The sequence below is a fragment of the Barbus barbus genome (assembly GCF_936440315.1).
Source record: "Barbus barbus genome assembly, chromosome: 30".
Classification (NCBI taxonomy): domain Eukaryota; kingdom Metazoa; phylum Chordata; class Actinopteri; order Cypriniformes; family Cyprinidae; genus Barbus; species Barbus barbus.
In genome coordinates, this window is record NC_136758.1 from 17,857,993 (window position 1) to 18,129,239 (window position 271,247).

At 37.8% G+C, this 271,247-nt stretch overlaps 6 protein-coding genes across 15 annotated transcripts; 1 reads left to right on the top strand and 5 right to left on the bottom strand.

The window, feature by feature from the left end:
- Positions 1–2,145: 2,145 nt before the first annotated feature.
- LOC306850678 (UTP--glucose-1-phosphate uridylyltransferase) lies at positions 2,146–22,511 on the bottom strand. 4 transcript variants are annotated; one of them, XM_079386466.1, is made up of 11 exons: positions 22,424–22,511; positions 18,618–18,715; positions 18,345–18,478; positions 15,335–15,442; positions 9,174–9,359; positions 7,371–7,504; positions 5,961–6,258; positions 5,334–5,531; positions 3,239–3,481; positions 2,867–2,971; positions 2,146–2,772 (listed from the first exon to the last, which is right to left on the bottom strand). In XM_079386466.1, exons 3-11 carry the CDS (start codon positions 18,441–18,443, stop codon positions 2,665–2,667), a joined length of 1,479 nt encoding a protein of 492 aa, XP_079242592.1. In that variant the 5' UTR covers positions 18,444–18,478; positions 18,618–18,715; positions 22,424–22,511; the 3' UTR covers positions 2,146–2,664. The 4 variants fall into 4 exon arrangements, with proteins under 4 accessions (XP_079242592.1, XP_079242593.1, XP_079242590.1 ...); XM_079386467.1 differs by lacking the exon at positions 22,424–22,511 and adding an exon at positions 21,637–22,013; XM_079386464.1 differs by lacking the exon at positions 18,618–18,715 and having other exon boundaries at positions 22,424–22,510.
- A 996-nt stretch (positions 22,512–23,507) lies between these two features.
- On the bottom strand, positions 23,508–28,159 carry LOC306850861 (malate dehydrogenase, cytoplasmic-like). 3 transcript variants are annotated; one of them, XM_079386799.1, is made up of 10 exons: positions 28,084–28,159; positions 27,378–27,476; positions 27,080–27,176; positions 26,065–26,240; positions 25,854–25,976; positions 25,573–25,749; positions 25,215–25,328; positions 24,346–24,435; positions 24,078–24,192; positions 23,508–23,766 (listed from the first exon to the last, which is right to left on the bottom strand). In XM_079386799.1, exons 1-10 carry the CDS (start codon positions 28,084–28,086, stop codon positions 23,738–23,740), a joined length of 1,023 nt encoding a protein of 340 aa, XP_079242925.1. In that variant the 5' UTR covers positions 28,087–28,159; the 3' UTR covers positions 23,508–23,737. The 3 variants fall into 3 exon arrangements, 1 of the variants encoding a protein (XP_079242925.1); XR_013782447.1 differs by having other exon boundaries at positions 23,514–23,766; positions 24,015–24,192; positions 28,084–28,151; XR_013782448.1 differs by having other exon boundaries at positions 23,514–23,825; positions 24,015–24,192; positions 28,084–28,151.
- A 725-nt stretch (positions 28,160–28,884) lies between these two features.
- Positions 28,885–84,288, top strand: LOC306850381 (WD repeat-containing and planar cell polarity effector protein fritz homolog). Its single transcript, XM_079385983.1, is given in 17 exon segments — positions 28,885–29,169; positions 43,595–43,688; positions 50,697–50,779; positions 51,832–51,876; positions 55,083–55,133; positions 57,230–57,300; positions 57,664–57,723; positions 58,915–59,029; positions 61,254–61,390; positions 65,011–65,029; positions 65,032–65,201; positions 70,273–70,918; positions 75,390–75,578; positions 75,992–76,115; positions 76,268–76,331; positions 81,480–81,582; positions 84,017–84,288. Coding segments are annotated over 15 exon segments (2,028 nt in total). The 5' UTR covers positions 28,885–29,169; positions 43,595–43,688; positions 50,697–50,718; the 3' UTR covers positions 84,190–84,288.
- Positions 84,289–94,555: 10,267 nt separating this feature from the next.
- On the bottom strand, positions 94,556–97,076 carry LOC306850219 (homeobox protein OTX1 B-like; the record flags this gene model as incomplete). The annotated part of the gene is made up of 3 exons (XM_079385728.1): positions 94,556–95,275; positions 96,339–96,490; positions 96,980–97,076. 3 exons carry the CDS (start codon positions 97,074–97,076, stop codon positions 94,556–94,558), a joined length of 969 nt encoding a protein of 322 aa, XP_079241854.1.
- Positions 97,077–102,292: 5,216 nt separating this feature from the next.
- On the bottom strand, positions 102,293–236,892 carry ehbp1 (EH domain binding protein 1). 4 transcript variants are annotated; one of them, XM_079386531.1, is made up of 25 exons: positions 236,519–236,892; positions 234,659–235,123; positions 216,527–216,584; positions 215,650–215,745; positions 214,397–214,450; positions 194,877–195,058; positions 192,831–192,970; positions 188,786–188,911; positions 188,060–188,330; positions 185,895–186,141; positions 167,350–167,528; positions 164,523–164,571; positions 157,733–158,608; positions 156,305–156,346; positions 156,073–156,213; positions 144,089–144,257; positions 140,073–140,246; positions 136,529–136,680; positions 131,184–131,322; positions 130,715–130,815; positions 128,206–128,329; positions 110,940–111,039; positions 109,912–109,985; positions 104,057–104,171; positions 102,293–103,761 (listed from the first exon to the last, which is right to left on the bottom strand). In XM_079386531.1, the coding sequence occupies exons 2-25, from the start codon at positions 234,760–234,762 to the stop codon at positions 103,671–103,673; spliced, it is 3,804 nt and encodes a 1,267-aa protein (XP_079242657.1). In that variant the 5' UTR covers positions 234,763–235,123; positions 236,519–236,892; the 3' UTR covers positions 102,293–103,670. The 4 variants fall into 4 exon arrangements, with proteins under 4 accessions (XP_079242657.1, XP_079242659.1, XP_079242658.1 ...); XM_079386530.1 differs by having other exon boundaries at positions 102,642–103,761; positions 128,206–128,332; XM_079386533.1 differs by lacking the exon at positions 140,073–140,246.
- Positions 236,893–247,593: 10,701 nt separating this feature from the next.
- On the bottom strand, positions 247,594–262,629 carry b3gnt2b (UDP-GlcNAc:betaGal beta-1,3-N-acetylglucosaminyltransferase 2b). 2 transcript variants are annotated; one of them, XM_079386621.1, is made up of 3 exons: positions 262,490–262,629; positions 253,336–253,466; positions 247,594–251,384 (listed from the first exon to the last, which is right to left on the bottom strand). In XM_079386621.1, exon 3 carries the CDS (start codon positions 251,364–251,366, stop codon positions 250,173–250,175), a length of 1,194 nt encoding a protein of 397 aa, XP_079242747.1. In that variant the 5' UTR covers positions 251,367–251,384; positions 253,336–253,466; positions 262,490–262,629; the 3' UTR covers positions 247,594–250,172. The 2 variants fall into 2 exon arrangements, with proteins under 2 accessions (XP_079242747.1, XP_079242748.1); XM_079386622.1 differs by lacking the exon at positions 253,336–253,466.
- Between the last annotated feature and the right edge of the window lie 8,618 nt (positions 262,630–271,247).

The window sequence follows — 271,247 nt, forward strand, 5'->3', positions numbered from 1 at the left end:
AAAAGGGAAAAATAAAAAATAAAAAGCGATATTTATATCCTTTGCCGGTGTCCTAGCCCGGTAGAGTCGATGGTCGATAACGCTTTTATTTTGTTATTTCTCATCAGACAGTTATTTTCATATTATTTGGAAATTCTACATTTAATATTACTCAACATTTGAAGTCATCTTCATTTTATCAGACCGTTTTTTTAAACATTTGTATTATTTAAAATGTATTTATTTATTCGTTCATTCATTCATTATTGACATTCATTCATTATTGAATGAATGGCAGAGATCGCTTTTCCTTTGATCTGAGTTTTACTCGCTATTACCGCAACGCCTAGTATATGCGCGCACCACAAAATAACGTGTCGGCTAGAATGACCGTGTTTTTCGAAATGGAGGCTGACTTGACCGCAGTAGAGTGACTGATGGTCGGATCAGCGCATATGTGAGTACAACAGCCCAAATTCCCACCAAACCTTTGATTATGCTACTTATCAGACAACCTGTAAAATAAGATTAAAAACAGCACCAATTATATAATATCTTCCGTTTAAGGAGCCAACACAGATAAAACCAAACATGTAGATCAGGGATGGGCAACTTCGGTCCTGGAGGGCCACTGTCCTGCAGAGTTTAGCTCCAACCCTAATCAAACACACCTGAACCAGCTAATCAAGTTCTTCAAGATCACTAGAAAGCTACAAGCAGGTGTGTTTGATTAGAGTTGGAGCTAAACTCTGCAGGACAGTGGCCCTCCAGGACCGAAGTTGCCCATCCCTGATGTAGATGCTCTTCCAAAGCATTTCCACATCTCCCTCAAACAGGCCTCTGCTTTTCTAAGCACCTCAGGTTAATGAGAAAACTTTATAGTGCTTAGAAAAGAAGACGACAGTAACTCGTTACTCACTCTTAATTAAAAAATCTATTTTCTCATTTATTTTCAGGTAATTCAAACTTTGTAAATAGATTAGTAGCAATCTGACAGCAGACGTTTCACTCCCACTTTCTTAAGTCTATTTAATCATCTTCACTTCCATTTGTTTGTCTTGCTTCGTATATGAGCCCCTAAAACAAAATGTGTGTATCAATGTCACGGCTTTCTGATTTTCTCTTACAAAATAAAAGCCCTCCAAAAACTCATATATGACCTGTTTTGTCTTTGATTTTAGATGGCTCTAAAAAGGAAACTCCCTGTTTCCAGAGACCAGTTTCAATTCAGATTAATAGTCCACTACCCCAGGGTGTCACTCAACCAGTTTCAAGAGGATCTGATGTTGCATTACAAATTCCTATGCAAATAATATCTAATAAACCACCAGACTCTGGAAAGCAGCTATTGTCATCACATCAGAGGAGGATGTGCCAGACCTATTTCCTGTTTTTGCTTCGAATGAGTTCATCGTGACACTATTATACAGTGTTTGCCAAAAAAACACATTTCATCCCCATGTGGTTCCGTTATGGTGGAAAATAAGAAAAGGATGTGTGACAGGAACTGTTTTCATGCCAGCACACTGTAATCTAGAGTAGAGGATCCATCGAGAATGCTGATAACACAGATGAATATTACAGATTATTAATTAACTGATATTGTCCAATGTTGGATATTTAATTGTGCACGCTCATTTCCTTATTTTTTACTGTTAAATTACTGTCGTCATCTAACACTCACTCAAAGTTAATCTTTAAAAACACCAGTAAATGAATAACACTGTTACATGGAACCTTTAGCAAATATCAAAATAAATACCAATTTTTCATATACTACACATTATAATGTTGCCTAAATTCACATTTTGTCAAGAGCAGGAGCTGATTGTCAGGCTGTGACAACAATCTCTGGACCTCTTTGATCTGAAATCACCAATGTGTGTGTGTGTGTGTGTGTGTGTGTGTCCTGCTCCGTGTGCAGGTTATTAACAGCGAGTTTAATGCTTGGCTGCTTTCACATTAACAGACCAGTGGAACACAATAACCTCCTGCCTCCAGGGAGTCTGGAAGACCTTGTATACAGCCTTCATAAACTGCTGAAATGGTAGACACTCTTTTTACTTTCGTTCCCTTCCTTGTGCACATACTCGTTCCCTCGCTTTCTTTTTCCTACTGGAGATAACAAGCATGTGTGTTTAATTTAAAGCAAACTTCTGCATTATTCTGTTCCATATTGCACTTTATTTAGTTCCACAGAACTTTCAGGATCTAGACCAGGTTCCAGAACACAAAGACAGAACCGTCAACCTTCACTGTTGCAGAACACTTATTGCTTTGCACTCTTTATTTCACATTTTTGAGCGAGTAGAGGACAGTGGCCCCAAAGGGTGAGTTTGTGATGCCAAAGATACAACGAGAGAAATACTGCATTCCCAGAGTAAAAAACTGAAACAAAACGATGAGATTTAATATACATGAAATTTGAGGACTACTAAAGGACAGGAAACGAAAACACACAAACTACTACAAAAATAAATGTCTCTGGAATGGATTGGAAATCCAGGTCACATGACACAGAAGTGTCGTGCTCTAGGATCCACAAGTTCCCACACACTTTAACTTTCCTTCGTGGATCTGGCTGGAATGTCGCTTGTGTCTCCGTGATTGGTTATGATGATGAGGACAGTGATAGGTGTTGGTCGGTCATGTGATTCTGCATCCAGGTCACACAACACAAAGGCATCAGTGGTCGAGGATCCGAAGGTTTCCAGACACTATTTTATTTTCCAACATAGAGCCGGCCGGAATGTCGATTCGGTCTCCATGGTTGGCTATAATGATGACCGTTCCCTGCCAAAACAGAGGAATAATCAGACTGTAAAACACCCTGCAAAAATGTCTGTTTGCCGAATCATTTTTTTTTTCATATGTTCCTTGCTCTTACCTTTAGAGAGACGTGCTTTCCGAAGGTCACGTCACCAGACACCGTCAAGTGATCCAGCTCTAGCATGTCTGGAATGCTCTCGAATCGTGTGAGATATTCCTGAACCTGAAGGACAAAATGAACCTGGATCAAGGCTTCATAAGTATTAGACTATATATTATCCGTCTGTTGTGAGAGAGTTTTCTTTAGGGAATCCAAAAGCTGTGATCATGAGGATGTCCTCATTTTCAAATCTTAGTGGGTTTCTGGCTGGCAAATTTTGATTGTCTTGAAATGCTAGAGAGATCATGCCTACACAGGCATGCAGCGTGAGAGAAACACCATGTGATTCGAATGGATCATTTGTGGTGAATGCTTCATTAGGTGCGCTACCTTGGTGAAGGAGCTGCCCAGTTTTACGTGAGGAGTTGTGGGAAACTCACGCCTCTCGCTCATGTTCAGAGACCCTGCCTCCAGGCTGTACAGGTTGGACATAACCAGTAGGAGGTCAGATGTAGTTTTGACAGGCAGGAAGCGGCTACGAGGCACGTTGATGCCCAAGGCGTTATCAAAGCGCTTGATGGCAGCCCCCACCGCAGTCTCCAGCTGAATGACATTCAGACCCCCATCTAGAGTCTGAGAGAGGGAGAAAATCATTTTAAACAACAGTTTTCTAGCAACTATATGGACAAATGATATGGAATATTTGTACTTCACACAGTGTCACAAATTTGCTAATTTGATAAGTGACAGAAATATTACATTTCTCAAAATCTTAAAACATATCAAAGTTTAAAAACCTTCACATTTTTAGTGCCGTATCAGGTTCTTATATACCCTACTGTATATAATATTATGCCTAAAATGAAACTGAAATGAGATGGAACAGATCCTTTCTTCTGTATTGTTATGTACATCAAATTGAAACAGATTATTGAAAAAGTAAACGTAGGATGGAATTTGGTTCTATTCATGGGCTGTTGATTTGGATGCAGGCAGATCTGGATGCGAATTTGCAGTTAGTTGTAAGAAGGGGACCGGTTTATACAGACTAAAAAAAAGTGGCGAAGTCTGGCGTGTGTCACCAGAGAGAAGTCTGTCGTTTCACTTGAAGACTGAGTTATGACATTTTGATGAAAAAAAAAAATGAGGTGAAATTTAAAAAATAAAAAAATTAAACGTGTGGATCCATGGCATTTAGAAAATAGGAAGGGTGAATTTTCATTTCATGCTGACTTTAAATCCGTATTTATGTTATCTGTCTAGAAGCCGTGAATAATTGTTCTATGAAACACAATAATTGATGTTCAGGGTAAGTGAGGAAGTGTGAGGTATCACTGAAAGCACTGTATAGTTGGTCTTGGTATCCCAGGCAGAAAAAGTATAAGGTTGACAAGAGCGGGAGGGATTGGATGTGAAGAAATCTAGAACAAACTCAAATTTCAGCTTAATGTCTTACTGGGTGAGAACCTGGGCCTTAGGGGGAGAAATGGTGCTACAATATGGAGCTCTGCTTAACTGTGTACTACTCCACACACATACACATACATACACATACATATACACACACACACACACACACACACGGTTATTTAAATGAGGATATATCAGAGTACTCTGTTGGTTTTATAGAATGCATTTATAATTATTCCACACTACTCCCTTTGCATTTTTATACTGTGTAGACAGTGTACTCATGTAGACAGACAAATTATTTGTCATTTGGAAACTGAAAAAGCTGTATTTGTGTTTGGTTTGGGTACATTGCTAAAATAAGACAAATAATCTTATTTTATATATGTAATTTGAGGAGTCCCTGAATGTCCTCACAGGGAGCTTTTTTTTTGTCCCACTTCTGAGAGTTTTATTGTCTCACACATACACACACACACCTTCATCTTATGGTTACCTTTCACTTCTTTAGTCTCCTGTGATGGACTGAGAACAGAAAACCCAACCAAAAATAGTTTTTAAATGTACTTTTTTTGTCAGTTGTTAAGCTCTCCATCAAACTCTCTGATCACACAAGCCTGATCTCTACTCAAATGATCTATTGGGTCTGGTATAAAAAGGACACAAACACACAGTCTCAAAATCAGCTTGTTATAGTGCTTGTGTAGAGAGTTTTCTAAGTGCGTTTGATTCAGAAGTGAACACTCCACATAGGAGACTGCTGAAGCGCATTGTTACAAGGTCCCACACGGCCTGATGAATGAATCGGGGTCTCAACTAAGGTTTTAGAAGTGATAGTGTAAAGAATAACTCGGCCAACAGAATAAAACAGAGATTTCTAGTGCATAGCTATAAATAGTGCTTTACAATACAATAAAGAGTGACTGTTGGGGAAACAAAGACTTAAGAAAGGAAATTAAAACATGAAATGTCTGGTTCCCTGAATGACTAGTTGGCTAATCTTTTTCAAGGAAACTGTATAATGTCAGGTTCATTTGTTGAACCTGTGGTTTTTGCAAGCTTTTAGCTTCCCTACCTTAGAGTTGACTATGATTTCCATGTCCATGGCATTCTGTTCCTGTAGTCTATTTATGGCAGACAGGGAGATCCATAAGTTGTTGGTATTGAAGATCTTAAACTTGGTCACTGATTTGAATTCATCTACATGAGCTTTGGGAACCTGGGCGATTTCCAGTAACCGAAGCTTACCATCATACTGAATGAGCGTACCTCCCTGGAAAACACAAACACACAACGTTCAATGACAATGCATGCAAACATAGGCCTCGTTCTCTACAAATACACTTAATTTATTTATGTGCATGAACAGATCTATTTACCCAAGTCACTGAATGATCTTTATGGACATAAATACAAATTACTGAATTTAGGCTAAAAGAAAAGACTTGATCTTTTCTGAGAATTTCTTGTCACAGTGCTTTGGTCCAGAGTCACTGATTTAAACTTAAGTAGCAGAAATAGAGCATGCCTTTATTATTTTATGTAAAATGTATTATATTTTATTTAACATGATTTTTACTGTTCTTAAACATTTAAAATACACTTGGCTACAATGATGTTTGGTTGAAATTATAATTCCTTGTATTCCTCTTATATGTTTTGGACTACTGTATGATATGCTACACAAATAATATTCTCTCACCTTCACATCTGCTCTGGTCTTGTCTGTAACCTCCATGATGAACTCACAGCGTTTGCCGTTCGGCTGGCTCACCAGGTGGTTCAGTATATACAGGTCTACTGTTGCGCCCAGGTTATCGATATTGGAGACAAAAATGTACTCCTTCCCTTCAGCGATGAGCAGCTCCAACAGACCGGAGTTATAAAAGCTGGCGTAAATGTCACCATGACCAGGAGGATACCATACATCTGCATTCTCTCCATTCATAGCCATGTCATTAGCGACTGGCAACAATGACTCCTTATTTATCCGTGGATACCTGGAAAATTCAGAAGAGAGAAAGTCTTCAGCAATTTAAATTAAATATAAATATCAGATGATAAAGTAAAATGAAGTAGTAAATAAGTGTAAAATGAAAACTGAGAATATAAAAATAAAAGCTAATTGAAGTTAATAATAAATACAAGAGTAGCATATAAATAATACTAAAATAACAATAGTCTGTAAAATAAAAAAAATTAGCATCACTGTCATATTTGCCAATGTTGCATTCCTAAAAATCAGAATGATCAGAAAAAAGCTCAAATGGATAGATAAAGATGCAAACAAACGCATAAAGTGTCGTAGTGTGTTCCTCTTTACAGAAAGAAAAAACATTTCAAGCTTTGATTATATGGGCATGAAAAATACACTTCTTATGCAAATGTGCTTTCAGAGGGGCTCTAAAATCTTCTCTCGCTCTTGCATTTCAAGCTTATTCAGGTCAAATGAAACCAGGGAAAACATTTGACATTCTATGTAGTCTTCATCCTCCTCCTCAACCTTTCATCACATTGTTTCTTGCACAAGCTTCAGGTTCAACCGGGACTAAATATGTGCTGTCATTTAGCGCTGTATTCTGTATGTAACCATATCCCACGAGCGTCTGTTGTAAGTCCATCAAATATTAACGTATCCCCATTATTGCTTAGAATCCTCATCAATCTTTAACTTGTTTTTACAAAACTTTTTAAGTGTTTGCAGGCTAAAGGTCAGCAGCACACATTATGAAGGTGAAGAAATCCAAATTACAATGTCTCTTTGTTTAGATATATGTGCTCATGCGATGCGTCACCAACTGAGTGATCTATTATACTCAAATTACATAAATGTTACATTATTCCTATGTATATATCTGTGGTTGGTGTGTTTATTTAGCTATATTCAGAATACTTACATCGAGAAGTCAAAAAAAAAAAAAAACTAAGTGAAATAAGTGAAGTGACATACGGCCAAGTATGGTGACCCATACTCGGAATTCGTGCTCTGCATTTAACCCATCCAAAGTGCACACACACAGCAGTGAATATGTCTATAATAAGCTTCATTTGAAAATAAATGTACGTTTATTTCATGTCAGGTAAATGTGTGTATGTACGTGTGGGTTAATACCTGCTCTGGTTGAAAGTGTGTATCTTGACTCTGTGGTGAGTGTATTTTTGTAGGATCTTCTTAGTGTCTTCATCCGTATTGAAAGAGTTCATGAGCACCAGTGGAACATCAGCATTATATGTTTTATTCAAGTGCTACAAAGACCAAAGAGAAAAAATTACTTAAGAACATAATCAAGCAATGTTTGATAATTCAAACAAGCCAACAATGTTTCTCATTAATACTGATACTTTGGCAGGTTTATTACATTCTGCTGCACATTCTGTTTTATCTGGGAGAATGAACTCTAGATAATCCTAAATAACAAAAGTTATTGTTTAGACAACAACGCTGTAAAAGTGAGATCTTTAACACAAGAGCCAAGGTGATAAAACATGGTCTCAAATCGATATAGACATCTCTCCTATCTAATCTCTGCAGTTACTCTGGTGTGATGAACATGGCCAATAATAAAAATAAATAAAAAAATGGTGTGTATTTTTGGATCAAAGTTTAACACCAGTGGATCATAGTTTAACACACTGGACATCATTTTCTGCAGTAATTCTCTGAATGGTCAGACAAATTACAGAAACCCCTTTGGTCAAAATGCATAAGTGTCCAAAACTAATGCAAATGGTTAGAATATATATATATATATATATTTTTTTTTAATAATTTTTCAATCATCCTGGGGTACAAAAAAGTCTGTAATTGAAGAATTACCCATATATAAATTTTATTTTTATTTCCCTGTGTTTAGGTTTAACGATACTTTAACTACAGAGTTCTCACAAAAATGATTAAAATGAGCATCCATCATCCTCTTTCAGAAACTGCTGGATTACACATTTTAGGTCAGTTTCTTATAATGAATGTATGCCCATAAATCTCAACCTAAAGAGAAGCCAAATGGTATAAACTGGCCTAAGGGCTTGCTAAAGGCCTGCCAACTACAGAAACGTCAGCCTGTATTTCTGAGAAAGAAGGACAGATTACCCATTTACATGTACTAATGGGCCTTATTCAGTGAGTGGGATACCTGACGACATGAGGCAGGTAAACGGTCTGTCGAAAAGACACTGAGCTGAGTGTTTTTCAGCGAAGGCATCCCACAGGGCTCAGTATTCGGCCCCTATCTTTTTTTCCCTCTTGCTCAGAACACAGCCTTCTCTGTTTCAGTTTCAACCCAAGTTCTCTTTCATGCTCACTACCTATCTTTCAGTTCATGGCACTGAGAAATATAACCAGCACAGAGCCTGTTGCTGCTGGTTTAAGATGATCGCTCTGTATAAATGAAGGAATGTGCCCGTGTTGTACAGCTGTAGATGAAGAGAGGGGAAAGACAGAGGAACATATGTTTGTGATTTAAGACCTATGGGTGGAGGTCTATTTGCTTGCTTTCAAATCTCTCAGACAGCTGCTGTATTTTTCCCAACTGGAGTGACTCATATTTCTGTGGGTTCAAATCTGAGAAGCTCTCTTATTTGAGATGCATTTAAGAGAGACAATAATTGAACGTGCATTCCCTACAGATAAAAACACCTGAAGAATATTAGAAAGATATTATCTTGCAAAATGTGCAATGAAGAAAAAAACTATTTTAGTGATGTTTATTTAAAAAAAAATGTGGATTACATAATGCAAATTATGTAGGAAGGAAATTTTCTAATTTGTGGAAACAAACAAACGTGTTCAAACCAAAGTGGCCGTGTTTGGCTAATTAGCATGACCACTTTAGCCCCAGCTAAACAACTGTCATTGAGATTAACAGGAAAATATTATAGACCTCCAGGTGTGAAACTATACTGTCATATGACAAACCTCAATCTGTTGAACGGTTAGATCCAGGAAAGTGTTCTCATTACGGACGCTAATAAGGCTCTTGGGCCCTTTGCAGCCCATGCTAGTTCCCAGACCTCCATTCAGCTTCACCACCACCAGCTTATTCAGACTGTCTGCTATGTTGTCCGGTAGACCCTTTGCCTTAATCTTATCATATGGTTGGATCTGAAACAAAGACAAGAAAGACAAACAACTGTCAGTCAGGACATGCTTACATTTTATCACCATCTGGAAATTTCTATTATATTATAAGGAGTTCTGGATTATATTATGCTGGAGTTCATAAATGATCCATCCAGTGACAACATTGAAGTCTCTAAATTTCATCCAGATGCTGTTGCTATTGGTGTGTGTGTGTCTTGTTGGATTCCTCTTCTACAAAAAATCTGACTAAGGGGTCAGAAGTCAAACGTTGAGGTTAGTGCGCTGTTATGATTGTGTCTGCGATCAATCTTCCAGAATCACTAGGATAATTTTCAAATACACCAAACAATCACAACACACATTGTACAAACACAACATTTCTCACTGAGGCAGAAAAAAAGGACCACATTTAACCGAATAAACAGCCCAAATGCTGGATCAATAGTACCAGTGGGAGGGAGACAGAAAGACGAGAAGAGAGCGATGATAGATGTGTTTCTGAAAGAAAAGATCCTTTCCCTTTACTTCATTCCTCTTGTTGCCCAGAGGGCCATGGGGCACCACCATGAGACATAACTGATGAGTCAGTTACCACTAAAACATCACCACACATTTGCACTAAAATTCAGAGCACAATGCCCCGCTTTATGATATTGCGACAGATAAGCACAAGCATGAAAAAAGAAAAGGCCAAAAAACCTAATATCTCAATCACACACAGCATTTCCATGACATAAGCACACAGATAGATGGAGAACATGATGTAACCAAGGTCATAATGTTTGTCAGGGAGAAAAAGAGAAATTAGTGTGTGAGACAGGGTAGTCAAGACAAATGTGTCTATGTAAGAGGGGGGTAAAGATGAAAAGAAAGCATGATTTTCCCCCCAACACCTTGAAGCACAAACCAAAGTGCAGTCAGTTCTAAAGATTTCACTGGTCATGTCTATCACAGTGCTGACCTCCTACAAAACGCTGAAACAAATACTAATCCCTATCCCTAAAACAAACCCTAATCTTGGTATAGCAATCCTGATGATAGCATTACTGTTTGACATGATCGTCTCCATCCATGATATTTCTGAACTCTGACCTGGATCCATGAAATCTGAACGTTTCTTTACAGGTAAGTGATTGAGCTGACCAGTGAAATAAGCTGTGGGGTAAGATTTGTGCTTAACTGGTTCAGCGAAAAAATTGTATCAAAACAATATATTCTTCAGTTCAGAATCTGTAACCAGTACTGAATTACATTCCATAGAATTCTTCCGTTAAAAAAGTGAAAATCATCTGTAGATTCCTGGTCATCCTGTGCTCAGATACAGCCATATGCAGTCTCAGTGATCAGATGAAAGAAAAACAGGAGTATCTTCATGTTGATTTGTCTTATATTCAGAGTTCGGCAGTAACTAGTTACTAGTAACTTAGTTACTGTAATAATATTACTTTTTGCTGTAACTAGTAGTGTAACTAATTACTAATAAGATTTCAGTAATATTGCAGTTACCATCCATAAAACAGCTTAGTTTATTAATTAATTTTGATGCCTCAACCCCGCTGATTTAAAATCCAACAATCAAATAATTAATCCTAGATTTATTGTCATAATTTTCACAACTCGCACATGCATGTGATGTCCCCAGTGCAGCAGACAAGCTTGGAACATAGAAAAGCTTACATTCAGCAGATAGAAATATTGCATTATATTGATTTTGTCAAGAAAAAAGATGATCTGAACACTGTTGTGCATGTTGTGGCTTTACTTTACTCTGGCATTACATCCCATCCACATCCCTCTGTTCAGCATGTGGTACATTATATTACTATAATTAAAAATATTTTTGGAAAATTAAACAGTTTCTTACAAACTTATGTGATTTCATTAAATACATAATGCATTATAATCGTATATGGGAAATGGAGAAATTACAATTAGCTTCAAGCTACACGACAATTAATGAGAATAATAATTAATGAGAGTCAACACTTCTACTTGAATGTCACTATCAATCACTATTGAGTGTTTGTAATAACTTCTGATTGCGATCCAATGTGGATTTTGGTCAAATGACGAGGCAGAAATATGCTGTTAGTAACATTCAAGAAGAATTTTGTGTGGAAGATACACAGTTACAACTTCTGTGGGGTGTGAAGAAAAAGTACACTGTAAAAAGAGATAAGTTGACTTAACTTGAATTATCAAGTAAATAATAATTTAAAAAAATAAGTTAAGTGAACCTGACAATTCACTTAACTTAATTTTTTTAATTATTATTTACTTGATAATTTTAAGGCAAGGGGTTTCCTCAATTTTTTTAAGTTAAGTCAACTTATCACTTTTTACAGTGTAACTAGTAATGTAACTAATTACTGTTGCCAGAAAGTAATAAGTAACAATATTACTTTTGAAAGGAGTAACTAGTAATGAGTAATATATTACATTCTTTGAGTAACTAGCCCAACACTGCTTATATTGTATACATACTTGAGGTTTACAGTGCTCAAACATTGAGGCTGCCAGCAGAGGTTGGTAGCTACAATCCCAGGGCTGCTCATCATTTGGAACAAACAACAGCTGGAGAGGCAGCAGTTCTCTCAGCCGTTTCAAAGAGAAAATCCTTTTAAATGGCCCGCTGTGTGCTTATTCACACAAAGGCATTTATGTATTTTCAATCCCTAAATGATTCCTCCATAAACTGTTGGGACAGTCTGTTCATGTTAATTCAGCCACATTATTGTAGAATAACAGGTAGAGTTGATTCCTGGACTTTATCAAAGAATGTTATATGATATTCACCGCACAGACCATGGTGTCAGATGGCAATAACATGGTATGTAGTTATTACCATATTCATATACCATAATATTTACATGGTAATCTAATACATTTCAGAGAAAACCTATTACTGTTTTGTAATTTAGTTTGTTGTTTTGATTGGCTCAGTTCCAGTCTGCTGTGCAGTGAATCTAGGTCATCAGTCAACCTTGGAATTAAAAACAGCTCTGAAAAATATCTTCTCTATATTGACTGCAATTTTATGGCCTACAAATAAACCTAGACACGCACATTCATAATGCCATCCATTAATAGGCCTACTCATGACTGAAAAATCAATCAGTAATAGCAATGATATATGTGACTGTGTTAAATGTGATTCAGTAGCATTACACAGAGAGTGTAACAATAGTGTGTAGTGGTGTAACATCTCTTTCAGTCTCTTATGTTGATATAATCTGAAAAATCTGATAACAGCTCTTACAGTTTTGCACTAGGGCTGTAATACTATGTATGTGCTTGCTGTGTGACTCTTTCAGTTTATTTTTTTCTTACATTTTGGACAAAAGTGTTTTCTAAAAAAGTCCTATCAATTTATCAATCCTGCATTTACTATGATTGCGTGTTGTTCATAATCTTTGCCTATGAGCCTTATTCATAAAATACACGAATAATAAATTTCGGTGTAATCATGCATACAGTTATTCTTGTGTAAACTGTAGTATTTAATCAGTGTGAAACTGAATAAATTTAGAGTGATTTAGATTGAAACTTGTTCACGCCCTGTGTCTTTAATCTCTGATCAGGTGTTGTTGTTGTTGTGGTGGTGTGGGTGCAGTCTTTTCAAATGTCTATAGTTCCTTCATTCTCTTGAATACGCACAGCCTGTTTTTAGTGCCTTTGATTGAACAGTTGAATTCAGTTTAGGTGACGTTATTGTGGCAATGAAAGGCATGACACCACTTCCCCTGAGGCACTAAATGAAACATAGCTGACTGAATTAACTAACCAGTCAACCAGGGATTTCCTAACTGCTGGTAAAGACAAATAAGAAAGTATGTCTGAGCGTCAAACCTTTATTTAAACCTGTTTAACAGGTCGAGTCAGATTGTTGAAACATTATTTCTCGGTCAGCCACATTCCAGTTGCTCAAACCTCTTCACACATTCATAATCACACACACCACATGAATAAAACCGCTCAAAGATCCCACAGCGTCACAAGACCAGAATCTCATTAGCTCAGTCAGAAAGCCACAATTCCAAGTCTGTTTGCATTATAAGCACATTAGAAGAGCTTCTCCATCTTTCAGAAAGAGAGGCTGATGGCAGTATTTAGGTTCATAGAGGTAATATCAGGCATTAAAAGCTGAAAATTACCTTGAGAACATCAATCGGTGTGCAGTGCTTTTTAAAATCTGGTGGTGAATTGAGGCGAGAAGTCTTGAACTAGATTCACTCAAACAGGAAGGACAACATTATCCTGTGGAACGCTTCCTACAGATCCATGCAAATTTTGAAACACTCTTTATATAGGAATCCTTTTCCAACACATAGTGCTCAACAATAATGATGGCCTGGGGCCAGTCCAGCATTCTCAAGACATACCTTCGATGTGTTTTTATGTCTTACAAATAGAAATGTTTTTTTTTCTTGTGATTGAACACAGTTGTTACTAATTCTGCTGAACTATAAACAAATTAATGTTTTTAAATATACTGTACATCATATTGAATTTATAGCTATTACTGATATTACAGAAAATTGCAATCATAATAAATTAGTTGTACATTTTAAAAAAGTAAATAATATATAAATCTAAATGTATTTTGCTGATGGTATACTGTAAAAAACATTTTATATTAAAACAGTTTACATTCTATATACAATTTATAAAAACAAATAAATGCACACTTAACATAATTAGGTTTTTCAGAAGAAAAAAAAAGTTTTTGAAGTGGGATTGGGTGGGAAAGAAAGAATGTGAAATCTCATGATGAACTTGACAAAATCTGGGTAAAAAGTTCTGGGCAAAAGTTCCAATAATGACCTTTTTTACCACAAACAAGTCAATCAGCCACTTATCTTGGGTATAATATATCTACTGGGACAACACTGGTCATATTACAGCAAACAGGATCCAGACGTTATGTGGCAACAGATGAGGACTGGTTAGCCTTTATACACCCAGCTGATGTTAACGTGAATGAGCTTTTTTTTTTGTCAAAGACAGTTTCATAAGGACAAACACACAATGACACACACTTAAATTACTATGAGGGAAAGCACGGATGGCTTATCCCTAAGGTCTCAACATCCCAAACCAAACATATTATAGCATTTACTGTACATAATGCAGAACTGGAGGAATTTATATGTAACAACCTCACCTTCTCCAAATATCCTTAAATTTGCATGCATACATAAAGGTCTGTAAACATCACTCTTTAAGTCTGGAAGGAGTTGGAAGGAGATCCGTTTCTGTGCTTGTCTTGTAAGTGAGCTTAAAACAGGAATTTCTGCAGTGAAGTATTTAATATCCTGCTCAGATATCCTGGCTATATATGCTGCAGACTGTAGTATCAAACATTTAACACGCAGTTTCATAGTACAGCCTGCATGTGGTTCCTCATGGAGCTGAAAGCCTTGTGTGTGGGTTTCTGGCTCTAGAGAACATTGCGTAATCATTACAGACCCAGAGGAAAGCAGAACGACACTGGATTCTTTATGTGAAAAACACACACTCACACACAGCCAAATCAAATTAGGAGACACTTTTGTTCATGGCTTGTCTTCCTTACACCCTCCCTTACCCACAGATGAATCAAGTTCAAAGCTTTATTTGTCATTTTCTTTGGACACGCAATCATTTACACAAGGTCTTTCTATAGGCTAATACTGTAACTGGACCCAAAGACTTTGGATAAGTAAAAGTGTATGAATGTCATGAAAATTTATTCATGCTGGAATGTGGGCAGCTTTTAAATCACAGCTGGCTAATTCCCAGAACCTGAGGCAACACTAATGCCCACACACTAGACTCGGAGTACTGCCTGCCTGTCTGTTTTAATGCTTGAAGTGTGTATAGATACATTAAGTTTTACTTTCTCTGCATAGATTCAGTTTATAATGTAGGTCTACAAACAAATTAATAATATGAGTGTAATATGAGTGAGTGCAAGAATAAGGCCTGTGTTGCCATCAATCACTTGCTTATCTTACCGAGTCCTCAGGGGGCCTGTTGATTTTTGACCACTCTACTGAAGGTCCCTTCACCTGCAGAAATCGGTGGAATAACTTCCTAAAGCCTTCAAAGTCCTTCTTAGACACCTGAGGAAGAGAGCAGGCAAAAATGAATGAATTATTGCGGAAGATCCTTCATGATTTCTCCTTCTAAGAAACAAATCATTTTCAGTGATTTAAACTCAACCTCTAGATATTTTGTCAGAATATGCATCACTAGGCCTATAAAAGATATTTTCATAACAGCGGTCAATCAATGCGCATTTTTAATTATCAGTAGGCCTACTTAAACTTTTACATTTGCCTTTACATTTTTTTTCCTTAGATTTTTTTACATTTAAAACTTTTAAGGGCATTGGCTGTCCCCTTCCTCTGCTGAATCACAGATTTGTTATGATTCTAGTCTGCTTATTTATTTAAAAAAAAAAAAAAAAAAAAAACCTGCCAGCATAACTTTCTAATCTTGTTTTGTACAATCTGGCAATTAAAACTCCTAAAGGCTTCTGAAATAATTAACACCCTGCTGTGAAAGATCACTGGGTCCTCAGGCCTCTCACTGAGCACATCATTAAAAATAAAACCTGTTTGATGAAAATCCATAAAACTCCTTGTGCCTGCTGAGAATTTAAAGTTCAATAACTTTGTACTCTAATCAAAGTGTAACTTTGATAAATAATCCTGGAAAGAAGCTTGTGAGGCAACCGAATTGACTGAAGAGAACTACAGTTAACACTTTAGTATTAAGTAGCACTTAACGGAATGCACTTGTCAAATAATTTAGGGTTGCCAGTGAAATTGATTAATTCTCGATACCAAAGCAAAAAAACTAGTATGCTAATGTACATATGCCTTTAATTAAACTATTTTGAAAAATATTATAACAATATAATATAATCAATATAAATATACAAATCAGATCAGATCTGAAGGATCATAACAGTGAAGTCTTGAGTAATGGCTGCTGGAAATTCAGCCAAAGGAATATATTTTAAAATATACATTAAAAAAGTAAGAATTGTAATTACATTTCATAATACTGTTTTTACTGTATTTTTCTTCAAATAAATGCAGCCTTTGTGCATAAGAGACTTCTTTCATAAACAATTAAAGACCCCAAACTTTTGAACAGTAATACAAATATATTTACATTTACATTGTAACATTTTATTTAATAAATATTAATGTTAATATGAATATTTATTAAATAAAATGTTACAATGTAAATATTATTTGATAAACATTAATGTTAATATTAATCAATCAATATTATTTGATTGATTAATATTAATATTTTAATAATAAAACAGCAACAGGTCTATTAGAATATATTTCACTGCCTAATCTAATTTCACAGATCTGGTATTTTGACACATACATTTTTTTTTTTACATTAACTTAACTGACTAGGTTTTTATTCCATTCATCAAGCATTTTGACCAGGAAGTTCAATTGATTTGATTCAAATATTAGTGTGAGAGTCAAAATCAGCTGCTTCTGAATCTGGAACGGCACAGATACTGTTGATTTGACACACTGGTCATGTTACTTTAGAATCAATGTGTGACTGAAGTATCTGTGCGTTTGATTTCCTGACTTAAAAGGCAGCTACAATGAATGGCAGAGAGACAGTTTGTATGCATACAGGTGGATGTCCTCATAAAAGTGGCGCAACTATGTAAATTACTGATGATATGTCCACATCTCCTTATCATGCTTTATTTGAGCTAGCAGGATGTTGATTTTAATATGTCATTTGGCAGTACATGTTTGGGTGGGATCACGGGAGTCTGTGTGAAATGGAGAGGGAGGGACACAAGCGGCCAGTGTGTGTCACTGTGATGACGGCTAAGCCTGATTATTACCATATGGTCCTGAGGAAACACTGGGGTGGATCGCCAGACAGCTCAGAGTTTTGCTATCTGTCCTACTCAAACCGACTCAAAACTGAGACGTTCAGTGAAGGAAGGGGAAAAGATGAACAGACGGAAGTGGGTTGGGGCTGAAGAGAGAAGATGCGTCATGATGAAGCTAGTCTCAGGGTGAGACTAATTAAACATCAGCTCAGCAGTGCAATGAAATCTCTCCTGTCACACTGACATGTCATTCATCAGCTGCTGCACTCAGATGGCACCTAAAGAGGGTCCCTCTCGTTTTTCATCTTCGCTCCCTTCATTCTAATGTGCACTGAAACTGTGAGACTATAAATTATGATTTCTATTTCTAATTAAAAGTGCATGCCGTAATTGTTCATCTCATTAACAAGTTCTACACATAAAGAAATTAATATACTTTTGAAAAATGTGTTTAAAATGATGCACGCTCACTCGAGAAAATTCCAATCATGACAGCAGTCTAATAAGAGCAGTTTTGTTTTACATGGAACAGGATTGCCTCCTGATCTGACATGTTGAGATCACATAACCAGCCAAATACTACTCTCTTTATCTCAGTAATCCCACAAGTACATCCCCCTTACGCTTGTGGAATAAGTTGTGGAATCTTGGCCGACGATGAATAGAGTATCAGTAATTAAAAACTTTTGGATGATGCTGAAACCATCATATGTTCCTGATCACACCTACACTACCATTCAACAGTTTAAGGACAGTAAGATTTTTTTAAAGGGACAAATTCCGTTATATTGAACTGTCAATTTATCAAAGAATCCTGAAAATATATGGTTTCCTCAATAAGAAATGTTTCTTTAGGTCTAAATCAGCATATTAGCTTTAAGGATCAAGTCACACTGAAAACTTGTGTAATGGCTGCTACAAATTCAGCTTTGCCATCACCGGAATAAGTTACATTTTAAAATAGAAAATTTTTAAATTGTAATATTTTACAATATTACTGTTTTTACTGTATTTTTTTTAAAAACATCTTAAAGACCCCAAACTTTTGAATGATAGTGTACATAAATCATTAATGTAATAAAAAGGTTCATCAGTTTTAAACAAAATATGTTTCATTAAAAATGCTTGTATCTCACCTCAGCTTCTGCACCTTTGGCTGTGCCTAAGAGTTTTTCCAGCTCGGCGTGCATAGAGCTCTCCAGCTGCTGTCGCATCACTTCCTGAAACTGAGCCATCCCGTTGCTGTTGCTCGGTAACTCTTTACTCAGACCTACAATTAAAACCAAACACCTTACTGTTGAAGTTCTCACATTAACTTTACAATGAAAAAAAAAATCCTGACCTTCCTAAAAGACAGTTTACATTTACATTTAGTCATTTGGCAGACACTTTTATCCAAAGCGACTTACAATTGGGGAATGCAAAAAGCGATTCATCTTGAAGAGGCAATCAGACAGAGGAAGTGCTCGTAACACCAAGTCTCAGTCATTGTTCAAATAAGTACAAGCTAGTAAGGGGAGAGAAAGATAGAGGGAAAGAGTGAGTGAGTTTTTTTTTGTTTTTTGAGTTTAGGATGAAGTCAAGTACTGCCGAAAGAGATGAGTTTTCAGTTGTTGCTTGAAGACTGACAGGGATCCGGCATTCCGGATAGGGGTGGGAAGATTATTCCACCAGCCAGGAATGTGAACGAGAATGTTCTGGAGAGTGATTTTGAGCCTCTCTGTGATGGTACCACAAGGCGTCGCTCACTAGCAGATCTCAGACTTCTGGAGGGGATGTATGTTCGTAATAGTGAGTGGAAGTAGGAGGGTGCTGAGCCTGTGGTAGTTCTGTATGCAAGCATCAGTGTCTTGAACTTGATGCGAGCTGCCACTGGTAGCCAGTGCAAGGAGATGAAGAGAGGTGTAACATGCGCTCTTTTGGGCTCGTTGAAGATCAGTCGTGCCGCTGCATTCTGAGTTTAGTGATTTTCCTGCAAGCAATCTGCAGCAGGCCGTTGACCAACCTATCACTTCAGGTCAAAATCGATTGAATTTCTGTTTCTCATAAGCATTAAAAGCCTTTTGATCTAATGTCTTATGTCTAAATACTTGAATACCTGTTTTTTGATAGTTTCAATGGTATCATTGAAGAATGGAGTCGATGTGTTCAAATACAGTTCCTTAAAAAAATGCTTTGAATCAAATTGATTTGTATAAATCTTACTTGCAGTGATAAGGAAACTGTCAAGCAATATTAATAATTGTGCCACTGCCTTGTGGTGCACAATGAAAAGACTCCCATCCAAGAAGCCACGAAAGCACATATATGTTATCAAGAACATTTGCTGAGTGTAACACACATCTTCCACTGGGCTCAGGGTTAATTAATTTCCTGTAAATCTGCCCATTTACACTGGCTATAAGGTGTGACTTATCTTCCCTGTTCTACCACAAACCCTTGAGTGAGTGGGTACAATAGAGAGGTTAACTACATTCTTTTTATATGGTTTATCAAATATTAGATGCTGAGCTTGAGGAAGAGGAAAAGTCTAACTGTATTCATTTTTTTATTTTTATTATTTGTGGGCCATTTATTTGCTATAGAGGAAGAAAGGAAAGTGGGGGAGATATAAGTGTAACAGGATTCAGACTCATATTTGTTTAAAACAACAGCTCTTATATGTCACGAGCAAGTGCGGTACCTTGTGCGCCACAGCGTTGGGTACCTGAATGAATCCTGCTCGACCACATTTCATTGGTATGCACCCATTTGTTTTATTCTCCTGCCAATGTGCCAAAAATAGTCATGTGCTAACATGCTTCCTGGCATGAGACACTTAAAATCCAGTAAATTACTGTCAGCTGGCACTTTAAAAATGAAATCATTTCTGTTTTTCTCAGAATTGTCTAATACACCAGCATTACCCTCACTTACCTACAAATAAAACTAGGCTTGACTTTGACTTATAGTTTATTGGGCTGTTGGTCATTTATTTAGTTATTGAACAGACACTGTTATTCACAATATGATATGGTCCCTCTGGAGGAACCAGGGTTAAAGAAGGCAGTGATAATGTACAGGCAGCCAACAGGATAAAAGCAAGGGTTACTTTGCTTTAAAGACTGGCTGACCATACATTGTTCCACTTCCACAGCTATTTACCAACTAAATAAATAAAAGGACATGGAATATTAATCTGTGCTCCAATATATGTAACTATTTGAGAAAGAAAATGGAGTGATGAAATGTTTCTAGCAAATAAATAATAAACATTATACTACGAGGATAAGAATTGTACTAAAAATGTACATTTGTATGTCCCTCTTTTGCTTTAATGGCCTTAGCACTCAAGCTCAAACCCCAGAAGTTTAAAAGTGTAAAATGTGATGGCCATGTTCTCCAGCATGATTTGAGAATGATCCAAAGAGCATGTTGAGGAAGCAAGAACATCTCACCGTCTGTACACAATTAGTTCACATGATCAGTTTCACAAACTGGCTTATTTGAAAGTGACCCATAAAAAAGGCAGAATCTTGTTAATGATTTACACTATAACTCAAAAATTTGAGGTCAGTTTTTTTTTTTTTTTTTTTAGAAAAATGTATACTTTTATTCAGCAGGAATGCATGAAATTGATCAAAAGTGACAGTGAAGGCATTTATAAAGCTTTCTATTTCTATCCCAAACAACATATTTCTATTTCAAATAAATGCTGCTCTTTTACACTTTCTATTAGGCAAAGATTCCAGAAAAAAATTATCATGGTTTCCACAAAAACAAAAAAAAAAAAACACGGGTATAATTTACATTTTAAAATAGATTTAAATAGATAATTTCACAGTAGTATGTTTTTAAATGTATTTAAAAACATAAATGCAGCAAAAAAAACTTTAAAGAATCTTACTAAACACAAAACTTTGAACAGTGTATGCCACAATATTTTGTTGTATTATTTTCAAAATACTAAAACCTATTTATTTCAAATCTTGGCTTTTCAATGTGACCTCATACTTTTGGACCCCACCGTACATCGAAACACTGCTGACCGCATACAGTCACAGAACTTAAGTCAGTATCCCCTGTAATCGTGTTCAATGTCAAATCTCTTTAAATTACAGACACTGCCAGGCCAAATGAATAGCTGTCAGAGAACCAAACCAAAGCGAGGAATGGACAGACAGTCGGGAAATGTCTGGAGTTTACAAAATGCTCTCTATAAACCTTTCCATTTCTGCAACTTTCCCAGTGTATCAGTCAGCATTGACTGAGGGGTCCATTCAGCTCTCACTCTCATCAGAATTCAACTGACAGCTTGAACATGGTGCAGCAAGACCCAGTTGATCACTAGGTACCTAATTAATAAAGTTATATCCAGAGAACCAATACAACATTAAAAGTAGTTAATGAGTATAAAACAGTAAAAGCAGGATTTATGAACGTTCTTACCTTCAACGTAAAGCGTCATGGTCTCTGCTCTACTCTATTCGCTTAAATATCACAACAATAATCCTGTTTTTGTTTTTTTCGCCTAATCCCGTTCAAATCATGGGAAAAAACAGCAACGTAGACACAGTCCTGTCGAGATTTGAGGCTTATTGGTAGTATTAGTAATAAGACGGAAGGTCAGCTGATAGAGTCTCTCATTCTCTTTTCCTCTGGCGTTCATGCGATTTTAAATGAACCACCTCTCCCTCTCTTTCTCTCCTCCCACTGACTATCGGGTAACGCAGGGTGAATAAACGACGGTCTCATCGACCTTTACTCGAGTGCTTTTATTGCTCAAAGGAGACGGTGTGTTATATTAAATGGTGAAGTGATTGTGTGTATATGTGGGAAATTACATTTGTGCTCAGCCCCTTTGGTCCGTCATGATTCATCGCGTCACGTTACAATCCAGCCGCACTTCCTCGATCACGTCCACTCGGTTCTGGTTGTGTCCTTGGATTATTTTAAGGGATTTGTTTACTTAAGCCGGAGGAAAATTAAACGTTTTTATTTTATCACATTGTAAGAAATGAAATGTTGGGGGCTACAGTGGTATTATTTAGTATGGACTGTACGCGTTATTGCGAGCACAGCTGCGATGCTCTCCTCTCTGAGTGCTTGTGGCTGCGGAAAAACCTCGCTTTTTTACATGGTTTAGGCGTTAGGAACTCGGCAGAGAAAGCGGTTCCCTGGCGTTATGGTATTATAAATGCAAAGCGAATGTGAAAGTAGATTTGAAATGTCTTACTCTGAAGGCTGGGAGCTGCTGAAGGTTGTTCCGGAACAGCGCCGCGTCTCCCTCTCTGGCCAACCAACATTCTCCTCTCAGAAACAGCAGTGCGGGGTCACTGAAACACTGCGGAAGTGCTTTGTTTAGAAACATCCTGAACATCATACGTTAAATCAGAACTGCTTTAGAAACCAAAATTATATACATTAGGCATATGTCATTTGACACCCTTTCCCCCCTTTTTCAAATTTTTGTGATATCCCTCTGTCTTGATGAATTGTGATTCTGAATGAATGTGTCAGATCACACTTAAATGTAATCATATTACAAGATGTTTTATTATTATATATTTTTTTGTAAACAAATGTAAGGTATTTAATTCCAAGGGGAAAACGTAAACTCGCAGTAACCAATGAGATTGGCTGAGCGCAGCCGGACTGCAGTGTTGCCATGTCCTCGTATTATAAGCATTCTGGATTGCCATTTAATAAAATCACTTATAAAGGGAAGAGTTGCTGGGTTGCGATTTGTTGAATACACTCGCTTAATTTGGGACTTCTTATACAGTTATTCGTAGTACAATTACATATAACACAATAAAACATCGTTTATCAAAAACAGCAACAAACACACCTACCTATTAATCATTATCTAAGACTGAGTTATTATTAAATATTTCCCCTTTGTTAATAGGTGTCGGTATTTATTTACTTAGAGGGCCAGTTGTCTAGTAAAACACGTCAATTATTTGGTATAAATATATAATTTAAGACATCGTAAATTTTGGGATTGTATTTCTATCGAGATTTGGCAACAGCAGGCAAGGCCAGGCCACGTCTGCAGCCTCCCACTAATGACCTTGCAGGACAGAACGACCAGCACTCCTTTCGTACTGAGAATGCAGTGTTACAAGATATGTACAATATTCAGTATGTCTAATATTTCTAAGTGAGGGCCAGAAACGAAAAAATTATCCTGACTCTAAAACACTACATATGTTAATGAATTGACAGAAATACAATATTTTGGCCATTATTCATTGTAAAACACAGTGTGCAAAATAATGTTTTAGTACTGTTAATGTACAAAAACAATGTCTCATAATATTGAGTGCAAGAATGCATTTTAATGTCTGGGTTTTATTGCTGGATTCTACATATAAACATCTGTTACAGTAACCACACTGCCAAATTAAATTAATTAAAACAAGAAACATTCCTTGATCATTTCTGACTCCTGTTAGATATGTAACAGCTGAAATTTCAGTCTGGACAATGACACAGAAAGACCTAATCCATGTACTCTGAGTCCTTTCCAGGCTTTGGTCCTCCTTTATGCAATTCTGGATTGGAAAGGGCAGTCTAGAAATAATTAAAATCTTGTTTTAGACCACTTTTTCTCTTTACATGACAGTTGTGTTCTGGTGGAAGACCAAAAACAAGAAAGGAAACAATCAAAGTCCCTGTTAAACAGCTGGACTAGATTCCAATTCTGAATTATCAGAAAAAAATCCATCTGAACAATTTTAGGAAATTCAAGTACATACAGTTCTAGTATTTGTGTAACAGTTTCAGGGGAAGAAAAAGATTTTCAGGAGTGTTTCACAAACATGCTTCTGGAGTTTTCTGGGCATCTAAGAATGGTGTAGACAGTTGGGTTTCTAGTCACACACCCAGGAAGGAGACAGCGGTGTCTCTTTCCTCCACTAATTCAGCTGCTGTTGCGTCCATCTTTGCTTTTGAGAAGTCATTGATGGCCAGACCTTCAACAATCTTCCAGCTCTTATCCTGAAGAAAAAGAGAAATATCTTGCAATGGTGGCTAAATACAGCTTTCTCTAGTTGAGCTTGATAAATAGATGTAAATATGAATTTCATCTCAGCATTTTGAGTGTAAGGAACAGATATCAAGCATAGATTTGGGGAATTTTTAATGACAAACCTTGATTGAAATAGGGAATGAGTAAATGAGGTCCTCAGGTACTCCATAAGGGTTTCCAGTGGAATAGACACCCATAGATACAAACTCACCCTATAATACAAAAACACACGCAGTTCAGATCAAATTAGCAGTCCTTCATAAATCTGTACAGCATGTGTGCAACATCACAGAATATCATCACAGAACATTTCTATTTCATATTGCTTGGCTTTTTTAGTTCTATAGAGCGCCATCACACTTCTTCGGGACTTTTTAAAAGGCGGACTGTTTTACCAATTTAGGACTTTTTTTGTCCTTGTGTCTCCTGTTTATTATTCGATTTTGAGCCTCCATTTGTTTACTCGTATGTACAAAAAAAAATTACTCATATGTACAAAATTTTAAAATGGAAATCCTCCACACCTGATGCAATAAAATATCTACAGAAGTAGCTCTGTAAATGACTCAGTTAATAAATGACTTAAATATTACATTTAATAAAAAAAAATTGTTGATATATTAAATTTTTTAACTCTAAATTATAATGCTAGGAACTAATTTAAGACATAAACCTAAATCATCTTTTTTTCCCATGAATAACTATTGATTTTACTGAAGAACATACTACTTAAAACTTCTTGAAATGTAATATATCAACACTTTCAAAATTTGACAATTTGAAAATAAGCAACTGTCATAACTACAGCAGAAAAATAAAAATAGCTTATATAATGTTGGACAGTGGCAGGCCTTTGAATCAAAAAGGTTGAGAACCACTGATCTACAGAGAAAACAGTGCATATTTGAACCAATACAGAGATGCAATATTGGTATCAGAACAGTCTAAAACCAATGTCTGTGTGAATTGTGAAAAACCCCTAAAAGTTGACCTCAGAAGTGCCTATCCAGATGTCTCTCATGTGGTCACAGATGGCCTTGGCGGCTGACATGGCACTGGAGAGCTTCCTAGCTTTAATGACTGCAGCACCACGCTGCTGCACTGTCTGAGAAACAGAGAGGAAGAGTGCAATAACTACAGAAAGATTTTGATCATATCACTCCAATCAGTAGTCATATGCAAAGTATATTAATAATGTTGCAACAATAGACCTAACTGTCTTCTTACTCAATATCATGCACATGAATACTGATAAAACATAATGCTCTTGCTTACGCAGTAATGTGGAATAGTAAATAGGCCAACAGTGACCTCTACAGGAAGAGGAAGCCACAGCAGACAGCACTTACAGAAATGAAATCTCCCTTCAGCCAGGCATCGTCCTTCACTGCATCAAAGGCAGTCACGTCCTTCCCCTGCACATTCACCTTGCAGTGGTGGACGTCAGGGTACTGCGTAGATGAATGATTTCCCCATATGATCATATTCTTCACACCGTTTGCTGAAATGCCACAACGTATTGCCACCTAGTGGACACATTGTGTGGTACAAGTTAGTGTGAAACTTAGGCATATATTGAAGTATTTCACCTCTTTGTATTGGTGGGCCATCCAGCAAAGAGCTGTTTTACCTGAGAGCAAGCCCTGTTGTGATCCAGGCGCGTCAGACAGGAGAAATTCTCTTTGGGGATGGATGGGGCGGATTTAGCCGCAATCAGACAGTTAGTGTTGGCTGGGTTACCAACAACTAGAACCTGCATATTAAAACATATTACCTTTAAATTAGCTTCACTTCATTATATTTTCCCTTAATTAGGTCAAGGTTATTGTCCTGTTATTCACCTTGACTGTTTTCTTTGCGTACTTTTCAAGCGCCTCCCCCTGGGACTTAAAGATGGCAACGTTAGCCTTCAGTAGATCTTTTCTCTCCATGCCCTCTCTTCTTGGCATGGAGCCCACCAGGATGGCAGCATCCAAATCCTTGAATGCAACGTCCTCTTTATCAGTGGGGATGACCTCTACAACAAAAGGCACAGACAGTGGTGTTAAAATAGATGGAGGGTAAACAACACCAGCAACATCAGGGAGTCACAAGACAACACACAGAAAAACTCTGAAAATCAAGAACCTGGGTAATGTGAAAGACTGGTTGACTGTTTTTAATATATTATAATATATTACAATACATTGTATTATGATATTATCATAGTATTGCTTAAAAAATCAGTCTTTTAATATATTGGTTATTTTAATAGCACATTAATGCTACACAATCCTGCCAATAAGTCCTCATTTACATTAAATGTGAATTTGTTAAATAATAATTGAAAGATGATGATGATGATTATTATTATTATGTATTGTTTAAGTTAAGTATTTTTATATCAGGTAGGCAATATCTGTTGAAATGCCATGTATTTATTAAATACACACATTATGTGTATTTACTACATATAAAACTTAATTAAATTAAAGTTAATTAAGCAATTAAAATGTGCATTTGTTTAATAATAAAAAGGAGAGAGATGATTTTAATGAATTTAACGCCACAATGCATACATAATCTACGTGGCTTGCTTTTGTTTCTTCATCCAGTTTGGGCCTCCTGAATTTTTGGTTACTGATTCCATGCACTTGACAGGTCACATACTGTCAACCTTACCACATCATCCGCGGATGGGAACTACAATCCTAAATTTAGCTGCCCTTTCAGCTGGGGATCATACAGGCAGCCAATCAGATTGCTCTGAACTCTTGTCATTTGTGCAGTGAAAACACAGGCCTTTAAGACCGCATGGCTGGCACAAACACCACAGGATACAGGGCCATCATTCTGTATTTATGTGTGTATGTGTACCTCTCAGAAGTGGGAGAGCACAGTCCTGCAGCTCCATAACAACACCCTCCAGCACAGGCAACATGGGAGTGATGTCCAACAGAAGCAAAACGACAGGCTGAAAGCGAAAGGGAAAGAGAACATTAGTGCATGTCTTGCATAACTGTCATAATACTGTTTTGGCTTTGCAATAATCTCATCGGCTGTCGAAGACATATATGGTGCCTTTTCCTGGAATTAGTTAAACGGCATGCTAAATGATACAACAGACTTTAATTGGATGTGACGGGACATTGCATAAGCCAAATCCTGCCCCTACCTGATCTTTACCGAAGACATCTCCCTTTGCAATGCTGTATAGCAGAGAGTATGCGATCTGACCAGCAGCACCGGTAACCAGGGCTCTAATAGGCTCAGCCTACAGGAAAGCAAAAGAGATAGCATTATAAACAATATATGTAAGTTAGCATAGAAAATAAAAGTCATATTACAACAACTGGTCAGGACAGACACACTCAGGAGGCTCACCACGTTAGAACATATAAATAGTCCTGGCAAACTCTGCCAGACCTCAGAATGTGTGGGATATTTTTAAACCTGGAGATATTTATACATTTATTCAATGAACTCACTTTCACCAATTGGCACTTCTGCAGACACATTCGTTTGTTGCAAAATAATTTATCTGTATTATATTCAGAATAGTCCAATCTATTATTTTGTATTTTACACAGAATAGAACCTCAAAATGCTCTTAACGGTTTGATATAAGAAATATCCCATGCAAACATAAATGCTTAACTGTTATATTTCAACAAGTCTTTTAATCATCAATATGCTAGTCTTGGTTCCCGATCAGCACATCACACATGTAACAGGTAACTGCAAAAGTGTAATTCCTAAAGTCAAATTAAATTTCGACATTGATTTTCAAAGCCTTGGGTCACTTCGTAATTACATTGTCATATTTTGACAGTAAAACTTACTTTCATTTCAATGTAAGTTGGAATACTAATTTTTCTTACCATTTTCAGCTGGTTGAGAACGACAGCGGCTCTCCCACTACTCGGGTGATTGCAGAGGTCACCCCTGTTTTCCTCTCGACCCAACAAGTTGCGCGTTTCAAGTGCCTTCTGGGAAATGTAGTTTTTAGTGGCGCTACAGTAGTTCACTTTGTTGAAATAAAAACTACAATTCTTACAAGGCACTACAATAAATCACAGACTAAAAGATCCCTCTTCCACGAGTCGTGTATGGGACGTCCGACTTATTTCAGCGAATCGGTTCTTTCGAACAGTTAACGAAAGACTGTTGTTTTATTTGCGGCCATTATTCGGGTCATTAAAACATAGACCTAGGTTTAACTTAAATATATTTTGCATTTAAAATAAACAATACAAAAATGCTTTCAATTAGCTTTTGCACTACATACTACAATAAAAAACTACATATTTTCAGAATGTTTTATTTATAGCCTTTTTATAGCTTGTTTATAGCTTGAGTAATTCACTATAGGGTATTTAATTTGAAAGATTAATTAATTTGAAGATTATTGTGCGTGATAAATATAATTTGCTCACAAAAATAACATAATAAAGCAGTTTATGCGAAATAAATGCAAAAATTGTTTAAGATTTCTTAATTTAAATATTTTGTGTAAGTTCAATTTGGACAATAAAGTATAACTGGAAAATAACCAAAACATTGCTCATAAAGACAATTTAATATGTTAAGAATCGATAGGGTTTCTGAACTCATGTAAATGACATCTCGACGAAAGGAACAACCCGGAAGATATTAGAGTACCGTAATGTTTAGAAAACAACGCGGGAGAAAAGTAAACTGATGGAGTCGCGTCCGTTGCTCGGAGACTCTAGAAATCATGAACATGTCAATGGTTAGCAATAGCTAACAATCCCTAAAAAATATCGTGTGTAATGTTTAAAAGTTACATAAGTTATTCGAAAAAGATCGCGTTTAACTGCGACAATTTTATTTATGCTTGTATTTTTCTGAAGTTATAAGTTATTCATTTGTAGTCGTCTGGCAACAAACATACTAGACATCAATTCAGTCATTTGGAGATCAACAGATTATTTGTCAACTAATCGGTAAGTCCATGAATGATGAGAGAGTCAGAGTATCCTGTGCACTGGAGTATTTCAGAGTGGCGAATCAAACATGTGTATGATAAATTAAATGTATTTTACGCAACGTAGGAGTAAAGACGATTTCACGAGAGTGGGGAAAATATTAGTATTAGTGGACATGTGGTCTGTGCCATTAGATGTACTACAGATCTATTATTATGAGCTGTTTTCTAGGTAACACAATAATTAATAGGCTAGACTGTAACAAGGACAGTGACATAAATATGATAAAACGTATAAAAACGAGGTTATATCTTATATCCACTCTTTATACAAACTCATGATACCATATTTCCCCACTCTGAAAAATATTTTCAGTTAGTAAGAAGAATTGTCAGTTTATTCAAAGTCTAGTATATCATTCATAAAATTGATATGCAAGCTTAGAAAGTACAGCCAAGAGTAGCTATTTGATTAACACACAGTACATCTTGTTATGATAGATGTATTTCTCTGTCTCCTATGTTGAGAGGGTGAGTATCTGTATCAGTTCAGTGCTGTAGGAACCCCTGCTTTGTGTGAGATATGATCTCTCTGCTGCATTTTACATTTTAACCGCCTGACAAAGGAGCTGAGGTTAATGTTGCTTCCTTATTAGATGTCCACACAGAGAACAACACCAAACACTCTTCTCCAAAACGCAGAGGAGATGGCAAGCTTTCAGTTTATGAGTGCTTTTTAATTCTGTTTAACAATTGCAGTCATATAGTTTTTGCCACTCAATTATTTTTGGAACAGAATATCATAATGTCTGAGCCTCCCTACGTCCCTGTCATTCTTATATTTTCTTTCTCTCTCCCTCAGGCTCTTTCATTCACTCTGTGTATCGTGAGACTGGTGTTTAATAACACCTGCGGTTTTCTGTAAAAAGTGAAGTGTGCTATGCCTACACGATACATATTTTTATTCTGAAATAAATTTAGTTAGATACTGAAGTAAGAAAGTTTTAATTTAACTTGATTTAATAATTTTACATTATGCTGATTTGAAATATATTATAGTACTGGTGTTGGATAAAATATAATTAAATAATAGTTATCAATAATTAAATTAAATCAGATTATTTAGGTGTTGACATTAATAAATTATATGCAATTAAATACTGTATTAATTAAATATGTAGGCTTTTAATAACAGTTTTAAGCATTTGTTCTTGTCAAAGTTCTCTGTGAAATCCAAGTGATTTTATGCATGATATTTGGGCTTTTTAAACAAACTATTGTAACCATTTGCTATTTTATCAGATCACTTTGGAAAACATATTTAACCTTTAAATCACACAACCTTTGCTCTTAACCATGACAGCATTGTCAAACCAGTAAATACAGCTGAAATATTTTAATAGCGCAGTATCAGATTGCACACTGTGAAGACTGAAATTCTAGAATAATCCAGACCTGCTTCAACAGGCCCCCATTTCAGACAACTCTTTCCATGTCAGACTGAAAATTAAACCGAAATCAGTCAAATGAAATGATTAATAACAGATGAAGCAATATTTAGTCTGATTGACTGCCTGATTTGTTTTGCACCCTATAAATAGCAGGGGATTTGTATTTGTATGAAGCACTATCAAGCGTTTTTGGTTTTTGTTTGTTCATTTCTCAACCATTAAGACTCGTTGAGTAAAAGGTTATTCAGTACTCTTAGTTCAGATAAATAATAAGCTGACTGATTTCAGACATCTCTTTGTGGATTAAAAAGTCCTATCTCAGCTGTCATGTTTCAGATGCTGTCCCTGATTCAGTGCACCTCTATCAACTCATGCTCTAGTGACTTTAGCTGGTTTCTGCCCTCTCCCCCCCTTTTTTTATAATGTGCTGTTTTTCACAGATTTTGTGAACCTGCATTGTTCATGTCATGTCAGTGGGACTGTTTGTTATTGTGTCCAATGCACATACTGCGACTGGTGACATGAGGATATTCATGGTCTGTGCAGAGAGGGAAAATCAAAACAATACCTGTGAGGGATTTGAGAACATCTGCACTCTGTGACCTCATCAAACTATGCATCAGTGCAGAGATGCACTGTGGGATGTGTTATCATTTACATGCCTGAGTGAGATAAGAAGAGGGTGAAGGAGAAAAATATTGTGGGTTTGGATGAGAGTAATATAACCTTATAGGTAAGACCAACTACATTTGGACAGTGAAGTGTGATATACTGTATTTGACTATTTTTTATTTTTAAGGCATTACGTTTATATATACTGTACATACCTGGGCCAAAATCTGAATATTCTGAAATATTTAAAAAAATTTGCACTACCGTCTAAATGTTTTGGGGTCAGATTTTTTTCTGAAAGCAATTAATACATTTATTCAGAACGGATACATTACATTGAAATTTCAAATAAAGGCTTGTTTGTTTGAACTTTCTATTCAAGATTCAAGATTCAAGAGTTTTATTCGTCACATACACAATTATACAGAGTATAACCAGCAGTGAAATGTAGGTCAGGTCCGCTCCAAGGACAGTGCAATTATAAAGTATACAAATATTAAGAGAAGAAAAGTAGAAAAAAATAAAAAAAATAGAATAAAATAAAAAGATAGATAAAAAATATAAATATAAATGTGCAGGTCAGTATGTTGTTGACTTAAATAGTACTAAGAATTCATCAAAGAATTTCCTCAAAAATATTAACTTTCAGCATTGATACTAAAAAGTGTGACAATAAAGACTGGAGTATTGGCTGATGAAAATTCAGCTTTGCTATTACAGTAATAAATAACATTTTAAAATATATTAAAATACAAAATACTTATTTTAAATTGTATTAATGTTTCACAATTTTGCTGTTTTTACTGTATTTTTAATCAAATAATGCAGCCTTGGTGAGCATAGGAGATATGTTTAAAAAAAATTACTGAAACTTTTGAACGGTAGTGTACATAAAACATGAAAGAGAACAATGGAGTATTTTTGGCCCCATTTTTTAATATCTAGCATTTTTTTTTTCAGTGTCAGTGCAATGGCATTTTTACTCATTGGTTTCTGCAAGGTCATGGCATGTAAATGAATTGTATTATAGCATCAATGCTCCATAGTTGTTGGTGTTTTTTGTTGCAAAAACTGAAACTACTGGTATTCGCCCATAGAAATGAGAGAACTGGCACTATAGCAGTATGAAAGTGCCAAGTATTATGTGTACATGGACGTTTTGTAATCCATGTTGATTGGATTAAGATTCCCATACCCTTATTTTGTGATTCTAAATCTTTTTATGACCTCTGTATCACAATGATCTGCTTTATTCAAAGGTGGTTATATCTGTTGGTGATCTGGTACCGCCTGCAGTGACTCACCAAAATCCTTTACCAAATGACTATTATCTCTTTTTCATTGTCTGTTAGCAAAATCCATCTTGATAATATGCCATGTCTCAATGGGGTTACGTGAGAACTGTGATGTCCACCCTTTAGGTGTTTGCTTGTATTCTCACGAGTTTATTTCTTGGCATGATTTTAGATTATTTGTCTAGTGCCCAAAGTTTGAACTGCAGTACTGTTTTATGAACATTAGGTGCCAGTGTAGCACTTGTTTTGTAGCGTAATTCCTATAACGAACAGAAATGCTAGCAAACAATAAATAAGATGCATCTTAAAGAGTTTGAACCTTTATATTCCACAGATCAATGAATGGTTTCATTTTAATTGCTCTCATTTTTAACCTGCGCTTGTTTGGACTTTTGATAGCACTACATTTAGTTCCAGGCCCTTGAAACCTGACTGGAAGTAATTGAGTGAGCGTTATTTAGTTTCTTCTCCTTCAGGGGTTTTAAAGACAGGCGTATTTCAAGTTGTCACATTGTTTTACAAATGTACAGCTGGGTTCTCCTGGCTTGTGATCATTCTAAGTGCTCTTTGATTTAGCTTCAAACAACAAAGCCCTCAGGAGTATTTACTCAAGAATGCTTTTTCAACCCCAGACTTACCCATGCCCGTCAACTACACACTCTGTCAGCCTCAAACTTTCCCATGCCTAGCAGCCACACACACACACACACACACACACACACACACTCTGATCAAAGTGAAAACACACACTTCACCTGCTTATAAAGCAGCCCCGCCCTCCAGCTGTCAATCATCCTGCCTTTCCTATTCAGTGCCTCGTAAACACGCCATAAAATCCATTTCGAAATCAAAGCGCTGAGATATTGATGTTAATTTAATTTGACAGCCCATATAATGTTCCTTTTCCCTAGCATAAGGCTACATTTGTTGTTTACGCAACAATAATGTAAAAAAAAATGAGATAAAATATAATACAGTTTTTTACATGCTGTATATAATATTTTGTTGTTATTAATTGTTTTGTTTATATGTATGTGTACACATACACAAAGGCTATAAGTATGTATATGCAAAAGCTTTGAAAAGAGCTTAAAAAAATTAACTGATAATAAAAAATCTTTTAAAAAAGAAATTTTATTAAATATTTTTATATAGATAGATGAAGTTTCAAGCTGTTTTTTTTTTTTGTCTTCTGCATTATAATTCACCAAAAACTCTTGTAAACAAATATTAATGAACATATTACAAATTAAGATATTACATGGAATGTTTACACTTGCAAAGATTAATGTCACACACCAAATTGCAAAAAAAAAAAAAAGTGAACTTTAACCTAAAATGTTGATTTTGAAAAGAAAAAAGGCAATTGACATCTTATATTTTAGTTCCTCAATATGACAATGTATAATAATATTATATATTTAGATCTGTATGCTATTAGTGATGTATTATATTAAATTGATTAATAACAGGCCTTAGAACAGTTTTGATCTAGATCACAAAATGATTAACTCATAAGACTGGTGAACTGGTGCTTGCCTAAATAAATCTGGTAAATTGTAGTTCACTCTTCATCGCAGTGGATGGTGCTGATGGGCCATACGTGACCCACATCAACGTTGTATTGTGTTGGGTCTGTTGCACCTGTCTTTTTTTTTTGCTTGCTTCAACAATGCTCTTCTTAGAGTTCTACACATCCACTGCACTCATCTAAAGGAGTGAATCATTGCCTTGGGGATCAGAGTGTTATTCAAGTCGGCCTTTCTGTTTGATTGTAGCTGTCCAGCAATCAAAACATGTTGCATTAATTCAAATCCCTTAAACTGGACAGGCAGTCCTGGCCTTCACACTCTCCTGAACAATGGTGAGAAATGGAGAAACAGAGACAGTGAGCAACCTGGACCAGCTCCTGAGTTTGAGGTTTGTTTTTCTGTTCGTGTCTCTCTCAGTCAGTGTAGGGATTAGGCCTGCAGTTGCCGTGCCGTAAGTTACCATACAGATGTTAGCTGGGATAGCGTTGTCATGCCATCCACGGCCTCCTGTCTTGGTTGATGTGCTAGTTGGGTCCTCCAAAAAAGCTTGCTTGTGTGTATGCAGGTGTGTGTGTGAGCACAGTATCATTTGTCATACAAAAAAAGCTTGATAGTCAAGTACAAACAGTTTAGACTCTTTCAATCATCGGTGTTTGCTTGTGCCATGTTGTGCCTCTTTTATCAAAGTCATCAAAGTATATACTGATTTAGAAGTGTTGAAATGTTCAGCTCAAATGTCTGTTTAAGTTTGTCTTTATGTGTTTATATAGACAGTGCCTGGCTGTATGGGAGTTGATAGGTTTAAGATACAACAAAATGGTCTGTTTGCCTTTGTGGAAACTCTTAATCCAGACCTTGAGATGTAACATATGAAGAGATTTTTTTTTCTTAAGGATTTTTACTTGCCTTTAGATAAATTTCACCAATCACAAAGCCATAAATATGATAAATAACTGTTTTGGCAGCACTTTATGTGTGTGTATAAAATTTTCATGACATGTATATACTTGCACTGTTCAAAAAAGTTTTTAAAGAAATTAATGCTTTAATTCTGCATAGATGCATTGAATTGATTGCATATTAAATACATGCTTTCATCAAAAATCCTGAAATGGTTTTTATTAGATATCTAGGTTTCCATAAAAATATTAAGCAGCAAATAATAATAACAAAATCCGCATATAAGGCTAATTTCTGAAGAATCATGTGACAATGAAGACTGAGTGATGGCTGCTGAAAATCTGTAATAATTAATATTTCACAATATTACTATTTTTTTACTGTATTTTTGATCAAATAAATGCAGCCTTTGTGAGCATAAGAGGCCTCTTACAAAAATATTTTGTAAAAATTTAATGGTGTATTTCTGCAAATTAGGGCTGTGCAATTAAATCGAATTTGATTATGATGTGCATCTCGTCAGTAAAGCCGGTTCAGTGATTGGCAGTAAATCACCATCACCTGCTTTCAAATGGAGAGGGAATTACTACACAGAGCCGTAGTTCACCGACAAGATAGGCAATATCGCATTCATAATCGCAGACGAATCGCCTTCGATTATGAACACGAAATTGCCTAGCTTGTCAGTGAATTACGGTTCTGTAATGTAATTCCCGCACCATTTGAAAGCAGGTGATGGCGATTAACTACTAATCAAGAAACCGTTTTTACTGACTAGATGCGCACGATAATCGAATTCGATAAATTGCACAGCCCTACTGCAAATAAAAAATAAAAAAACAAGTCAGTTTTACTTGTCAGACAAATTTACCTTGTTTGTTTAGATATAATTACTAGTTGTTTCCTGGGAATAAATAGTCTTGTGGCATCAATACCAAACTTACAAACATTAGCAAATATACTGTTTTTTGGAAACACTGGTCTCAATAGAATCACTTTAGGCCATCAGAGTGCTGTAATTTGCAGCAGAGGCTTGACACATTCTCAAGTAAGAACCAGTCCACGTCACAAGCACTGGCTCTTAGTCACACAACTGATTGGAGAGGACCGCCTCATTTAGTTTGTCAGGAGAAGATGATGTCTGAAATACGAGAGCTCTCTGAACCATTTTAATACTTTAACTGCTGCTGAAAACTCTCTGAGCTCTGGTCCTGGCCCTGCGGGCCCTTGCTTGGGAAAGCTGATATAGCATCTAACAAGACAGGGCTTGAGACATGCACTTCCCTGCTTTTGTGACCACTTACCTGCGGCCAGCCGCTTGCATTTGAGGATTTCCCCATATAAAGAGGAAGAGAGGAAACGTGTATGTGTTGACAATCATCAGTCATATACAACATGCAGGAGCCGAGGATAGAATAGCAGGGAGAGTGTGTGCTGGGTTTAACATCGAGTGGGCATCCCATTAGAATCAAAGTCATTGTGTTTGTAGAGGGGCACTTGGGTGGGTGTGTTTTGTGCATGCATGGCTGATCACTCTGGCTGCTTGTCAGATGGAGCTCCTCCAGGTGCTGGAGAATTCAACATTCCCAGTCCAAACCAGCATTCCTGTTCCGCCTGCTCTCTCTGTTCCTCCTCACCCGCGCTCAGACTCACATGATGATGCTCAAATTCAAAGGTCAGAGGTCATGCAGGAAAAGCCGACCTTTATTTTAAATTGAAAATAACTTTGTGTCTCGTCTCTGTCAGCGGTGTCGGCTTTAGGGGTCATAGAGAGGGCAAGACTCTTATCCAGAATGCCAAAAACACCTGGAGAAAAAGATAACATTTCATTACAAGTAATACTTCGATGTCAGTGTACTCTGTGTGAATTGTGTATTGGTACTAATCAAACAATCTGTACTTAGAAGTGTTTTCTCTTCTTTCTTTTTTTACGCATCCCGGCCAACCTGACACAGCAATATTTGTACCACCAATAGCCTGAGTTTGGGGTGGGACTACCTTTTTGTTCGACGAATAGCATATGTGGGAAATGTTTAGAAAATAAAATTGTTTACAACTATTTTTAAGCTCTTTTCTGTGTCAGAAATTATATATGAAATGTTTTATATCATATATCATATCATATTATATTTTGCATGACCAAAATATTTTTGATATATAGGCTAATTCTTTAGATGTGGATATAAGTAATGGAATGGGATTTTTTCCTGTGTGGTTTATGTACTAAGAGTTACAAAAATTATATTATTGTATAATATTATATAGCAATATATATTATTTGTTAATACACTGGAAAAAAAAATTTTTTTTGGTAGGATTAGCTTTTTTTTGGTACAATTTTCACTTAGAAATTTGCTAGTAAACTTAGCAAATTTACAAAGAATAATAATTAATATTTTTATACACTCGTAAAAAATAATCGGGCACAATATCCTGTATAATTTGAAGGAAATTTTCCGTATTCATTTTTTACAGGTGTTTTACCAATATTTTGAATTTCACACTTCATTGCATTGTTTTGTAGAGTTAACAGAAATGTCCGTAAAATTAATGGATAATGTTGTGTGTAATGATCTGCCTGTACTTTTACGGATTAATTTTTTACAGTGTAGTTTTCACAATTTAGCTTCATAAAAATATCTATGGCAATGTGATTTTGTCCTCTGTGTGGTCTGATGTAGAAATAACTCTGAAAGGTTTAAACGAGGTCGATCACTCTGGATGTCACCCTGAAGAAAAGAAGAGAGTGAGGGAAAAAGAGCAAGAGGAAGGGCAGGTGTGTGCTGTGTAGCGGCCACCATGTCAACGTCTGCCTTTCTGGACTGACAGGTTGTCATTTTTTTGTGACAGCATCCTGCAGACTATCCGTAATGAGCTGCTGTGAAGTCCACAACATTCTCCTGACCTTTCGGTGGCTTGCATCATTCCCAGGTCTTCTCCTTCCACGCATCCTTGTCAAAGGGTGAAACCGCAAAACGCTGGGGGATGAACGCTGGCAGGGACATTAAAGAAAGTAAATCCAACAACAAAAACAAAGACATGGACACACTGACACCTGTCTCACTCGCACCTGTCTCACCAACAACCACACTGGACACTGATAGACAGACTCCTTGCGGTTTTGGCCTTTGTTGATGTTGACGTTTACTCACCTTTGGTCACCAGAATTTATTTTACAAACAAACTCTAGCCTGTGTTTGAAAGTCACAGAAAAAAGCCCCCACAGTATTCAGACAAAAAAAGATCCCCAAAGTTTCTTAAATGACAAAACATTCCTCGGCTCTGAGAAGTGTGACCCAGCCTTGCGCCCCCACTGTTTGACTTTCTGCTCCAAGTCTCTGGGTAAACACCTGCTTAAAAGGCATCGCTCCTTTTTCTCTCCTCTGTTCTTTTCGTGGCCCTCTTTCTCCTGATCATTTTGCTCTAATGATGTTTACAGATGTACTTAGACCTCCTTGTGAGTGTTTTAGTCTCAGGTTATTACCACCCATGTTTACGGCTATGCTAACAAGAATCGCATTACGCCTGGCCTGTCGGAATAGAAGAATTCAAATCAAAGCTTTATCTAAGTGTTTAGGAAGAAAGCCTGCCTGGACATTCAATTTTAAACTCTCATAAGTGCAATCGTAGAAGGTTGTGGGTATTGAATTGATGCAAACACACACACACACACACACACAATATATATATATTGGCTGCTGTATGCAGTAACTACACATTTTTTCAATTTGACTGATGGGTTTTGCTCAGATTTAGAGAAAATAATGCAATGGATATTAAATATAACATTTTTCCATCAAAAGTCTGTTTTACAGTTGTATGTCAAAATGATCATTACTAATATAATGGTAATGTCATCGCACTGTATTGTTGTGACTATTTATATAAAACAAAGCACAACTGTGTGTCTAATATAGCTTTTAATTTGAGTAACATACAATTCAGTTTTAATATTACCGTATTTTTTTACTTCTTCATAGAAAATAGTTCCTAACTAAGGCACTGGAAAATGAACCGTTGCACATTGCCAAGTAAAAAATGTTAGCTGTGTTTTGTTCCAGAATGAATGATTGTTTTTGAGTAGATCTGTTGAATAAATGATTCAGTGACTCGTTGTCTCATAAAACAATCCCTGCATCCCAGTTTGCATATCATCCACCATAAATAGTATTAAAGATTACTAATTGCAAACACTATTTAGGGCAGAAATCGGGATGCAGGAAGTTTTATTCCTGAATTAATCAGTTTTTTAAATTAATCAGCTAAATCAACGAGTCACTTGTTGTTTAAAGACAGTTGCTTGTTGACACCTACTGACAGAACAATATGCTTAAAAAGAAAAAAACTGCCTCAAAAGAATCCGTAAAGAATCCCTACCGCTAATGAACTACTAATGCACACACACACAGCAAATTATCTTATGCTCACCAAAACTGCATTTATTTGATTCAATATAGAGTAAAAACAGTAATATTGTAAAATGAATTGGAGCTATTTATAGTATTAAGACCTCTTAGGAATGTGAAAGAGGAAAGGAGAGAGAGAGAGCGAGGGAGGAATGATGGAAGAATGACCATGCAGCACTGAGAAGATAAGATGACTGGTGGCGATGGCATTGTGTGTATGCACGTGTGTGTGTGTGTGTGTGTGTGCGCTGCTCGGTCAGCTGTAGAAAGCATGGCACAGAATCAGAAACCTTCTATGCAAACCTGCTGACGTGCTTTCTTTCTCTCCCTCCCTCTTTACAGTTCTCCTCCTCTTTTTAACCCACCTAGTAAATCCTTGGCTAGTCTCAGTTAATGCTGCTAACTCTCGTTTGAGATTGAGAGAGCTGGCAACTCCTGTACGTGTTTGTGCTGATCTTCTCTGTCTCAAACCTTTTTTTCCCCCTCTGTCTGAACTTTTCAACTCTTGAACTCTCAATGGCCTCGCTCTCCGTCTCTCGGACAACAATTGGAGTAGATTCTTCCTTTTCATCCCGTCAGGATCTCCTCGTTTTTCACACTTGTTCATTCTTTTCTCCTCTCGTTTGACAGACAGACAGACCTGCCCCCCGGCCACGCCACTCACGCTGCCCAACTTCATTTACGGCCCTGATTGACACCTCTTACATACACGCTCGCACACACAGATACTGTAGATGTCTTCTCACATGAATAGTATTAGCTTTACCTCATTTTGAGCTGCTTGTCTGTCAGTCGCTATTATTTGCCTGCTGAATGTGAATAGAGGCCTCTCTGAGACACTCAGGCTGTGTGTGTGTGTGTCATGGCGCCACTCTGTCCTTGGGTCTCTTCAATGGCACCTTCATGTTACGTAGCGTAGCCACATATTGTCTGTCACACTTGACTTGTCTCTCCTGTTATGAGGACCTCAGAATGTGGAGAAAAGAAATAGATGAGTGGACTGATATGAAATACAGTATAAATTGTATGAAGCTATGGTATTTCAACTGCTTAAAGCAGACAGATGGGAATATATAGACTAATTCAGTTCTTTTCTCTGCTTGCATATGGTTTTTCTGGTGTGTTGCCTTTTGAGCTGAGGTCTTTTTAATGGAAATGTCTAAAATATCCCTGTTTAGAAAGCCAGCTTTCCTGTTATGCAGTACTTTTTGAAATGTAAATTTAAGCAAGTATTTCTAGTAGACTTTCAAAATATGCTGTGGTCAAGATTAGGCAATTAAACTTTATTAATTATAGCTTGGCTATATTATAATGGCAAGAAAATGAGCCAGAGGCCAGAATTTTACCATCTTTGGAAATGTTGATTAAATCATGATTTAATGAAATGCTGATTTCTGTCATTTTATTGGATAGAACATTTTAGAGTGAGAAAAAACAACTACCGGTAATACCACAAACTACTTACTAAACTAGCCTACTTTCTTAAATACCTCTTGTCACAAAAATAAATATTTTCACAAATGTCAGACAAAAAAAAAAAAAAATCTGATTTTGCTATGATTACGTTTGTGCATCTTAGAAAAATGACTAGTAAAATAGTTGAAAAATGTCATTACCCTTCAAAAGTTTGGGGTCAGATTTTTTATTTTGAAAGGAATTAATACTTTTATTTACCAAGGGTGCATTAAAGTTGATCAGAGGTGACAGTAAAAAATAAGTTACATAAGTGTTCTATTTCAAATATATGCTGTATTATGGTTTCCGCAAAAATATAAAGCAGCACAGCTGTTTTCAACAAAAATATTTCTTGAGCAGCAAATCAGCATATTAGAATAATTTCTGAAGGATCATGTGACACTGAAGACTAGAGTAATTAGCTTTGCCATTACACAAATGATGGGGACATAAAAATGTACTGCATAACAGAACTGACCCAGCTTATTGTAATTTAACATGCTCGAGCTGTTGTTTTGAACAAGAAGCAGGTTGTTTTTGTGGTTTGAGTTGGTTTACCAGTCCTAAACATCTTGGCCAAAAATATCTGTCCAACAGTACATGGACCCGCCTGCTCAAAGTGAAACTGATTGGCCATCTAGAACAGCTTGTAACCATATATGACCAACAAAACCCATGTGAAACAAAAGCTTGTTTAGCAAGATTCTTCAGTTTATTGTTCCAGTTTGGCTGTCTTTTGAATGTTTTGATAGACTCCCACCCTTTTGCTTTCTCTCTCTCCTCCTCTGTTTATTGGGCTACTTATCACTCTTATCATCACTTCCTCTCTCTCTCTCTCTCTCTCTCTCTCTCCACATCATCTTCTTTCTCCTGTCTTATCACTCTCCCTACAGCACTCCTGGGCATCCTCCAGTATCCCATCATGCCCTTCTGTAATCTGTGACACCATTTTGTCAGCACATCTACTTGTATGTTTGACTTCCACATTCCCCTTTTCGTTTCTCACTCCCAAAGTGTTTTCCATTGTTTTGTGTCTCTTTAATGTTAATGCTGATGGCCGTGGCCAGGCTGTGCCCTAGAGAACTCTGATAAGAGCTGCTGCCTTTTCTGTTTTCTTTTGGTTGTACTGTTTTATATTTTCAATTCAGTAACTTCAGCTTGAGATACAGAGGAGAGGGAGAAAGGAAAAACAGTGGTAATACTGAAACGGAGTCAACACACAAAAAAGTATATAGAGTTATTATGCTTATATACATAGTAAACATTATTTAAATATATTATTGGTATTTTGCTGCTGTCTATGAGTGTGGTGTGTGAAACCTAATGAGTACTAAAATCACAGCAAGTGTCAGGAAAAGGTTGTTATGATTTTCTAAAAGGGGAAATGTGAGGTGAAGGGTTAAGGTGAAATTATGAATGCCTTTTTGAGGGGTGTTTGGGGGGCTGCAGTCCATAACCTGTGGCAGTTTCCATTGTCTGTAATTTCAGCTGTCAGTCCAGGTTAGATGGGACACTTTTACTTGTGTCTGTGACTGAAGAAAGTTCTGAAATGAGAGAGAGAGAGAGAGAGGGAAAGTCAAGAGAGGACATGTCTGCTTTTCCCTCAGTCATCTCCTGAAATCAGCAGGTGCATCTCTCTCCACTCTCCGTCATGACCCTGGATAGGGCCGCGGGATCACCAGGGGTCAATCACTTGCTGATGATTTTCGTTCCGTCTTTCTGCTGCAGTCAGCTAAACTCTGCGGTGGTTATCTGTGCTCTGCACGTGAATTCACCGGCATGACCTTTTTAATTTTTTCTGACATTTTTTATTATTCAATTTGCCCTGTGTTCTCGTTCGTCGCTAAGGTCCTGTTGCTTTGAAAAAAGTCAAATGAAATAGAATAAAAAAAATGTAGAGTTGCTTGATTGCATTAAATAAATCAAAGGCTGGCGGTGTGGATGATAATTGACTATGAAGGGCAGAACTAAAGGTACAGTTAAAGCGAGAGTGCCATAAATGAGGAATGATAAATTTAATCTGGGCCTGATTAAATAAGCGAAAAGAGGAACAACGTCTCTTTGTGGTCGACCACTGGGCAAACAGAAAGATTGCCTGATGGACTCATCCTTTGCTCAGGTTGAATATTAATGTGAATACGTGTGCTTGAGAGAGAGAAAGAGAGGGAGAGAGCACCGATAAGACTTTGATAAAGATTCGTTTTCCCAGGGATTTAATTATGTTGCCTTTTAAATCTGAGCAGGACCGGAGGGCCAGATGCTCCCTGTCCTTGTTGTGAAACATTCTCAGTACTGTTTGACTTTAATGCTCACCTGCTGTGACAAATCTAATGTGTCATTTAGAGACTTACGGGAAACATACAAGTGCTGCATGCTTTTCATAGGCTTCCTTAACACTTGGCATTAACATGTGTTTTCAGTGATTGTATCACACTTGACCATATTAAAACCAAAGTTAATATTTTCCCAAGACACATTGGGACTGATTTCGGGTGAATAAAACCTCATTTGGAGTTGGTCAATGATGGATTTTAACCCAAAGTTTTTAAATGCTATCCAATTCAATCCAGTGCCCCATCGGATCACACCGTGAACGATTCCTTTAATGTCAATGCCTTTACTGTCACTGTCATAGCACAATAAAAAGCAGTAATATGGCAGATCTTTATAGAAATGACCCTTTATACATCATAATAACTCATCATAAATTTTATCGTGATGCACATTTGGTTGGTTTGGCTGATTGTCTGTGGTGAAAGTCTCAACTGCTGTCTTTCTGTTTCCTTTGAACAGATCTCAGGTAGACTGACTGTGTTCCTCTGCTCAGCCCAATGTTTAGACAGGCAGTTGGAGATGTCCACCTGAGGGGCAGATATGGCTAGAGGAGGTAGGGAACATGTTGGCCACAGGATCAGGATTAGAAGTAGTTTGACAGCTGCTCAGTGTGGTTCCTGTATGTTTTCATGTGTAGGAACAACTCCAGACTTGAATGTCTCTTGCAGAAGTTTACTAAATATGTGGGACAAATGTGTGTTCATTTGCATGAGTTACAATATGCTGTAGTATGTTAAAAATTGCTGTTGATTGTTCAGTCAAATGTGAAGAAGTCAGATGCATGGCACAACATCATTAACAAAATTTATTAAAATTTAAATAATGAAACAGAACATCCTTGTTGAAGTTGTCAATTAACCAAGCTGAGACTTGTCAGCAGTTTTATCCAAACTTAATTCAAATTCTTCTGTTAATACTCCACTAATTTATTTTTGTTTGTTTGTTTGTCAATGATATTATGATGTCTGTCTTTACAGGCCTTTTATGGGCACACTTTTGGACAAGCTACAACCTGAATTCCGGAAATGTTGGGACGTTTTTTAAATTAGAATAAAATGAAAACTAAAAGAATTTCAAATCACGAGCCAATATTTTATTCACAATAGAACATAGATAATATAACAAATGTTTAAACTGAGAAAGTTTAAAATTGTATGCACAAAATGAGTTCATTTTAAATTTGATGCCTGCTACAGGTCTCAAAATAGCTGGGACGGGGGCATGTTTACCATGGTGTAGCATCTCCTCTTTTCAAAGTGGTTTGAAGACATCTGGGCATCGAGGTTATGAGTTTCTGGAGTTTTGGTGTTGGAATTTGGTCCCATTCTTGCCTGATATAGGTTTCCAGCTGCTAAAGAGTTCGTGGTCATCTTTGACATATTTTTCGTTTAATGATGCGGCAAATGTTCTCTATAGGTGAAAGATCTAGATTGCAGGCAGCCCAATTCAGCACCCGGACTCTTCTACTACGAAGCCATGCTGTTGTAATAGCTGCAGTAAATGGTTTTGCATTGTCCTGCTGAAATACACATCGTCTGGAGGGGAGCATATGTTGCTCTAAAACCTTTATATACCTTTCAGCATTCATGGTGCCTTCTAAAACATGCAAGCTGCCCATACTGTATGCACCGCTATACCATCAGAGATGCTGGCTTTTGAACTGACCGCTGATGACACGCTGGAAGGTCTCCCTCCTCTTTAGCCCGGAGGACACGTCGTCTGTGATTTCCAACAAGAATGTCAAATTTGGACTCGTCTGACCATAGAACACTTTTCCACTTTTCCATTTTAAATGAGCATTGGCCCACAGGACACGACGGCACTTCTGGACCATGTTCACATATGGCTTCCTTTTTTCATGATAGCGCTTTAGTTGGCATCTGCAGATGGCACGGCGGATTGTCTTTACCGACAGTGGTTTCTGGAAGTATTCCTGGGCCCATTTAGTAATGCCAATGACAGAATCATGCCGATGAGTGATGCAGTGTCGTCTGAGGGCCCGAAGACCACGGGCATCCAACAAAGGTCTTCGGCCTTGTCCCTTACGCACAGAGATTTCTCCAGTTTCTCTGAATCTTTTGATGATGTTATGCACTGTAGATGATGAGATTGGCATAGTCTGTGCAATTTGATGTTGAGGAACGTTGTTTTTAAAGTATTCCACTATCTTTTTACACACTCTTTCACAGATTGGAGAGCCTCTGCCCATCTTTACTTCTGAGAAACTCTGCCTCTCTAAGACATCTGTTTTATGGCTAATCATGTTACAGACCTGATGTCAATTAACTTAATTAGTTGCTAGATGTTCTCCCAGCTGAATCGTTTCATAATGTCTTGCTTTTTCAGCCCTTTGTTGCCCCCATGCCAACTTTTTTGAAACCTGTAGCAGGCATCAAATTTGAAATGAGCTCATTTAGTGGATAAAAGTGTAAAATTTCTCCATTTAAACATTTGTTATGTTCTCAATGTTCTATTGTGAATAAACTATTGGCTCATGTGATTTGAAAGTCTTTGTTTTCATTTTATTCAAATTTAAAAAAACATCCCAACATTTTGGGTTATAATTCGGGTTGTAGATTTTAGGTCTAAGTTCAAACACTGGAGGAGACCTGTACGCTGTTTTTCTGGAGGTCTTGTGATGCTGCCCAAAGAAAAGAAGATAGTTTTTTTTTTTGAAGGGAAAACAAAATCCAAACCCACATGGCCCTGCGTGACAAACCCCGTTAAAACATAACTGTGGTTTATCACACCTGAGTTCAGTTTCTCTAGCCACACCCAGGCCTGATTACTGCCACACCTGTTCGCAATCAAGAAATGCCTGACAAAGTGAAGCAGACCGAAAGATCCTCAAAAGCTACACATCATATTCAGAAAGAAATTCAGGAACAAATGAGAAAGTAATTGAGGTCTATCAGTCTGGAAAAGCTTATAAAGCCATTTCTAAAGCTTTGGGACTCCAGCGAACCACATTATCCACAAATGGCGAAAACATGGAACAGTGGTGAACCTTCCCAGGAGTGGCCGGCTGACCAAAATTACCCCAAGAGCGCAGCGACGACTCATCCAAGAGGTCACAAAAGACCCCACAACAACATCTAAAGAACTGCAGGCCTCACTTGCCACAGTTAAGGCCAGTGTTCATGACTCCACCATAAGAAAGAGACTGGGCAAAAATGGCCTGCATGGCAGAGTTCCAAGCCGAAAACCGCTGCTGAGCAAAAAGAACATAAAAGCTTGTCTCAGTTTTGCCAGAAAACATCTTGATGATCCCCAAGACTTTTGGGAAAATACTCTGTGGACTGACGAGACAAAAGTTGAACTTTTACAAGTAACACAGCATTTCAGAAAAAGAACATCATACCAACAGTAAAATATGGTGGTGGTAGTGTGATGGTCTGGGGCTGTTTTGCTGCTTCAGGACCTGGAAGACTTGCTGTGATAAATGGAACCATGAATTCAGCTGTCTACCAAAAAATCCTGAATGACAATGTCCGGCCATCTGTTCGTGACCTCAAGCTGAAGCGAACTTTGTTTCTGCAGCAGGACAATGATCCAAAACATAACAGCAAATCCACCTCTGAATGGCTGAAGAAAAACAAAATGAAGACTTTGGAGTGGCCTAGTCAAAGTCCTGACCTGAATCCTATTGAGATGCTGTGGCATGACCTTAAAAAGGCTGTTAATGCTCGAAAACCCTCCAATGTGGCTGAATTACAACAATTCTGCCGAGATGAGTGGGCCAAAATTCCTCCACAGCGCTGTAACAGACTCATTGCAAGTTATCGCAAACGCTTGATTGCAGTTGTTGCTGCTAAGGGTGGCCCAACTAGTTATTAGGTTTAGGGGGCAAGCACTTTTTCACACAGGGCCATGTGGGTTTGGATTTTGTTTTCCCTTCATAATAAAAAAACTTAATTCAAAAACTGCATGTTGTTTACTTGTGTTATCTTTGATTAATATTTAAATTTGTTTGATGATCTGAAACATTAAAGTGTGACAAACATGCAAAAAAATAAAAAAATCAGGAAGGGGGCCAACACTTTTTCACACCACTGTAAATGGGCTTCCTCTGCCTCACATACACACCATAGACACAGAAGAGGCCTGTCACAGGCACTTGTCAGTTTTCTCAAAGGAATACCCGTGTTTTTCACACACACAAAAAAAAAAAAAAGAGAACATTTACACATTTCTCTTTCCACTAAGCTGGCTGGTCTCAATGAGATATCCTCTGCTTGAAAAAAAAAAAGAGAACCAGAATTGCAAATGCAGATTTAATCTCATGCACTGCACAAAAACTGTCCCTTTCTTCACAAACTGTTAACATCAGCTATGTTTCCATCACCCTGTTTTTATGCATCAGAAACAAGTGATGGAAACGTCAAATTTCAGGGAAATATTTCCTTGATTCGCCAAGTTTTTACGCTCACTTGAGGCGGTTTTTGACTTAAAAGAGTTAATGCGGATGATGGAAGATGGAAACACATTTCCATGAGCATCAAAAAGTCACATGACTTTGCATAACTTGACTAACCAGTGGACCGATCTTGTTGCACAGCATCTCAAATGTGGTTATGGTGATTCTGAGATGACTGAGCAAAGTCTGTCGTCAAAGTATTTCTGGATAATTGCCTCCCGGAACTGTCTAACACAACAACATTCCCAAACAGCAGGCATCCAGCTCCGTAAGCATTGACCACATTTTTTGTGTTTCGTCTGCTCGTTCTGATGCGCAAGTAATTTATTATTATTATATATACTCAATGGCTTCACTTAATTTTCTTAGTTAGTGCCAGTTTATCAGGAAGTGACGATTTTGTCCTCTTTGACTGGTTGGATGGAAATGGTGTTTATTTGCAAATGTTAATGCGATAGTTTCCAACTTTGGATGGAAACATAGCTATTCTCTGCCTACACACACCTGAAACAAAGCAGAGAAACAATTACTAGGAACTCTCAGACAGCCAATTAAACAATCAATCACAATTTCTGGAAAAGCCATTTCAAAAACACTCAGCATTGAAAAACTCAAAGCTGTGCTTCAGTGTGTGGGGTAGAGGGGTTGTGTTTGTCCCACTGGCTGACCTCTCTTTTGTTCTTCCCCAGATCAGTAAATACTGCTTCTTAATTTGCTCACGCACAGCACAATGAAAGCCCATTAACGCATGCAAATGTGCGGCCACTTCAGCAGCTTGCCACGGCCGGCCGGCGCTGCTGTGTTCACGACACTGTGGCATCTGCAGCACGGCATTCTGGGACGTGCCCGCTGACTCTGTGAACGAGCGCGCAGGGAGCGCTGTGTCTCCAATGAGTGCCAGGAAGGGAGTGTGCGCTGTGTTTTGATAAGCGGTTTTGCTAATTTGCCATTCAGGTCATTCTCATGTCTTAATTTGGGTGGAACAATGAGATGAATTGTCTCTTTTTGTTTCACTCCAAGTGCTTCTCCAGCCTGTGTTGTGGAGTGCAGCCTTGCGTCACCCTGATGCCAAAAATAAAGATGCAATTCTGTCTCATTTTCTAGCTTATCGTGGCCGTTTTGAGACAGGGTCATCAAAAATGAGCCTTCTGCCTGACTGTCCATCTCAAAGTGTGAATTGAAGCTTCTTCCCTCTGTGGAGAAATTGGGTTTCTGTCGGGAGAGAGAGAAAGAGCTGACTCGCTCTAAAAGCTAGCGAGAAGATGAAAGAATCCTCTTATGTCAGTAAACTTGTTAAGAGGCTGTGCTGGGGACAGCGTTTTCCCAACACTTTTTTTTTTTTTTTTGGTTTAGTGTTATTTTATGTTTGTGGTAAATTTATTTATTTATTTATTTATTTAGGAAAGTGGCAGAATTTTTTGCCCCTCTCTCTTTCTCTTTCTCCCTCTCCCCCTCTGTTAACCCAGGCCTCGAGATAAGACTTGGCATGCTCAGCGCTAACCCTGTGACACAGACAGAAAGCAGAGATGCTGCTCTTCCTTCAATATGACATTAGATTTAATTTTTTCTGCAACCTTTAGCCATCCAAACAGGTCACATGGATGGATAGATGTCTAGACCAAGGATATTTGAAAGTTGTTCGGTCTCAGTCAAACTCCATGTTTCTGCTGAAGCTGTGCCATAAGCCATGAACTACGGTGCTCATATGGGTGTTGCAGGTTTGTGTCCGGCCTGCAACATCTCACTGTGATTCTCTATCACTGACTGCTGAAAGTGTTAACTTTTTGATATATTGAGAGTTAATTGAATTAACATTTCTGATATTTCATGCCACATTGCCATATACTGTTTTTACTGTATGTAGCTAAATTATTGCCTTTAATTCAGTACTTACAGTTAACCTTTAGGATTTAAACACTGCTGTAGAAGCCCCATCCTCACATCTCAGCATTTTTAATCAACTGAAAGACTCCTTTTTTTAAAGTTTGAATGTACCAATGTTAACACTTTTGATTATATTAATTTCACTGGTAAATGGCATAGTTCACCTTCAATTGTTCCTCATTGACTTGCATTGTGTTTTTTATTTTTTATTATTATTTCCATACTATGGAAGTCAATGGGGGCCAGCAACTGAAAGTGAACTATCCCTTTAAATTTCTATACATCTTTGTCTAAATGAATTCAAAATATAAATGCTAAATGAATTTAGGCATCACAGCATTTATATTCTACAATATAAAAAAAATGATCATTATGAGATTTGCTAAGGATTACATGTAACAGTGTTATTAAATTATTCGTTTTTAAAAAAGATTAACTTTAAATGAGCAAAGGTAATATAAATGTAAAACAACAGAGGAAATGAAAATGCACAATTAAATAATCAGTATCGACCAATGCAATTCATAAAAAATAAAAAAACTCAACATCAGCTGATAACCAATGTGGTATCAATATATTGTGCATCCTTAGATAAAATTGCCAAATTAATAAAGGCTATTCTAATTTAGTATTTGACTAATTTATTTAATTTTTTAGACATGTCATTTCATATCATCTGTAGCTGGCTGGAATGAATATACAGTTATTTTTAAATGCCATCTGTCTGAGAAAGAAAGAGTGTGTTGTAGCCCACTAGTTCAGAGAGTTGTCGCAGTGTGTGTGTGGAGGAGACAGAGGTGTGTTCACCTTGTTGAGATGTGCAGAGGTGTTCCACACTGTGCTGACACCTGGCACAGAGCTCTGGCTCAAACCCAGACACACAGCAGGAGCGAGTGTGTGTGTTTGAAAAAACAGAGTGTGTGAGTGGTGTGACAGTCTGGTGTGTGTGCCAGCATGTTGTGTCAGTAAGCACCCTTGAGATGCATATTTTTATCTGTGTAGAGGATTCATCCTTTTTCATTTCCTTTAAGTTGATGTGTTTTTTGCATGTGTATGAACTCAAATCGCTCCTCTTTTTTAGTGTGGACCAAAGGTGCCAAAAACTAGTTACACTCTGAAAACAATCCTCCCTATCTCTGCAGCTCTCTTGAGGTCTCTGTGGTGATATGAAAGAGACAGTGCAGGGCTCTTGTTGCATATCTCCGCTATTGTTCTGTCTGCCCTTCCTCTTTCTCACTGGCTCTCTCCCTGTTTGGACAGACTCCTGTTTGAGTTCGATCAGATGTCGTTCTGCCTGGCGGAGCTGCACTTGTGGTCCTTCAGGAACAGCCTGAAAGTCCCAGGTAATTAAAACACACCAAAAGTCTCTCTTTCACACATTTGGTTACCTCTTGTATGTGTATTACTGCTATCTTCCCTTTGTCGCCTTCTTTTCTTCTCATTAAATGCACCTGTACACCTCTGTCTGACTTTGTCTTGTGTAATAACGAATATTAGTTCTTTCAGAGCTGGTTAAACTGCTGTGTCACACACTTATGGTGGTTGTTATTACACCAGAGCGGTTAGTTATTTTACTAGAGACATTCTGTGGCCTGTAATTAAATTGATGTCATCCTTAATTATAGCTTTTAAGAGACAGTTTGTGATAAATACCTCATAACACACAACATTTCAATTTGTCGTGCCATTCTTTTTGTTCTTTACTTGTTCTTTATAGCTAAAATCCTCACATCCTCCGCTCTTTTTGTAACCTTTTTTGCACGTTTGTTCCTTTTTTGCGCTTTGATTTTTCTTCTTGGCTGTTCTGATGTACTGTAAGTGTGTGTAAGAGCAATTTGTATTTTCTTTTTCTCACAGACGAGGCCAGTTATCAGTTATTTGGAAAATCCTGTGATAACATGTTGTCGTGGATTATATGCATGCATGTTTGTGTACATGTGTTTTATTGTGTTCTGCAATCTGTGTGCGAGTATTTGTATGTGATTGCAGCTCTATCGCCTGTAGCCAGACCTCCTGACCCATATACTGAGTGACAGAGAGAGAGAGGGAATGAAATGAATGAAAACTTTAAAAATTATGCATCAACATGGATGGATGGGTGGATGGAAATGGTGTAGTCCATGTTTATTTGTTATACCATGTCAGAGGTACACAGTCCATGAAGAGTCCATCTTTAAATCTAATGCAAAGTCAAACATTCCAGGTGCTCACAGCTCTCTTAGAAATCCAGTTTTCTTTGACATTGCTTAAAGGACATTTTGTCTACTGCAGCCAAAAGTGCAAAACTCCTCACTATATTTTGTATTAGACGGTAGGTGTTTTTTGCTAACAAACTCAATGTTTTATTTTGTATTTAGATGAAACCATTTCCTCCTTTTTATATCCCTTTTCACAGATACAGATATTGGCACATACCAGCTCTATGAAAAAGGAGAACCAGGTATGCATCACCTTGTGTCTTTATTAAATATATAATTAAATCATTCACATTTCTTATTTCTAAAGTTTGATCATAACTTTTTTTTTAATGTGTCAGATAAAATTTTCATTATAGACCTTAATCAGGATAATGGCATATTTAATTTTTGACAGGAATGAAAATGAGGAAGGAAGAAAAAATAACGTATACTTCAGTCTTCCTGTCTGAACCACAGTATTTTTGCATACATTTCTCTTGAATCCTAACTGAAATTCACTAAATGACGCTTCAGTGTAGTGGTGGGCGATCTGACGATTTTATATCATGATCGATCTTAAAGACATCGACAATCTACTTTTCAAGTGAATCGTAGAGATGGTGATCTTTTACGTCTTCGTACAAATGCTAAAACTATAACGATAACTGCCTACTAGATCACTGCGACTAGCCAATTTATGTCACGCGTCTCTATAATGTGTCTTTCATGCGTGATGACGTATTTGAAAACAATTCAATGTGAGCTGATGAGCAATGTATACTTGGGGGTTCATGCGTGCATAAACGCTCTAATATACACAAAAACATGTTAAAAGGTCTGTCTTGGCAAGTATTTATGTAAAGACGGTCAGTTATGCTTTAAGTGAACATAAACAGATGGGAAGGAAATCAGATGTCTGTCAGTATATTAGATCCAGGCATTCAGTCTTAAAGAGACAGCAGCCTAAAAAACCTACTGCTATCTGTGTCATTAATGTTAATCAAACAAAAAATCACTCACTTCTCTTGACTGAATCACTTTATAACTTTAATAAGGATCAATGTATATTGTTAGTTAAACTCAGGCTTTAAAGACCCTTTTGACAACAGATTGTTTCATGCAATACTGTTTTTTTTGTGTGTGTTTTTTTAATTGTACAAGTCATAGGCTTTTTAATTATTACAAGTCATAATTTACTCATGTGATTGTTACTCAACACCAGACACACATTGAATCTTCGCTAACAAAACACACATCATTCACAAAGTTCTACAAACCCCCTTTTAATCCTCTTTTAGTTTTTTTTAATTGATTATTTGATTTAATTATACTTTCAGCAACCAAAATTCATGCAGTACTATCAGCTGTACTTTAATATTTTAATTTTTCAGATTTGGCCCTAAAATAAGCTTAGCAGAAGCCTGCAGTCACGTGTCTGCCTTCTCATCACTGTTACAGATGCTCTCTAAATGCTTCTGGGCAAATGAAGTGCTACCAAGTTTCTTGATGAAGTTTTTTAACATGTCGCAGATTAAATATTTAATAATCCTGACACCTCATGAGAGGACACAGCCGGCTCTGAAACGTGAAAAGCTTATTGATTTAAACAATAACAAATTTATGTTATTAATTTTTAATACTTCAGACTTGAGACTTAAAAGGTTTTGTTTGTTCAGTTGTTTTATCTATGAAAAACACAAATGCTTTGATGTTATAAAAACCTTCAGATGGTTAAAGTCTCATTGATTTGAAGAATCAAGAATTGAGGGGAGCGTAATAGTGGAGTGTTAGTTTATTTCTCATACCAACTGTTTATTAATAACAGAGATCAGTCTTAGATAAGTCTTAATGTTAAAACTGTAAAACAGTATACAAACATCATTAATAAAAATATATTTTTTTAGTGTGTGTTCATGATTGTAATGAAATCATTACATTATAACAATTGATTTGTGATTTATGACTCACCTGATTCATGACTAAGCTGTAGTGCATAGTTTATACATTATAGAGCCACACTATAAAATTGAATATTCCCAGAAATTGAGTTTGTTTGATTGCGGTACCTGCTGTTTCTCACGGCCTCCAGCAGAGGGCGAAGGAGACCCATGCTTCTTTGAGGAAGGGGGCTTTTTCCACCCCTCTATCCCGTAGCAGATGTGTGTGTCTGGGGCAGGCAGGGGCAGAATGGCCCTTATGTGATTAGCAGCAGTAATCCTGGAGCTGTCCAGCAGGTCCAGGCCTCCAGCAGAGAGAGGCAGGACTCCTGTAGAGCAAGGCAGAGAAGGGGGCCGTCTGGCTGGGCCGCTGAGGGCTGGAGATCTGGGATTCTGGGGTGAGATGGGGCTTAAGGTATGGTACTATAGCACGGTGGAGAGAGAGCGTGCTGACAAAGCAGGAGTTTGGTCTTGCCCTCAGTCATTTCCGTCTGTCGGCATACCTGTTCCTCTCACTGTATGAGTCACTGTTTTACTCGTTCTGACAAACACACACATTGGGGCGAGATGACAACTGAGTGACCATATGCTGAGAAAGACACTTTACACACACATGGGTATTGCTCAAACTATGGGCACTTTTACATGCCAGGGATTGATTTCTTTTTTCTTGTTACATTAAAAATTTCTCTGAAATGTCTTACCATTCCTTCATTTGTTTTGCTACTTTTTTGTTTTGTTTTTATTTACAGATTTTATAGTTTTAACCTAACCCAGAGACAGACATTCAATCTTAAAAAAAATATACTATTATATGTTAAACACTGTAATAGTAAAAAAAACACACATAAACCATTTTAATATCATTGCTTTATCCCAAATTTAGTTTTAAACATTTTACAAGCCAAAAAATAAAATATCATTAGATAACTAATGAAAAGGTTTTTTAATGGTTTTAAACTTGTAGCAACATCCAGCAATTAATTATGTATGTAGTAATTTTCATTATAACATACAGTTCTACCACTAAAATTTTATTAAAAATGAGTGTACTTGATTACCAAGTAGACAAACGTGTCAGTTGAGAGCAATAAGGAGCCATCAAGGAAAATGTCATTTATGTTAAATAGCAGTACTTTAATTGCGTGTTTTTCCCAGTAAAAGTGTTATTTTGTTAAATAATGCAAAAGTGTAAAAATATTATTTAATTGTGTAATTTAGTGTCTCAGCTAGCATTAGCAGGACAAAGGATTCTGCATTTTATTACAAAAATATTTCAAATGTAATTTCCATCACAGAAAGCTATAAACGCAATACTTGATTTGAAATGCGATGGAAATGACACTGTGGTGGAAGTGAGTTTGTGAGTTTCTGTGCTTCTGTGATATTGTTAGTGTGTGAAAAGTATGTTTTAACTGAGTTTACTTTCTCCCCAGAGACAAAACATCTACGTATGCACATGCAATTCACTTGTGCATCCTTTCTAAAGATTAAAAAAAATCATTAAATTTTTTTTTTTCTTCTTTGTGCAGCCTCTTCTACAGATCAGCATTACTACAATGAGAAACAGCAGTTTGCAGACAGTAAGTAATCCATCATCAAACAATTAACCTTCGTGTCAATGATCATATTAGCTCATTATTTAAGAACATTGGTTTGCATGTTACTGAAGCAACACTCATCCTATTCCTAATTTAAATTGTGCTTCAGATGCCTGGGAAATGAAGTGCCCCATTAGTGCAAATCTGACAAATATTAAACATCACTCCATTTTCCCTCCACTTCTTTAACCCTCATGAGCCTGACGCAACATTAATGAAAAACACTGCATAACGCTGCAAGTCACGATGATGGAAAATGTGATGGTGATTTATCAAGCTTTTGTACAGGAAATGTATATTTATAGCAATTCTCCAGACCTCATTAAGGTCTTCAACAGCCGGCCCTTACAAAAAGTGTTTTGTTGATGCGATGGTACAGTGTTGTATTGAATGATAGCTGCTGTATATCCATGTACCATGGATCTCCAAAGTATGAAGAATACAGTGATGTTACCATGGTATGTCCAAAAAACATTTAACCATTGAACAATTACAGAGTTTTTCTTTGCTTTTGAGTTTTTGTATTTGTTTTAAGACAAGTACAGCTTCATTCTGCCCCTTTTAATTTAGATTATTATAAGACTGACTCTCTTTTTCAGTTGAGTTATGATGTTGTCAGATGTTCATTGCCAGTATGGCCAGTGTCTTCCCACTGTAATGGCCAGTTACCTCCTACCCACTCACCCTGCTGGTGGGGTAACTCCCGTCGCCCTCGAGAGAAACACAAACACCCTTATCAGGAGACACAGACCCGTCCCCCTCTTGCCCCCGTCCTGCTCGTCTCCCACCCTCTCTCATTCATTTGCATTCATTTATTTCTGCATCCACTTACTCCTAAAAGGCAGGAGATGTTTCTTAATGGTGTAGAAATAATAATAAAAAAACTGATTGGATTTGATTACAGAATCTTTAAGAAAACAAATAACAGACCTCCTCCATTTCCGTGGGTCCCTGTCCCGGATGAACATATTAATGCATAAATGCAAACGCATACTCACAGATTGAACTCAGCCGAGAATTCTATTAACATTTCTTTCTCCTTTTTTTTCCCTTCGCTGGTTTGCTCCAGAGGGAAACAGGGACTGAGATCTAAGCGGAAATTTGGTGGGCTTTGTGAGCGGAACGAGGCATTTTGGAGTGCCGTATTTAATGTGTTTAATATGTTATGGTAACTTTGAGTTCTTCCCTCGGGTGACTGTGCTAACTCAGGGAGCGCTGATTGAATGAGACTGCGGCGTTACACTGAATTTAGCCTCTGTTGCGCTATTAGTTAATATTACGCTTTTAAATCCGTTCTGTCTACAACATGAGAGAAATCATGAAAGTAAATATTTTAGCTAATGAATATAGAGAAATGTTTTAAACATTAAAAGAAAGAGGAAGTTTTATCTACGCTTTGCATTGTAGATTCAGGGAAAATGTTTATTTTGGAGTTTTAGGTGTAAGAAATACAGAGTTTGCTTTAAAAAGGACTAAATTTTGCATAAAACGTGAATCCAAATGGGATTTTTTTTAGCTTATTTCATTAAATATTTTACAGTGGATGTAAATATGTACAAAATGTTCAAAATATAAGTTTTAACAATGTTAATAAAATTAGAATTTTTCATTTGAATTAAGTCTTAAAATATAAAAATCCACCATACATTTTTTTTTGCTTACTATATATTAATATTAAATATACCTTATTTATTATTGTTATTATTTAAAAAACTATAATAGTTTAGACTGGGTCAAATGAAGATAAAGCTTAAAAGACATTAGAAAATTATTAGTTAGGGTTAACTTTTTCAAATGTACTTATTTTCCTATTCATTCCTGTTTGAATGTGTCCCATTTGTTTGTACCCAAATCATCATCAGGATTGAATTGAGTGGATTTAACTCTTGTGCTGTCAGCTCAGATTCATTTGTAGAGTGACCTCAGGTGGAGCTGTATTTCAGGGTCAATCCTCTTCGCCCTTAAAAACCCACAAACACAAAAACACATTCTTTTGGTTGTCTTTTATTGCTTCTTTCTGGCCACAGATGACGTTGCATTTCATACCCATGTCTTCGTCCTCTCTTTCTGTCACTCAGGTCGGGGTTACCCATGGTTCCTTAGTAACCATCGCCCGGAAAAGCTGCGTGATGCCCTAAAGGAACTAGAGGTATTTGTTTACATTTCCTGCAGTCCGATTAACAAATAGGAGCATTCTCTGTCTTTCCCTCCTTTCATAAGGAAGGAGAAAATCCCCCCGACCTCTCTCGCTCGCTCTCTCTCAGCACCTGTGTGGGTGCCTCTCTGTCATCGTGGGGGATATTTGAGGGGGATGATTGGGACTGTGAGCTGACTCTCTCTCTCTGCCTCTGGCTCTCTCACACAAACCTAGCTTTGTTCAGTCCGACTCGGGCTCATTTTTGCTGCCTCTCCATATCTGAAACTGGAAACATCCTTCTAAACCTGACCCTGAAAACGCTCAGACGGCATCCACTCATTCCTACTACACATTCTCTGTCTCTCTTTCTCTCAGGAGCTGCTGCAGTCATGCCCAGTCATGAGTGTCAGATGGAGAAGCAAACAGTGCTGTCAGGTACCTTACCCAGCATGCACCAGTACCCAGCAGGCATCAGGCCTTCTTGGCATGAGTTGGCTCGTGTAGCAGAGGTCAGGCAATGAGCATATGCAGGCTGTTTGTGTCAAATACTCCTGGGGAATTTATCTCTGGGATCAAAAAGATTCCCTTCCCAAGCACATCACTGTAGCCCAGTGGTTTTCTGCTGAATAAGGATGGATTCTTCAGCCACATGCGCACACATTTTCGGCACCGAAAGTGCTTGATTTCGGCCGTTTGAAAAGGTCAGGGAGACCAAACCTTGTTCGTTTTTTTTTTTTTGGTGGTCAGACATGGTTTTTCCCGCATAGCAGCAGAGTCTGATTGGAAGCTGTGACCTTTATCGCTTTATGACATGATATAGAGATGAAATTCCCCCTTATTTCAGTCAAAATGTTATCAACCAGCAATTTTTAAAGGGATATTTCACCTAAAAATTTTACATTTGCCATCATTTACTTTCATGTAATTCCAAACCTGTTTGATTTAATTTCTTCTGTGGAACACAAAAGAAGATATATTTCAGCTGTTTTTGTCCATATTATGGAAAGTTACCGGGACTCAAAACTTCTAGCCCTAAAAAGTGAAGGTCATTGAGGTGATTTATAAGTAGTGCTGCAGATTGTTTATAATTAGTTGCGGATTTCTATAGTTAATCACAGTTTAAAATTGTAATCATAATTATATTTTCAAATTGAATCTCCAAACTGATGTGAAAACAATTTGGGAATATTTGATATTTCAAATATTTTTATTGGCATAATTTTCCCTCAATTTCTTTTTTCTGGAGATAAAATGAGTAATTCCAGCCCATTACAGTATTATTTGAAATATTACATCAAATATGATGTCCAAACTTCTAATGCACCAATTATTGGTTCTTCATTGACGTTTGAAGTTTGTGTCACCATATTTGATATAGTTTTGTGTGCATCCGTTGATCAGTGTTTTGATTTGGAGCTTGAAATTTTTGACTTTCATAATGTTGATCCAAACAACTGAAACTTCCTTTGAAATATTTTCATTTGTGTTCCACAGAAGAAGGTAAGTTTTGGCAGAATATGAACCAATATTCATTTGTCTGTGTGAAATGTTACTTTGAATGTAATTTTCTGGATATTTATAGTCTGAAGCAGTGTGACTGTTGCGTTACTGTGTGTGTGTGTGTAGCTGCTGTTGAGATCAGGTGTGTTGGTGACCCTTACCCTGGGCGGAAATCAGGTCGAACGGGTGGCTATTGACAGAACGCTGGTGGGGCGACTACCTGCTGACACCATCAGCGATGGTGAGTAAAAACACACTTGCACACTACCCTTCCTCTCTCTTTTCTTTCTCTCCTCTTCTTGTCTCTTCCTCACTCTTTGCAGTTTCACTCACTGCTCATTTTCCCAGCATGGGCCTGGGTGGCATGCACACCCACAGGTCACGAACGCCAGTCCCTTCTGTTTCTTCCTCCTCCGTTGCTTCCAAAGGAAGTTCGAAAGGCACGGACACAAGCGCACACACACACACACACACACATGTACATGTCGAGGTTCCTTCTGAATCTGAGGAATTTGGCATACCTCCTTGTCTTATTTCTGGTTTGTGAAATTGGACACTATCCCAAATCTGCTAATTATTTTCTCATATCATGTATTGTTTAGGGCTTATATGGCTAATGCTCTCTGTGCCAGGTCTCTAGATACCTGACAAACCTCTCTCGCTCTCTTTCTCTCTCTCACTCTGTCAGCCCACCCCTTCCCTTTTCCTAGTAGCCCCCCATAGAGTGCCATTCAGGCCCCCAGAGCCCCTAATTACCAGAGTAATTATGTGTGTGTGTGTGTGTGTGTGTGTGTGTGTGTGTGAGAGAGAGAGAGTGTGTAAGGGTGGGGGTGCCAGAAGGGCTTCTGCATCTGTCACTTATTCAGTTAGTTTCACACACGCAGTCAGACCTGTTCTGGCCTTGATGAAGTTACTTTGTGAGTTCTGTAGTACAAAGAGAGAAATCAGAAACTTTGATTGGCCTTTGGTTGTGAAGGACACACATTTCTGACTCACGAATGATCTGTACTGCATCTGTAGCTGTTTCGTTAGTACAGTCACAGGTTAAGATGTTTTAAGGTGTATATGGACAGCCAAACAATGACAAGAGAGGTGTTTGGGAATATTTGTATAGTATAAGAAACTCCTACAGTGGTTTTAGGTAAAAACTATCTGAGATGCCCAAAACATAATGACCTAAATTTAAATATCAAAATATGCGGATTATTTGTGAGTCAGAAATGTGTCATCATCATCAAATATTGTATTATACCTTTCTAGAAATTAATATCACTGCTTGTAAGCGTTTTAGACAGTCCTGTAAACATGTTTTAAAGGAATGGAGTATTAACTAACTAAGCAGATTTAGAGGAATTTATCGATTTATTCTGGTTTAACCCGCTGCTCACATGTTCCAAAACCTGTATACTAGCCCCTGGACACAAATTTGGAAATTATTTTGGAAGGATTATCACGGAATCTTCCCCTTAATTTGGCCATGATTACTGAGCACTAATACATTAGTATGTTTTCTGGAATTTTTGTAATCTTTTAAAAGCATGCTGAGTATTCCATGTTTTTCTTTTTGTTTTATCTTTCAAAAGGAAAATATGTCATTTAAATAATCGGTATTAATTTGGTAGAGTGTATCGTTTACATTTAGCTTTTCCAAATCACTCTTGAGCCTCTTAAAGTGGCTAAACTAAAAACTGTCGTTTAAGCAAAAATTATTTCCAAAAATATGACCTTTTCAAATGCACAGTACATCAAATTCTAATGCACAGTTCATTCTAATGCACAGTACATCATTTTGCAAATGTGCATGTTTTCTTTGTTATTGAAGACTTGCTAAGGTAAAACTTGGTAAAACGATGGTAAACTTACTGCATTTAACACGCTATTCCTTTGAAATGAGCTCCCTTTTTATGCTTGAATGTGAGATGATTCATAATTACTGCAGAAGCGCTGATATTCCGTCTCTAATTGCTGTTAAGGTTGGAAATTCCAGCCCTGAATATCATCCTCAACTAAACCAGCTTCTCTGAATGGCTTGTATTAATTTTTCTGCCGTTTAATTGGTTTCATAAACAGATTAATTTTTTAGGAAGGGAAGGTTAATTGCTAATCACAGTGTGGAGAGCTTGTCAACAGTTTCACTGCAAGTGTCTCTCTTTAACATGAAAGCTGCATACCCTACAGGCTTTACAGTCTCTCTCTTTTGTGACTCCTTATTAGTCTCTTCAACTACTGCCCTGACTCAAACACTTATGGAAATTATTTGTTTTGTTCATTTCTGTATGTGTGGGTCAGACTTTACCTGTATTGTGGGGACCAAATGTCCTCTTCATGAAAGGTAGATAAAGAGTAAACAGAGCAAATTATATATTTTGAGAGAAATTTTGGGGGACGTTATTGTTTGAAAAAATGATCTCTAGCTATAAATGCAAAAAAAAAATGCACCTTTAACCTTTCTCTGTGGTTTTCAGCAGTGATTGGCGATCGCTTCCTGCTGTTCTCGCTGATGGAGAGGAGTCAGGTGTGTCAGGTTTACCTGAACAGGAAGAACCAGAGCTCACTTGAGCTAGCACGACACATGGAGAAACTCACAGCTGCAGAGATTACGGTAACACACACACACAAACACGCACATACATGCGCATATCTTTCAAGCACACATCTATTGAACACTCGCCCAAAGACATACACGCGCGCACACTCAATGCACACACATTAGCACATTTTAGGAGGAAAGGCAGCACAGCCTCTCCTGCTTTCAATTAAAAAGCTTTAATGAGGCTGGTCTGGCTCTTTCCACAGGGCTTTTAGCTCTAATAATTGCCTGGCTTTACTTGCTTTCTTTTACCGCTGGGACAGGTAACACTGTGATTACTGGAGCTCCTCTCTAATGCACACCTGTGGGGAACATCAGGTCCAAACATATAGCACTCCTCTCTTTATAGAGAGATCACATCCTGTATGACAGTACATCTCTATAAGCCTGACAAATGTGTTCTTCCCTCTGTCTCTATTTTTGTTAATTAAATTACAGAAACCTTCAAAAATTCGAAGGTATTTTTTATTTAAAAGGGAAGACAGTTGGATATCATTGTGTAATGGCTGTAATACTGTAATTGTTATGCATCATGTAAATATAAAAAAGGAAAAAAAATGCTTTTTTAAAACACAATATCATTTGAAATTTGAGAAGCATTAACTACACAAAGCAGTATGTGTGCTCATTACACACTGTTTTCCCACATCAAAGATCTTGCTAGAACCAGAGCAGAAGGAACCAAAATCATTTCTCTATTTAGAGATAAATTAAATTTGAAAGTGAAGATTTGCATTTACATTTATGCAGTTATTTCTGCATTGACAGATGCTTTTCTAAAAAAATAAAATAACATTTCATTTTTACGTTACATTTCCCTTAAGGTACACTACCATTCAAAAGTTTGGGGTCAGTAATATATATATATATATATATATATATATATATATATATATATATATATATATATATGTATATGTATATATATATGTATATGTATATGTATATATATGTGTATGTGTGTGTGTGTGTGTGTGTATATATATATATATATATATATATATATATATATATATATATATATATATATATATATATACACACACACACACACACACACACACACATACACATATATATACATATATATATATATACATATATATATATATATATATATATGTATATGTATATATATATGTATATGTATATATATGTGTGTGTGTGTGTGTATATATATATATATATATATATATATATATATATATATATATATATATATATATATATATATATATATATATATATATATATATATATATATATATATATAGTTTTAAGAAATTAATATTTTTATTTAGCAAAGATGCCTTAAATTGATCAAAAGGACATTGTTACAAAATATTTCAATTTTAAAATAAATGTACTTTTGAACAAAAAATCCTAAAATGTATCACAGTTTATACATAAAATATTAAGCAGCACAACTGCTTTCAACATATTAATAAGAATTGTTTTTGGGGCAAACAAAACTAAATTTAGAATAAAAATTGAAATAGAAAACAGTTATTTCATTTGTAGTAATATTTCACAATGTTACTGTTTTTATTGTATTTTTTATCAAATAAAACCAGCCTTGTTAAGCATAAGATACTTCTTTTATATTTATATGTATATTTAATTAGTTCTTGGATTTCCTGGCACTCAGACCCATGACCTTGGCGTTGCTAGCACTACGCTCTACTGTTTGAGCTAGAGGAACAGAAGATGTACTATCTCTATTGTAAGATGTGACCATTATTACCGCTCTGTAAAATTGATCACAGCCATGCAGTTTGTCACTAGCAGAGCAGTGGTGTAGGGGTTGGGGGGTGAGGTCAAGTCCATCTCCTACTCTTCAGAGGAAATGAAGGTGATCGCTCCATTCTTTATTCTCCATCCCATTCATTCTCTAGCTTTCCAAAGCAACTTGTCTAAAAAAAAATTATAACGGAATTTAAGAAAAAAAAATCTTTTCGTTTTCTTTTTGAAAGCATTAACCTAATTTTAATGGGCCGGAGACCAAGTGTGCGGAGATCACAATTTGGATGGGTCTGATTATGGACTAAACACAATACATAAATACATCAGGCTCTTAACACCCTCCGCACCCGAACATTATCGCATTACTGGAGCGCTTTGTTGCGACGGCAGCCTGAGTATGAAAGCAATCTCTCCTGCGGTGTGGCTGGCTCCAGCAGCATGGCTCTGATAAGGGGGGACCGTACGCAACCCCCCCCCAAACCCTGCCCTCTCTCCTGACACCACCCCCCAGCCCAGCCCGGCCGGCCCCATCCACTGCCTGCTCCACTGGACTAAGCTTTGAGCCTAATCCTCCAGAAAGAGGGTCTGATTATTGCTGACCAGCAAGCACAGGCGAGATTGGGAATCAAGTTTTGGGGGAGGGCAGAAAGAGACAGAGAGAGATTAATGTTATTTTCCCACAGTCTGTACTGGTTTACTTTGTTTTTGTTTATTTATTAATCATGCTAGATGATACTTAACATGCATGATTAGTCTGTACGGGTGCAGTCTGTGAAGGTCAAGGTTAAATGATGAACAGTTTTTGTTGTCATGAACAGACTGTGGTACATTTCTCGTCCTCCCTATTGTGCACAGATAGAGTTGTTGACATAAAGAGAGACTCCGTGTTTGCTCTCTTGATAAGGCCTTTCAGAATGAAGTATATGGAAATGACTGCTATTATGTTGCATGAATAGGCACTGACTCCATAAGAGCCATATCGTATTTTCATGCCATTTATTCATACTATGGGCTGCATTAAGGGTCTGGAAAAAACCCTACTTTAAAACCTCAGCCCAGAACTGCTGAAATAGCACATGATGAGCTGCCGCAGATATGAGATAGAATTTAATGCAGCAGTGTAGGAGAAATATCGCTCCTTACTGAACTATTATTGCAGTCCCATAAACAGAAAGTGGATTTAACACCCCTTCAAAGGAACCAGTTTTGAATACCTCAATTATTATTTCTAAGTTAAGGCTAGACAGTCTTGAGTGATTAAAGCTGTTTGTGCATCAGTCAAACGGCAGGTGTGTCTCAATCAGGTGCAGCTCATTTTAATGAAATTTGGTAGTCAGACTTAGTCCGCAGCAAAACACTGGCCTGCGCTTCATTAGAAACCTGTAATTTTGGGTGGTTTTGGGATTGATCTGTGCTGCAAATTCGCTGATGTATCTTAGAATCCGAGATATTGATTATGAGAAATAAATTCACAATTATGAGATATAAAGTCATAATTACAATAAACAAGATATAGAGCAGTTACCTTTTTATTTTCCATAGTATTTTCCTGCAGAATCCAATTCTGGTTCAGTCCTACCACATTGGAAAGCAATATAGCACCTGTCCAAATCTGGGGTTTATGAAAGTGAAAGCATCTAGAGATCTTATTTGCAGTCACACAAATACCTTGTTACCTTCAAACACCTCACCAAGTGCAGAACAAATGCGGCTATTTCAAGTGATTTTAATAAAAACCGCAACAAAATATAACAATGCCCTGCTACCCAGAGCAGCTCAGGCCACATTAATAAAGCAGCAAGCAGCTGTGTTGTGTTATGCAGAAGAGGGGGGCATGTTTTATAGATGTTTTGTGGTCTGAATCCTTTACGGTTGCTGTTCTTCCGCAGGTTTCAGTGGTGGATTTACCTGTGGAGGACGGCGGATAGAGCGCCACGTGGGGCTGAACCAGACGCAGGATGTGGCCGTGTGCTTGTGGCCCCTCTGTAACGAGGAGGTTAGGCCTTGGTCTCCTGTCCCTAGTGCAGTGGACAGGGCCAACCTGGTGCTTCTCGCCTGCTCGGATACACCAGGGCTTACGGTAAGCAGACACTGACGTTGCTTCAGGGTTGGCCTTTTATCCCTGTCTGAACTAACATTTTTTGGGTGATGAAATTGAATGATGTGAGAGAGACTTGAAGGTCATATAATAACCACGGTGTTACCTCCTAAATAATATAAATACTTTTTATAATGCCCTCGCAATGCTCCGCTGCTCAAGGTTTCGGAAAGATTGTCAATACCTTTTTCGCCCCAGTCTTTTTGTCCCATTATACCTTTCTTTTTTTTCTTTTGTCATGCTTTACCAATCACCATTGTGTTTCTCAATGAGCTGCTATAACTTGCAGACTGTTCACTTGAACCTTTTTTTACGTGAACAGCCAACCTTTGACCTTTTAGCCCCCTTCCTGTGTAGCTGACACTCTTTCATTGTAGTATGTATTCTGTTCTCCAGCGAGTCTGCAGTTACGCAACAGCTATGCAGAGGTGCAAAAAACAAAAACAAATGTTTTCTTGATTCTAGAAATGTTTTGTATGTAGAATAGAGCTGCAGTACAAACACCAATCCATCATTATTTTTAAATGTACCACTTTTGTTTTTTTGCTTACATCACAGTGGGCAAAATGTCGTCTTGTCTTGGACTTAGTATTAATAGCTTAGTATTTAGTTTTATTGTTTTAATTTATTCAGTAATAATTTTAAATTATTTATTTATAAAGTAACTAGTATGCAGTGAAACAAAATAAAATAGAAATAAATCATGTAAAATAAAACCGCTTTTATTAGGCTACTGATATGACTGCAGTCTGCATCTCCAGGGTACTCTTACTTTTTTGTGTGTGAAACTTTTTAAATGAAGTAAAAATGAGGTGCTCTTAGGAACTTCTAATAACATTGTCTGTCCACTTCTCCATGTCTACATTCCAGTGCATATCAGCACTGTTTAATGTTGAATGGCGACGATTCAAAAATCAGCAAGCAATGCTTAAGCTCCCAACGTTGCACTCTGGTTTTAAACATATGCAAAATCTTCACTTGCAGAGCAGGGGATGAGAGAGACGAGTAAACGGAGCTGCGTTTCCAATCGCAAATGCACCAAATGAAAACAAACAAGGGGTAGAAAACTGCTAAATAAAAAAATAAAAGAGGGGCAGCATAAAGCAATGCTGGATTGCTCTGGTTGGAAATGAACCCTGGATTTATCCTGGGCCTTCACCTATTTATTTTCCTCTCTCTCTCTTTGTCTCTCTCTTCCCCTCTCTCTCTCTCTCTCTCTCTCTCTCTCTCATTTTTCTATGGTTAAAAAACATTAAAGTGTCTCTCGCCTTCATCGTTTCTAATTAAAGTGTTTGTTGTCATTTTCAGATCCGTGGTGTGAAATCAAGCTAGCAGTTTATGTAAGACGCGAGCGGTGAATCAAACGGTTCGCTCGGCGCACAGACACACACTTCAATCAATTCTGCCTCATATATATGTTTCCTTTGTTAAGTTTGCTATCTGCATGCTAAACCCATTTTCTGCTTAGTCTTCAGCATTTAAAAAGTACGCTTTCTTTCCCTATGTGGTCTTAATTCTTACCCCTCGCAGATAAGCACTGCCAAGAGACACACGGGGAAAACACTCGTGCACACACACTTATTTATGCAAACGTTTAACATTTATAATCAATTCCCCTGTTCCTGGAATTTAATGATTTTAATAAAAATAATTTTTATATGTACCCTTATTTTGCATGTTGAGTTGGTTGTGTTTTCAGTAAGCATTTGATTATTTTTCTTTTTTTTCTTTTTTTTTAGTTGTTTTGCATATTGGGGTGGTTGTTGTTATGTTTTCCGTACGCATTAGATGTTGCTGAATATCCTGTTATCTCTCTCGGAACACTTCTCTTTTCATTCGTTTGATCTGCATATTTACCAAGCATCTGTACTTTATTTAAAATTTCTGTATTTTTTGTGTCTTCAGCCAAACACACGTTATCCTTTTCATCCCGATGTGGAATGAAAGCAGAAATAGTTTTACAGTTTTCAGGCCTGTGTGAAAAGTACTTCAGAATTTACACATAGACCATGGATTCAGTGACATTCAGGGAAATCCACTTTTTTTTAAAGGAATTTCTTGAGGAAATGTTATGACCACAATGGTCTCGAACAACCTAAATTGTCAAACTACATCCCAACAAAAGTGCTCATAATAGGCTAATGTTGCTATATTTACTTTTTTTTTCCAAACATTTCTTATTGAAAACAGTTGTGCTGCTCAAAATTTTTGAGGAAATCATGTTAAATTTTTTTTCAGGATACGTTGATAAATTGAAAGTAAAAAAAATAGCATTTACTTGAAATATAAATATATTTGATACATTATACGTGTCACTTTTGATCAATTTACCGCATCCTTACTGAAGAAAAGTATAAATTTTTACCCCAAACTTTTGAATGGTAGTGTGTATATATATGCACATTTTTTGACACAGACACCTTTTCTAACTGAGGTATTTGTCCTGCTGAATTTATTCCCCTCATTTTTTTGAATGTATTCCTTATTCAGTGACTCTCGGTCAGTGTTGATTTGATTTTAGAAGGCTCATGTGGAATGGTTTAAATCTGTCATTTTTCTGCGCATGGCTGCTGTTATGATTCCAGACCATGTTATATATGAAGAGAAAAGGTCCGAGTGGAATGTGATTTCTGGGGTTAAATTCTTGGGCATGTGCAGGTGCAGTAGAGCGAATGCTTCTGTGTTGATTTCATGCCACAGCGGCCTGACAAGCATCTGAGTAGCGCGCGCACACACACACACATTTACACACACCAGAAGAGCGGAGACTCAGCAGCAAGAACTTTCATAGATTGCCTTCATCATCATCTCCCTTTCTCTCTCCCTCTCTCACTGTCCCCCTCTCTCCCTCTCTCTCACTGTTTGCTCTCTGAGCTGGAAAATTGGCTCAAAGAGCTCTACTGCTGTGAACAAGGCCTGCTGCTCAGCTGGACCTCTTTGGGTTTATCTTTCAAGCTGCAAAAGAAAGTCCAGAGAAGAGAAGAAAAGAATAGTTTTGACCAGTGACTGAAACCAATAACTAACAGAGACTCACTTACCACTGTTCTCTCTCTCTCTCTTTCTCGCTCTCCTTTGCACCCCCCCAAACCTCCCCAACTCACCAAGATGCCGTTTGTCTTTGTGAAATTGAATCTGTCATTGTTTCAGCGGCAGCTGTGGGATTTGCGATGTTTGTGTGTGCGTGTGTGTGAATGCAGGTCTTAAGAAGGATCACTCTGTGAAGATGTTAAAACCTTTGTGGCGGGTGGGAGAAAGACACTCGAAATGTCCCCCAGTGCTGAGGCAAACATACTGCCTCTCAACCGGCTCTCCTTTATTTCTTCACCTTTTTGTTTTTGTTTAGTGTTACCGTGGCAAAGAGCTTAGCGCTTTCTCTGTATGGCTATCCGTTACTACTAAACCGGATAAACAAGTGTGAGGATTGTGCAATTCCTTATGGCACTTCTAGTCCGCGATTTTACACTCACAACAAAGCACATTGTTATTCAAGGCGTTTAAATGTGTGTATTATTAGCCCGAATAGTATCTGTAGCATTGGCTAGCATGGTGTTCGTTGGAGCCTAGTGAGGTCACAAATTCTGGCCTGTGCTGCAAGCTGACCACTTTAAAAAGGCCCAATAAGGTGTTTAACCTAGCCCTAGCTAGTTTTTGACTAGCTTAGTCCTAGTGGGGTCAACATTATCAGAGTATTAGCCAAAGAAGTTGGGGCGTTGGTCTTTTGCTAGCGTGGTCAGTGGGGTGTTGGTTCTGAGCCCGGGCCCAGCTGTGGACAGGCCCAGAATGGGGGCCTCTGTGGCTGGGGCAGGTGTGTCTCAGCGGGGCCTGGCTCTGTGGAGATCTGGCACTGTTCCGGATCTCCCCTCTGTGCTGTCAGCAACTCCTCTCCCGCCCTCTCACTAAACCCCTCTCACCCCCTGGGGTGCAGCGGGAGTCGGCCCAGGGGGGATTACAGCTAAAAAAAAAAAGACAAAAAACTCATCCCCTGCTTTCACAGAAACCATCGGCAACCCGCTTAACTCAGTCTCCTGCGCTGGCGCACACGCCACGGTTCTGTGCCAGCCCATCGCTCTCAGTCTCTCTCTCTCACTGCACCATCTGCACCAGAAACACACATACTACAGGTAAACCCCAACTTCCTGCGTGCTACCGTCAGATAGGACACTTTTTAAGCTGTTTGTGTGCACATTTTGAGGTTAAATCTCCAAACAAATTTGCTTAACATGTGTGTTGGGCCTGTGATTTCTACTGTCTCAGGGATGGAGGTGCCCATGCTGAATATTTACTTTTGCAAAATTGTTTGTAACTTTTAGTTTAGCTTTGGTTCTTCAAGACTGCTTGTATCGTTCTCCGTTTCTGTTTTACCTTGCAGGGTCGTTACTTTTTGTATATATCATTTTGAAATATAATTTAGTCACCCACTTTCTGAGAATCAAGGTGTACCAGAGCACGTGCTTTGACACATTAAGCTGTGGCGCTCAGTTTTTTTAATATTGATTATAATTATTTTAAGATGATTCATTCTCCATTTCACTGAAATTACACACTATGCATAACTTTTCTAATAATGTTTTAAAAAGTTCAGCACACACATTGAGATATGGTTCTCAAATATTGTAGGTGTCAAATTTGAATCTGGTTCGTTACCTGATTTCGTTCCCTCTTTTCTCCTCATCATTTCTTATTCTCTTCCAGCTATAGTACTATACTATAAATAAAACTGCCAAAAATTTAACAAGTTCAATTTATAATAAAATAAATATTTTACAGTTCAGAACAAGTATATGAACTAAAATATGAACTAAAACAAGTACATGAACAAAACTGTATCTGTCTGTTGTGACAGGTGAGGAAAAAGTATGTGAACCCTTGGTTTCAGCAGAAATAACTTTCACCAAATATTTCTTGTAGTTGTGAACTGGGCATGCACAACCAATTTATAATTAAATTTAACTGTTAGATGCAAGGGTTCACTTCACATACTTTTTCTGGAAAAAATAAATGCTTCAGTGATTAAATGAAATTCTTTTTTGCCTCCCTGTTTCTCTCTGTGCAGGTTTTGAGCTCTGTCCGAACTGATGGGAACCCTATAGACTGCAGATTCAGTTTCACTCAACCTTACCATGTCCTGACCGTAGAGCTATACCAAGAGGCCAAACACTCCATGTCTGTGCTGTACGAGAAAGCCCAGCCTCCTGAAGTCCAAACCTGTGTATATGAATGTGCTCGTGGACATCTCCAACGTCTGTCTAGCTCTCCTCTACCCCTGACGTCCAAACCTATAATCTGTTGTCGTGACCCGTTGGAGCGCTGGGTTCTCCTGGGGCTTCAGGATTGCTCTGTAGTTCTTTTTGACCCACAGACAGGCCACTCACAGTGGGCCTCCTGCTCCATGGTGCCGGCGGTACTAGCATGGCATCCTTCAGGAGCTCTGCTGATGGTGGGCAGAGGTCAAGGCGAGCTCCAGTGCTTTGATATGGGACTCTCGCCTCTCCCGCTGTGGTTAGTGAGTGAAGAACCGACTCCTGGGTCTATAGGCCCCAGCCTGCAGCTCTCTTGTCACATAAAAACCTCTGAGGGGCTAGAGGGGATGCATTGGGCCTACTGTCCGATATCCCATGGAAGCGAGGGTCTGGAGACACATGACTTACTGCTGCTTCGGTTTCATGGAGGGCCAATTGCTGCACTGAGGCTAAGACTAGGTCAGTGGGACCTTTGTGTAGTTTACTTGATTGAAATCAATTAGATCATTTGAAATGTAGCGCTAAAGATTCTTGAACATGATTGTATTTATATAGCTAGAGGGCATAGAACAAGCACACAACGCTCTTGAAGAGAGAATTTACACCCGAGATTTAAACTACCATTCAAAAGTTTGGGGTCAGTAAGATTGAAAAAAAAAAAAATTATTTAGCAAGGTTTCAGTAAATTGAACAGAGATGACTAAATAAATGTATAATGTTGAAAAATAAAATTTTTCTATTTAAAATAAATACTGTTTTTAACTATTCATCAAAAACATATTTTTTCAACATTGATAATAATAAATGTTTCTTGAGCACCAAATCAACGTACTAGAATGATTTTAGAATGAGACTTCTTTCAAAAAGATTCAAAAACATTTTTACCGACCCCAAACCTTTGAATGTTAATGTATATGAAATAATTATTTTTATTTAATTATTTATTTTAATCAATATTTTTAAATAACTGGTCTCTGTATAAAACTTTCTTCATTCCTTCACATACATTACTTCACATACATAAGAGAACATATTACACAGCTCTGATATTGAATATGTAGTTTATTTTCTACAAAGAAAATACCAAACTTTTCTTAAGAATTTTTTGGTGAAAATTAGTAGCCGTGGCCTAGCAGTCAGTGCACATTCTTCAAAACATTAAGCTGTGGTGCTCAAATGAGACAAATGACACAAGCATCTGTTCTTTCTTCCCAGTTGCAAGGAAATAGTATATAGAAATCTAGCTTTCTTGCTACTAAATACCCAAAATAAAAGATTTGATGTCACAATCCTTGCACACTTTGGCAAATCCAGTGATTAGTCCTTCCAGAAGTAATCATTGTAGCAACTCACTATCTTGTAAAGGACACGCATAAGGCCAGCCAATCAGATTAGAGCTTGTCCGATTGAGAGAGTGCGTGGTGTTATTGTGTGTTATATACTTCAAAGTGTGAGTGTGCCATCTGAGATTGCGTTCATTGTAGAACTGTTGAAGCAAACAGACATTTGAGGGAATGGCAGATGCATGGGCCAAGTCTTCTGAGGTCACTCGATAGCCACCCTTGGGCTGCCACCTCCAGGTGCATTCTGGGATGCATTTCTCCGATAAATCATTTACAGTGGCTTACGGTCCCTCAGGGCACCAGATAAAGTTTGCCAATCAAAACCTGCCCATGCCTAGAGTTTAATTTTGACTTTGGAAGTGAATGTGACTCCCAGCGACTCTGTCAAAGTTTTAAATGGAGAGCGTCAGCAAGAGAAAGAGTTTTCTACGAGAGAGAGAGAGAGGTAGAAAACAAGGGAGGGTGGAAGGGAGAGAGAGCGACAGCAGTTCCCTCTTCTCTGATCGCGTGCCAAGGTTTTGATGAAGAAAGCAAACGCACATCCTTCCCGACTGATAATTCGGAGCAGCTATTGAGCAGCGCTTATTTGCCCATTTGTCTGTTTATTTGTTTGTGAACGTGTTCATTGGGCTTGTCTTGCTCATGTGCCCATATTTATTGACTTATATCTCTAAAACTGCTACATGATGAAGTGAGTGAATCGGACGCGCAGAGGATGAAAGAGTTGGCAGACCTCCAGTCTTTCCAAGGAAGCAGCTCTTTCTTTTTCTTTCACTCACCCTCCCTTCGTTTTTTCCTCTCCTCCCTGAGTTATCTCATCTGGGCACGCGCTCGGCACAAGAGAGCTGCTGTACGGAGTGGATACGGGGGGCAGCTGGCCGGCACACTCTGAGAAAGTAAAAAAAAAAAAAAATAGAGAGTGAGGGGGAAACAAGATTAATTTAAAGGAGAGGAAATTGCACAGCATTGCAGTTTGGAACCCTTTGGTTGCATCACATAGGGCACCCTGTTTGTTTTGGTTGTGTTAGATTATGCCTGTATATTTATAAAATATTTCAAATAAATAAATTAGTGGAGTCTTGTTTTATACCACTTACCATAGTTAAGAACAAGAAAATGTGTATTTTCTATCACAATCACTATCACAAATTCTCATAAATGAAGGTCACCTAACTGTCAAGGTTTTTCACTACACAGTTTTGAACTTTATTTGTTTAAAAAACAGTAACAATTGAATTTTGTATTTTATTTCATATTTTTAAGTAACAGTTACATTTTGTTCTCCAATTAATTTTGCTCTCCAAAGTCAATGTTTTTTTTTTTTTAACACAATCAACAATTTATGTAATGAAATTTATGACTTCTTATTAATAAAGGTCACCAAACTGTCCTTTAAAGTTTTTTAGTGGACAGAACAGTTAAATGTATTACTTTTTATGTTGCTTACTTATTTATTTTAAAAATGGTAACAATTAAATTTTGTCTGTAATTTTCATATAAATGTGTAAAAAACATATATGTGCAAACTAACTGTTAATCTGTGCACTTTTCATCCTCAGCCTTTTCTTTTTAAATTTGGTTTGTGTCTCTCTGCAGCGCTGCAGGTCTTCTGTGTCTGCTGATGTCTGTCATTTCTCTTCACACTGTTATTAGTCACATTAGTTGCTCTTCAGGGGTTTGTGGGAGGCGGCCTGTTAATTTCCCACATGCAGTTTTAATTGGACCCTACCCGACCTCCTTTCCAAATTCATTTACAAAAAAATGTTGGCTGTCGTTTATTTGCTGCAAAATGCCGCCTCCTTCTGCTCCCAACATCCGCAGGAGATGATTTCTGTCCAAGAGGGGAGTTCAAATTGGTTTAGCAACCGAAAGAGATAACAAACATGGGTCATTTGCTTTACTTTGCTGTGTTATGTGCAGGTTCCTTCATGTGTAAGACTTCAGTAATCACGAATACAGAGGGTCCTGAGGGTTTGTTTTATTGATAGGCAACATATTTCTCTGTTTGTGTGGTGTTTGTCAATAATATTGTGGTGCATGTGTCTGCTAATGGTCTCCCGTTGAGAAGTGAGCAAAGTTAAGCGTAGCTGCGATTTGACTGTGCTGTTCAGAAGCAGATCCAGTATGGCTGGATTAAGCTCTGTTACATTATTAAAGCCGCCTTTACGGGTGTCAACCGCCTCAGGTGATTACTGCTCATTGTGATCACAGACACTAACGTTCACAGAAAGTTAGCAAGAGAACAGACAGATGAGAGTTGGAAATAGAAAGATGTGTCTGAGAGAGAAAGAAAAGAACAGGAATTAATGGAAAAAAGAGAGGGCAGCGGATACAGAAGAATGAGTGTGTGTGTGTGTGTGTGTGTGTGTGTGTGTAATGCAAGGGAAAGTTTTAGTAGTTAAATATATGAAATGCTCTTGATGCACTATGAAATCTGAAACTACTGTAAATTTATCACTGAGCTGAAGGTATTAAAGATAATAGCTGATATAATAACAACAGTAACAAAAACTATAACAATACAGATTTTTTAAAGTATCATAAATACCGGTTTTTAGAAAAATATTTTAAACTTGTCAGAAAAATAAGTGTATGAAATAATTTTTTAATAAATATTAACTTTTTGTAACTAAAAATTATTCCGTAACTCTGAGAGCAATGTTGTCTACTTTTTTGTGATATATTACTGAATTGACTAGAGTATATCATCATGATGTAAAATTAGTGTTTATTGTCCTTCTCATCTCATTTGCCTTCAAAAATTTTATATCATCATATAGTGGCATGATATCAGGCATCTAACACCTTGCTCTCTATAGACAACTGTATTAGTATCAGCTGTTAAAAAATCCATATCAGACGACCACAAACATTTAGACCAGTTTGAAGGAAACTCATCTGTATGACCCTTTTGTGGTTAAAATAGTGTGTGATTGTCTTTTTAGGTAAATGCACATTTGAGAAGCTTTGTAAACAGCTGAGGGTTCATCCATTAGCTCCATTAGCTTAGATGTCCATTCAGCTGCTCATCCCTCTCTGGTTGATTCTCTGCTGTATATATAATTTTTTTAAAGCATCCGCCAGTTCTCTTAAAGGTAATTCACTAAACTAACTGTCAGCAGTATCCACACCAATGAGTATGTTTAACCTGAATCGACTGCATTTGCTGTGTGTGTCACAGTTCAGTGCTCTCTCGCTCTCTCTCTCTCTCACACACACACACACACACACCTCTCAACAGTGCTACAGGGAAAGAGCACAGACAGAAGATCAATCCAAATGTCAATGGCAATCTTACAGAGCGTCGCCTCTAAAGATCTCCCACCTCATATGATCCAGAGCTTCCACAACCTCTTTCTCACTTTCTCCGTTCTGTGGAATTGTGAAAATTTCTAATATTATTTTAGTTTATAATATAACAAAAATGTGACACTAAAGGAAAGGGACTGAGTCAATTACTTTTAGTATTTGATGGAAATACTGTAACTTTTGGACTTTCTAGCAGTATTTGCTTCTTTTCTGTCAACATATATGTCATATGTGTCACTTCATAGCCATTCAATAACATGTATTTATTCTGTGTGCAGGTGTGTTCAGTGGTGCTCAGCTAGGCCCAGGTGATCTGATACAGCACCGTTTGCGCTGTGAGGAGATGGATGCAGCACTGGGAATTCTGAGTAATATGGACTGGGCCATGATGGGAGCAGATTGTTATAGGTCACTCATCTCCATCACAGATCACCTGCTGAGAAAACCACTGGACCAGCAAACTGAAGGTAAAGACTCCAGACATGCAGGCTTTGATTTCTGAACGGAGACTAGTGCAGCTTAGAATCAAAAACGTCTTTACACTTTAAAATAACAGTATGTAAATCTCGTTATGTGCTCTGGTGCTAAGAGCGATAGCTAATAGGACCATGGAGCATAATAAAACATATATGTATGGTTCAGATTTAAAGTAAATAGTTTGACACTTTGTGGTTAAAAGTTTGCGTTACATCATTAACATTCCTAGCTAATATGTTGAACTAAAGGAAGTCACTGTTACCACCTTGAAGTTTGTTTTGAGAAATGCTCTTGTATAATTTGTTTGCAGATTCCACTTTGTTTGATATTTTGTATCTAATGCAATGAGAACAGTTTGGGGCCACTGCTTGTACATATGTGATCCTGTTGTGTATGATTGCAGGTCAGTTGGAAGCTGCGCTGGGGGTGTTTTATGCCCCCTGCAGACCCCTCTCAAACACTGTCATATTGGAGTACAGAGACCCCATTAGCCGATACACCCGCCGATTCTTCCATCACCTGCTCAGGTACACACATAACACACACTCTACATACAGTACACACCACCGCCTACATCTGATTGATTCCTCTTCAGTTGAAAACAATAATTAAATAAAAATCAGCAGTCAGTCAGGTGTTCAGAAATGGCTTTGCAATGCTTCTGACGTCTCTCTTCCAGGCACCAGAGGTTTGAAAAAGCCTTCTTGCTGGCTGTAGATATTGGTGCAAGAGATCTGTTTATGGTGAGCACACACATTCAGACATGCACATACAATGGCAACAAAACAATACAACAAATATCTCAATCTAGTTAATTTTTCAATAACACATTTGCATGTTGACGGTTCTCTGATGACAGTTAATGGTCACATGAAATGCAGGTAAATGCCTTTTTTAGTAAGCGTTTTATTTTAAATTTTATTTTATTTTTTTATTTTTTTACATGATTATTTAATTATTCGATTTTTATCAACTTACAAACTCTCCGCAGTTCCACTTTAGAAACCACCAGGAGTTCACAAGCCCCAGATTGGGGTTTCCTTCAAAGTATGGGATCAGTAATATTTTATTTAAAAAAATTATTTTTAAATTAAGCTACATTAAAGACATTTATAATGTTACAAAAATTATATTTCAAATAAATGTTGAATGTTTTATAACCCTAAAACAAATGTATCAGCAGCACAAATGTTTTCACCATTGATAATAATAAGATTGGTACTTGAGCACCAAATCAACATGTCAGAATGATGTAACACCGAAAACGTGAGTAAAGGCAGCTGAAAATTCAGCTTTGCCATCTCATGAATAAATTGCTTTAAAAATATATTGAAATAGAAAACTGAAAAAACATTAAAGAATTTTTTTTTTTTTTTACTGTTTTTGATCAAATAAATGCATCCTTGGTGAGACCTATTTCAAAAACATTATAAAACTCTTACTGTCCCAAACTTTTGAATAGTAATGTACATTTTGTACATATGAAAATATTCAAAAATGCAGGCAGAAAGCATGTTTTAACTTATTTAATTAAGTCTTTATAAGTTAGAATTTATGGATTTGAGAGAGCTTTAAGATAGCTTTTTATGTATTTGAAAATAAATGAATCAATTTAATATTGTGACAAGGTGTAAAAGAAAAATATTTTTTTAAATGAACTTAAAAATATGTTGCCATTGTCTATGACAATAGTTTGGTTATGGGTGGGTTACACATGCAGAGACCTTTGAGTTGGCTCTGTTTTGAACTGAGAGGGCTCTGGGCAGGTGCAGCTCGGGGTTTGAGGCCCCTGGCCATGTCACGTCCCCTCTCTCCTATACCATAACAAGAATCCCAGAGACTCCAGAGAGCAACAGTTGCTAAGAGAAAGAGGGAGGGGGTGAGGAAGAAAAAGAGCGAGGGAGTCTGTCTTTCACAGCTCTCGTGGCCGGTACACTATCTTTTCTCTCCCTCTCCTTTCTCACTCCTTTAAATGGTCTTGTGTGTGTGACCCCTTTTCTAGGCCTCCTCTCTCCATGCCCGAGTGACACCTTCCCTATTAGCGTTCACACTGGCCGCTGTCTCTCTCTTTCTCTCTGTCCTTTTTTTCATGCAGTTCCTCTCTCTCCCTCCTTCTTTCACGCCGATCGCACTCGTTCCAATTCATTCCCCACTAAGTGCTGCTGCTGAGGGCCCCAATTGAAAAGGTGGAGCTCGAGCCACACAAGCCTGAAAGGGCAGAGAAGAGAGGGAGGGAGGGAGAGAAGGGCAAAGGAAACCTGGATCTGTTATTCTTGGGACATGCACTGGGAAAACGCAAAGGAGAAAGGATGAGAGAGACGAAAGTGGCAAATTATGAATGGCCCATGAATATCAGTCCTTGTGAATCAACAAAGAGCAGAGAGAGAGCGAGCTAAAGGCAGAGAAACAGAGAGAGAAGGAGCTAAAGGCAGTGGCGTTTCACCCCGCGCTTTTGGCTCTTGGCTAATTAGCCACAGAAGTTAAATTAAACCACCCACAGGAGAGAAGGAGAGAAAGAAAACAAAAGGCAGGCAGAGAACGAGCGGGGGTCCTTGCTCCATCTGATCTGGTCCCCTCTGTGTCACAAAGGTCAGCTGAAACAAAACGGACGGAGCCCCACGTAAGAGCCCCCAATATGAGCTGGGCTCGAGTCTCTATTGTCTCCGAACCAACAATGGAGCACCAAAAGAATTTCTCTTTCTTTTCTTTTGTAAGGAGCCTTTTGTGAAGTGAAGCACTTTGGTGTTGGAAGAAATTGGAGGGGTCGGAGTCACCCAAAGGGGTAGAGAGGAAGGGAGAGGGAGGGCAGGGTTGCCCCTCCACTCGTTCACTGGAGTGTTTTGCATAATTGTAACATTCTATACTTGTAATTATCCTCTGATGTGAACCCTGATAACGTCTGCGCTAAATCGTTTAGCCGTATTTCGCTGACTTTTCTCATTCCTGTGCTTTTTTTTTTTTTTTTGATCTGCCGATTAATTAATTAGATCATAATTGTGATCATATGCTTGCTTTGTTGGTTAATGGGGCATGTGTTTGCTGGAAACGGAGGGGGCCAGTGTTAATATCAACGATTAGACGTGATGTGCGGCACTGAGCTGATATTGGCTGGTTTCTGTGTTGAGATGGATAATGAACTCTGTAAGACCCTCTCGTGTATCTGATAAACAGCTTCCTCAAACACTCACGTGGATTACAGGTGTGATCCTCCAGAATTGTTTTTGCACGTGTGGGAGTGTGAGCGTAAATGTGCAATTGCGCATGTAATGGTTCTCTCTTGCTCTGCTCCACTGGTCCATGTTAATTTTAAACTCTTTTTCTGACGTCGAGCGAATATCAAGCATCATTGCTAGACCAGCTGTTTATCCTGTCTCCATATGCCTCTCCAGTCAAAAATAACACTAAAAGGCCGTTTATCTGCATTTGAGCTCTTAAAGCTCTTAAATAAATAAGATTAGACCAGATCCTGTGTCCTGTGTAAGCTGTGGTGAATAAGAGGTATAATATCTGATTTATGTACAGAATTATTGTCATGCCTCTTAGACGTCTGGATTCAGTCACTTTTTCTCCATCTGTCTCTGTTTCTTGGCCTTCCTCTTTTTTCAATCTGTCTGTCTTTCTGGCTCAGAAAGCATTATGTTCTGTTAAGCTAAAATTGAGGTCTTCAGATGCAATGCTAATATCCAGTGTTTGCCACTCTTTAGTTTTCCTTCTCTATCTCTATTGTTGCATCTGATTTTTCCTCTTATACATGTGGCTATAGAAAAGTAGAGGTTCTTAAAATACACAGCGCCTCTTATGAACTGGTTCTTTTTAATGGGTCGCTGAAAATGATTCAACAGTCTCAAATTCCTATGGTAGTTTGAGATTTGAATCAGATTCACTGAATCGTTTAGAGCTGTTACTGAGTTTGCAGTTGACTCAGTAAATCAGGAATAAATTTTCAGTTATGTCCAATTCAAACTGGGCAGAGAATCATTACTTGTAATTAAATATACATATTCACAACAGAGTTTTGTTGGAATAAGTGGTATTCTAAAAAAAAAAATGACAAAAAATATTGGTCATTGTTTAGCATAAAGAGCTGAGTTTGCCATTTTTAATTGATTGGAAGATTAACTTTGTTTGGGAATAAAAGTGTGAGGTTTAATCCTAAACTTTTTTTTCTTTTTTTTTTAAAAAGAGGTAAAATATTATACCATCATAATTGAGTCATTCTGTATTTCCTCAAGTAAAAGGTCATTTGGCTCCTAAATGTTAATTTAGACTTTTTTTTTAATGTCTGGTAGCCTGTGATTGTTTGGTTTAAAAAGAAGAATCATTGTTTGAATCGTGAGGTTATTGGCTCTCGTCCCTGAGCCTGTGAAGAGCTAAATCAAGTCCTGTTTGATGTTAGTAAGTCACTCTTATCCCCCTCCCCTCATTTGATCAGACTTGCAGAGGCTGGTTGACAATACAGGCATTAGTGCTCTGCAGGTCTGACTGTGCTGCATTCACCCTCCCTGCATCTCGCTGCAGCTCTGACTGATGTCCCTGAAGCGGAAGGATGGGTTTAGCGTTTAAACGGACAGAAAGAGAGGATCTTATTAGTTCGAAGTCAGCACTGAGCTCCTCTCCCAACTTTCACTTTAATTTACCCATGAATGGGCCCCTTCAAGATGGTCAAATGTAGCCTGTCAATTACATTATTATAAGTTCTTCCACCATGTCTGAACATCTGAGGATCTTCTCGACTGATACATAGTTTTGTACCACATGGTACAACATACATACTACATTGGATTTGTTTCACAATAGCTCTGACTCTTACATTTGATTGGATGAGTGATATTTGAATAAGTGAAATTAATGGTATACATGAAAATGTGACCAATTAGGAATTATTAAATTAAGTTTTCAAGTGTACCAAAATTATTTTACTTCATTTATTTTCTTTTATTTTTTCAAAGACTTATTATACTTCTGGTAACTGATTTATGAGCTACTAGGCAGTAATAGCTTGGTATTTTGTTATTAATTAATGCAATTATTTGCCAGCATATTTTAACGTATTTGCTGTTGCTTCATTTTGTGAATGCAGAAAGCTTTTCTATAATGAATTTACCACTGTGTTGGTAGGCCTCTCTTTAGTTTATTCTGGAATGAACTACTTGTTAAAACAAAAAAAAAAGACTTTTACTTTAATACTCCAAAGATTTCTGTCAGTAAAGCACGTCTAGTGTCATTGTTCGCACTTAGACATTCTCTGAGCAGTCGAATGTGCTTTATCTCTGTTGTACGTCTCAATCCGCCATCCATTTTGGTGGGAGTAATGGTGTGACATTTAAAAACATGTTTGTGGGTTAATGGAGGTCTCCTGACTGCATGAGGCACTATAATAGATATATTATAGTCTATTCTCTGGGATGAGAGGGCTCATATTTAAGAGAGAGAAAGCGCAAGAGCGAGTGTGTGGATGTGTGTGCGTCACACACCCACCTGCTCGTAATGACAATAGTTTAAACTCTATTCCAACATGAAGACCATCGCTCCTGCTTTTTAAAAGATGACATGCTTTTCCCCACATCTTTGTGCTTTTTGAAACCAGTATGATTGCATCCGGTCAGAGTTCAGGGAGAAAGAGAAAAGGAGGGAGGACAACATAAAGGCGACTGAACAAATGAGCAAGACTGATTTTTGAAAGTTTGATACTTTTATCTGTTTTTTTTTCCCCCCTCTGAAACTTCAAACAGGTTATTTAATCTATTCTCTCTCTTTTTCTTCTGCAGCCTCTTTTCGCTCGTTCTCTCTTCAAGCAGAGCGCAAAAATGAAACAGGGAAAAAACTGAAGTATTGTCATGTGAGCTAAGATTAATTTTAGATTGCTCTGCTGTTCTGCTTTACCTTCAAAGGACCTCCATTACGTGGCAGCAGATAAGGGTGAGGTGGTGTTAGCCGCTGTAGCCAAGAAGAAGGCTAATGAAATAGACGCAGAGGCACAAACATCGGCACCAGGTGAGAGAATTATTCACATAATGTTAGTAACAATAAAAATGCTCCAAAATCTCCTATTGATGTGTGATGATTAGTGTTTTCAAGTGCAAAATGATCACTCATAAACTCTCATTATCTGCATGTTTTCATTTGCTCTATTTGAAAAATTAAAATAAATGCTGCAAGGTAAAATCACCTTGGTCACCAGATGGAATTGCAACAGTACTGACTGTTTTCAAACAGGGTTTCCTGGCCACATCCCCTTCGTCTTCCATTGTATAAAAAAACATATTAAGCTATGATATGTACAATTATTTTGACACAAAAAAATGAAATTCCGCTTTTAAATTGTCCATTTTTTCCATCTACAGTCGATGCATGTGGCATGTCGCAGCAGAATTTATTCTAGCTCTGAAAAAGCACATATACACTGTTCATTTCATTCAGTCTTTCATGACATGACGTAAGGCACATGTGACTCTGGTGATGGCACCACTGGGAAATTAAAAAAAGTCATTAGGTTTCATAATTTTTAATCTCTTTATGTAATTATATTTGACTATTTGAAGGTTTTTTTTGGAGCGCTCTGTGCAGATATAGAGAGAATTTGATTCATTCACGTTGTTAATTGGCTGAATAGGATGGTTTGAAGTCCATTGACCTCAGCTCTGATATTCTGTTTCCTGCTGACCTGATGAGGACATCCCACGTACTGTTCATCAGCGATGTTCAACATACATTTCCTCGGCCAGCAGGATGGGCATACGTTCAAATGAAAGAGAGCAGTAGAAAGAAAGGAAAAGTGAGAGGGGGATGAGGGACGGACAGAAGTGGTTCGGCTAACAGGTGTACAGATGAGACAAGGGAGGTGTTTAGCTTCTAATAAGGGGGTGAAAACTTGAGGGTGTGTGTGTGTTTCCCACCCTGCCTGCCCATAAGCCTCTTAATTATGTCCTTGATGATTTCCCTGCTCTCTCACCCCGAGCAGACCTTAGCCTTGGAAGGAAGTGCTTAAGAGTGCGAATGTGAAAGGAACAGATGGGCAAAATAGTCTGTTTGGGGGCATTTTACCGCTGTTAATAGTTAAAATGTTGCAATTATAAGTCATTGCCTGAGATTTTTTTTTTATAGTGCAAGATATCCCTTTTCTCTCTCTTTCTTTTCTATCAACTGTGTACGTTTTCCCATCAATAGCTTCTTTGAGGCGCTGATATTGTGTGTTTGTGTGCAGGGATTATTGTGGAATAGAGGAATATTTAGAGGAAATTCTGTAGGGCAGTGTGGTGGATCATAAATAGGGAATGAGCGCGGTAGGATTCGGCATTGTGCTGTGCATTAAAAAGACAAGGTGTCTTGTTTACATTTGGCCAGCCTGAAGCAAATGTCTCACACTGTCAGCCAACCATGACTCTAAAGGATACACACACACCTCAGAAATTCAAAAGTGACTTAATATTCACACATTATATGGCCATTCTCATAAATAAAACAAAGCTCAACGTGTAAAACAGATTTAAGGGTATTGATCTGCTGTAGCTGCTTCTGGATGATTATTAACTGACAGTTTAGCAGTGTTGTCCATGGTAAAACCAATATAAGAAATGTCATCAAGTATTATTACATAATACACTGATGAAATAATTAATTGCAAATAATAATTTTATGTTAATGAAAATTGGATTTTCAAGTAAATTTTGCATAAGCCTCTCACAGGCCTACAATCAATGTGCACTATTTTAGTATCTAAAAATATATGTGTGTTTATTTTAATATTATATATTAATATACTTGCATTTTATACAAATCAAAAACTATTATTTTAAAACCGCTCCAAAGGTCTGGGAGCATGATCAAATTAAATTAATATAATTGCTGAATTTTTTATGGTGTAATTGTAAAACTATTTATACTCAATGAATTAATTAAATGAACGGCCCTAATCGTTGAAATTTTTGAAAAGTATTTTTCCCCCATTTTTCTGGATCTCCCTGTATAGACTTTACAGTATGTAGTCTCACTCTCTCTCTGTCTGTCTCTCTTTCCATCCTTCCACCGTTGCTTTGTTGTCACAGAAGAGGATCAGTGTTCACTGTCTCATTGAAGAGTGTGTTGATTTGGTGAGAGAGTCAATTGTAAAGGAGGACTCTGAGAAGAGCGTATGAGAGGGATCATCGTATAGCTCACGAGACACAGACGCACACACCGATGTGCTGTAGGGTGTTCCCTGAGATCAAGTCTCACTTAGGGTCTCTTGTTAGGTGTAACCTTCACTGTCTCTGTCTGGGAGAGTTGTGTATAAGATGCCCATGTATTACACAATATGTCATGTTCTGTCTCTCGCTCTCTCTCTCTCTCGCTCTCTCTCTGCTTCTTACAGAAGAGCTTCTATTTCAAAGATTCTACATGTTAAACTGTTTCCCTCGGGGCATGGTGGGATTTTGTGTGTGATTTTCAGATGAGTGTCAGTCAGCGTACGAAGGGCAGAGTGGAGTCAAACTACCATCAACCATCAGCGAGAGGCATGTTCTCGACCCCAAACACTGGAGCAATGCATCGAGGTGTGTGTGTTTTTTAAATTCATTATTCATATGGTCACACTTTATTTTAAGGTCCAGTTCTTTCCATTGATAAACCATTAACTACGATTTTTGCCTGAATAAACTCCTAATTTGCTGCTTATTCATAGTTAGTAAGGTGGTTGTTAAGTTTAAGTATTGGGTAGGATTAAGGATGCAGAATATGTATAAGTACCAATAAACAGTCAATATGTTAATAATATTTCTAATAAGCAACTAGTTAATACTGAGAAATGGTCCCTATATTGAAGTGTTACCGATAAAAATTTTAGCCGATACATTAGAAATGCCAAAACTGGTCTGTTTTGCAGCATGGATAGTTCACCCAAAAATGAAAATTTAGTCATTATTTACCTTCATATCTTTGCCAACCAATATGTTGTTATTTTTTCTGTGGAACACAGAAGTAAATGTTTTTGGAGAATCTTCATGTATCTTGATAAAAGCGATAGGCTGATTGTTATTGGCTGAGCTGCGTTCAAGGCAATTGTAAAATACTCTATAAACACACACCTGTGATCTCATTTCATCAGTATTACTGCTCCTTTGTGTCTGTGTGTTGCTGTCTGTGTTTGGAAGCTATTCTTCTGGACATTACTGAGGAATGAATTATTGTTATCAATCATTAGTAAGCCATGGCTTCTTGAGGCTTATTGCTTTATTATACAGTTTCGATGTCAAAGTGCTAAGCATAAAGTCTCCGTAAAAGTATTCCATACAACTCGCATGCATTGTGGTAAGAGCTGATAGCTTTGTGAAATTTAAGTCATTATTTGTTAATAATCTTAAGAACGGCCTTGACTGGAGCCTTGACACTGTGAGCTGAACTTGAGAACTGTTTGAGAACGAATTGCTCTGTTTGATTTGTGAATTGGATAAACAAGTTCATGGAAAATAACTTTCTGAAAAGAACGATTTTGTCAGATATTGAGCTGATCCATTTGTCAAGGTCAGTCATTCAGTGATTAACAATATAAATTTGGGCCTGTTCCTCACAAGATTATCATATGGCTTCAGAACACTTGGAATATAGTGTGCACTGATATTATGGTACTTTTTTGGCCCTTTTGGGGATTGACAGATGTAGTAACTTCTGTCATTATATGGAAAATAACTATGTGAATATTCTTAGAAGCATACAGCTTTGAGGGATGTAAATAATGACTGAGTTTTAATTCTTGGGTGAACTATACTTTTAAACTCATGTCAAACATAAAGAACATAAGTGGGATATTTTGAGCAAACACCCATGCTCACTCTTCTAGTATGTGTAGTTCTTATCCTCTCTCTCTGCTTCCATTGCTGCTGATGGAGGGACCACTGACTCTTTGTGCTGACTCTTTCTTTCTGTCCCACTTAAGCTCCCTCGATCTCCTTCAAATCCTGCCTCTCCCATCAGCCAGTTCCGAGCGGACGGCCCAAAGAGGATGGGGTGGGATTAAAGGGTTTTAAAACATAAAATAAGGAGTTTGGGGTAATTTGGCATCTGAAATCCCAGTTTTCAGGCTCGTACTGCTACACGGCCACATACAAGACATCAGAGGGAGATGCTCCCTCCCAGATAAATAGCAGTCGAGAGAGAGCGGAAAGCCTCTTCTCATTTTTCCCTTTTTGTATTTGTTTTTTGGATTTTTAAAAACATTCTATTTAACCAGACTAATCTGGTCTCCGATGAAGTTTTATTGTTTCTTATGCCGAGCCAATAAGGCTTAGAGACACTGATTCGAGCTTCATGCCTGCGTTGTGCTGGCAAAGAAAAAAAAGATCGGGAGAGTGAGCGAGAGGAGGAGTACAATGACTTGGTGGCATCACCGTCGGTTGTACTAAATCCAGCCCTGCGCAGGGAGAGAGGCAAAGATGCGGATATCTGGAAAACATCCCAACACACATCTGTTGACGTATCCTTTCATTCTCTTTCACACACACACCACACACACTCGGCACACTCCGAAAGACGCGCTCCAGCTCTTGGACTCATGACACTTTTTGCATCCGAGTGCATCTGTAAATGTGTAGCAATGTGTATGTGTTTGTTCGCTTGTTTGTATGGTGTGGGCTGCACCCTGTAGGCCTCTTTTTCTCCTCCTCCCTCAATTCCTTGTAAGCGCCCTGCGTCACTAAAGGAAATAGAAAAAGCACAGAAATTGGACCCCGTCTCCATCGCCAGTCGCCGCAGAAAACCCAAATCGCACAGCCTACAATACGACTGATAACATTCACACGATCTTACAAGCTTGCTGGATTTGACGGCACGCCGAACAGTGGCAGCGTGTTTTTTGGAATACCCATGAATCCCTGGGAAAGGCCTGACTCCCACACGTAGCTTCTCCCTGTTGAGGGTCGGACCTGATGTGTGTGTGGGAAAGAGATCCGGATCCGTCTGCTGTGAATGCTAGTACTCATTGATATTAGTGTGAACAGGATAGTAACACTGGATCCTGTGAAGCATTCATCTTTCTGAATGCAGACGACCAGAATATTTCCATACAGCATGGACAGTTAGCAGTGCACATGTAAAACTGCTCTTGAGTCTGACCATATGGGGTTAGAGACATTTTCTTTAGCCAGTCATATATGAAAAACATGATTCCAGTCTCTTTTGTCTGCAATAGGACCGGAGAAACCTCCAAGGCTACGGATGAGTTCTCGAACGCCCTGACAAGTCATCACACCTGGCCTTGGAAACACACAGGTGTGTTCTTTTGAATACAAGTCTGTTTGAATAAAAGTAGCTATAAAAGTAACAGGGTTGAATGACTACATTGTTCTCAGCATTCGGATCAAGGCGTACAGCTTGTTTTTCATGTTGAGCTTTATGGTTATAATTTATATTGACTGTGTGCTTTACACAGAGCTCCACTGCCGTAGATAATTCCCTCATTAATGCCCTGAGAGTGATATCTTTCCTTCTGTTTTGCCCTCTCAAAAATAGGTTCAAGTTGACTGCCTTTTTTTCTGCTTGTATTGTACTTAGCTAATCATCATAAAACATGAATGTTTTATTCTTTTCTGTCCACAGAATAATTAAACTTTTTCCCATACATATTTATTGGACAGTACAGACTGTAGGCTATTACAGACATTTACATCAGAATTTTAATACATGCATAATCCTGAATGCTAATGGAACAGTCATAATTTACCATGGAGAAACCCTCCTCCAGTTGAGCTGCAGAGGATGCTTGAACTCAACACTTCCACCCACTCGTACATACAGTACATTTAGGGCACATTACTGAGTGATTGGCGATCATCTGATCACCTGATTCAGGTGTGGTTGCAGAAAGGTGGCGCTGTGACATACAAGCAGATGGGTTGAAGTAGACCTTAAAACTTTTTCTACTTCAAATGTGACACTTTAAATGTGATTTTCACTTGTTTTGCCAAATATTTTTCTCTCTTCAGAAATCAACCTTGTTGAATGGAACACCCAGGTAATGATTTACATTTCTATAGTAATATGGTGCAATTTGTACTGTGTTGTTAACTTTTTGTATGAGCAACATTTACTGTCCTGTCCTGTCCAGTTATGCCAGGTGTTGTGTTGTATCTATGTATCTATTTCTATTATTATATATGAATATTCTTTAGTCATATTTTCCCTTCTAACATATTTTATTATTGTATTACATTTTTAATGAAATGTATATCTATTACTGCAGTTTTTGCTGACAGTTGTATTTATATTTTGTGACTTATAGGTGCCTGAGGAGGGGAAACTGAAAGTTATTAATTTGGGTTTAGTGTAAATAAGACTTTTTTTTTGTACAATGAATAGTACTTTTTTTAACGATATATATATATATATATATATATATATATATATATATATGTTCTATTTTTTTTTTTTTTTTTAAATACCAGTGTAACAGATTAAATGTGCTTAAACCACAAAAACTACTTTTAAATAAAACATATTTTTGCAATTTTTATGATTCTGTTTTGATTACTTTTTAGCTTGATGCACAGTGTGTGTTAAAGAATTTCTTGTCACATAATTTGTCACACTCTGTCTTGGAAAAGGGGTCGTAAAATCCTGTTTATGGCCAGTACTGCACAGTAAAAAAATGTTCTAACCTACTTCTCCACGGCTCTTTCTGTTACATATGTTCCCTAACCATTCCAGCTCGTGGCAGTCACTATCACACTATCAGAATGGTTGTTTGAGAGTCTGTGCAAGCAGCTTTTTTTTCTTTTCTTTTTTTAGTAACACTTCGCTTTCTTTTAGAATGGTGGCACAGAGACCACACTACTATCCCTGTCCTTGATCACAGGATCAGTGGTGCGGCTTGTGGGCTGGGTTTAATGCTCCACCTGTTTGGTGTATGAGATTACATGCAGAAGAAATGCAGAGGGACACGCAGCGCGTTTTCCCCTCACAGTCTTCATACACAGCGGCCGTGTCAGAACTGTCGCCGGCCTGCTCTCCGAACTTAATCTGACAGCATCCAGCCATCCATAATCCCTCACTGTATCGTAATCTATTTACTCTGCATTCTAAGAGGATTTTCTTTTTAAAAAAAGTATATACACAAGATATATAAATACGAATTGATGTTGGAAATGGAGGAAGAGTCGGGAGAGGAAGCTTTTGTGTTGTCACCTCTGTTTTTATGTCTGTCTATTGCCTATTCATTGCACGTTGTAAGGAAAAATCAGTTAAGATCTGTCATCACTGTATCATGTTAAAGCATATTTTAAACATTGCTTTACATGTAATTGTCCATTGTAATAAATGTATACTCTTTAAAAACAAAGATTCTTTATTGACCTCCTTTAACATCCATCTATGGGTTCTTTATTGGAAACAAATTCTTTAGATTATTAAAATGTTCTTCACTCTAAGAAAAAAATGGTTCTTTTAAGAACTGTTTACTTAAAGGCTCTTTGAGGAACCCAAAATTCTTCTTCTATGGCATCACTGTGAAATCCCCCTTTTGGAACCTGTATTTTTAGGAGTGTATATGTTATAGTTAGTGTCTGTGCATTTGATTTGTGCATCAATTATGATAGTCGATCAGACAACTCACCATTATTAATGTGTTAATCTGATTATCTAGCCGTTTTCAAGAGGCATCTGTTTTATTTGAATTATATTCATATTGTTTTTTAATTAGTCTGGCCTCCAGTCACTGATTGTGTGTCAGGAACCATTTTCAACTGCTCAGACTAAAGCTTAGAAATTTATAATCACACAGGATTATTGAAGAGATCACAGAATGACAATCTTGTAATCCTGTGTTGAGTCAAACTAAGAAAATGTTTTGGATCAAACACATTTGATTGGCACATGATTGGGTTTGATAGATGATGAGCTTATTTCATAACATCCAGAAGCATTGTTAACTTCTTTTCATGAGCTTAGATGATCTGATCATGTTTGTGTATTTTGCAGTTTATGAGGTTATTGAGTTTATGCTGCTTCTATTCTACTTTAATATAAAAAAAATAAAAAATAAACTTTTAACTGAAGGTACCAGTGCATACGTTTTACTTCTGCTGTGGCAAGTAAAAGTTTTGTGTTCACGACTCTAGTGCTCTTCACAGTTGATCAGAGATCTTGACATCTAATTCAAGTAGCTGTCATACTCCACCACATAGCATACTGATCAAATCTGTACATACAAACAGCTATCCACTGTTAGTGTTCATTTTGTGGCTGGTTGTGTGAGTAGAGGATGAACTGGTTTACTCACTGCATGTAGGATCAGAGGCCGCGCCAGGCCTCAGGGTTCATCCGAGCGCCATCCTTCATGATGTTACAGTCTGGTCACTTGATATGAGAAAAATGAACTCGTCAAACTTCTTTGCTCAATTAAGAGTTAATTAACTGCTCCCATTTTAATTGCTGCTATTAAGATCAATTATGTCACCACTCAGATTAGATTGCACTGTTTTGTTAACTAACACTGGAGTGGTAGGCTATACATTAACAGAGAGATCCTGTTCCTGCCTCTATCACAGTAAAACTTTTTGTGTTTGTTTCTTTTATATAAAGAAAGTCATTTAATGTCACAGTTTTCCATTTTATTTTATTTCTTTTTTTAATTGACTAAAAATGTCAAGTGGTGAAACCGTGTATTTACGTTGCATCTTAATTCTTGGGAGTGAATAAGATCTTCAAAAAACGTTTTCAAACCTTCTTCAAGGTAACTTTTGCTCAATTATCATTTTTTTCTGCAATAAACATCAAAACGTTAAGGCTACTTAATAGCCTAGGCTAGTACTGCACTTGAACGAAGCAAAACGCGTCTTTCACATAAAAGACCAAAATACTTAAAAATAACAATAATTACTTGTAAATTTCTTCACTGTTTATTTTATTTAAAAAACATTTTTTGAATCATTTAGTCTTTTAAAGAAATATTTTATGTTTATCTACGCATAGTTGGACATTTATGGCTTTAGGCCCCACAAAAAAATAAAAACAATAATAATAAGATTTTTTAACGAATTAATAATTTCGCTAATACAACAAACCCAAATAAATCGTTAAAAGCCTACGTTAACCCAAATAACTTAAAAGGTTATTGTTTAATAGGGACAGTCTGTAGCTTACCTGCATGTATGGTCAGCTACTGAGTTGAAGATAAAGCTATATATGAGCTCAGCAAGTGTCCATCCTGACAGTCATAATGCCGTCTGTCATCTTTTCCTAAGACCTCAGCGTCAATACTGTAGGAATAAATCCCTCTGGTGGTTTTCCCACCCTCAGCGTTTCTGTAACTCACAGAGGCCTGGAGTCAGCATCTCACCATCTCAGCAAACCCTTCGCTCATCACACTTCCGTTTTCCCGTTAATGGTTTTGGTCCGTAATCTCTTTTACAGTTTTCACATGTAATAATATAGTGCCAATTGTGGACGAGCCGTCCCACTCGGGTGACATTTGGACATATGAGCATATCAGCAAGGCAAGAGTGGATTGCTCGTGAGCAGTAATGGAAGCGTCCTATCCGCCTCATGAACTGAGAAAATTCTGCGCTTGGAGAACAGTCCACCAAAAAAAAAAAAACTTGACTGAGGGAAGTTAGCTTCTCAAGCTTTTTGGTGTAATAATTCGCTTTCTTTTAGTTTAAATAATTGTATTCGTTTAGTTTTAACCATTTAACACCGTTTTAATTTTATTCATAGGGCCAAATAAATAGCCTTAATAAATTAATAGCCCAAGTAAATAGTAATAATAATAGTTAAAAATGACAATCTAAAACTAACGTAAAGCTTTCTCATAGCCTAAATTGCATTTAAATTGAGGCTTGTAACTCAAACTTCTGTCAAAGGCAGATGCCCTCCAGGTGAACACTGATTAAACAATAGGCTATCTTCTGGTTGAGTAGGCTAAATGAGCTGAAAAGATAAAAGCACGGCTTGTTTGTGACAAAATAGGCTATGAGAATTATCCGACCAATCGCCTAATGCAGGTTAAGTGGGAGTGTTTAATCATCTTTATCGCTATGTGTAGCTACAATTTATTTTTTACTATTTTATATTCATTAAAAAGTTTAAGCTAAATTAGTATGAGAAGAACGTTTCTCTTACCTGTATCCCAAGCATTCAACTCGACTTGAATTTAAATGAATGGTTTTACATGCCAGGCCTTAGGCTACATTTCGAAAATAATTCTATTTCAGAATATGAATAAAACTGCATGAACGTTGGCAGTTGAGTGCTTAAATCACTGATGATGTAAGAGGTTGTTATTAAAAAGTGACTTTTTAGAAACCCCGTGAAATATTAAATATTAGCCGGACATCTCGTTTTCCGCCCTGCCAACAACTGTGCTGCATGCGTAAGGACGAAATATCTTCAGACTGGAGCGTGATTCATTCCGGTAGCATTTCAAAAAATGTTGGCTGTTACTATTAGTGTAAAATAAATAACAGACTCTCTGAGTTACTAGACATGGATTCACATCGCCAGAATTATATGCCAGCTTCAGTTGAAAGTGTTAGACCGATCAGGCCCCTAATGCTTTCTCTCTCACACCCCTCGGGCTTAAGCAGGTGCTCCACGCGAGGGCGTGTCCGAGCTCCTCAAATTATTCCCCAGGAAGACAAGACGCAAATGTTTGATGCAAATCCATTCATGTTTATGTAGTGTCGCTGAGCTGCGGTGGCGTCTCAATGCGAGCACAGTAAAACAAATACGCGCAATGTTCTCCTGAGCGAGGTGTTGATTCAGCTGCCAGGCCGACACATCAATAATTAGCACACAACAACTCTGAAGCTGATTAAAGTCGTGCGAATGGGTTGTTATTTATTTATTAGCGATATGCTGTCGATTTTATTGTTCTGAAAACATGCAGAACGTGATATTCATGTAACTTAGAGTAGGCCTAGATGCATTCAGTTAAGACAAGTCAAAGTAGCCTATATCTTCCAATGCGTATGCTTGTCATATAACAAATATTATGATTTTAATAAAATATATATATAACATAAGAGAGGTTTGTCATAAATTAGGACGTAAAAATGCAGGCCTTCCTGTGTGTTGACAAGCGTGTAAACAATTTACCTGTGCACATTCTTTCTATCCGCTGCTTAATCGACCAAAAAGAAACTTCTGTTCGAACACGTTCATCTAAACAGCTTTGCCGAACCCTTGTTTTTCTCCAGCTATTTCTTTAATGGCCCGGTGCCTGACGGCTGCCTCCCTCCCGCTTTTGACCCATTAACCCAGACCCACCCACGTCATTACCGAATCAGAAGAGGCGATATCGCTCCGGGTTATTTTGGCGAAACGCTCTTGTGCTCCAGAGCGCGCGGAGATTCTGCTGGGAAGCAATTATCGCGAGCGCATTCAATTACGACCTGATCAAATGCGTTAATAAATATTTAAGAAATTTTGGGTGCCGTGGCCTTTAACAGTTTGCACAAAAGACCTTCAAACGATTGTAGGTTTTCTAAAGACCAAATGAATATAGCTCAAGTCCACGGTTTGAGTTTTAATCAGTTTTTACACCCCTGCACACACACATTTATAGCATCCATATCCATAGCAAATAACCGGTTTATTAAGGAGGAGCAAAAACTTAATCCTTTCCACATAACGAGAAATTCAATCAGTGGCATGCGATTTCACACACACCCTTTAAAATGGAAATAAACCAATGAATTGCCTCAAGTTTAGTGCAGATAATCGTTCAGGTCTCGATATTGTGCACAGGTAAAAAAAAAAAAAAAAAAAAAAGTTGTATTAGGCATGTAAAATTCGTTCTAAAACCAAACTTTATCCAGCATCTCACCAAATAAACAAAATTGAGTTGCGTTTAATGTATTTTTTACTTATTTATTCGTTCGTTGAGTTGATAACATTTGCAACACGAAAGTAAATTTTGGATGTTAAAATTTGACACCCCAGACAGAAGTCATATGAAATTTTGGTAGTTAACTGATCTTTATTACGGACATGAATGTAATGATCTGCGCCTGCAGTACATTCAACATTTCACTGGCATTTGGGAATTCTTCCTTAAACCACATTTCGTCATCCACATGTTTTTTTTTTTTTTCGGTTAGAGCAATTAAGTCAAGTGCTGTTAAATGCATCCAACAATTTTAATCATGCCCGTGCTCCTTCACCGCAACAAATCTTCAGATGCTAGAGCACCTAATGGAATATCAGCCAAATATCCCTCCGTTCTAAAAATGTCCAACGTATAAAGATTCTTTTTTTTTTTTTTCAAAACTTTAATTTTTTCCACACGGTGTTCTCAATATAAAATCCAAATTTTTTTTCAGGGTAACAAAAATTTGTTTTCAGTAGCCTATATCAAATAAATCCAGCGGCCAATTCTTGATCTTTGGATTATTTGGGGAAAAGATTTACATAAAGTCGTTTCAAAGTCTTATTAAACCATTTGAAATCCAGTAACACCAACTAAATATGGCCAATGTAACTGACCCAAATACATATGTACACAATCCAGCTCCATTAAGCTGACTAGAATCTGTCATTCTAAAAAATAACCATATTTAGAAAACGAAACCGCTGTACAGGGGTTGAGAGGTGGAGGTAAAACGGTCGCTGAGCGTTCAGTGTCCCGTGTAGAAAAACGGTAATCCAGATCAGACAGGAGAGTCTGGCAGAACACTTCAGAACCAGAACTCTGGGTCATTGAGGAAATCTAAAGTCTCTTCAGGGGCAAAAAAAAAGAAAAAAAAAAAAAAAAAAAAAAAAAAAAAAAAGAGGAGAACTAGCTTTCATTTCCATCCACAACTTTGCCACTTTCCCCTTTCTTTTCTCTCTAAAAAAAAAAAAAAAAAAAGGGGGGGGAGGGTGCTCATTTTTTAAAATGTGAGGAACATCTAACTATTTTGTTAAAATCTGCAAGTCCATATATATTTTTTTCCTTAAACTCAGCACACTATTAAAACAGAGAGATGGTGAAAATGGAGGGCACTTTTTAAAAAAAATCAGATCACAAGACTTGGAACCTCCAGGATGCTTGGTCTTTGTAGTCCAAACAGTCTGTAGTGTTGAAGTTGAGCTTCCAGGAGGAGGCCGTTTGCTCCTTGTAATCCAGGCAGTCAGAAGAATTGAAGGCCAGGCCAGTGCCACTGTAGGCCTGGTGATGATGATGGTGGTGATGTCCTGAGGACTGACTGATGTGGTGGTGGGGGTGTGTGGGCATGGACGACGCCGTCATGGGGCTGAGCTGATGAGGGTGGTGAGAGTGCATGGGGGCCAGATAGGAGCCACAGTCCACGCCGCTGAAGTAAGAACCGGAAGGAGTCGGGTAGCCCTGGCTGTAGCCGGTGGTCTGGTTGTAGGGCATGGGGTAGGAGGAGCCGGCCGTGCCTGAGACGGAGCGCTGCATGCAGGAGGCGTTTGAGGGAGCGACGGGCTCTGGCAGGGAGACAGATGGGGGTGCGGAGCCTGGAGAAATGGCCGGGCTCCAAATTGAGGAGACAGTACTGATAGAGGTAGAGGTGCTACTGATGCCTGCGTTATTGGTTGAGGAAGAGGAGGAGGAGGAAGAGCCAGCGCTGGAGACGGCAGGAGGGGTGAACTGGCCGCTGCTCTCTGAGCCCGTGCTCTCCCGGGTGGGTGAGGATTTCTTCTTTGCGGGCCGAGCCTTAGTGTTGCTGCCACTCTGTTGCTGCTGACGACATTTAGCGCGACGGTTCTTAAACCACACCTGCAGGACAGAGAGAGGAAACAAACACTTAAAATACGCTTTGAAATTATGCTCAAACAACAGCTTAAAAAAAAAAAAAAAAAAATTACACCCAGTCCATTACACCCAGTCCACAAACACACATGCACAGAGCTCCATTAAATGATTATGGGGACCTTCCGTGCATGTCTAAAGGACATGTTGGAGAGCCATTGTGCAATATCAGAGTGGAAAATAGCTAGTTATTAGCAGTTCCTGGCTTTAATTTGCATGCAGGGCCTTTCTGCTTTACTGTGTGGATCTAATTTCAGTGCTTGTAGACGGCTGGGTGATAGCAGCCTATTGAGTTTCTCCGCAGAGATGGTAATTCAATAGTGGAAGGAGGGTCTGACCGTGTAAAGCGTTTTGTTTCATGTGCTTATTAAGAGCAAATAAAATTGCTTGGGAAATTGACAGAGGGTTGCTCCTTTAGGCCTGGGATCACTTGAGAAAAAGCATTATTTGCATGAAAAATCCACAGTAGTGGACTGTGGGAATTTTACATTTGCTCATCTCTGATATTTACATCAACTTCAAGGTAGAGTAAGCCTTTTATTAATTTATCTGTGTACAGTTCCTTTATATTTTTTCTTATCCAAATTAGCTACCATTTCTTCAGTGCAGTTAAATCAGTTCAGTATGCACAAACAAATGCACTGAACACTACTTTGGTTTGGAGAGTACAAATTATTCTAGCATAATTATTACATTCTGTAAGGCTGCATAATTAAAAATGTTTAAAAAAAAACAAACAAAAACATATACAGGAGCAGAAATCATCTAGCACTTAACCCTAGTTATGGCTGTATAACTAGGCTGACAATCAAAATGTTAAAACTCACCCACAAGTCTATAAAAATAATTGCAACAACTGTAATAATAATTATTAACTACTACGAACTTTTATGAGAATCAGTAGGGGGAGCAGCTGAGCATAACGGAAATTAAATGTTTTTGGAAAGTTGTCATACTTGGACTAAATGGTTATTTAGAGAAAATGCCCATTTTGAATTTTTATTTTCAAACATTCAGTGGTTACATGTACCTGAACTCTGGATTCGGGAAGGTTGATCTTCAGTGCCACCTCCTCTCTCATGAAGATGTCCGGGTAACGAGTTTTGGCAAAGAGCGCTTCCAGAATGTCAAGCTGTGAGCGCGTGAACGTCGTTCTTTCCCGTCTCTGCTTTCTGGGCGTTGCTGCAAATAATAATAATAATAATAATAATAATAATAATAATAATAAGCAAAAATGTCATAAATGTATTTACAATAGCAATATTACGCTTTATAGAAAGAGTGGAAATGTGTGTGAAAAAAATCTGTTTAGATGTGAAATAGCAAATAGCTTTTGGACATTTTAAAGTATGCCTACTCGGAGATAAAAAATAATTGTTTTACCTCAAAGCGGTTTTAAAATTATAGCGGTCTAATTTACAGATGCTTTGTGGATTATCTTTTAAAAACATGTTGCAACGATGATGCAATGAGCTTGTTAGGCCCAATAAGTTCTATTTAAACATCGAGAGAGAAAAAAACAAAAAAAAAAAACAAACAAAAAAAAACAGTGTCAAGACTAATGTTTCCCTTAACCGAAGTGACTGAAAGAATTTAACAACTTAAAAAATGGCCGCATAAAACGCAGTGTTTAACAGTTTATAATGCACGTAAAACATGTTATGCACGTACCTGGGTATCCGACCGACGGGTGCAGTAGGTCCATGGCTGCACCGCTCAGCCCCAGGCCGTTCATGGCGTAGGGGGGCTGTTTGAGGTATGACATCATGCTAGAGGCAGTCACGGGTCCCCCCAGATCTTGCCAATAGTTCGATTTCCCCCGATGTTGCAGTTTGACGAAGGACGGACCCAATTTAAGTTACTGAAATGCGATTGCAATAATATAAATAATATTATTAGCTGATATGCGTAACCACAGGAAAAGAAAATATGCAAAATGCCAAGTGAATTAAATACAAATCGAGAAAAAAAGTTGCATCCTCTGAAAAATTATTAGAGACCAGGAAGTATAAATAAGTGAAACTAATTGATTGGTTTAAAATACCTTTAAGAATTTCTCTATTATCCTACCTTTTTCGATGATAATAATAATAATAATAATAATAATAATAAGCCTAATAATAATAATAATGATAATGACGACGAATCTTGTTTCTCTTTTGTAATAATAATAATAATAATAATAAGGTCACAATGGTGAAAACTGCATACCGGCATGCCTTACGCGAATTAAAAGTAGGCTATAAATGTATTCCTAATTATTTCTATAAATGTCTATAATTTTATATTTGTAATCGTATTTCAGACAATTCAAAGTTTGAATATTCATCACTTTCTGACATTTCCTATATATAAAGATTTAAAATATTTTGCAAACATTACCTACAATTATTTTTAAAGCACCGATTTAAAATTTTAAAAACCAAAGACCAATTCTGTGCGGTTTCAAAGTAGGCTACTTATCAAAAGAATGACAAAACTTGCAGGCTTAATAAACGGTCTCCAGGGTCACTGAATTTAGCTCGGTGTAAAAATGTAATTGAAATAATCCAATTTATTATTTACAGTAATGTTCAACAAAACTATTTTAAATAATTAACATCTTAGAACAGATAGCAGCCTATAGGGTAATACTGAGAGTCTACTTCTAGAATAATTTATAACTAGGCTATTATTATTATTATTATTATTATTATTATTATTATTATTACACACACGAATAAAAGAAGAAAAAAAAGGTAAAGAAAATATATTAATCTTTATTAACGCTTTGTATTAGTTCTGTTGGTCATTCAATTTAACCAGATTTACCAAGGGGAAATGAATGTGGATGGGCCCCGTGCTGAGAGAACCGAACCGCTGTGTATTCCAGTCTATTCCGTGCTTATTCTTTACTCTGTAAAGACTGGTTAGAAATAACACATCTACGTGCAAATTAACTCAATTACAATGCAGATTAGACCTTTGGGGAAACACCTTCATTTCCTTGCCTTATCACCAAAATAAATGAACAAATACCAAAACACGCCTCTCCAATAACTAGCCTACTCGAGTTCGTCAAACAGGTCGCTATTTTTTAGACTGAATTCATTTTGAAGCATTTACTTCTAAGCGAGTATGACAATTAACAGACTGTTTACTGCGTGACTTAAAAACAATACTGACGTCGGCACACAGAATAGGACGAAACAAAAATAGCCTAATAATAAAAACTTTTTAGAACACTCCTTTCAAGAACCAAATTTAACATAGAAAAACAAATGTTTTGCTAATATTCAAACAAGAAATTAACACCGAAACTTGTATTAGTTCCGTTTTGTGAATGTGTTGAACGTTAACAATAAAATTAGCCTAGAAAAAAAAATTAAAATACGCATTTTATTTATTTTTTACCTTTTTTCAGAACCCTCCGTCCTTCTCCTCTTCTGATTTTTTTGCAGTCTGAACAGACGATAAAAATATCCACCAATGCAAGAGTTCAGGAAGGCAACCCGACCGAGGAACCTCACCAAATAAATGTCGTCTAAAACTCTCCTCAAAGCTGCAGATATGCAGCAATGTTGATATGGCGCACGTGTCTGGCCTTTAGCTGGACTTCTTGTAGTCTATTCAGAGTGTGTTCTCGTGGTTTAAAACCAAATACATTAAACTCACTTGCTTTGGCTTTCTCGTTCGTGTCTGTCACTAGTTTAAGGTGATTGCTAATGTAGACGGATGGAGATTGATCACCTTCTCCTAACCCTGCCTCTCTAAGAGCGTAGGACACCTGCAGATCCGCCCACTCCAGCCAATCGCTGCGCATTCTCTGCTTGATTGACAGCTGTACCAGCCAATCTATGGGCAGAACATCCTTGGAGCCCCACCCCGCGCTGACTAAAGACATCAAGAACATGCACCGTACAAATAAATCTTTAGAATTTCGAGAAGACCTAAAATATAAAGAAAAGTGTAGACAATGCAGATTTAATATTTCCTAATTTTGAAGACAGTTGGAAAATATTGCAATATGGGCTTCACATACAAAAGTCGTTTTAAAAGGCTATGAAGTAGGCTTTAAAAAATATTTAAACAATTTAAATTATAACTATTTTACTGAAAGACTTTAGAATTACGATGTAGGCCGATGCATTTAATTAGGAAGCCCTGTCAAATCCAAACAAAATAGGCCTATTCACTAAATTCTTATTTACAATTATGACCGTTTTGGGTCTTGAAATGTAATTTATTTAGAGGTATAGCCTAGCTCTAGAAAAATACGGACACATTATCGCATATAAATAAATTACCCTAATCTAAAGGCAAAATTGACCAACGTGGATTGAACAGAGTAATATAATTAAAGCCATCCAAAATCTAAGTAAATGACATCAAGGCCTTTTCTGAAATGTCTGACACCACGAAAAAAAAAAAAAACTCCACAAATTCACAAAGTAGCGTTTGATATAGAATATGATTCCCTTAAGTGATCGATTCATGTAGTCCATCGATTTGAAGCGGTGTAAACATGCAGCAAAAAAAGTTTAATTTATCCACTTTATCTATTTTCATTTTTATTGTTACCTCGCCTCATGAATATTAATGAGTGGCTAATCCCCACTTAGAATTACATTTCAGAATAGTGTGCGTAAAGTTTAATAGGCAGACGGAGAGGAAACGTGAAAGGGAGTGAAGAAAAACCCGGCCCTTCCAGAAAAGAAACGAAATCAGCACATAGAGAGAGTCTGAGCCTCAGAGAATCAAAGAAAGCACCTTTCAAGCCTCACTTTCCCAAAGAAATGCCAATAAAATATGGTAACAGAATATCACGGAGGGCGCGGTGTTTCCTTAACTGTTTCTGAAAGGCTCAGAAGATCTTAATAAGGCTTCGCTCGGTCCTTTTGTTGATCTCACAAAATCAACTCATTCTAATTGAGGCCTGAGCTGAAAGCGACCTAATGTTCAAAGCAAGTGACCGCCGGAGGAACGAAATTACATTTTTACTATATGGGGCATCCAATCAAAGACCGGGCGGCTTTACGCGTTCTTCTATAGATCAACAAAGTCATCGACTAAAGTAGCCTACTCTTGGGAGTAACAGAGATGCTGCTGTTAGCCGTCAATAGATGCGGAAAAACTAAAGGGAAAGTTATTGGACACTGCTTAGAAGTACGGTGACAGGGAATGTGCATATTAAATGTTTATACTGCCTGTTTAAAGCACAAGTGTTGGCCCCAGGCCCCCAAAAGGCAGATTCCACCCGCCCTTAAACTATTTCCACGGATAATAACAACAATAAAATGTGATCCTCAATCAAGCACACAATAGAAATATACAGCTCCTGCATTTTGTCCGTTTGCTAGTTTATGCTCTCGGCCCTGATGTTGCTAAGACCCCGTGATAAACCCAGAACAAGTATCAAGTTATCAGGTTGCAAGAAGCTTTTGTAATAAGAGCATTTTGTCTAATCCCAAATTGCAGTCGAATTTTCTAAATGCTGAGCTCGTAAATCTCGGGATTAGAGGAGGCGAGAAGAGGAGGGGGAAAAGTTTGGTTTCTTTAGCCGGCAGGATGGGAGAGGGTCGGCGATGTTGTCGGTCCTTATTAAAACGATGATGCATAAAATACGATATTGAAGCTCGTACAGAAGGCTCGGTACCGATTCCCCCGGTGTATTTTAGGACGAGGAGAGTATTTTCGGCGGTCGAGGGGCTTCGTGAAGTCCAACAGCTCAACACCTGAAGTCAGGCCGTGGACTTCAAAGCAGCTGGATCCACAGAAAGGGCTCTGGGACTCGAGCTGAGATGCTCTGCTTTTCGCTACGCAGTTTTGGAGAGCTCTTTATGCCTCTATAAGAATATCGATTTTTAAAAGCTTTTTTCACTAAACGTATAGCCTACTGTTGGTTTGAGCCTGAAAACAATAGTTGGGAAAATGGACAACAATCAGGTAAGGGAATTAATTGTGCATTTTGACAATGCCACTGCATGTGAATGTGTGAACTAGAACGACCCCAGATGAAGTTTAATTTTGTTTTAATCTTTAAATTTGTTTGTGTCTGTGAAATGCAGAGAAAATGTCAGAGGTATCTAAACTTTCTGATAGTAGCTGAAACAGAACATTAAATGAGTTCTAATATAGCCTAATATAAAAAAGCACAAATGCAAGACATATTTTCATCATGAAATAGAATTTATATATTTATTCATTTATTTTTTACAAAATTAAAAAAACTAAAATAAAGGTTTACGAGCTTTCATAAAAATACGTTTCTTTAAACGTAGCCTATTCCTAAAGTTAAATATTAATATTCCATCCCACGGTTTACTGGGACAAATCAGATGTATAGAAACACATCTTATATTAAATTAGGCATCTGAATAGACTGCAAAACAGTTCAAAGCGGTCATTTAGATATGAACACCACACTACCGTCTCATCGGGATTACACGGACCTCGCCACAGGTCTAATGCATAAAATTATGACATGCGTTTGAAGCGACTGAGGCTCAAACTCTCCGATTAGTAAAGGCAACAAACAAACGTCCTTTCCGCCGCCGTGTAATGGTTTGTGAGCGCATATAAGTGTCTCCTATTCAGGAGATTACAGTCATCTGTGATAACTGCAAAATAGTAAAAACAACAACAACAAAAAACGCCCGGGGGGGAACGGAGGTACAGTCGGATCCAACCATCAGCAAATTAATGTAGAAGTATTAGAAGGACTAAGGGAGGACGTCAGCTGTCAAAACTTATTTTGCTCGTTAAATGGAGGCTGCGAGGCTGCGGTGATGGCTGTTTGGCTGAGAATGAAGTGTCTGAGGGAAAACAGATGCTTTGGACAGAGTGATTCTGCCTTAATCTCCCTCTGAGGAACGACCTCAAACAAAACTAAACGCAAACATTCATTTAGAAATAACCGTAAAACGCAAGGGAATTTTCGCAGACCCTCTTGAGTGCCTGTAAATTGTTTTACTAATTGAAAAAAGAAGAAAGTATGTATTGTTTCGTCATAGTGCGACTTTATAAGGCTTTATTTAAAGAAACGATTGTCTGAAAACGTCAGTCCAGTCAGAACTCCACAAAAACATTAATTCAAGAGATTATTAAATCAGTAGGTCAAAAATAACATAGACAGGAAAATCTATGTAATAATGACAGAAATTCAATTATTCGGACAATTTAAATAAAAACGAACAGAATTGCATGAACGACATAATGAAATAAATGCGTTTAAAAAAAATAAAATTCGAAGTTCATTCAGTATCAGATGAATAAAGATTGCACACAACATTTGCTGCATATAGGAACACAAGGCCAAATCCATTAGTAACACCCAAAACCACACGAACTGTTTGATTCGAGTATGAAATCATTTGGATTTTATTGAACAGTGATATCTATAGTACAGTGGAATAAATAAACCGGTGATGCTCATACAATAAAGACGTGAAACTGAAATATGCAGACAAGAAAAGCCTCCCTTCTAACTATACAATAAATATTAAAGTCCTTGAGCAAATGTACAGGATTGTGAAGATGGTTACTTTAAAAACGTCTCAAACTGTAATAAAAGCAAACAGTAATAAATTACACTGATCGTGACTGCTTCTGAAATTATTTTTTTTCCAAGCTATTTTAAGCCTCCAACAGTGAAATGAAATGTACAACATGACTGTTTATTTTTTTATACGCACTCGCAGTATTTCACTCTTCTCACTAAAGCAAGCTCTAAAATGTTTGGTAACCATATTAAACATAAAAAACCCCACAAAATAATTTTTTATATGCAACAAGTCCCCCTTCTCAAATATTCTACGCTTAGAAAGTTGAGTAATTAAAACATTTCAGCTCTTGTTAGAGAAGAACATGTTGATAGATTTTTACTTCAAACTGAAATGTGATATGATTTTGAAACCCAATCCTATTCACAAACAAAAAATGTCCCAGGTTTGAGTAATAATTTCCTGCAAGAAAGAGAAACACATTCGGAAGGCTGTGAATGCCTTAGCATTCAGATTAATCTGTATTATAATGGATTTAACCATTTAGTCTTTTAGAAATTGTACAGCTTTGCATCTCCTCAAATATTAGTTCCTTAAGTACCTTGTTTATGAAATCCAACAAACCAAACCTAATAATAATAATAATAATAAACTTTTTGTGTTTGTGTATGTGAAATAATAAATCTCAGGTATTAATAAAACACGATGCATCTCAGGGCATTCGGCAGTTCTTAAGCCCTTAGTGATAGCAAAAAGATCTAGATATGAAGATTTAAAAGTACAATAATAAGGTGTATGCTGTGGTCTCTATGACACTAATACATTTCAAGACTTTGTAGTGTACATGTCATCTTGCTCCTTTTTTGCCTGGGAAATGACCGTCACTGAAGAACACACTTCTCCTCTTTCTTTGCCATCTTGCCTTTGTTCTGTTCCAGGGTTCTCTCCAGGTGCTCATCTTCCTCCTCAGCCCTGCCGACACACACACAGGATCAAAGGTCATAGACAGGGACACAGGAGAATGCCACCTGCACCTCCACCACCTATGACCTGTACTTCAGAGTCATTTTGGCTCTTGAAATATCCACAAGGCCTCTCTGCCTGACTCCACCCCCCCACAAAACACCTAAACACACTTGATGGCAAAGAGAACACGGGTGACTGCAAACTTTGGCCTTTAAAACCCTCTCTGATCCACGCTATAGGGCCTGGAGGACTAATCCTGGCTCTGACAAATCCCACAATGCCTTGCAGCCGGAGGACTTACTCTTTCTCCTGGGCGTCCAGGTCTCGGACCAGCGCATCGCGTTTGTTGACCAGTATGACCAGCTCATCCAGCAGCAGCTGCTCTCGGCGTTTTTGCGCCTCTGTCTTCTGCCAGTCTGGAAGGTGGAAAAGAAACATGGAAGAAAGTTAGAGAAAAAGCTCAGGTTGATCATTAATCACCTTAGAGCACCTTCCAACATAATCCAGGAAACAAGACATCCAAAAACAACAGTTCTTTCATCATTTACTCACCCTAATGTCATTCCAAACTATCAATATATGAAATTTGTATTATTTTTATTTTTTCATACAAAGAAACCCATTTGGCTCCAAAGTTGTTTTAGACACCACTGACTTTCAAAATTGTGTGTTCCACAGAAGTAACAAAGTCGTAAGGGTTTGGAAATGATATGAGGGTGTGAAAATGATGACAGAATGTAATTTTTGGTTGAATTATCCCTTTAAAAGACATACATGTCATATACTGGCTTTTAGTGAGAAAGACATCACTGTCCTGTGATAAAATATTCAGAAAATGTAGCCCGTACTGCCGTGGAGTTCTTGTACAGTTGTACCAGGGTACCCACAGGTCCCTGTATGGAGAGCAGCCACACGGTGGAATTCAGACAGAAGGGATCTGATAATGCGAGTGAATGCGAGGACAGTACATTGAGTACACCAGCTGCTGTCAGATGCCTCAAATCGTCTCCAAAGAGATGCACTGATGCCATTTCTAAGACCGAATTGCAAAAAATCTGTCCATAAATATAGTAGAATTCAGATTTTTATAACTTTAAAACAGAGTTCCGTAATCAGGAAAAAAGCACTTAAATGTTTTATTTCATATGTGGTTTTTGAAAACAAATGACATAAATTGAATGTTTAAAAGGTGTGTGACTATAGCAAAGGTCTCTGTGAGGTGACCTGCTCCTGTCCCACTGCCAACAACGGGTCTGAAATATCAGCCAGGCAGACGAGATCAGGCCTTACTGATACCAGTGCAGATTAGGGCCCTGCTCACAGCCAAGGGGAAGTTATCTTACCGGGCCTATTCTTCAGCCCGCTGTAAGAACAGACTGTACTAGTGTCTTTACACTGCTTTATTAGCGCTCCCTCATGCACACAGACTCACAAAAACACGCACACACGAAAAGACAGATTCTGGCCAAAAAAAAAAAAAAAAGAGACAAATGCACATTCAAACTTCTGAAAAGTCTATCCTTAAAATAAGTGTACTTCATTAAAAATAACTTTCTGCTGTAGTTGTGTGAAATTGCAGTGTGGTGCTGAGAGCGCCGTTGGTCCCAAAAGGCCTGCTCCTTGCTCTTGTTTAACCTCTGCGCCTTTGAAGTGAAGCACAGTGGCAAAATGAACACAGTTCCAATATTTGAAAGTTATTTGGCCCCCAGCAGCTAAATGAAAGTCTTTGGTGTTCTGACATTAGGCTTCAGAGAGGCTAATGCTAAATATTTGAGAGGATTTGTCTCAGATTTAACGAACTTGCAGAATTTGAACAAAAGCTGCAGGAAGGAAAATTAAAAAAAGGGGATGTTGTTCTTTAAAAAGCAATTTAGTGAAAAACAAACAAATATGGAGTTTAATTTTCTGTTATGCTAGCAATGCAACACGGGCCGGTCGTTTCCTGTGCGCCCAACAGTGCTGAATGCATTTAACATCCTACAGGCCGGACTGTTTATCCTGCATCACTCTCCATACGTTCTCTGTCTTTCACGACCCTCCTCTTTAATTTGCTCTGTCGTTTCTGCTACCCCTCTGTCAAAAACGACAATGCCTACTTCACAAAGACCTGCCTGGAGGGAAGGCTACGACCAACAAAAACTTCTCCTGCATGTCCCAAAGAGGTAGAGAGAGAGAAAAAGCCCCTCGACTCTTTACCTCCTCCTCCTGTTCCCCTTCAGCATTCTTAGCCAAAAAGCCACAGATCCTCCCCTGCACCTCCGGCAGAGGCCGCATGCAGCTGTCAATCAAGCGGGAGCGGCAACGCCCCCCTCATTAAGAAGGTAAACAATGAATATGGACGCAGAGGGACACGGCAGAGTAAACGAGTGATCGCGACTCGCCAAAAAACACTAAGGGAAGCTGCTGCCTCCTTCTCTCTTTTCCTCGAAGAAGAGATGGATGAAGACTATTTGGAGGTGGTGGTTGTGGTGGGGGGGGGGGGGGGGGGGGGTTCAATCCTTTTTGGATTACTCCCCTCTTTCTCTCTCTCTCTCATCGCCCTGGGCAATCACGTTAAAACTCACATGGTTGGTGCTTATTCAGATAACCCTAACAATGCACACCAATGGTAACCATGTGAGCACTCACAACCCACAGAAGAATGCACTGGTTCAAATCCCCATGACCCTCCTCCACAGCAAAATTTATTCAAGAGTGCAACCTGCTCGGCAGCTTCAGGAGGCACAGGGCTTCTGAGAGTTCTGCTGAAAGATCACTAAACACAAACTTCACACACACGCTCTACTTGCTTTAGCGAACGGACACACGAAGCAAACTTTTGGACCGAATGGAGGTTTTTTTTTTGGTTAGAACTTTTTTTCGGAGGAAATGAGAGGAAATAAGTAGTGTTGGAGGAATCCAGGGAAAAATGCATGATCTTATTACAGCAGATTTGGGCGAGCGCTGGGCAGGCTGGGAGCTCCGGCGTAAGATGGAGCTGGAGAGAAGCCAGCTGGGAATGAGACAAAGACCAACATGGAAAACCATGACAAGGAGGATGACGGGACAACAGTCCCAGGATTCTTACCACGCTATTCCCAAACCACATCTCCCATCTGCTTTATCAGATACAAATAAAGTGACCAACCAAATAAACAATGCCTTTGAATAAACATTTGAATCACTAATCTGCATCTTGTTTTTGTGCATGCATTTGAGTGATGTAACTCATTTGGGTTTTGAGAAATGGAAAAAAATGTTTTACTATGAAAGGTTAAAATGCTGAGGAAAAACAACCTGTAAATCATTTCAGTAAAATTTTCCGGGACATTTTCCGAGATATCAACTACTACCTACTACAGAATATTATCACTTAAATTAAAGCCAAATGGTAAAAAAAAAAAAAAAAGATTCTGGTGTCATTTCTAAATGCACAAAACACAGCCGACTACACAAACACAAACTTCTATTAGATGCAGTTATATAAAAGTGGACATTGAGAGTCAAATGCAGAAAGCAACGGCTAAGTGGAAATGAACACAGATTTCTGTGAATAGTGTAGAATGAGAAAGTGTCGTCTCGCCTTATCTCCAGTTCCAGTCAACTAGCAATCTTGAAAGAGTTTGCAACATCATCAAAGCCGGCCATTTGATAGGATTCTCACCCTGCACCCAATCAATCTGAGGAATACGGCAACCCAGACATGTAACAAAGCTCAAATAGATTTACAAATGGGGTTGTAGGGGGATAAGCCCTTGCACAGGATTACATATTGATTTTAAACATATAAAAAAGCTTATCATATAAAACCGTAACAACAAAACTGGGGGACCTATGCAGAAATCCCTCGGCAAAAAGGAGCGTCCACTTTCAAATATAACACCCCGGAGTGCACCGCATTTGAGGAAAGAAAGAAATGGGGAGAGGGGAGGGGGAAAAAAGACGAATTTGAGAGAAAGCGTGTGTGCATGGCAGGCAGATAAAAAGGGCAAAAAGGATCAATTTAGAGGCAGAGAAATAGGAGTCATGGCATATTGTGGAAGGCCTCGCCACTTTTCTTTGCCTCCCCACAGCGGAGCGCAGACTGAAGGGGTTATCGTTTAGCTGACATTAACACTCACCCTGTTTGCTCTACACCTTTAACCGAATCCTTCCCGTCTTTTCAACCTGCCTTTATAATTTCTGAAATATTTCCTTTCCCTTTCTGGTGTCCACAGGCTTCAGATCTAACAGTGTGTAATGCAACAGGCAACAAGTTTAATTTAAGTCAACGACTAATGATATCTACAGTATTAATATTTATTTAAAAAAAGAGCAAACTCATCCAACCGACAAAGGTTGCTCCATATGGCATGCTAGTCAGGAACGGGCTAATTCAGATTTGAATAACTGGCTCCCTTTCAAAATTGGAAAGTGTGACATCTCACAGGAAACTAAAATGAAATCTGAATTTGAATGAAGGGAAGATCAATTTACTGAATAATAAAAAAAACTGAACACATTCTAATCTATCTATCTGTCAAAATAAATAAATAAATGAAACAAGGCTTTGCTGAACCAACATTCAAAGTTTGTCCTTTCTAGTTAAAAATCAGTTTTATGTATTCCAATTCACTTTAATTGGACTTTATATTCAAATGTAAATGCAAAATTCAATTCTGCATCCTGTTTGCTGTCAACAAAACAAAACATTGAGGACACTTGGAATAGAGACATCAAATAGTTCTTAACATTTTGTTAAAAAAAAAACATGTAAAATGTTCTAAATTCTACTCAAACATGACATCTATACGAGGCTTCAATATTACTCATCTCCAGGTCACATTGACTGTAGATTCTCCTCTGCACAGTCGTGGGGTCGAGGAGGGTGAGTATTTTTCTCTATCAGCGAGAGAGTGTGCGCTGATACGAGAGAAAGTGTGTGTGTGTGCCCGTCTGAACGCCTCAGCCACTACACTTCCAATGTCATCAGCTGACCAAGCAAATCAGCAATTACCTGTCTGCATTGGCTGGGCGCGAAAGCCCGTCGGCGCTCCAAATAAGAAACTGATGCACGAACCTCCTCACCAGCAGCTCAGAACTATCTCTGACTCGCTTCAGAAACACCCTGACTCTGAATGCCAAGTGCTGAGCCTCATGGGAGAAAGAGAGAGAGAGGGAGCAAGGCAGATAAAGTGAGAGAGAGAGAAAATAACTGCGAGTGATAATTCAACAGGTAGCAGTGTGTGGACTGATAGGGTTGTTACAAGCAGCAGGGACTGAATTACCACTGCCGCGGACGAACCCTGTCACCCTTGCACATCCAGACCAATATTTGGAACTCACTACATGTTCGCTGATAAGTGGACACAAGGCTGAGGCACTTCAACATCTGAACATTATTAGCTTAAATTCCAGCTATCGGGCTCAGCATTTAGCGTTCAGTATCACGGCGGCTCTCAGCATGGAGGAATCTTTCAGAAACAAGACAGAAGCATGTCAAAATATTGAGATGAACCGTGTTGATCTGCCTCGGCGAAGCCCTGGAGGTGAGAAAGCAGGTGGCGAATACGGGGAGCTATGCTCTCTGCTTGGCTATTCATGTCCACTGTCAACCTCTCCGAACTAATTAGAATTGATTTATGATGGATCAGCTAGCTTATCAGGTGCAGAAAGAAATTACCATGGCTAGCCAAGGGGTGAGAGGGTCACCATCGAATTGTAAAATCAATTTGCATTGATTGTAAAAGGTTCATTTTGCGAAAGAGGACACAGTCAAAGGGATTAAACTTAACCAGACAACTTTGATACCACACAATAGGCTTTATTTTTTTTACTTTCCTTACCTGTCTGTATAACACGCACTCAAAAAGCTTATAAACGCGAGTGCGTTCTTTGTTGCCCTGAGGCACATCACAGAGATTTAATATTGACGTGGAAGTGACATCTGCACTATGGCTGTAATACCTGTGGTTTTGAGAGTAAATCATATATATTGTGTCCAATCCAAGGGTGAATTTGTAAGATCTACATTAATAAAAGGAGCTAAAAGAATTGGCAGCATTATCAAATCAGGGCTGGGTGGGCGGAGCCACGTCTGAGGTGTCAAAGAGCAGGTTTAATTAAGCAGGAAAGGATCTTTGTCTTTCACAGAGCGTCTCTCAAATTCACCCCCAAATCCCTTTCATTCCCTCTTACCTTCAATCGCCAGCATTGCCCTTAATTCTCGGTTCAGCAGCTCAAAGCGTCTCTCCAGATCGTGTTCCTTCTCCCTGGGCAAGTTGTAAAAGTTCATCAATATGTTAATTACTAAATCATTAAACACTTAAAGAAACCTTTAATAAACATTGATTCGTGAACTCGCCAACACCTTCCCTACCTCACATTAATCTACTGCAAATAAACGATACACAAACAGGAACAGAGGGGGCCGAGTGCAAAAAGCGGGCAGGCGGGCGGGCGTTTGGAGTATCACACGGCAAATTAAATTTCGCCACTTTCAAATGTATTGGAAATGAGCTAACTCTGTCCCTAATAGAATTTGTCCTTCACAGCCTGTTCGGTGACTAAAAAGAAATGAAAGAAAGAGAAATTATCAAGGCCCTTTTAATTGAGCACTTAAAAAGCCCTTTTCCAGTGATATAATGTGATTAGAATACTTCAATCTGTCATTTGTGAGAGCTTTGAAACTCTGTTTCTTTCTTCTCCTCCCTCTCTCTCTCTCGCTCTTTATGTAGAATGAACAGCCGCCTAGATTTCTGTACGTCTCACTCGCACTTTTAAAGAAAAGGATGAAAGGTTTAAAAAAATGAACATTATCATCTTTTGAGGCAAAAAATAACTGCGAAAGTAGTTAAAAACAGGGTAAATATGTGGGTTATTGTTATAATGGTTTCCTCTTTTAGGTGAATGAAGTCATTTTTTTCAATTCTTTTTTTTTTTTTTAGTCGATCCAATTCTCATAATGGGTGGAATAATACAGTCTTTGAAATCACATTATTGCAGACGCGTCCGTTCTGATATGCCGTTTTGTCCGCTTTATGGTGGAGGGCCACCGGGGGAGGGGTGGAAGTGAATGAGGGGCCCGACCTTCTAACTGGGCTCAGGTCTCCTGGGAAAATCATTTCAAGTGTGGATCTCAACATATTATAGGTGTGTGTGCTCCGAGACCACCGCTTTCATTGGTAAGGGTTGGAGAAAGAGGAAAAGGGTAAACATGAACTCACAGCAGAGAGAGTTGGTTCTGTCGGCGGATCAGAGCGTTCTTCTTGTTGACCAACGTAAACCATTCCTGCATCATGGACTCTTCCTCTTCTTTATTATTGCCTGGAGACACACATACACAAAAAACCTGAGTATGTGAAACCTTATTATATCATTATTGCCATATTAAAAAACAGTGCTGTGGCGCAGGGGTTTGAAAACTAGGTCTGGGGACCCCCAGTGGGTGCTAGAAGGCCTGCTTTAAAAATTAAAATTAAAACACAAATATCTTAAAACAAAGTCAGTTATTTTAAAATAAAATATCTGAAAATATTACAGAACTTAACATTTTACCATTTCATTCTGGTTTCTAAACACTGGTTAGAAACCATGAGATTAAATCAAAAACTATTTTTGTTCAGTCATCAAAAATTCCCACTAATTACTGACATGCTAAATATGATCTACAAACACCTAGCCAATAATTAGACAATTAGCCAAGTTCCTGCTAGTTACAACAAATCTCCACTTTAAACTTCAATAAAACAATTGAATCTCTAAAGTCTCACCGTGTTCTTTAAACAGACACTATAACAGAGAGAAACACACACAGACTTTTGACCGACTTTCTCTGGCACGGATAAATTAAGCACTTTTCTCACACCTCCAACGAGTATAAAGTGCATCAAATGAGATTATCAGAAAGGCTTTTCTCAACAGCACAGACTGACACGCACGTTACGAAGCCATCCAGATGTGTGTTCACTACCTACATATTAGACACTTCACAAGGTACTGCCATTGTCAGTAAAACAGAGATGGCTCTGGATTAGAGCAGGATTAATGCAGGCTGGTTACTTTCCTCCGCTGACTGGGATTAAAGCCTCAACTCTGGTTCTTTGTGAAGCCTCAGAGCTTCAGATCCGATGTACATCCAAAAGCGCATGTCCTGTGCCCGAGGCCTACATGTGCGGATGCCAAACTTACATAGTCGGAAACAACAGGTGGGGGCCCGCCCATTGCTCAAATGCCAGATGTGTAAAAGTTAAGAAACTCAGTTACTCTTATAATTCTCACGGTAAAAATTAGCTATTCAAATTCAATGACTCATGCGTGAATGCAACTGAATATCTGGAGTGCAATGTTTTTTTTTTGTTTTTTTTTTTATGAAATTAAAACTCTTATTCAGCAAGGATGCAATAAATTGTTCAAAATTGACAGCAAATACTTAAGTTACAAAAAATCTATTTCAAATAAATGCTGTTGTTTTGAACTTTATATTCCCAGTATGTAAGATGGTTTCCACAAAACCACATTGATAATAATTTAAAAAATGCAGCTTGAGCACCAAACCAATTTAGCATGATTTCTGAAGGATCACGTGACACTGAGGACACAAGTATCGGCTGCTGAAAATTCAGCTTTATTACACCAAATAATAAATACATTTTAAAACATATTCAAATACAAACCAGTTGATTTAAATTTTAATACTATTTTACAATTAGTTTTTGTACTGTAATTTTGATCAAAGAAATACAGCTTTGGCGAGCATAAGAAACTTCTTTCAAAAACATAAATTCTTACCCACCCCAAACATTTGTTTTTGTTTTGGTTTTAGTAGTTACATGGCAGAAAGTTAATAATGTCACGAGAGACAAGATTTCACATTTTGTTGGTTTTGTCTGACCAAATGATGACTTCGATGTCAGTATTCTGAGCATTTTTGTGACACTAATTATGTCTTTGAAGAGGGATGAAAGAGGAGAAAAGACGAAAGATCCTTTAAGCTTATGTAATCACATCACCTACTCTATGCTCCTGTGATACCTGTCTGTTCCTGACAGCATCAATAACAGAATTAGCATCTGTACACAAACACGCTCAAGCTTTTTACAAATGTGAAGACTTTAAGATCAACTTTTATAGATCTTAAGATGAGAATTACAGTGTCACACCATTATATAAAAATGTCCACTTCAGTGATCTTGGATGCCCTTGATATGCATTTAACTTTCTTCAGATAACAGTCAAACACTGTTATCAAAGACAATTCTACTTAATATTTACAGCCATATATTATACTGTTAAATGAGGTTATTAAACCAAAAATGTATGAGAAGCCATAGCATATTGTGAATATAGTGCAGCTGAGTACTTACAATTTCTTCAGTCATGACTATATTTGATTATAGCAAGTGTTTTACTGCTTATTGCTATTTTTAGCAAAACATTATTAAATGGCATCTTTTGACTTGAAGATATAGTTACTATTCAATAAATAAAAATTGGGTACAGTGAAATGAAATGGTGAACAGGAGTTTAATGTCAGGTGCTACTATATTGTGGATTTGAGCACAACTAGAATGCCGTACTGACCAATCAGAAGCCAGGACTGGATCTATTAAAAAAAAACAAAAAAAAAAACAAGCAGTATGACAGTGTGTGCGTCTGTCTGTGTGCACAGAGCCATTACGAGGATGAGGTGGGGGTGACAAAGGGCGGATCTTCAATAAGAGTCTGATGTGGGAACTTGCGCCTCGGATCTTTTTTCCATCATGCTGTTGCTTGGCACCATGTGACTGTGATGCTGGTCATGTGAGAGAGACAAATCCGCTAGCCACAACAAAGCCAGTGGCAGCCCCCGGTTGGGACGACGGCCCTGTCACTCACCCCCACCAAAACTCCCCGGCCCTCCACCAGGGGAGCCGCTCTCATGTCTGCCAGTGCCAGATGTGTGAAATTTTGTATTTGACGACAATGCAGAGTAGAAGGGAGGGGAAAAAAAAAGAGGGGGTCCGGGATTTAGGAATCAAGCCTGGATTATTGTAGTCAACTTTTAAATAGTGCAGCTCGGAAGGGATAAAGTGTGCAGTGACAGGTCATTGTAGCGACGCACAGTCAAATGAAACAAGCAAATAATAAATGTAATATTAAGCTTGTGTGACATTGTAAGGGAATGACGGATTAGCAGCCGCATCCCGGAGGCCAATGCCTGAGCATCAGCACTGACAGAGCCCTGACAGCATGAAAGAAGCCCTTGCTTTACCACTAAAACAAATAACACGCACACAAACACACTCTTCCATACACATTCAACAGCACAAACACTTAAAATATGACCTTTGCTGGGACGACCCAAATAACTGATGGCCTGAAAATGCAAAAAGAACTAATTTCTGATTCATATCATATAAATGCCCAGCGTTATTTTAGTATCAGTGAGATACTATTATGGTGTTTATTAATACTTTGAATTTTTGTTTTCCATTCCTATTTTTAATTAGGTTTTAGTTGCTTTTTTTTTTTTTTTCTTAGTAGTTTTTTAAAAATGTCTATATCAGTTTTATTCATTTTATTTCAGTTTTAGTTTTAGATATTAAACTAAATTAAAATGAGAAATATTGCCTTGGCAAATAGCTGAAATCATGTTTTTATATTACATTTTATTTCAGTTAACAGTTTTTTATTTCAAGTACCAAAAATGGTTTTAAAATGGTTTTAATTTTAGTTTCAGTTTTAGTTTCTTACAATAACTCTGAATATCACAGTTAAAAATGCCACAACCTATACAAATTTACACAGATAATTCAAATTACAATTTATAATAAATCAAAATATTTCCATAGTACTATAGTGTCACAGATATACTGTATAATGTAGTGGATTCTTAACCCAAAAATATGGCATTTTGATGTCTGGCTGCATCTCTTTGGGTGGTTAAACACTTTTATGTAAATATATATCTGTACTAATGTAATAAAATATTATATTAAAATGGTGTTGTGTAGTTCTATTACTCAGAAATGTCACTTGTAAAATACAAACAATAATTAAAATTTGCAAATAAATAACACTTAATTTACTTTATTATTATTATTTTATATATTTTTGATTTTCGTGATAACAAAATATCAATTAAATATCTGAGCTGCTTTAGCAACTGTTATAAAACCCACACCTTGATATTTGGAAAACATTAGTGTACAAGATCTTTCCAAAAGTTGCCAGAATGCCTAAATAAGATTGTTTTCATTTTCAAGGCATGTAATTAGGCCAAACGCTGTGAATAGCAAATTAATTATGTGAATTGAAGGTTCTATTTTTTTTTTTTTTTTTTTAAATTAGAACGTTATTTAGATATTTACAGAATGATAAAACCAAATAACTCTGAGGTAAACCTCCGCAACAGGGGGATTGTTTTGCTTGGCATTTTGTTTAATTACAAAATTCCCCTTCATTTGATTTAGATAAAAATCTTTCTAAAGCATTAAGAAACCAGAACAATTACAAATTAATCCTGAGTCCTGCTAAGAGCTGGGTGTCTTTACTGAAGGAAAAAAAACAGGCTGGGGGTGGAGAGAAGAGGCCATAAAGAAAAGAAAAAGAAAAGAAATATATTAAACCCTGTGATCACAGCAAGCTCTTCTCATTTCTTATCCACCCGTTTTCCGTTTAATCCAATACCCAGTAATCCAATTTGTCTATCGGAGTTTGAAGGGGAAGATCTCCACTCCTCTGCCACTCAGTCACTTTTTGAACATTTACGATTTATTTTAAGTGGGCTGACTCTCCTCACTCGTTCATTCTGTGCGTCTGACTGCCGTTTCCCTCTTTTTTTGTTGTCAGGAGTTAAAATGCATGAAAAAGAGAAGGAGAGACAAATAAAAAAATAAATAAGCAAAAAAAAGAGGGAAAAGAACAAGATGAACAAGGTTTTGTGCAACTAAGAGGAAGCTCATTAAGGCCCAGTCAGGGAGTCTTTCTGAATATGCATGAAGGCAATAATCAGATCTTCACTCGTCACTGAAGGAGAGAGCGGTGAGTACAAAAGGATTGATTTAATTACTTTGAGTGGGTCTGCAATGTGGAGAAGTCTTGTTAGCGTGGGCTGAAAGGGCCGCGCTCGCCTTGCGCCGCTCTGATGGAAGGTAGTTTAGCTTGAGCCACAATACCTAATCTCAGGATAAAGCCCCAGCCATTGTGCTTTAAGACGCCTATCACTAGTTTCAAAATGGGCCGAACACATTTTCTCTTGTTTAAGCCAACCTAGTTAACCGCTAACCTTTTCCCCTGTTTGCTATTTATCCGGGGATCGGCCTCTTTAGGTGACCAAGACACTGAAAAGCAAAGAGGCATACAGAAAAGCTTAAAAGGTTAATTAATTTGACATTAAAATAAAATTAAATCACTTTACAATATTATCACAATCTCTAAAACAAAATAAAAAAAATCATGTTAAATCTTTTAAGGAAACAAACCAACATATTTACACTAACGGAACATGAGCAGCCAAAGCGCATTACAATTTAATTCCTGTCCCCTGTCACTAGGTTTTCAATTGCCACCGGTATTATTGACCTTCAGTTGCTTGCTTTGCGGCTTATGAGGAAGGATTCATAAGCAGAGCGGCCTTACATCGAGGATAGAAGAACCGCAGGAGGAAAACAGGATCGCTGGAGTCGCCCTTAATGACAGAAAAGTCTTGGCTATACATACACCGTTATCATACATCCTTTCATGTAATTGTTTGAACGTTCAGTGAGGGGCTGACAGAAGATAGGCTGTACCTTAATACTCGTCTCTCACCCGCCCCTCAGCGCTGTTAACACAAACAACTCCTCTGCAAACACTGCAGTCCCCCAGCTAATAGCAGACACCTCTCACTTTATGCTGAGTTTGGCAGGGGCAAAACAAACAAATGGCAGATAATAGATTTTTTCTTTTTTTCCCCCATATACACAAATTGGAATGTAGTTTTCTCCTTTTAATGTAATATTTAAGCAACTCTACCACAAATATGGTTCTATTACATGAAATAATTTTTTGATATGGAGAGTAACAGTGGCGACTATATGAATTTTAGCCTGGCTGTCTGAGTTAAGTACCGTGAATCACAACTATGTCCATCTCTGTCCGCAGCCCCCTACTCTATTAAACTGTGTTTGTATTCCCCCCCTTCTTTTTAATCAATAAACATTATCACAGACTGACAGACTATCAGCTAGTGTTGGCCGTTTCTTTCTCCTTAATCCCTGGGCTGCCTGTCCACTATCGCAGCTTCACGATGAGCGTAACAGCCAAGACAGCCAGTTTACATTACAAAACAACAATTACAGCCCTCTTCACAACAGCACTCGCAACAAATAATGATGCAAAATGACAAAAGGGGGGGAAACAGATGATAAAACAGTTTTTGTCTTCACATTTATGCATTTGGCAGATGCTTTTATCCAAAGCATCTTACACTGCTTTTAAGGTATACATTTTATCAAGTTTCTGGGAATGAAACCCAAGATTTTGCAATTGCTAGCACCATGCTTTACTCTTTGAGCTACAGGAACAATAAAAGATTTGATAAATGTTTTTTTTTTTAATACTGTATAGTCCAATCAATTGCACATTTGTTATATATAAGGTCAGGACATATCAAGCAAATGCACAGTAATTTGTTGGAATATATGCAACAAATAAACCTCTGAATTTCGAATGAGGACAGCAATATAAATTCTAAGGGGTAGACATTGAAAGTACCAGTAATTAAAATGTAATGAATGTAAATCTACAGTTGTAACTAAGTAAGTGAAACAAAACAATTAAATAATAAATAATAATATAATAATATATGTACACATAAAAGTTATTGTAAATTAAGTTATAGAATATAATTAATAATAGAATAGATATAATAAAATAGAATTGAAAAGATTCAGCAACCAAGTTAACCCTAAAATGCGAGCGTGGACCATTGAACCATAAAAACAGATTTTATAATATGACCTTCAGGGTGAAACACTGCAGCCAGAGGTCCTCTCCTCTTTTCTTTCTTATTTTGACAAATACTATCATTTCATTCTATCACCCACTTTAAGCCTGCTTTTGGGAGCGCTGAACACAGGGGCAGAATCAAGGGCCTTTGGAAAAAGCTGAGTACTTCAGGTAATTAAAGCTGGGTGAGTGGCAGATGAGAGCGGTAAAAAAAAGATCACCTGGTGAAGCCCTCCGAAAAGGTGTTTCATTAAAAGCCTTTTACCATACAAGCACAGCACAATGTGGAGACACCGTATTTTACCACTTGTGCTCAACAGGCCCTCAGAGCAGCGGCTCGGATGAGAGCAGAAACCTATCCCGGTTAATAATCTCATAACAAAAGCTAAAAGACATCATCCTATTAACTAGTGGTCCCCAGCGCTAATGCGAGGTACTGCCCTGTGCCTCTGTATAGAGAACACAGCTATTAAAAAGGAGTGTGTGAACAGCCGGCAGGAGACTCCGTCAGACCCAGGCCCTTTATCTGTCACCCTTTATCTGTCCCCTCTTGCTCGGGAGCTGTCAGTGATATCATGAAGCTTGAGGAAATCGTTGTCAACAGTTGTCAAAAACGTTTCATTTTGGGTGTTGTGTTTTAACAGAAACGTGTGAAAAGAGAAGACGCAAGTCAACGCCATTTCTGTTTTGCGATTTAGATATCGTTCGATTCTTGGCGATAACCCAGAAGAGGAATGCTAGTGACACCTCCCCCTTTCCCTGCAGCACCTCCAACTCCTTGTTGCACATTTTACCTTTTTTCTTTTCTTCTTTCCTCTGTCCTTTCTTTCTCAGGGGAATATTAAATGAGTGAGCCAGCTGAAAGGCACTGAGTCGCTGACACAAAAAGCGTTAAAAATTCTCATTTGGTTGTCTTTATTTTGCTAGCGCCATGTGGTCCTTGAAGATGTTGAAAACACGGGAAGCAGAGGAAAGATCAGAGCCGGCTCATTAGCATTGGGACAGAACTGGAGAGGCAGCGGTGTATAGTGGGCCCTACTCCAGAGCTCCAGTGAGAGCAGTTGGTGGTAAGCTCCCCGTTTCATTGTGCTTTTGTCTTTCCTCCGGGTCTACCTCACAGCGGGGAGCAACACTAGCCCCAGGTTACACAAGGGAATTATGGGAAAAAATGATTTTGACCAAGGTGGAGAGGACTCAGACATTGTCAGATGTAGGCTTCGTGTGCAAAGATGATGTTCTTGGCGAAATGAAGATTCTTCATCATATTCTCATTTAATCCACTCTAGGTAGTTTAATCTACTCATACAGTCTGGAAAAAACCCTACAGACCAACAGTGTTCTCTGAAAATCATACATCAGTATAAAGCGGCAACAGTTATGCAGAAAATTATAGACGTTAGCTATGATTTATAAGCATGCAATTTAAAAAGACCGTTTATTAGTGAATTATTCTACGCATTTTAGCCCAAGTGTTTGGTCATGATGACAGCATCCACACCGACGGACTAAATGCCAAATTTTTTGATGGAAAGAGGAAAACATCAGTTCTAACCCGTCTCCATCTCACCCCTGCCTTCCCCAGTCGTAGTGAAATGGATAAAGGTCTAGTTGGATGGGTTTATCGGGTAAATCCTGCTGGTTGGCCTGCTATCTTGGATGATGACCCTGAAGAATGTCAACAGCTCATTTCCCCAAAGCTGGAAGGAGTCACCATGGAAGTCATAATCTGCTCCTCCGCAAAGCCCTTGATTCAAATGCCGAATCTCTCCATCTTTTCAAATATATATTAACAGGAATCGTCCACTCCTGCGAACCCATAACACTTCTTATAAGTTCTGAGAAGGAAATGTTTGGTATCAAATAGTCCAGCTTTCGATTTTATAGAATTATAGAATTGTCTTTAATTTAATGCCTTTACATTGTGGTTACATTATTTGACTCGAGGAGGTCTGACCACAAACACTGGTTGATGAAATATATAAATTAGATGTTACTTTGGATAAAATATGCATAATTAAGTTTTCACCTACTATAATTGCTTGATTCTGATTGGTTCATAAACTTGAATACTTTTTGCCCAACATATTCATGCTCACACCCTGCATCTTCTGTTCCTACCAACAGGACGACAGCAACACCACGAGACACCAGAGTGATTTTTTTGGCCATGTTGTCGGGGGTCGTCTGGTTGACACTAGCTGGCCTCCAAAAAGAGCCCAGGACCAGATGTTACCGAAATGATCAACAACCAAAGCAACAATAGCTACGGGGGAGGGAGAGAGCAGCATAAATTAATGGCTGATTTCGCTGGCTTTGATGGAATTAGCGGTACTCTTTTTCTCAATGTGCCATGTGAATGTCCTTGCGTTAAACGTTTTTTTCTCATTCTCAATCTCTTTCTCTCTCTCTCCCCTTTTTCCCCCTTTTTGACAAGTAAGGCCACCCAGCAGAAAGCAACTGATGCAAAACCCCCAAGTAATCCCTGTGTTTATCTCTCCACTGTGGTAAGTCTGAACACAGACCCCATTATCTCACGGATTTGAGCAAACTTTCATTTATTTGTTGGCCTTGGGTATTCTCTTTCTTCAACTTCGATGCCTGAGTTTAGGATCCCCTGATTCCCCTATTCCAATGTAAATAGATTTGCATAGTGTCACAATGCATCTAGCTGAGGTACTGATTAGCTGACAGAGGGGAGGCCTGTTTGCAAGGGTGGGGGGACCCCAGTAGACATGTACATGTAAAAAGGTGCCTTCCAGGAGGGAGCAGTGAGCACATACATATGTATCTGTGACTGCATGAAGCTTCTCAAAATCTCCACACAGCCAAATGGAAAAGGGCTGCTTGGATTCCTGGCCCCATCTCTTGCTCTCAAAGCAAAACTAACAGCGTCAACTGCATCCGATTTAACTACTAAAATCGACACAAATGGACAATTTCTTCAGAATTTTCTCACAAAAATTGTGATTTATAGGCATTATATGCCAAATAAAAAGACATTTAGATGACATGAATTCAAAGGATAGGTCACCCAAAAATGCAAATTCTGTCACCATTAAATCATCTTCATGCTGTCCCAAAACCTGCAAAACTTTCTTCTGTGAAACACAAAGAATGATCATTTGAAGAAATCTTGTTGTTATATTTGATCACAAAAAAAATAAATGTCGTTGTTCATACAACGAAAGTCAATCCAGTGTTTTGGATATTGACTTTTATCGACATTGTATGCACAAAAACAGTTCTTATAAATGTGTGATCCACATTTTAGGGTGAATTATCCCTTTCAGCATTTAAATGTAATTGGCGTTTATTTAAATGACGTATCGTAATATTATGTAGCACGAACATGTCTACTAAATAATGCTAAGGAGGACTTTATACTTTTGACAGTCGTCTGAAAGGCTGCAAATCTTGTGGGCCAGCAGGTGTCAATCGTTTGAAGTTACAATAACAAACTACCATTATATATGAGCTATAGTAGATATTTAAACTAGCATTAACAAAAGATGGCAGTCCTGACATCACCTATTTGAAACGCAAGCGTTTTGGTGAGACATTAGTGTGTGTTAAGGACAGGTTGCAGCCATTTAGGAGCATCTCTGTTATCTCATCGACTTAGGGCCTGCTCTACCCTCTCTGTTTACATACTTGAGGTGTGAAATTCTGGGGGGTTATCAGAGCTGGAGCAAGAAAGATGCTGAAATGGCTACCTGTAGAGATGACAAATTAGCACAAGCAGCAAGGACCCGTCAACACCTGCAGAATGTTTTTCTTGCTAATATATGATTTGCTTTTATTTGCTTAATCCGCTTTCCAAGTAAACGTATGAGCAAACGATTGCGGAGGGTGAAACACATCTGCTGGCCCCTGAGATTTTCAGCCTTTCAGATGACTGTCAAAAGCATGTAAAAGTTGTTGTAAGCATTATTTAACAGACAAACTGGCTTGTGATAGCATAACATGTAAATGTAGAAGATATTTTGAAGAATGTCTCAACTCTACAATGATACTTCCATTGTATGGGGAAAAACACTGAGTCAGTCATACAGTTGTAGAACAACATGAGTGTGAGTAAACAAATTGTCATTTTTGGGTGAACTATTCCTTTAAGGCCAAAGGGTACAAGGAGAGAGAATGAGGAATGTGGAATTGCTTGGATTGAAGCAAAATGGGCTAGATGAGTATGGAGGTGCTACTCCCTCTGCGTTGTAGTCATTTCCCTCCTGCAGTGTGCCTTTGCATAATTTGCCCCTCCTCCCCCATTAGAGCGGTCGGCTCGTCTCCCTGGGCCATGTGTTAGAACAAATTTGAGCAGTGTCATATTGCACGTATTTCAACAAGGCAAATACTGCTCCCGCCCAATTTGCTTAATGAATTAAGCTGAGGAGAGTAATGGATGTGCTAACACTATTAGCCGCCCTCCACACATCTGCATTGTGGATTCTGGCGTTTTCTTTTCTCCCCCCTATAACCCTCCCATTTCCCCCCCTCTCTTCCTCTCCTCAGGTTTGCTTAAGGACAAATTGATAATGAGTCTCCTCCCTACAGTAACTATAAAAGTCGCTTCCCTCGCTATCTTTCCATCTCTACTAAGCGGCTAACAGCAGAACAATAGCATTTAAATGGTCATTTCCATTAGCTCAAATGAGCTGTTTTGGGTGTCGTTAGCGTGCTTTAGCATGCCAAAGGTGGGCTGGGGAGAGCAGCCGTGTGCTGATAAGGTTCAGGTAGTACGTTAGAGGAATGTGTAGCCTAGAGAGGCCCATACAAAGGGAAATGAACAACAACTGAGCTAGCATAGCAGGGCTGTTAGCACGTGAATGCCCCTAATTACAGGCCAACCCCACGTCATTACACTTAATTGTAAAGTGTGTCTTAATCAGTTTCCATATGAAAAGGTCTATTAATTAAGTGCATGACTGAAATTCAATTATGTTGTCAAGAGACAATTTGTAAACCAAATAATGATCAATTATGCAAACAGAGTCCAGTGCACCCAAACTGTTTTGCTAAGCCTTTTTCTAGATGAGAACTTCTAGGAAAAATCTAATTGAGTTAAATTAAAAACAAATTTAACAGCTACACATACTGAATAAATCTGTAGGTGTGTTCACAAACCTAAATATGTGTCAAAGAAATTTTTATTTAAAAATAATGCTTGCAGAAAAAAGTGGGGTGTTGCACCCATGGGATGCAAGTTCAAATCCAGCATGTTTCAAACAAATCCAATCCCATCTCATCTCTACTCTCCTCTACACTAAAGACAAACATCCCATACAAATGAAAAAAAAAGACAGTCACGCACACCAGTGCCACAAAAACACAACGAAAAACTAAACTAAAAAGAAAAAAGCCCAGCAGATCATTGAGGTCTTGGCTGGCGTTGTGGAGAGCGGCTCTCTGTTTTTCCGCGCGTATGGAGCCGCAGTGGCACGGCACTAGCTGCTTTTGGCTGGGTCTTACTGGAATGGCAGTCAAAGGGGGGGAAAGATGAAAAGGCCTCAAGATGCTTCAATAAAGGGGAGATTATAATAAGCGCCATCATTGTGCCCCTTTTGAAAATGTTAATCGGGCATATCACTGCCTGCCTGCAATGCCACATGTAGCAGCGTTTGACTTAACTTCACACCAACAATTTAGAGGACAGCAAGGCCACTGCAAAACACATGGGGGGGATAAAAGAGAGGGATAGAGGGAAAAGGAAAACAAACAGGGATGGAGAGGGAGCGCTACAATAGCGACTATTCGTAATTTCTGTGTCGTTATAAAAATCTAAATTACATGTCTCTCAATGCAGGCCGTATCTCCCGCAACCAACAAACCCTTCCCCCCGACGCCCCCCTACGCAGACACTATCCACCCCGTGCGTTTTATCTTAAGATTCTCAGACAATGCCTGGAGGATCCCCTTCTCTAATCTTCCTTAAAATCCCCTTTCATCCAACTGTTAAAGAATGTTTGAAAGCCTGACACCAGACCAAAAAAAAAAAAACCTCTTCACATCTGGGAAAAGCTTTCGGAGGGAGGGTTTGCTGGTTGGGGGTTTGAATGCGAAGTCAGTGCAACTTAACTAATTAAATTGTTTTTGCCTCTCGAACATTCAAACAGCCTCGGAGATTAAAAAGGGCTGATGTGAGACGTTTTCCTTCTCGCTTCCAGCGACCATTACAATAAACTGGACAAATGCAAGAGTAGTGCTAATGTCTTACAACACGCATTAATTGAGGCTAAAGGTCTAACCTGTTTATATTAGGTAGCAAGAATACATGACTTCACAAAGACGGTCTACGCTGCGTGCGTAACGGTCCGGAGAGAATTAAAACCAGCGGGAAGAACAAAGGCCGCAAAAGCCAGCAGCTGAAAATGGACCATTCTGATGTTAACCAGCTCTTGAAGTCGAGCACATAGTCCAGCACTAAACCTGAATAGGCGGTCACCTCCTGATCCAGCGCTGGCCTTTGGTCGTGCCGATAAAAGCCATCCTTATGAGCCGAATTCCTGCGTTTGTCTCCAGGCTTACTTTTCCGCTACTCACGGCGCACGCTTAGCAGGAAGGCAAAACGAGGTCTTTGGTCTTTAAAATTAGAGTGGACAAGCTACCGAACTAGCATGCAAATCCCATGGAGGAGAAAGAATAGGACAGAGGGAGAAGAGGGGAAAAAAAAGAGAACTGAAAGAGAGACAACAGAAGAAAGAGAACAGCAGAGAGTGAGAGAAAAAGAGTTTGCGATTACGCTGATAGAGCCCGGTGCGTGCCGATTGCGAGAGACATCACAAAACCTGTCGCGTCCCCAGAACCGGGGCGAGTATTATGCTCTAAACACTTTTCCTTCTCTTACTGCGGAAAGATTATACTGGTTATCCAATTAATACAGCTGAAATGCCATTCTAGTGTCTTTAAGCTCTTGCATAGGAGGTCAAGAGGACTATGCCACTGCTTACAAGCATGCTGTGGATGTAATCTTCCCAAAGTTACAATAATTAATGTTAAGCTTCTTTAGCAATACGTTTCTGAAAGAACTTGCCTGATAATATACTTAAAGCTGTGTTAGCTGTTAGCTGTTGTCTGAGCTCGGAGACCATTTCCCCATGCGACTCACGTAGCCAAGCTTAAATCTTTAGTCAAACTAAGGAGCTGGTTACAAGCATGTTGCCTTAGCCACACAAGCAATTCCATTTCAGTCTTGGCGGAGCTGAGATCTATAAACGCAGACACTCAAGCAATTATTTCTGCATGGCCAACACTGCCTTGGAATGTGGGCACGGAGAATTAATGTGGGAAAACTGAGGGGGGAAAAGCGACAAACCAAAAAAAAAGGACTGACGTTTTAAGACTGAAATATAAAAAGGTGCACATCCGTTAAGAAGCCCAGAAGAGGACGGCTATGTCGCCGTGAAAAAAACAAACATAACGGGCCTCTTCTGACACCGCCGTGCGTCTGTTTGTCCGGCACAGAATACTGTGATGGCTTGTCTGTAAACTGCATTAAGCTGATGATATCCGTCTTGTATGAATTTCTGTGACCGCGGCGGAGAAAAAGAGAACGGATTAGCATGCAATAAAACCTGTGTCAATCTTATCAGACTCAAGTGCAATTTTTAAACATATGTTAATCTCACCTAAAACTCATTCTTTTCCTCTGTGCTTTTTATAAAAATCTCTTATCGAGAACTCTGTAGGTGTGTGGGTTTTAGAGCGCCTTTAAATGCCATTATTTTCATAATTGCGTTCATTGTTGCAGGTTATAAAGCAATTTGAAAATCATATGTGTGCATAAATGCATGCTGAGCAGATGTCAGGGAGATGCATTCAGAGGCTTGCTGAATATCAAAAGCGGTGCAGATAACATTTACACACATTTCAATGCTGCATGCTGAAAAAATTTCAATGTGATCCGGGACGGTATTGTGCTCGGACAGAACGGCGAGCGCGTGAATAGCTCTCCTCTCTTGCTTTTGATTTCGCCAAACGTTCAAAATTGATATGTTTAGAAAATCGGGTGACAATAACATATTTAGATGTAATTCCAGGGATGTGGCTAACTGAGGTAATAGTTGAGCTGCTGGCGAGTGTGTGTGTGTGTGAAGGACACTGCTCCCTCTGGTGTGGGAATAACAAGTTCATTAGGCAGGAGCCACCGCAGGCCTCTGCGTTCCGTTTACGGCCTCCTAGCCCATCAGCGGCTGCATCATTAGGGCTCTGCCATAATTAAGAGCTGTTAGAAAGTGAATTCTCCAACTGCAGATTAGAAAATTAAACTATTTACTGATTACATATTAATAGAAGACAACAATGGCAGTCGCCATAAGCTTGGAAGGCAACCAAGGAATACATCTGTGTACTTAATTACCATAAACAATGGTTGCATGGAAATAGAGTTTTATACGCATTCCCTTCTGTAATACGCCTGATATCAGAAGACACTTGACAATTCGTGTTCAATTATCTTCATTCTTTAATGTGCTGTGAACTGCACACAGTAAATAAATTAACCAGCCCAATTACTGTGAATTCATCTGGGAAACAAACGCAAAAAACCAGCAGACTAAGGCAGAGCGTATAATGAAAGGGGGAGGGGGTATCAGGGATCACGAGTAGTTCTTAATACAGTTTTTATGTGTATATAAATATAACTTAATAAGTGTGCATACATACAGATATGCATACGCATATTTATTTAACTTTTGCTTATTTGTTTGCAGTCAATATGTGACCCTGGACCACAAAATCAGATCCATGAAGATATTTTGTAAATTTCCTACTGTAAATATATAAAAACTTAATTTTTGATTACTAATATGCATCGCTAAGGACTTAATTTGGACAACTTTAAAAGGCAATTTTCTCAATATTTTATTTTTTTTGTACCCTCAGATTCCAGATTTTTAAATAGTTGCATCTCGGCCAAATATTGTCCCATCATAACAAACCATACATCAATGAAAAGCTTATTTATTCAGCATTCAGATGTTTTCAGAAATCTCAGTTTCATAAAAAAAGACCCTTATGACTGGTTTTGTGGTCCCGGGTCACATATTCTCTCTCTCTGTTTACACACACACACACTCTCACACACACTCTCACACATACACACACACACACACTAACAGTTGTATATTACTATTGTATTGGGCACAACCCTAACTGTACATATCACATATATTCATATGTCATATATATTTATCTGAATAATTTCTAGTGACTTACAAAAATAATTACATGCTATCAAAACGGAAAAATATGTAGTTAAAAAACTTATATACAATACTTGTTTATAATACGTGCACTAATATAGTGCAACACAGCTTAGTATGATTATATTCAATGTGTATTCTGAGCACAACATATGCCATTTGTTTTGTGTATATTTAGCTATAGAGGCTGTTTCTGGCAGACTATGTTGTCTGTGAACCTGACAGTGGCATGAATGCACCTGTTTGCAGTGCTGAAATGCGTGCACTAGCTCAGACAGGTAAGCACATTAAGGTGAGACTCGTACATGGAGTCTGGTGTGTAACTGCGCCTCTTATTTCTGTCTGTGAGTGTGTAAATCTTGCCGAAATGTCTGGTTTGGTTCTCCACCTGCTAGGGCATTCAAGCCATTTATCATTCAGAGCGAGAAAAAACCCCCCTTCAAACGGACACAGCGGCTTTGACTTCAACAGGGTCCAGGTGAGTGTGAAGAGAGCGAGCGAGGGAGGGAGGGACGGACGGAAGGTTGGGCAAACACAAAACTGTGATAGTCATGATATCATCCTCAATGTGATGGAGAAGCATAAAAATTCAACCGTCTACTTTCCCCTCCTTTTTTCAACCCCCCGCTTCCCAACGCTGCCCTTGTGAGAAATTATTGTTTCGTATCAGCATCTGGATGGAAGGAAGCTTTTCTTAAATTTTAGTTATTGAGGCGCTGAGTCTCAGAACGTCGCTCAATGTTTTAACAAAGGCTCCACAGCCCTTTTTCCCTGCTATACACACCTGAAAGATCGCCCCCACATCCTTTCATATGTGTATATGCGAGGAGAAGAGAGAGCGATAGAGGGAGAGAGAGAGAGAGGGAGGAGGAGAGCAAGCGCATGTATCTATTAATATGTGTCTTTCATTATTTCAACATTTCCTTTTCGGTCCAGCCCCCAAACAGCAGCCCTCCCCATTTCTCTTCCTCCCCTCTTCACCCTTTACCCCTCTGCCGTATCCCCCTCTCTCCCTCCTTCTCCCTCTCTCTCTCTTCTACAGCATATCATTGAAGGCCAGATATGGGGTTCTGTTGCGCATGGCTGCACGGTACTGTTCAATAGTGGCTGGCTGGCGGACGCTATCAGCACTAGTTATCAGCTCCCATGAAGGCTCTCTTATCACGGCGGCCCAGAGAGCCTCCCTGCATCCTCACCGCCCCTTTTCATATCCCCGCTGCCACCCCAACATCCCGGCTTCAAAGATTCACACTTCCCAAACTCCATAAGAGTTTGTGAACGCTCAATTTGCCAAAACTGTTTACAGTGTAATTGGGCGGCGTACCTGTGTCCATGAGATAGCGCAGGCGCTTCTCCACACGCGAGGCCCGCGTGTCGATCTGCCTCTGCTCGCTCTCCAGCGCCGCCAGTTCTCCCACCACGTACTGACTGGTGTCTTTGAACGCTTTCTGCTGGGCAAGAACAAACGAGAGGAAGGGGGAGCGATGAGAGGTTAGAAATGAAGCATCACATCCTGGGTTTATATAGCTTTTTAATACCAGGGGAACAGTGGTCATAATGATGACTGGTGAATATTGCTCTAATTAATTAAGCAAATTAAATGTTATTTTTTTCTGATCTCATTGGAAATGATGTACTACTGTCAATTTTTAAAAGTGATAAAAATGACAAAAAAAAAATCCTGAATTAAGCTAATTACTAAGATGGGGGGGGGGGGGGGGGGGTTATAAAAAAAATAAAAAATAAAAGTTGAAAAATATTAAAAATAATTAGTAATAAATAAATAAATAAATTAGATATAACAAAAGCATTGTGTAAAAATGGTGTATATGTATGTAAAATAAAAAATAAAAATAAATACTCAGAGCTACTGTATGTTTTTCTGACTATGTTTAAAGCTTTATTTATTTATTGCCTTAATTCCTAGCATAATAATATCTGTTTCTGCAGTTACGGACTGTAGCTTTAATGCTGAGGTATGACTATGTGCATGAATTTATTACATTAACATTATCTACTGTATGATAATTTTTCTGAAACTGCTTGAAGATTTATTTATTTATTTTAATTTATTTATTGCCTTAGATCCTGCTGTAATAATATCTGTTTCTCTATATAATAACTGTAGCTTTAAATGCTGAGGTTTGACTGCGTGCATAAATTTATCATATATTATACACGTAAATAAAAGTTAAAATAAAATGAAATATGACTGAGAAATAATGTATTTTTTTCTGACTATGTTTAAAGTTTTTTTTTTTTTTTTTTTTTTTTTTACTGTTTTTTATCATTCCTGGCATTCATAATTCTTTTCCACAGTTACGGACTGTAGATTTAAATGCTAAGGTTTGACTTCATACGTAAAGCCTCAGGCAGGAGGGTGCACTTACACACCAATATAAACATGCTAAATGATCTGACAGAATCCAGTATTACAGCAGTCTGGAGGACTGACACACAGAGAGACAAAATTGAAATATACGGGAGAGGTGGGTCAGTGCCTAAGGGCCTATCAGCAGGGATGTAAGAGATCTACGCAGCTCATGCGTGTGCTCAGATTCACTAGTGTACACATTTGGAAACACGCTCCCTTTCTCACACACTAGCCCTGATGGCAGTAGCACCCTCTGGCTCGTGGGAAACACTGGAGTGAGGGATGAGACAGTGATTAGGGAGAAATAGAGTAATTAAACTGCACGCTTCTTTCTGAGTGTGTTATAGTGACAAGCACTCCCACCCCCTCTTTATTCCACTCGTTTATCGCCTTCCTCTGTCCTCTCCTCCTTCCATCCTTCCTACTATTCCGAGATAGAGGGGGAGGGGATATTGTGCTAATTTAAATTCACATCCTAAAGATTGCTGCAAAAATATATATATTTTTAGTGCTGATGCACCTTATTTCATAATAGGAACGAGGGAAATGGGGAAGAAAGTTTTTTTCCATCCAAGACAGCACTTTTTCTGCCTGAGTCCTCCTGCTGTCCATCAAACTCCACCTTCCTCTTCCTCGCTGCTCTATCAAATACTTCTCCCACAAATCAATTTTACACATGATCAGCCCCCTCCCCTCTGCTCTCGCCTCTCTGCCATAATTAAGTGTTGAAATTTCCATATATATTATATTAATGCAAACATCATTCGCTGGGTAATTCAGCTTGAGCTGGGTAATGGGCAAGTTCAACACCCATTAACCCCTACACAGAGAGGGGCAAAGCTGGTCTCTACTGACCTTCCCTCTCTCTCTTTCTGTCTCTGTATCTATCTCACTCTTCCCAGGGTATGTTTCTCTATACGCTGGCCCTATATGTGGTGCCACAATAATTAAAACTTCATTAGATCAGCCTACATGGAGAGAATGAACGAAGATGGGACAAGAAAAGATAATTATATAATTCTAAACTATTATTTATACATAAAAAAATTATGTATACAATATATAAAAATATATACAATATTTTAAATTATATTTAAAAGATTTAAATTAATAAAATATTTAAAATAATAAATTACATTTCAACTATTTAAAAATTTTGAACAAATTAAAAGGGTTTGGAGAAAAAGACTTACAGGAGGAGTGCAAAGTATATCTACTATGTCCATTTCCCTTTTTCCTAATCTTACAATTATCAGGGAACAGCAGTCTAATTTGGCTGGTCTCTTCAGCTTTAGGGAAGAACAGATTGACATCAGTGTTAAAAAAAAACCCTCTCTGGCCCTCAGACAGATGTGAGTGACTGTGTGCAGGTTTAACGTCCAACTATGACCTGGTGTCACAGACAACATCAGTACGAACGAACAGCTCTGCCTGAGAATTTAAATATGCATTTAAGTACTTCATCTTCTGTTGGTTTTCGTCCTTCTTTCTCTGTCAAAGCTCCTCTCTCCTCAGCTGCCCGCTTTAGATCTTCAGGCACTGATCTCTGCCTTTTAACCTCTGAAATGAGAGAAAGAGATATTAAACAATGACAGAGTTCATTCCCACCTGAGCACAATCACAAACTCACTTAAACTGAATATGAAGACATTTTTTTTTATCAGATGAATTTTAATTCATTCAGACAGATCTGACATCTTCATTAAAGAAATCACAAAGTGTATAGAAACACCTTATACAGCTGTTATTAAACTGTTAACATTCTTGAGACACTTCAGTGAGTCTTAAGCCTAATTAACTAGAAAAATAAACCTGACTGCTACAGGCTTATGCATTAAATACATTCATTTAATGATTACTGAAATGTTCAGTGTAAAATCCTCCATAAACTTTATGAAGTCAGTGACATCAAAAGTAATAGACCTCACCTGGCCTGGTCTCTACGTATTGGCTGAACGATTTGAGCTGTGTTTTCCTGACTGCAGACTCCTTGTGGAAGACAACAGGACTGCGCAGACGTTCTGTTGCCCTGCGAAGACGCTCTGCGTGCAATTCATCAACAGTATTCTATAAAAACATTAAAAAAGAGGGAGGGATGGGGGCGGGGGTAAAAAAAAACAGTTAACTTTAAAGTAGAGCAGAGTCATTTGAATAAAGTTGCTTCTGATGCCGGTCGACATTAAAGAAAAGAACAAATTAGACACACATGGCCAAGAAATGTTTAACGATGGAGTGCCGTGCCTGAAGAACGGCCGAGGAAAGGTTCTGCAGCATTTGGTACATCTCCGAGTCCCACATTAACCCACAAGCACAAAGGAAATAAGGCAATTAAGTCTACTTTCAACAAAACCTGAGCCAGAAAATGTATTCAGATTATGCAAATTAAAAGCACTATTGTCTTGGAAGCGAACACGTGTTAGCAGCTTCTCACTGCGGCTTCCAATCACCTCAATATTGAAATGTGTTATTATGTGCTGGGCCCAATAAGCCAAGCAGACTGGAAAGCGAAACGGCAGCGTTCAGAATAACATTTGCAACGTCAATAATAATAATAGGAAACGTCTAATAAAGTTCACAATTAGCGAACACGTTCCACTGCTTGAGACTGAGAGGGAGAAACATTGTTAGTGTAGATGCTAGCTCAGTGGTGTGTGTACAGAAACCGCACAGCTAATAAAGACAAGCGTGTACAAACAGACACACACACTGCCTCTGGCCTGTTTATTCTTAAATTATAACTTTTTTAAACAAAGCTGCAATTAGCGTGTCCCTAGAGAACAACAAATTTAGCCTGATCTCAGAGATGCTGAGCGTCTCTATGTGTGAATATTAACAGTTATAGCGGTTTTCCCAACTGACCCGATATGTTTAAACGAACAATATCAGCTGTCAAAAGCCCTAATTTGTAGCTTCTCTTCAGCCATCTTGACAGATTGTAACTTTTAGAGATTCCTACAGGCTGGATGAGACACATACCTGTACATGGGTCAATGACACATCAAAGCAAGTCCCTTAACTACTATGTACTTACATAAAAAAATAAGTACTTATTGTGTTAATATTGTATTGCAAAACACATTTGCTGCTATTGAGGTGGGTTACGGGTAAGGTTAGGGACAGGTTTGGTAGTATGGGTAGGTTTAAGAGTGGGTTAAGGTGTAAAGGATGGGTCAACAGTTTAATTATAAATGTAATTACAGATTTAATTACATGTACTTATATATATTTTTTTAAATACCTGTATGTAAAACATGCATGTACACAATTTCACTGCATCAAATGATTAATTTAAATGCAAGTACATAGCTAAGGCCATAGTTAAGTTAATATAAAGTGGGACCTCAAAGCATATATGATAAAGAAACATGTATCAAGATAACTACGAGTTAACATGAACAAACAATGAACAATACTTCTACAGCCTTTATTAATATTAGTTAATCTCAACATTTTACTAACAGTTAAAGCACTGTGAACTAACATGAACAAACATTTTTTAACTAACATTAAGAAAGGTTAATAAATGCTGTAAAAATATATTGCTTATTGTCGTTAGTTGATGTTTTAGTTTGTTAGTTAATGCATTAATATTAACAAACGAGACTTTATAGCAAAGTGCTATGAATGTTTTTAAATATATTTTTTAATTAATTCATAATTAATTCATAAATGTGACCCTGGACAACAAAACCAGTCATAAGGGTAAATTTTAAAAAATTGAGATTTATATATCATCTGAAAGCTGAATAAATAAGCTTTCCATTAATGCATGGTTTTTTATGATAGGGCAATGTTTGGGCGAGATGCAACTATTTGAATATCTGGAAACTGAGGGTGAAAAAAAATCTAAATATTGAGAAAATTGCCTTTAAAGTTGACCAAATGAAGTTCTAAGCAATGCATATTACTAATCAAAAAGTTTTGATATATTTACAGTAGGAAATTTACAAAATATCTTCATGGAACATAATCTTAATGTCCTAATGATTTTTGGCATAAAATAAAAATCAATAATTTTGACCCATACAATGTATTTTTGGCTATTGCTACAAATATACCCCAGCGACTTAAGACTGGTTTTGTGGTTCAGGGTTACATATGACTAAGAGTCACACAACATTTTACAACATTTAACCCCCCTCCCACGCACACGCGCACACACCAAAATCAATTTGAAGTCAGAAATGAAAAAGAACGCTTCTCATAGAATAGGTGTATTCATATCATTGTACGTACACATTTTTTGGGAAAAAAATTAGTTGTTAGACAGGACAGAGTGGGGGGAAATGAGCAATACGTAACGTTACCACCCATTTAAACATATGTTGGCAATCTGAAGGTGAAAAAAATGTAATTTCACCTTAAATCCACCATTATAAGTGGAAAGCACTGCAGTTATGAAAAAAAAAAAAACCAAAAGGCGTGAGCGTGTTACGTGTTAAAACGACACATTCAACAGCCTGGATCTCTAGAGACAGCTCGACAAAGCCCTTTAACCCCGTCTGATTCCTCTCATGTTAAAGTCCAAAGAAAACAAACAGGATTCAAACCCAAAGCCCCGCTAGAATCCTCGTTTCCCGGAGGACCCGAGGCCTCCAACCCTCGCTAACAACCCTTCCTTGAAACACCTGCCCCCACAGCCCCTCGATACCCCTGGCTGGGGCAGATATCAGGGCTATCCCCACATCGCGATCGACGCTTTTTAATCTGTTATCGTCCCGATCATTATTGTGGTGCTGGGTATTATTTTGGCAGAGGTGTGTGTGTGTTTCTGGGATGCGTGACTAATGTTGCGGTCTGCTGCTCATTGCAGGCGGTTATCGTGTGCCACCATGGCAGCAGGCTCACAGTGCATAGAGACAATTGCTAATGAGACACAACCGGGAGCACTGGGGGACTGCAATGTGTGTGCTGGGGGGGCATTCTGTCCCACACCGTTCTACTACCGCCTCAAGGAGTTGTGGGATGGGAGAATCCTCCGGGGATGGAGCGGTTGATTCAGATTTTGTAAGAGTAAAAAGACGTTACCACAACATCAGGCCTTGAGAGAGAGAGAGAGAGAGAGAGAGAGAGAATGTGATCTCAGAGATGAGAATATGTTTGTCTTAGAAAGGCAAAACATAAAGGAGGAACAGATTTGATACTCAAACTTGTTCATGCATACAAGTTGCAATGGAGATGAGGGCGAACGTGGGAAAAAAAAGAGAGCAAGAGCTGCTCTTTCTTTAGAACCCCACTAACCACTGTGGCTCGGAGCTGCAGCGCTCGTAACCCTGCTGATCCTCCCCTGGGCTTTGGCCTGTTGTGCAGGCCTGCAGGTCTGCAGCAGGTGCTGGACCGTTTATACAGACAACAGGACCCTCGTCACTAAAAGCCATTTCATAATGAAGGCGTCCTATAAATTTCGGTTAAATAATCAACTCACTTATAATAACTAGGATTGCAGTTGTACTTTTACTTAAAAATAAATGCCAGCTCTTGACAATAGTGTTCGTTTTTTTTTTTCCTTTTTTAAATAAGTGTCATATACTTTACTACTCAAATGTTTGGGGTCAGCTAGATAAAAAAGAAAATTAAATTAAAAGTTAAAAGACATTTATAATATTACAAAATATTTATATTTCAAATAAACACTGTTCTTTTGAACTTTATTCATCAAAAATTGTGTCTGAGAGGAAAAAAACTATTAGGACTTAAACAAAAATATTAAAGCAGCAAGACTGTTGTCAACATTGACAATAAGACATGTTTCTTAAGCACCAAATCAGCAAATTAGAATGATTTCTTTATCATGTTTTTTTTACAAATTGTAATAATATCATAATAAATTAATAATATTGTTTTTACTGTATTTTTAATCAAATAAATGCAGCCTTAGTGAGAGTAAGATACTTTTCAAAGACATGTATTGACCCTAAACTTTCAAAAAGAAGTGTATGTGAAAGAAAATGCTAAAAATTTGTCATGGCAGTTTTCAATAAAAACTACTTTTTTCTCTCAAAAATTTTAATTAATTATACTATTACTTATTATATAAATTATGCTATTATTAGTTAATTACCAATAATATAACAGGGCAGATATTCTTCTTCTCTGACCCAAATAATTTGCTTTTTTAACAACAATTTTGCATCACCTTCATCAGGTCTGTAAATCAGTTTCTGGAATCTAACCCATTTGTGGCTAGTCCTTGGGAAATCTCAGCCAATCATTTCACACCTGCTGCAGTGAACTGAATGAGGCCTGTCGACCCAAACAAACACATCACTGCAGTTATTGTGAATCAAAGGCCCTGCTAACATCTGCTCACAGGAAATCCCCTCAGTCAGCAGAGAGAAAGCGAGAGAGAGAGAAAGGGGTGAACAGGTGCAGGAAGGTAGTCACCAGCATCTCTGAACATGCCTTGCAGTCACCACCTGGGGGCTCTGAATACAACAGCCAGATAGGAGGTCATCACACACACGTACATATAGGCACCAAGCAGTCAGCGGTACACAGGTATGCATGTTCTTACACACACAACACTGGTATTTAATAAACACGGCAAATCAATCTAATGCATGTCAGCGTCGTAAGCCACACGCCGCTGTCGATACTTCCAAAGCTCTTCTCTGTCAGAAAAGGTCAGCTGTGACATGAGATAATGACTATAATGTCGTTCTGACTCGTTATATATATATATATAAACACATGATGTTCCACAGACGAATAATAAGAGAGAGTGAATAAAAGGGAAAAAAAAAAAAATCAACATCTCTTGGCCTTTTACCTCACCCAAGGGAATGATAGATCCAAGCAAATCATTTCATATTGTTAAACGACCATAACTTAACAACAACAAATAAAACTTCCAAATCTCCTTTTGTAATGTTTAGATGGGTATATTTTTCCATTTTATGCAGAAAATGTACTTGGTGCTATTTTTGTAGAGTCATGTTGTTGCTAGAGCTTTGCTAAAGTATTCTGGGTGGTTGTTTACAAGCCACATATCTCTATGTATTCTGGTCTCTAAATTTGGCTTGGGTCCCTACTTCAATGTAGAACTATGGGAGTTTTTGCTTATTCTGTCTTAAAATGTAGGTCTTTTAAGCTACTAGCCACACAATTTGAAGTAACACTCACGTCTATAGCTGAAACAGTGTGGAATGTGTTATTCAACAAAGTTTAATACTTATGATTGTGTTTGTTCACAATGAATCTCTAAGTATGAGTAATAATATCTGTAATAACCCAATTAGCGATGGTTAGAGCCAGTGTTTGTAAATGTGGCTACCTGCATGCCGCCCGATTCAGGGCTGAGGGGTGAAGTACTGGATGCCGTCAGGGATGAGGAAGATGATGAAGAGGAAGGAGAGCTGCCACCCTGTGGCCGAATCTCTGTGAGCTTCTTGAGCTTCAGGTCCACATGCCTGCTGTTCATCACACCTAAAGAGAGCGAGAGAAAGGAAGAGAGGAAGAGTTATATGCAGTAGGCCACTCATCTCCAACACACAGATAAGCAGAGGACATGACAATGTTTGCCCTTAAGCAAACTGGCCCTCTCAACCTCATACACACTCGCATACACACACACACACACACACACACACACACACACACACACACACACAGGAGAGATATCAAGATGCTGAGAGCCTGACACACCTGAATGTCTCCCTTGACACTCACATACACCTCATGTGAATTAAAAGACCTCTACTGAGTTTGTAGTTCCCAATGCTCCCTTAAATTTTTGTTTGCTGAGCAAATACCACTTCTATTGGCTGCGCTCTAGAGAAGAATATAACATCTAATATACACTACTGTTCAAAAGTATCATATGCTTACCAAGCCTGTATTTATTTGATAAAAATAAATGTTACAGATTGTAATGTTTTAAACTTTTTTCCTGTCTCATTTCATCAATGTCCTTGCTGTAGAAAAAGTTCTAATCTTTAAAAATCTTACTGACCCCAAACGTCTGAAAGGTTGTGTATATCATACATTTATCCATAATAAATGTTTTTATTATTTTATGAATATTTCATTATTTTACATTATTTTGTAAACATTTTTCAGATTACTTAAATGTATTGTTTATAAACCACACATATTATTATAACACTAAATGAGGAATAATTTGACATTCATAATACATGACAATTATGACATTCATAATACATAATTTATTATTTATTTACAAAGTACGTACAAAATTATGTGATTAACTAATTTTACATTATATATATATATATATATATAAAATCAATATAATTATTATAATTTATTACGATTTTAAATATAATTAAAACAGCAATAAATATTAACATTAGTAATGTTTATTAAAATACATTATTATTACTAGTTGTTCTCTTTAAAAAAAATAAAAAATAAAAATCAATGGACACTCCCCTTTAAACTATCCATTAATTTAGCTCTTATTCAAGAAGCTCTAGCGCTTCCCCAACTTTTTAAGGTCTGACTTCTGAAAGTTCTTTTTTTCCATCAGTGAAGGAACAATGTCAGATGAGCATCCAAACATGCTTAGAGGGAACAGTGTTTGCAATTCCTTGAAAGTCATAACATGTCTTTCTCTTTAAATGAACAATGAATTTACTGTTCATATGCAAACCTGTCTTTCAAATGTGTAGGTGTCTTTTTTTATGTCTGCCTTTATATACTCCAAGTCTGTCTTCTCTAATAACCTTTCACTAGCAGGTTTAGCCTTGCCCTCTCTCACTCTTTCTCTTTCACTCATCTGAGCTAGAGATGAAAGTGAGGTGAGGAAGCTTTTCATGTGGGTCCTGTTCTCATCTCCCAGCATCCCTCTCTCTCCCTAAAAAACACCACAGGAGTCATTTATCAGGCTTCAGCACAACCTGGATAAAGGTGCAGGTGTGTGTGCATTGACCAACAGTTTTCCCAAACACAAGAACCACATCCTCAAACTAATTAAAGTGTTCTCCATGATGGGCATCTATATGATCTTTTGTGTTTGGATTGGTTAGGTTCTTTCCCCGGCAGTCCATCTTTGTTGTTAGAAACAATAACAAAACTTAACAGTCCAACTGTACACATAAAATCCTGGGTCCAAACCAGCTTACTGATTGACAGATCATCAGATTACTGATGATCAGAGGATGTCCCTTATGGATGACAAAAAAAAAAAAAGTCTTATAAGCAGACGGACAAGCTAAACCTAAATTATAAAAAAACTATTTGGAAATATGTGAGAAATATGCTGATTGTGACTATGTAAATGTGATGTGTTATAAGAATGAATTTTATTTATTTAGTTTTCTTCTCATTATATACTGAAGGATGTTTTAATTGTATTTAACTATAGCCAATCTGTGACCTTAAAGACTTAGTTGGGGACCAGTTTGGGATGGGTTTGTCAATGGGGCAAAATGTTGATTCTGTACAGAGCTACCATCTATTCTGAAATTTGCCTGAGAATCAATAAAGCTGTTAATCACTAAAAAAAAGACTTAGTTGGGGACCAGTTTGGGATGGGTTTGTCAATGGGGCAAAATGTTGATTCTGTACAGAGCTACCATCTATTCTGAAATTTGCCTGAGAATCAATAAAGCTGTTAATCACTAAAAAATGTCCAACTGTGCCATGGAGAAAAGTATGACTCTTTGAGAGCTGAAATGTGCAAAAAAAAACAGAGAAAAGGATTTTGTGTGTAATAATACATAGACCTTCTTTTCACAATAACAGACAAAAATAGAAACCAATCAAAGAAACAAACAACGTAGATACTACACACAAGTAAACAAAAGAGAAAGAATGATTCAGGTTTCCTCCAGATATCTCATAAGACTTCCTTAGTAAGACAAAAAAAAAACTAATTATTAATAACTTCACATCTCTTTGGCAGATATAATTGTGTTTGTCTTGAGAATATGTTCAAATATTTTTTAATTAAACTAAGGCACAATACTAAAAACATCAAAAAATAAACATAAATAAAAATAAAATCTTGCAGACAGAAATGTTATTAGCAGGCACAAACCTCACTTAAGAAACCTCCCTTTTTTCTTAATGTTTTAATGAATTAAAAGATAAATTAATTCTAAAAGGTGTTTAAAATGGGAACTAATGTGACAAGAAAGAAATACAAAATAATAGGGCAGCACAATTTTGGTAATTACGATTTTTCTGATTAAAAAACACATCTGGTGTGCTTGTTTATAGGGATGCATAATTTGGCCAAACTTTTGTGATTATATATTAATACGAAAAACAACAACGACAATAATAATTTTTATTTATTAAAATCAAACTAAAGAAATATTACTACTGAAATTTCATTGCAATCCCATTGTTTCACTATAAAATTATAGTTCAGCTGTAAAATTACAATACCAATATTGCTGAGCACTTCATAAGTACTTTGGTTTATAAGCACTTACAATCTTTTTTTACAAGATTTTACGTCCCTATATTCCCAAAACGTTATAAGCAAACCAATGCAGAGATGAGTTGGCATGGAGCAGCATTTACTGTGAACTGGGGCGCTCAAAAACACAGAAAACACTGGATCCTGAGCAACACAGTGCAGCATTTCACTATGAAACACGCAGTGCATGCATTTGATAATCACACTAAACCAATTTTGGTTTGATTTTGATTAATCATGCAGCCCTACTAAATTAAGGGTTGTGATGGCATGATAAAAGGTCAAAGGTTAACAAAAGAAAAACAATCAAAAACAGACAGAAGTAGTTACAGACAGATAAATCACTGCACACCAACGCACAAACTCAGGCATGTAGTGTTGCGCGCACACACATTCACACATGCGCAGAGGACATGCAGTGTTGGGTTACCCAGAGCAGCCAGGTCACTGGCAGAGTTAGTAAAATCATCCTCCATTAGACATGAAGACGACAGTTCCTCCTCAGGGTTAGTATGAGTGACATCATCAGCATGAGATGCCGCCGCCTCAATATCACTCCTGCTCTCCTCATCCTCACCCTCCACACTCATCCCATCCACCACGTCTGCGAGCAAACAAACAGGGACCCGCAAAAAAAAAAACAAAATAGAAGAGGAAAGAGACAGAGGAGGTTAGTGAAGCATTGAATGTTAGCTTAGTATTCCAGCGGGAAAGGAAACTTTGAATGTTAGTAAAGAGTCAGAAAAGCATTTGTTTAGACCCATTTAGACGTTTAAACAGTATTTCCTTAACAAAAAAGTTTGCTGCTGGCACGTTGGGATGTGTGTGTGTGTTTGAGCTGAGAGAAATCAGGCAGATGGCTGAGAGTGTCTGGCAGAGAGCTGAGCTTTATGTGTGTGTGTTGCATGGCAGATTTGGCCTTGATGGCAAAATCTCCTCCAGAGTTCCTCTTCCGCATCCACAGATCTGAATCCCACAGAGCCCTTGACAATACACACTCAATCCAAACACATCGATCTCATTCAGTTATATGGTAACCAGAGCAGAGCTTCACACACACGTGCCAGTTTGAACTTAAATAAGAGACAAAACAAAGAGGAAGAGGCTGCATGATTTTTTTGGGGGTGGGGGGAGGAGGGTCTAATTGCTATTTTTCTGATAAATGTAAAACATTTTGTGCTATTTAAAATGCAATAAAAAAAATAACTCCTGGGGTCGGTTGCATAAACAACACCACATTAAGACTGTCTTGAGAACTGGTTTGAATAACTAGCAGCTAACCAAGTGTTTATCAGTGTTACTTTTCAGATTCAAATTAGACCAACCAACATTTTTATGTAACTGACTTAATAAAATTATGACCAGTCTTGCAGAAAAAAATTAGGTGTCTAACTGTTTGCACAGCTGCTCAAAAGTTTGTGTTTATTTATCAATGACTATAAAATAATAATAACAATAATAATTGTATGATTATTATTGCAAATACTGGTAACAATTTAATACAGGGACTAATTCTCACTATTAACTAGTTGCTTATTAGCATGCATATTACTAGCATACTGGCTGTTTATTAGTACTTATAAACTATTGTAATATTTCACTATAAAACAAAAAAATAGAGTATTTAAAAAAAACAATGTAATTATTTTATTGTACAGTACGACCGTAAAATTACTTTAATTAAAATGCATTTTCTATACCATTTAATTTCTTTCAACTGTTTCAACCATTTAAACATTTTCAACTGTTAAACCATTCAGTTTTTATTTTCCGACAAAAACTTAATTGAAAAAAAAACCAGCATGATGTATGACATTTATACAGTGCATGTTGTCTAGCCCTCACAGTCTCGTTTACATCTGTGTTAAATTAAATTAAATCTAAAATTATCTAGTCTATATGCATGTTATACAAGTTGTTCATGTACAAAACAGTTGCTCAAGCATAAAACTACAGTGCTGTGCTTTACTCTGAAACACACACTGCATGTATTTATGTAATTAAATCATACCCTTTGCAACTTGAAAATCGCATTTCAGTTTTATTTTGATTACTCATAGAGCCCTATAGGAAAATGCCACACGACGTCCCTAGAGAAACGCCTCAACAACAAGAGAAAAAGAGCAATAGAAAGAGATGGCATGTTTTTTTTTCTCTTCCTCCTCAATGCTTTTTTTAAAATGTACTTTAATTAATATGGTGACACATACACAGGGCAGTGCTAAGCTAATTAACCGAACTCATGCTGCTGGAGTTGGTGAAAGTTTGCTGGCGAATGTTTTGCTCTACTCAGTTCGAGCTCTCTCAGAATTAGAGGCAAGTGTTTGTGTGTGTAAGTGTGTGTATGTGTGTGTGTTGGTGGGATTATGCGTTCTGCACGATAGGCCTTGTGCGTCAAGCCTATAGCATTTCCCTCCAACCTGATTTTTAATGAGTTCTACAATTAGCAGAGTTCAACAGCCCGAAAGGCCAAATAAACAGTTTTTTCAGTCTTTCTTCCTCTCCCTCCCTCTGACCCGTTTTTCCTTCGCTCTGTCCGTACATGGGTTTGTCCATCTCTGCGGGCCACGAGAGGTGTTCTGCAGCATTTCTGAGCAACGGTAAACGTGTGATTGCAGAGGAGGGAACACTATTAGGCAGACAGGGAGAGGATGAAGAGAAAATGGAGGGCGTCAAAGAGTGAGAGATGAAAGAGATAAAAGGAGAAGAATATTGTGTCTCCCCTTGAGCTGTGAAATGGTACACACGGACATGAGCCGGCACAGAATTAGGCACAGCGGCTAGCCCGCTATGTTAACACCTCACGTATTAAACAAAACCTTGACGCGCTGCTAACACCCCTCTCGCTCGGCGTGCACACGCGCTTTTAATTATACGCAGCGGCTAGCCACAACGCTAACACCCCTTGGCGTAAACACGTTTAATAACACGCCACAGCTGCCTGCTATGCTAATGCCCCACTGTTTCCTCACGGGCCTCCCAGCGGTTAGGGCTACAGTAACGTGTCGTCTCATTGTCCTGTAATGTGAAATAAAAGGAGAAATGGTGGCTGATGATAATGCGGGACGCGGTGGGAAAGCCGAGCTGAAGGAGACGCGGTCTATAGGAGTCCTCCATGGACAATGAGACACTGATTACTCGGCATGGGTGTGTTACAATGACGTGATGATGATTTGGGCCGTGTGGACTGGTGTGTATGTGTGCGTGTTGGGGCATAGGGCAACGTTAGCTGTCGCCAGAGTTTTCTTGATGTATTTCCGAAGGATTATGTGGGAAACGACTGCCTGAACAAATGGAAGTGAAGCCCTCTGTGAACACCTCAAATTAGAGTTCAGAGTATGTGGGTGTGTTGGTGTGTTTCTTAATGTAATGCTCCTTTGAGCCTTGAAAGCAGACGTGTTGGTTGCCATTATGAAGTGAACAACAAAATCGCTTTTTAAGGGCTGAAAGCCACTAATGGACACACACGCACGTATGGCCTGCTCTTAATGGACACACACACACACACACACACACACTTCATGAACAAATTAAAAATCTCAGAAGCAAAACACTAGTACTTGGCCTTAATGTTCTGAACATTTTCACAATGTTCTTGGGGAGCCTGAAATAGCAATGACAGAAAATATGTGCAAATTCAGCATCTAAATCAGTGTTTGGCATTAGCAATGCAATACTCTACTTAAGGGTTAGATCACCAAAGAATTTAAATTCTGTTTAGTGTTATTGCAAGCTAAAACGCTTAAAATCACTTTAGTTAAGTGAAATAAAGCTGAAATACAATTAGATCGATATATTGTACTAAAAAAAACTAAAAACCTAAAAAGTTGAAGTATTAAAACTACTAAAACAAAAATAAACCAAAGCTAATATATATATATAAAATATATAAAAATAATAAAATGTAAACTAATAAAACAAAGTCAAACTAAAAGTAAAAAAAAAACTGAAAATGTATTACTGAAAATGCTAGTAGCTGATTCTTTATATAAATAATACTAAAATATTATCCTCATGTTGTTCCAAACTTGTATGACTTTACTTCTTCTGTGGAAGAATGAGATTTTGAAGAAAGACTCTGTGTTTTTTGTCGGTATAATAAAAGTTAACAGGGTCCAAATGGTGTGTTGTTGACCCCATTTACTTTCATTGTATAGACAACAGTTGAAACTTTTTTCAAAATATCTTATGTGCTTTGCGAAAGAAATAGTGTCACAGGTTTGGAATGACATGAAATTATGAATTTTCATTTTTGTACCCTTGGGAGCATGTCTTCATAGGCATCTCAGTATGTTTTGGAGCAGAGCTTATGTCTGTGGTATTTCAAAGTGAACGCATGTAGATTGGCGTGTGGGTTCGCATGCTTATGAGAAAATGTGCATGCATGTGTTTATGCATTGTGGGTGTATGTGCGTGTTCGGCCTATAAAAGCCCCCCTGCACTCACCTCCAGCTGTCTTTGACCTTCCTTTTAAGTTGTTCCCAGCTGCACTACAGGCAATAGAGGTGGAGTCAGCATAGAGAGGCAGTTCAGCCATCTTTACTCCAGATCGAGCCTCCGCTATCAGCTGCCTGGCTCTCTCTCGCAGCTGCCTGCGCCGTTCTTCATCACGCTCCTGACACACACACACACAGAAGCGGGGTGGGGGGGTTATTGAACGGGTGCCATCTCAAGTAATTGACAGAAATGCCATTTTCACTCCTCTCTCGCCCATCAGATCAGACTGATAGCAGCTTTTTTTTTACCAGTCAGGATGGAGGGTCTCTGGCACAGAGGGAGTGAGCGAGAGAGATTCACTGCATGGTTTATTTGTCATTGATTCTGTATAGGTCCAGACATAATAAACCTGAGATATTTGCTGGTGTGTCATTTTTTTGGCCTGACTGTACGTTTAAGAGTGTTTTGTGTGCATCAACAAGAGGTAGAGACAGAAATGTATGCATCAGCTACTTAAACATGAGGAAACAGTGACTGGGAACTGTCACTCGATCCAAACGTGAATTACATTTAATTGCAACATAGACCAAGAACCTTACATGTAAATCATTTTTAATAAAAAATACTCCTAATTAATAACACATTACTGAAATTAGACCTGTAGTTGCAACTACACGACTTTGTAAGGCTGTTTGTAAATAGTTGTTGGGACTATTATTTTGAGAAACACTGATTCATTGAACTATGTTTGTAATGACAGAATTAGTGACGACAGTTGGGTAACAATGCTTTTGAGAAAATGCATAATACCGGATGGTTATAATAGCCTAACAATTTTATGCAATATTCACAAAGTTGCAGTACCACTACCACACATTAGAATTAAGACAGGTCTGCTTAACATGATGGGTAGCCTGGCACCACAGACAGCAACATGCACATATTTTCAAGGTGGTAACAGGTTCACAGAGATTGAATTAGCCCAACTGGTTACAAAAGTGTTAAGTTAATTAACCCCATTTCACCCGTTTCTGTAGACACTGTTTGTCTGAAGCCATTGTTCAGAAAGACAATAAGCAGAGAGATGCAGATGAGGGAATCCCAGGAGCACTTTTCAGGGGTCTAGCCCGGGGGCCCTTGAGTCTCAGGGTAATCTGAACATGCAAGACAAAGCTAAGGCCAGGTTACACCTGAAAACACAGGAGTGCTCCTGCCAAAGCTGAATTGGGCACGTTTAGTGTGTGTGTCCGCTATGTTCTCGCAAAATGAATACATCTGCTCTAGTTGAAGGATGACTTGGAATAGCCAATGATATGAAGGCGAATAAATTAAGCAATCAACAAAAACAAACAGAAGCACACGTTTCTGTGAGCGTGTCTACATCTACCTCTACTGTATAAAAATGTATGTTTTGTCTGAGCTGTGAGGCTTTTGCCCTGTGCTCCTCATACAATTTAACGTAATATAATTGTCCTTCTTTCTGCAGCTGAAGTCTAAAACGCCAAATGATCTGCTCAACCTTGCAGGTATCATCACACACAACCTTCGACACACTGTTTTACATACATCGATTCAGGGCTAGGCTAGCCATTAGCACAGAAAATGGGATTCCTTGTGTGTGTGAGCCCAAAGGGCAGGATTACCACCAGGCCCAGTGTAAACTGCTTTTATGAAACTCTGGAAATGTTCTGTAATACTGTAGTCAAGGAAAATTAACAAGAGATGAAGAACAGCAGCAGACAGAGGAAAAGGAAGATGTGTCGATCCACACAGACTGTGCTGGAACATTTAACAGAAGCTTGAATTGGGCAAATCTGTAAAGGGGCAGACAGACGCTTTATGAAGTTGGAAATGCATGGTATACCTGGAATAAATGCCGATTCATACTAAATGTATGATAACACTGATGGTGAAAAAGGACAGACATTTGAATGAAGCTCTGTAAGTTTTTTCTTAACTTTCCCAAAAAATAAAAACTTTTCACATTGTATTACATTTTCATTCAAATTTCAGGCCTGTACTTTCATCATACTTCACACACAAAAACTAATTTAATTGCACTGGACTGAAAAAGAGAGGTTTTTTTCTTTTTGGAAAACTTTACAATAAGGTTTTGGATGCATTTTATTTAATACAATAAAATAACAATAAGCAATACTTTTATAAGACTTACTGAACGAAAATATTGTTAATTTCTACATGTACTTCTATATTTTTTTTTAAATTGAAATGTATAAATAATATTAAACTAGAATAACAAATGCTGTAAAACACAATACATACATTTCTGAAAAACCTTTAATTACGGCTAAAGAAGTAAAAAAGAAATCTAACTGATTACAATATAACATTATAAAATTAACTATTGTTGAAGAATTTAACATTTTAATGTCTTTTTTTGTGATTTGTTTTAATGTTTTAAAAAAAATCATGCCAATAAAGCACTGAAAATCTGAGACACTGAAAGGGACCGTTATGAAAGTGTGAAGTCAAAATTCTTGGATGAAAACAATCACTGAGAGATACAACTGGACTCTCCAAATGAATCGGCCTTGCACACTGTGCAGAATAACCACTGTGGAACAATCCATTTCTACAGCAGCAATGAGGTGTGAAACTGTCTGTCCTCTTATGAAGAGATTTCTTTAATGACTCTCTCTTCAAATGGACTTCAAGTGGCTCTTCTTCAGCTACACTGAAGCTTGACCGTTCAGTCTGGACTCTCCAACTGGGCTGTGCTTGGAGTCAGAGAAAGAGGGAGAAAAAGGAAGAGGAAGAGAGTGGAGAGAGATCAGTGGCCCATCCAACCTCCCAGCTGCAGATCTCCAAGGATAATGAGGGGATCCACAAGAACAAGTGAAAAAAAGAAAGAAAAACATCAGGGGTGGAAACGATGACAAAGTCATAGTTAAAGGTGGAGAAGAAAGCATGGTGTGTGGGAAGACTTCACTCCATCTTTTGGGAAGTAAAAAGGGAGGGAAAGAGGCGCAAAAGCAGATAATGGAGGGCTGTCGACCGCATTCTGGACAGGAGATCCAGGGAGAGAGGGGGTGGGCGGCAGAGCTGAGCCCCAGACAGAAGCACTCACAGTGGGCATGGGGTCCGGGTGGCTGCCCCAGTCTGGCTGCTCTTTTGGAGGGAGCTGGAGGGTGGGTGGGGGCTGCGAGGGTGCAGCGAGCCATGGAAGGAGTCGCTCGGCTGGGCACACACACAGGCTCAGGGCCCTGGCGCTAACACAGCCGTGCCAGCCAGCCAGAGACGGTGCCAGCCAGTGAAGCACAAACAGATATATTTGTCATGACACACTGAGTGTGCAGAGAAGGGGAGGCGTGCGCACACACACACACACACACACACACACACAGCACAAGCAAGCAGTGCAGAAGAAGAGAGGGTTTGGATCTTTAGCCCATCCAAAAGACACACAAACGTGTGTACAGATGGGAATCATTAGTAATTTATCAATTCTGGTTCAGATTCCATCATTGATTCTCATTCATTTTGAGGAAAAAGAATGGAATATGATCAGAAAACTATTTTTTAATTGTTTTAATTTAAGTGTTTTATTTTAAATTTGTTTAGACAATACAGTATATAAAAAAAAAATTATATCAGCCATTTATCTCTCGGCCATTAAAAATAATTATTAGCTTCTCTTATGTATAACTCTTTATTCTATTTATATTCTTTATATTTATTGAATTGCTTTATAGTTATATAAATAATTGTAACTAAAAATACAATACAGTATATATAATACAATATATACATCAATTCTATTGTAATGTATATAAAAACATATGCTTACAGGTGTGTTTGCAGACTTTTCAAACTGCAATGATCCACTTTAAAGTTGATTGCTGACAGAAAATAAGACAATGGCATGAAAACCAACAAGGCTGTGATGATGTCACCAGCTATAATTAAGAACCGGTTTTTGATTCCCAACCCTACTTGCCTATGAACTCATCCAAACGGTAGACAAATAACCAAACCCAAATATTCAGCGCGTTTACAAAAGCAATCAAATATGAACGCAATGCTTGAGACACGTTCAAGAAAATGAAAACACTGCCACGTCTAGGGCTCATCAACCCTCTCTCTCCGTCCTTTGGAAAGTGACCTGTAAAATAAAGAGACTTCCTTGTCCTCTTCACCTCCCTCTCTCTGCACTGCCTATCAAACCCTCCTCTATTTTATTCTTCCTTCTCTCCCATTTCTGTCCTCTTTAAATGGAAAATACAGATCGTCTATGATCTGTCCCCTGGCTTCGTGGTCTGTAATGAGAAAACTTCACCTTGTGTCCCCGGCCATTCTAAAGGAAGCATTCGGCTGCTCCCATTCACAAATCCAATTATATGTAGTCGAGAGAGAGAGGGAGAAAGAGAGAGTACGAGTGTACAGAAGGGGAAGCGTTGGGCGGACGGACGGGGTAGCTTTTCCTCTGTAATGTGGCCTCTGCTTGGTGTTGAGGTGTCAACTTAAAATGCAAGTAGTTGAGCATCAGCTAATCCTACAGCAGCCTGCTTTAGCCCCCAGCCAAACGAGAGCGAGAGAGAGCAAGAGCGAGAGAGAGATGCCACCGTGGCCTTATCGCTGGGCAGCAGATGTGGTTCCTGGATCAATGCACATACACCACGATCAATGCATTTGATAAAGAATTAAGAAGAAAACTGTACATGCTATCAAAGGCCGTTGTACATGGCATAATTATGCTTCTGCATGTGTGTAGATGATACTGGTGCGGTGCGAGGGCGAACAGATAAATAGAGAGATAAAGATAGATGTCTTGAGGGCTACACAGCCTGCCCTTAGCACCCGGCTCACACACAAAAAAACCCCGTCAAACAGTTACCAACCCATTTCGCAGGATGGAAGGATAAAGGCTGTTGGCCAGGTTTAGAAAGACATCTGGCATTTAACATACAAGCATATGCACAACTCATGAGGGCATCTGAGACATTCCCATCGCGCTTATAGTGGGCATGAACAAAAATGACAATATCAAACACGGAATTACCAAACAAAACATGCTTATTTCAATTTACGACTGCAGAGAGCCAGAGGCAAGAGGTTACAGAGATGGAGGGAGAGCTGTGTGTCAATGCTACTCACACACACACTGATGAATGTGGGCAGCAGGAAAGACAAACCCTTGATGCGGGTGAAAGAGTAGTAGATGAACAGGTTGAGCAGGCACTTTGTGTGCGAGTAGGAAAAAAACTTTTTTTTCCCTTTACATGACAACATAATTACCCGGCAGAAAGAGCCATTCACTGCAAGCTGTCCTTAACCGAGTACAAACAACACACACCTGCTTCAGTCAACATGAAAGCAACGTCGCTTCCGTAATGTGATGTGTTTCCAAGTGAAAGAAGATAATTAGTGAGAAAAAAGATAAGGCTGATCAGGAACTGGTTGGATTGAGAGATGAGGAGAGGGGGTTGAAAAATAACAGGACTTGGAGACATCAACTGAAATGTTGTTGAAGAGGATGAACAATTTATGATATTTCTTACTTTTTAATGTTTACCAATGAATTGTTCACAATAACAACTGTAACACGCATTAAAGTGAACATTAAATCGACAGATTGCTCCTCCACTAACTTTCTTTTTTTTTTGTTATTCCAAAAACATCTGTCTTTATAACCTGCAATCAGAATATAATAGTTTGCTCTTCCTCTAAAATGACTTAGATTTTTTTTTCTGCTGACATCACTTGAAAGTAATCTATTATCAGATACTGATGTATCTATACATCAGTATCTAGTAATCAAAGATTAATATTCTGAAATATTGCAACTTCAAATTGACATTTTCTGTTTTAATATATTTTAAAATGTAATGGCAAAATTGAATTTTCAGCAGCCATTACGCTAGTCTTCATTGTCACAAGATCCTTCGGAAATACTTCTAATATACTGATTTACTGTACAATAAATATTTTTTTATTATTAATGTTGAAAACAGTTGTGCAGATTGAAATTTTGGTGGAAACTGATTTTTTTTTAAATTAGCATTTTTTGATGCCTAGAAAGTTCAAAAGAACAGTATTTATTTGCAAAAGAATTTAATGCATTCTTCATGAATTTAAATATATAATTTCAACACTCTTTAATATTAAACAAATGGTTAATTAACTAGTTGTTCATTGTTTTAGCAAACTCTTATTAGCCCTGGTTCCATTGTGCTAAGTAACGCCCACTTTTCACCATCCAATCAGTTTCAAGAATAAAACTTTCACTACATCAGTGAACATCTAGTTCTGCTCAGAAATACATCTGATCACAGATGTAAAACAGGTTGCAGACAGCAATGCACATTCAAGAAAGTAAATAAGGTCAATTTTTAAATGTAATTGTTCACTTTAAAAAGTTTTATCTCTTTCAGTCTTTAGCAAGACTTGGAGCATGACCATTAAAAATGTATTAATGCGACAGAAAATCAACAAGTTATTGAAAATGTTGTATTAATGCTTGTACTTACTTACTTTAATTAAAGTGTTCAGACAGACACACAAACACTCTTAGCACTCTCTCTCTAAACAAACACTTTTCAGTCCAACTGAAATAACTGGATTAAACAATTGCAATTTCATATCAAAATGAACTTAAACTTTATGCTTTTATCCTTCATATTTTATTCATAGGAGACCGACTTATGAATGAGGTTAAAAACTGAAGGGCGGTAGAAAAGAGGAGAGGTTGTTGTGGTGGAAAGAGAGAGAGAGAGAGAGAGAGACAGAAAAAGAGAGAGACAAGGGGGGGAAAAAAAGAGGAGACAGCCCCACTGAGAAATGACTGTGTGTGTGTAATGCCGGAGAGAGCAGTGGCTTGATCACAACTCATGAAGAGATTGGAGGGACGTCTCTCTCTGTCTAACAGCTTCTCTGTTCCAACCAACCGCTTTGATCTCCACACACACAGCCCTTCAACTACCTTCTATCCATTCTGTTTCATAGAGACGAGAACCCACCGGAAAAAGAAAGGTTTCCAAACTAAAAAGACAATCGGAATGTAGCACGAGAGAGCCTGTGTAGTCACGTCAGCATGTTAAAATGCATATGGAAGGCGCAGCCACGGTTCCTTTGAAAGTCTGAGGGAATCGTTTGAAGGCGTCAGACCCAAAGAACAGAGAACAGGAGGACGACTGTGGCCTAATTGGCCCAATTAACTCCAAGTCTCTGGTGCTTGCTGGGAGAATTGGTCTTCCCCGGGCCTTCCCACTGACTCTCACGCATCAGAGGCGGGCCGACGCTAACGACTGTGGACTACAGAGAGAAAGAGAGAGAGAGATCACTGCAGTACGTGGTGTGTTAGTACTGACTACAAATTTACATAGAAAAAGCAACGTATTTGATTACAAGTCTGACTTTGCAGTTAAGCGAGGCTGAAAAACGAGCGTGATGGAGGCAGCAGTTTGCCTCAAAACACACACGGACAAGCGCACAGGGAGGCCGCCATGAGTTCAAAGGTTTGCTCCGTCTCTCTCTGAGAGGGAGGGTCACGGGCGGCTCTGAAAAGTCACCGCACTGTCACACAGAGAGGACAGAGAAGAGAGTCAGGAGGGTGAAGCAGGGCCTCGTCGGTAAAAATCAAACACAGTCCAATTAAACTAATCATAACGAGCCAGTGAACACGAGGAAGCTCACCTGGAATCTTTTCCTTCTCTTTTCCCTCCCCCTCTCCTGCTCTCTTTCTCTCTCCGTACCCTCCATAATTACCCTGGCCAAAGCGCTGTGAAATTACTGCACTGATCAACTAATGCTTGAGAAAATCTGAAGAAACGCACTGTCCCCTTTTTCTGCCTCCTCCCTTCGTTTTTATGATTTAAAGAACTACATAAATAAAAATTATTTCCCCTCAGTACTGCCCCCTCTCCCCCGCTTTCTCTTCATCGAGGACTGAAAAAGAGGAAAAGGAAAGAGAGGGGAGATTCTCTTCACTTTATTTTAAAGGTCTTGTCTATGAAAGAGTGAACTTAAAATGTTCTGGGTTCAGTACAAGTTAAGATCAATAAAGAGCAACTGTGGCATAACGTAACTGCCACAAAATGCAAAATTTTGATTCAAGCATCAGTTTAAAAATCCACAGTGTAACCACAGGACCAGGCAGTAAAAATTGCAACAAAACAAGCCTGGTGTGACAGAAACACTTCAAAATGTAAAAATTACACCAGATTTTTCAATGATTTGACATGATGACATAATTCCGCTAATCCAGAAAGGACTGTTTGCATGGTGAAAACCAGTGCTGTTAAAACTATTAAAATAATTTTTCATTAATTGAAATAAAGCTGAAATAAACTAAAATATAAAAGCTGGATAAAGTTTTAAATTAAAGCACTAAAATTACTCAAACTAAATGGAAATATTTACAAAAATTAAACCACACAATTATTAAAACTACACATATACATACATACATACATATATATATATATATACACATATATATACACATATATACACACACACACATATATATATATATATATATATATATATATATATATATATATATATATATATATACATACATATATACACATTTATATTTATAAATATGTGTGTATATATATATATATATATATATATATATATATCTATGTGTGTGTGTGTGTAAATATATATATACACATGTATATATACAGTGCCCTCCAAAAGTATTGGAACATTGTAGATTCAAACAGCCAATTCAAAATGCTAAAACATCCACCCACGGGAATAACAAGGAGTTCAACCACATAGAAAAGTACGTCCGCTTCAAGAAAGATGATATATGTGACTTTACAACTGAAAATGAAATTATACATGTGTTTTATTTAAAAAATTAAAAAAATAATAAAAATAAATGAGATTCACATTGCATCTTTTAAAACTGTTGGTATCACTCTGTAAGTGTGTTACTACCCTAATATTTGCCATTGTTAAAAATGAGGATGAGATTGAATTATTTTGCTGTAGTCAACACTATGCCACAAATGTTGTCAATAGCACTTAACTTAAACATTCCTTTAAGAGTGCATGTGTATACTAGCATGAAGGGGGTGTTGTGTCGCTGTGCTTTTTCTAATTGTTCATTAATTAGCGATTTGCTCTCACCAGGGGGTGAAGAACATGAGAGCAACTCAGAGGTTTGGTTCTAATGGATTGTGAAGGCCACCTACCCATAGTACAATGACCACTACTAAACAATTTATACCGTTATCCTACTATCAAAGGCCTAAACAGATATACACAGAGTTAGCAAAGAGTAGGAGACAGAAAGTGAAGCAGAGAGAAAGAGAGAGGGAGAGAGACAGTGAGGGCAAAGAGCAAAGCCAGAGAGCCAATGCAGCACAATGGAGCACAATTATCATGGCATGTAAAAGAACAAGAGAAACACACACACACATATACACAGAGCAGTTCTGATGAGAGGGGTGGGCTCACTGATGGTCCCGCTGAAACACACCACTGACCGAGGACAATGACTGGCCCGCTGGCCATCCTACACACTCTCACACACAATCAAGTCTGTATGCTAACTGCTTACAATATTGTACACACGGAGAAGCAGTGCTTCATTTAAAACATTATCCTGTTGAAAGTTGGGGCAGGATATTGAAGGGCTAATTGCACCAAGGCTGCATTTATTCAATTAAAAATAACAGTAAATACCTTAATATCAAGCTGAATATTAACTGTAATACTATTCAAATCTTCCCTGATTTTCTATATATCATCTGAATGGCAGTATAGAAAAAAAAAGCACACAGTATTTTGGCCCATGCTAAATTGCGCAACTGAGAGGCTCACTACACCCCAATGACTTAACTCTCTCTCTCTTTCTCATCTATCCTCACTTTCACCCCTCCATCTCTATCTCCGCTTTGAAAGAATGGAGAAAGTCTTAATTTAATTAAAATATTCCCTCTGCATGCTAAAGCGTAAAGTCTCTTCTTAGTGGAGGAGCTTCATGCAGAGGCCAGTGATAAGATAACAGGGCCTACTAATCAAAACAAGACATCAACTAATCTAATCTAAATCACTAACAATTACCAGCGTGCCAAGCCACGCTCCCTTTTGATCAATGTTTTCTATTAAAAAGTGAAACAATTCAATATTCCAGCACGCTAATGCACTGAAGCCTCATTAGCACATCGTCCTTGGGATGGAGGCACAGCAAACGCACACACAGACACTAATTCTTGGTTAATTTACGGGACGAGGACCATCTCCCCTTCATCAGAGCGCAGAGGACTTTTGCAGGTGAGAGAGACTATGAGAAAAGAAAATATTTTTCTTTGAAGAAAAAAAACAACGGAAACTTTAATTTATGGTAGCATCACACTGAGGTGCCTTCTTGTTCCTGTTCTTTGCTTTCTTATGCATTTCATTCAAGGGCATCTCATTTTCTCTTAAAATTCATACAGCAAAACGTCTGAATAAATCCGCCACATGCCAGATATTTCATCATGTCCTGAAACCCCTCCCCCGTGGTTCTGTATGTTTATGCCATTGCGTTTCACACTATTCTTCCTCTAAAACAGGATGTCAGGAGAACTGAAATGTTATTCGGATGTGGCCTGAGCTTTTCGACATCAAGTGTCAGCCGTCCTGCAGTACTGAGCTCAGTAGAGCACGTTTATTTAACGTTTGATGTTCTCTGACTGGTCACTTCCTACATCACTACCTGGAATCCTTGAGTAACCCTTAAAAACCTGTCCTGGGTGAAATGAGAGACTCTAGCATGCAGGCTCTTGGCTACAGAATAATATTACTCTCTATTACTTCCTGTCTGACGGGAGCATCCTGAGAGGACTTGGGAATAATGGTAAGAATTTATTTAAGTGTGTATACGCACTTATCAATACGTATATGGAATAGCTTGTTAAGATTGAAAAAAAAAAACTCTGGGAATTTTGGTAAAATACACAACTGAAATATACAAAAATACTGAAAGGTTAACATTTACAGGAGGGTTTGAGTTTTAGTTATTACTATAATTAGCTACACTACCATTCAAAAGTTTAAATTAATACTTTTAATCAGCAAATACACATTAAATTGATCACAAGTGCAAGTAAAGACTTTTATAATGATCTCTAAATGCTGTTTTTATTATCTTCCTATTAATTCATTTTCAACACGGATAATAATAAGAACACTTTAAAATAATAACTGTTCCCTCCTGGTGGAATGACCCGCCCAACGCAATTCGAGCAGCTTATTCAAGTCCTTAGCCATCTTCAAGAAATGGCTAAAAACACATCTCCTCCATCTTTATTTGACCCTCTAACTCTAGCACTCTCTATTCTAATTCTATTTTATCTATTTGTCGAGTTGACCCTCTAACACTTGCACTCTATTTATTTTCTAACTGCACGTTTTCTTTAAAAAAGTCCTCTAAGACTAGCTTTCTCTATTCTTTTTCTATTCTATCTTCTTGTTTTCTTTTTGTTATATGTAAGTATAATATCTATAAAAATAAAAAATAAATAAATAGCCTTATGTGTACTGCGTTAGGCTAACCGAGACTTGTCATAGCACTTGCATATTATTGCTCTTTTGTTGATTTTGATTGCGTCTATTGTCATAATTTGTAAGTTGCTTTGGATAAAAGCATTTGCTAAATGACTAAATGTAAATGTAGTTAACAATGTATTAACTTGAGAAATGCATTTCAAACAGCATTTATTAATCATTGATAACATTAGATAATAAAAATGCATCTGTTCATTAATTCATGTTCACTCAGGTCGAATAAATAATATTAACAGACACGGTACAACTTTTGATTTTAATAAATTTAACACTAGCTAAGTTTGATAAATGATTTACAGGTATTGTTCATTGTTAGTTCATATTAATGTATTTAATGTTAACAAATGGAATCTTATTGTGAAGTATTTCCAAGAAATGTTTTTTGAGCACCAAATAATTTGACTGGCGTAATGGCTGTCGATGTTGACATCTAAGCAAAAGTTTGTACGTGTGTGTGAACTCACATCAATAATCTGTGGAGTGTGTGTAGGTGACTGTGCATTAGTGGTGCTTTTGTTTCCAGCCTTCATGGCAGCATCTCTACGGGCCTGTTCCAATAGCAGCCTGGCCCTCTCCTTCAGCTCCTCTTGACGAGACAGTACCTTCTGCAATCCACAGAAAGAGGTTTCATTCAATTTTGAGTGTAACAAAGTTATACTTTGTATAGCCACTTTGCATTAGCATGATCTGTTTCACCTTCTCTTCACTGGTGTTAGACACTGGGGCGGGTATGACTTCCTGAAAAAACATGGGGAAAAAAACATAACATAAGAACAAATCTGTGGATGCCCTATCGCCCTATATTTTAAGCAAGTCAGATTAGCATCTCTTCCTAACGCTATCAAGCTTTGCGCTCTCATTACGGGCTCCAGCAGGCAGCTGATTGGCTGATTGGTATGGCGGTGATTCTGACGGCTGAGAGAAGATAGAGTGACGTTTGCTCCTGATCACTGTTAACATCACGGGTGTAAAACAACCAAATGAAGCACCAAAAAAAATTAAGGTGGTGCCAAGTAACTGTCACCATGGTAACGCACCTCTCATGTCACAGCTGAGGCCTTGATGACATGTCAAAACAAAATCAGGACAAATCTAAGCCGGAAAGTTATTCAGTGGAAGGAATGACAGTGATACATGGTGAGAGTGTGATAAAAGTTGGTTGTGCTGCAATACCTGCAAGTGTGTGTGTATGCTGTATAGATGAGGAGAGGCTCTCATGCGGAACACGCTATAACACCGTGTCAGTATTAGAGCTGCAGGCGGGACGGCCCGAACATAATGACATGCCACTCCGAGTGACACGCGGCTGCTGTCTGTGCCGATCAGGCGTCTCACAAAATGGCAAAATGGCAAAAATATCAAACATGTAAAAAGCTTCAAACAGTTTTATGTGCTTTGATTGTATATGGCAGCTTTTCCCATTTAAGCTGTAACTGCTGTTCTGTTTGGAGCGTTCAGGGCATTATTCATTTAACATGCATGTGTATCTACCTGAGTTTTGTACCTAAAATTGTGTATCTGTGTATTTCTGTTAGCTTGCTTGTGTTGGACCATTTGTCCTGTGCGGTTTGGTCATTCTGACTGCTCAACAGTGTTCTCGCAATTTTGACCAATGAATTTCCATAATGTTTCCATGACGTTTTAAATAATTTTTACATGACACACAAAGTGCCATTTCTAATCAGTTAAACACTCTGGAACTGAATATATAGCCCGGAAATTTTTATTTACATTAAAAATTGATGATTCCATTTCAACTCCTGAATTTAAATTGAAATTAAATTGAGGAAGCAAATAGGATGCAGAATTATAATTTCAGTTCAAGTGAAATAACCTGAATGTGGAATTCAAAGAAATTCATATGACAAAGACATTTGTATAATGGGATTTTAAACCAGACAAAATAGGAAAATGTTGAAAAAAGGCTCAGACGTTTTAAGGTTTATTGACCTTAGGGAGAAAGAAAGATGAATAGAATGAAAGAAAGAATACAGAATGGTAGGCATAGAAAGAATGATAGAGCAGTAGTAAGATAAAACAATAGATAGAATGAGAGAATGACAGAATGACAAAATAACAGTACGATAGATCGATAGATCATTTTGTATTCGTGTTGACATTTACCTGTGTGAGTTTAGCAGGTGTGTGCGTGTGGTTGGTCTGGGCACTGCTGTCTGAGGTGCTATCCGATTCAGAGTGGTGCAAACTCGCTCTCTTCTTCTTGAGAAGATCAGTGTCTCTGTTATATGTGAAGCCCAGTTTGTGTGTGTTCGTTAGAGAAGACCCAGTCTGCCACATGGGCGACCCAGATTCAGTTTGTCTTTCACCAGGTCGTGGGGTCTTGTGCTGCTCGCTGGAGTCTCTAGTGTCAGCAGCGGTAAAGTCACCCAACTGCCCTCTCTCCTTTTCTCTCTCAAGCCTGTGAGACAGATCACCCATGTCCAGTGTATCGGCTTTGAGGAGTTTTTTCTGTTCTGTAGCAGGTTGGCTGGTGGAGGTCTCCAGGTTGGTTCTGGTGCTTTGGGCGGGTCGTGGGTGAGGTTCAGTGACCGGTGGAGATACTGGAGGGCCACGGTCTGCTATAGTCACCCGTAAAGATGGAGATACATCTTTTAGAACTTCCCCTGGGGAGGCGGATAGAGAACCGGATCCCCCAACTGTCATGACCGACTTCACTTCCTGCTCTTCTTTAACACCATGCCCACCATTGGTTGCTGCGGCATCCTGATTGGTGGGCTCCTGGTGAATGTCGTTAAGTTCAGCATAAAACTTGTCTTGGTCGATGGAACTGTTTGTATCCGTTTCAAAGTCTCCAACTTTGTATGTGCTACGACTGCTGTTGGCTTCTATCTGCACAACATTGAGTTCCTCGCCACTGAAATGCGCCCGGATCTGATACAGGTACGTCATCACCGTCAGCTTATCCGGGATCGCCAGGAGAACCATGTCAGACGGCTCCAGAAGCCGAGAGATTCCCAGACTGGCAAAGCCATCATATGCCTGCATACACAAGAAACACGATGTTTAAAATAAAGCATGGAAAACAAAGGACACTATCAAATAAAACAGAGTACATAAAACAGAACTGGGGGCTGTTTCATAAAACAAGTTTACCAAATAAGCCAGGTTTATTTCAGTTAGTCTGATTTACTGTCATGTGATTTGGTTATAAATAAGTCAGACTAACTGAAATAAGTCATATTATTTGGTTTATTTGGTAAACTTGTTTTATGAAACAGCCCCCTGGCATACAAAAAAGAAGAATTGATTGAAGGAAAAAAAAATACTGATTTAATTTCAGTTGTGTCAATCCTTCACAGAACCATTAGCACTATTGCTGAAGGGTAAATAGCTGAATATAGGGTGCAAAATTTACTTTTAGTTTATTATTTAATTTTTAAATAAATTTAAAAGTTTATTATTATTTAAACTAAACGAAACAAAACAAAACTAAAATTAATCTGTCAACCAAATGCATCAAAATTAATCAAAACTAAAATAAGTCTGGGTCAGACAATTGTTCAATAAAAACAAATAAATAAATAATAAATGATAAATAAATGAATAAACAATAGAATATGTGACAGAACATTACAGATAGAAAATAGATGAGATAAACTGATATCTTTAAAATAAAATTGGCCAAATCATCAAATTAAATAGATTATAATTCTATCAAATTAAAAGTAAATAAATACAAAAATCTGGGTTAGTCTATAGGGCTTTATAAATAAATTAAAGTAAATTAACACAAAAAAAAGAGACAAAGTCCTTTGTAGATTTATCAAAACCAATTTCTACTCGTATTTGGAGTATAATAGGTGTTAATTAAGGTGGAAAGGGTGGGTTTTGTAGGGTGTCGGAAGAAAGGTAAGGGTGACATAAATGGTTGGGATGGGTAGTGTATTCGTTGAAAGCTAAAGCTGCGTTCACACTAGCAGCGACTATGTTGCTGCATGTCGCCAGGGGCTGGCGATGAGGCTGCTAGTGGGCGTTCTCTAGTTGCCTTGACAGTGAATCAGGTTGTACAAACAAAAATACAAACATTTTGGAGGCAAAAGACTAAATATAATATGAATATAAATTAAATCCGTACATACAAACAAAAATGAATGAGAAACAGAGCCTACTTTTTTTCCATTGAGTATGTTTATCTACAGCTGAGAGGAGAACGATCACGTGAGCTCAAACTTATTCTTTCCTATTGGCTGTCGCTCCCGAAAGACGCTCTTCATTTGCATAAAGTTGAAGGATTCTGAACTTTGCCGCGTTGCTGGACACGTCCCAACGGTCGCTATCACTCGTGATGCCAGAAATCGCCAGCTCTCCATTGAAATGAATGGGAACGTGTCGCTTTGTCGCTGCGTGTCACTTGTAGTGTGAACGGGGCTTAAGGAGGAAATGGTAGCGTAAAGGTGAAAGGGACAAACAGGGTGGAAGGTGAAGGCTGAAAGGGTGTAGAGTGGGATGCAAGGCCAAGCTAGAGGATGAAGGGAAAAGGGGAATGCCAGGGTAAAGGGTGAAAGGGAAGAAGAGGGTTTGTAGGGTGATGGGAGGGAGAGGCAGTTAGGGTGTAGGGTGCATGCAGGAATTAGATTTGGGATAAGACAAGCTGGGATCAGTAGGATGCGGCAGGCGGTGACAGCTAATGTCAAGGATGGTTCGCCATGATAAGAGAGCACGATACCAAGAAACACTAAACTAATCCTGCCTCAGTCTTATCGCATACATCTCCCACTCGCCCTCCTTCCATCTCTCTCCCTTTCTCTCTCTCTCTCTTTCTCCCCCTTTCCATCACTCTCTCTCTTGGCAGTGAGTATAATTGCACTGATTTGTCCGGTTGAGGAGAACAGGCAGATAATCAAACAGCCAAACTCAATCCCTGATCAGGAGATAGAGGGAGAGAGACAGAAACGGAAGGAAGAAGTGAAAGTAAACTGGCTGACATTATCACCGTAATCCACCGAACGAATGAAAGAAAAGTTACTTTCTCTTTCTCTTAAGAATTTGAGAATACAACAGTATAAAAAAGCCTACAAATTAGCCTTCTGTCTAGCCCCCGATTCAGTTTATCAGAGCCGCTATCAGAGCCGAGCTGCCGGCTGAGAGAATTTCACCCTGTTGACGAGTGTTGACTATTGTCTCAACCTCTGACGCTTACCCATCTACTGACTTTATCAGGTTTGTCCCCTTTATTGGCGTGAGAGAGAGAGAGAAAGCAAGAGAAAGGGAGGGGAGGGATAATCAAAGGTAAGCTGATTCTCAATTTACAATTAATCACATCTTTCTTTCTCTCGTGCCTTCTCTTTTTCCTGTTTGCTGGAGGCTAACAATAGCGATGGTGATGCAGACCTTTGCAGGGCGAGGGAAATGTAAGGTACAGACAGCTGAATAGAAAAAAGGGGAATGAATAAGGGTGGGAAAACAAAAGTCTGCAGGTATGTGTTGTTTGGGTATTAAATCTAAAGAAAGAGTGTATAATTGGTGGAATGAACGACACAAAAGTGTCTGATGGAGTTTCTTAAACTACCTTCACACTGCAGCCGAATGTGGCACAAATCTAAAGTTTCTTTCACATGCAAAAAAAAAAAACAGGACGCCCAAAACGCAACAGCACTATTTGTTGGCGCGCTGCCCATGAGACCACAACAACAACTAAAAAAAGGTAGTTTATTCCTGTGATGACAAAGCTGATTTTTCAGCAGCCATTACTCCAGTGTCACATGATCCTTCAGAAATATTTCTCCGAAAACAGATTTGGTGCTGCAGAAACATTTCTTCTTACTATTACTGTTGAAAACGGTTTTCAAAATATTTTTTGTGAAATGTGTGATACATTTTTTCTAGGATATTTTGATGAATGTCGAAAGAATAGTTCAAAAGAATAGCATTTATTTGAAACAGAGACATTATAAACATCTTTACTGTCAACTTTGACCAATTTAATGCATCTTTACTGAACAAAAGAAAAAAAACATACCTACCCCAAACTTTTGATTGTTAGTGTATAAAACACATATAATAATAATAAAGTATAAGAAAAAGTAGAATGAATAAAAATTATTAAAATATATACAATATATATCACTAAAGTTATTATATTATAATTATTATTTTATATGAAATTACATATATTATAAAGAGTACATGTATCAATGTCTAATACAGAATTAAGGGAAAGGGAAGAAAAAGGAAACAAGAAAGGTGTCTCCCAGTCTCATTGCTCTAGTCTTCAAAACAACAAATCATGCTTGATTAAAATAAATACATGTAAACAGCAGCTTGTGTGACCAAACAACACGTTCAGATGATATAAGCCCAAAAACATGCTTCTGATGTACTGCGTTAATAACTACAAAAGCCATTTATTCAACCAACAGAAGTGTTCTGTTTGCTCTGTGTGTGTATAAATGATGCAGCAGCACTAACAACCTGTGTGAACTGTGCAATTGTGTGTTTAAGACTTTCCCTTCCTGCTCCGGTCGGTCAGCTCCTCCCCCACGCTAAATGGACAATGAAAAGCGTTTTGTTTTGTGAATGACATCGCTGAATGATTGACAGGTATCCATCGCTGTCAGTCACAAACACAGCCAGAGGGGCTTTTCCCTCCTGTCCGCACATTTATCGAGGAACACATACACGCACGCGCACACGTGTGCGCACAGATCAGATATCATGGGAAATTACTGTTAGTCTCTCTCTAGACACACACAGAGAAAATAATTCTTTTCACTGCCTGTATGACCAAACCGTCCTCTCCTCTCCCCTCTGCTATTGATTGCTCTTATCTGTCATTTTTCAATGGAGATTATTGCAATCACGGCTGGGCCAGAGAGGGTCGCGCTGATTCTATTACATGGAAATGAATGCAGTTTAAATAAATGTGTGTGTTTGGGGCTGTATAGAGAGTGCTCTTAACCTCCTCAGCTTAGGATAGTCATTCATCGTTGAAAGAGAGCGAGAGGACGCATTCTTCGCTGGGTCGGAGAGAGAAAAACTGCGTATATGATAGTCCCAGAACGAGAGAGAGCAGGAAATGAACTCAGGAAGTGACTGCAGGTATTGAGTGTAGGGATAAAGTGATGACAGATGAAAGGAATGGAGGGAAAGGAGAGAGCGAGGAGCACATTAAATACACCTAATAAAGTCTAAATGGAGTTAATCTGAGGTCTGAAATAAGAGTTAATCTGCAGAGCTCCAGAATACAGTGATCGTTCAATGGAGCGGAATTACAGCGGAATTAAGTTTTATACATCCACAAATCCAAATAGATTCCAAACAAATCCAGGAAGCAACTCTTCAGCAAATATACATTTGCTTCGTATCATGCGCTGCTGTGCATTGTGTGTGTGTTTTGAGAGAGAGGAAGAGAGATGCTTGGAGTAATCCTTGTTGGCACAGCCACCTGGCGGTTAATTTAAACAGGCATTTGAGAACTGACAGCTCATTCGTTGTGCACATCCCAATGAAATGTCCTGAATGGATGGAACAATGTATAATGTAAAACAATAACGAGAGAAAGTGAAAAAAAGAGAGGAACGTGAGGGGTGCAAAGCAACAGATTATATATTTTTTTTAAAGGTTCCATCCAGCTTGTGAAGATCAGCTGAATTTTAATACATTTATTAATTACATATATATGTGAATATTATATATATACTGAATATATATATATATATATATATATATATATATATATATATATATATATATATATATATATATATATATATATATATATATATACACACATTTTAATATATATTTTTAAATCGTGTGATGGCAAAGCTGTATATTGTATGGCAAAGCTGAATTTTCAGCAGCTATTACTCCGGTTTTCAGCATCACATGATCCTTCAGAAATCATTCTAATATGCTGATTGGGTGTGGATCAACTGTGTTCATATAAAACTATTGCTTTATAAAAAATAAAATAAAAAAAAAGGAATAATAATAACAATATTTCAAAATTCTATATGGGCTTGGGTCAGGGTGTAGCGATTATACTCTAGAACTACTTAACTAAAAAAAAAAAACTATAGAAGTTAAAGGAGCACCGTTTTAGAGAGTATCACATACGTAAACAATGTATGATGTTCTGTGTCAACAGGACAGTACGCAGATACGTTGTTTACACTTTGATCTGAACGTAAATAACATATGTTACATACGTTGTTTACGTATGTGATACTCTCCAAAATGTTGCTATAGGGTGATGCAGAGGAGATAAATTGTTGAATAAAGCTTTTTTTTTTTCTTTGCACACAAAAACTATTCTCATAGCTTCGTAAAATTATGGTTGAACCCCTGATGTCACGTGGATTATTTTAACGATCTCCTTGCTATGTTTCTGGACCTTGATTGTGTAAGGATCCTTGCTGTCTATGGAGGGTCAGAGAGCTCTCGGAATGTACCAAAAATATCTTAATTTGTGTTCCGAAAATAAACGGATGTCTTACGGTTTTGGAACAACATGAGGGTGAGTAATTAATGACAGAATTTTTATTTTTGTTTGAACTATCCCTTTAATTGGAGGTCTTCACATGCATGTTTACAAGTTTGTGTGTGTGGGTGTTTCTGTTTGGACCTCCTTGGTCCTGCATTTTCTTCTAAATGTGTGATTAACATCCCTTTATTTCTCTTTCTTCCCTCTCTCTGTAGAAAAGCCTGTAAAGTTTATTTATAGCATGTTTATGAATTATGATGCTATCTTACGACTCCCAGGTGACTTACTCCATCCACACAAACACACACACTCTTTCCATCAGTGTCGGCAGGGGAGCCGCATTCTGAAAGTGGCAATTAGAGAACGCTGGGTGGGAGTGAATCAGAGTTATAACAAAATAAATCACCTATGAGGAGGATTACTGATGCACAAACAAACGAAGAGTGGAAGAGAGTGTGTAGCATTTACCTTTTTGTTGTTTTCTTTAATATCTTGAGGATTGAGAGCCTTGTAGTCACTAGGAGGGAGGAAAGAACAGCGAGAGAGAGAGAGAGAGAGAGAGAGAGAGATCTTTAAATATGCGTCTCATGTAATGGCCGTAACATGCAATTTCACAGCTCTGCAATCAACACAACTAATAGAGTGTGTGTGAGTGCAAGCAAAATTAGACACACACACACCCTTTTACTCAACCACTTAACACATTAAACATTTCATCTCTCATTCTCCATCACCCTACCCACTGTGTGCCTGGGGTCTTTCTTCTTCAGCAGGGGAAACAGTAGCGGGCTACTCTAAAAATGGACAATATCCTTCATTTTGCTTATATCATAAGCCTCAGCATTCACTACATGTCTTTCAAACTTTGATGTGGGCTGTGTACTGTCCCCTGAGGCACAATGTGTTTTAAAAGCCTTCTAAAGACTTTCTCCACATGAAACAGCATTTATAAACACACTTAACTTCTGTAACAAGCCATATTTTTTGTAAAACCCCATATTAAGCTGGTACTACAGTACATTTTATTCAATAGACTTTGAAAAGTGAAAAGTATAATACAATAATATGAATTAATATTTCTGCCTGCATTCTTGGTTGCAACAGAAAAATAACGGAATAATGGTCACTTATCAATCATGCAAAACAAGACAATTCATGAAGCAAACAGCAGGTTGTCTCTTATCTTGTGTCAAAATGTTGTCTTAATACATGTTAAATCAAAGCAAATATTTTGTAAAAATATCAAAGATAATAAATCAGTCAATATATCTTCCTTAAATAGATGGCGGCCAGATTCCTGGTACTTCAGCGTATGCTAAACCCAGAGGGTGGTTGGCCGTGGCGCTGTCAGCACTGTGATGAATGTAAGTGTAGTAATTAAGGAGGATTTGAGTCATTCCTGATGAGACCAGACACAGAAATGTTCAGAAATAAGACAGAGGGATTAAAAACTCTCCATCAGAAACCATATTAGACCCCCCACACAAAGTGAGATTCTCACAGAGGGGGAAAGAGAGAGGTGAATTAAGTGAGTTGTGTATACATAGAGGTTAGGGCTGTCGCTATTAATTATATAGACGTTAATGAGTCATCTGATGATTATTTTGATCAAAGACAACAGCTGAAAATGGCCTAATAAAATGAACAATCAATAATAACTGCGAATCTCCAGTGTCATAAGGCTAATTCAAAAATTATTAACTGACTTGTAATGTTTTTTTTTTTTTGGTCACTGCGATTGAAAGATGCACGAGCACAAGTGAATTTTCCACATGGCAGGTAAAATTAGTTTTATATCAAAGGAAATTTACCCAAGATTAAAAAATATATTATTCATTTGATTGGCAGTGTATAAAATCATTAGGGATGCACCGATACCGATACTGGTATCTGCACTTCTGTTGTGTGATCTTTATTGATGTTCGCTCACTTGGCACACGCATCATTTGGCTTAAAACTAAATCGTAAATATAAGACAATTTATAGGGGTATTCACTATAAACCATCATTTATTTTCAACCTTAAGTATGCACGACATTCTGCCGAAAGTGAAACTAACAGCCTATGCGCTATGTTCTGTATTTGTCCCTTTCATTCTGCACCAGTACAAATACGTGCGCACGTTGCACGTGTTTTGCTTGCTTCATGATTGATTATGCATTATATGAGTGGCTTTGGAATATAAATTGCAGCACGTTTCAGATGAAAAAAAGCAACTTTTATTTCTGAAAATATCACAGTTAGGAGATTTATAAGGAGTGGTTCCCTGCATTATAACAGCAAAACGTAATTACAGTACTGAGCCGCTGCAATGGAGCAGCTCTAATGTTATTAAATTAAAGATGATGTACCATAGAGCAAAAAAATGAACAGTGAAAGTAACAAAAACTTGTAAAATACATTTTAATGGGCATAATGAAGTGTGAAAATAACCGAAGATATTATATAGTCAAATCAAAATAAAGTAAACTGTGACATATTATAACCAAAAATTCTTCATACAGTGGACTACCAGTAAAATTGATACAAATTTGGGACAAAAAATTATTCAGACCGAGTCTGGGAAAAAAAATTAATTTCAGGTTTGCATGAACCTGGTTTACAGCATGCCCAGGAGACTACAGGCTGTCATTAAGGCTAAGGGTGGCCTGACAGAGTATTGATAGTTGTGTAAATATTGTCATACTAACAGCTGTCTGAATCATTTTTGGTTGATTGTAATCCATTATGTACCTTTCTATCAAAGTTATCTGACATTATCAAGCTGAATTTGTTCAGACACAGTTTTACTCTGAGTTCTTTTCATATTTTATTACCATTTTCTAAACTATAGCGAATAAACCGTGATAATGTGAGAAATTTTAAATGTGTTTGAATAAATTTTGGTTTGACTATATTTATTTGATAAATGAAGTTAACCAATTAACATTATACATACTCTTTTGGTTTCTGTACCCAATATTTAAAAAATGTACAAATGCAATGAAAATATCAGTATCTGTACTCGGTATCGGCAAGTACCAAAAATAAAAGTATCGGTATCGGGCGAGTACTGGAAAAAGTGGTATCGGTGCATCCCTAAAAATCATTTAAGTGAAATGATTTCACCATGTGAAACATAAAAGGCGACATGACAATTTTCATTTTTGGGTGAGCTATCGCTTTAACGTGGGGTAAGTTGTGTAGCACCCCACGATCTAAACATGGGTACTGCTGACTGAACCACCTCCAGAAGCCCTTCCTGTGTGTCGAGGCTTGTGTATAAGTGTGTTTTTCATGAATGTGCATGGCTTACATTAAGTCTGGTCTGAAGTGGTGTAACAGGGCACAGAATGCCAATCCATTCCTCCAGGAAGTGGTGAAGTTGGTGATTTTGACACCTCTGTAGTTTTTTGTGACCTCACGGCACCAGGCCAACAGGGACTGACTTGCATTCGGCCTTCCACCAAGAACAGGACTAGGAATTGGACTTGGCTATAGAGAAGGAGAAAGAGAGGGAAGGGTGCAGAAAAGAGAGATGAAAGTGCTACTGACATTCAAATTATTTACAAAATTAATGACATTTCAGCTTTGACTTGGAAATGAACAGACATCTGGATCAACACATCACACAGTCTATTTATTTGATCAAAATACTAATAGAAATGTATTCAAATAATTAAATATAACCTTATTAATATTCACAAGCAGGCAAAAAAAACAAAAAACATTTGCTAGCCAAAATGGTTAAAGAAAGAAAGAAAGAAAGAAAAAAAGAAACTTATTTTCATTTTCATTACACACAATAGGAATGTGTAGCATAATGCATGCAGAAAAGGGAAACAAATTAGAGAAACACAACTCATAATTATAAAAGGAAACGTGAACTGTATACCAAATTACACACAACTCATTTAACCCATTTTTAAAATGCACACTAATTTTCTCTATCCCACACACACATACAACCCTCTTATTGTCCCTCTTTTCTTCAAAAGTCCTTATATTCCAATCAAGAACATCAATTCCAATCCATCTCTCTCCAATTAGCTTTGTAAACTCATCTTTGTTAAAAGTCGCCTCTGTTGAAACCCTCTTTCTAATTTGAACACACACACATACACACAGAAAAATACACACAAAAGACTTACATGCTTGTTCTAATGAGAGCTTTGGTCTGTAAGGAGTGTATGACCATGGATAATGTAAACACATGATTAATAAAGACCAGCCTTTGAAGCTGTATCAGTCTGGATTAAGAGTCCAACTAAACAGAGGAACGAGAATTCTAATCCCGCAAATCCAGGAAAACAAAGCAGCAGAACCCCTTCGCACCGGGAGTCTGGCCACTTTCGGACATAATCCCGTTAAAAACGGAGCCGCCGCGTTACGGATATGGTATCGCTTAGAATTCATATTCTGTGGTGCATGCGCTCACATTTTTCCTCTCACAATAACTTTTTAATAACGATAATCAAATAGCCTGAGACAAAACTTGCAGCTATCTGATGAATGCAGCCCTGACAGATTCCACATCTAAATACAAATCTAACATGTTATAAAAGAGTGCTCATCCTGCAGAAATACATTATCATAGGACAGGTATCTGTATGGATCTGTGTGTGCAAAGGAAGAGAGACGCTGCCTTTCCCCTGATAAGAGTGCTATAAATCAGCTGGCCAACATTTCAAGCACGTACGGCAGATTAACAACGCCCCCGTTTGGACAGAATCTGCTACTGCAGGAGGATTCAAGGACACACAGACCTAAAAAAAATAGCTTGTGAGGGGCCCAGAGCAGACTTATGCAAATCACAGACCAAAACTCAAAAGCTAGAAAAAGAACAATGAAATTATAAAGGGAAGCGTGACATCCTAAAGGTGTGGTTTGAGTAGATTGGCTAGACGCCAAATCTGTAACTTCCTTTAAATTCTTCGAATGCTTGCCTCTTAGATTATCATAATTAAATGCTCAGATCCAAACGAATGCCAATGAGGGCAAGTGTGTTATTTGTGCGTTTATACGTCTGTCTGCACAATTTGAAAGGTTAAGGTTGTCTTGAAAGAGCAGGAGGGAAAAGTCAAGTGAGGGGCCCTTGGGGCTCCGAGAGCCTTTCTGCTCTAGACAAACACATGCACACACACAAACAGACTAGTAACAATGCTCAAGATGCTGCCACAACAGTAAACACCCAACAATGAAGGACAATAGCTGTATAATGTTATGAAATGTATTTTTACAGTCATGTACATTCACATTTAATGTAGAACATCTCATTTTGTTTCATTCTTCTTTTGTTCCTTTTCTGTTAAGTGACCTCAGACTAGAATTCAAGTGTCTTGCTTTAATAATTTAATTATAAAAAATCCTGTTCCCCTTACTAAAGGGTCTCATATTCAATCAGAGATCAACAACAGTGATTCAACCCAGAGCAGAAACTAAGTGTGATGAACTGAACAGACTACACAAGTATTCCCTGCATACGCTCACATGCTACATGGGGGTGGGGAAGAACACATTAAGCTCCACACGAATACAAACCCGCAACCACTTTTCCATGTCACTTTTCCGGCATGCACGATAAGAGAGCTGTAAGTTCCTGAGGCAGTCTTTGCTCCTTTTTAAGAGATGTTTGAAGTAGCTGTCTAATTTCAGCTCAATAATTACCTGGGATTACCGGCCAGGTGCTATTAAAGCAATTAGAAGACAACAGCCGTTTAGGAGCACTCGGCTCTTTAGGCTAACAGTACCCTCTGGCACCTTTGTGGCGGGAGGAAAACAGTAACACTGACACACCAAGACACGTTTTAACTCCCAGGAACCATGGCCGTTATTTAATTCATCCTCCACCTCTGTGAGGTGGGTTGATTCTAATGTCTCTACCTGTTTTACTGTCAATGACGGAAATGACCCATTAAAAAACACTGATGTCTCACTGTTCAATTTGCTAAGCTGCTACATGTGCTGAAGTATTCACTGAAAACTTCTAAACTGTTCCCCTGTAAATGACTCAAATGCTCCCCTGTAAACTGTGATGTTCAAATATATAACTGAACTGTACTATTGTAAACCGTTTCAAAAACTGCTGAATTGTTTAAATGTGAAATGCTGAACTATTTGACTAAACTATACTGTTTGTATATTAACTACTGAATTAAACTAAATTGATGTTTAAACAAACTGCTGAACTGTAAACAGTTTCGAAAACTGCTTGATTTTTTTAACTGTTCTGATGTAAATCACTTTTCAAATATGAACTACTGAATTGTTTAAATAAACAATGTTAAGTGCTTAATACTTTTCAATGTAAACTGTTAAACGGTTCAAATGTAAACTCTACTGTTTAAATAGAAACTGCTAAACTGTTTCACTGTAAAATACAGGGTTCAGGTGTAATCTGAACACTTCTGCTGTCAATCACTGAACTTTTCCACAAGAAAACATCAGAACGTCTCTCTAATTACAAACTGATCAAGATAAAATGAAAATCATTCCATTGGGTTTTTAAAAAACATCCAATGCCACAAGTAATAAATATAATAGTGAAACATTGTATCTTGTGCATTCACAAAAAAACGATTTCGGTAAGATGATTCATTGTACTTCAACGGAAGTACTTCATTGTTCAAACTGAACAAAAAACAGTTTTCTGGAAATCGTGAAACTACAAGCTCACGGCACTGAGTGCATGTTCTTACTAAACTGCATGTATCTACTGAAACGACACTAACGGGAATTTCTGGTGTCACATAGAGCGCGTGTACTTATCAAACGCTGCGCGGGGGGGTTGGGCGGTATAGGAGGAGAAAAATAAACGATTGGCAGCGGCGTGTTTCTGTGCTGGAGGACAGGATTACAGTGCCGTTTCTTCCCACAAACAGAACATATTAAAATGAAGCTGCATTCATCACTATCCAACACACACACACACAAAATGGAAGGAAAAAACAAAACTGCAAAAAAAAAAATCATTCAGCATAATTCAACATCTGCCAAAAATAAGACGGAGACAGAAAAGATATTCATTATTCATGATGGCAGGAAATGTACACACACACCTGACACATGGTGGAGGACAGGGGCGAGGAGGGAGGAGAAGGTAAAAAGAGATGAGGAGGGGGAAAACGTAATCTGTGTTGAATGAGACGGGGAAAGATGAAGGGTGAGAGAGAAGATGGGGAGAAAAAGTTTGGCAGAGGAACTAGGAGAGGTCATGTGATCAGAATGGCAGTCTTATTGCTCAAAGTTGATGATCTGAGAGTGTGATCCAGCAACATTCCATTAATATGCTCTTAAAAATGATATTTTCATGCTGTCACACTAAACATTTTAACCTAGTGACCAAAACATATTCTGTGAAATTAAACAGAAATGCAAGGAAAAAAAAGTGCATTAAACTGATGCAATCTCACACACAAACAAAAAGGTATGGTGTATGTGTGTGTGTACACACACTTTTTATGGTGTATGTGTGTGTGTACACACATTCACAAGGTCAGCACTCTCATAACTCTCTTAAACACAGCATATTAACAATAAGTTCAATTATTTACTGTCTTGTACTAATGTGTTTGTTTCCTGTATTAGCTTTTCAGTTATTCAGTTGAAGCTTAAATCTAATGACTACATTGTCCCTAAATGAGCGTCTCTGTCTCTTGTCTTTGTCTTTCCGTCTCTTTACTTTTTGTTTCGGATTATCTTGGACATTCATTTGTGAATGATTCATTGAACAACTTTGAACCAAATCAAAAGCTCAATTATAAAAACGAGAACTCGTATGGGACATGATGCCACAGAAACGCAAAGTAATATCAAATTACAATTATAATTATACAGTGTCATTTTAAAACTGCAAACACTGAAGCCCACATGGAAATTCAATCAAAGCAGCGGCCTCTCCAATATGCAATGTTTTGAAGTGGAAGAGATTGTGCTAGCTGACAAAGATCAATAAAAGGAAGGATTCAGGAAATCGTCAACAATACAATCTTCCAGATCAGAAATGTATGAATTTAGCAAAAAAAAAAAAGATTGTAACTTTAAAAGTATTAATATCTTTTGCTTCCTTAAAGACAAAGAAAGATGTTTTCACCTCAAACGACCACACTTTCATATTAATTTCATCATTTCACATTGCAAACCTACCAAGTTTTCTTACAGAAACAAGCGAAGTTCATTTGCCTAAGCTTGAGGCTGAGGGGGAGTATTTTGGGCCTTGTACAAAAACGCGAAATATGCGAGCATGACTAAATCGCATTTCCGGGGCCTGTTTCCCATGCTAAGCTACACGGCTTTAAAAATTAAACACAACAGCACTCGCTAAAACATAAGGAAATTTGGGAGGATACGAGCGAGAGCAAATCTCCCGCACGCGCTCGTGTGCTATACATGTGTAATGTGGTGTAATCTAACGTTAGAGGCGGTGAAAACACTGCCGAAGAGGCATAGCCCAAAACTCTGAACTGTGTAAATGAGCTTTATCTAGTGAGGCCTGCACACGCGCGCACACAAAAACACAGTATTGAAAAGCAAAAAAGGCGACTGGCACGCTGTTAGCTCTCTGATGGAGGGAGGCAGGCATTCACAAAACATACCAAACTCAAAATCGCTGTAACGCTAAACATAACCAACATGCGAACATTTCTGGCAAAGCACACCCTTCAAATTACCGCCAGGCTAAACAAACCCTAAAAAACATGTGATTTATTGAGGCGAATGTAGACATGAGAAATAAAGGCAAACAAACGTGATTTCAAAGTGTTAAAGCTGCGTTGTTAGTTAAAGCAGGAATGAGAGGGTGTGTAGAGCAGGAAAAACTAAATCTATACAGCGTTAATCTGCTTTAGACAACACTCCTCTACAAACAAATTACAGGAGGCGAAGTTCAGCGATCTGCTCTGATAAAGCTGTCATTTATCAATGAATCCGCAATGCACACGGAAACTCATTAAGAGCAGAGCGACAGTAATACTGCGAGAAGAAGGAGGGAGAGAGGGAAACATCAGGTGTGCTCTGCCGTCAGATCGTTGTCCGCGGCGGTACGGTCTCGTTGGCAGATGAGAGCCCTGATAAGCGAAAGCAATTAAAAAGAATATAATTACAAAGTCACCCCTATCTGAACGAGGCCTTGATCAAAACACGCCCACGTCAATACGTCGGCCGGAGTGTGAAGCGGGATCGATGGAGTCGGGAAGGAAGGCTTTTACCGTGGCATGTTTCACACCATCAAACGGCATCACGCATGAGAGATGAGACGAGACGCACACTTAAGATAATGAAAGACACAAAAACGCAACCAGCAACAGAACCATATAAACTCTGACAAATGCCATGTTTTCTTCACAACCACACGTACGCCAGGGGGATTTTGAACCCACAAAAAAGAAAAATCGATTAAAATAATAGTAATTAATGCCTTCACTTTTTTATAGGCTTGTTTCTGAGGAAAGAAAAATGGGTGTTTAATGTAGCCAAGACAGTTCACTAAAAAAACTCATGATTTACTCAAGCTTTTGTTGTTTCACACCTGTATAACTTTCTCTTTTTTCCTGTAGAAGACTAAAGAAATTGTGATATCAGTTCTGTGATATCAGAACCATACATTCGTTAACAATCACAACCACTCAAACATTTGGAGTCTGTAATAAAAAATTTTTTTTTTAACATTTTTTAAAAGAACTGTCTTAAGGCTGCATTTATTTGATAAAAAATACTATTTGATACAAAAAAAACTATTTTCTATTTTAATACATTTTAAAATATAGTTAATTAATGTGAAGACAAAGTCTTCAGTGTCTCATGATCCTTCAGAAATCATTGTAATATGCTGATTTTGTGCTCAAGAAACATTTCTTATTATTGTCAAAAACAGTTGTGCTGCTTAATATTGTTGTGGAAACAGTGATACATTTCCTTTGATGAATAGAAAGTTCAAAAGAACAATTTATTTAAAATACAAACATTACTTTTGATCCATTTAATGGATCACTGCTGAATAAAAAACACTGTTACTTCTGATCCATTTAATGCATCACTGCTGAATAAAAAACACACATATAAATACACATACATACAGTGGTGTGAAAAAGTGTTGGCCCCCTTCCTGATTTTTTTTATTTTATTGCATGTTTGTCACACTTTAATGTTTCAGATCATCAAACAAATTTAAATATTAATCAAAGATAACACAAGTAAACACAACATGCAGTTTTTGAATGAAGTTTTTTATTATGAAGGGAAAACAAAATCCAAACCCACATGGCCCTGTGTGAAAAAGTGCTTGCCCCCTAAACCTAATAACTGGTTGGGCCACCCTTAGCAGCAACAACTGCAATCAAGTGTTTGCGATAACTTGCAATGAGTCTGTTACAGCACTGTGGAGGAATTTTGGCCCACTCATCTCGGCAGAATTGTTGTAATTCAGCCACATTGGACGGTTTTCGAGCATGAACCGCCTTTTTAAGGTCATGCCACAGCTACCCCTTTTCCACCAAGGCAGTTCCAGTGCTGGTTCGGAGCCAGAGCCTAGTTTCAAACCGGTTCTTTGTTTTTTGACATCCAAAGCACCAGCTCCGAACCAGGAAAAGCGGTTCGTAAGTAGCACCAAAACATTGCTGGGCTAGAAGAAAGAACCGCTTGCGTCAGGGGCTGGGGGCGGGGTTACCGTGACCAACAAGACAAACAAAAACTTGGACCGCCATTTTTGAAATAGCAGCTAAACGCTAACACGTTTGATTCGCCGTGTTTGGATGCCGATGTAGGTTCGCAAAGCCATAAACATCAATAGCAACGCAACGTCCGCCATTGCTGATAGTTTGTTTAGGCTTGTCCGGGATAGATCAGCGCTGCGCGGACCGGTCGGTGTGAGGCATATCGGGGTGCTGCGGGAGCGACTGGAAAGCAGACTGCTCTTTATGCTTTTGGATCGCTCTCGCGGTGCTTTAGTGTGTTGTGTGCCGATCGATCGGTCTGCGTGATGCTGATGCACCTCGAGCAAGCCTGTTGTGCTGCGCTAGTGAACCGAAACATGAAACGTATTCAGTGACGTAAGCCCTGGCTCTGTGTTGGCTCTCTAGCCTGCGGAAAAGCAACTGGTTCTTAAAGGGCTTGCCAGTCGAACCAACTAAGACCCGGCTATAGCACTGGCTCTGAACTAGCACCTGGAACTGCTTTGGTGGAAAAGGGGTAAGCATCTCAATAGGATTCAGGTCAGGACTTTGACTAGGCCACTCCAAAGTCTTCATTTTGTTTTTCTTTAGCCATTCAGAGGTGGATTTGCTGGTGTGTTTTGGATCATTGTCCTGCTGCAGAACCCAAATTCCCTTCAGCTTGAGGTCACGAACAGATGGCCGGACATTGTCCTTCAGGATATTTTGGTAGACAGCTGAATTCATGGTTCCATTTATCACAGCAAGTCTTCCAGGTCCTGAAGCAGCAAAACAGCCCCAAACCATCACACTACCACCACCATATTTTACTGTTGGTATGATGTTCTTTTTCTGAAATGCTGTGTTACTTTTACGCCAGATGTAATGGGACACACACCTTCCAAAAAGTTCAACTTTTGTCTCGTCAGTCCACAGAGTATTTTCCCAAAAGTCTTAGGGATCATCAAGATGTTTTCTGGCAAAACTGAGATGAGCCTTTATGTTCTTTTGCTCAGCAGCGGTTTTCGTCTTGGAACTCTGCCATGCAGGCCATTTTTGCCCAGTCTCTTTCTTATGGTGGAGTCATGAACACTGGCCTTAACTGTGGCAAGTGAGGCCTGCAGTTCTTTAGATGTTGTTGTGGGGTCTTTTGTGACCTCTGGATGAGTCGTCGCTGCGCTCTTGGGGTAATTTTGGTTGGCCGGCCACTTTGCCATTTGTGGATAATGGCTCTCACTGTGGTTCGCTGGAGTCCTAAAGCTTTAGAAATGGCTTTATAACCTTTTCCAGACTGATAGATCTCAATTACTTTCTCTCTCATTTGTTCCTGAATTTCTTTGGATCTCAACATGATGTGTAGCTTTTGAGGAGCTTTCAGGCTACTTCACTTTGTCAGGCAGGTCCTATTTAAGTGATTTCATAATTGTGAACAGGTGTGGCAGTAATCAGGCCTGGGTGTGGCTAGAGAAACTGAACTCAGGTGTGATAAACCACAGTTATGTTTTAACAGGGGGGCGGGGGGCAAACACTTTTTCACACAAGGCCATGTGGGTTTGGATTTAGTTTTCCCTTCATAAAAAAACCCTTCATTTAAAAACTGCATGTTGTGTTTACTTGTGTTATCTTTGATTAATATTTAAATTTGTTTGATGATCTGAAACATTAAAGTGTGACAACCATGAAAAAAAAAAAAAAAAAAATCAGGAAGGGGGCCAACACTTTTTCACACCACTGTACATACACGTGTGTGTGTGTGTGTGTGTGTGTGTGTGATGGTTTTAGAGGTTGAAAGGCAAAGGTTGAGAGGCAGCGGGGGCCAGTAATCAGGGGCCGTTATTGATCAGTGCTGGGTGGTATGCAGAGGACTGTGGGTAAAAGGTTCTCCCAGTTGAAATGGGTTTAAGGCCACACACCTTCAGGAGAGGAGAGACCAGGAGAAGATTAATCTAAAGTTACTCTTTCCATCTCCACCATGTCATTCAAACTGCCCTCGGCCTTAAAACCACTCACTCGCACACACACAGGCCTCATCAGCTCACACACACACACACATACCTGTTCCTCGTGTACACAAACGAACACACACAAACTCACTCCCATACACATACAATCATCAAACGCACACACACCTGCCTCGTTCACATCAAACATGCAGAATAAGGCGATTTGGCCAATCTGCGGCCGGCCAACTTCCCCACTCAAACAGGTATTCTTTCTAGAGATTACACTAAAGATTTGTTTTCATTTCTCCGCAGCCTTTTTTCTCGTACTCTCCCTCTCGTGCTCCCTCTCTCTTTCTCTGAAGCCAGAAGTGTAATCCCTGGCAGATAAAACTAAGGACTTACAACAGGAAGATTACCGAGAGCTTTGTAGCCTGTGTGTAGCAAGTCAACGTGGGTATTGGAGAGCTCTTCAAGTGCTTAACTCATGAACTGAGCTCGCACACATACACACATGCAGGAGAGGAGGATAATGATAGTGGTATTACAGTAACGGGCTCAAAACACTCACACACACCTGGCCCGACGGCTCGAGGACTCTCTAAGCAGTGAAATGCTAACTGCCGTGCTGTGAACTGCTACAGATCCGATGATGGGGACGCGGAGGCCGTTTAAGAGGTAAATGAGGTCCGTCCAAAACCTTCTGGATGGGGAGCAGGTTCTACGTTTGCCCAGAATCTGATCAGGATAGGTACACTGAGCCAAAACACACACCTGGGCAAAGTTTTCTTGAGGTAAAGCCAGTACACTGATGCTTGTGACATTCTTAGAGCACAAACGTCCTTCACAGATGCTTTAAGGAGGAGGATGAACTCTCTCTCTCTCCTTCTCTGCCCAAATAGCCCTCACTTTATTTATATTTTCATCAAATGGAGAGATTTCATAGACAAAAGCTCTAAGACTTTCTCTCTCTCTCTCGGTCCTGAGGCCTTAAGGTCTTAAAGCGTCTCAGATTCTCAGGTTCTGTCCTGCATCACTCAGCGGTAGAAGGCCGGCTGAGGGAGATTATTCTGGTAGAGTTTCACAGATTATGAGGGCACTATTGGGGTCTTACTGCCCCGCCAGTAGGGGTTTCGTGGCCTCTCGTCGGCTCTCTGAGGGGAAGGGCAGGCCATACGCAGGAGCGGAACCGGGCCTCAAGCAGGGATTAACTGTGTTCCCCCAGCCTTGGCCCAGGGTTCAGAGGGGTAACTGGACTAGGGTGAAATAGGGAGCAGGAAAAATGAGCTTGGTGGTGTTTTTTTGTAAGTTGAAGCCACCTTTTTGAAATGACTAAGAAAAGTGGTGTCATTTACAGTAAAGGCAGAGGAAAAAGTATTGTTACATCAAAATTATGAAAAAAAAAAAAAATCACAAAAAATGAATAAGCTGAAAAAAAGAAAGACATCTAATATTATAAATTATGCTTTTTATATAAAAATGTACACATTTGTGTATCTATATACTGTAAAAACATTTTTAGACTTATACGTAACAACTTTATATATTTATACGTAAAAATGTATACAGATAAATAATATTTTATTAAAAATATTAAAAACATGTATATGACGTGTATATACACAAACACACTGAACATATAAATGATTATGCTTTTTTATATAAGAAATTCATATCTGTATTTATATATTTATTTAGTACTGACCTGAATAAGATATTTCACATAAAAGATGTTTACATATAGTCCACAAGAGAATCCCCTTGATTCTTAATACTGTTCTCACCTGAATGATTCACAGCTGTGTTTTTTTTTTTTCAAATTCTTTGGTTTTCCAGCATTTTTGTGTATTTGAACCCTTTCCAACAACAACTGTATGATTTTGAGATTCATCTTTTCACACTGAGGACAACTGAGGGACTCATATGCAACTATTACAGAAGGTTCACAGATGCTCCAGAAGGAAAAACAATGCATTAAGAGCCGGGGGGGCAGGGGGTGAAAACATATGAATAGAATGGAGATGTGTACATTTTTCTTATTTTGCCTAAATATCATATTTTTTTCATTTACTACTGCCCTTCAGAGGCTAAAGAAGATATTTGCATGTTTCCCAGAAGACAAAATAAGTTAAATTTATGCTGATCTTCAAATTCAAAAAGTTTTCACTCCAGTTTTACTATTTAGGACAAACAAAGATCCCTCTTATTTTGGTAAAATAATTAAAATTTTGCAGGTTCTGAAAGGGGGATGTAAACTTTTGACAACAGTGTGTGTATATTTTATACACACATATATATATATATATATATATATATATATATATATATATATATATATATATATATATATATATATATATATATATATATACATATATATATACATATACATATACATATACATATATATATATATATATATAAATTCAACACAACAACTTTAAAAGTGCTCTTTAATTCCTTATTGTTAAATGTCTAATCCCTGTTTGAAACACTGAAACAAGGAATGCTACAGTACATTAGTGAAAAAGAACCAGAAGCACCGAAATAACCATGTGGAGTCAAAACCCACCAGTGTTCACACAAACTAATTAAAAACACAACTGCCATCCGCGAACTCAATTAAATAATGTTAATTTACTTTAATTTCAATTTATCTATGTTGCAGTCTGAATCAGACCGAGAGAGTGGAAAACAAAGAAGTGTAATGAAAGAGTGTAACCTGGCCCTGTCCCTCCCACTGTGGGCTCTCAGGTCATGAACACCATCATTTAATTTGGTCTTGTGATTAGTTCTACTAACTCAGAACCTTTTCATAAACTTCGAAAAACTGAGAAAATGGAAGGTTACTGCGCTAAATTATTTAGTCATGATTTCTTTAGGGGGAAAGAGAGAGATGAAGTATAACCGCAGAAAAAAGTGAACATGATCGCACAAAGTTACTCAAATCTTTCTCAAAAGTTTGTTGAGTTTCTAGCCTGGGTTGTGAGAGAACTAGCCCTAAAGACGGCACCGCCTCACCCCGGAGGGCTTTATGTAAATCTAAAGAGCTTTGCAGTGACTGCGTTTGCCGTTTCTTTATATTAAAATACAGACCATAATTTATGAAGCGTGAACTGATGAAAATCCTCAGATCAGTGCATCCCTGTGTGGAAGACTGCTGTTAAACGACAGAGAGGAGAGAAGGGTGAGCAGAGAGGTGTAAAATCGCTTCGCTGGAAAAGACGAACGACGACAGAGGAACGAGGGAGATAAAAAGAGGAGAAAAAGATGTACTAGTGAATCAGAACATCCCTTTCTACTTTCGCAGCCGAAGATATCCTATTCCACTCTTCCTTGATTTGTCCAGATTAATTCTTCACCCATTTCAAAAACAGCATCTTCAAATGCTAATATATCAAAGTTCTTGAGAGACAAGTACATTTGTCTAGATTTTTCCATCCCTGAAAATCGAATGTGAAAATTACTCAAACTTACTGATGCTTTTACATGTAAAGAGGCAGCTACGTGACAAAAGAAGCCTGAAGGTAAGCCTGAGGCAAAATCATGTCATGTTAAAAACATTGTTAAATACATAACATTATAATGTACTGTATGAAAAATGGATATTCATTTTTTGAATCACTAATTTTAAAGATTTATTCAATTATCTCTGTTTTTAATTTTACGTGACATTTCAGGGAAAAAAAAATGGCTGGTAAAACTTAATACTATAGCAGCCATTTTAAGCGTACTTCTCGATGACAAAGCTCAAAGATCAGGTCGTGTTAGCGAAATGACGATAAAACAAAGGGAGCGCCCTTTAGAAAATATTCAAAACTATTCCAAATTGTGTTTACAAGACCATGATGACATTACCATGTGCCCCACAGATTCGCTCAGTGAATGCGTGCCTTCAGGGCTGCTCTAATCCATGAACTACGGCAATTTCAACATTTCCATTTCTTTTGTGTTTTCAGAGATTATCACAGTGTCCTATTCATTTGTTTTTCCAACCTGCACCTTCTGCCTCACCTCAGGTCTGCAAGCGTGCAAGGGGGTTCTTCTAGCAACAACATAAACGCACATAGAAAAGTCATAAACAAAGCCTTTGGGCTTTCCTGTATCTTCACTCTGAATGTGTAGCCATAGTGCATGCGTCTCCAGCTAATCCCATTTGACTTTATTCATGCTAAGGTCATCTTATACACCACACTCAGAGGAAACAACCTCCGCATACAGCGAGAGAATGAAATCCTAATCCGTACGAAGTGCGTGTGGGATAGAGATCGAGGGAGCACACGATCAGAATAAATGGGGTTCTGCTGGAAATATGACATCTTTGATCAAGAACCGAATACTGTAGTCATTCTAACGGACCAATCACTCTGGGTTTAATCGGACTGATGTGAGTCCAGCGGTGTACTCATTGGGCAACTCAGAGCACAAATCCAACATATCCATGAGTTGAAGCTTGGACACCACTTGCTGTTTCTGAGGAAAATTTGCTTATTTACCTGATGTGTGTGTATGTGTGTGTGTGTGTCCTCACAGGCCACTGAATTTGAGTAATTAAATGTTTAAGTTGGGCAGGACTTCTCAGGCGCGGACACACACACAAGTGCTGCGCTGTGATAAAACCCTCGCAATAATTAAATATGGACTACATTATAACGCACACACTCGCAGGCGTAAATAAAAACACTCGGCCTGTAGGGATTTAATCTGGCCATGTATAAGCCCCTCTGCAGCGGCCCGACACCTCGCTTTCATTCACACTCGGTGGGCTTCCCTTCGCCCCCTGCACCCTACGCCCCACACCCTCAGCCAGTGAGGGACCGCAGAGCCAGTTAATTAGACTCACTAAAGCATTGAGTGAAGAGAATCATAATGCATATATAACAATTCTACAGAGCAGCTAATACATGCCTGTATTCAAATGTTCGGAGTGAAGCGTGCAGGAAGAGGACAGAAAGAAGATGAGAGGGATGGAATGAGTGGTCCTGGATATCAGAAAGAGAAGGTAAAGGGGAAAATGAGAAATGTGGCACCGTTGGAAAAAATGTGCAACTGAAATAAAGACCCTGTAAAGATGACAATTAAACTTGGCCTTCTGCTGTCGGAAATACCAGAATGGCACCCACAAATTATGATGCACTTTCCATTAAAAACATGTGATCTAGAAGTTTGATAGAAATCAAGTCCCAACACCCAGTGTTCTAAAGTTTGGAGTCAATAAGATTTATTTTTATTTTTAAATAAATTCATACTGTTATTCAGAAAGGACACATTAAATTGATCAAAATTAACAGTAAAGACACTTTTTTTTGCTGTATTTTTTAACTTCCTATTCATCAAAGATTCTCAGGCGTGGACACACACACACACACACAAGTGCTGCAAGTCACAGAAGTCAGTTAATTCTCAGCACATAGAGACTCTTTCACGTAGATATCATACTATAGAGACTGTGTCTGTTTTTTCTATCCAAGTTAGTGCTGGCTCCAGATAAAGTCCTAATTGTTGGTGATTTTAATATCCATGTTGATAATGAAACAGATTCGTTGGGAGCAGCATTTTTAGACATTCTAAACGCTATTGGTTTTAAACAACATGTGTCCTTTATGCTTAAGGAAGATTAAGGAAAAGAGCCCAACACCGTGGTATAATGAGCACACTCGGGCCCTAAAGAGAGCAGCCCGGAAAATGGAGCGCATTTGGAGGAAAACTAAATTAGAGGCATTTCATATTGCTTGGCGGGAAAATACTCTCTCCTACAGGAAAGTCTTAAAACTGCTAGATCTGCTTACTTTACATCTCTTTTAGAAGAAAACAAACACAACCCCAAGTATTTATTCAATACAGTGGCTAGATTAACAATAAATATAACATCAGCAGGTGCAGACATTACCCAGCAGCACAGTAGTAATGACTTTATGAACTACTTTACCTCCAAGATCGAAACTATTAAGAGATAAAATTGTAACTATGCAGCTGTCAGCAGTATCGCAGTCACAGTATCGAATCAGATAGTACCCTACAGATCCCTTGAGGAACAATTCCACTAATTCTCTTCTATTGGAAATGAAGAATTGTATAAACTTGTTAAATCATCTAAACCAACAACCTGTATGTTAGACCCTGTTCCATCTAAGCTACTAAAAGAGTTGCTTCCAGAAGTAATAGATCCTCTTCTGAATATTATTAACTCATCATTGTCATTAGGATGTCCCAAAAACCTTCAAACTGGCTGTTATTAAGCCTCTTATTAAAAAAACACAACTTGACCCCAAAGAATTAATTAATTACAGGCCGATCTCGAATCTCCCTTTTCTGTCAGAGATAATACAAAAGGTAGTATCATCACAACTATGTTCCTTCTTAGAGAAAAATGCTATATGTGAGGATTTCTAGTCAGGTTTTAGACCATATCATAGTACTGAGACTGCTCTCATTAGATCTGATCGTGGTTTTATCTCTCTATTAGTGCTACTGGATCTTCAAAACATACAAGCAAATATAAAGTAATAAAGGGGGGAAAAGACTATTACAAGTGATAAACAAAAAGCACTTTCAGTATCTGGGAGTGCTTTAAGTATCGAAAGTTTACAGATAATCATAGTTATGGTTTTTTCTTTTTTTCTCAGCATTATTACCATTTGATTTTACTGATGAGGTCATAGCCACTGGCAGCTTTAATAGACTGCACAGATCTATTTCCACATATCAGATATTTTGTCCTGTTCGGAAAACATAACTGACTGTTTACATACATTTCGTATCATAAAAGTAAATGCAAGCGCATTTAACCGCAGCCGCGAGCTTCAGGGCAACAAACACAAAGCGCACGCGAAAGTCTGTCAGTACGTGAGTTTCATGCATCTATTACGTACTGCATTCCAAACTGCAGAAATTAAAGCATATCTAAATTCAAATACTAAAATAACAGTGAGTGGAAGCACTAGCAATGTGCACGTGCAGTTTTAATACTCTTAATTTAAACTAATATCGCGTATGCGAATGACGTCATAGGCTATAGTCGATTATGGTCTATTACTACATCGATGCAGAATCGTCCACGTCCGCATCACAATGCATTGATGCAACGATTAATTTTGACACCCCTATATCATACCAATCACATGTGCAGTATGGAGTACCTCAAGGCTCAGTACTAGGCCCCTTACATTTCACGTTTTACATGTTACCCTCAGGAGATATCATTAGGAAACATGGTGTTAGCTTTCACTGTTATGCTGATGATACTCAGCTCTATATTTCTTCACGACCCGATGAAATTTGCAAAACTAACGGAATGTATAGTTGATATCAAAAACTGGATGACTAGCAATTTCTTAATTCTTTTTGCTAGCAATCTTTCCTTCGAAAAACATATTTCTAGCATTTGTAAAACTGCATTTTTCCATCTTAATAATATGTCTAAATTATGACCTATGCTCTCAATGTCAAATGCAGAAACATTAATTCATGCGTTCATGACCTCGAGGTTAGATTATTGTAATGCTTTATTGGGTGGTTGCTCTGCACGTTTAATAAACAAACTTCAGCTGGTTCAAAATGCAGAAGCTAGAGTTCTTACTAGAACCAGGAAGGATGACCACATTAGCCCGGTTCTGTCAACATTGCACTGGCTCCCTATTAAATATCGTATACATTTTAAGATCTTGCTAATTACCTATAAGGCCCTGAATAGTTTGGCACCTCAGTATTTCAGTGAGCTCTTTTCACACTATAGTCCTTCACATCCGCTGCGATCTCAAAACTCTGTCAGTTTAAATCTAGATTAAAGACCCCTCTCTTTAACCTGGCTTACACATAATACACCATCGCATTTCTATAATTCAAATCCGTTAATGGATTGTTAGGCTGCATTAATTAGGTTAACCGGAACCAGGAACACTTCCCAAAACACCCGATGTACTTGTTACATCGTTAGAAGAATGGCATCTACGCTAATATTTATGGATGTTTATGCATAATATTTATGATATTTATGCATCTATGCTAATATTTAATACAGATGGATCTGGGTGGCTATGGTGACCTCGGAATAAGACATTTTTTATTTGTCACATACACAATTATACAGGGTATAACCAGCAGTGATACCCTGTATAATTGTGTATGTGACAAATAAAAAAATTTTGAATCTTGATATTAGTCTGTTTTTTTCTTATTCCGAGGTCACCGTGGCCACCCAGATCCATCTGTATTCAGATCAGATGGTCACTGCAGCCACCCGGATCCAGTGCGAATCCAGATCAGATGGTGGATCAGCACCTAAAGATGACCTCTACAGCCCTGAATGCCAGCGGAGACCAGGACAACTAGTTGAGCCCCAGAGACTGATCCCCAGTGAAAACCCTGTCTTCTAGACGGCCATTGGGACAAGACCACAGGAACCAGATGAGTCCTTTGCACAATCTGACTCTGCTGCAGCCTAGATTTAAACTGCTGATTTTGTCTGGCCAGAGGAGAATGACATTATTTCGACACACTATTTCTCCGTCTAAATACTGTAAAGCCACCCAGCTTTATATTAAGCTGATGTAAAGCTGCTTTGACACAATTTGCATTGTTAAAAGCGCTATACAAATAATAGTGACTTGACTTGATCAAAGATTCCCTAGGCATCAAGGTTTCCACAAAAATATTAAGCAGCACAAATGTTTTCACACTGATAATAGTTTTTCAAACTACCATATACATATTTTTAACATTTCAGTTTTGAGTGTGATTATTGCATGTGAAAAAATAACCTGAAATAAATAACCTTTAAATTAAAGAAATAACCTTTAATACTATAGTTATGTACCAAATGAGAGGGTTCCCTGTAGAGTTTAAAGCATTAGATGGGAGAGATTTTCTTCCTTAAGAAAACCAAATTACATGTATCAGTATCGATATCGGCATCTGCAGATGTTATTATGAATAATGTGTTATCGGCATCAGAGAAATTTAGTATCAGTGTATCCCTAGTAACAAATATAAAGTTTACAAAAATACAGGCAAACCAAAGACTAGTATTCATCTACCAAAAAATATAAATTATGTAGCTGTGTGCATTGTGACAAGCTCAGTAAAAATTAAGATAGCTAATGAGGTGAAAAATACCAAAAGTCTACAGACAGACAGTAGTCTATAGTCTATTTTAAAAAGTCTAATTTAGGCTATTTTGCTTTTGATACTATTACAGCAATTATTGTCAGCACAACAACACACTAACATCATATTCTATTGGAAATAAGAGTCATAATGTGGTGAGGAAGATTTACCTTGGGAGAGGACGAGGCCAACTCTCTCCCTATGACAGCTGAGACAGCTGAGGGTGCCAGAGCAGGTGGAGTGAGTGTTCCTTCAGGAGCTGAGGTCTTCGGTATAGGGCTTCCAGGGGCCACAGCAGGGTTGGGTCCAGCACTGGGAGGCAGAGGGGCCCGGCGTTTGCTGCTCTTCTCTGAGATGCTGCCGTCTACATCGGATGTGACTGCACCAGAGGATCTGGGCTCATAGAAAGGGTTTGATCTAAGAGTTGGAGAACAAACCACCATATCAGCAAAATAACAATTTGGCGAATCACAGTAGAAATGGAACATTTGTGTTTTTGTTCACTCTACAGGTAATTGTCAATTTAGCATACTTAGCCAGGTTAAAATATTTAGATTTTCTACACCTTTCTACTTGTCTGTATAATGCGCTGACAAATGCATGTGTGTTGTTGTCTTCAGGTAAAGGAGGCATCAGCGAACAATATTAGCCAATAAAACGCTCTACTGACTATGAGAAGGACCAGGTGCTCCAGAGGTCACACCTCATGAACTTTAACCTGTGGCCTTGTGGGAGAGCTCATTGACAGGTGGACACAGACGTCCGCTGGCATCAATACACACTGCTGTGTAAAGACCCATCACTCATCACAGGCACACACATGTACATGAATACACACACAATGAGGAGACAGAGCTGAGAAAAGACTGAACAGGTATTCAGCTGAAAGACAAGGTTAAAGACACAAAGTATCCCAAGCTCCCAAGCTTACAGACAAAGGAAGAGAGCAAGAAAGTAAGAGAGAGAGTGAGAAAGGAGGGAGGAAAGAGCTGACAGCAGTGCAAACAAGTTAAGAAAAGAAAGAAGTGAAAAGTGCAGTCAAAACACATGGAGGTGAAAGAGAGGACGAGAGACAGAGAGAGAGAATGAGAGTGAAAGCAAAGCAGAAACAGAAACGGTATTAGAGGGATCTGAGAACAGTAGGCAATTTTTTTTAAATATGTCTCATGTACAACATCCTTAGGCCAATCGTGTGACTAAGCAAAAGTGATAATTGAAAAATAATGATCATTTTCTAGACTAGTTTTGTAAAGATAAACACATTTAAGGATCAATAACTTTTGTCAAATATAAATACACAGCTCACATTTAGTATAAATATATAATTCACAAGTTTAAGTAAAATTTTTAAAGAATTCATACTTTTATTTGGTGAGAATGCATTGATCAAAACAGTAAAGTCATTTATAATGTTACAAAAGATTTTAAATAATTGCTGATCCTTAGAACTATTTATTCAAAGAAATCTAAAAATGTATTGCAGTTTTCACAAAATATTAACTGTTTTTAGCACTAATAATAGGAAGAAATGAGCAGCACATCAGCATATTAGAATGATTTCTGTAGGATCATGTGACAATGAAGACTGGAGTAATGGCTTATGAAAAATAAGCTTTGCCATCAGATGAATATTTTTTTTAACTATTTAAATAGATAAGTTAAGTTGTTTTAAACTGTAACAATATTTCATAATATTATTACTTATACTGTATCTTTGATCAAATAAAAACAGCCTGTTTGAGCATAAAAAAATCTTACAGATCCCAAAAAGTTGTGTGTGTGTGTATATGTCTATATATATGTGTGTATGTATGTATGTATGTGTATATATGTATGTGTGTGTGTATATATATATATATATATATATATATATATATATATATATATATATATATATATATATATATATATATATATATATATATATATATATATATATATATATATATATATATATATAATATGTGTGTGTGTGCGCGTGTGTGTATATATATATAGATATATATTACACACACATGCATATATATTGTGAACACATTGTGAGTGAGTGCAAGAAATGCAGAGATGAAAAGACAAGGCCAAAGAATGTGGGGAACAACAGAAGCCTTGTTCCTGGTGAAAGAACTCGCTCACCACTATCTTCTCCTCCGACAAGTGCTTTTCTCCTTCGTTCAAACACGTGCACACACACTCACGCACTACTAATGAACAGTAGAAGAGCAAACAGAGATTGTGTGTTCCAGAACTGTTTTGATAAATCAAAAATAACTACTTAAAATGTTCTGCTCTAACCCACAGCCCCTCCCACAGAATATCCCAGAATTCCTTGACTCACTCATCTAGCTCCTCCTCCTCTGTCTTGGTTGTGTTGGCGTACAGGTATTTGCTCATGTCCACCGGCCGGATATTCTCCCTCTTGCTGCTTCTGGGTGGAGATACTTTAGGCTGGGGTTCGGGTTCAGGTTCGTCAAACGGGTTGCCATGTTGAGAAGAATCCATTTCTGTGTCAGCCTCATCAAATGGGTTTGAGAGATAAGAGGTGTTCTGATCATATACAGGCTCCTGATCTTTGATAGTGGACCGCACATGGGGCTTAGGAGATGGTTCTAGAAATACACAAACAATGCGCATCCACACCTCTATTATATAAATTAAACCCACAATTACAGTACTATTAAATGTATAAACATGAAGAGAAACTACAATTGAAATAAAAACAGTTACAGCTTCTGTAATAATTTCTGTATATGTTAAAATACATACATGGATCTATCGTTCACAATAAGATCTTTAACATGCATTTAGAAAATAGATTTTCATGCCAGTTTTATGACCAACTAGTCAATTAGTTGTTTTTGAAAATAGTTTTGCACATCCCTAGTATCAAATGCATTTACATAATTAAATATCTTAAGACTGATTTTCCAAAATCCAGCTGCAGTAAACATTCCCTTTTCACTTAATACATCATCATGCATCTCAGATTTTGTTAATGAGTACAACCTGCCCTGTTGATAAAGGGGCAAAGGGGTCATACAAAAGGTCAAGGGTCACTCCTTACCGTCCTCATCCGGGTCACCAAAGGGGTTCAGGTCAACTGGGTCATTAGGTTCATCGAAGGGGTTAGAGCTCATGTTGCTCTGGTCTTGGTCCTCCTGATCCAGGAAGTTCAACTTACTGATCAGCTCTACACCATCAATATCCATCCACAGTGATAACAGAACAGGAAAGAAGAGAGAAGAGAACATCACTCATCAGTCCAAAACAATCAACGAGGACAACCGTTGAATTATCAGGTGAAGCTTTGAATGAAAACAAAACGGTGGCAAAAACAACCAATAAATAAATTGTTGGCATCTGCATTTTGAAGTGAACCACACCAGATCCTTCAGGTCCAAAGAGCCGTATGTTCCAGAAGAGCTGATGCAGGGATTCATTCTGAACTACTACTCAAAACATGAACCAGAGGGCCAAAAAAAACTGTGTGTGTGCCAGGTGACAGAGTGAAGTGCTCTCTGAGGTGATAAGAAAGGTGTGACGTCTCTGGTTGCTCCACCACCATGTCACGCTGACCCATATTAGGCCATCAGAGCACTCATAACCAGTGGTGTCTTTAAGGACATGTGTTCCAGGATCGTCACTCCATGGTTACAGAAACAAAGCTTTTCGGGGGTGATTGGGTTCACTACAAACTGCAGAAGGTGGAACGCAGACACAAGATCCCAAATGAAGAACACTAAAAAAGGAAAAATATATAGCATGTGGAAAAAAATATATATATAAATGAACAGATGCTCTATAACAGCACGACCACAGGGATGAAAAAAAGAGGAGGGAAGGAGAAAAACAGAGATGGTGAATGAAAGTGAGAGTTAGATAGTGAGAGAGTGTGAATAAAAGAATGAAAGAAGGTGAAAGCTGAAAGACCTTCAGAAGAGGAGGCAGGTTTATTTGCTTGCTTTAGGCAGTCATCTGGATCTCCATCTATAGAGCTGAGAGCATTCAGCTGCCTCACAATCTCTGCAAACAGCACAACATACAATCAATAAACACACACACACACACTAACCTGCATAATGCAAAGAGAGGTATGCAATACATACAGACAATATCTCTGTCTCTCAGTGTGTGTGTATGTGTGTGTGTTGAGGTGTGTCTCTCTGAAAAGAGCCCAAACTGCATCTTCGCTCTAACAAACTGTGAAAAACAGATCGGACGTCATCTCTATGGCAACAAAGAGATTCCTAAACCCATACGATGAATAAACAACTCAAGCATTTCCATAGGAGCTCCATACATACACTTATAGAGGGATAAAAGCACATGGTCTTAATGTTAAGACTCCACCATCTGGGGGTAACGGGAGGCTGGATTATATCACAGTGTCCCACGCACACACACACACACACACACACACACAATCATGCACACATAGACATATGCACATGCAAACACAAACATACACTCACAGGACATGTATTGGGTGGACATTCTTTATCATATGTACTGTATGAAAGCCTAGAAAAAGCAGCTAATAAACTATGACCAAAAACAGAACAAATGTAAACACGCACCACAATAAGCCTCAATATGCATGAGTAAATGCACACGTGCACATACAGGCAGAAACTTAACCACAAAAGAAAAAAGGTAACTGTCACTCAAACAAAACTGAACCAAGACTGGACAGAAATCCTGAAAAGCACCAAACGATGACATGCTGAAATTCACAAGGGGTCAAAAATCCACACAAATCTATTCTTGTTTTTCTATAACAATCTAGACAAAAAATCTGGCTCATACTAGGGATGCTCTGATCAGGATCTTTGTAGCCGATACCAAGTACCGATTTTTTGTCATGGTGATCGGCTGATGCCGATTCTGATGCTTCAAGCTTTATATAACATATGTAATAATGTAATATAAATAATCACAAAAATTATTCCTTACACAGTGAACATTTTAATATTCCTTTAAAATGGTGTTTATGTATATCAGGATACTTAATATAAGACAAAAATAAATGCAAACAAAATGTGTCTGATGCAACCCACAAGGCAGAGATAGGCAGACTCGAGTCAGAGTCACTAACTCGAGTCGCATTTTTATAGCCTTCAGACTTCGCATGACCTGAAAGTCTTTTATCCTTAAATACTTCTATAAGTGCATCCGCACCCCGGCATCCATCCGGACCGCGAGCCGTAACAGCAGAACCATTTTAAGTGAGCAGCACTTCAAAACAGCGGAGCGGATCACATAACATGTGCTCAGGGTCGTTTATGGTAAATATCTTTCAGAATCAGCGCTATATCCTCGTATTTTTATCTAAAGCTAAACACGCTTTATTCAAGCCCTTTCAGCTCCGTGCACTTTCTCTTTCTCTCTCCGGACGCATGCCAGCGCCAAGTTCAAGAGCTGCCGCGGTTATTTGAACAACAGAAACACGGTGAGAGGCAAATTATAGATTACTTTCACTAAAATACAGCAGAAAAAAACAATGCTGCAAATATAGTTATTTTTCTTACTATTTATCTATCTATAACCTACGACTAAAACCAGATGTAACAAGACGTTTCTGATCTACATTTAGCATTATTAATCTGTAGGCTAAGAACATTTATATAGGCTACATATATGTATAATTGTTGTTAGATGGCTAGGTTGGAATTTAAACTTTGAAACAGGTTTATCTTTCTTTTCTGCTCAAAATGAGAACGTTTTGATTGTCCAATGTTAGAGAGAGGACAAAATAAATAGAAACATTTAAACGTCAATATGGAGAAGTCTGATGTAACTCATAAGGTTTAATATAGTGTCCAATATAAGACTGAAGAGGAAAAAAGTAATTGAAACATTTAAACAACAAAGAACAAAAAGAAAGAACAGGAAAGAACAAAATGGAGCAGTTTGGTCGAGGGTGGATAAAATAAATCATAAATGATGCATCATAAATGATTAACTACATTTTTTTTAAAATACATTTTTTCATTAGGCAGACAACTTCATTTGTGTGTGTGTTTGCCTGACCGGGAAGTTGCAGATGACAGAAACGGTGACATTCCAGATAAAGTTTAAAAGGAGTAAAGCCTCTGTTAATGCTATTGAGTAGGCTAATATGGCCAAAGATGATATTTTGTTTTTATAAATATATGTTCATAGAGCAGCCGTGATCAGCTCCGGTGCCTGTGGAGCCGTAACGCGCCGCAGACGCGTGCAGTGATTCGCAGATCAGCTCTAAGCTCCCTGAATCTGCTGTTAAAAATTAACCATCCATTCATCATATCATCATGCAAAACATACACGACATAGCAAATTTTTCATTGTTTCTCGAGACGTCATAGCATTTCCACGCTGGCGATGACTTGCAGCATATGTCCCCACACATCATATACGTCGTCACGCGTTGACGCTATCAAATTGCGATCGGTTCGTGAGATCGGCCAAATGTATGAGTACCGATCGAGTCATAAAATGTGATTATCGGCCGATGCCGATCTCCGGCCGATGCCGATCTCCGGCCAATCGATTGGAGCATCCCTAGCTCATACACAAAATATAAATGTACCATGCAGCCCTCAGAAACCATTTAGAAACTAAATTCTAGAGAAAAAATAAAATATAGAACAGAGCAGAATAAAACAAGAAAAAGAAACGATACAATAGAAAAAACAAAACACATGCATGGAAGAAAACAATAAAACCAACAATAAAACAGAATAGATTGTGAAAAATAAAATGAGAAACAAAAACAGAATAGAATAAATAATTAAAACTGAAAGAGAAAAAAACATTATAAAAAATAATAAATAAAAAAAAACTAAAGATTTAATAAAAAATAAAAAAGAATAATAGAAAAATGTAATAAAATAGAATCAATTAAGAAACAGAACAGAAAATAACAAAAATAGAATAAACATGAAAAAGAAAAGGAAAAGATTACAGATTACAAACAGGAAAAAGCTTTTTAAATAATTATTTAAAAAAAGAAAAGAAAAGAACAGAACATGAAGAAAAAACCTATTGCAGCACTGTGGTGGTCTTATGTATGTAAAGAAACATCAGATTCACCTGCAAAGAGTCTTCAGATGAAATCAAGCAAGTCTCACCTGTGATTTTAGCAGCCTTCTCCTCCTGGTTCACTCTGTTCTCTTCATCTTCCTCATTCTCTTCCTCAAAATCATCCAGATTACCAATATCAGCCTGCTTCATGCTCATCAGACTGGCCAGACTCAGCATATCTTCATCCCTACACACAGAACAAGAAAGAAATAAAAGCAAAATATAATTCTGATGAAATCATTCATAGATGAGACACAGTACCCAGTTTTTGCATTTTCTGGACTCATTTCGAGGCAAAATGGATTTCAAATGGATTTCAAATACACCTTGCCCAGATTTGAATGTTTACTGACAACTATTAGTAAAGAGTGAATATGGCCTTTCATTCACTGTGCTTTTGTGTAAAAAGCATTTTGTTACACTGAAGGAGATGGACAGAAAAAGAGAAGAAAGAGGTTGACAGAGAGAGTGAGCGAAAGATGAACGTGTAAACGAAATGCCCTTCATGGTCCTGCTCGTAAGTGCAATACGGACATGCATTCCAGCCAGGGCATTCACAAGCACGGCAAGATAACGCTCCAGGATTAACTCCCTCTCTCCCTCCCAATGTCCCCGTCTTCTCCTTCTCTCTGTCTATCTCACACTTCTTTATGAATGCGGTCCAGTCTTTCTTTGGCAGGCATGGAGCTTATTTGAACTTATGTAATGGGGTTTATTTGTGTGCTGTTGACATCATTCCCATGGGTTAAGAGCGGTTACACTTCCGCTGTGTAACCTCTGTCACACACACGCCACAAAAGCCACACAAACACACACATATCTCGTACAGCACAATGATGAAATCACATACGCTCATACACACTTCTTGCTTCCTTTATTTAGAGGCAGGCAGAGATCAGAAAGGGGGGAAAAAAAAAAGAGAGAGAGAGAAACGTAGATATTGCAAGACGAGTGAAGGAAAGATATTTACACTCTCAGGGCCAGTGGCTGGAAATATTCCATCTGACTTCTGTTTGTTGTGACGCGCATTTCAAAAAGCAACAGCTCACGTCTGGGGTGACAGGATTTGATTTCTTTTAGCGCACACCAGGAGAACGTGAGGTACAGCTTTAAACGTGTGGGTAACACTTTACAATAAAGTGTCATTAGTAAACATTAATTAATGCATTAGTTAACAAGAACAAACCATGAACAACACCACTGTTCAGCATTAGTTAAAGTTTATGTTAATTTGAACATATATTAACGCATCTATTCACGTTAACGTTAATACATTACTTAACATGAGCTAATCATGAACAACACTTCTGTTTAGCATTAGTTAATCTTAGTTAATGTTATCTTACACATATGTTAATGCATCTATTCATGTTAACAGATTAATTAGTTGACATTGGTTAACACATTAGTTAACATGAACTAACAATGAACAAAAATTGTAAACCGCTTTATTTAATGTTTGGTAATGTAGACTTGAGGTGTTGTTCATGGTTAGATCATGTTAACTAATGCATTAATTAATGTTAACTAATTAAGCTGTTAACATGAATAGATGCGTTTATGTGTAAGTTAACAAACATTAATGCTGAACAGTGGTATTGTTCATGGTTAGTTCATGCTAACTAATGCATTAATTAATGTTAATGAGTAATTTTTGTCAAGTTCTTTAATAAAATAAATACTTTATATATCAAAGATAAAGCTCTTATATTATTTAGCCAAATACTAAGTTATTTATACCCATTCAGATCAATTGGCAGAACAAATGAGCATATACATGTGTGTGTAAAAGGCCTCTAATTCCCACACTGGCAAGAACATTCCAGAGAGCGAAAGAGAGAACAACCTCACTCGGGAGCATATGAACACAGGATGAAATCATAGAGGGATAGGAAGAGAGAAAGGGATGAGAAGGGGAGAGATCCAGGGAAAGGAATGCTGGGAATGTCAGGTATTGTCACTCCCTGTAACTGAGGCAAAAAAAGAAAGAAATGCACAGAGAGAAAAGGAAGAAGAGCATAATTTGAAGTGGCAGCATTCCTTCAGGTGGGTGTAGTCAGCTGGTTTTAGATGGTGTAGTGGGCTGCTCTTACGTGGCTTTGCCCTCTCGCAGAAAGATGCAGGACAGGGAGAACTGCAGTGTTGCTGAAACCACTTTCTTGGACAGCGGCTTGAACTTGAGCTTGACGTCTGTCTGTGTGGGCATGGCACTGGCGTACTGCTTCATGTTAATGCAGCTGGTGGCCAGCGCTTTCCGACGACCCGACGGAGATTCCTAAAATAACACACAAAAAAAACAGAGAGATGCTTAAATACTTCTTAAGGTGCAAAAAGAAATAATTCATTCATCAACTCATTTACTCATTTGCTAACAACACAATACAAAACAAAAACACAGACAAAACTGACATCAATGTTTTTAACAGTTTCAAACTCTAAGAATTTGCATATGACAAAATAGCCCTATGGCACTTTACCAAGAAAAAAAAAAACAATCAAAAAGAATGAATGAATGTTACTAATCCTCACACTTATGGGTAAAATCATCACCTGTTTTAACATGTACAAAGCCCACACACACCGGGGGAAACTCCTGGAACATGTGCATACAAGTTTATATAGACTGTCTCAATGGAGTATAAACTCTGAACAGAATGATAAAAATGAGAGCAAATAGAGTGACACTGAAGATCATGTCAACAACTTTTAGGACAAAGAAAAGGTCACATTGAAACTAAAAGGCATTCATTTGCCTAAATCATTTCAATAACCAAATCCGGTATTAATTCATCACCTCTAAGACCAGCAGAGTAAACATTCCCAGTCATAATGATCATAGCGCCCCCTGTAGGTAAAAGGACCGGAATATTCTAAAAAGGGATTAGAAAGGAAAGCAGAACTGGCCCTGATTCTGCTCTCCGATTCATTGGATTTGTTTATGTTAGTGAAGTCCGGTAAGCATAAATTCTGATATCTTAGGTTACGGAATCAGACTGTGCTTTAAAATAATAATAATAATAGTTTTTAAAAAAATTACAAGAGGAAAAGGGTTTGACACCAGCCATGTGCCAAAATGACTTTAGGGCGACAACATCTAAGAAAAACAGAACAAAACAAAACACTGGCCCACCTGTACACTTTCCATTTGCCAGATAGGTCGGAAACACAGTTAGAGACATTTCCTGACCTGCCTCCTCTTATTTATCAAAGCCAAATAAATATAATCACGTTTATTGTTTGTTCTTGAGGCATTTTCTCAGCTTGCTGACTAAGTATCATCAATTTCCGCCCGGATGAAAGTACCACGCTCATCCTGTGAAACATGTTTTGACACCATCACACAGGCCACAGTGCAGGGATAGGCGATACAGAAAAATATAAACAAAGATGTGTCAATATTCTTCTCTTCAGCCCTTTGATGATACTCGATATACAGTGTTCTCCAAAAGTATTGGAACAGTACAGAAAAATTTTTATCTGTTGGCTGTGGAGTCAAGACATTTACAAATATGATTAAAAGATGAATATGAGAAAACTACAGGTGGTTACATTTTATTATTGGGTGATTCAACACATAGATGTTTTACCAGCTAAGAAGTTCAGCACTTTTAGAGTTTCATCCCTCTATCTGATGTGAGCATAAGTATTGGAACAGTTGCCTCACAGGTCTTTCTAAGTGATCAGCTGTGTCCTGTTGCATTCATTCTTCAGATATTAAAAGCAGGGAATGTGTCGTATCAGTTATATCTAAAGTTATATTACTTCTGTATTCTGAATCTTGCATTCAATGATGACGCACACAAACCAGGATGAAGACGAGGGAGCTGACTTTGAGAGAAAAGCAAGCAATTTGGATGCTAAAAGAAAAGAAGTCAGTTCAAGCAAAAACAAAGAGCATGGAGAAATCAAGAGTTTGGAAACCACCAGCGACACCAGCAACCAACAACGACCTGATCGGCTGAGAAAACAACAGTAGTTAAATGACAGACAAATCATAAAAGCTGTGAAAATGCATCCTAAAAAAACGTGTCTGTAAAATCCCCAACAACTTCCAGAAAGCTGGGGTGATACTCTGACAATTTACTGTCCTCAGGGGACTTTGACACAGAATTACAGATGCTACACAGCAAGATGCAACCCTCTAACCAGCACCAAAAATAGAAAGGCAAGATTAGGGTTTGCAAAAAAGCAACGGGAGCGAGAAGAGTTTAGGAACTGTGTTTATGGACAGATGAGACAAAGATGAACCTTTATCTAAGTGATGGGAAAGCAAAAGTGTGGAGAAAAAAGGGAACTGCAAAAGATCCCAAGCATACAGCCTCATCTGTAAAGCATGGTGGAGGTGGTGTCATGGCATGGGCATGCATGACTGTCTCTGGAACAGGCCCTCTCAACTTTACTGATGACTTAATGTGTGATGGCAGTAGCAGAATGAATTTGGAAGGTTACAAAACCATCTTGCCTACCAATATTCAAGAAAATGCCACCAGATTCATTGGGAAGTGCTTCATATTGCATCAGGACAATGACCCAAAACACCCTGCCAGTTCAGTCAAGGAATTTATAAGGGCAAAGAAATGGAAAGACTTAGATTCCCCAAGTCTTAGATTGCCTAAATCCGATTGAACATGAATTTCACCAGCTGAAGAGGAGAGAATTGGCTGCATTAAAGGCTGGGAAAAGTATTTCAAAGGATGAGACCAAGAGTCTGGTGATGTCTATGGCTCACAGACTCACTGCTGTGATTGTGTGCAAGGGATCTGCAACTAAATAATAGCTTTAAATCTTTTATAGCTGCCTTATTTATCTAATAATAAAAATATGACATTCTGAGTTTTGTCTCATATTCATCTTTTAATCCTATATATGTGTGTGAGTGTGTCTTAAATTCTTTTTTTTTAATTAGAGGAACATTTTAACCAAACAGCCAGTGGATATAATGATTAATGCAAGGAGTAAAATACTGTAAAGTTTAAAGATCACCAGTTTCCCAGTTAATTTCACCAACATTAATACCTATTAATAAAATATTAATCAATAAATTGTTACTAAAACACTCGACACTAATAAATTCACGTTAACATCTAACTACAAATTAATAAACAGCGATAAAACTTTTTAATTTAGAAAACTAATAATTTTTTATAATCATAAATTCATTTAATCTGTTTTAATCTATCAATTCATTTGTTTTCATAATTGAATCATTTAATTAGTACATACATAAATGTTTAATATAGAGCATTCTTTCATGAACATACTTGAGTGACAATGACAATTCACTGAATCAGAGTCATAAACTGGTTAAAGAATCAATTCACCTAAATTGACAGTTCGAACACTGGAAATGAATCCAACAAGAAATGTAATGGTCAAATTATTTTTTTTTTTTCTCTGTCCCATGTACATTGTTACACATTTACACTCTATACAAGTTTCTTCTCTCGCTGTAAGCCATTATTTGGCCTTCTTTTCAGCAAGCACTTTTCATTTCAAGCTTTCTCTATGGGTGAGATATAGGTCATACAGCCCTATTTTTCTGTCTTTTATGCTCTCTTCACTTTTATCTCATCAGGCCTGTTGCGCAGAGTAATCCAAAACAAAACGAGCAGAGAGAGAAATGAAGGCCCCATATATAACCTCTCAAAGAGCCTGCATTCATACACCTGCCTGTGCGCATGTGTGGAGCGACTATATATAGATCTCCAGATAGAAATCTCGCTTGCAGGAGCACAAATGTGTGTGTTTGCATGTATCAGTGGTCCCGTAGGTAAAGAGGAGCCCTTATCAGAGCAGTCTCAGGAAGATTGAGACGCAGAGAGCTGAAGAGTGACTATTTTCGCCTCAGAAATCCCTCAATACAGCTCCATACACAGGACACAAGGGCAGCGTGCACTAACCCTTCTTCCGGTTAGGTGAAGGTGATTAATCTGACCGAACGGCGCCAACGAAGAACATCCCACGTGCCAGCGGCTGAAACACAGACAGAAAGCGCCTGAGCACTGACCTGATCAAAACAATACCGCCTGCCAATCTCGCACCCAGACAAATTACCCACAATCCCCCACTCCAGCTGGGATGGGAGATGGTCCTCTGCGACTCCTTCAGTAAATGAAAACGATAAAAGGGAGAAAAAAACCTGCATCTAAGATTCAAAACCGCTTGCCGACGAAGCCACTTGACATTTGTGTTGACATTTGAGCCCCTGTTGAATCGGTCGGAAATACAGCATGTCATCCCTGAAGAATCCAGCGCTCTAAAGCGTGTCTTATCGCTGAGATTATGCACTGGCATTATACCGAGCTAATAGTGCATGTAGGTCCTTTATGAATGAATTTCAAAATGCATCAAACACTTAAGAAGGATTTAGTCCTTCTCCGAAAAAATACTTAAGAATATGCAAATATGCGGGAAAGAATTAGGTTTAACAGATTTGACGAGCGCAAACAATGAGGGTGTTCTTTTCCCTGGCTGCCGGTGTCAATCAGAATCCCAGATTACCGTCCAGGGTTATGACAATGTGTAAAATAAAAAGAGACAATAAGACACTTTTAATTTATCACAGGGATATGACTATCAATACGCAGCTATTGTACCCACAGAATTGCTAAATACCTGGCGGAGAGGGGAGATGAAGGTGCCAGGGTGGCTGACTGCTGCCCCCTGCTGCTCCCTTATAGTCTAGTAGCCAGCCCATAGAGCCCCATTATGAACCCGGAAATGTTGAGTACACCAAAGTTTTATTGCAGAAATGTGAAGTATGGGTCCCCAGCATACAGAAACTGCCGGATGCTAATTTGCATATGTTGAGCAATTTGGATAATTAGCATAATTAGCATTATTAGCTTAATCGTCCATTTTGGCCACATATTTTGCACTGTATGGCCAATTTCTACAATATGTGAGTGGTTTTAGATGATGCTGATTTAATTTCTGGCACTTTCAGACTTCAAAATGGTAATTCTATAACAAATTTGGATAAATTTAGACACATTTTTTATTAATTTCGGACAAAATTTTAGGCTATTTATTATTTTCATGGTAAACACAATATTCTCACATTTCAGAATCACAAGAACTCTTGCTCTTTGATGTGAATGTTGATAACCTCAATTTGTTTACATTTCTTGAGGTCCGGTCATGTTTTTATGCAAATAATCTGTAGCAGTGAGCTGTTGTAGTTATAGTCTACTTTTAAAGTCAAAATTCACCTTGCAAATATTTTTATATTCTTATATCGCCTTAATATTCGTACAAAAGTCAGTCAAGGGATTTAATGTTGACATTTTAATGTTGCCATTACTTATGTTTTCACATTAAGATAAAAGGTGGACAGAGTTATAATGACAGTATTGTTCAGTACATTGTGAATTTCTATTCAGATCCATTTTGTGGGTGAATCTGGAGTTCTAAAATTAGTTACCATAATTTAAAATGTTTGTATTCGTCTTTTTTTAAAATTCAGACTTGCGATTTGATCAGGAAAGGATTAAAAAAAGTCGATATTCAGTGTTATTGCTGTTTTCTCAAGTTGTTGTGGAGTATTAATTTAACCATTCGGATCTAGGGTTAAGTACTTTCAAAACAAAGAGAGACGGTTTGATCAGGTCGAAATGTTGGGAAAGAAGTGTCTGTTTGCTCCATGCAGTGGCAAAGATAGCGACTTTAAAATATCTGGGTCCAAAGGAATTGCTACTCTGCTAATTAAGAGCTCGGAGACACAGCCATACATGAGACTTTATCAAACATTATTGCTACTGATGGTGCTTCATCAGCTTCTGACCTATGTCACAAATCTTGCTACAGCTCATATACTTCTCATTCTAGAAATGTGAGCAAACGCAAGTCAGACTCATTTCAGAGTCAGCCCGGAAAGCGAATCATTCGTTCTCAACTCTCTGCCTTTGAGTATTCAAAACAGTGCTTGTTCTGTGGTCTTATTCAAAACAGTGCTTGTTCTGTGGTCTTATTCGTGCCCTTGAGCAAGGCACCGAACCCCCAATTGCTCCCCGGGCGCTGCAGCATGGCTGCCCACTGCTCCGGGTGTGTGTTCACGGTGTGTGTGTGTGTGTGTGTGTGGATTTGTTCACTACTCACTGCTGTGTGTGTGCACTTGGATGGGTTAAACGCAGAGCACCAATTTCGAGTATGGGTCACCATACTTGACAATACGTCACGACTTTGTGAAGAAAAAGACTCTAAAAATCCTAACAGGTGGAATCCAGTTAAAAAATGTCAGACTTTAGATAGGTCAGGCCTTCCATCCTTCAAAGATGTGATTTTGTCTAAATGTGATGAATGGCAGGATGATTGGGCAGAAGTTGTGAAGCTACGGGTGAATGGCATCATGGACCTACCTGCAGCTGATGCTCAGTATCACTCCAAGTGTTACAATGCTTTCAGGAAGGTACCTATTGACTCAAGTGCAACTGCTAGTAAACCAATTGACAGCTGCCTAGCTTCGGTCATAGACCACATGAGTGCAAACAAGTCAGTGACTTGGACTGTCTCCGAATTACATTATGTTTTTGTAGCTAATTCTGGGAATTTGTGCCGGAAGCAAATGCTAGCCAACCTATGTGATTATTATGGTGATGCCGTTATTGTACTGAGAGTTGAAGGATGCCAGACGATTGTTGGCTTTAGGCAGTACATAGGTAAATCACTCAAATTAGTAGGACAAACTGGCCTCTCCAATGACGACGATGATGATGTCAACAAGGTTGTCAGAAAAGTGCGGGCAGAGGTCCAGAATATTCCATTGCCTCGTGAATACGACCTTGGCAGCTTTAGGCCCCCAGCACTGAAGGCACTACCTCCTACAGAGCGCAATATGCGCCTTCATGGAAGACGTGCCCACCTACAGGTGCTGCTATGGAAAGCAGCTGACCAGCCTGATCCACCGGCTGTGGATATCACCTTGTTTGGATGGGACAAGAAGATGGGTCTAAAGGAAGGAGAGGATCTGATTATGCCCACCCAGGATTCAAGTCCAGTTGCTCCTCCTGCTTTGTTAGATGTTGTCAGCTGTGGCTGCAAAGCCGGGTTGAAACCTTGCACATCAGCAAAGTGCAGCTGTGCAGCTGCAGGTCTGGCCTGTACCAGTTATTGTTCCTGCAAAGGCAATGATGGTATATGCTGCAACATACTTACACAACACCAAGAACACAAAGAGAGGGATGAAGGGTCTGGAGAAGATGATGACAGAACAGAAGAGGATAGTGAAGATGATGAGGCTGCCTTTTGTTAATTAATTGTGAGGCATAGCAGTTTGCCTGAAGGTGGTAGCCAGTGTGTGCTTTGTGTGGTGCGGAGGTGAGGCCCTCTTGGTTAGTCTTGCGGGCTGACCCGGGTTGCCCAGACTCAGTTTTAACTCTTGCGTTTGGCGGAGTTTTAACTGGGTCCTCGTTGGATCTTGCGACTTGCGGACCAACCTGGGCAGCCCTTCTGCCATTCGGCCATTGCCCTAGCGACTTGCAGGGCCTGTCTTATATGGCATGTATATAGTGTATATTTGTACATAGTTCGTTGATCACACATGGTGATGGGCTTAGGTGATGTCATCTCATTGGGTGTCTTAAAGAGCTACCCCATTAATATGTATCGTACAGTTGCAAGATCCAAGTTATGTCAAATACCCGCATTGCTTTTTCATCCAGAAATGCATAACATTCAGCCTAACAAAGATTCATTGTTTATCCAAAAAGCTATTTTGAATCTTCAAAAGTGTCCGGAGGGGATTCAGCCTCTCTACACCCTGAAAACAATGCATCAACATTCACAAGAGCACTCATGATTCTGAAATGTTAGATTATTTTGTTTACCATAAAAATAACCTAAAATTATGACTGAAAGTAATCAAAATTTGCCTAAATAAATCAAAATATGTACTAAAATTAGCTCTTTGAAATCTGAAAATGCCAGAAATGAAATCAGCATCCTCTAAAACCTCTAAAACCACTCACATATTGTAGAAATTGGCCATTCAGTGCAAAATATGTGGTCAAAATGGACGATTAAGCTAATAATGCTAATTATGCAAATTATGCAAATTGCTCAACATATGCAAATTAGCATCCGGTAGTTTCTGTATGCTGGGGACCCATACTTCACATTTCTGCAATAAAACTTTGGTGTACTCAACATTTCCGGGTTCACCTACTTGGCTACTAGACTATTAAGAAGCATATCACCCTTCACACACACACACATGCCAACATAAACTCTCCCTTTTCTGAGAAGAGTGTCAAATTGTAGCGTTTAAAAACTGAAAATGCATTAAACATCATTGAGCAGATATATATATTTAAAATAAATCAATGTGTCCAGGAGAACAACATTTTTCTAATTTATATCAGACTAAAATATTAACATTTGGTCATTTTAGACTATCAACATATGCCAGAAGTCTCACCAATGAATAATAAACATTTTAGATTTTTTGTGAATTTTGACTACATATTGTGGAAAACGTTAACTTTACGTATGTTTTATTAAAGTTTTGTGTATATCCTGCAAAATATCTTTATAAACCACTGTCACCATTTAATCCCACAGCAGAGAAGTTTAAACCAAAATGTCAGAAAGCGTTTTGCTGATTACATTATTAGCATTGTGCGATTGTATCAAGTTAAAGAACACATACAAACACTGTATTAGTTAACTAAAGTTAGGTAACTGTATTACTTATTGTTAGCCAAAACTAGAATTAATCATTCTCGGTAACTGAAACGAAACCTAAATACGAAATTATATTGCCTTGGCTGGAAGTAAAATATATTTGTAAGTAATATTAAAAAGTACTAAAATTATTATATGTGCAGTTCAATGTCTACGTTGCAATTCTGTATACAAATTCAAAATGGCAAGCCTATAGAAATGATATATACAATGCAACTATTTACAACAATGACAACGTTTTTTGCCCAACTCCAGTTGACATGTTTGCCATTTTCTGAAAATACAACACCATTAACTGTAAAACAAGATATTCTGCAGTAATAAGCGATTAGAAACATTACTATGGATGACGTCCATGGTGCCATGGCATGTTTGGGTTGTCTACAGTTTTCCCAGTGTATCATAGACATGTTTGTCTGTGACCTGTGCTTAAATGTTTGTTTTGTTAACAAGATGATAATCCAACACCATGACTGAGAGGATAACAGCCATAATACTTCAAATGACGACTACATTCAAGATTTCCCATCTGAGTGCGTGTTGTGTATTTGTGTGTCCCTGTCAGAGGAGAACACCACCAAACCCCTGCAGGCTCTCACACCTAAAGTGAACCTCAAACTTCCTTTGACTGACATTTCCAGAAAGCCTGAGGAAGAAAGGGGTGCGACCGGGAGCTTCATCCACTTTAGGGTGTGTATGTGTGTAGTGTTTAGGCGGGTGGCAGTCCCAGCTGTCCCAGTATTGATCCACAGCTGTGCCAGTATGGGGGGTGTGGGTCAGGGCTGTGGGGTTTCCTTCACAACACACACACACACACACACACACACACAGAGCAGAGGAAGAGGAAGAGGACGAGAAGAACGAGTGATGCCAGGTAAAAAATAATAATAATAATAATAATAATAATAATAATAATAATAATAATAATGGACTTCCGATTCTCATTCAAGTCAGAATTTGTTGAGCATTTTGGACCGTTTCATTCCCAAATATTGGCTCACAGAACCGGTTCTCGGTTCCCAACCCGAGATGATCCCTGAAGGGATCAGAAATGTAGCTCTATAAAAAAAGATGCATCAACACTGAGGGTTGTTTGTCAAAGAAATGGGCCACAATAGGCTTTTCCATCAATAAATGCCAGTTGCGAGTTTCTGCATGAACGCGGAGCCCAATATAAATATATAAAGCAAGAGACAAAGAGGGAGAGGACAGATGACACATTTTCAGTTGGCATCACCCAAGGCCTATTTCTGTCTGTCATCACTCATCTGTTGTGATTCAAATGTGATTTCCCCAAACTGTCATTGAGTGGTGCTCACACACACAGATTAGGGGTAGTGTCATTATTTGTGGGAATTGTTATTGAGGGTAGGGCCGGTGGCTGGGGGATTGCTATTGTTCCAGCTGAACATAAAAGACGAGCAAAGCCAACAGACCAAGACTTATGGAAATCAAAAATAATACCAGCCACCAAAATAATAAAAGAGCCCAAAACAATACCAGCCTATTATAAAAGAGAGGAAAAGATGATGCCAGCTTAATACCTTCAGAGAGAGACAGAGAGAGAGTGAAATCACAAAAAGCTGTGCTCAAATACTGGAGATGTTGTTTCCGCAGCATACCCACGCTGGGACACCGCCTGGTGCCTATGAACACACAAAACAATAACAATAGACAACAGAAAATAAATCTCTCTCCGCAACCCTCCAAAGCCTGTGACCTACAGTCTCTTATAGGCTCTCTGATGAAGGACAAGCATCTGCTGCAAAACTAACTCTTAAACGTCACATACACCAGGCCCATGAAAGATTGGAAAACTCAACTTAAGAGGTTCAAAAAGAGTGTGTGAAGTTTTCACATTAAAAAAAAGACTTTAGCAGACTGCCTATTTCTTTCCCTCTCTCTGTGCTTTATTGGCATGACAATTTTACATTTATATTTGCAAAGCAAACGTGCAACGAAAGTTGCAAACAGAAAGGTAAAAATGGAGCAAACTGAGTAAATAAGCAATTAAAATAAAGTAAGGATAAGAAAAATGATTAAGTATTATAAAAAGCAATATAATAATAAGGTAACACTTTAGTATAGGGACCAATTCTCACTATTAACTAGTTGCTTATTAGCATGTATATTACTAGCATATTGACTGTATATTAGTACTTATGACCGTGGTAGGACCCTATGGAGGGCCAGAGAGCTCTCGGATTTCATCAAAAATATCTTAATTTGTGTTGTTTCAAAGAGGAAAGAATTTCTTAAGGGTTTGGAACAACATAATGGTAATGACAGAATTTTAGTTCTGGGGTGAACTATCCCTTTAAAAGGAACACTCCACTTTTTTTGGAAATAGGCTCATTTTACAACTCCCCAAGAGTTAAACAGTTGAGTTTTACCGTTTTTGAATCCATTCAGCCGATCTCCGGGTCTGGCGGTAGCACTTTTAGCTTATCTTAGCATAGATCATTGAATCGGATTAGACCATTAGCATTTGGTCATCAAACATGACCAAAGAGTTTCGATAATTTTCCTATTTAAAGCTTGACTCTAAGAGCTTCTGCCATGCTGTCGTAAAGCAGGTAAGCACACATACACCAGAGAGACAGATTTATTGGATTAACACTCAACATCCCATTTTAAAGGTGCAGCGCCTGAAAGTAGTCCCCAGCTATATCATAACTAGTTACCTAGCTGTATACTACTTTCAGGCATCATTGCGCCTGCTGCACCCACGGCATGGCAGCAAAGTTCCTTGATTATTACGCTGGAATGAGCGTATAGTTCCTAGCCATATCAGCCTAGAAAATCGCAACTTTTCTTTTTCCGTCGGTCTTAGTACACGATGTAACTACAGAAGAGTCAAACTTTAAATAGTTAAATTATCGAAACTCTTTGGTCATTTTTGAGCGAGATGCTAATGGTCTAATCCGATTCAATGATCTATGCTAAGCTAAGCTAAAAGTGCTACCGCCAGACCCGGAGATCGGCTGAATGGATTCGAAAACGGTACAACTCAACTGTTTAACTCTTGGGGAGTTGTAAAATGAGCCTATTTCCAAAAAAAAACGTGGAGTGTTCCTTTAATAGTTAGTTAATAGTGAGAACTGGGCCTTAAAATCAAGTGTGACCAATAATGTTATAATAAAAGTAATGAGTAAAAATAAAAAGTAAAAATACAATCAAATGGCCACATTTTAAAGTCACAAAGCCCGTTCCAGCCCTCTTCCATCCTCTCAGCCAAAAATAATACTGCTATGTAACACCTCTAACACTGCAGCATTCCAGCACACACACACAATGTACACCAGAGAGGCAGGTAAGCACACATACACACACCAGAGAGACAGATTTATTGGATTAACACCCAACATCCCATTTTTAAAGGTGCCAGCTCATCAGTTTCCACCTCACATGAACACACACACACACACAGCTGTAATTATATCGACAGCACTAACTTAAATTAATGCTCAGTGAGTCGATCACTGGTATAAAGCAGACAGTTATCAGCACTGGGTGGAAAAACGCTGAGTGTGTGTGCCTTCTGAGACAGCGGACAGTTACCCTGTTTGACAGAAGAAATGCATCATAATCAGTTATTTGATGTGCAGCACTTGCAGACTTTAGTCCATGAACTAACCATTGGATAACACTATTTTAGAGCCGATAAGGGGAATTATAGATGTGTGTGTAAGTGCCACAGGGCCAACTGACACAACACTAAAGCCAGTGAGAGTTAAATTATACAACAGGTTTATCATGACCAGCTAAGATCACTGTCTCACTGTAAGGTTAGGAGAGGAAAAACGGATGGGAGAAAAATCACAATATGCACTGCCGAGTGAATTGACTAAAAGCGACTGTTTTTTCCAACACAACATTCAGACTCTTTAATAATCAATCTGCGAGTGCTAAGAGTCTGAAGGAATCTCAGGATCAGAGCTGCTCTAGGAGCTTCTGTCATGCTGTCGTAAAGCAGGTTCTATGGTAGTGCCGTCCCACAGGCTTTGAGGGTCGTATCTGTGTTGGCTCTTGAGTTTTAAGCCGTTTAAGACCGACATAATAAGTTTAATCCATCACACAGAGTCTATGGTTTTAAAAGAGTTTTAAGATACTTTACAGATTACCTGCCTGAATCAAATTATGCTCAAACAGACAGTTAATTAAACAGACGTCATCCCTCCTTTCTTTTCTCGCATATGTCCAAAAGTTTTTTTTTTTATTATATTTACATAAAAATTTATGTCACCATGTTTTTTGCATTCCACTTGCACCTGTGTCTTTTGCAGCTTCTCGTACATAACACTGTGTAGTCATGAGGAGCTAGTTCAAATTTAAAAAAAAGTTTAATCTGCAGATATGGCCTTGTTTAGGGATCTGTGCCTTTGTGCATATAGACATCTGACTGCTAAGTAGTGATTGTGTTTTTCAGCAAATGTGCACACTTAATTTACAGAGAAAGCAAGGTCAGGGAAAAATCTGTAGATGGAAAAAAAAATCTCCATACAAGTTCTTTGTGCATTTTTCTTTTTTCTACTTGTTACTTTGCGTTTTTTGTTAGAAAATGGTTTTTGGTTGTTTTTTACTATTTATGCAAGCTTTTTAAGGTGTATAATATTTTGATACATAATTTCCATGATCTAAATATTTTTAAGATTTAAAAGTTGTCATTTGAAAGTGTGTAGGCCTTCTTGCATTATTATGCTGTTATATTATGATTAAGTGGCATAAAATGGTCTTAAAATTACAATAAAATCGCTTATTGCAATTATTTCTGGGGCAATATATCACACAACAAAAAGTTGTTCTCGTGACAGGCCTAGTTCTCTCTCTTTCAGGTTTTTAATTTTACTAATCCCATTTTTCTGTTTTCAGATGTCCATACAAGATACTGGATGAACGTTGTGTGTTTGCATTTCCTTTAAGTGTTTCTGAAGGCGAACAACAGTGCGATTGGTCCACAGCTCTAAATCGCTTTATCATGCTAGGCATCCGTTCACAAACCGAAACTACTGAAGCAAAACAAAACAAAACAAAAACAAACAGATAAAGTAAGGGTAGCTGAAATCCCAAAAAAAAACAGAGGGATTAAAACGCTTTAAAATCACTTTTTTTCAACTGCATCGACCGAAACATTCAACGGCCATGAGTCACTCGCAGATGTTCAATACACTCCAGTGCTTTAACCCTAAAAGAGCAGATTATGTTGAGAAAGTATGCAAAGAGAGATCAGACGTTTTAGATCACATTAGCATCAATGTTTACAGCATTGATATCATTGAATCTAACAATACTAATGATCTGACTGCTTTTTGACTATAACTACATGGTTAATATATAACTTTGGGGATGGTATTGTAAGTGCAATCTGAGAAAGCAATCTGGAGAAAGAGAGAGGGGGAACACCTAGGTCAAGTTTGTGGATAAATATTTGGCTTTGAGGAATATTTTTCAGAGCCACTAAGATCCGTCTCCATCAGCAGGCACCATCTTAAGAAGAAAGAGAAAAATAAATATGGCAGAGATGCGAGGAAAGAGATAGAGAAGGAGGGACAGACGCAGAATGAAGGGAGATAAAAAGAAATGTGAAGGCAGGCAAGTGAGAATGAATGGACAACAGTCTTTAAAAAAAAAAGAAAAAAAGCTGTGGACAAAGAATGAAGGACCAGTGACATACAAACACAAACACTGAAGAAAAGTGTGTGTGCGCTCATCTGATGTTACAGCTCAAAGCAGTACAGAAATGCAGCAGACACACACACATACACAGAGTGTCCTGAGAGAGTTTGTGTGCAGCAGTGTGACCTCAGAACTGAGAAACAGATTAACACACATGTGTGCATGTTTATTCCTGCTTCCATCTCACAGTAGTGGGGCAAAACATAGAGTGTTTCTGTTTTGGATATCTTTGCTTGTGTACATGTGTGAGGTGGGCTTAGAGTGTGACCTTGCCTTACATCTGATCTCCAACTCTGTTAAGAATCCTGTTAATCTGACTGGCAAACACACACATACAGACTCTGAAATGAACTCTCACAGCTGCCGATGCTGAGTGAATTGAAAACATTTACAGATATAAAAATAGTACATAGCTCACAGTTTGATATACACACTACAGTTCAGTTTGTGGTTAGTATGATTTTTTATGTTTTTAATAAATCCTTTTATGCTGCAAGGATGGATTAAATTGATCAAAATTGACAGTAAAGACACTTGTTATAGAAGATTTCTATTTCAAATAAATGCTGTTTTTTAATACTGATATTAATTAGAAATGTTTCTTGAGCACCAAATCAGCATATTAGAAGGATTTCTGAAAGATCATGTGACACTGAAGACTGCAGTAATAGCTGATAAAAATTCACATTAGCTTTTAAAATATTAAAACAAATATTTGAAAATGTAATATTTAACAACATTACCCTTACAGTACATTTGATCAAATAAATTCAGTCTTTGTGAGACTCCTTTCAAAAACATTAAACCTTACTGACCCCAAACTTTTGAACATTATATGTATAAAATACAAAACACTGAAAATACTTACATAAGTATATAAGAAAATACACTGAAAAAACACTGAAAATAAAACTTGCTTATCCCCTTTAAACTTCTAGAGCACTTTGAGCATGGTATACACAAACACACACACACACACGCACAGTATTCTGTATACATACACGCATCCCGTGAAACGGTAGATCAATATCTGTACCTAATGCTCTCAGTGTATTGGTTGTTCATGGAATTGAGTGATGGCCACTTAATCCTGGAAAACTGTTAAAATTATACTTTTCTGTTAAAATCTTGAGGTCGATTAGCAACTTGCTATTGTTACTTGAAGACACAATAACCTAAATGTGTCTTTACTGGAATGCATTGAAAACACTTCCCAAGACCATCATAAATGACATCTTGCACTTTCCCACATGTTCCACCAAAAAATTATGAGGGAAATAAATTAATAGGACCATTTAACATTTACAAAAACGTTTGCATTCCTATTTTTGCATTTAGTTTGCCTCATTCAACACCACTACATAACAATTAATATTTAAAAGCACTAACAATTTAATGAAAATATTACATTTTCTTTTAGTTTTTAAGCAATTTATAATTAATTTAAATGTAAACAATTTTTAAAATCGACTATTTATTAGTTAGCAGCCACAACATGAAATTGAATGTTGCTGCATCCCTGGATTTGACCAAAATGAAAATTAAACTCGAACTTAAACTGCAGACCTATTGAGCACACTAAATGGGGACACATTCACTAAAAATAAAATAAAATAAAATAAAATAAATCCTCTATAAGAGCGCACAGGTTAATATCCCATTTAAAGTGAAATCCATTTGCGTCTGAGGCTCCGATCTGACAAAATTACACAAAGCAAAGCAGCAATAAAAGTTGAGAGCCAGTTACATTCAGTTCAGATTAATCCCTAGAGAGAGACACACAAACTTTTCTATTTCATTCTCCACACCAGCTTTGCTCAGCATGCCTGGCTGGGTGGCTGAATTATTCTGTGTGGTCTCCAGAGAAGCGCAGGACCAGGGGCAGTGAGAGGACCAGTAGCCCACATAATGTACTCCTGACGCAGACGCAGCCGTGGCGAGGACCCCTGGGCAGAGGAGAACTGATGTGGAAATAACTTTAAATGTTTTGGACGAAGTCCACAAAAGGAAGTAGATCATCAGAAAGAGAGAGAGAGAGAGAAAGAAAAGAATAAAAAAGAATGATGGAAGATAGAGCAGAAGCAAGATCAATCAATGCTTGAACAACAGGAAGTGAATCATTCTGCTTTGACAAACGTTTCTTTCTTATTTTATTGTGAAATGTATACATTTACTTCACATTGTTTCATCTTTCCTATTGTTCCTAGTATCTAACCCAGGACTTGTGAACATAAGCTATTTGTAGTCAATCACATGCTGCCCTCTAGCGGCTGGAGGAGGAAATGAGCAAGAAATAGCTCGTCCAAAAATAATAGTTCTGACATTATTTTTCTATTCCAAAATGAAACTTTGAGGATTCTTCAACACTTTTCCATACAGCAACAGTTCACAGAGTAAATGATGACAGAATTTTGGAATATTCCTTGTACAACTCTGCTTTTCCATTATCCATTTTCCATTATGCACCTTATAGGAATCTTCACAGATAAGTCCAGAGACTACATTGTTGATGTCTGCAATTTTGGTAAGTAGCATGACTCCAGTTGAAAAAAAAAAAAAAAAAATGGCAAACAACAATTTCCACAAATGCAAAACCACAGAAACAAACTACAGACACAACTCTGCAGGTTTAAACCCAGAGTTAAACAGAACACAGGACTGATATGAGGAATAAAGACTGAATTTGCTGGAAATGCTGCCACTGTTCTCTCTCAAATACACACAGAGAAATGTGGTGCCAAATAGGGCAGCTCAAGGAGCTTTGATGTCGGTCTCTCTTGGAATGCGCTCTTCTCCTCTCCCGCCTTTATACTCCTCTCGCTCTCTCATTCTTTCTTCTGTTTTCCTTAGTTTCAGAATGAACCAGTGTGTGGAGCAAAAAATTAAATTTTTTCGATTGTCAAAGCTCAAGAAGAAAAAAAAAATTTTGAAATCTGGTTTACAGTTTAGTCTGTGACAGTCTGACATTTTCTATTCTTTTTGTCGTTTTGTACTATTATCATCAATTAAAATGTCAGAGTAAAATGGATTGAAATTAATAAATATGGCAAACATGTATCAACTCAATTTTTTTTTTAAACTGCAAAAATGCAAGTTTGTGTGTGTCTGGGTTTGAGAGAAAGAGAGTGAGAGATCGAGGAAAGAGAGAGTCTGTGGGAGATGAGTGTTTATGTTTGTGGAAGGAGGAATTCAGAAAGTTTGTGGGAACCTGGTGTATGTGGATCTCGTCTCATCTCAATGCTGGTGTTAGATGACAGACATGTCTTTGATCAGTCTGTTATTAGTGAGGTGTGTATACACAAGAGGAATTCAGATCTTATGCTTGGTGTTCTCACTCTCCCCTCAACCATTCCCCATCTGTGTGCACATAACTCAAACACAAAGGAATAGCATTTCATCTATTATTCTCACATCACAAATATAGTCATCCCACATACAGAAATGTGTGTTTATGCTGATTAAGACATCTCAAGTGTGTAAAAGTTGATCAGTCTCTCATAAGAACAGAGACATTAACGAGTGCTTGCCAGCAGAGACATTTACAATGGACCTGTGATGGGAGTATATTATTGTGTGTTGATGTTTGTGCATGTGTCTGCTGAGCAGACAGATGGATAGGACAGCCCTGTCTGGACAGATGCCATGTTAAGAATGGAAACCTTGTGTAGTGCAAATACTGCATAACTGTTTAAAAAAAAACAAATAATGAAATAAATAAAAGATTAGTTGGCAATTCTAAAAATGCTTCAAGCTGTAGTATTCTACCGTTCTTAGACAACCATTTTAAAGTTTTGGGTCTGTAAGACTTTTTCATTTTTGTTTTTTTAACTATTATGCTCAGCAAAGCATATTATTATTATATTTGAACAAAAATACTGTAAAACAGTAACATTTTGAAATGTTAAAATATATTAATATAGTTTTATTATGCAATTTATTCTTGTGATGGCAAGGCTGAATTTTCCTTACACCAGTCTTCAGTGTCACATGATCCTTCAGAAATCATTCTAATATGCTGATTTGGTGCTCAGGAAGCATTTCTTATTTTCAAAGCTGAAAACAGTTGTGCTGCTTAATATTTTTGTGGACATGTATACTTTTTTAGGATACTTTGATAAACGTGATGAAAGTTCAAATGAGCGTGTAATGAAATTAAGAAGTTTAATGCATCTTTGCTGGGTAAAAGTGTTCCCTCTCCCTCACACAAACCTTTTGAATGGTAGTGTAATTAACTAATATGCCATTCTGAATATGTGAAAGGGAGTCATTAAAATAAAGGTGTAATGAAACTGGAGCAAAAACTTGTATTTTTAGCTTACGCTAGTCTTCTGCGGCAAAGGAAACCACAAAACACAGCTCAGACAAGACCACTGAACAGCTTGTGATGTTTACTGATCTCTAATCAGAGGCTTGCTAAAAGAGAGAGAAAGCAGCGATATCATACAAAGATAACATCCCTAATTGAAGTGTTTTGCTCAGCACGTGTCCCCAGATTCTCTCTCAGCATTTATTATAGCGGAGTTAAGTCTCAAATTGTGTTTTTTCCTTCAGAGCCCTGTGTGTTCGAGGATATAAAATACATGCAGAGAGATTCCAATCACTGCAAAGTATCTTCTCCTTCAGTATAAATGAGCAGTCAAAAGCAGTCAGAGGCCCTGAAAGACTTATTTTTTATTTTTCCTGTCATGAAAGTGTGGTCCAACCAGCCACAAGATAATTAGCCAACCAGACGCCAAGCTCTGCCATGTTTATTGACAATCATGGTCTCCAGCTAGCCAATCGCACTGCAAAGATCTACAACAGCAGTCTTGTGAAACACCAGAGGGATATTTAAAAGAATCCAAGACACAAATCACAATCAAGACAAACGCTTCCAACAATCAACGCAATACGAGAGCAAAAAAAGTATTTGCATTAAAATTGTGTGTATTGCTGAAATAACAGCTTGATCGGGTTCTGAAAAAACAGCCAGACAAATAACCTGCTTTTAAACTAAGAGACGAAAAAAAAATTAATCCAAATACTAAGCATTGCAGTTCAGCCAAACAACAGTCACTTGTCAAACCACATGAACAACTAAGAGTGAACAACAGGCACTAAGTGACACAAACATATTCTGCCTCAAAACAGTCATTCTTCATCCTGGCACTCTGAAACTGTAACGTTAGTGTGATTACTCTGTTGGAGCACTAGGTGTCAGGCTGCACATACGTAGCACAACTCACCAGAACCACAAATGTGTAATAAAAGCACTCACATTTTCAATGACAAAGGTCCACTCTTTGTCTTCAAACTCCTCTGCGTGGGGATCCTGAAAAAACAGAATGTGGAAATGACTTAATGTCATACAAACTGCGACAAGGCTTATTAAAGAAGTCTCAGAATAAAGCCTATTTTTAGTGTCACAGATCAGCTCAATTTCCATTTACTGATCAACAATAGGAATCAAAGCAAGATCTGCATTTCTTGAGAAATAAAATGTGAAACATAAAAATTATGTAGAGATGTTTGCATAATGACTCATCCAAAGTTTCATCTGGCTACATCAGTATTATAATGGCCAATTGCAGTGCAACCGGTCACAAAGTGCTCTGTCTCATACAAGTCACACTGATCTCTGTTGTGAGCCTATTTCAAAGTTGAATCAGGTTTATTAGTATGGTAAATGTGCATATGAGGATGCAAATACATATAGGTTCACTTGACCTGCTGTTCTGTTGTTCTGTACACAAATTAAACATTCATGAACTCATGAATGCCAAACTGACCCACTGCAATGAACTCTGGGAGATGTAGTTGTACATGACACTGTTTAGTGTGTGTTAGTGTGGTTTGGTGAGGACAGGGCTGATAAGGAAAATGTTTGGACAAGCACTTTGTGTGTGTGTGACCTTTGTAAACACAATGTGGAGACTGTTAGAGGATATTCAACACCAGGTCAGCCTGTCAGCGCTAGCTCGTAACTTGCATGTGTGGGGTATGTGTGTGTGGTTTTAAGTCAGCTCTTTTGCCCCTCTGAGGACATCAAAACTGATGAAATAATGGATGAATTCTAAACTTTCATCATACATGTTCATAATTACATATAATTTTGTGCTGTTAACAGGAGGAACCTCAGATCTACAAATTTCTCTCTCGTTCTTTGTCTAATATGTGTACTTCCTCTTTGGCTGCACATGGGTCTAACAATTCAGTATGTAAGGTCTCACTTCACTTTTGCCAGATGTAAAAAATGCCTGTCAGCAGATCTCAAAAAGACTAAAATACTGAGCACAGACTTCCTGCTGCCGTGTCAGTTTCTGCTACACACACTTGAGAAGGGGATTAAAATTTGGACTGTGGCAGTTAAATTAGAGTGGCATCAGGACGTCTAGACACCTGCAGACCTGGCGATCCCAACCAATCAGCTTCTGGGAAAAAGCCAACTGCTACAACTGGCCCCAATAACATCTAGGCCTACTTGGTAGATGAGAGACTGTTTTTTGTGTTTGTGTAAATGCATGTTTTTACCTTAAATAGTGTGACCGTGATCTCTATGTTCTCTGGAACAGGCCACACCACCACTCCTCTATAGGGATTTTTGATGCCAGGCTGCCAGCTATGAGACTGCAAACAAAAAATGCATGAAAAAAGTTGCATGAAATTCATTAAAACTAACAGCTTTACTCATACAAAATAAAACAGAAAATATATACAATAATCTAGTCACTGCTACAATAAAAATCCCTGGAAAATTATTTTCCTATTCAGTATTTCTGTCTTGTTTACCAAACATTTTTAAACATTAACATTAAACATTTTTCTTACCTCACTGGCAGAACTTAGCATGAAGCATAAAACAAGGTTATTTTGCTACAAGTAAATTAGATATTTGAAATGGAAAACAAGATTTTTTTTGCAGTGAACTTGGAGTGATAAGTTGTTACATAAAGCTTTAATGATGCATTAAAGTTAATGTGCGTAATGTTTTAGCCAATATCAGCACCAGGAGGAGTTGTGCCATCCCAAACTCACATCATTAACTCAATCATTAAATGCATATTTAAAAGATGATTTCAGTTGGACTACAGCTAAAAATGTCACAAACACTTCAGTCAGACTGCTCTTACTATATTAGTCTGGTTTTGTTAAGTCAGGCTCCCAGACCTAGATAATGTAATTTTAGCTCAACATCGTCTAGCATGTATACATTGCTAATTGGGCAACAACTGTCTTCAGCGTTGTGCTTGCTCCAAAATTTGATCTGTGATGTGTATTTAATCCATCATATTACATATTAAGAATGTAGCTCAACTATAGTAACCCACTAGTTACTCAACATGTAAACATACTTAAGGTATTGTTTGCAACTGCGTTAATAAAAAAGAAAAAAAGTAATATTACCCACCTTGGATGATTTCCTTCGGCTTCTGCGTGTCCAGACAACAACTAGCTTGTCCGGTTGCCTAAAAAAAAAAACACAAGAGAAAAAAAATTATTAAACAATATTAAACAAAGCACAATATCTAAAAGAAATGCTACCAAAGCTTCAGACTTCAGCTCTGCTGTGAATAAACTACAGAGAAATCGAATCTAAAACACACGAGGCCCAACAGGGAATAAGATCAGATGAGAAATAAGAGAGAAAGATGCTGATCAGCTTTCTCAGCAAAGAGCTCAAGTCCAACTGATGCTGCAAATCAATTGATACACATATCACATACAGCCTAACCCAGCAGTAAACTAACTAACTCACTGCTTTGATTTTGAGAGGCAAGGGTGTGTGCACTAGATAATGGAGTTCAATTCATCCCTCACACTAAAGCACAAATACACCTTACAGTACAACATTCACAATACACAAAGTGAAGACTCACAGATAGACCTACGGGTTTAAAGATAAACGGACTGTTAGAATAGAAGGAGAAAAAGGTTTCAGGACACCTGAGCAGGATTTAGAGAGAGAATACACACAGAAACCAGGACTCGCAAACTTGAATTGGATTATCAGCAGTAAGAGGATTGACCGCAATCTGACAGGTGTGCGTTTATGCATGGGTGCTGTGTGCGTCTCATCTTCAGAACATCACTGCCCTCATATATAGAGCAGACAGAAGGATGAACAATCTCCTGCTGTGTGTCTGGATTATTCTAGATTACTATATGTATCAGTTTCCCAGGAACAGAGAAACGTCCGCGCCCCCCGAAAAGGATTTTCTGTGGAAAATCACCACTGATAGAGCATTTTAACCAATGACTAGACTTAAACTGTGTCTGGGAAACTAGCAAGAGAGCATCACAGAAACCATGCACAGATGCTCCATTGTCTCTCTACATTTCTAGAACACATACACACACAGCCTCATGCCCTACAGCATCATGCTGCGTTTGACATGGCGCACTGAAAACAATCTGTTTCCAGTCATCTCTCACTCTGAAATACCGAAACTCTCTCTCTTTATCCTCTCTTCTGTATTTCCATTCCAACTTGGACTTGTGTTTTTCCTCTAGGCTAGTTGACATGCTCTACTGCAATTCTCTTTTCATATGATCTTATCAAAGTTTTTCATAATGGCTCTATGTTTCCTCACAGATGGGTCACAATGTTTCTTGAAAGAACTTTTATTCAGCAAGGCTGCATAAACTGATAAAAAGTGACAGTAAAGACACTTATAAATGTTACAAGATTTCCATTTCAAATATATTATGTTTTTTTTTTTATTCTTTCCATTCATCAAAGAGTCATTAAAAATATAATAGGCTATGTATTATTATCATTGATTATATAATAAGTATCAATGTATCATTATGTATATTAGGATCTCACCTGGACCACCAACACCATGTCACTCTCCAAAAAGGCACAACAGCGCCTACACTTTCTCCGCCGGCTGAAAAGAGCAAGTCTCCCTCCACCCATCCTCACCACATTCTACAGGGGCATCAATTGAGAGTGTGCTGACCAGCTGCATCACTGTCTGGTACGGGAACTGCAGTGCTGCTGACCGCAAGACCTTCCAGCGGACAGTGTACACAGCTGCAAAGATCATCGTGCCCCTCTCCCCTCCATCCTGGACATTTTCCTTGCACGATGCTCCAGCAAAACCAACAGCATCGTGAAGGACTCCACCCATCCCTCCCACAGTCTCTTCCAGCTCCTACCATTAGGAAGACGGTACCGGAGCATCAGAGCCTGCTCCGCCAGACTGCTCAACAGCTTTTTCCCCCAGGCTGTGAGAGCCCTGAACTCAAACCACCCCGCCCCCCTCTGAAACCCCATGCAAACCCCTACCTCCTGAAACATGGACCACCCCCCACCCCAAACAAAAAAAACTGTATGGAACTTTTTTTGTGCAATTCGAAGTGTGCTACACACAGGTGAGTGGGTCTGTACAAACCACCTGTAGTAACACACTCTCCTCTATGTGCACTAGACACTTTACACACACTGGCGTGTACACAATCCCTCAAAAGACTCCGCAATATATGTATGTTTACATGCTCATGCACTACAAATCATCCTGCACTGTTCCCCAACCAGCTGCTTGACTCAAAATGTTTCTCTTTGCACATGTACAGTATTTATGTGAAGCAATCGTATAGTTTGTATTTTTTTGTCTTTTATTTTTTTAGTTTGTATAGGGTAAATATTAATATATAGTATACTTATAGTTAAAATCTGTCAGTAGGTTAGTTGTGTATAGGTTTATAGTGTTTTTTTTACTTCATTGTTGTATGTCTGTATTTATGTAGCACCGTGGTCCTGCGAGGCACGACATTTCGTTCCACTGTATGTCCCCACATGTAGCAGAATGACAATAAAGCTCAGCTTGAACTTGATCATACATTCTAAATGAATTTACCTTTTTAATAATAATAAAAAAAACATTTGACATAATATTTGATATAAAATGGCACATACATTTAATAAGGTATAAAAACAAATTGCAGTGCTCCACACAGAGTCTGATCTCATCGTCATCCAGTCTGTCTGGAATGACATGAAGAAACAGAACAAACTGAGACAGACTAAATCCAGAAGAACTGTGGCAACGTCTCCAAGATGCTACAAGAGACCTACCTGCAAAGCTACCTGAAAAACTCTGCACCTAGGGCAAAAGCTGTTTTAAACGCAAAGGATGGTCACACCAAATGTTGATTTAATTTAGTTAACAGAAGTTAATTGATAAAGAAAATCTATGACATTTTTGACAGAACAATATTATTGCAATTTAAAATAACGGTTTTCTAACTTAATATACTTTAAAATATCATTTATTTCTGTGATCAGAGCTGAATTTTCAGCATCATTACTCCAGTCTACAGTGTCACATGATCCTTCAGAAATAATTCTAATATGCTGAATTATAAACAATGTTGGAAACCGTTGTACTGCTTCATATTTTTTGGGACCTGTGATATATTTTTTTTAGGATTCTCTTATTAATAAAAAGTTAAAAAGAACAGCATTTAACAAATACATTTAGTGTTACAATATACAATGCTATTCAAACGTTTGAGGCCAGTACATTTTTTCTTTCTTTTTTTAAAGAAATTAATACTTTTATTCAGGAGGGATGTGTTAAATGAATAAAAAGTAATAGAAATCTTTTCTAACAATATAAGTCTTTACTAATTTGAACAAATGCTGCTCTTTTTAACTTTGCATTCATCAAAGAAAAGAAAAAAGTATGTTCCAAAAAGCAATAGGAAGCAGCACTCACAATAAATCAGCATATTAGAATGATTTCTGAAGATCATGTGACACTGAAGACTGGATAGGAAACCAATATTAGAAATTGCAAAAAGATTTCACAATATTACTATTTTTTCTGTATTTTTGATTGAATAAATTGAAGAGCAGAAGAGACTCCCTTAAAAAAAACAAAAAAATCTTGATCCCAAATTTTGAGCGGCAGTATACTGCTGGTTGACAAAGGCCAATGAACCAGAGACCTGTTCGGTGTTTCTACAGCCAATGCCAGCATAGACACATACAATTATTGCACTTCACAATCACATCAACCATCTGAACCCTAAACACAAGCATTATATGTTCAACAGAACTACATTACAGTATTGCAATTGTTTCAATGTGTTTCCTGCTGCAAACCCACCAGCATCCTGCCAGAAACAGAAAGAACCACACCTGTAACTCATTTCGTGGTTCGTTTCTTATATTTCATATGTGCACTGTGTGTTCCCTAGGGTACAGTTCATTTCTCAGACCCATTACCATACAGATCCTTAAAGTCGGTCAGTTGTTTTAGCTCAGATTTGTGGCTGCAGGTCATGCAGCTCTAGATACATTTTTATTTAGTTTGCCAGCCAAGGTCCGTCTTAACTACCGTTCTCTACAAAAACCCTAATATGAAATTTTTCCATGATTGGCATTCTTTGTAAACCTGTCAACAACTGAGGTGTGAGTAATGAAGCCAAGACTGTCAAAACCTGCTCTGGGAATTTAAGACAGACAGGCTGCAGTTCTGCATCTATGTTCACACCTTTTATTAAGACTTCCAAACGTAGCATGCAATGGTTTTTTTTTTTTTAAAGAAATAATGAGTCAAAAGTGACCTGATTAACAAGTGTTTAGCAGCACTCGTTAGGCCTAATGATGTACAGATTGCACAACTGTAGGTGTCTAAATGTTGTTTGAATAAGCAAGCCCTCAGAGACATGTTTATTACTTGAGTAAATTTAAGCAGCCCCATGAACTATGCTACTGGTAAAACGTTTGGTGTCAATAAGATTTTATTTAATGTCTCAAGCTGACCAATGTTTTAGTTGATAGAAATGTTGTATTTTAGCATTTAGTTGATAAAAATACAGTAAAACCACAATGTAAAAAAAAAAAAGTTGAGCCAACCTAAAATTTTAAGGCAACCAGCTTCAGCAGATTTTTGAGTTCTCTCAACTTTTTGTTGTATAAACTTAAAACAACAAGTTGAGAAAAAATCTGCTGAAGCTGGTTGCCTTAAAATTTTAAATTGGCTGAACTTTTTTTTTTGTACAGTGCAGCAACATTGTAAAATAGTATTGCAAAATAAGTTCTTTTTAATAACTGAAAATGTGCATAAATGTGCATATCTAATTAAAATAAACAGCTGCAAAGCCAATGTTTCAGACTTTAAAATATCAATTTAAAAGAATTAGCAGAACAAAAACTTTAGGAAACCCTGATCTAAAATAGGCTTAGTTTTAAGGTCTTAACAATTTGGAAACTGGGCTTGTCTGTAGGATTAAAATGGAGTTGAATGTTTTCGGTCTAGCAAATGTAGATCTACAACATTCATTAATAGACAATAAACACCCCCATAAAACAGTGGAAAATGTTTTGGGTGTGAGAGAGGGAGTTTTATACTCATCTTGAGCTATTACCCAAGTATTATTTCTCTATTACAGAAAGCGACAAAGGCAAAAGTCTTTCAAATGCATCAATCCAACAGGACTAATTGTCTCTGGGAGGCAAAATTCCTCAAGATGCCATTTACACTTCTGATTACAGCAAAACAAAAGCTGCAGATTTCAGGAGTGCCGAAATAAATAAATAAAGAGAAAAAGAGTGACAAAGTGGGTCATCGCACAGCAGGAGATGTTATCAGCAGGAAGTGGAGCAGGGTAGAGAGGGCACACAGACAGGCGAACCCAGGAGGAAAATCCTTCACTGGGCACCAGAAACACAGCTGCCCCAACACAAACCCTAAAGCTCACACACAGAGAAAACCAGAGTGCACAGGAAAGAGGGCAGGATGTCCTTACACTTGGTATTAACATCACAAGTAGTAGCCGATGCCGATATCTTGGAAAGCAGGGTGGCTGATGGCTAATAAAACAGCCAATATAATTGTATTTTAATTAATATTTAAGAAATATTTGAAAATTTTAAAAATAAATGTGTAAAATAAACATACTTATACTTCAGATGACAAAGTATTTTTCACAAATAAATAAATACTTAATAAAAATATCATTAAAAAAAGGAAGTAAGCACTGTAACCAACAGGCCACTTAGTATTCTGGGAAGTTTGTGTGCATTGGGAATCATATTTTTTAATAAAGCCAAGGTAACACTCATTTTACATACAGCACACAGTGAAAATGACATATGACAGTGGGAAAATGCATAAGCACAGCATAATTTGAAATCACGAGTTTAAAGTTTAAAGCATTCAATTCGCACAGACCGACCGTCACGCAGAGCACACCCGATCATGCAGGATACAAATGCACAAAGATCTAACAGCTGGATTTGACTAAGTTTGCAAGGTTTGTGAAATTACATGTTCATTAGATGTTCAAAGATTTGTTTAAATGATGTAAATGCGTATTTTCTAAATGCTGACGGCAAGAGAAAGTATTATAATGTTTGCCTTTCTATTACTAATAACATGAAAGCAATCGTTATAATACTTTTTTGTATACATTTTAATTCCTTTGTTTAACCATTCTATCGGATTATAAGACATCTTTCTTTATTAGACAGAACTATGACAGTGAACAAGAGGGAGAATGTGTGCTCAGGTGCTGCCATTCTCAGCGGCATCAAAATAAAAGTCCCACGTCGAAAGCAAACGGCCAAACAGAAAACTTATCGGCCAATGCCGATATCTGAAAAATCCCAAATATCGGGCGATATATCGGTCGACCACTAAACAGGTGTTCACAAGTGTTCCACCAAAACATTTAGCTGGTAACACGCATCTCCTGTGATCAGATAGAGAGGATCTATTTGATGGCTTCTTTATACATTTAAAATCTTTGTTTAGGGATAGATTGGCATTTAAACTATGTTATGTGGTTGCATGCATTTTAACTACCTGCATACAGTAGGTGTTTTTTGTTTGCTTTTAAATGTATGAATCATTTAAATTAAATGTCTGAATCATTTAGAAAACCAGGCAAGTCCCTCTGTAACTGAATAGGACTTAAGGAATGTATAGTGACTACTGACTCAGTGAATCACATGTGATGACTTATAGTGAATCACAAATCATTACTTGCATGAACTGCTGTCTACTGTTTTCAAATCAATTTATTTAGTAAGGCCTTTTGTTTCAGGCTAAATTAAGCTAATCCAAAAAAAATTATTTTTATAACCAACAGTTCATTTGGGGACGTGTGCTCTCTCAAAAATGTCCTATATTTATGCATAATGTCTATAAAAATCATTTATGGAGCAATGTTCTTGTAATCTGTGACCTTACTGTCTCTCACTCAACAGGGAAAGGGAGGGAGAGGAAGGGATGAGACGCCACGAGAGGAGGAGTGGACAGACTGAACCCCATCCGGCCTCAGAACAGATGGACATAAAAATAATAATACAGATTTCCGCAACCATCTCTAAGCTAAGAACAGCTCCAACAATAAAAAGGAAGGAACACTTGTGACAGACACAGGCAGTGATGCTGTCAATCAGAAAACGCCCCTTCTGATTTGATCTCTGAACGTCTGAATTAAGAAAGAGAGCAAGACAGAGAGCAGCTAGTGGAACAGAGTGATATTAAGATTAACACACTAAAGAGCCTGTAACGGGAGATCAGGAACACACAATACAATACTGCCACACAATAAGGCTAAGAGAGAGATGGCAGACGAGAAGGTTATCGATTCGGCTATCTGTGTAGCCCTGTTTTTAAATTATTTATTAGAATAAAGTGAAAGAGTAAACATGTCTTAAAACATCTCTGGTACTCATGTAAAAAAAAAAAGAAAAAAAGAAAAAAAAGAAAGCCTTAGCAATGTCTGATTGACCATCATGAAAGTCACTGTATTCCTATAAGAAGCAGAAGTGTCCTTCAAAACATGAATTATAACTATGACTTATGAAATTAGTTATTCATTCTAGGATATCCAAGCATTTTCAAAGTCAATCAATTCTTCAAGACTATTTCAGATATTCTTTATACCTAATGTCGGCATGAAATGAAAATTCACCCTATTTTCTAAATGCATCTTATTTATCTTATTGTAAACTACTCATCATGTATTGTATGCATTTCAAATTTATAATAATTCCACACCTTTCATATAAATCGACTGCAAGCAGGCATTTAGATCTGCCTAAATCCAATTCAACAACAAATGGATTGACTTCCCACCCTACATTTGAATAATCCATTTCATTTGGACATACATGACAATATAGAAGAAAAGAGGCGTCACTACTTCCATTTCATCATGACTTTAAAACAATTTTTTGTAAAGCTTAAATTTATATAGACTTGAATTTGCAAATTTGGAATTGAATGACAGATTAATATATTATTTAATCTGTTTGTTTCAGCAGATATTTTTCCCAACTTGCAATAAACTTTTTGCAGCTCAATCTGCTGCCTTCTAGTTTTTAGAAATATTTCAGAAATATTTTACCTCAGATTTAGGCCTATCTTACTTCATTTATTACATGTACAGTTGTTCCTTCTAATCATAGCATAGCTAAGAGTGGCAGATCTTTCATACAGACACACACCCATCCTTCAGCACTGTATCGTAATTGAAATATTCCTTTAAGTTTACGAGTCAGTTATAAAACCGGTTTTATAGAAGCCATTATGGAAAAACTGCAATCAGTACTGCAATCATCCACTGAACCAACACACATACAAAGAGAAAAACAGTGAAGGTCGACTGGTACCCTTATAAGGAAATAAACCAAAAATGTGTCTGCACTAAATAAACTGGTGTCATAAGAAATATATGAACAGTTTCATCATTATAATCATTACTGGATGCTTTAACATTTTTTTTTTTTAAATGTAAATTTATAAATAATTCCAGTGACCCAAAATTACTCGTTCCTTGCTTCTTAACACCACTGAAGATAATTCAATAATGGGTAACACTTTATTTCCACTTTAGACATTCTACTAACAGTAAGTAACTTTGCAACTACATGTCAACTAGCAGTCATTAGAGTATTAGTAGACTGTCTGCTTAATATCTTCCAACACTTTATTTTTCTGGGTCCACAACATACTGACTATCAGAAACTTTGCAAGTATATGTCAACTTATTCTACTAACCCTAAACCTACCCTAACAATCCACTCTGAGTTAGTAGACATGTAGTTAAAAAGTTACCTAGCTAGCTAGTAGCATGTCTAAAGTGGACTATCAAAATAAAGTGCAACCCAATAATGTAAAATATATATATATATATAATCATGATATAGAGCAGTTAGAAAACGGTTGTGTAAACAATATTCACATTTTTGATGCATGAAACCTTGATGAACATTATAAGTGGATTTCAGGGAAAAATAATATACCACAAATCGTGTAGAATATGACACTGCATATACTGAAAACTGAGCTGTATAAGATCACTGAAGGCTACAAACTCATTATTTCCTCCAAGTCATTTCAAATTGCTAAAAATCTCCCCTTATCTGGTCCTGCTAGCAAGAAAGGCTTTAATTTGAGTCAGAGAGCACACAAACATACACACCCAGTGTCATGAGGCACATGAAAGGACTTGCAGTCCATTAACTCAAACTGACTGATACATAAAGCCATGAATCCTTCATTATAAGGGCTGACTGCGTCCAGACGACATGAACCCAAACCCAAGCACTGAGAGAGAGGGAGAGAGAGAGAAAGAAACACTAATCATCTCAGTAGCTATGTTTCCATCCACCTATTTTTAGGCAAATTTTAGGATAATGCATTAAAAAAAATCTGATGAAAACACATTTACCAAATAAATGAATCAATGTTCAATTATGTGCCTTTGTCTCAACAGATCATGTGATTGGATAACTGAACTAACCAGCGCTCCAATCTCATTGCACAACATCTCAAATGTTATTTTAATAATTCTGAAATGCCTGAGCCAAAGTCCATCAACAAAATGATTTGTTATAATCATCTCCCATAACTGCCATCCACATGATCCCATAACATCAGGCATCCAAATGCAAGACAACATGACAGCGTTTGTTATTGCACTTGTTGTCTGCACGATCTGAGGCGCAACACATTTATTATGTAGCTTCCCCGGTTGCAGCAACTTTTATTTTTATTATTGATATTTGCACCAGTTTCCCAGGAAGTGACCATTTTATTCTCTTGAATGCATTGATGTTTTACTTGAAAATGGTTTATGCAATATTTTACTCTTATGCACAATTTAAATTATCCTGTATTAAATAAAAACATGGCTACCGTGAGGTGCACTGATCAATGAAACCTAAGCTATACTTCATGACTCCCCCTGTTTCCCTGATCACTTACATGACCTTATTAAACCTTCAGTCTGCTCAGCATGTGCAATCAAACACACATACACAGATCTGCATCTTCACAGCCTCCTACACGGCATCAGTAATTTCCTCACATCCACATGAAGCAAAGGCTCAGCGATGGTGTAATACTTGCAGTGAGGCACTAAACAAATGATTAAAGGAACATTCTGGATCAATACAACAAACTCCATCCACAGCATCCGCAGCATAATACCAATTACTGCTAAGATAATTTAGGAACATTACAGTAATCCATTTACAATCACATTAAAATACACTCCATTTTAAAAGTACATAAATGCTCAAATTAGGCAAGACTACTGTGACAGAATTACTTTGATTATTTTACTACTGTTAATTTTCTGTAGTAATCAACATTGGTGTAAAAATTATGTTGATTAACTTGCTTCGAGCTTTTCTTTAAAAGAAAAAAAACTGAAACAAACAACCTGCCAAGTGCCAGCATCCATTCATATGAGAAATGACAAATGAGGGTTTGTTTCATTCACCCTGAATGACTTAACTCACAGTGACAGGGAGTGAGGCATCCGTGTGTGTTGTGGACAAGAGGGTGATTTATTGTGACAGGCAGCAACGTGAGCATTAAATTGCCATTTTTCAGACCAAAGGCTGGGCTCAATGCTAAAAAATATATTTTGCACTCCTCCTGCTAAAATGTTCACTCATTCCACAACATAAAAAAAATTCTAAAAATAACAAACAATAAATAAAATACAATTAAAAATATATGTTTTTTGACCCACATAACCTTATATTTGAATGAATAACATTGAGGACGATGTGGTCAAAACATTTAAGGTTGTTGATCACCAGGCAGTCCTTTTTGTCAAGCCCTGCTAAAGGTGGAGAAACCAAGAGAAGAGGAGCCAATAGAAAATTAGAGAGGAGAAATAACAATTTCTAATAATGAACAGATGGATGAACACATGGACAACACAGCTGGAAAAAGAGAATCTGCTTTTACTGACAACACAAAATGTGTATTCAAGTCTGCACTTCATCTCACTAAACAGCTCGCCCAGAAGCATTCACTGTAGCACAGATGCTCTGTGTTGTTTTGTATTCACTCTAATAAAAGTTACATATAATCTAAGCTAAGGATGCACCGAAATGAAAATTGTTGGCCGAAGCCAAACAAAATGAAACACTGGGCTGAAGGCTGAATACCGAACCGTCTCCACAGGACAGGACAGTAGAGAGCTGACAAGAAAGCATTGGGTGGAGAGAGAGGAGGGCGGGATCAGCAAAGGACCTCGAGACGGGAATCTAACAGTTGCACTATATGTCGGCGCACTAACCACGAGGCAATTGGCACTGACCAAAATGTGCTTTTTACTGTTTTGTCTTGCTTTTCAAAAAAAACTAAAAATTAACCAAACTAGTTGTTAACCAAACAACTAATTAAATAAATTTGGGGGAAGTCGTGGCCTAATGGTTAGAGAGTCGGACTCGTAATCGAAAGGTTGCGAGTTCGAGCCCCCGGCCGGCAGGGATTGTAGGTGGGGGGAGTGAATGTCCAGCGCTCTCTCCACCCTCAATACCACGACTGAGGTGCCCTTGAGCAAGGCACCGAACCCCCAATTGCTCCCCGGGCGCTGCAGCATGGCTGCCCACTGCTCCGGGTGTGTGTTCACGGTGTGTGTGTGTGTGTGTGTGTGCGCATTTGTTCACTACTCACTGCTGTGTGTGTGCACTTGGATGGGTTAAACGCAGAGCACCAATTTCGAGTATGGGTCACCATACTTGACAATACGTCACGACTTAAATTCTAGCTAGGGCTGGGTATCGTTCAAAAATTTTCGATATCGATACCGATACCTTGAGTTCGATACCGGTTCCTGAACGATACTTTTTTCGATACCAGTTTTATGAAATCAGTTTTAATAAGATTACATTATCTCAAAAAACTATTTTTTTTAGCTTGTTGATATTTATACAGACTCAAAGCCTCATCTCCTGAGCCACTGCACAAAGGAACAAAATATATCCAACACAATAAATAAATAAATAATTTTAATAAAGTTCAAATTGTTTTCAGTTTACACATCTGTTAGGCTACGTTTACATTAGTGCGTGTTCATTTTAAAACACATAGCTCAGACAGAATCATCATTTCTAGGTTGTTAAAGACTTCAAGAAATTTTAAATCTTCATCCACTTTCATAAGTGGGTGTTTTATTTTCTTTCACCATATGTTTTATTGTTATTAAATTCTGGTGTAGTATGTCGAATTATTTGAATGCATAAAAACAACTTAGTTTATTTAAATTTATTCTTAAAATAGCCTAATGAAAGGTTTTATTTTTCCTCAGAAATTCTGTGTTCTGTATCTGGTTTTCAAATGAAGACATAAAACATTAATTTAATTTATCTTTAAATTATTGAAAATCAAAGCTTATTTATTTTGGCAAACAAAGGGGGGTTACTATTAAAATTAAAACATGGAATAACTGTTGTGTGATCATTACTAAAAAAAAAAAAAAAAAAAAAAAAAAAAAAGTTAATAATTTTAATAGTAGCCTAGTAGTAGCAGTATGTACTGCCCGCTGAACAATATTAATATATTTCTGCCGCAGTGTCTTCCAAGTTAAACCGAACTTTTATTTTGACGGGTTGCCTGGAATAGCTTTACAGTTCTGTGTGTAGATGATATGAGTTAGTTTTGCTCGAATTAAACGGTAAAATGCTCATGAAGTGAGTCTCAGAGCAGGTCTGGAGATGTTGTTCATGTTTTTATGTCCTCATTTAGTGAGGCGTCAGACGCTGAAATCACCACGAGCGTCACGCGCGCTTCAGTCTGTGTAGTAAACAAACAGCGCGATATAAAGAGCGGACTGCTCCATGTGCTTTCGAAACGCTCTCGCGGATGTCAAGCACTGATCAATCTACGCGTCGCCGTTTCTAGTCAAACACACCTAGTGCTGCAGGATTATTGGCTCACTGACGGTGATGAGATTAACCCCTTAGGTATCGAAATTTGGTACCGAACGACAAGACGTTTTTCGATACTCGGTGGTATCGAGGCAATTCGGTCGGTGCCTAAAAAGTATCGAACGCGATACCCAGCCCTAATTCTAGCAGACATGACAACAACAAAACACAATTTAACTTACAATTAATAAGTTCGTAAAATAATATTTTTTGGTCATTTTTGAGACCCCCTTCTTGAATCAGGCTTGTATTTTTTCCTGTATAAATAAATGCAGCCTTGCTGAGAAGAAGAGAATTCTTTTAAAACATCAGAATATATAACAGATCCCAATATGAACACTATGTGTGAATGTTATAATAAATGTATTAATAGAGCTGTTGTAATTAATATTATCATTATTATTGTCTTAAGTTTTTATTTTATTTTACAGAACAACAATAAAATGACAATACTAACACTTATGAATGTTGATGGAGTTCTAGCTTTTTCTCAGCTTTTATTTTGGCAGAAACCCACAGGAAGACCTCATTTTGCGATTTCAATCATCACACAGTAACCAGCAACAACCACCCCTTCCACTTCTCATCAGAGAGATGAGATGCAGCACGAAGCAGTCTCCCGATGTCGGTGCTTGTAATGATTTTTCCGTCTTTCTCAGACAGTTTTAAATGCTTCCACACAGCGGACATGTTCGCTGCATTAGTGCGCACCTCTATTTGATCACATCGCGTCATTGTTCGGTACAATTTATTTGTTCTTTTAGCTCCACCGAAAGAGGTTCTTTGCTATTTTTGGCCAAACAATTTCAGTTGCCGAACATTCAGTGCATTCCTAATCTAAGCCCAGTTTAGCACTCTGGATCACATTTGAGCTGAACGGGTTTGTTGAACCTTGAGGCTACAGAAAGAGGAATCAAAGGACTCACATCAGACCAGATCAGAAAGTGCAAAAGGGTATAATGGATCTACTTAAACATGCATCTCTGGTCAATTTCCCTCTGCTGATAGAATGTAAATCTATTTCACACTATAAGCCACATTCTCTCCCCTTCTCTTCAACCATCTCCTCTTTTTCTCAACCCCTCTAGAAAAAAGAAGAAAAGGGCATGAAAAAAGGTGTGGAAGTGAAGAAAGTCTAAAAGCCTTGGGTTTAATGTTTATCTATCTTTCACTGAATGTTTTTAAGTTGAAACTGAAAATATGGAGTGCGCTGTAAGTATCTATGCAATTCTTGTATATACACCTAAATTCATTCAGACTCAGTGTCAATGTGCCCCTGAGTCAAATATAATTCACCAATAAAGATGAGATTCTTGGCAGCCTTGACATATATAAAGCTAAGTGAAATCCCACATGAAGCATGCTGGGATTTTAAAGGTCTGAGTTTAGGCTTGGCTGCTGTCACACTTTGAAGGATTTCCCTTCCTCATTCCAGTCGGACTGACCCATGGCACCAGGCCTGAAAGCAAAAGCAGCTGGCTGCCTCGGCCAATACTCCAAAGCAGCCACACATTACTGCTGCAATACTCCACAGCAGGGGTTTCTTTTGATACCAAAGGCCCCTTGCAAAGGAACCCCATTCTTAAAACATAAAGGAAGCTATATATTTTCATGTATAAACTAAAGACCCATTTATACTGTGCGAGAAAAATGTGTGATATTATAAAGACCAAATGTATTAAAATATTATCTTGCAAATTGCACACACTTTGAGAGTTCAAACTCAAGCTTTTTTATATAAAGACTTCAAAGCAAATCAAATCCTCATTTCAAAGAATTTACAATAACTTAAACTCGCACAAAACAAACAAAAATGATGTGTAAAAGTATGTATATTGCAGGGAAGGAAAGGTGAACTAAAAAAAAATTTCTGTAAGATTTTTTGTGATGTTTATGAAGGACGTCTCTTATGCTCAACAACAATGCATTTATTTGACCAAAAATACAGTATACCGTAATACTGTGAAATATTATTATAATTTAAAATTACATTTTCAATTTTAATATTTATAAAATGTAATTAACTCCTGGGACAGGAGAACTGAATTTTCAGCAGCCATTGCTCTAGCCAATCATTCTAATAGGCTGATTTGGTGGTCAAGAAACATTTCGGTAACACTTCAGTAGCCTATAGGAAACAATTCTATTATTTTTATTCCTATTAACTGGTTGCTTATTAGCATGCATATTACTAGTATATTGGCTATTTATTAGAACTTATGAACCACATATTCTACATGAACATTTATTCTACATCCCTACTCCTACCCAACACCTAAACTTAACAACTAACTTACTAAGCAGTAATTAGTAGCTTGAGGCAAATTTCATAGTTAATAGTTAATTAATAGCGAGAATTGGACCTTTAAAAAAGTGTGACCAACATTTCTTATTATTATCATTGTTAAAAACATTTTAGTGGAAAGAATAATTTTTAAATACACAGTGAGACTATCATTTATTTGAAATAGAAAACTCTTGTGACAATATAGATGTTAACTGTCATTTTAATACATCCTTAATAAAAGTATTATTTTCTTAAAAAAAGAAAAATCTTACCGACTCCAAACAGTAGTGTATAGTTTGAACAAGTGTGCAATTTTTAAATTACTACAGCAATTCTCCAGACAAAGTAAACAATACGGTCGAAATAGTCCTAGCATTCTATACATTACTGCAGCAATTCTCCACAGTAATTAAACACCACCATGGCCATGCTATAGAGGCATGGGAATCGGCAGGAATACACAACAGCACTTTATACCAGAGACACTGAAAGATTCAACTAATAAACATTTGATGTTGCCAAGGGACAAGACAACTGCAAAGGCCAACATTCTAGAAGGCACTGAATCAACAGGCGGGGATACTTAAGCAGGCCATGGCGTGTCCCGTATCCTAGCAGCATGCTTCTGGAACACTGCCCAAAGTGCTGCCGCCTGACTGGACGTTGCTCCTGCAGTATGTGTCCAGCGGAGCTGTTGTGCTCGGTTTATCAAGCTACAGATAAATCATACCACCGGATGGTCTCTGGATATCAATGATCTAATAACATATGCACACACAAACACAACACTGGGGAAGTTAATGATTGAAATACTAGAACCCATCTTTCAGCCTGAGGTATCAGAGCTGATAGCCATGCCAAATCTCCAACATGAACCTATTCTATCCACTTTAACATTCACAGAATGCTTTATTTTCATCTTTCATACACCCTGCAATCACATTATCCATATGGGATCAGAACCAGCGGAGGTGTTATGCCATGTTTAAACTTCTAAAATGGTTTTTTCATTTGATTGCTGACTCACGCATCCTTTCATTCCTCCCATGAACACATTTTCCTTCTCCCCTGCATTCCAGAACAAATAGTTGTGGTTTTTCTACATAAAATGTGGAGAAATTGAGTTTTTACTGAAGTTTAGAGAGCTGTTTCCACTTGAGACCAAATGTGGAAAACTTTCCATCAGAACAATGGCTCACTGGACAGACGAACCACAAAGCACAGAGCTCATGTAGCCGTCACACATACACAAGCAGCTGAGGCACTAACGTCTCCCTGGTATAAACGCCTTTGAGCTTCTTGTCAGTAAGTGAATAATGCTCTTTCATCAGCGCCAGCACCGCTCTGACTCTGCATTGGTCCACACATCACCATGCAGACAACAGTCTGTGCATCCAAAACACACATACAAGAAGAGGGAAGGAATGTTTTCTGGTCTTGAAACAGATTAAGAAATATTGTTTTTCCACAGAAAGGCATTTAGTTCACAGCAGTGCCCTAGCAACCCACATTAGTGCATTTCTACCATACCGTTTCCTGAAACATTCACATCTGAAACACCTCAGGGGTGTGTGTTTGTCAAACCCGAGAGTAAAACACTCAATTAGACATGCCTCCAGGCCCCAGAAACAATCCTGCCGCACCTGAAGTCCTCAGACTTGAGCTGAGAAAATATTGAGTTATGTTTCCCTTGTGGAGAACTAAACGTTTTTATCAATCACCATGAGTGCAGAATTAAACTCTTTTTGGAAATCTACAAGAAACTCTAAACTCCAACACTCCTAATGCAACATTGTCAGAGAAAACTTGAGAAATTGCTGGGTTCTTGACCCCTAATACAGCATAATCCACAACCTGACCTTAACCTCTGAGCAGCATTCCACTGTGAACATACTTTGCAGCAAGGATGCAACCAAATGTTCAAGACTGGGACAAATGTAAAATTTCAAAAGTTGTGATGAAACAGAAGTAGCAACAGATATTTTCTTTGGTATTCTGATGTACTTTCAAAAGAAACAGATTATAGAGTTTCAAACCATCAGTTGTTGATTGGATGAAGGCAGATCTGAAAGCAAACTTGCAGTCGCAGTCGGGTTTTTGCGGACAAAATGATTGGAGAAATTTGGCACAAGTCACCAGAGAAAAGTCTGTTGTTTCATCAGAAGAATAAGTTATAAAATTTTGATTCACATGGGTGAACTGTTCAAAGTAAGGTCAATAGCATGCATTAAGAAAACAGATCTTTAAAAAAGTTATCCACAGATCCATAGCAACTTTAAAAGGCATCCACAGAAAGACTAATCTTTTCCCAAAAAATTAAAAGGGGTGACCATAAAGCCATTAAGATGAAAGCACCTCATGACCCACATTATATTCTGTGCTGTTCTCTAGAAGTTTATTCAATTACTGGACAAAATTTACTAAAAAAATATTAAATAATTGGCAAGGGTGCGCATCTCTAGTAAAAATAACATCTTAGTTTATGTTGACTACAAGCATACCGGAATATTCCTATAGCTAAGAGACCTGTAAACCTATTTTACTGCCATTTAATTTCTTTTTAGTAACTGAAAAAATATAGACCTTAAACATGATAAATGTTAATGATTATGCTCTGAATGAGAGGACAACCAATTGTGTATATAAAACACAAAAAAACAGAATTCTCCGTTTTATCGCTTCTAGTAGGTAATTGTATAACACATAATAACATATATGTTTAACATCTCACTACATCCAATTTGATCTACATTCTATCTGCTGAAATATGGGAAGGAGACTTCAGGCTTCATTGCAGCTAATCTCATACAACTCATCGTGCACAATTCTTAGAGTAGAGAAAATGAACAAACTGATGTGGTGGAAAAGTATAGCTGCAAATTGCCAGCCTCTCCCTACACACAAGAGGAATGGATAAATTGTCGCCGTTAAATACGTCACAGGCCAACTCAGCATTCCAAAAGCTGGTGCTCGCGCTCGCTCACACACACACACACACACACAAGGCTGGATATGAGTAGCGGCACGCGCGAGACATGCAAGCAGTGACAACTCACCATTTCTTTGTGCATTCCACCATGAGTTCCTGGTAGGAGGCGACGAACTGGAATTTGGAAGCATGTTTCCCAACACGCTGCAGTCTCTTCCACACTGAAGCCATGGTTTTGTCCTCTTTATAGAGCTGACAGTTTGTTTAAAATACTGTCGTGTTCTGACGCCACCCCCTCACAAATCCTTTCCTTGGAAAAGTTCTCAAAAGTATCCGTCCAAAATCGGCTTTTGTGCATTCATTGATGTTTAGGGGGTTTAAAATCAGGTAGAGGAAAGGAAAAAACAATTAGATCCCTTGCCATCAAAACATTAGTGTGGATGATCGCAGATCAGCATGATGGCACGACATGTTAAATCCACCGACGTGATTGACAGCTCTCACAGAGCTCATTCTGTACAGCAAATCCCTCAAAATAAAAGCAAGCAGTGCATGGTAATCCAATATTCCTCATTTCCATGTGTCAATAAACCTACAGAGACAAAGAGGGAGGTGGTTAGATCTTAGTGATAAAAGGTTGTACAAAAAAAAATCCATTAACTAATTTTTCAATCTTTGATTTTCAAATTTCTGCATTAAATATTTGTTAGTTTTAGCTTATTCATTTCACCAATACCATCCCTAATTTAAGCACTGATGCATAACAGTAACAGAAAATTCCCTATCAGTTATCTGTGCAAGGCAATGGAAAGTGATGGTATCAGGAAAAAGAGATTTAGCTGACAACCAAATTTCATAGTCAGTAAGATTATATCTTGTGGACCAGTTACAAATATTCTTCAGGCCTGGAAACGTCTGATATTGTATAGCAAAAGTTATTGTTGCATTTTATCTTGCGCAAAAGGAAAACGTTTTAGAATGCATTGTTTCTATATACATAACCAAGATATTTAAATCATCAGTTTTCTATTGATCCATTTTTGTTTCAAACACTCACAATTCTTCATGGGACTGTAGTTCTTTCCGTATTAAAGGCTTTACGTTCATAGTTTTTGTACCTTTTTTGTATGATTTTCAAATACTTTTTTAAAATCAATGTTTGTTTGCTGTCATTCACCTCGCAGGTAGCTGGATTGGACCATGCTTAGTAATTATTTTTTTTTAAAAGAAACTTCTTTTTTTTAATCCCTATGGGAGAAATTATTGAAAAAAAACCAAGGCTGATGAAAAAGTGGGCATTCTAGCAAAAGGATGGCATGTAATAGATTTTGCCTAATAAAATAATGTTTTAATAAAACCTGTCATTTATATTTGTATTATCTGTTTTTAAAAAAGCTAAAAAGACACTTGAGGCTGTGAAGTATGTAGTCAGGAGGCTAAGCAGTACTATACACCCTTTTGCCTTTATTATATTGACAGGTGTGCCAATATTCAGTACAACAGCACGTTGACTTATGTTATACCATAAATATCAAGAAAGCTGACAACCAGTTTGTTTGTTTGTCTTTCTTTGTTCCATGCTGTCAGACTTTACATAGCAGACGTTAAAAGTTCAAAAGTTGTCCTGGACTGTATAAAATAACTCATCCATTTATTTTAATTATGCTAACAACTGTTGCTGTTCAAACATTCACGAGATGACAGTTTTATATTGATGCAAGACTTCCTCATACAACTCACATCCTCATGCATATACTACAAACTGATAAACTGTCAGTGCTGTCAACCTGACTAAAGACTTAAGATTCTCAGGTTACTAGTTAAAGATCCTCTTTAAAGTCCAGGGTTTTTTTTTATATAAATACCGGTTTAGCAAGATAGCTTAAGAGATCATCAATAATTGATATTGAAACCCCTGCAACTACAGAGACCCTTTCACAGATATTATTCATAAACCTCCTGGTCTTGGTCACATTCCTGCACTCACCGCGTGAATAATGCAGCAGCAGTAGCGGCTGAACGCGCCCGATGCGGCGGGAGGCGCGTGGCTGCATGCAGTCCGCTAGCGAGCTAAAGAGCCGCTCCGGCTGGAGATTCCCATGGAGCTCCGCTAGCAGCCTAGGCTAACCTTAGCCAAGCAGGCTATCCCAGGGTAAAGAGCGGCAACGACACACAAACCCCTTGGATACTCAGACGTATACCGGCAACGACCAAACTGAGGAGTTTGAAGCCGAGAAGCAGTGGTGGTTTCCCCAGTCAAAAGGAGGAAATTCCAGCGCTGTTTTCGTATTCACATGCAAACTCAACGCATCAAGACTCCATCATTTTCCTCCCCAATCCCACATTCAGTCAAACATCTGTGCGGAGTCGCAGAGATATGCCCCCACGCGTCTCTCATTGGCTGGCGGGCTGCAAATATTTACATATTCATGACACTTCTTAATGCTTTTGTTGCCAGCGAGCGCTCCTATTGGTCGATAGAGACATCTTTCAGAGATCTTTAACCCGCCTGTGTGAGCAAGCACACTGAGTTGAGTGGGAACATGAGTAATGTAAACCGTCTTCTATGTTTTAAAGTATAAAGTGTATTAAATATGAGTGTTGTGACTCATATTTGAAATAAAACAATAAAATTGCAAAAAGCTGATAGGCTGAGGCAATTCAGTTATCTGGAATATTTATTATTATGGTAGGACAATCTATGGCCTTCCGTTTTGACTTTTATTCCTTCTCAGGATATTAATTCTTGATATCAACAATATAATTTTTACTAGTTAAAATGTTAATTCTTGATATCAGAAATTAGATTTCTACTAGTAACAATGTTCGTTTCTGATATCTGAAAATGTATTTCTGATATCAAGAATTGGGAGGGTAATTTCTGATATCAACAACTTAATTCTTGATATCAGAAATTAACATTGTCACTAGTGAAAATTGAATTGTTGATATCAATAATTACATTTTTGATATCAATAATAGACATTTTTACTAGTAAGAATTGCATTTCGGATATGTGAAATTGGACTAGTAAGAACTAGTAAGAAATTAATTCTTGATATCAACATTTGATTTTGAATGGCAGCCTATGGTGACATTTAACTAGTGAAAATACAATTACAGATATCAACAATTTAATTGCTGATATTAAAAATTAACATTTTTACTAGTGGAAATCTAATTCCTGATATCAAGAATTAACATTTTAACTAGTAAAAAATTATATTGTTGATATCAAGAATTCATATCCTGAGAAGGAATAAAAGTCAAAACGGCTTGCCATAGACAATCTGTGAATAATTAAAAATGCTAGAACAAAACAAAAACTATGAAAGAGGTATTTTAGAACAATATATTAGTAATTTTATGTATTATTTATTGTATTTTTTTATTTTATTTTATTTTATTTTAAAGCAAGACAGTCAGGTGAGTAATGTGCTTTGAAATAAAAAAAAATGTAAAAAAGAAGAGAGAGAAACATGGAAAGAGTTTGTAAAAGAGACAGTCTGATTCCACTGCCAAATGGCAAACAGTTCATTACAGTACATTTTTTCTGTCTGAAGAATTTGAAGAAAAAACACAGACCATTTTCTAACCAGATTAGATTTTTTTATTAAAATTTAAATGTCAAATTTAGTTGTTGTTGTTTTTTTAACCTTCATTATATTCTTTGTTTATCAGAAGCCTTTTGATGCCTGCGTGTCAAGAAATGCTTTGAAGCTGCCAGCATTCTTGAAAAGACACATATGTCTGTGAGTATTCGGAGGGAGGTGCTCACACAGATTCTTTCTGCCACTTCCCCAGCATCTCGATCCTTATCTTTTGAGTGCATGCAGGCAGGTTTCCTCCCTGATGAACGGGTGTGTGTATCGGAAGATGTGAAGATGTGGGTACACAGGGCAGAGGGGGGTGTGATCTCTATTCAAAAGCAGTCACAGTGGCTACAGAGAGTTGTAACATCATGACTGCAGTGTCATTGTGCCAAGAGCACTTTGAAAGGCAGCCAATCAGACACCTTTGCCATGTGTCAGACAGAGACTCAAGGAGTCTGTAGATCAGATCCTGCTTTTTATGGGCTGCCAACACTTCAGGACATGTGTTAGGCAACATTAAACCTCTCAGGCCACTGCGCTTGAAGCTCAGGAGCTGCCAACACCATCTTGTAACAGATAAGATGTTAAAGAAGCTCCGAACTGATCAGTTTTTTCTATGATAAAACAGGCATTTGGTATAAAATAAAAAAAGTAGTGATTTTACAATACAAGAACAATACGTTACTACTAAAAAATTATATTTTTCCACATTTTAATCAATGAAATCTTCACAAAGCCAGATTTGGCGTGGTGTGAGCCTGCAGTTTGTCTGTGTATCAACTTTACTTTCTCTCTTCCTGTGTGCGTCCCAGCGGTAATGTGAGTGTGTTTGCTGGCAGTGAGATAAGCATGCTTACTGTAAGTGAATCATTCCCTCATGCACTGGCACAGACACATGGGCACAGCCGTGGGTGAAGACAAAGAAAGGAGACAACAGTGATGTCACACACAATGGAAGCTTTGGAGCCTCATTCTGCAGAAAGAGACAATGACATCACAAAAGAAACTATAGGACAGTAATGTGCCTCATTATGACTAATTAAATGCTCTATACAGTTTCTTCTACACCCTATGTGCATCATTATGAGGAAATCAATGTTCAACAATGAGATTCAGTGTCTTTAATGAGATAGTTTGAAGTGTGTATGGTTAACATCTGTTGATCAGGTCAGTATTGCATATAACTGTGTGTGTGTGCACTGAATTTTGTTGTTGGGTAGAAGTTTCTGTAAATAACTCCAGTGTCCTCTTCAAATAAACACAAGGAAGTGCAGAGTGCAACCTCAACATACAAATGATAGTTTATTCAACAATATTTACAGAAGAGTATTTATTTATTTTCAAATCTATTAACATATTTACTGGCATATCGCTCAAGACTTACTGATATAAAAATTATAATTCAACTTTATTTGGAGTACTATGTGCGCAATGCACATTTCGTAATATTAAGCCTAAAATGTGTTTTAATGTCACTATTGATGAGGGTTATAGAAGTATTTAAAAGCAAGATATTGAAGTGTACTTGCAATAGTTCCAGTTTAGCACAATCAAATATACTTCAGTATATCTTTAGCTAGACTTCAGCACTACTTAAACACATTTAAAGTGCATTAAACACAAAATTTGTTGTTCCAATTTAGCACACTTTAAGTATACCAGTTTAGTATATTAAAAGTACAATTGAAGGGTATTTTTATTAAATACATAAATATGTAAATTTATTTGTATTATACTTAGCATGAAATAAATTTATTTCAGATACATTTTTGTACATTTATTTTTCACTAGGGATCATAAGCAAAAGTGTAAAAAAAACAAAAAAAAAACAAAACAAAAACAGTAATTACTGACATATGTGATCCTGGAGCTCAAAACCAGTCTTAAGTCACTGGGTTATGTTTGTAGCAATAGCAAAAAATACATTGTATGGGTCAAAATTATACATTTTTCTTTTATGCCAAAAATTATTAGGATATTAAGTAAAGATCATGTTCTGTGAAGATATTTTGTAATTTTTTTACCGTAAATATATAAAAACTTCATTTTTGATTAGTAATATGCATTGCTAAGAATTCCTTTGGACAAATTTATAGGCAATTTTCTCAATATTTAGATTTTTTTGCACCCTCAGATTCCAGATTTTTAAATAGTTGCATATTGTCCCATCCTACCAAACCATAAATCAATGGAAAGCTTATTTATTCAGCTTTCAGATGATGTACTAATCTCAATTTCGAAAAATTGACACTTAAGACTGGTTTTGTTTTATTTTTTTCAGGGTCACATATTTGTATTCTATTAAATTTTATAGTAATAACAATAATACATTAAATAAAATTATATTTTGTCTTTATTTGTACGTTTATTAATAGTACTTTATAAATATTTATTAAAATAAATTATTTTATCTGAATAAAGCAGTTAGCCATAAATGGTTTTGAATAGGCCTTAACACGGGTAAAGATTAATTTGATTCCTAATGTTTTGCTGTCTGAATAGGTGAGAGTATGACACCACTTCCTGCTGTTTGGCACTTCAGGTCACACAGTGGCCTCTTGAGACCGACAAAGGGTTTCCAGCGGTTCCCAGGGGCCAGCAAGGCCTGAAAGGGTCGATCCATCACCACACCTCTGAGATTTCACGCTGCTGGGTCATCTCTGGAGGGGGACATACAAACATGTGTGTTAGATCTTGCTGTAGATTACAGTCGAGTGTGTTTGGGATTCCTTGTAGATCTTCTGATTCAGTGGTAAATTTTCTCTCTTTGCTCTAGCACTGGATAATGGAGAACAGATGGGACTGTTAACTTGAAGCAGACATGGCAGCTTTATCTTTTTTGAGCTCTCTGATGAGAAAGCAACCCACAATATAAGCTGCATGAGTGCATGATTTAACAAAATCTAGATTACTACAATTTTAATGCCATCATATTCCAGATCAGCTGTGACTAATGTTAGCAATAAAGACAATGAAGGTTTCTGGAAAAGAAGTCAAGATCCGGCATATATGTAGATCAATTTCGTTTTATAAACGCAAAAAAAAAATGTATGAATCAAGAGAGACTGAGACAAATGATAGCTCACAGAAAATTAAAATGAATTTCCAACCTTACATAATTTCTCTGATTTCTTCTGTGGAACACAAAAGGAGATATTTTGAAAAAAGTACTGACCAGTCTTTTCCATATAATAGAAGTAAATGAGGATCTGGGCTGTCAAGCTCCAAAGTGGTTTGTACCAATAATTTATCGTATATAATCTTAATAATTTCATAAAATCATAATCATCTCAAGCTTAATCATTTAAAATCTTGCATTCCACTGTGTGCATCCATTCAAATATCATGAATTTATGCAACATGTCAATTTGACAATAATGTAATGTGACAAATCACCTTCACAACACTGCAAGTCTAATAATTTAGAAATGCAAATGAGATAGGAAATCTTTGGCATGGGGGCATAAGGATGAGGGTGATGAAAAAGGATGTTACTTTCTGAGTGAACTGTCTCATTAAAATGACCATAAACTGACCTGAGAGACAAAAACAACAACAAAAAATGTAGACCGAGCAATAAATGTGTAGAAACACCACCAAACACATATAGTGTATATAGGCACTCATACACAGCTGATGCTGAGTCAGACTCTGCTCTGTGGCTGAAATTATAAAGGTCACATTATAATTGAGTTTGCATAATTTCTGTATGTCCAAAATACATTAACCAGAACAAATGTGCATAAATGACAAATTCTGAAATGACCTGGCAACATATCTGTAATTAAATATCTTTATGGGTGGTATAGCATCATTGATGCCCATATAACCCATATTACCCATATAAAACAACTTTCATCTACAGGGTGTCTTGTAATAGTTACATTGCCTGTCTGATATCTCACATTTATCTTCCGCAGTAGTGCATTCAATCTGTGGGCAGTATTTTAGGATGGGAGAGCAAGCTGTTATCTGCCATGAGCAACTCACAAGCACATGCACATATGCTCCAGTACTTGCTGACAGCCACACAATGAGCTTTGGCGATTTTCTCTGCCCACAATGCAAAAGTGCAGAAGAATGGAATTCTGGGAAGAGAATTTGAAGAGGAGTGAACAGAGAGTGTGATGTAGCATTTATAAAGAGAGTTTTTACTCTGGAGTGCAGGGATGTAGGCAGGATTTGGCTCTATAATATTGGAGGGGTTTATAGGCAAAATTAAAATTATTAAGCAAGTGCACGGCTATTAGCACATCGCATTTATATGTACCTAAGTACCAGTGTCTTTTAAACAGACAGAGCAAGAGAGAAAAGTAAAAACAAGGATTTTTTTTTACTTATTTCTAGGCAGCTGACTTTAAGACAGCATGTGATATGAGAGGCAGACCAAGGGGGGGGGGTTATCTTCCTGCTGATACTGTGTGTAGTTAGGCTCTCATTGCTTGCAGGTGAAATAATAAAGGCATCTGTGGAGCTGCCGGAGGGCTGAGTGGAGAACTTTTGAGTTGGTTAATTTAAGGGGATAAAACGAACTCCCTACAGCAGGGGAAACGCAGTGTCAGCTTTTTCAGTCATATCAGTGTCATATGTGAACTGGGACAAGTGTCTGACACAGATCCTGAAGGGTGTTTATGTGCTTGTGAAGATATGTGTGTGTGTGTGTGTGTGTGTGAGAGAGAGAGAGAGAGAGAGAGAGAGAGAGAGAGAGAGAGGAACTCAGCACTAAACATGTAAATGGGGAGAAAGCAGCTACATGTCCACCCACACACTCATTCTGTCTCGTGAAGAAAGCTCACTGCCTGAAGCGAATCCACAGAAACTGAAAAACTTCCCACCAACCAGTCTCTTTTTCTTACTCACTTCCTGCTTTACATTTTGGGTTCAGCGTTAAATCCAAGTACCAAATGCTAAATCGTTTTACTGAATTTTAACACAAAGCTAAAATAGTAATAAAATAAATAAGTAATAATTAACCAAATACTTACACACACACACACACACAAGAATTCTGAACATTTACTGTTGTATCTTCCTAAACTATGAGAGATGTTCATGAGAGTCGACACCTCACACAAGTTGCTAATAGAGTCCCTTTGTCTTTGTCTGACTACACAAATCATAAAGCTATAAAAGCATTCACTATGAGAGTGGTTGTTTTTCATTAACACCCTGTAAGACAATTCGTCAAGGGAATGCCAAGGACAGACTTTTCCAATCCTGTTGAGTTTCCAGTCTGGCAACATGGAAATACTGAGTGACTCCTGCCATTAGACTGAATACTGCCATTCCTGCAGACCGAGAGAGAGTATGTGTGAATACAGGTCACAGAAGCTGTTATAGAACCTCAGTCTTCTAGACAAAATAATCATACACAGTAAATAATGAATGCTTTCGGATTTGAGGACCTCCATGCAGGTTTTTGTCACTTTGCATTGGCTTAAGTTTGAGCCGACTGTCTTTACCAGGCCATGTAAACATCTGTTATGTTACAATTAGTGTTATTCTGTAGCTTCTTTTTCCACTGGACTGCTGTGTCAGAGGAAGCATGGACTGATTATTTATAACTCTGAACAAACAAAAGTCACTCTGGAAGATTTAAGAACTCTGATGAATGTTATGTCCTCACTCTAGCTCTTTCCATTTATTGTCATCACTTTAGTCCCTGCGTCCTGTCTCCATTCACACAAACCATTCACATCTGTATCTCTAGGAAATTATTGGAGAAACTATAAATATATTTTAAAGAGGGACAGGGGTAGACACAAAGAGTATAACATCTAATATCCATCTATAATATCTGACAATCACATGTGTATCTCTAGGAAATTATTGGAGAAACTATAAATATATTATGCCTAAAAAGAACAAAATAATAAAGAGGGACAGGGGATAAACATAAAAAGTATAACGTGTATAATATCCATCTATAATATCTGTAAAGCTGATTTGATACGGGCACCCGAATCACTCAAATGAAATCAGATCACAAACACATTGGACACGTCAGATAATTATGAAATGTCACACGCTTCATTATACATGTCAGAAACATCATGTCAGGTACTTCAAGCTTTTTTCAAATAGACCTTTCACCATGTATTAGTATGCATTTATTCTATTTTAACCTGAAATGTCAGTACATGAGGATGAATGCAGCTGTCAAACTCATGTTAATCCCAAAATCCAGGTCCTGAGGCAGATACATTGTCCTCTTTGCCACCTTCTCTGTCTATGCTCCTCAGATCTCCCGCTGCTGTCTAAACACAGAGAAGAGCAGATGCATCAGATCCCTTCAAAGGAAGTTGAAACACTAGATCTGTCGAATAGATATGAGTTTATTGGGCATGATTGCGTCTTTCTTCACATGTTTGTCCATTAACACAACTACAGATTTCTTTCTTCTGCCTAGGAGGATCACTATGTGCAGCACAGCAGGAGGAGGTGTCTGTTTGTGTCAAAAGAGGGGTATGCATAAAAATATCATTAGCTTACTATAAAAACAATAGAAGTCAATGGAAAGTTCCCATCATGACAGAAAAGCAAATGTGCGTGTTTACAGAAAGATGAAGGATCAGAGTGTAATATCTCCCTGTGGTGGTCTCTGTTTGCCAGAGATCCAATTCTCTTAAACACACATTCCTCAAGGGCTTGAGGGCTTATGACGAAAATCAGAATTCACAAGTCATCCAATTTTTTTTTTTAATGTTGAAATGTTGCATTTCCCTCTGCAGCAGTTATTCCAGATAAGTGATACCATCTTGATCACTCTATAACAAACGTATACCATCATGCTGTTGCTATGCAGTTGCTTAGGTGCTCTTTTAAGTCTTCAAAATGTGACACCGCACCAATGAATCTAAAAGAACAGAAGGTCACAAGACACACTTTTCAAAGTTGAATTTTAAAAACATGATGCTCTTTCTAAACACTAAAAAGCAGAAAGAAGCAAGAGCAACTGTCAAAAACCTCAGTCCAGTTCATGTTGAAAACCAATTTGAAAGCAGCTTAGTAGAATGCAAAAATTGTGTGAACCGACCCCAACCGTGCTTCTATGTTGCTAGGGTTTTAAAGGGACATTTGACCCAAAAATGAAAATTCTGTCATCATTTACCCACCCTCAGGTTGTTCCACACCTGTAGTTTCTTTATTCTGTTGAACACAAAATGAGCAGAAGAAAGAGTGAAAAAACAGCTCCTAAATTCCAGCGTGTCCAATGAGTGCCAAAGAAATTAGCTGTCACATTGCATGCCAAGAAAAATGGCTGGGGTGGCGGGCACTTCTGGAGAACACTCTGAGGCAAAGAAACAAATGTGCATGAAAGGACTTTGTCTGGTTTGAAATCTCCATCAAATCCTGTCAGAGTATCCCGGCACAGAGCCATAAAGATTAAATACAGACCCTGTTCTTTTTTACAGTCCACTACAGTGTGAATCTCCGTACAGAGACATCCTTCAAAATAAGACCGTTTGAAAGCAGAGAGCAAAAGGAAAACATGAGGAGATGATGCTGGCTGCTTATAAGAGAGTGACTTAGCAAAGCTGGATTCACCACAGCCAAGCTGAACAGAACTCTATCATTTCTTTTATGTCTCATTTCTGCTTTCTCGTATCCATACATGGCCGCAAATGCTCGCTCTGTGTGTGCGCAGGAGAGGGAAAGTAAAAGGTAATGATGTAATACTCCCTGCATGCTCAGACACCTCATCGTTCTTCATCTGCTATTGTTTTCAGTCACACAAACGCATGTATCCTATTGCACACACACTAGTTTCACTCATCCCCTGAGGCTATGAGATTGTAAAACACACTGTTACTCCACTACCCTGATCGCCACAGTACAGCAAAGTCTCCATTCAAAATCTCTCACTCGCACATTCACACTCATCCTCTCCTGATTCTAACCCTACAGAAGAGCACCTCTCCATCTCTAGAGAGAAAGTCTCTATAGCAGCTCCTTACCTGTCCTCTCGCTCCATGTCTTCAGGGACAAGATCTCAGGAAAGAGTGTGGTGGTGCAATTTTTCATTTACAATACACACACTTTGAGATTTCCTGCTTAAAAGCATCCCTCCACAAGATAATGTATACAAGACTTTAGTATAGAGACCAATTCTCATTATTAACTAGTTGCTTGTTAGCATGCCTTAGTATATTGGCTGTTTATTAAAGCACATATTCTGCATCCCTAATCCTACCCAATACCTAAACTTAACAACTACCTTACTATTAATATGCAAAATTGGACCTTAAAATAAAGTGTGACATATTAATATTTTAATATTAATGAAATATTAGTCAAATATCTCTTCCATAATTTATTTAGAAATAAACTATTGTTCAGAAGATTTTCTTTTGAAAAAAATTATACTTTTATTTAGCAAAGATGCATTAAATTGATCAAAAGTCAGACTTTTTTTTAAATCTCAAATACTTGTTCTTTTGAACTTTCCATTTACTAGAGAATACACACTTCCCCACAAAAGTCTTTAAACGGTTTTGACTATATTAAGAAATGTTTCTTTTGGACTAAATTAGCATATTAGAATGATATCTGAAGGATCGTGAGACACTGCAGACTGAAATAATGGCTGATGGAAATTCAGCTTTGCCAAAAGGTTATTTTAAATAATTCAAAATATTAAAATTTTTCATTAATCGACCCCAAATCTTTAAATTGTAAAGCAATTTTATATTATCAGCATGTCAATTTGAGTGAAAAGCTGAAAACATGAATTTGGTCTCCTTTTTGTTTTAATGACTAGAGCAGAGATGGACTCAAGTTTAAAAAAAATAAAATTTTACATAAAATCGTAACAGAAGAAATGTCCAACATATTGTAGTCATTTTGACTACCCACCTACATTTACATTAAAGCTATTTTTTTAATCTCTTTCGTTCTAAGCAACCAACAAGAAAGTACATGTACTGCATTCTTATCCCCGCAGTAAATGACACAAAGAAGTGTGAATAGTGCTTTTTGCAGTACAGAGAACACGTTAAGTGCAGTTAGGTATAAAAATTCAGAGTTTAGCTGAGCTCTAGATCTCTTAGAGACGCAGATGACTTGTGAGTACTGCTATAATTAAATGTCAGAGGAGAAATTATGCTGCATGTTGAAACAAGACATTTTCACAGAACTGATCATGACAAAGTACCTTAGTGAATCAAAGAGAGGATGACATTAAGCTTTAAGAAATTACTGATAATGTATGTGTCAGACAAAATGGAGTGACAAAAATGATCCACCACAGAAGAGCTCAGGCATATTGACTCCAAGACACACAAAGAACAAAGATGCCCTCTGCTGGTAAAAATAAACTACAGCTACACACACACGTGTGTGTGTGTGTGTGTGTGTAGGGGGGGGGGGGGGGGGGGGGGTGCAATTTATCAAATTTTAATAATATTACATCTGATAGCAGAACTGAACAGAAAATTAATAATACAAGCACTCAGATGAGAATGATAGAGGTACAAGAAATCACTTTATTCCATTTATTACAATAAAAACAAATGATAAAAAAAAAAGGCAGTCAAAAACAAAATAAACATGTGCATATTCAATTACAAAAGACAGATTAACAATCAGAATTAACAGGCACATTTTGGTAATAACGTTTATGTAGTTCACTGTTTTTTGGTAAGAGGCGTTGTCAGAAATGAATCAGCATATAGATGTAGCAAAAAAAGTCATTTGACTGCTCTAAAAATAATTTTGTGGGAAAAGTTAAACAAAATTAAATGTTTAAAAAATTCCATATAGACACAACGGAGTAATAATTCAAAAATACAAACAGAATCATGATTTCACTTTTAGAACTGGATTTTCATGATCACACTCCTCAGCCTGTACGTACATCAACAAATACACATAAATATACATACATGCACAACTAAAGACATTTAAGGCATCATATTAACATTCAAATATCTCATGATGAAATAAAGAATTTTTAAAGGCAGTAACAAAATCTAAATTGCTTTTTAAAAGAATTTCTAATACATAAACAGTTGTGAACAAAAGGCAAGAGTTTGTTTTCTTCAAAGTTATGCACAGATGCAAGAGCAAAAACAACAACCTGGAAATTTTGAGAAAACTCACAGGAGTACAGTAAATACCAGTGTATAAAAACTTGCATAATCTATCTTTGTCATGGACAAAATTGTAGTTTATAAATACAAGCTTTTTGTACTGTTCATGACCTCATGTAAACACTTTGTTCCTCCCACCAAACACTACATCAGGCTGTTAAACCATGTGCTTGTCTTGCTATTAGCAGAGACAATAAAAAAAAAAACCCCACATCCTTAGCCCTCATTTCTCATAGCTGGGTGGACAACATAATATTAAACACTACAAATTGTGACACTACATAAACACTACATGACACAAGCTTGATTTAGGTCTTCAGCAAGCAACCAATGAGGCAGAATGCGTAACAGATTATATTTATAGAGAGGATATAGTCAGCACACCCTAGGAAATTACTAGGCCTAAGTGTCTTTAATAGGAGACACAGTCGATGGTGAACGGTCACAGAAAAATATATTTCTAGTTGACTGGCAGGCCATAGACATGATTTAAATATTCAATCAAGCTTAAGACAGATTTGAAAAAAGGTCCAGTGTTTATTTAAAAAAAAAAACATATGCAGACCAGCAGGGGTCACTGTAACATAGTTGGTGGCCACTGTGTAAAATTCAGTAATTAAGTCATCCAGCTGAGACCCCGTTTCCTGGCCTCTTTATAGAAGGGGGGGAAAAAGCAACGACAGCATGATCACAACAGAGACAGGCTCAATTTAGGTCTGGAAAACTGGCTGCAAAGTTTCATTCATTTAGTCAAGAAGGTAAATTGCGGGATCCCTAGATTTTAAATGGAAAATGAAACCCATAGCTCTGAACTTTCTTATATCGGATTTGCAAGCTTGATCAAAACTCTCGAAAAGCATCCTGAGAATCAGATCTGAGAGGGGAGCAAGCATATCGTCTGGTTTTTCAGCAAAGGAGTTAATGATTTGATACATTTTAAAAATTTCTTTGACGCAATGACCTGGTTTTGGCTAATCTGTTAATACAAAGCTTTATGACTTGCAACTGATTGTCTGAAGAAAAAAAAAAGAAAAAAAATCTAGAACGAAAAGAGCCAGTAATGCATGAAGTCGAAAGCAAACACGTAGTGGTTTGGGTAGGCAACCTATATTTAGTTGGCATCCAAAACCGCTGTCCTCACAAATAGGGCTCAAAAATGAGCCAACTCCTCATTAATCTAAACGAGCACAGGCTGTGGCAATATGATGTATAATATAAACGGGAAGGTAATATGTTCCTACCCATTATAGAAAACTAGAGCAGCGAGTATGGATTAGGCTTGTGATGGCTGCATAGTGTGTTCAAACACATCTATTCACTTCAGCATAATGCAACAGAATTGTCCTACAGTAAAAGAGACCATATTTTATCAAAACGATCAACAGGTATATCCTGCTCAGGTGTGCTGTGTATGGTCTGTGCCATGTTCAGACCAGCTGAACTACATTTCCCACAATCCTCAGCACCGCTGATCTCCCAAAGACAGAGCATTGCATAAATACTTGTAACATTATCAGCAGAATTTGATGACACAAAAAGTCAAGCCATTAGAATACTATGTGGGTAGCAATTTAGAGCTACATTTGAAATATATAGACACCTAAAGAGCTCATCATCACTTCCGACCTTTGATACGAATTGAAGATGCTAAATAAAATCACATTAGAACAATGGTAAAATGTTAAAGCGTTAGTTCACCCAAAAATTACAATTTGGTCATCATTTACGCAATCTCATGTTGTTCCAAACTACAGAAAACAAAAGATGTCCATATTATGAAAGCCAAAAAAATTAAATTATTATTAATAATAATAATAATTCACAGTGTTTTTCTGGTCAAACAAATGAAAGAAAAGACAGAAAGTCACTCATGTCATGAGGGTGTGTAAATGATAACAGAATTAGCATTTTTGGGTGAACTATCCCTTTAAAGCAGCCAAAACCCTGGATCAGCAGTTCACTGACAGTTCAAGGCTGGGTCATTCAGCCAGGCCCAGATTTTAATCATATGTTGAGGACTTCTGGGATGGACCAGCATCAGGCTGTTATAGGCACAGGCATTATTGCGATATTTCTCCTCGATATCAAAGGTTCTGAAGCCTTTGTGCTTCTCAGGAGCAAGGCCCAGTTTCTTAAGGCACATACCCGTGTAGACATCATCAATGGGGTAGAGGGGCACCAACCTCGAGACGTTGTGAAGTTTCTGGACCAGCTGTCCCGAGAACAGATAACCGCCCCCACCCGCATAAGCAGGATACGTTCCAACGAACATGCTTTCGGGGATAAAATACTTGACCTTTTTGTCCCGGTGTGGACCAGCATTGGTAATCACATCTCCTACAAACAGTTCCTTGGCTCTGGCATGAGAAAGATTGCTTAGGAAGTCTATAATGCGTTTGGTGTTAACAAAAACATCATCATCGCCCTTGAAGACGTAACTGACTCCAGGACAGCGGGTGTTCAGCCATTCCAGGAAAAGCACTTCCTTGATAGTGAGGTTGAAGAAGGTGTCTCTATAGTCCCATTGAAGAATATCTCCACGTATGGAGCTCTCATGGAGAAGCATCTTTGAGAGATCAGGAAAGTGGTCCTCCGTGGCTGCATTTCCAAGAAGAAACACCGTAACGACCGTTCTGTTTGCAAGGCGGCCAGCTTTGCCCCAAGACTCACGGATGGCCTGACGTCGATCAAAGTGTGGGACTAAAGATTTAATAGCTAGGAGGAGGAATGGTGGGTCTTTGCATATATTTGGCTGATCCATCACGATGGGATAGGACCTGCAGTGCATGTAAAGCAGAAAGTCCTTGAAGCGATCCGGCAGCGAGTTGTAATCCTTGACTTGGGTGGTCACCCTGAAGTTCGGCTCACAGGAGTCCAGACTGACTGTGTCGTTTAGCCAGTCTGGAAGCTTATCGATCGTGAAGTTGAGTTTTTCTAGGTTGCGATTGTTGATGTAGTTCAGCTGTTGCTGCCGGCGATTCCAGTAGGCGTCACTAGGGAGATCTTTTGCCCAGAAACGCTTTGTGGGAACCAGCTGCTTATTTTTGTTGCCGTCACCCTTCCCAGCATTGCGAGAGACCTCCACCACGATGAAGATGAACACCATTGTCATCATCACCATGACCTTCACCTTCCTCCGAGTTCCTTGCATGGTGTCGAGACTCACCACCTATACAGCAGAGACAAAAAAAAATAACAGATCAGGACATGTGAGGGACTACTTTCATGACTACAGACTAAAAAATAACTAACTAGGAAGCCATTGGTTCCTAAACTTTTATGAACCAATGTGTGATCAAATTACAGATAGAGCTGAATACAGATGGCTTAGTTCCGGTCACTGTAGTGATACTGACTGTATCTGTGGCATATGCATTTTTTAAATACTTTTATTCAGCAAGCATGCATTAATTGTGATAACTGATCAAAAGTGACAGTAAACATTTATAAATGCTACAAAGATTTCAAATATTGTGCTGCTTGACAGCTTGGTTGCACTTTATTTTGATAGCCCGCTTTAGACATTCTACTAATTATCGGTAACTACATGTCAACTAATTCTCATTAATTTGCAACTCAGAGTAGATTGTTAGGGTAGGTTTAGGGTCATTAGAATAAGTTGATATACTTAACATTCTTATAGTCAGTATGTTGTATGTTGTGGAGCCATCAAAATAAAGTGTCAGAAGTTATTAAGCAGACAGACTACTAATTCTCTAATGACTGCTAGTTGACATGTAGTTGCAAAGTTACTAACTGTTAGTAGAATGTCTAAAGTGGACTATCGAAATAAAGGGTTACTGACAGTTTTAGTCCCAAATAAAGGAAATACTAGCACACTAAAGATGTGATTGACTAACAGCACTTCACAAGATAATATCTGATAACTGCAAAGCTAGTTTCAATTATTTTTTACTCGGCTTGCCTTTAACATTTAACATTTTTGTTAATATGGAAGAAAAAGGAACCATTTCATTATATACGCACCTACATTTCTCTGAACACATTCAAAAGTAATTCATCCAAACAGTTTCCATTTCCTAGGACAGATTCTTCAAATATCTCTCACCAGAACGGTTCAGCTAAAGGTTTCTACGTATACACCCCCCCCACCCACCCAAAAAATGTGCAAAGCTTCAGAGTTTGTTTTTTTCATGTGTTGGCAACTAGTGTTTGAGTACTGCAAGCTAATAGTAAGCACAAATATCAATCACAGATGACTACTTAAGACATTGTAAGACAAGAAGACACAAAGACATCAGTTACTTGGACTTGGCCCCATTTCAAGCTTGACCGTTTTAATTTTAGACCGGCATGCTAAAATTAAACCATGTGAACCTCTTTATATTTAACTCTTTATGAGAGTTAACCCACAATTGCATAAATAACACTTTATTTGGGACGACTTGGAATAATTTTGCCATTTAAAATTCCAACAATATGAGAAAGGTTTCATTTCGGACAATTCACTTGTTGAAGACTAATATTACTTTTTTATTTAACCTGAACATGTCATTTTCTCATCCATCTGTTGCTTCTCTTGTACCAACTCCTTCCTCTTTCTCTTGTTTTGTTGCTTTTGTTTCCCAGCAACCCCTCTGCTTTGTTGCACATGGTTTCTCTCATTTATTCAACTCCACATTCTTCAGTTCAGCTTACTTTTCCATTCTCTTTCTGCTCTATCCTAGCCCATTTTCCGCTCGCTCCCGTCTTATTCTTTGTAAAACCCACACCCTTCCCTGTAACTCTCTTAGGGATATCAGTATAAGGCGTAGTACTTCCTATGGAACAGAGCTGAATGTGAGTTTAGAGGCAGTCTAGCGTTGCAGGTACAATAAAGGACTAAAGTTAGAGTGGCCTCATGGGTCAGCTGGCCTCTGGGATCAGTGGTGATTTAAAGACTACATATAAGCCAGTCAATGACAAGAGAGTCATTGATTTTCCAACAAGAAACAGCATTATCTTTGTTTTGACTATATGTCCAATATTCTTGAATTAAATTATGAACCATGAACCATTTAAAAGGTATTTTAGTGAATTATGACTAAACATTGAATATAAACAAATTAAGTTTTTTTCTCAGCTGAAATAATTACTCAGGGCCATGTGTACCTGTTTACCTGTGCACAGGTGAGACTGTGGAGGGTCCAGGTTTATGGTGCGCATGTGCTAGCAATTGTTTTTAGCCCATCCTGACACACTAACAGAGCGAATCACAGAAACAGGAATGATGTGGAGAGGAAATCCAGATCTGGGGAGAAAGAAAAACATGTTTTGCTGCTGCTATAGTAATGGACACATGGAAGGTCTGAGGGAACACGAGAGCCTGAAACGGCAAGCATAAACAGAGTCTGTTCACACTTGAAGATTAGCCCAGGTGGTCTTAGCTCAATTATTTGTTGGCCTGGCTTGAAATGACTAGCAGAAAAATACCACTTCTCTTTGAGTGACTGAAAACCTGGTGCAAGTAGGCCTACTAGTACTTTTCACAAAGGCAGATCGAGCTCTAAAGCGAACCAAATTCTGAGATTATTAGCAAAGAAAACTCTCTTCCACTGTCACTCCACCCAAATGTCTTCATATCCACAATGCAAATCACCGACAAGTGACAAATTGAAATGGAAATAACCACTAAAAGCACACATTTAATATATTAGGCTTATGACTTTTTCATAAGAAAATGACAACTCGACAAAAAAAAAAGTATGTATATTTGTGCTGTCAAATGATTAATCGCATCCAAAAATAAGTTTGTTGACATAATGAGTGTGTGCTCTGTGTATATGCATGCATGTATGTATATATATATAAATATAAATATAAATACAAACAAGCACGTATATTTAAGAAAAATGTTGTTTAGGAAATATATTTCATATATAATATAAAATATAATTATAAAGAAATAAATGTAAACATTTTCAAAACATATACCATGTGTGTATTTATATATACATAAATAAACAGTACACATACATGTAAACAAACTTATTTTGGATGTGATTAATCGTTTGACAGCACACACATATACATACATTTATTTATAAATATAAATATTTAATATATCACCATTTTTCTCAGTAAATATATTTCTAAAAGTTCCGTTGCCTTGAAAATTTCAACAGATGTTGATAACCCAAATAATCCATACATACAAAGAAAACAAAAAGTTCAAAAATTAAGGTAGGTGCAAAAAGGAATGGAAAGCCAAGACACCTGCTGAAATCTAGCAGTAATTAGAAAGCTATCCTGCCTGCTGCGCTGTCAGTGGAAATTAATATTAGCTGGTTCAGTCCCAACATCTACAGTACCAGGATGATGAACATGAAACAAGGTGGACATTTCAGCAAAACAATGATCCCAAACACAGCAAAGGAAACTCTAAATTGGTTTCAGAGAAAGAAAATAAAGCTGCTAGAATCGCCAGCTAATCACCTGACTTGAATTCAACAGAAAATAAGAACTAAAAGATCAGGAGTTCATAGAAGAGGCCCGCAGAACCTTCAAGATTTGAAGACTGTATGAAAGAATGGGCTAAAAATCACACCTGAGCAATGCATGCGACTAGTTTCTCCATACAGGAGGCGTCTTTAAGCGGTCATTACCAACAAAGGCTTCTGTACAAAGTATTAAATAAATTTCAGTAGTTGAATGCTTTTTCCCTGTGTCATTCCATTCTATTACACATAACTTAATTTCTGAACTCATTTGTTTTGTTTTCTTTCCATGTATGAATATGGTTGCTACTGACATCTGGTGAAAATGTATACATTAAAGGGTTAGTTCATCCAAAAATGAAAATTCTGTCATTAATTACTCGCCCTCGTGTTGTTTCAAACACACAAGACCTCCGTTCATCTTCGGAACACAAATTAAGATACAACAAATAATGTCTAAACATTTCAAAGCCACGTCCAGGGCATAAAGTACTTTTGAGGGTAATGATGACTACAATCCAGACATTTAGTGCATCTGCTCCTCTTCTCTCTGATCGTAAGTGCACCAAGTAGCTAAAGAGTGCCCAGGAAGTGAAGTCTCTTATTAATAATTAACAGTACATTTGCTGTGTAAACAATGAACTGAATCTCTCTCCACCTCACATCAACAGACTCACACTGATGCTTTCATTAGCCCTTTACAAATGGCTCTGACTCTGCCCACATTTTTTGGTTATGTCCATATTCAGTCTTTTTGGGGAAGGGCGGGACACTTAAGATCAAGGGTAACAGGCTTTAACAGAAGCCCTCCCGATATGGATCTTCTTCGAAGAATTGTCAGTCAAATATGCTCTATGGAAAAAATAACCTTCTCTCACCAGTAACAGAAGAACAAAAGGGTAAATTTGAGGAAATGGGATTGTTATATACTTCAAACAATCAATGGCTAGACTTCCAAAGTGCACTTCAACTTCTATCTGTACCATGCGGTTCTTGATTTCTTGTAAGACCTCATGTAACTGTTTTTTTTTATTTTTATTTTTTTATTACTGCAATCTTTTTTTTTTTCTTTTTCTCTGTGAATGTGAGTGTCTCCTTGTAGATATTTTGGTTTACGTTCTCTATTTGTGTGTCCTAAAACTGAAAATCTGTCAAAAAATAAGGAATTAAAAAACAGTTTAACTAAATTATCTGTTCACTTATAATAACAATCTAGCTCATCTATGGTTGTGAAAGAACTTTCCTGGTTTGTGAAACCAACCAACTTGTTGGTTAATCATCTTGCTGTTGGTCAGGAAAGGAACTTAAGCAACAGTGTGCAAAATCCAAAGCAGAAACCATAGCAACTAGTCAATGCCATAAAATAGGATTATACAGCATGCGGTGGTATAATTTGTGCTACTGCTCTAGATGCATGCGTCAAGAGTATTTATTTGTATTTTTGCACAGCTATTAGCAGGCTGGATGGATTTAGATTTTTTTACTGTGAGAAAAGGTGAATGTAAATGTCATGAGAATTTACAGAGCCTCCTTGACATGTCCAGAACAAGTCAAAACAAGGAAGAATCTGCTGTTCTGTCTTTAAGCAAAATGCAAAGCAGAGCAGGGTTTACGTCGCAACTTGCATTCAAAAAAGCATTCATTCAACTGACGTGCGGTTGCAGGTGTGCATTTAATGGTTGTTTTCACAGAGATGGAAATATGGGTATTACATTAACTTGTCCTGTCTTTACTCAATTTTTATGAGATATAAAGCCATTTCCATACTGATACAGACTTATTCTCTTGCTTTGGCAAGTTTTAAATAAAAAGAGAAAATCCAAATTTAAGTATTTAATTCTCTCATTATGAAAAACTAGCACACTTTAATGGTAACCCTACAATGACATATGGTTCAACAATTAATGACAAGACAACACACAAAAAAGGTGCATGCTGTACAAAACTAAACAGAAAATCCTTACTATCATAAGTCCAACAATATGCAAAAATGCACAGATGACATGCTGAATAGGAAAATTATTTTTTTTTGTAAATGTTTCAACAGTTTCCTGTTCTCAGTGGTCAATGATTTATTGTTTATGGTCGAACCATGTCTACCAAGTATGTGGCCAAGTATGGTGACCCATACTCGGAACTTGTGCTGAATTTGTGTGAATTTAACCCATCCAAGTGCACACACACAGTAGTGAACAAACACCTGGAGCAGTGGGCAGCCCGGGAAGCAGTTGGGGGATCGGTGCCTTGCTCAAGGGTCTCACCTCAGTCGTGGTATTGAAGGTGGAGAGAGCGCTTGTTATTCACTCCCCCCACCGACAATTCCTGCTGGACCCCGAGACTCGAACCCACAACCTCAGGTTACAAGTCTGACGCTCTATCCATTTCTATCCACGACTGCCCCCTTTGCATTGTTTGGTTAAAGGCTTTTGAGGATGAACAGGTCTAATGCATCTGACCAATTTGTCAAATTTCAGATGAATTTGTAGAAAAATCTGTGCTTACCAACACTTTTAAAATCTAAACTGTCTATTTATTTTCCCCAACCAAACTATGCTAAACACAAAAATACAAAATGCAGCTAATTATGCACTGCCCGCATACCCAATAAATAGACCAGTGACCAACCAGTTAAAAACCACTTTTTTAGTCAACAAATCAGTACATATGAACAAGAAACCTAGAAGCAGAACCAGTATGTAACACGTGTGTGTCTGCATGTATGAATTAGAACAGAGCACACTATATATAGCTCCAGTTAAGATTAAAAGCACTATCTATACACCCACTCACTGATGACAATTTCTGTTACTTCCAGTACACTTCTGTTGTAAGAGATGAATAATAATGTTGAGGGTTAAACAAAAAGCAAGCCAGCCACTCTGTGATGAACTACCTGGGCACTGTGCATGGGGACTGCAAGTCATTTATGTGAATTTTTAAGAGAGTATCTCTCAAAAAAAGTCACAAACTCATTTCTGTATAGGTCAAACACCCTCAAAACATGATCACCAACACACGGACTCAAAAAGATGGACAGAAAACTATATAAAAAAAAAAAACAGGTCCAAATGACTAAGTTTGGAGTCGGTGAGGTAATGTCTTTAAAAGACGACTATCATGCTGCTATAAAGACTGCGTTTATTTGATCAAAAATACAGTAATATTGTGATATATATTTGCAATTTCAAATAACTGTTCTCTATTTTAATATATTTTAAAATGTAATTTATTCTTGTGATGGCAAAGCTGAATTTTCAGCAATCATTACTCCAGTCTTCAGTGTCACATGATCCTTCAGAAATCATTTTAACATGCCGAGTTGCAGCTCAGAAAACATTCCTTATCAGTTTTGAAAACAGATTTGTTACAAAGTATTTTTGGGAAATGTTCTTTTTTTCTGATGAATAGAAAGTTTCACAGACACTTTTGATCAATTGAATGCTTTTAACCTTTGAATGGTAGTGTATTTGTGAAGGAAGAAATGTGAACAAAAATTATTTACGCTTCTCTTTTACATATACAGCTTGGCAACGTGAAACAAAAACAAGGCCATTACCAGCCCATCTCCCCTTTCATAATATAATGTATCTGAAGTCTCTAGGCACTGAGTAGATTTCCTGGAAGAGGGTGAATTCTCTATCACTGAAACTAATTATCTGGGGTGGAGTTTTCCCATGTGGCGGCTAAATGGAACACAAGTGTCCAAAACACAATGACATGAAAGAGTGTGAGAGATCTTAAAGGACACTTCTAAGGAACTCCGCTACAGGCAGGAAGCCCCTGTAAGAAACTGACTGACTGCAGGTTTTTCCTCAAAAGACAAGTCTCTAAATCTTTAACACATTCTGTAGGTTACTTTAAAAATGCTTACGTTTATATGGGTAAAACGAGACCAACACCAGGGGGGCACAAGCTTACACTGAAGGACATCCCTTGAGTCATCATGGAAATGCATAACGAGTCTAACTCCAGGGGATTTACCCTAGTTAGTCAAAAACCCCACTGACTGGTCTTCCTACTGCTCAATGCACGATGACTTGAGAAGTACAAGAATAGAAAACATGTGCTCTTTCATTACTTCTAAAATGTTTTGGAGTGCTAAAATTTAAGCAACAATTAAAATACAAAAGGAAATCATTGATGCAAGAGACTGTACTTCAATTTTTCCAAGCCAAATGCACTGCCACAACCTAAAAAACCTAATCTGGGGGGTTGTGCTAAACTCAAGCACATACTTGAAGACTGTAGGCTACATTCCCTAAGAGCATGCAATGTCTCTGTAATCAGGCTTACATTCTACACGCTAGTGAAACCCAGGCAGGAATGAAACTCATTCTGACTCCACAGTTAAAACTGTTTGTTAATGAGGAAGGACAAGCTGTAAATGGTTACCAGTAGGGCTGGGCGATATATAAAAAAAATTGATCTCTCGATATTTTCTAAATTTTTACGATATCCGATATATATGTAGATATGTTTGCATTTTAAATAATAATAAAAAACTATTTTCTTTTGCCCCATTAAAAAAACAAAAAAAACAAAAAAACAATTTAGATAGAACAGCTATTGTTACAAAGTAAATTTGTATGTTTAGTGCAAATATAAGCATAAAAAAAAAAAAAAAAATCTAGACCAAGTGATCACTTACTGCTTTTTACTAAATTAACATGTATATGTAACTGAAATAATGCAAAACAAGTACAGAATGTGCATTCTGTCAACATTTTTAGTGCATGCAACTGACCATTTACACTGTGCAACTGGGGGAAGTAATTAAACTGGGATAAGTATTTTTATTTTATTTTAATGTTTTTACAAGTTTTTAGCTAAGAACAAAAATCTGTCAACTCTCTAGTTTAAAAGAGGCTCTGTGGCATGAAACTATGTTCCCACAGGCACTAAAAACCCTCTCAGATGGGGAGCTAGCTGTTGGAACACACAGGTATTTCTTAGCTAATTTGGCAAATTTGGAGAAATGTGCCTTATGGATGATCCACCACCATGAGCACAAATCAATAGAATGTGGACTCATACATGTTTTTTTTGACCTCATCTATATACACACACATACCAAAAGACTTATGCACTCTCTCTGTCTATATTATGAAAGCTGGTAAAACAAATGAAAAATATTATAACAGTGAAATTCCTAATAGTAATTCCAAATTGCAATAGCCTATGTTTCTCTGTTCAAACAACAGCGGCTAAGTGCATTTATTCAGCGATCACAATCACAAACAATACAGTCGAGATCTCCTGACAGAACACAGACCGGCTGAGGGACACTTATTTTGACCGCTAAACTCCAGCTTGTTTGTCTGTGACTTCAGATCAAAGTCTGCGGTGCTTCTGTAATGAAGAGCGAGCGCGTGCCTGGTTGCCAGATTGCTTACAATAAACTAACACCGGGAAGAAAATGTATGCTTGTAACAGATAAACTCTAATTCGGGGATTTGAACTCTTGATATCTGGCAACCGCACGAATGAAAGCTACCTCTCGTCTCTTGCGCGGTAATGCTTAAGGGGGCGTAATATTGGACGTCCGGCGCGTTATTTTGGGAAATATTTGAATTTGAAATATTCGATATTCACGATATTTTCAAATTTAACATCGTCGTCATAATGCGATATTATCGCTAATATTCGATATATCGCCCAGTAATAAGGTTAAAGCAACATTTGCTGTCTCTCAATGTCCAAGTGTCATGCAATTCAACAGATAGACCTAGTTCCCCAAAAAAATAAAATTCTGTCTGCTTAAATGACACTTAAGAGCACTAGCATTGCCAGAAACGTTTAAGTGGGTGGGCCTACATAAAACTGGGTGGTCCAAGTGTGCAGCATAGGAAAACTGCATGTCAAATGGCCAACAAAAAAATACAGCACGAAGGTTCATTACACAGCACTTATAAAGCAAGCATTAACATTAGTAAATTTTATGTTAATGTTCATTTCAAAATTTACTAATAGGACTTTATTAAATTAAAAATTTCAAGTGTTAACATTTGCCTGAGCTAAGGTTAACAAAGATGAAATAAACACGGTAAGGAATGTATTACTAATCTTAGTTAACGCATTAACTAAGGAAGTTCACGCACATCGAGGACCGCAGAAATGTGCGCAGCTGCAAATTATGGTGGGACTAACAGAATCGATCGAATCATCAATTTTGACAAGTGTGAAGAGGGAAAACTAAGAAACGACCTGTAATTGACCATGAAAATAAGTGTTTAATATTTGTAATAAATATATAAAGTTACAGTAAAATAAGACATTTATTATTATAGTTTAATAAATTACATTCATTTGAAAAATTACCAACTTCTCATTGGGTCTCATTCTCAATTACCAACTTCCCACAGATAAAAGTGGGTGGGCCCGGGCCCACAGCTACGCTACTGCTTAAGAGGCTTTTACTCAGAGCTTCTGTGATCACTAAACAAACAGGACATATGAGTGTGAAGAATCCAAATTGTGCTCTTCCTGTAACAACGCACTAAAAATCGTGGATGCATAAGAATTTACAACATTTGAGAAAAATCTCATTCACATTATAATAGAACAGATTGGCTCTGCAAATATTGCACTTAAATGTAATTATCTAAAGACGGCATGTTCACCCAACGCCAAGCTAAAGTGCCACCATAACCAATCATAAAAATGAAAAATACATTGTCATGACTGGTCATTACTGTTACTTCCTAGTATATGGTTACTCATGTTAATCCATAAGCATGACTTTCTTTTTTTCAGGATCTTTTTCTCCTTCTCGGAGAAAGGACATTCAGAATCAAACAGGTCTTAAGAAACATTCCTGGAAGTGGCCTCTGATCTAATCTTCGTCTGCACTTTCAACCCCTTCAGAGAACAGTCTGAATACATTTAGGTTACAAAGCATCACTGATGAAAGCAAACACTTCATATCATTTCTAACTTACAACTGTAACAACAAATAAAGCTTAGGGGAAGAAGGAACCTGTAACTGAGAGGAAAGATCTTACATTATGAATTCTCATTTAGGCTGGATTCATAGAGGGCAGGAAGAGTTTAAAGGTCATTTAATGCATTTTAACTGAACAGCTGTCATTTGATTCCCTAAAACTATCGTTTTAATTTAACTGAAATTTCACTTCCCTTTCAACCAGGAATCAATCTACATGCAAACAACAAGGCACACACCATAAATGTGCAATGTGCTTGGTTAAAAGTCAATTGAGATTGTTACGACAGTAAATGATGCACTTTATAAATGAGAAGAATAATGTTCATACTATTCATTGTGCTGTAGCTGTACTGATAAACCAACACCATACCAACTGTCAAAGTAAATGCACCCCTTGTACAGACATGAGCAGGCAGGTCACAACCTGGGAACAAAGACCACAAATACAGCCTAATGAGGATTCATTCAAAACTACAGAACGTGAAACTGAAAATGGGGAACAGCTGATATCGGTTAATCTACTACTAATACCAACCTTCTCTAATAACATCTAACATAGATATTGTACACACTAGACACACACGTAAGCATTAATATAAACAGCTTCCAGCACGAACTACGGCAGCGACTAAATTTAGACTGTTTTGGAGTAGTCTAGTTATTTCTCTGACTCAGCCAACCACTCGCATGTATTTCACGAAGCTGTTAACAATTTTAACTACGAAACGCAATCTGTGACTGTACCTCTCACCCAGGTGACGCAGCAGAAGAGATACAACCAAACTAACTTTACTTCTGACCGGTAAAATGCCGAAAATAGGCCTACACCCAACAGACACATTAACTTTCTCTGAAACAGCATTTGTAAAGAGAAGGGAGTGTTTTAAAACTCACCCGCACGCGGACGACTCCGTGTCGCACTCCTCGCCACAAAACATGAAAGTTAAAGCGGACTTCTTGCTATCAAAACTCAGCGGACACCGACTGGAACTGAACCGAACTAATACCAAACTTCTGCCTTTATCTTTGTCAAAGTCATTATTACCTTTCAGCTCCAGCTGCGAGAGAGTGTGTGTGTTCACATCCTGCCCGTCTCCAGATCTGCTTATGATGCATCCACTCCTCACAGGGCGGGGTGTAAACCCTCCTTATTTACAGCACTATTTACCATACATTCACTTTGTTTACAGTGCTTCCTTCGTCACTGGAATGAAAACTGTTTGCCTAGTTGCTTTAACGTTACCTGGAAAGACTTCTGACAATTCCTTGTACTTCGACTGGTTTATTTATTTTGGGTTTATATTGGTTTTTAGAGTCATTCTGACGAATTCTAGTATAAAATGTAAGTTATTTATTTAATTATACATATAATTACTTGAGCTCATTCTAAACATTAATTTGAGGAGGAACAGGTATAATGCTGTAAAATACTGGTTTCTATCTAGTCCAATAAACCACTTAGTAGCTGGCTATGGAGGTTTAAAGAGCAGCAAATGACCTCAAAACCCACCTAAACCAGCCTGGAAGACCAGAAAACTAGTTTTTCCACGGGGAAGTGTTGAAATTCACAGGTTTCTGCTGGATTTCCTTTGCCAATCTGACTGAAGTGTGGTCAGATGTTACGCATGACTCTTTGTGGTTCGTCACATGAGGAAACAAGTCATGGGCCTACTTTTTGAATGAATCTCAGTTTCCAGCATTTGCTCAGCACAGACAAAGCTCTTCCTGCTGCATCCCACTGTTTAAAAAGTCTCTGTCCATGTTTATTTTTCTTTGTCTTACATTAAAAAGTAAGTTTGTCCTGTATGTCAGCTCATCAGGAACAATGGGTATATTTGAAAGTGAGCTGAGCGAGATCATATGTCCTTATGTTATGTTTTCATCCGAATGGACCGGTGAGGTTTTGCCTGTGACTTCACACACAACTGTGGATGTAACCTTCCTTACAGAGGTTTCAGGAGGAGCATGTTCATATGAATCCACCAATCACAATGCTGAGGAAGTATAAACAGCCCTTTCCTCATTCCTTATTGATAAAACTTGTGGCATTCCTGCTCCAACCCAACTTTTTTTCAGCACGCTGAGTTTTCAGTTCAAGACAGAAAATCTACATTCTTTCACATCTATTTTTATATTATATATATATTACTATTACAAAATACTGTTCCAGTCAGTAAGTATATTAAGAATAATATTAAGTAGCAAAACAGATTTTAACATTGATTACTATCTTTTTGATCAAATAAATGCCGCTTTGGTGAGCATTAGAGACTTCTTTCATAAACATAAAAAAAATCAATCCCAAAGTTTTAAACAGTAGTTTATATAAGAAGAAAACAATCCGAAAGAAAAGATAGTGTAAAAAAAACATGAATATCAAAATGTCTTATCTGGTTTGCGTTACTTGAGCTGCATGAACTCAAGTTTGCACAAAACCTAATCATCATGCTCTCAAGCTTGATTTGAGATGATCCAGACAGTAAGAACATCTGATTATCTGTAAGTCACATGATCAGTGTCACAGATTAGTTAATAAGTGACCCAGAAATAGTGCAGAATCTCTACAACATTTCTTACTTGTTTCGTTTTACTAACATTTCTTAAAATTGTAAAACTTTCATGTTTAAATCAGATTTTGATTTGGAAGCCACTCTGTACGAACATGCGAAATGAAGACTGAAGACCAAGCTCTCTTTTACCCCTCTGACTTAAAATAGACATTCATATGACACACATATGGACTCTATGAAAGCCTCCTAACATCTGTCAGTCATGTCTGCTGGATCATTTCAGGCTGGTTTGCATGCCAGCCATGTAGCAGCAACTCTAGATCCATAGTTATGCAAAGACTGAACAAATTATAGCATTTGGTATGCACATGGGTCAAACAGGGATCACAGACTCAAAAACATCCACATCGTGATCTATAAAAAGACCTAGTTCACATTTTGCTCAAATCACTCACACAAAGATCTGTCCATATGCGAGAAAATGGAGATAAGGTTAAAACAGGTAATACTGCATTGCTTTGGCAGATGAGAGGAACTGAATTTCTTATTAACAGCTTATAAAAAAAATGATATCAAGAGCACTGTGTTAGTGTGATTAGATTAGTTAGAGAGCATTTCAGACCTTGCAATTTGTAACAGACCCTCACAATGCCCACAGCTCTAATCTCATTGAGTTTAATCTTAGAGCCTGTTTTCTTGACTGTTTTTCATGGACGATGTATAGAAGATTATTTTGTATTAGTATAAGACAATTCTGTCTAATGGATTGCATATCAAGGAAAGTCTGTGGGACCCAGTGTTGTTTTGGACCCCATTGACTTTAATTGTAAGGACAGAAACAGTTGTAACGTTCTTTTTCAAAATATCTTCTTTTGTGTTCCACCAAAGAAACAAAGTCTAAAAGTTTTTCTTAAGATAGTGTTCAGCGCTTCAGGTTAATATCTTTAATAGACAGTTTGGGAATATGATTCACATGCAGATATTCAAGTATGTGAGGTCATGTGAAAGGATATGCTCAAATATTTAGTGTGTATGTGTGTGTGTGTGTGTGTGTGTGTGTGTGTGTGTGTGCGTATACAAACATCCTGTTGTTTGGAAACTCAAATGTTGTGGCAACATTTATAGATGAAATAAAATATAGAAAACTTAGTGTAAGTCAAATAGGTAAAATGTCAAGCCTCCACTGCTCTTTGTAATAACACTGTTGACATTTAGTAGACCTTCTGAGTATCAAATATACCCTACAATACATTAAACAAAGAAACTGTTTCCTGAAGCGGTGTAAACAACAGTTTATCACAATTTCACAATAACCTACAGTTTGTATGTCATGTCTATGCAGTCTGTGTGTTAGCTTACCATTTCCTTTACAATAAAGCTGTGATCGCAAACCACATGATATTGTGATTAATAAAGTCTACACTTTTCATTTTTTCATAAGACCCATTATCTTTGTCCACCCACTCTGAGATTAATGACCTTTAACAAAATTCATGTAAAAAAAAAAAAAATACAAAAACAAAAACAGCAAACTGATAGGAAAAACAAAAGTGCCTTTTCCCCCTGAAAAAATGCAGACCAGGCCAATGTATTTCTGTTAAAGTTTTTTTTTTGGGGGGGGGTTGTTTGTGTGTAGGTGCATTATAGTGAGAAGGAGTAGAGAAGTTGTTGGTTTTAGAGAAATATACAATAAAAATAGAAGTTTCTGAACCAACAGAGTCATAAAAACACATCTTGAGTGACAGTTACGCTTCCCAATAAAAAAAAAAAACCCACTCTAGAATAAGCTATTGTTACCAAATAAAAAAATGTACAGATAAAGATTGCTTAACCTTTCCTTAAGCACAAACTCAAACCTAAAATCAAGCTTATCCACTGATTTCGGCTGAGAGTATCTGGAGCTCCCGGGACAAAGAAAAAAATGACAGTTAGGCTAATAGCTATAATTCTGAAAATTTTATTTGTGTGTTTACAGTTGTAAATTAATTCAATCTTGTATATGTTAATCATTTCTAAGCAGATGAATCATTCTGCTCAATATCGTTCAGGTGTGGGTTTTGGTCTGATTTCTGTGGAACTCCAGAGTGGTTTAAAGGAAATACCCCTCATGTGTCTTGCGTGCATGTTTGAATTTCAGAGTCAACACAAAAAAGACAGTGTTTGACATGTCAAAATATTATTTTAGTGCTTATTCTGTATTTTCCTTCATGATCCACTGCTGCATTATTACAGATTATACAGTGCGCAAGGTTAAGATGACTGACATTAAGATGTTAATCCACCAAAACATGCTGAGAAGAACAACATGTGCTTTGTTCTGTGGTCTTGTGGCCAGCTCTGCATTGTTTATTTTGCTAGCTTACAAGTTCTCAGTACAGTAGAATTCGAAATGTTTTCGGTTCTACGGAACTCTGTAACCATAGAGATGGTAAGGAAGAGAGCATTAGCATCACCAGGGGAGAAAGAACCAAGGAAACGGAACGAGGGACTCATGAGAGTATGTTCTGTATACAAGGCCCCTCCTTGAGTATTTTCAAAGAAAACCAAGTTGTCTCCTCATTACTGCTTTGAAATGATGTCGCAAGATGTTCCAAGACAAGTGCAAAGAGAGACCGTCTGTCACCTCAGAAGTGTGAAGAGGTTTGTTGTTGTTCATGTCACGTTTTTTATGCGTGCTCGAAGCGTGTAAAGCTGCCCATGCATACAAAACCAAGCCTTTAAATGCGCAGATACACAGACCAAAAGACAGACCACTGTTTTCCATTTGAGACCATTAGCTCTGCTTCCCCCTGAGAGCTGTCTTTTTAATAGACATTAAGCAGACGATTAGGCTTAATTTCCTGCAGAGTTTTCATCTAAAACTCATAATCTAGGCTGTCTATAGTCATACAGCATGTCACCTGCAGGCAAAGAGAGGATTATGGGATTGAGGTTTAAATTAGTTTATGTAAGTAAACTTAGTTTATGTGAGCTGTTCATATATCATATATATTCATATAGTACAATGTTTGGGGTTAACAACATTTTTGTTTTTGAAAAAGGTCTCTTAAAGAATACAAAATCTGACTTTTTCCATGTTTAAGTGATATAATCGGGTTCCCGGTGCATCTACCAACCCAGAAAACATTAAAAAGAACAACCCAGTACATTTATTTGGTAAGCGTTTCTCTGCAAGCTTTTGAAAAAATGAGCCGCTCAGATTTCGCTTCCCCCGTGAAATAGAAAAGGGGATCTTATTATAACATTACCGCTCCTTAAGTTTACACCCACGGCACTGCCATTTTGCTTTTGTAAGCAACAACAGTTTACCAGTTCTAATGCCATGGTGAAAGTTCGAGCAAAGCATGGTAACTGTTCTGTCTTTTGGCTGCACTGACGAGCACAGAACACTATTTAGAGTCCCTGCCTCAGAGGAGACGAGAGCAGTGGATTTATTGATTTATTTACTGTATATTACGCTGCTGCCACACAGATTTAAAATAAACATGCCATTTCTTTCCCAGCTAACCTTCACAGACATAAACGACTGTTTTTGTAACTCATGTTTGTTTTTAACAAACTTGTGTGTATTTGACAGTTTAAGCGCAATAAGACATGAAAGAGAACTTAGTTTAGTACTCACATGCCATGTGACAGATGCTTTCTATGTGTGTTCTTCGGATGTGTGTGCTCAGAAAACCACATATCAGAAGCTTAAATTAATGTGGTTTAAAACACACGATTTCAGCGTGACATGATGATCAAAACCAAACAGCCCTATTCTGGAAAACGTAATTTGCATTTAAAGAGACATGCATGAAAACAGCGTTTTTCTGCTTCCACTCAAAATATGTATTTTTAAAATGATATAATAAATGATCTGTGGGGTATTTTGAGTTGAAACTTCATAGACACATTTTGGGGACACCTGAGACTTATATTACATCTTGTAAAAAGGGGCATAGGTCTCTTTTAAGGTTTCTTTATTTGACCAAAAATTCAGTAAAAACAGTAATAACTGTTTTGTATTTTAATATATTTTAAAATGTACAGTAATTTATTTCTGTGATGCAAAGCTGAATTTTCCCTCCAGACTTCAGTGTCAAATGATCCTTCAGAAATAATTGTAATATGCTGCTTTGGTGCATTTTTTAATTATTATTATCAATGTTGAGAACAGTTGCGCTGTTCAATATTTTGGTGGTCGTTGTGATACATTTGTCTTTGATGAATAGAAAGTTAAAAAGTTTACGGTCACATTTGATTAATGTAATGGATGCTTGCTGAATAAAATTTCTATAATTTCTTTTTTTTTTAAATGTAATGTTTTTTTTAAAGTGTAGGCCTATATGTATAAGAAATTGTCTTGTCAGTCACAACCTACAGGTAATGTTTTTAAATATATATATATATATATATATTAACATATCACCAGGTCACTACTGATTCCCACACCTATTATGTTGTTTGGAATGCATCAAGAGGCATCACACACGCGCATACTGTATCATAGAAATCATTTAGTATGATTTATATGCTTTTTCCTCACTAGGACCCCTGCACACTCACAGAGCAGGGCATGGGTCAGTTTACAGACATTTTGTCAACAGAGTCCTTCTACACATTCTGCCACACCTTTAACTCATTATCACTAATCAATAATGCAGTGCTCCCAGCGCATTTATTTCACTGTTTCTGTTCCCATGGCAACATAGCAACCAAAGCAATGTGGCACCAAAGAGGGAGATGAAAAGATCAGCCAGAAGAAGAGCAGAAAAAAATCAGATTAAGGGATGGGAACTACTGAATCAAAGAGCCAATTATATTCTAATGTGAAATATCTCCCATCTCTGTAATTCAGTTTGAGCATCTTGTCATGTAGCAGATGCCTCTTATGCAAAGCCAATTACAATTCACTATCTGTGGAACCACCTACCTGCAGGAACTGGACATTGCCAAAAAGCACAATAGATCAGGTCACCTGAAGTTGACCTTGACTTGTAATTGAACTGGCTACCACCAGCATCCATGCCGTTATTTCTGCATTTGCAATTCTTTATTGTTAATTAAGGATAAGACCTCGCTCTAACTCAGGGTCAGTACTTCATTGTCTTTTGTAACATCAAACCATCTGATCTGCCGGATCTCTATACTGATGACTATGGAGTAAAAAAAAAGAGCTTGTCTTTCAGCCCAGTCACTGAATCCAAGTGGTCATTCTTAGTTCTATCTGACATGTGCCTTCACAAAACCAACCTAAAACGTCAAAACTTTATCGTCACGCTGCTAAACATTTGGAAAACATCTGGAATTGCATCTTTATATCATCCTAGGTCTGGTCTGGCCCTTGATTTCTTTATTTCTCATTTCATCTAATTTTTGTTGTTTCACTAACTAAATCTTCAGTAATTTGATTAGACTCAGAGGTAACTTTTACTTCTCGTTTCTCACAATAAGCTCACTTGTGTTTTCTCTAGAATTACAGAAGATACCTCAACATTAAAGTGTGTTTACTTACTTACTTACTTTTAGTCATTTAGCAGATGCTTTTATCCAAAGCGACTTACAAATAAGAAAATGTAACTAAAACTAAAAGTTAACACTCTGTAAATACTCTATACACACTCATTTAGGAAAATACAGAAATTAAATAAAATTGACAAATGCACACAACAACATTTCAATAGAAAAAATAAATAAATAAAATAAAAAGCGATACTTATATCCTTTGCCGGTGTCCTAGCCCGGTGGAGTCGCACGGTAGAGTCGATGGTCTTTACATACATAATGTTCCTTTATTACTTGAACTAAACCATTAAATTAATCATTTTCATATATAAAGTAGACCAGGGGTAGGCAACGTTGGTCCTGGAGTGGCGATGTCCTGCAGAGTTTAGCTCCAACCCTGAAAAAAACCTCACCTGCCTGTAGCCCTAGTAATTCTGAAGACCTTGATTAGCTTGTTCAGGTGTGTTTGATTAGGGTTGGAGCTAAATTCTACAGGACAGCGGCACTCCAGGACCGACGTTGTCTACCCCTGAACTAGACCAACTGTAATCACAGCAGTCCGATTTTTAACTATTCGACGCAATTGACCCTTCGGAAATAGCCCTGATGTTACACATACAGTAGGTGGCGGAAAAGAGAGAAAGAAACAAACAAAGAGAGAGACCCTTGACAAAGAGCTTGATTGACAGGTAATCTGACCAATCATAATACCAAATCCGCCATTTTGACAAGCACATCAAACAGGAGAGTAGATTAACTTCAGCGGACTTGAAAATTGTGTCTTTCTGGAGTTGAAATAAAATACGTTCTTATGTTCATTCATGTTTATTTCGTTCTTTATTTTATTTTCGATCACTACAGTGATCTGTCACGACACATTAAAGACCCACAAAACTGTGTTTACTGTTTGAATTTCTATTTAAAAAATTACAATATTTCAAAGCTGAGACTTTGTTTCTTACCAGAAGTAACTGGCTCTGTCTTGTCTGTTTCCTCTTTGCTCCGCAATGTATTTTTTACTGCATGAGAACATGATGTGTAGTGTGAGAGCGGCATGGCTTGTCGGACATAGCAACAGTAACAAAGGAGGACGGGTTTTTGCAAAGGGTCAGTTGTAGCTCATCTTTTTCTAGCGGGTATTGTGCACATGCACAGAAAGACAGAGATACATGCAAGGAATGCAATACAAGCTAGATAATTGTACCAGTCTGTATTAAATATGAATTTTGTGTTGTGTTGTGATATATAGCGCCATTGCACACCGGGCATCCCGAGTTTGAGTCCCGGCTTGTGGACCTTTCCCGATCCCGTACCCCCCCCCCCCCCCCCGTCTCTTTCTCACATTTCACGTCCTGTGCCATATACTTTCCTATCCTAGTAAAAAGGCAAAAATGCAACAACGACATTAATTTTGTGTAATGCATACTTGCCATAAATAAACTGTAACTCAAATGCAACTCCGCATTCAAATGTACTTAATGACACATACTGTGATTAGATGTGCCAAAATACCCACTTGTTCAATTACACGTCATAGATTAAGTATATGAACTCAAAATTTTCTTATGGAATTCCTCCAAGATGACAATATCTACTCCATCCTTTTTAATATCATAGCATTACTCCTTCTTTGTAAATAATTGTCTAATTTATCT

What these genes read in the sequence shown, in the direction of transcription:
- b3gnt2b (XM_079386622.1), bottom strand. Translation starts at nt 251,366, where the DNA reads ATGCAAGGAACTCGGAGGAAGGTGAAGGTCATGGTGATGATGACAATG.
- ehbp1 (XM_079386530.1), bottom strand. Translation starts at nt 234,762, where the DNA reads ATGGCTTCAGTGTGGAAGAGACTGCAGCGTGTTGGGAAACATGCTTCC. An exon ending in ATACGTAGAGACCAGGCCAG is followed by an intron (nt 130,816 to 131,183) that starts GTGAGGTCTATT and finishes CTCTCATTTCAG; the next exon opens with AGGTTAAAAGGCAGAGATCA. An exon ending in CTGGACGCCCAGGAGAAAGA is followed by an intron (nt 103,762 to 104,056) that starts GTAAGTCCTCCG and finishes GTGTGTCGGCAG; the next exon opens with GGCTGAGGAGGAAGATGAGC.
- LOC306850678 (XM_079386464.1), bottom strand. Translation starts at nt 22,493, where the DNA reads ATGTTGGTTGGCCAGAGAGGGAGACGCGGCGCTGTTCCGGAACAACCT. An exon ending in CCAAAGGTGCAGAAGCTGAG is followed by an intron (nt 15,443 to 18,344) that starts GTGAGATACAAG and finishes TCTCTTCCTCAG; the next exon opens with GTGTCTAAGAAGGACTTTGA. An exon ending in ACAGGCCCCCTGAGGACTCG is followed by an intron (nt 9,360 to 15,334) that starts GTAAGATAAGCA and finishes TCTTTGTTTCAG; the next exon opens with ATCCAACCATATGATAAGAT.
- LOC306850861 (XM_079386799.1), bottom strand. An exon ending in ACGCAAAGAAAACAGTCAAG is followed by an intron (nt 25,977 to 26,064) that starts GTGAATAACAGG and finishes TTTAATATGCAG; the next exon opens with GTTCTAGTTGTTGGTAACCC. An exon ending in TGAAGGGAGATTTCATTTCT is followed by an intron (nt 25,329 to 25,572) that starts GTAAGTGCTGTC and finishes TCTGTTTCTCAG; the next exon opens with ACAGTGCAGCAGCGTGGTGC.